We start from the raw sequence: 243,793 nt of genomic DNA, 5'->3' as shown, positions 1-243,793 counted from the left end.
AATCATCATCTTGTAGAAAGGTCAGTGCATAATAGTGGGAGCACATCATATTTAGTAAAAACAGGTTTAATTGGTATATAAAATATATGTTCACCTTTCTGAATTCTAGTACCTAGGTAGCAAATAAACTATGATAGAAGGAGCAAGGACGACATAAAAGGAAGATTAGTACTGGCAGAAAGGCATTCCAGGCCAAGAGAAGTCTCCTAGTATCAAAGATACGTCTTAACTTGAGGAAGAAGTTTCTGAGAATGTTCGTTTGGTGCACAACATTTTACGGTAGCGAGACATAGACTGTGACCAAACGAAAACAAAAAGGATACATGTGAGATGTGATGCTCAGAAGATTGTTGAAAATGAGGTGCGCTGACAAGGTAAGGACTGAGGAGGTTCTCCGCAGAGTTGGCGAGGAAAGGGTCAGGATGACAGGACGTCTGTTAAGACATTGGGTAATAACTGCCACAATACTAGAGGGAGCTGTAGAGAAAGAGAATTTGCAGGAAGTAGCAGCATTTAGTTCACTAATAACTCTTTGTTAGTTAAATTAGAACAGGATTTTATGTAAACAAAAACCTTTCAGCAAATGCTTTGCAAGTCAAACCCTGTTTCACTGAAGTGGATGTATTCAGGCAAGAACAACAAAAGACTCCATAGATTGCATCAAAATCTTTCCTCGATTACAGACCCGAAAATTCCGAGTGTTAATTGCATGGGAATTTGCAATAAGCTCAGTGGTTTCTGTTGCGAAATTTTCTGGGCCACGTATGCTTTCCGTGCTGTCGCGCGTAATAAACGCTCTTGGGTTCTGTCGCTATTAAAAAAACTACCATTCCAACATTTCAGCCTTCTATCCGAGTTCTTGCCATCAGGAACGGGTCTGCAAATAGCTACTTGAAGAATATCTCAACAAAAAGGTAAATAATTCCAGTCGTATGATTCCGAAAGAATGACGCTAGACAATTATCGATGAATTTTTGTAAGTGTTGACAACTATACGCAGTTGTTAAAGTACTTAAGCTTTCAGACTTGTGCAGCGACACCCTTTAATCCTAAATTATGTCGATGTTTTATTACTTGACCATGTGTCCTTTCCAATCGATAAATCACAGCTTGCCATTTCGTACCAAGATCACCTTATTGGATATACTTGACTGGCGTTGTTGAACCCTTTAGTTCCTCTCTAGTGTGGATATATTAGTCAGTTTGATGGTATTCCCAGTTCGACATAAAATGTCACAACACACATGAGAGTGAGTATACGGGAAGTAATCATCAGATTGCAGCACGTTTATCAAGAAGTCATACACGTGATAGCCCCATAGATACGATCATTTGGTGGCACTCGAGTGTTATCCGACATGTGCGAGAGTTTATAAGCCGACAACGAGTACCGTTAGAGCAACAGATACCAACATGGTGGCACCTATGACATTATGCTTGGAGTTGCTGGCAATTGCGTGCCTACTGGCGACAGCAGTTGGTAGAGAGGTCAACCAGTTCCCAGACGGCTTCCTGCTGGGAGCCGCCACTGCCTCATACCAGATAGAAGGCGCCTGGATCGAGGAAGGTAAGCGACACAATTTTCTATTTTATTGGCGACTTTCATGAATTTCAGGACTATTGGGAAGATGAGGATCATGGAAAGACAGTACAACAGAGACACTTCGTGTTTACTTCCATCATCACCATCAACACCACCATCACGTACATCGTTATCTGTACGCCGCTGGCGTACACAAGTGAATAAAACATTTTCGTGGTACTTCAGAAAGTTACAAAAGATTCGTTGAACACTATCTTAAAATCTTAGGAGCTTTTAGTTAAAAATAGTGAATTAAGCTTCTGTAGTCCCACTCTCTTTAATGAACAAAGTCTTGAAGTCATAATAACCTTATATTAAAACGGAAAGATAAGTTTCTCAGTTTAGGTGTAAAACCCAAAATCCAAATCCAACCTTCACTCAAGAAGAAAAACACTTCCAACTTCTTACGGTGTGCTTCACTGAAGAAGTACTAAGAGTCAACAGTAATGAAATATCTAAGTGCGACAGGCATAGAAACTTCCAGTCTCACACAATGCTGCAGCTAGAAGAATAACGATGCAATTACACGAAGTCTCAAAAAAAATGGTTCAAATGGCTCTGAGCACTATGGGACTCAACTTCTGTGGTCATCGGTCCCCTAGAACTTAGAACTAGTTAAACTTAACCAACCTAAGGACATCACACACATCCATGCCCGAGGAAGGATTCGAACCTGCGACCGTAGCGGTCACGCGGTTCCAGACTGCAGCGCCTAGAACCGCACGGCCACTTCGGCCGGCCACGAAGTCTCAACGAGCACATCGCTGATCACTTTGAGTCCTAGTTGAGGAGACAGCTTTCTCTCCAGAAGACGATAGCCAAGTCGGGCGTGGCATAGTGGAGAGCTTCAGGTTGCTAGGCGCGACGCAACAACTCTCCCGGGTGTATACGCCGTTCTATCCGACTAGCTGACGAATACGTGCTGGTCGGTTTTTGGCACGTAATACGGCGGATGCATGAATAGGTGTTGTTTGCCAGCGACCTCTACTGTCGGCGTGTACGCCGCCTGTTGGCTTCGCAGGACTGCTGTTGACGTACTCTGTTGGTCTGGTCGTGGAGTTCCGAAATTGTTGAGGTTCCATGTCGTATGCACTGTTACGATGCTGAGCTCGCTACAACCAGAACGATGAATACGTTACGCATGGGGTACCATCAGCGCTTGATTTCTAGGACACCACGGCATTTGACATTAATGCCGGTAAAGTGTCCTGTAGACTTCCTTATATTGGTTCAAAATGGTTCAAAATGGTTCAAATAGCCCTGAGCACTGTGGGACTTAACATCTGAGGTCATCAGTCCCCTAGAACTTAGAACTACTTAAACCTAACTAACATAAGGACATCACACACATCCATGCCCGAGGCAGGATTCGAACCTGCGATAGTAGCAGCAGCGCGGTTCCGGACTGAACCGCTCGGCCACCGCGGCCGGCGTATTATATTGGTGCTTGTAGCTACACGAATATATATTTGTCAACATAATCCGTCTTAATTTAATTTGCTCTACAGCTACATCATTAACTCTTACACACTCTGCAGGCCGCTTAACAGCAGGTGTATTGTGCCACTGGTCGTCATTCCCTTTCCTGTTCCACTCGCAAATGAATCGAGATGGAGAAAAGACTGTCTGCTCCAGATCAGGCCGTCATTTCTCTCGTCTTCGACGGTTTTGCTCAAGATGGTTTTAGGTGGCAATAGGATTCCCTTCAAAGTTCATTGAGCATTTCCATAATACTTGCGTGCTGATCGCACCTAGGGTAAAAAATGTAGCAGCCCGCCTCTGAATTGTTTCAGTGTCTTCTTCTAATGAGGGTTAGTAGCTATTCCAGACACTCGAAAAATGTTGAAGAATGGGTCTCATACGTGTACTGCACTCGGGTACGGTTGTAGATGAGCCATACTTTCTTAGAGTTCAGCAACTAAACTGAAGACCATACGTTTACCCTGAAAATGATGTCACGTAGTCGTTGGATTTCATGTCGCTCTTCATCATTACACACTGAAGAGCCAAAGAATCTGGTACATCTGTCTAATAACGAGTAGGGCCCCCTGGAGCACGCATAAATGCCGCAACACGACGTGCCATGTAATCGACTAATGGCTGAAGTAGTGCTGGAGGGAATTAACGCCATGAATCGTACAGCGTTGTCCATAAATCAGTAAGAGTACGAGAACAGCACGTTACAAGGCATCCCGGATATCCTCTATAACGTTCGTGTCTAGGGAGTTTGATGGCCAGCGAAAGGGGTTAAACTCATAAGAAGAGTGTTCCTGGAGCCACTCTGTAGCAATTCTGAGCGTGTGGAGTGTCACATTGTTCTGCTGAAATCGCCCAAGTCCGTCGGAACGCACAATGGACATGAATGGAAGCAGGTGATCAGACAGGATGCTTACGTACGCGTTACCTGTCACAGTAGTATCTAGACGTATCAGGGGTCCCATATCACTCAAACTACGTACGCCAGAACCTCCACCGGCTTGAACAGTCTCCTGCTGACATGCAGGGTCAATGGAATTATGAGACTCGTCCTACCAGGCAACGCATATCCAGTCATCAACAGGCCATTGTTGTTGTTGGCGGGTACAGGCGAGGCGTAAAGCTTTGTGTCGTGTAATCATCAAGGGCACACGAGTGGGCTTTCGGCTCGTTGGTCCCATTCTTGCTGAATCTTTTTCAGGCCGCAGTGATGTCGGAAATTTGATGTTTTACCGGATACCTGATATTCATGGTACACTCGTGAAATGGTCGTACGGGAAAATCCCCACTACCTAGGGGATGCTGTGGCCCAACGCTGTGCGCCGATTATAACACCACGTTCAGACTCACATAATTCTTGATAACCTGCCATTATAGCAGCAGTAACCTATCTAACAACTGCGTCAGACACTTATTTTCTTATATAGGCGTTGTCGACCCCAGAGCCGTATTCTGCCTGTTTACGTATTTCTGTATTTGAATACACATGCCTCTACCAGTTTCTTTGGGGCTTCAGTGCACACAGATATTTGATCAATGTGGCTGTGTCAAGCTACAAGCACATACTGCTTTGTATTCGAACATTACTGGACTGCTTTTCCTACTCATCTGTGTAAATTAAATTTGGATCAAGCTGCCATTCATCACATCAAATAGAAATTCTGTCCAAAGTGATCCTCTATCCTCGTGTCACCTTCTCGTACACAACGGCGCTATCAGCAAACAGACTGATGCTCACACTATCCATCAGATCGTTAATTTATATACAGAAAATGAGCGACGTTATCACGTTTCCCTGTGCACTCAAGACGGTACTTTGGCGTCTGATAAACACGCGCGTCTCTGATAGATGCAGGCACAACATACTGAGTCTTTTGAGATGATTCTAATTTATTGTCCCGTCTCAGTTGGATACTTTTAATTAGTTTACATGTTTGGAAGACTATGGATCACCTTCAGAGCTAACTAGTTGCGTCAGCAGACCGTCCTGTCTGCACAGAAGTACATACCAGAGTAGATACATACTTAGATCTGAATAGGATCCAAAGAGATCGAAGCATGTAATCTAATTAAAAACGTGTAACTGAGACGGGGCAATGAATGAGAATTATCTTAAATACCTTTCTGTATCTCTCAAGACGATTATGTCGACTATAATACTGGGTTATGTTGCTCAAAAACCTTTCGAACCATTCACGTATCTGGTATTGTGAAGAGTCTGAAGAGTCGCACTGTTTACTGAAATCTAAGAATATCCGATTCCTGCTTTTGCCCTTCGTCCGTGGTTTTCAGGATATCATGCGAGAAAAGAGCAAGCTGATTTCCGGACGAGCGATTGTTTTTAAATCCATGCTGTTTTGTGGACAAAAGCGTATTCTGTATTATTAAAAGAACGAAGGACTTCACTGGGTCATTTACCATCCGTTGGCCTAAACACACGTTCCACCCACCATTTCATGTTCATTAAAGTGCATTTTTGTCTTCCGCACCTGTCTATTACCTGATACATTTGTGTCTTCACCCGTCTTTTCATTTTATTATGAACTTCCGTTAATACTTTTTAGGCTAGCGATAAACACCTGCTTACACCTAAAAACACCTGCGATTGACTGTAATCAGTTTCACATACTTCGTTACTTTTTTTTTTTTGGTAGGGTTTAAGGGCGCTCAACTGCTTAGGTCATTAGCGCCCAGTCACTGGTGTTAGAGCACATGGAATCTGCTAAAACTCAAGGGGATGGGGGGACACCAGAAGGACCTGACAAAGATGCAGATAAAATAAGTAAAAAGGTTAAATGTCTTTGGACAAGCCAGTTAAAGTTATAAAACGCAGAATACGAGCAGCTGCTCGAGCGTCATCAGCTAAAACATCCGGTAAAGTAGATGGCAGGGACAGGACAACACGAAATTGACTAAAACGGGGACACGACAATAAAACATGGCGCACTGTTAATGCCTGACCACAAGGGCACTGCGGGGCTGTGTCACCGGAGAGCAGGTATCGGTGGCTAAACCGGCAATGCCCAATCCACAACCTGGTCAGAAGGACCTCCTCGCGCCGAGATGGTCGGGAGGATGTTGTCCAAGCAGTTGGGAGCGGTTTTACTGCCTGGAGCTTGTTTCCTTGGAGGGATGACCAGGCATCCCACCACAACGACACAAGCCTCTTACATACATCCCCACGAACGTCAGATGACGGGACACAATGGGAGGCTGGCCGAGGCAGGAGGACTGCAGCCTTGGCTGCAGCATCTGCAGCCTCATTCCCAGGCACTCCTACATGTCTGGGAACACACAGAAAGCTGACAGAACCACCATGATCAGCGAAAGAATGGAGGGACTGCTGTATCCGTTGAATCAAGGGATGGACCGGATAGGGAGCTCCAAGGCTCTGAAGAGCACTGAGTGAGTCAGAGCAGAGTACATACGATGAATGGCGATGGCGGCGGGCATACTGAACGGCCTGATGGAGAGCAAAAAGCTCGGCCGTAAAGCTGGAACATTGGTCGAGGAGCCGGTATTTAAAGGTGGCGGCCCCGACGACAAAGGCACAGCCGACACCATCGTCAGTTTTGGAGCCATCGGTGTAAATAAAGGTGTGACCGGCAAGTCGAGCATGAAGTTCGACAAACCGTGAGCAATACACTGCAGCCGGAGTACCCTCCTTCGGGAGTGAGCTGAGGTCGAGATAAATATGAACCGGAGCCTGGAGCCAAGGTGGTGTTGGGCTCTCACCCTCTCTGAAGGTGGTAGGGAGGGCAAAATCCAATTGTCGAAGCAGGCGACGGAAGCGGACTCCAGGGGGCAGCAGGGCAGACACATACAACCCGTACTGACGGTCCAGAGAATCGGCGAAGAAGGACTTGTAAGAGGGGTGGGCGGGCATAGACAACAGCCGGCAGGCATACCGACACAGCAGTACGTCGCGCCGGTAGGTCAATGGTAACTCAGTAGCTTCAGCATAAAGACTCTCAACAGGACTAGTGTAGAAGGCTCCGGTCGCAAGACGTATCCCCCGATGGTGGATGGAGTTGAGTCGGCGTAAGAGGGATGGCCGAGCGGACGAGTAGACGAAGCTCCCATAATCCAGCTTCGATCGGACTATGGACCGATACAAGCGAAGCAGAACAGTGCGATCCGCTCCCCAAGATGAACCGCTAAGAACTCTGAGGACATTAAGGGAACGTGTACAACGGGCCGCCAAATAAGAGACATGTGGAGACCAACACAGTTTCCTGTCCAACGTGAGCCCTAGAAACTTAGTTGTGTCCACGAATGGGAGAACAACGGGACCGAGATGTAAGGATAGCGGAAGGAACGCTTTATATCGCCAAAAGTTGATACAAACCGTCTTCTCTTCAGAGAACCGGAAGCCATTTGCCACGCTCCATGAGTAGAGGCTGTCTAGACAACGCTGAAGGCAGCGTTCCAGAAGGCATGTTCTCTGGGCACTGCAGTAGATCGCGAAGTCATCGACAAAGAGAGAGCCTGAGACATTAGGTGGAATGCAATCCATAATTGGATTGATCGCGATGGCAAAAAGGGCTACGCTCAAGACGGAGCCCTGAGGCACTCCGTTCTCCTGGAGGAAGACGTCGGACAATACGGAACCCACACGTACCCTAAACTTTCGATCCGTTAAAAAGGAATCGATAAAAAGGGGCAGGCGACCGCGTAGGCCCCACCTGTGCATAGTGCGGAGGATACCTCCTCTCCAACAGGTATCATAAGCCTTCTCCAAGTCGAAGAACACGGCTACCGTTTGGCGCCTTCGCAAAAAGTTGTTCATGATGAATGTCGACAAGGTCACAAGGTGGTCAACAGCGGAGCGGCGGCGACGAAAGCCGCATTGGACAGTAGTAAGTAGTCGTCGAGATTCAAGAATCCAGACTAACCGAGCATTAACCATGCGCTCCATCACCTTACAGACACAGCTTGTAAGAAAAATGGGGCGGTAACTAGAAGGAAGGTGTCTATCCTTCCCGGGTTTGGGTATAGGAACAACAACGGCGTCACGCCAACGCATGGGGACTTTACCTTAGGTCCAGACGCGATTGTAGGTACGAAGAAGGAAGCTTTTGCCCGCCGGAGAAAGGTGTGCCAGCATCTGAACGTGAATGGCATCTGGCCCCGGAGCAGAGGACCGGGACAGTGCAAGCGCACGTTCGAGTTCCCGCATAGTAAAGGGGGCATTATAAGTTTCCAGATTCAGCGAGTGGAAGGAAGGTCGCCGAGCCTCTTCTGCCTCTTTCCTGGGAAGGAAGGCAGGATGGTAATGGGCAGAGCTTGAAACCTCCGCGAAAAAGCGGCCAAAGGCGTTGGAGACAGCCACAGGATCAACAAGGACCTCATTACCTGAGGTCAGGCCAGGTACCGAGGAGTGGGCCTTAATGCCCGACAGCCGGCGCAGGCTACCCCAAACGACGGAAGAGGGAGTAAAACTGTTAAAGGAGCTGGTGAAAGAGGCCCAACAAGCTTTTTTGCTGTCTTTGATGACTCTACGGCATTGCGCTCGGAGTCGTTTGTATTCAATACAATTCGCCAACGTAGGATGGCGGCGAAAGGTGCGTAAAGCACGTCGTCAAGCACGGATAGCGTCCCTACAAGCCTCGTTCCACCAGGGGACGGAAACGCGACGTGAAGAAGAAGTAGTACGAGGAATGGAACGTTCGGCAGCATTGATGATAACAGCCGTGAGGTATTCGACCTGACTGTCACAACTGGGAAAATCGTGGTCCGGAAAGGTCGCCAGGGAGGAGTAAAGTCCCCAGTCAGCTTTCAGTATGTTCCAGCTCGAAGGACGTGGGGATAGGGTGTGGTGCAGGAGACGAACGACACAGGGGAAGTGGTCGCTTGAATAGGTGTCAGAAAGGACATACCACTCGAACCGATGGGCAAGAGTGGTAGAACAGATCGAGAGGTCCAAGTGGGAGTAGGTATGAGTAGAGTCCGAGAGGAAAGTCGGGGCGCCGGTATTGAGGCAGACAAGATTGAGAAGGTTGAAGACATCCGCCAAGAGTGAGCCTCTTTGACAGGATGCAGCAGAGCCCCAAAGGGGATGATGGGCATTGAAGTCGCCAAACAATAAGAATGGCGGGGGAAGCTGAACGATCAGGTGCATCATGTCAGCCCGACTAACAGCAGATGACGGTGGAGTGTAGATGGTACAAACTGAAAAAGTAAAAGCAGAAAGAGTAATGCGGACAGCTATTGCTTGGAGTGGGGTGGTCAATGGGATGGGATGGTAATAGACATCGTCCCGAACGAGCAACATGACCCCACCATGAGCTGGGATACCGTCCACAGGGGTGAGGTCATACCGCTCCGAGGTATAGTGGGTAAAGGCAATACGGTCAGTCGGGTGCAACTTGGTTTCCTGGAGACCAAGGACGAGTGGACAGTGCAGGCGGAGGAGCAGTTGTAATTCCTCCCGATTAGATCGAATACCTCTTATGTTCCAATGAAACAACGCCATCGCTAGTCAAAAAGTTGGGGGAACGAGACGGGGGAAGCGCTGGTCACCTTGACGGCCGCAGAGGGCCAGGTTGCGAGGGAACAACGCTACAACCGACGGGAGGCAGATCCGGTTCCATCGACTCGTCGCCAGCCGCTGCCGCTGTCCCTGGTTGTGTAGGAGGGGTCGCATCATTTGCCAACGAAAGGCCGGTGGAGCGCCTGGCAGCAGAGCGTCCCGGCGAAACGGAGGACGGCCGGGAGCAGCGACTCACGGATGGAGCGTCAGACGAAACGCGCCTGGGTGGAGAGGGGGATAGAGACTTCTTCTTGGAGGCCTTCTTGGAAGGCCGAGGAGGCACAGGGATGGTGGGCTCGACCCGAAGAAGGTCCTCACGCGCGGGGTCCGTTTTGGAACGCCGGACCTCGGAAGCTGGGGTCCGGAACATTTCCCCGATGGACACCTGAGAAGAGGATCTTCTCAGGTGGCGTGGGAGGAGGAGGAGGAGGAGGAGGAGGAAGGGTGGCCACTGGGGCAGAGGGGGTGGGGGCCACGGGGGAGGAGGATTTGGAAGGGAGGGATTTGGGAGGAGGAGGCAGAGCCCCCTGATGGGCGGAGGAGGCGGAGGGGGGACAGGATAGGGGTGAGGATACCGCGGAAGGAGTGGATACAACTGAGGCAAACGAAGTGGTCAATGGCATGGGATGGAGGCGGTCATACTTCTTCCGGGCCTCAGAATAAGAGAGCCGATCCAAAGTTTTGATTTCTTGTATCTTCTTCTCCTTCTGATATGCGGGGCAGTCTGAGGATCTAGGCGAGTGGACGCCAGGACAATTAATGCACCGAGGTGGTGGGGTGCATGTATGTTCCTCACAAAGAGGACGTTCACAATCGCCACAAAGGGGCTCAGCCTCCCACCGTGACGACATGTGCCCAAAGTGCAAACACCTAAAACAGCGCATAGGAGGCGGGACATAAGGTCGCACGTCACACCGGTAGCACATCACCTTTACCTTCTTCACCGGGAGAACGTCCCCCTCGAAGGCGAGGATAAAGGCCCCGGTGTTGATGCGATGGTCTTTGGGGCCGCACTGGACTCGCCGGACGAAATGCACGCCTCGGCGCTCCAGGTTGGCCCTGAGCTCCTCATCAGATTGTAGCAGGAGGTCACGATGAAAAATAACCCCCTGCGTCCTATTTAGTGCCAGATGTGGGACAATGGATACTGGGATGTCCCCTAGGCGGTCGCACGCCTGGAGCGCCGCCGACTGTGTGGCGGAGGTGGTCTTGATAAGAACGGACCCTGAACGCATCTTGCTGAGAGCCTCGATTTCCCCGAAGATGTCCTCAATGTGCTGAACAAAGAACATGGGCTTGGAGGTGGCGAATGTCCCCCCATCGGTTCGAGAACAGACCAAATAGCGGGGGAAGTACTTCGCCCCAAGCCGGCGGGCCTGTCCCTCCTCCCATGGAGTGGCCAAGGGGGAAAGGGCAGGAGAACCAGGACTAGAAACGGTACCTTTTCTTTTGAAAGACTCGGCCGCAGAGCGACCCGATACGTGTTGACGTTTCATCTGCGAAACGTCCGCCCCGATACCACCCACTCCGACCAGGGGCTCTCCCCACGGGTGCCACCCAGCCGCAGCAAGGGCCACCTGGCAGGATGACCATTGCCGGGAGTCCTGATGCCCCAAGGAGACGGGCATCTACTCCTTGGCCAACGTGGGGAGGGTGCAGCTCAGGTATCGGCAGTATGTGTTGTCAGGGGGCTACAACCTAGAGGGTACATGACGACCCCACCACAACGGGCTGGCTACCGTGCTGGATTTCTGGTGCCATGGTAAGTCCATCATGATCGCTGGTGCAGATGGAGATGCACTATGGGCGTAACTTGGACAACCCATCAGGCGTTTAGGCCCAATTTGAGGAATAGTGGGTATGGTTACAACGCCGGTGCAATGCAGAGTGCCAAGGTCTTAGTGCACTTAGGACCAGTGGTACACCACGTAAGGTGTCCTTCTCCAAAAGGCTCGTACGTCAGTAGAATTTTGAAAAAATGGAGGTCAAACCCCAAGGGGGACCAACACATGGAAGGCCAAAACCGTTGAAACTCCTTTTAGTCGCCTCGTACGACAGGCAGGAATACCTCGGGCCTATTCTTTCCCTGGACACGCAGGGGGGATACTTCATTACTGTTTTATTAGTCTTTCATAACTACTAATTACCCAACATTTTTCTAGTCAGTATGAGTGGGGTCTACCCAATACTCATACCTTAGAAACATGAAAAAAAATGTTTTGCGTAATGGCACACACATATAGAGGGTGGTTGTTTCGGGAATGGGGGAAGGGAGGGGAAGAGAGTGACGAATTGACGTTATTATATCTACATCAACATGAACATGACTACTGTGCCATTCATATTTATCTGTTTGTCAGATACATATGAACCATGGACCTTGCCATTGGTGGGGAGGCTTGCGTGCCTCAGTGATACAGATGGCCGTACCATAGGTGCAACCACAACGGAGGGGTATCTGTTGAGAGGTCAGACAAACGTGTGGTTCCTGGAGAGGGGCAGCAGCCTTTTCAATAGTTGCAGGGGCATCAGTCTGGATGATTGACTCATTGGCCTTGTAACACTAACCAAAACAGCCTTGCTGTGCTGGTACTGAGAACAGCTGAAAGCAAAGGGAAACTACAGCCTTAATTTTTCCCGAGGGCATGCAGCTTTACTGTATGGTTAAATGATGATGGCGTCCTCTCGGGTAAAGTGTTGCGGAGGTAAAATAGTCCCCCATTCGGATCTCCGGGCGGGGACTACTCAAGAGGACATCGTTATCAGGAGAAAGAAAACTGGCGTTCTACGGATCGCAGCGTGGAATGTCAGATCCCTTAATCGGGCAGGTAGGTTAGAAAATTTAAAAAGGGAAATGCATAGGTTAAAGTTAGATATAGTGGGATTTAGTGAAGTTCGGTGGCAGGAGGAACAAGACTTTTGGTCAAGTAAATACAGCGTTATACATACAAAATCAAATACAGGTAATGCAGGAGTAGGTTTAATAATGAATAAAAAAATAGGAATGCGAGTAAGCTACTACAAACAGCAAAGTGAGCGCATTATTGTGGCTAAGATAAACACGAAGCCCATGCCTACTACAGTTGTACAAGTTTATATGCCAACTAGCTCTGCAAAGGATGAAGAAATTGATGAAATGTATGATGAGATAAAAGAAATTATTCAGGTAGTGAAGGGAGACGAAAGTTTAATAGTCATGGGTGACTGGAATTCGAGAGTAGGAAAATGGAGAGAAGGAATCATAGTAGGTGAATATGGATTGGGGTTAAGAAATGAAAGAGGAAGCCGCCTGGTAGAATTTTGCACAGAGCATAACTTAATCATAGCTAACACTTGGTTCAAGAATCATGAAAGTGTACATGGAAGAATCCTGGAGATACTAGTAGGTATCAGTTAGATTATATAATGGTAAGACAGAGATTTAGGAACCAGGTTTTAAATTGTAAGACATTTCCAGTGGCAGATCTGGACTCTGACCACAATCTATTGGTTATGAACTGTAGATTAAAACTGAAGAAACTGCAAAAAGGTAGGAATTTAAGGAGATGGGACCTGGATAAACTGACTAAACCAGAGGTTTTACAGAGTTTCAGGGAGAGCATAAGGGAACAATTGACAGGAATGGGGGAAAGAAATACAGTAGAAGAAGAATGGGTAACTCTGAGGGATGAAGTAGTGAAGGCAGCAGAGGATCAAGTAGGTAAAAAGACGAGGGCTAGTAGAAATCCTTGGGTAACAGAAGATATATTGAATTTCATTGATGAAAGGAGAAAATATAAAAATGCAGTAAAAGAAACAGCCGAAAAGGAATACAAACGCCTCAAAAATGAGATCGTCAGGAAGTACAAAATGGCGAAGCAGGGATGGCTAGAGGACAAATGATGTAGAGGCGTATATCTCTAGGGGTAAGATAGATATTGCCTGCAGGAAAATTAAGGAGACCTTTGGAGAAAAGAGAAACACTTGCATCAATATCAAGAGCTCAGATGGAAACCCCGTTCTAAGCAAAGAAGGGAAAGCAGAAAGGTGGAAGGAGTATATAGAGGGTCTATACAAGGGCGATGTACTTCAGGACAATTTTATAGATATGGGAAAGGAGGTAGATGAAGATGAAATGGGAGATATGATACTGCGTGAAGAGTTTGACAGAGCACTGAAAGACCTGAGTCGAAACAAGGCCGCGGGAGTGGACAACATTCCATTAGAACTACTGACGGCCTTGGGAGAGCCAGTCCTGACAAAACTCTACCATCTGGTGAGCAAGATGTATGACACAGGCGAAATACCCTCTGACTTCAAGAAGAATATAATAATTCCAATCCCAATGAAAGCAGGTATTGACAGATGTGAAAATTACCGAACTATCAGTTTAATAAGTCACAGCTGCAAAATACTAACGCGAATTCTTTAAAGAAGAATGGAAAAATTGGTAGAAGCCGACCTCGGGGAAGAACAGTTTGGATTCCGTAGAAGTGTTGGAACACGTGAGGCAATACTGGCCCTATGACTTAACATAGAAGAAAGATTAAGGAAAGGCAAACCTATGTTTCTAGCATTTGTAGATTTAGAGAAGGCTTTTGACAATGTCGACTGGAATGCTCTCTTTAAAATTCTAAAGGTGGCAGGGGTAAAATACAGGGCGCGAAAGACTATTTACGATATTTACAGAAACCAGATGGCAGTTATAAGAGTCGAGGGGCACGAAAGGGAAGTAGTGGTTGGGAAGGGAGTGAGACAGGGTTGTAGCCTCTCCCCGATGTTATTCAATCTGTATATTGAGCAAGCAGTAAATGAAATAAAAGAAAAATTTGATGTAGGTATTAAAATCCATGGAGAAGAAATAAACCTTTGATGTTTGCCGATGACATTGTAATTCTGTCAGAGACAGCAAAGGACTTGGAAGAGCAGTTGAACGGAATGGACAGTGTCTTGAAAGGAGAATATAAGATGAACATCAACAAAAGCAAAACGAGGATAATGGAATGTAGTCGAATTAAGTCTGGTGATGCTGAGGGAATTAGATTAGGAAATGAGGCACTTAAAGTAGTAAATGAGTTTTACTATTTGGAGAGCAAAATAACTGATGATGGTCGAAGTAGAGAGGATATAAAATGTAGACTGGCAATGGCAAGGAAAGCGTTTCTGAAGAAGAGAAATTTGTTAACATCGAGTATAGAATTAAATGTCAGGAAGGCATCTCTTAAAGTATTTGTATGGAGTGTAGCCATGTATGGAAGTGAAACGTGGACGATAAATAGTTTAGACAAGAAGAGAATAGAAGCTTTCGAAATCTGTTGCTACAGAAGAACGCTGAAGATTAGATGGGTAGATCACATAACTAATGAGGAGGTATTGAATAGAATTGGGGAGAAGAGGAGTTTGTGGCGCAACTTGACAAGAAGAAGGGACCGGTTGATAGGACATGTGCTGAGGCATCAGGGGATCACAAATTTAGCATTTGAGGGCAGTGTGGAGGGTAAAAATCGGAGAGGGAGACCAAAAGATGAATAAACTAAGCAGATTCAGAAGGTTGTAGGTTGCAGTAAGTACTGGGAGATGAAGAAGCTTGCACAGGATAGAGTAGCATGGAGAGCTGCATCAAACCAGTCTCAGGACTGAAGACCACAACAACAACAACAACAACAACAACATGGCAGAGGAGTCACCGAACCACTTTCGATTTCTCTACCGTTGTCTCTCGAACAGCACGTGGTAAAAGCCAACACTTAAATCCTTCCCTGTGAACTCTACATATCTTCTATTTTCCTGTGAAAGAGGAAGTTGGTGAGTCCAGTTTCGTGAATAGATCTCGTCCGAACATTAACGTCTTTGTTTTAATTATTGTCGCACTAAATCTTCTATCGTATTCGTAACACCCTTTTCCCTTTGCCGCGAGAATACAAAACAAGCCGGCCTCACTTGATCTTTCTCGTTTGCTTCGTCAACCCCATCCGGTAAAGATCCCACAACGCGCAGCAATACCCCACAAGAGGACGGACAAGCGTAATGCAAGCAGTCTCATTAGTACAATTGTTACATCTTGTATGTTTTCTGTCAATAATATTCAGTCTTTCGTACGCCTTCTCCACAATATTTCCTATTTAACCGCCCTAACTACTTCTGTTCGTAATTATAAGACTAATCTATTCAGTTAAATAGGAAACCTTTAAATTAGTGTGATATAATTTGTAACCAAAATTTAGTGGATTTCTTCTAGTAATCACACTTGCCATTGTTTACAGTCAATTGCTACCTTTCACACCATAAGATGTCTGAGTCATTTTGCAACTTGTTTCGAGATTCTGGTAGTAAGAATTCATTGACGGAGAAATATCGGAACACCAAGAAGGAGTTTGGCGACATGAACGAAAGTTGGTAGGCGTGTTTCTACATCTGAAAGGCAACTCTTCATATTTAGAGCCAGGCACACAAGAGTGAAGCTAGCAGCACTACTACTAGGATGGAAATCAGGTTTGCTTGAAATACACGATGCAACGGTCGTGAGCGCTAGCTACCTTCGAAACTGGAGGTGGTGAATTGATATTAGTCGACAATGTTTTTAAGGCTACAAAGATCTCATTATCAACACCTCTTTGAGTTTGAGTGGTGTCGGGTATTAGGGCAACGAAAAGCCGGATGTTCCTTCCGCGATATTGCAGAAAGACTGGGCAGTAATGTAGCCACAGTATATGTATGATTGCTAGCAGCGGTGGTCACGAGAATGTACTGTAGCAAGAAGACTGGGCTCTGAACACCACGTGACAATACAGAGAGGGGAGACCACTGTATTTGGCGTATCGCTCTGGTGCAGCAGCAATTTGAGTAGTTGGAACCTCTATACAGATCGGTTACTTCAAGGACAATTGTGACTTGCCATGCTATATCATGCATTCCACTGACCCCAAACCACTGCCATTTGGGACTTCAGTGGTGTCAAGAGAGAGCTGACTGGAGGACAAGGTACAGTTCGTTATATTTTGACTAAAGTTCAGTCTTGATCACGTCATGTTAGTTTTGATGATACAGGTAACCGGTTTCGGTTCTTTCTACAAAACCATCATCAGACCTGTGGATAAATTTAAAAAAATACTAGATACCAATCTTTAAATAAGATGAAAGTGTCTAATGATGTCAAAATTTAACAAGATAAAATAAAATTAATTATACCCATGGCTCCCTTAGGATGGTAGGCGGAGCTCTCCTCGCTGCTACGCAGTCAACTGATGGTTATGAGTGCTGAGCACGAGCTTACATATGCAGAGGCTCCGCCTACTTCCTGTCCACTACTTCACAACTGCCAATCAGCGTTCATAATATGACGCCATCGTCAAAGTTTAAAAGTAGGAAATACACTAATAACATAAAATTGATTCATTTAAATGTCTGATTAACAGATAGTTAGTATGTCTACAGCTTATTTATATTTTGGATAAAAACAGTGAACTACGATGTGTAACAGTTGTGCCCTCTATGGGCAACCTTAATACTATTACAGTGCCTGTTTCATCAAAGATGTGAAAGTCCTAGGCGTTGTGGTATATATCGATTATACCGAGTCGCCTACATCACAATTGCATCTTTGTTGGATGCTGCAGAATCGTCTTATTTTAACTGTAGTTTTTATAGCAATATTCTTTATAGCAGTAGGGTAGCAGCCAAGAGTATGTTCCACATTATGTATATCTGAATAACTGATGAGACTACTGTTTACAATTTTTTTTTTAAATCATCGATCTAATAGTTTTTATAATAATCAATGTCAATTTAACAATTTTTTTATTTTGTGCAGCATATTTTACATACATTGCTTTTGCCATGGGTATAACTAGTCTTTTATTTTTAAAAAACAAAAGAGTAGATGCTTTTATTATAAAATTTTGTCAAAAAGGTCGTAATAATATTTTTCGCGAAAATCTAATTGTTCATTGAGCAGCATTGATGATTTGGTTTTCAAATGAGCATATATCTCGATTTCTTCTAGGATATTCATAAGTAAGCCTTTATTTGCATAATGAAGAACTTGTAAATTCTGTTGTACTGTCCCCTCAGCATGATTATTGAATGCTATATGATGACCAAATACGGACTTTGTTCGTGAGGTACCCGACGTATGTTCTTTGTACCTTACTGCAAAATTTCGACCTGTTTGGCCAATATATATTTCCTCACAGTCTCTACATTGGATCTTGTACACTCCTGATCTGGTAGATTTTCCATTATCTTTACTTACGGTATGTCTTAATTTTTGTTGTAAAGTATTGTCAGTTGTAAATGCCATTGTTATTCCAGAATTTTTGAATAAATTAGTAATTCTATCTGATATGTTTCCCAAATATGTCATCTTCATATATTTTGGATTACCTATTAGTGGAGTACTTTGTGATTGTTGTACTTTATTAAACATGATATCTACCTGTCGTGTGTCGAAAGAGTTGGTTTTTGCAATTTGTTTTAAGATGGTCATTTCCTTTTTGATCTGATTAGCTTCTAGCGGTAATTTTAGTATTCGGTGTATCATAGACTTAAAAAATGCTTTTTTATACTTGTCAGGATGACATGATGTGGCATTAATAATAACATCAGTGGTTGTAGGTTTCCTGTATATGGCGAATAAAGGTTTCCCATTGTTATTAGTTATAGTGAGATCTAGGTAGTTAATAGATTTTCGATTTTCATGCTCAACTGTAAATTGTAACTTCGGGTGCATAGAGTTTAATTTTATAGCAAGTTTCTCAATTTCATCTTTTGAACCATTATAAAGCAATAATGTATCGTCTACATATCGCTTGTAATATATGATTTTATTTGCGATATCAGGGTTATTTTTCAGGAATTGCGTCTCAATGTGGTTCACGAAAATGTCTGCAACTGTCCCAGCTAAAGAATTTCCCATTGCTAAGTCATCTTTCTGACAACAGATTAAAAGAGAAATAGATTACAATTATTTCTCTTTTAAATATAAGAATTAATTGATCACTGCTTTCCAAAAATGTTTACCAAAATTGTACAGTTCGTGTTTTCTGATGAAAGCTGGTTCTACCATGCTGCCTGTGATGGCAGTGTGTTGGTTAGAAGGAGGCCAATTGAGGGTATACAGCCAACCTGCCAGCGTGCTTGACGCACTGAACCTACACGTGGAGTTATGGCCTGGGGTGGGATTTCGTATGACAACAGGAGCGCTCTCATGGTTATCCCACGCACTCTGGCTGCAAATTTGTACTTCATTCTAGCGATTCGATCTGTTATGCTGCCATTCATGATCAGCATTCCAGGACGTCTTTTTCCAACAGGATAACGGTCGCCCACATACCGCTATGAACACCCACCATGCTCTACAGTCGACCTGTTAAACTGGACTGCTTGATCACCAACCTCTCCATTCGAGCACACATGGAACATCATTGGAGGACACCTATAGCGTCATCCACAACCAGCTTTAACCGTACCTACATTGATCAACCAAGTGCAACAGGTATGAAACTCCAACCCACAAACTGACTACAAAACATGCATGCTCGTTTGCATCCAAGGATTCCAGAATATGGCTCTTACACAGGTTATTAATGCACCAGAGTTTCACATTTGCAGTGGCTAATGTAGCCCTTTTTTGAACTTGTGACCTTAAATATGTTACCTGGACAGGTGTATTAGCGAAATTTAATTACTCTGCACAAATTATTTATTGCGATTTTTTTCTGGCGTCTTATTATTTTGTGGCTCAACGGCATAGTGCAGTTCTTTCATCTGGCAGTCATTTTGGCGACTTACCTGTCCGTAAGCTAACAACACCCTGTTCTTCAGACGTTCATCCATCCAAATATCTGGCGGGCCTGGGGTTGCTTCACTTCTGTGATCGGGCGAGGCTTGAACTACTCAACAAGAGCGTTGACGATGTTCTGATGACTTTGCTGAACTGCAGCATATCTGTAAACGATCTGGAAGGGATCCCTGGATTGTCTCCTAATTCGTTTGTAAAGATTAGGAACAGCAGAGATCACATTCTTGGGGAACAACACATATCACTTACGTTTCGGTCGACGTTTTTCCGTCAATTACAATGAACTGTGACCTTTCACAAGAAATCATAGACTTAGTCGCACAACTGCTACGATACTCCATAGGAGCTACGTGGTATGGAGGTACTGTGTGGTACAGCGAGGGCTCACTGCAATCCGCAGCGACCAGTGGGAGGCACTCCAGAAGCCCACTCGTCCGTCTCAACATAGCAGCAGAATATGCAGTGAGATGACAGAAGTAAAGGGATCCCTCCTAAAATAGAGGCGGACCTCCTCTCAGCCGATATAGTGCAGCAACTGGAAGTAGTGTGGACTCAACAAGTCATTGAAAGTGGCCTGCAGAAATATTCAGCCATGCTGCCTCTACAGCCGTCCATAATTACGAAATAGTTGCCAGTGCAGAATTTTGTGAACCAACTGTCCCCTTGATTTTATGTTCCACGAATGTTTGATGAGTGGTCAAAAAATTTGTTCTAAATGTCCAAAATGTTTTTGAAACTGGTCGCGAACATCTGCGGCCTTGTGACATAGCACATCGTCATCCATAAAAATTCCAGTGTTGTTTGGAAACATTAAGTCCATGAATGGCGGAAAACGGTCTCCAAGTAACCGAACATAACCATTTCCAGTCAATGATCGGTTCAGTTGGAACAGAGGAACCAGTCCATTCCATGTAAACGCAGCCACATCATTATGGAACCACCACTAGTTGCACAAATCCTTGTTGACAACTTGGGTCTACTGCTTTATGAGGACTGCGCCAAACTACCATTCGCTCTTCTTTTATATATATATTTTTTTAAGTCATCAGTCTTCTAACTGGTTTTATGTGGCCCACGTCGAATACCTCTCCTGTGGCAACGTTTTCATCTCAAAGCAGCACTTCAAACCATCGCCATCAATTATTTGCTGGATCTATTCCAATCTCTGCTAGCCCAAATATGTTAGCAGATATCCTATCATCTTGTACTTTCTCCTTGTCAGTGTTTTCCACATATTCCTTTCCTCTCCGATTCTACGCATTTCTTACCTTATCAATCCACCTAATTTTCAACAGTCGTCTGTTGGAGCGCATCTCAAACGATTCGATTCTCTTCTGTTCCGGTTTACCCACAGTCAGTGCTTCACTACCATACAATGCTGTGCTCCAAACGTAAATCCTAGAATTTTCTTCCTCAAATTGCGGCCTGTTTTTGATACTAATAGACGTCTCCTCTCCAGAAATGCTCTTTTTGACAGTGCTAGTCTGCTTTTGATGCCCTCCTTGCTCCGTCCGTCACTGGTTACTTTGCTGCCTAGATTGTAGAATTCCTTCACTTCATCTACTGCCTGACAATTAATCCTGATGTTAAGTTTCTCGTTGTTGTCAGTTTTGCTACTTTAGTCTTTCTTCGATTTACTCTCAGTCCATATTCTGTACTCATTTGACTGATTCATTTCATTCAGCAGATCACGTAATTCTACTTCAGTTTCATTCAGGATAGCAATGTCATCATCGAATTGTATCATTGATATCCTTTCACTTTGAGTATTATTCCTACTCCTGAACCTTTCTTTTATTTCCGTCATTGCTTCTTCGATGTATAGATTGAACAGTAGAAGCAAAAGACTACATTACTGTCTTACACCCTTTTTAATCGGAACACTTCGTTCTTGGTCATCGACTCTTATTATTCCCTCTTGGCTACGGTACATATTGTGTATTCACGGTCTCTCCCTATAGCTTTCCACTAGTTTTCTCATAATTTCGAAAATATTTCACCATTTTCCATTGTCGAACGCTTTTTCCAGAAGGACAAACCCTATGAACCGGTCTTTATTTTTCTTTAGTCTTGCTTCCATTATCAACCTCAACGTCAGAATTGCCTGTCTGCTGCCTTTGCCTTTTTTAAAGCCAAACTCATCGTCATCTAACACATCCTCATTTTTATTTTCCATTCTTCTGCATATTATTCCTGTCAGAAACCTTGATGCATAAGCTGTTAATCTGATTGTGCGATACTTATCACACTTGTCAGTTCTTGCAGTCTTCGCAATTGTGTGGGTGATATTTTTTCGAAAGTTAGATGGTATGTAGCTAGACTCATACATTCTACAGACCAAGGTGAATAGTCGTTTTGTTGCCACTTCTCCCAATGATATTAGAAATTCTGATTGAACTTTATCAATCCTTTCAGCGTTATTTGATCATAAGTCCTCCAAAGCACTTTTAAATTCTAATACTCGATCTCCTGTTTCATCTAAATTGAGTCCAGTTTGTTCTTTTATCACATCAGACAAATCTTCCCCCCCTCATAGAGGCCTTCAATGTACTCTTTCAACCTTTCCACTCTCTCCTCTGCATTGGACAGTGGAATTCCCGTTGCACTCTTAATCTTACCACCCTTGTTTTTAATCTCATCAAAAGTTATTTTCACCTTCCTGTATGCTGAGTCAATCCTTCCGACTATCATTTCCTCCTTGATTTCCTCACATTTTTCATGCAGCCACTTCATCTTATCTTCCATGCATTTCCTATTTGCCTCATTCCTGAGTGACTTTTATTTCTGTGTTCCTGAATTTCCCTGAACATGTTAGTACTTCCATCTTTCATCGATCAGATGGAGTATTTCTTCTTTTACCCATGGTTTCTACGCAGTTGCCTTCTTTGTACCTATGTTTTTTTTTCCAACTTCTGTGATTGTCCGTTATCGAGACTTCCACTCCTCTTCAACTGTACCACCTACTGAGCTATTCTTTATTGCTGTACCTATAGCCTTAGAGAACTTCAAGCGTATCTCGTCTTTCCTTAATGCTCCTGTATCCCATTTCTTCGCATATTGATTCTTACTGACTAATCTCTTAAACCTCAGTCTACTCTTCATCATTATATGTGCTCCTGGGTGCACCTTAATATCCAATATCGGATTTCGGAATCTCTGTCTGACCGCGATGCAATCTAACTTAAATCTTCCCGTACCACCCGGCGTTTTCTAAATACAACTCCTCCTCCTTTGTTTCTTAAACAGAGAGTTCGGTTTTACTAGCTGAAATTTATTAACAACCCAGTTATTCTTTCTCCTCTCTCCTTCCTTGTTCCAGACCCATATTCTCCCGTAACCATTTGTTGTAATCCTTCCCCTACAACTACATTCTAGTCCTTCCTGGCTATTAGATTTTCATCTCCCTTTACGTACTGCATTACCCTTTCAATATCCTCATGTACTTTGTCTCTTCTTCTTCTGCAGCTTGTGACGTCGGCACGTATATCTGAACTATTGTTGTCGCTGTTGTTTTTCTGTAGATTCTGATGAGAACAAAGCTATCCCTGAATTGATCGTAATAACTCTCTTTTTGCCCTGCCTTCCTATTCATAGCTCCAGTTATACCATTTTCTGCTGCTGCAATATTACCCTGTACTCATCTGACCAGAAATCCTTGTCTTCTTTCCATGTCACTTGACTGACCCCCTACTACATTTATACTATGCCTTTGCATTTCCAGTTTCAGATTTTCTAGTTTCCCTACCACGTTCAATCTTCTGGCATTCCACGCGCCGACTCGTAGAACGTTAGCCTTTCGTTGGCTAGTCAATCTTTTTCTCATGGTGACTTCCCTCTTGGCAGTCCCCTCTCGAAGATTCGAACGTTGGAATATTCCGGAATCTTTAGCCAATGGAGAGAGCATAATGACACTTTTTCAGTTCAGGATACATGACCTGTGGATATGCGTTATGTGTCTTTAATGCAGTGGTTTCCGTTCCCTTCTGTATCCTTCTGCCGTTGATTATTATTTTTCTTTCGCCTTTAGAGGTAGTTTCCCAACCGAAGGATAGGAGAGTTCCCTGATCCTCTGTCCACTCCTCCGTCTATTTGACGAGGCCATTGGCAGAATGATGGTTCTTATGCCGGAAGTCTTCGGCCGCCAATGCTGATTAATTAATCAAATCTTAAGTGGTAGTGGGTTCCGAACCCACGACTGAGGACGTTATGCTTACTAACCGAAGAAGCTATCCCCCTTTTTTTATATCATTTTGCTCGTTATTGTTCATTCTGCTTGTTCGGGGCGGACGTCCCATGATGCTCATTCAAGTTCATCGTTGATCCATTAACTCAGTTTTTTATTACAAAGGGCAGCTAACCCTCTGACCGAACACCCTGAGCTACCGTGCCGGCAAACCCCTAGACCCGACGTATCATATTACCTGGTAAATCAAACCCTGTTTTCAGGGCTATATTTTATATGATTAATGTAACTATGCAGATGTTTGCCTAAACGATAAGGACATATCACTTCATGTTGTTATAATACTGCCGTCTTCTGAAGAAGATAGATTTATATCTATTGAAACCTAGGTAAAGATTACTTTATCCTTTGCAACTGGTCGGCTGTTCTTAGTCTGATTTACGTGGAACCGTTGCTGTAGCGCAGCTATGTTTAAAGTACTGATATTACCTGGTGTTACTACCTGAAATCTTGGCTCATCTGACCTTGCTACGGTTTTCCAGTCATCTAAGGCCTACCCATATTGTCAAGAAACCCTGGGAGAGACACTGCAGGCGATGAGATGCTGTTACCAAAGGGACTCGATCCTGTCTACTGCTACCATAGACCATTAACGGCAAATTTCGCCGCACTTTCCTAAGGGATACGTTCGTCGTACGTGCCACATTGATTTCTGGGGTTACTTCACCCATTGTTGCTTGTCTGCTAGCACTAACAACTATATGCAAACGTCGCTTCTCTTGTTCGTCAAGTGTAAGCCGTCGGCCACTACATTGTACGTGGTGAGAAGTAATGCCTGAAACTTGGCAAGCTCGGCACACTCTTGATACTGTGGATCTCGGAATGCAGAATTCAGTAACTATTTCAGAAACAGAGTGTCCCACCTGTCTAGCGCCAACTACCATTCCGCGTTCAGTGTCTGTTAATACCCGTCGTGCACTCACAGTCCAGTAGAGCACCTTTTCACATCAATCAGCTGAGTACAAACGACAGCTCCACCAATGTGCTGCACACTTATATCTTGTGTAGGCGATACTATACCCTTCTGTATATGTGCATATCACTGTCTATGAGTTTGTCACCGCAGTGTAGTGTCGAGCATGCCGGCGCTCTGGCCAGTTCGTGACCCCATCTGAAGGAGTCAATATCGTAGTGTTGGACTAATGATCTGTTGAAGTTACTGACGAAATATATTGTCGTTAAGGTTGCATTTTGTACAGCAAGAGAACAGTTGTTGATCAAAGTTCAGTAAATCTTCAATTCAATTATGTAATAAAGTCATCGGTCAGAGGAAGGCAATGGCAAACCACCTCCGCTTGGACCTTGCCCAGTCGGCGGTGCGGGTCTCCCGCATCGACCCCTTTGCGCCTCGGAGTATGGGACCTCATCATCATCTCATTAAAATCCCACAGTATTTCGTGTGATCTAGTATCATGAGCCTTGTCCCAGACCCATCAAGGAACCCACCGTTACACCCACACTAGAGTAGTTTCTTATTGCTAAAATTCATGGTGAAACCTTCACCTGTCATTTCTTTTGCACAGTTCGCTACTAGATCAAAGAACCCACCGTTACACCCACACTAGAGTAGTTTCTTATTGCTAAAATTCATGGTGAAACCTTCACCTGTCATTTCTTTTGCACAGTTCGCTACTAGTTTCGGTACAAAGCAAATGACAGCTGAAGGATTGACAATAAATTTAAACAATTATTCGCGGTTGAATATCCCTACCTGAAAAATATATTTAAAAGTATCTTCCTCTGGTCACAACACAGTAGAGTCTTATCTTCATTACAATTTAGTAATGACACGGTATAAAGTTTTCTTTCTCTTAGAAATTTGTTATCTTGAATTACTTCGAAGAGATGAGTTTTATAAAATTGTAGTCCGTGCTATGGTTTGTGGATTGCAGAGCAGGAAAAATTTGTCTTTTGAGTCATATTATCTATTAAAATGGATGTACAAGACTGGAAGTGAATGGAAACATTTTCACTTCGTTAGTGCATATTACCATCATGATGGTATGGCAAGTAAACAACAAGACAGTTTCATAGAAAAACACTTTTGTCAAAATTATTGGTGATACTTGGAATCAGCTGGGTTCGAAAGGTTACTAGAAGTTCTTGGCACCGAAAGAAAGTGATGGATTTTGCTTATTTGCCTACTAACTACTAGTCGCATTTTTCACTTGTTGTACAAGACAGTCCGTTTATTATGTATTCCTTCTGTTGTATATTCTTCCTAAATTTCGTCTTCCATTGCATATGCAATATAACTGAGAGCCACACAATCTACATTCCTACCATTTTCTACTACCTTCACCCGCGCGGGATTACCCGAGCGGTCTAGGGCTCTGCAGTCATGGACAGTGCGGCTGGTCCTGGCGGAGGTACGAGTCCTCCCTCTGGGATGGGTGCGTGTTTGTCCTTAGGATAATTTAGGTTAAGTAGTGTGTAAGCTTAGGGATTGATAACCTTAGCAGTTAAGTCCCATAAGATTTCACACACATTTGAACATTTTTTTCTACTACTTTCTTTGAGCTTTTAGTTTAGGTTATATATTCCTACACCTTTCCTTATACACTAATTTATTTTACTATCTCGTACATCTTTCGACTCATCTTAAAAACCTCATTTCTCTTTTGGTGTCATGCTGTTACCCACATTTCACTTCCATGATTAAGGGTTTGTAAAATGTGAACTTCGAACTTCCTTGACTTCAATCTGTAAATAATTTACTATCGTTCCAGAAATGAAACTAAATTTATTTAATTTTTGGTCCCCATCACGGTTGTATTCATATGTGAAGTTCCATCATAGATATTTAAAAAGTTTAATTATCTTTAGTATTATTATCCACGACTATTTTTAATCTTAGTGATTGTACTTGTGATAGGCAACAAATTTCATTTTATCTGGAGACATTTTGGGGTTTTTTCTGGGGTTATTTGCTGCCACACATTGACTGCAGTTTGAAGATCATCTTCATTCTCTGTAATCAGTTTTAGATCGTTTGCAAATAGCATTACATTTGGTCTATTGTCACAATCTAAAAATACTGCATTTTATTCAGTTTGTCTGTGCGTTTATGTTCATTGGTTTTGGGATTATGGTTACAAAATTTTGGTGACGAAAAATAGACTTGCAAGAAAACTTGAATCATTTTATGAAGATCACGACGTAGATCGATACCTAAAGAAAAGTTTGACAAGTACTACATAAATTTTGCATAGGCTCTAACGCCAGCTTCTAAATGTTAGAAGAAGTTCATTTTCAACCAACAAAGTATTTCACAAACTACCAGTTTCTGTTTTGTATGCCATAAAGTGTCAAATCGGAATTTTCAATTTAGAAAATATCGAATCTTCTATAAAAAAAAAGTTTAAGGTATCGGTTTCTGTTAGTCGATATGAGATAACTCATCATACGACATCGCAGCTATTGAAGTCACATGGTACCAATTCCCAAACTGAATCCATGTCTACGTATACTACCAGCAAAGCAAACAAATAAAGTTCAGTTATTAACAAGGCAGTATTTTCTCTCATGTGTATTGACTTGGCACATTACAGTAGCTGCATTTTTTGATTCCTGATAATATGTGGCATCGAACTGGTAGTAAATAAAATTTCTATTACTTTAACTGCTTACTTTGGGGACTATCTACATTATTATATTAACGCAAGTCATCGTTTAACCTTATTACCAAAAATCTCGAAAAGTACATGACCGATTTCCTTAAAATTTTTGCACGAAGCCCTAATAAACGGTCGTACGGACATAGGCTATATATTACTTTTACGTATGTATTATATAAGTAAATATATACGCTCACATTAAGGGGAAAAAAAACCTTGAACGAATAGAGGAAGGACGTTCACGTTTACAGGGAATGTACGTTACTATGTTCTGCAGAAATTATTAGTGTTTCAGTCATCCAGGCGCATCATGTGTCGTTTGCCTATTAGGCATAGATTCCGCCACGGGCCCAGATAACTTATTCCATGTGACATCGACTCATGTAAGGTGCGAATGGTGTGCTGTCGCTTAGCCAGCTATGCTGCATTCACCTGGTACCGTAACAAAGTTCGTCTGTGGTGGCTGGCACTGGGCCACAGCGCTTCACCCGCCGTTTCACCATATCCCATACATTTTCAACTGAGGACAAGTACGGTGATCTAGCAGGCCAGGGTAAAAGGCTGGCATCCTGAGACCCCAAGAAGGCACGCGTCCATACAACAACATGTGGTCGTGCACTATCTTGCTGAAAAATGGTGTCTGGCGGGTTGTGCAGAAAGGGTATGACGACGGGTCGGATATGGACTGTATGTGTTGTGCAAATGCAGTCACTGTGATGCCTGCGGCGAAACAAAAAGCGGCTATCATTTTCAAACAAATAGTACCTGGATTCATCCGAAAACACTATCTGATGCCATTCCTGTCCCTAGTGACGTCGTCCCACCCACCACTGCCGTGTAGCATGTTTTTGCACATTCATCAAAGATAGCCACAGAAGTGGACAACGCAGACGTAACCCAAGCCGTAATAAATGAGGACAGACTGTCACCCCTGGTAGTGTACGATGTTGTACACCGTTCCACTGCTGCACCACAGCCGAGGAGGTCGCACGTCTGTCCTGCAATGCCATTCACATGAGGTGTCGACCTTCTCGGGGGTTCAAAAAATGGTTCAAATTGTAAGTAGGCTGTTTATGTTTTCTATATGTAAGTAGGCTGTTCATGTTTTCTCTATGTAAGTAGGCTGTTTATGTTTTCTCTATGTAAGTAGGCTGTTTAGGTTTTTTTATTGGTAACGCCACCTCTGTATGAAAATCACTGGCTGTGCTGTGTGCAGTCTGTGGCTGCTTTGCATTGTTGTCTGCCATTGTAGTGTTGGGCAGCGGCAGCTGGATGTGAACAGCGCGTAGCGTTGCGCAGTTGGAGGTGAGACGCCAGCAGTGGTGGATGTGGAGAGAGAGATGGCGGAGTTTTGAAATTTGTCATGAACTGCTATATTTGTATATGATGATATCAAGGTAAATACATTGTTTGTTCTCTATTAATATCTTTCATTTTGCTAACTATCCCTATCAGTAGTTAGTGCCTTCAGTAGTTTGAATCTTTTATTTAGCTGGCAGTAGTGGCGCTCGCTGTATTGCAGTAGCTTGAGCAGCGAAGATTTTTGTGAGGTAAGTGATTTGTGAAAGGTATAGTTTAATGTTAGTCAGGGCCATTCTTTTGTAGGGAATTTTGAAAGTCAGATTGCGTTGCGCTAACAAAATATTGTGTGTCAGTTTAAGCACAGTCTTGTATAATTGTTCAAAGGGGACGTTTCAAAATGGCTCTGAACACTATGGGACTTAACTTCTGAGGTCATCAGTCCCCTAGAACTTAGAACTACTTAAACCTAACTAACCTAAGGACATCCCACACATACATGCCCGAGGCAGGATTCGAACCTGCGACCGTAGCGGTCGCGCGGTTCCAGACTGTAGCGCCTAGAACCGCTCGGCCACTCCGGCCGGCTCTCGGTGGTGGGGGGTCTGTCTAGTGCGACGTGACCCATCTCTGCACACACCCGATGCACTTTCTAAGCACTTCGTTCCACACGAGCAGCAATTTCCTGGATGGATGCATCACATTCTCTCATGCCAGTAACGCGCCCTCTTTCAAATTCATTGGTTTGGCGGTACGGCTAGCGCAGACGTTTGCGAGGCATCCTGCACGTCTGCTCAAGTCACTGTTATAACTACAAGAGAGCCTCAGATACAGTTTACCGGTTAGTTGAGCCGCACCGTGGTCTCGATGTTGATCTTCAACCCGCGGGCCGACATAGTTCCAATGCTAATAATTTCTGCAGAACATATTAATGTACATGTCCTGTGAACGTGAACGTCCTATGTCCAGTCTTTTAAGGTGTGCTGTTGTTTTCTGAATGTGAGTGTGTTATACAGGGTGAAGAGAAATTCGCACACGCGGGCTTCGCAGCGCGACTCCTCACATGCCAGCGATTAAAAAATGTTTGTCACAAAATTTCGCCCAGCGAGTACATCCAGCAGAAAAAGGGCGTTGAAAGAGTCGCAATTTGGCAACACTGTAACCATATACATGGTAACTACCTCTGTCAACACATCTTCATCGCGCTGTACTGTTGGTGCAGTCGACAGTGTTGAGGGTTAACGTGCAGGAGGTCGAAATTTCGATCTGCGGGTTAGGGCGCATTTTTTTCCTTTTAGTTGCTAATTTCATTCTGACATTTCATCCTGTTATATACGCAGTTTCTTAGGTCATATGTATCATAAATTTAGAAAATTTTGTGAAGCTGAACATAACAAATAAGAAACAGATAGTTCAAAGAAATGATCTGTCATAGGATAAAATAACTACATAAACAATGTCAGTTTCGAGATGCTAAAGATGATAGCGCAGTACAATAACACAACATCTACACTACTGGCCATTAAAATTAATACACCACGAAGATGATGTGCTACAGACGCGAAAGTTAACCGACAGGAAGACGATGCTGTGATATGCAAATGATTAGCTTTTCAGAGCATTCACACAAGGATGGCGCCGGTGGCGACACCTACAACGTCCTGACATGAGGGAAGTTTCCATCCGATTTCTCATACACAAACAGCAGTTGACCGGCGTTGCCTGGTGAAATGTTGTCGTGATGTCTCGTGTAAGGAGGAGAAATGCGTACCATCATGTTTCCGACTTTGATAAAGGTCGCGATAGCGGTTTATCGTATCGCGACATTGCTGCTCGCGCTGGTCGAGATCCAATGACTGTTGGCAGAATATGGAATCGGTGGGTTCAGGAGGGTAATACGGAACGCCGTTCTGGATCCCAACGGACTCGTATCACTAGCAGTGGAGATGACAGGCATCTCATCCACATGACTGTAACGAATCGTGCAGCCACATCTCGATCCCTGAGTCAACAGATGGGGACGTTTGCAAGACAACAACTATCTGCACGAACAGTTCGACGACGTTTTCAGTAGCATGGACTATCAGCTCGGAGACCATGGCTGCGGTTACCCTTGACGCTGCATCACAGACAGGAGTGCCTGCGATGGTGTACTCAACGACGAACCTGGGTGCACGAATGGCAAAACGTAATTTTTTCTGATGAATCCAGGTTCTGTTTACAGCATCATCATGGTCGCATCCGTGTTTGGCGACATCGCGGTGAACGCACATTGGAAGCGTGTATTCGTCATCTCCATTCTGGCGTATCACCCAGCGTGATGGTATGCGGTGCCATTGGTTACACGTCTCGGTCACCTCTTGTTCCCTTGACAGCACTTTGAACAGTGGCCGTTACATTTCAGATGTGTTTCGACCCGTGGCTCCACCCTTCACTCGATCCTGCGAAACCCTACATTTCAGCAGGATAATACACGAACGCATGTTGCGGTCCTGTACGGACCTATCTGGAAACAGAAAATGTTCGACTGCTGCCCTGCCAGCACATTCTCCAGATCTCTCACCAACTGAAAACTTCTGGTCAATGGTGGCCGAGCAACTGGCTCGTCACAATACGCCAGTCACTACTCTTGACGAACTGTGGTATCGTGTTGAAGCTGCATGTGCATCTGTACCTGTACACGCCATCCAAGCTCTGTTTGATGCCCAGGCGTATCAAGGCCGTTATTATGGCCAGAGGTGGTTGTTCTGGGTACTGATTTCTAAGGATCTATGCACCCAAATTGCGTGAAAATGTAATCACATGTCAGTTCTAGTATAATATATTTGTCCAATAAATACCCGTTTATCATCTGCATTTCTTTGTGGTGTAGCAATTTTAATGGCCAGTAGTGTACCTGTCATTTATACTACAAGTAATATGAGGGCTCAAATGTCGCACATTAGCAACCAGTGATAATAACAATGTCTATATTAATGACCACACGACCTTCACAACAGAATATGTTGTCCTCAGAATAACAGATGCTCAAAGCGACCTCCGTGAACGTTCAATCATTGCGCAACCCACCGAATCACACAGCTCTGGACCCTTCGCAGCAAAGCGGTATGTACAGTAACAAGAGCAGCGTGAACACGCACTACCAATTCTTCCACATTCGTCGGCCGGAGTAGAGTACACGTGCTCCTTCAGGTGTCTCCACAGGAAGAAATCTAGGGGATTTAGGTCAGGTGAACGTGGTGACCATACAACTGGACCTCCATGTCTGAGCCATTTCCCTGGAAATGTTCTGTCCAAATACTGTCGCACATTAATTCCACAGTGTGGAGGTGCACCAACATGTTGGAACAATATCCTCTGCCGGACATGTAACTTCTTTCAGTGCATCAGGCATTTAGTTGGAGAGGAATGCATGATACCTTCGTACAGTCAACCGGTCAGCCAATATGTAGGGGCTCAAACACCTGTCGCCCAATGTTCTACCACAGACGTTGATACCAAACCCGAGCTTGATATCCACGGTCGCGGGTGACGTGCGGGTTAACCTCACTCCAATGGTGGGCATTGTGCATATTGAAGACACCCTCATAAGTGAATGCTGCTTCAACCAACCATATTACGGTGTTCAGGAAGTCATCGTTGGCTTCCTGTTATTATTGGAACCATTCACAGAATTGCATCCGCTGATGGCGATCTGCAGGATGCAGGCATTGCGTGAAAGCATAATGATGTGGGTGCAGTCCGTGCTCATGCAGCACGTTAATGATCGTGTATTGCGAGACACGCAGCTGACTTGCTACGCTACGTTTTCTTCGCCGAGGTTCTTGGTGTATGACCTCCAGAATAGCTTCCTCATTAGCTGGAGTACAGCGAGTCTGTGGACGTCCTCTGTCACGCGATGGTGGAAGGAGACTCCCGAAGGCGCAGCTCCAGACGGCGAAACACATTTTTATCTGCATGGCGTCGACGAGGATATATAGCAGCGTACACAAGGGCGGCAACACCAGCTCGATTATCAGTTGCACCAAAGGCCAGAAGCATATCCACATACTCATTGTCTGTCGATGCCATACGTCTGCCACAATGGTTTAGTGATTTAAAAAGAGGAAATTCGATACGTGTACGCATTTACATTGGAGTCTGTCACAGGTAAAAATTTGTTACCAAAAATTTCAAAAATTACTTCGTCTGTTTACTCCAGATTTGTACACGATAGTCTAATGGACAATCGGACGGTCATAGGGTTTATATTTTTTAATATATATAGCATATACATGTAACAAACAAAGGGGAGAAGTTGTTACCAAAAATCTGAAAAATCCTCGTCCGATTTACTTCATATCTTTAGACAATAGTCTAATGAAATTCGGACAATCATAGGCCATATATTTTTTTAAATATTAAAATGTATATATGCAGTAGATAAAGAGGAAACATTGTTAACACAATTCTTAAAAAGTTCTTGACCAGTGTACTTCATATTTTTCCATGGTAGACACTCAGACCGGCGTAAGCTATATACACATTTTTTAAATAAAGGCGTACAGGTTTCCTGTTAAAACAGACAGTGACAATGAAAATACAGTGCTGTACTCTGCTGTGAAAATTCGGCGTTTTATTTCTCGCAGTCAGGCGAATTGATTGTCCCATAAAAATTATTTCTCATTATATTAATTTAAAGTGAAATTGTATGCATATTAGTCATGACTAGAAGTTATTTTGCTTTCTTCCTCAAAGACGGATTACACAGATAACAGAAAAGCACTGTTTGTGACTTACCAGCCAATACGTAGAATACTAAAGAATATGAATTTACAATAAAAGTAAACGAAACTCAAGGTCAGATAAAGATGGCAGGAAGACACTTACAGAGCGGGCAGGGAGGGGGGGTGGACAATGAGGAGATGGGAGAGAAGGAAGACATGGATAAAGAGCGGGTGAGGAGGTGATAGGGAGAGAAGAGAGAACCAGATTAGGATGTATACCCAATTCCCATCTATTTTCAGCGATTATGAAGCAGTGCCTGGTTTGCTAGCTATACGGAGAAAAACATCCTTGCTCTCTGTAGTGAGACTTCCTATTACCTTACAGGCAAAGGAGAAAGTATCTGGGACCACATGCTTCACGAGCATCCAGAATATGGTAACAACGGGGACAATGGAGACGTGGCCTGTGACTCGTACCACAAGTATGCCGAGGACGTGCAGGCGCTCAAGGACCTGGGGGTGAGTACACACAACAGACGTACAGTGGTTGGATAACAATATGGAAACACCAAAAGCACAAGATATTACTGTGCATAATACGATGCAGAAAAACCATTGAAATTTGCTTCCAGGTCTCTCGGAAGGGATAAATACAGGACCCCTCTGCTCTGGTCCTGTCTGGTCTTCAAGAAAATCTTATACCATTATTCCTGCAAAATAGTGGCATGTTCATGTAACAATGATATGCGTGGGTATCCATTACGCAGCATTCTCTCCAAAGTAGAATACAAAGGATCAATAATATTAAGATGTGGTGACTGTGGTGGCTAGGAGAATTACGAGAATTTATCGTCCTGCTTGCAAAACCAAACCTGGATGATGCGAACTATGTGAACGAAGTTATCACTATTGGAGAACAACCATTGTTGGGGAACAAACATTGTAGGAGAACAAACAAACATGGTTGGACCTGATCAGCCAAAATGGTCAGACAATCCTTGACAATAATGCGACAATAATTGCAGAAGATGGTTCAAATGGCTCTAAAGCACTATGGGACTTAACATCTGAGGTCATCTGTCAATTAGACTTAGAACTACGTAAACCTAACTAACCTAAGGGCATCACACACATCCATGCCCGAGGCAGGATTCGAACCTGCGACCGTAGCAGCTGCCCGGTTCCGGACTGAAGAGCCTAGAGCCGCTCGACCACAGCGGCAGTGCAGAAGACCAATGGACCGATAGAACACCACGATATGGCTACCCAGATCATCACCAAACCCCGACACGTTTCATTCATTGGCCGCAAACTCGGCCGTACGTTAAAAAGTGTGTGCAACAACACTCTTCCACAAAAACGTTTCCATTTCTCCATAGATCAGACTTACGGTTTTGGTATGTGCGAAGTATGCAGCTACAGCATTCCAGCATTCCAACATTCCAGCATTCCGCAGCTCGCCCTGCAATTCCGAACTGATGGAGTTTCCTTAGCGTGTTTATTTTTTTATTTTTTTTATTTTTTAATGCAGTTTTCAAGTGCGACATTTAGGGGTATAGCGTCTTTCGCAGCTGCCGTCCTCATTTTTTTCGTCACAATCCCCTTCAATGATCGTCTCTCACAATCACTCAACACATAACTTCGTCCGCTTTGTGCCTTAATGGATGATGTTTTTCTGCTTTCACTGTACGCAGCGTAATCTTCGATATGGCGCCTCTTGAAGCACGAAATACGTTCACCATGCTTACGAAAGCATTTATCGCATGAAAACCAACAAACTACCCACGTCCAAAGTGACTTACCTCTGACATAATCCACTCACATCTATACAGGACATTGTTTTTGCCACGACTGATACGAGCAACGTATTCAGAACAATGGACAGGTGCCGCTCAAGGTCGAATACCACTGTGCAACCTGCAAGCTTGCCTAGAGGCTTCGTTTATGTTTAAGCAAACATTTCTCTGTCACTCTATAATTCAAGTAGCTGAGACTGTAGATTGCTAAAAGCAGGGCACAGGGATACTGGAGTGCAATGTCCGAGCCCAATTGAGGAGCCAATATAACAATATTCTTTATTCCCCATAACACGGCAGTACTGCACACTGGTAAAATCATCAACATCCAGATTACAACAGCTGGCGTTTAACCCATAAAAATTAAAAAAAAAGTACAGTGCATGAAAAAGCGAGTTCTCAAGTGTTCAAGTGTTGCATATATATATATATGTGTGTGTGTGTATTTTTGTAGCAATCCTTTTGAACACGGATTGGGAGATATCGCAAGTAGAGTGATATTTCAAAACTGAACATAGAATTTAAGTTCAATAACAATAACTTCATGAATCATAATGAGAATAGCCATCAAAGATTCACTCATCCCCTCTATAAACGGGGCAAAACGCCATTTAAAAAAATCTGTTTAATCAAAATAACTAAGGAGATAATCTCTTAGGCAACAGGTTAGTTTATCACAGCTCCGGCCGGAGCTTTTAACTTTAACTAGAATGAATTAAGGCCAATAATTTAAAGGCAAAGCACTTACTTAACAACATACGAGTAAATCAATCAAGTGCTGCTATTCCACTGTGGCACCCTTCAGAGGGCATAGACCCGCCTGACTGCACTGGACGACGACAACGCCTGAGGCAGCACTCGAAACGGCACAGAAAAAATAGACTTCACTCTACAATATATACAAAATAAATAAAGAAATAAATTCACGGCCAAGGGTGAAGTCATTTTTCGAGACACCAACCTTGATTAATATAAGACAGTAAAACTTACAGGCAACCAGCTAGTGAAAGCAAGGATTTAAAAAAAAAATAAAGCTCAACAGTGGCAGTTGTTGGAGTTCATATCGGCACCATAATTCTGTCTTTAAACTGTCACACCGAAAAGTGAAGATTACTGAAATAACTACTCTGTTTTCCATACGTAACCACATCAAAAGCAGGCAGCGTATCATTACTTAGTTACGCAAGATAATTCACGGAAGCTAAAATGGTTCAAATGGCTCTGAGCACCGTGGGACTTAACATCTGAGGTCATTAGTCCCCTAGAACGTAGAAGTACTTAAACCTAACTAACCTAAGGACGTCACACACCGTGGGACTTAACATCTGATGTCATTAGTCCCCTAGAACGTAGAACTACTTAAACCTAACTAACCTAAGGACGTCACACACATCCATGCTCGAGGCAGATTCGAACCAGCGACCGTAACGGTCGCACGGTTCCAGACTGAAGCTCCTAGAACCGCTCGGTCACACCAGCCGGTGTTCACGGTAGCGTTAGGTAATTAAAAACCAAACTATCCTAAGGAACACCAACTTTACTGTACGGTGAAGTGGACAGCTTCGGAGTCTTACAGTAGTTATAGTGGCATTTCCGAATTCAGTTTCCGAGCTGGTTGGTTGGTTGGTTTTGGGTGAGGGGACCAACAGTGAGGTCATGAGTCACTTCGGATTAGGGAAGGATGGGGAAGGAAGTCGGCCGTGCCTTTTCAGAAGAACCATCCTGGCATTTTCCTGAAGCGATTTGGGGAAATGACGGAAAACCTAAATGAGGATGGGCGGACGCTTGTTTGTACCGGCATCCTCCCGAATGCGAGTCCAGTGTGCTAACCGATGCGCCACCTCGTTCGATAGTTTAGGAGGAAACAGCACAATTACTGGTGGTTACAACTTGTATTGGCTTCACAGAAGAACGGTTTAAAGAGTACGTCCCCTCTACTTAACAGCCAAACCACTTAAAAGGCACTTCCGTAAACACTAACCTCATCAACAGGCACAACCGACTGGTTGATGTATATGTGTCGGTATAGGAGGAGCGCAATTCGTACACTGCTGAGAAGTAAGTGCATTCACAACACGGCACGGTGTCTAAAAACAAATGGAGCAACGACAGCTTAATAGTTCGGGGCACAATACTTACAGCAGCAAACAGCTAACCCACAGGGTAGGGTGCAGTCGGCAGCAGCATCGAGAGTGCCGAATACATCGTACGATGCAACAGGACAGGACACGACCGCACCCAGGTGTCAGCCTCCATCGGACAGCAACGAGTCCACTGCGGACACCTGGACCGCCAATCTGCGCCACACCAAGCCAACAGCGACCCCGTCGCAGGCTTCGTTGCAGCCCGCCGGCCATTCCGCACACGGGTGTACTGCACTCTCCCGGTCGTTCAAGTAATTCTCCGTGCTCGCTGCAAACCGACCACTTGACTGACCGACTGCGACTGCAAAGTCAAGCCAAACGGAAGAGCTAACTAACGACCAGCGCCAAAGATAGAGAAAAGGCGATACGGCTAAACTTTATTTGTTACGGACAACTTTTGTCGCAGTTTGGTTACATTTTCACGCTCCAAGAACAGGGGTTGCGTATCTTCATCAGGAGTAATCAACATCTAACCAAAGTGCAGCAACGACAATGGAACACCACCGGATGTGTTTGTCTACGTCATGGTTTCAATACTGGGACTATTAGCAGGGTGTAATGCAAGCATAACATACTCGCGTGATGTCACACATCGTGTTGAGACATCTGTTACATTGGCTCTAACTGCTATATCCCAGCATGCTGCCCCTACTGTGAGTTCACGTTTCGCAAATAACGTAGTATTTTTTCTCCTAATTTATAAGTAGTTCAACAAATAGAACAGCTCAGTAGTGAAAGTTTGAAAGCACCATCGAAATCAACTGTAGTAAGACTGAAGGCATGTATTATTGTGTGGTCTTCAGTCCTGAGACTGGTTTGACGCAGCTCTCCATGATACTCTATCCTGTGCAAGCTTCTTCATCTTCCAGTACCTACTGCATCCTACATCCTTCTGAACCTATTTATTCATCTCTCGGTCTCCGTCTACGATTTTTACCCTCCACGCTGCCCTCCAATACTAAATTGGTGATCCCTTGATGCCTCAGAACACGTCCTACCAACCGATCTCTTCTTCTAGTCAAGTTGTGCCACAAACTCCTCTTCTCCTCAATTCTGTTCAATACCTCCTCATTAGTTATGTGATCTACCCATCTAATCTTCAGCACTCTTCTGTAGCACCACATTTCGAAAGCTTCTATTCTCTTCTTGTCCAAAGCATTCATCGTCCACGTTTCACTTCCATACATGACTACACTCCATACAAATACTTTCAGAAACGATTTACTGACACTTAAATCTATACTCGTTGTTAACAAATTTCTCTTCTTCAGAAACGCTTTCCTTGCCATTGTCAGTCTATATTTTATATCCTCTCTACTTCGACCATCATCAGTTATTTTGGTCCCCAAATAGCAAAACTCCTTTACTACCATAAGTATCTCATTTCCTAATCTAATTCCCTCAGCTTCACCCGATTTAATTCGACTACATTCCATTATCTTTGTTTGGCTTTTGCGATTTTCATCTTACATACTCAAGACAGTGTCTGTTCCGTTCAACTGCTCTTCCAAGTCCTTTGCTGTCTCTGACAGAATTACAATGTCATCGGCAAACCTCAAACTTTTTATTTCTTCTCCATGGGTTTTAATACCTACTCCGAATTTTACAGATTGGATAACGTCTAGGAGAGGCTACAACCCTGTCTCACTCCCTTATCAACCACTCTTTCCCTTTCATGCCACTCGACTCTTATAACTGTCATCTGATTTCTGTACAAATTGTTAATAGCCTTTCGACCCTGTATTTTACCCCTGGCACCTTCAGAATTTGAAAGAGAGTATTCCAGTCAACGTTGCCAAAAGTTTTCTCTAAGTCTACAAATGCTAGAAACGTAGGTTTGCATTTCCTTAATCTATTTTCTAAGATAAGTCGTAGGGTCAGTATTTCCTCAGGTGTTCCAACGATGCGTTCGCTATGCTGTTTGTAGTAGCTTACCCGCATTCCTATTGTTTTATTCATTATTAAACCTACTCCTGCATTACCCCTATTTGATTTTGCATTATAACCCTGCATTCACCTGACCAAAAGTCTTGTTCCTCCTGCCACCGAACTTCACTAATTCCCACTATATCTAACTTTAACCTATCCATTTCCCTTTTTAAATATTCTAACCTACCTGCCCGATTAAGGGATCTGACATTCCACACCCCGATCCGTAGAACGGCAGTTTTCTTTCTCCTGAAAACGACGGCCTATTGAGTAATCCCCGCCCGGAATCCGATTGGGGGACTATTTTACCTCCGCAACACTTTACCCGAGAGGACGCCATCATCATTTAACCATACAGTAAAGCGGCATGCCTTCGGGAAAAATTATGGCTGTAGTTTCCCCTTGGTTTCAGCAGTTCGCAGTACCAGCGCAGCAAGACCGTTTTGGTTAGTGTTACAAGGCCAGATCAGTCAATCAACCAGACTGTTGCCCCTGCAACTACTGGAAAGGCTGCTGCCCCTCTTCAGGAACCACACGTTTGTCTGTCCTCTCAACAGATACCCCTCCGTTGTGGTTGCACCTACAGTACGGCTATCTGTATCGTTGAGGCACGCAAGCCTCCCCACCAACAGGAAGGTCCATGGTTCATAGGGGTGGTGTGTGGGGGAGGGGGGGGGTGCTTGTATTATTAACATGTCGAAAACAAAACTGTTTAAACGCAAATGCACATCACAACCAGATGACACGAATTTGTTGTTGTTGTAGCTGAAGACAAATATTCAATCGACAGAAAAGAGAAATATACAGAGCAATAAAAACCTGTAGTTTGCAAAAGAGGCGTCCTAAACACAGGAAATCCGCTTAGCGAGCAATAGCAATTCGTAGGATAAACATAAGTGAAGTTAAGCCAATAGTAAAAATGATACTTTGGACATATAAGCCGGCGAACGGATGTTCAGTAGAGCAAGTCGATAGGTATTGTCTTACAAGGGATAAGTAAAAGCTGGGACGACGAAGAAATGGAAGTATGTTGGATGACGTTACGAAACATGCAGAACCATGGAAGCGTATAAAAGACTGTAAGACACGCAGGAGTATGTCAGAGGCCTTCGTTTAGCAGTGCGTGTCAAGTTTCCAACGATAATGTATATTTTTTATGCTTCGTAGAGGCTACGATATTATTTTCATGTAAAAATGGCATGTTAATTTCCTCACCATCATCTATAATGTTACAACCATCATTTTCACAAATAGTTTTCACACGACAGGTGGGGACAGTTTCCCAGTATGGACTGGGAATAACTTAACTGAACTGTTGATAATCAAAAATATCCGATACAAATAATAATGGTTTTTCTATACGTTTTCAATTTCTTATACTCATACTGACATAAATGTGATTCCTGATATGTATCACCAAAACTATTGTCAGGACTGCCCAACCTCATTGAGCCCTTATTCTCTCATAACAGCTTCCCAAAATCAGCTGGCAGAACAGCCAACACAGATAAATGATATCTCCATGAACTGCAGATGTTGCACTCGAATTGTATAACGTTTTTCCTCGATAGGCGTGCAGGAAGATAGTTGTTTGTTGGTCCTGCAGTTCCGAAATCTAAGCTTCACTGGAGCTCTGTCACAAAATACACATTCACAAAAAATAATACCATTTTTCAGCTTCTTCTAAATAGATCATCCATTGAAAGTAATGCGTCCTCCAGGTGTTAGAACGTGACATATCTGAATAAAATACTGTCTTTTAGTCAGCCGCCTCAAGTCGGATAAACCCTTGAGATTTCGACATTTATCAGATCCATAGCGATCGACACTACTTGAGAAGTGCGAACTCTAATTAATGATACACGTATACTTCCTACGTTTCAAAAACATTTTACTGTTAATTTTCACAGATGTCTGCTGAATGTTCTTCCACAGAACCCTAACTATTGTGCTGCTGACCCTCTCTAGCAGTAGAGATGCTAGTGTAACACTGCACTGTTTGTTTCAAGCTAAAGTATACCGCTTCTCTATCTCTTGGCCTCGCATACTGCCTAATGGGGATCTGGACGTGATCAACCAGCCGGGAATCGACTACTACAACAATATCATCAACTTGTTACTGGATAACGATATCCAGCCGCTGGTAAGAACGCTTTTATCTCTGTTCTGTAAAAGGATCAATTATGACGCATCGACGATTTACTGCTCCACATGGCATTATTGTGCAGGGTAAATCTCCATCCCAGCGTTCATAGAACTTATCGACGTTAGTGTAAAAATTTCTTCACTCTTATGAATTTACTGCTCAGTCTGACGAGGAAGTTGGTCATAAATTCTTCTCGGACCCATATATTAGCATGTGAAGGAACAGTTACACTACATAAACCAACAACAATGAAGGGATGTTTTTTCTGTCAGTAAATATAAATGGCAAGAATCGTCGGATCTATGTTGGAAAGAGTACGCCTGTAGAACCACTAGCTGCGGAAAAAAAATTATTTTTTTTTTCTTGGATCGTCACTGGCTACGCCCCTGACTCCCTCCAGTGTAGAACTCAGTTCCGTACATCTATGTCAGTTCCCTAGGATATCGGCTCCTGACCGATTCGTTCTTCTCACAAATTTTTTACACTATCTTCACATCGCGAATAAAACTATGATTTGAAGGTACTCTGATAAAGGTGTCACTATTGATGAAGCATCGCAGTTATAATGGAAATAATGACGGGAAACCTTATTCCTTAGAAAATGAAATACATGTAAAAACATCTCCATCACCATCAACATACAAATAAACGATGATAATGTTATCTTATATGTAAAGAAACGTTTCTGCTTAACATTTCTGCTTTTTCTTTACATGTACATGATAGTATCAAATATTGTTATAAAAACTGCTCTAATTAATTAAAAACTAATCTAGGTGTCTACAGGTCACTGATACAATTGCATTGTTTCTTGATGTCGTTTACAGAATTGTTTCATATGCCTGCTGTTACTATTTGGAATATCTGTATTGACATTGCTTCTTACGCAACATTGAAAACTTTTTTCTTTCATCAAACCCAACTGTTTTGTAACCTTTATGGGATTTTTCTTACCAGTAAAGTACTAGCATCTTCAGTCAGTTCCTCTCTAGCGAAACGAAAATTCCCTGTGTTATGAGGGCATTTTGTATCCCATAAACTGCTTTTCATCATGCTGTCCAGTTTGTTAGAAACAAAGACTCCTAACATTATTGACACCCCACGAAAAGAATAAAACGTATTAATATCGGCTTACACAGAAATACTGCCCTAACTGCGCTCCAATTACTACATCATTATTGTCAAGGCAATTGGTACAGTGCGACTGATAATAAGATGATTGAAAATACTTGTAACTGTAATTGAATGAACTAGGCACAAAGGTTTTCAAATGTAATTTTCAGTTTCACTAAAATGTCTCAAATGGCTCTGAGCACTTCTGAGGTCATCAGTCGCCTAGAACTTAGAACTAATTAAACCTAACTAACCTAAGGACATCACACACATCCAGGCCCGAGGCAGGATTCGAACCTGCGACCGTAGCGGTCGCTCGGTTCCAGACCGTAGCGCCTAGAACCGCACGACCACTCCGGCCAGCTTCAGTTTCACTATTTACAGTCCAAGAGCAGACATAACCACACTGGAATACACTTTTAGCACTGCTACCAAAATAAAAAATTAAAAATAATTGTTTTAATGAGTGATTGGAATATTGCATTGTATTGTACGACTGCTTGAATAGTGATTCAGCCACAGTTATATTGGAAATCGGTGTTCACTCTCCATCTCTTACAATTTCCCGTGTCTACATTTATTTTCCTGTTCACTCATTTCCCGACTTCCCCTGAAGCCTTTGAAAACCACTCATAGAAGTTAAAGTAGTCCTTAAAATAACTTCCGAACGTTAAATCATCCTTTCTTTCCAGTTTCCCTGACAAATTACATCATTTGAAATTCTTTTCTTACAGTCATGTTATTCTTTCCAGTCACTGTGGCACAGTGATATTCACTTGCTGTTCCGTAATTTTCTACGGAATAGAATAAAATAAAATAAATGATGACCTCGGTATTTTCATCATGCAGATGTATCACATGTGATGTTCATAGCCAACGTCTTCCATCTTGCAGGTGACGATGTTCCACTGGGACTTGCCGCAAGCTCTGCAGTACATATGTGGCTGGCCGAATCCCATCCTCGCAGACTACTTCCTCGAGTACGCCACGGTGCTCTTTGACAACTTCGGTGACAGGGTGAGTTACTTTGTATACTGATATTTCCGTTATTCTTAATGACACTTTGCATGGACAATTTCACTGCAATTAAGGTTTGTACGATTTTGTTCGCCGTAATGCATGTGTGAAGTGAAAGACAATAACGTCTTCTCACTATCACAATATTTTCGACTATCGATGTAATTTGCGCACTGTCCCCTGTCTTTCACCAGTGAGAACTAACAGAAAGAGACTGTCAAGTGAAGGTCAAATAAATGTTTTGTTTAAGAGGTCGGAAGGAAGAAACGTTTGTGTTTAGATTCTGAAGAATGTTAGAGCTTCGCCTCACATCCAATAGGAATTTTTTGAGGAAGAACCCAAACTCGTATTGGACAAGGATGGGAAAAGAAATCGTTTTTGTCTTTTCTTCTTCAACAAGACAAGAAATTTTGAATATCATTTATACTGACGTGATAAAAAAAATTAGAAATACTATAATTGCGCAAGAAACCCAGAATTACACCTTAATACAAGAACACACGCCAGATGCTTTGTTGACTGAACCTGTAATGACGCATTATTTAGGACACTGAAATAATGAGAGAGAGAAAGAATTTTTTTTTTTAACTTCGTTTATATTGATGAAAAGCACTCTAAACATTACAATCTCTCCACACCGACTCGCTACTACCACATCTCAACCAGAACTCTCCAATATCACATCTCAGCAAGCACTGCCTACTGGCACATCTCAACAACACTCTCCACTATGAGTTCTTAACAAGCACTGCCTACCACGAGTTCTCCCCATGCACTGTGGAGGCGGCTGAATAATACTCTTTGGCGCAATCTCTGGCGCAGTGGCTCAGTATAGCCACCTTTCATATGCCCCTCCTCCACAGGCCAGAATTTGATGGTATTTTTGCCAGCATTGGTGGTGAAAATACCACCAAATTCGTCCACAAAAATACGGACAAAAATAAAAGATAATATTAATACCTAAATATCACATAATTAGTTAAAATTTTGGCTTTGCACTGACCTTTCAATAACCTAATATATAAAATACAGTAGGCAATACAAATTCTTTCATACATGTGGCTTTACATAATAGTTTACACAATACACAAAAAATCAGTTTATACATAAAATACCTTTAATTATTAAAAAAAAACAGATAGTTGATAATTCCAGCCCAGCAATGGTCAACAGGTGCAAACACCAACAAGTGACATCATTTTAGTAAAAGCACTTCCATCTGTGGCACCCAGTAATGTTGAACAGGTGCAGACAGCAAGAAGCAACATCATTTCAGTAGAAGCAGTCCATCAGTGGCACCCAGCAATGTTGAGCAGGTGCAGACAGCAGCAAGTGATATTATTTCAGTAGAAGCAGTTCATCAGTGGCACCCAGCAAGGTTGAGCAGGTGCAAACAGCAAGAAGTAACATCATTTCAGTAGAAACAGTTCTAACAGTCGCACCCAGTAGTGTTGAACAGGTGCAGACATCAACAAGTGACATCATTTCAGTAGAAGCAGTTCCATCTGTGGCACCCAGCAATGTTGAAGAGGACACACAGCAACAAGTCACATTTCTCAGCAGAAACAGTTCCATTAGTGGCACCCAGCAATGTTGAACAGGTGCAGACACCAACAAGTGACATCATTTCAGTAGAAGCAGTTCATCAGTGGCACCCAGCAAGGTTGAGCAGGTGCAAACAGCAAGAAGTAACATCATTTCAGTAGAAACAGTTCTAACAGTCACACCCAGTAGTGTTGAACAGGTGCAGACAGCAACAAGTGACATCATTTCAGTAGAAGCAGTTCCATCTGTGGCACCCAGCAATGTTGAAGAGGTACACACAGCAACAAGTCACATTTCTCAGCAGAAACAGTTCCATTAGTGGCACCCAGCAATGTTGAACAGGTGCAGACACCAACAAGTGACATCATTTCAGTAGAAGCAGTTCATCAGTGGCACCCAGCAAGGTTGAGCAGGTGCAAACAGCAAGAAGTAACATCATTTCAGTAGAAACAGTTCTAACAGTCGCACCCAGTAGTGTTGAACAGGTGCAGACAGCAACAAGTGACATCATTTCAGTAGAAGGAGTTCCATCTGTGGCACCCAGCAATGTTGAACAGGTACACACACCAACAAGTGACATTAGTTCAGTAGAAGCAATCCATCAGTGGCACCCAGCAATGTTGAGTAGGTGCAGACACCAACAAGTGACATTATTTCAGTACAAGCAGTCCATCAGTGGCACCCAGCAATGTTGAACAGGTGCACACAGCAACAGGTCACATTTCTCAGCAGAAGCAGTTCCATTAGTGGCACCCAGCAATGTTGAACAGGTGCAGACACCAACAACTGACATCATTTCAGTAGAAGCAGTTCCATCAGTTGCACCCAGCAATGTTGAGTAGGTACACACAGCAACAAGTGACATCATTTCAGTACAAGCAGTCCATCGGTTGCACCTAGCTATGATGAGCAGGTCCAGAGAGCAGTCCATAATATTCCCTATCACTGATCACACAGTTCATCAGAGTTTATAAGCAGAAATTAAACATGTCCTAGTGGCACCAATCATGTAGAAAAGGTACAAGTAACAGTCCATAATAATTACTATCACTGATCACACAGTTCATCAGCAGAAATTAATCATTCCTAAGTGGCACCCATTATGTTGAAAAGTGCAGGTAACAGTTCATAATATACACCATCACTAATCAGACAGTTCAGGCATGAACAATAGTTTGAATCCACATACAAATGCTTTTACACTAAACATACAAATCATAACAAACACACAAATGATGTCAGATAATTGTCATATTAACTATTACAAATACTCAAATATCAGTAAACCTATAATATTTATGGATGTCAGTGCAAGCCACTACAAACAAATAAAATAATATTTTGGAGATAGGTGGGTAGGATTAGGAAAGGAAAACACACGAAACACACTCACTCATCTTTCATCCACATTAAGTACTACTGTGTAATTGAATAGTGTTAACTGTTTAAATGTAATTCTGTCAAAATTTGATGTTCATCATGTGTATCAAGTAGTAGTGTCAGCAATGTATAACAATCAATAATAGTTAAGTCAACGTCATAGTCATCATGTCAAGACCAATGTTTGCCAAGCTAGATCAAAATGTACGGTTGCTGAACAACTGTCAGTGAGCCAAGACATGCAATTACTTCCTCTCTCCAAAAAAAAAGTATATACTGCTTAGTGATTTAACAAAGTGTGTGTAGACAATCTTCCTTCCACCTTAGTGTTCTAGTCTGCTATCTTCATCCACCTTGTTCCATATAGACCAACAAAAAAAAATATTCTCCTCACTTACTTTACCTCTTATACACCAAAACTCCAATAATCATCAGCATCACATAATCTCAATATTTCAATAATACCTCTTACGTCGATACATATAAATCTTATCATCAATATCATTTACCTTACCTCCTGTCCACAAAAACTCCAATAATCATCAACTTCACACAATCTCAATAATACCTCTTCAATGTGTCGATACATGTAAACCTTATTACCAATATCATTTCACTTCCATAACAACTCTTTCCTCTAGTCTGTCTCCTCGAACAAGTACAGATAAAATCCTAATGCAAACCTCATCATCCCATACAATCCGAAGACACACTGTCAACACACAACCTCTGTGTAATCCATCTGACCCAAATCTTCTACTCATTATGAATTATAAACAAAGAAATGCATACATGACCTCTAACAGACTTAGTTCGAATAACTCTCAGTAATTAAGTACGATTACGGAGTGTGAATGATCATAATATTTCACAGTGTGTACACCACTTCAAGAATCATGGCAAACAGAAGCAAACATATGGAGTATTTCTTGTGTCAAGTGTCACTTCCTATTTCAATTGCTCACGAAGAATGCCGTGTAATAATTGTTAATGGTCTAAACCTAGTAATGGTATGTCATGTCGTTAGCTTCCTTCCTATTAGCATAAATTTATACAGCTTCCATAAAACCTCAGCTCATGTGACTTCTATGAAGTTTCTTGTACTAATGTCGTTCGTCGAATTATAGCAGTTCATTTTCTTATCTTAAAAATATAAGGCACTGAGCGTAAGCAAAACAAGCAATAGCGAGTAAATATACCAGTAGTGAACAGAATGTCAACAAGTGGATGCAGCACAATTCTTACAACGAGGCTCTGCCATGCAAACAATCTATAATTAATACAATAGTGTGACCTAAACTCTCTGTTCGTACACAGTATATCAGCATTTCTATATACCAAATTAAAGAGTAATTATGACAACAAACAGAAATGTGTAAATATGCAATCCATACGCTAAACAGCAAACATATATCTTACGTAATAAAAGGGTCATTAGCATCATACCAGCATTAGCAAATAAATGTTCATATGTCATCTTAATAAGTAAACATGAAGGCGCAAGCAGATAAATCACAAAGTATAACTTACATACATAATCACAGTCAGCACAATTAATCAGGTGACAATTATAAATTAAATAAATAAGCACAGCAGGCACATAATTAAAGAAATATGACATCAGTGAAAAAGCAGTGCAGCCAAGCGATGCATAATATATACAAATAACAACCCTGTTCATTAATAAAACATTGACAAAAATCAGTTAACGTACGCAAGCACGTCGCTTCACAAGTAAATTCATAGAACATGAAATTAGCACAAGGTATGAATCACGAAATTGCGAGCAGCAAATTACGTCTAAAGTACGTACCTAAGTGGAAATATGTTACCTGAAAAAAAATAAACTCAAGTAATAGTTACCTTTTTTAGTTTATTAGTTTCTTCTTCGAAATTACATTCTTTCTGAAATTTTCTCGATAGCAAGTCCTCTTAACGTCGGAGGCACACAGAATTTACCTGAAGTTCTTAAATATCTTATACAACCGTATCCTGAAAAATACTGAATGTTAATAACATAATTCATCAAGTCACTATAGCTTTATACTGAATTTAGTCGGAGAAATTAGACTGTGTATTTGTTTACGGCTGTCAGTGCATTCGCACTGAGTGCTCGATCAGCTGTAGGCGCGTGACGTAGGAAGCAATTGTTTGCGGTCAACGACTGCCTTGTGCGGCGCGCAGACTTGACTGTTGCTTTGAGTATGTGCCACCGCCAAAACACAGCGCGGTATCCTTGTATTCTCTGCATGTTTATGTATAACTGTTGATGTCTCAAAAGTATGTCATTCCACAAAAATTTTAACATTTGATATATGATGTATTCCCTTAGAGCGTCGGGATTTAAGAGCTTCTACTTCGACAGTGTTATCATGAATAATTTTGCGAATTCTATATGGACCGTTATAAAGCAGAAAAAATTTGCGACACAAGCCTTTTCCTTTGTGCGACAAACGATGTGACTGAATTAACACCTTTTGGCCAACTGAAAAAGTTTTTAAACGACCAGGACGCTTAGCTGATTTCTCTCTTCTAGCAGCCACAGATGCAATATTTTGCAGAGCCAGGTTCACAACTTCAGAATGCCGCAGTTTCCGTGAAGGTGGAAAAGGAACGATTTCAGATATGCGATTTGTCGGTGCTTTGCTTTTTAATATCAGTATAGGCGGTAAAGAAGTTGAGTAATTAGGAAGTTCATTCAGAATGTTTTGAAAAATATGAAGGTACTGATCCCAAGTTCTGTGATTCTGATGACAATAAAGACGACACAATTTATTGATTTCCTTCATCCATCTCTCTGAAGCGTTAGATTGCGGGTGAAAAAGTGAAATGAAAATTGGTTTAATTTTACGACGCCGTAGAGTACGAAGCCAAATTTTAGAACGAAACTGTGATCCATTATCTGATATAACCTTATCAACATGACCCACTTCTTTAAGAAAATGTTTGATGAAAGCGTTAGATACTGAACGAGCTGTTGCTTTGCGTGAAGGTGTAAAACACACATATTTTGATGTCAATTCCACTGCTATGAAAATGTACGCAAAACCATTAGTAGAACGAACCACTAGACCGAACAAATCGACTGCAGCCGTGTCCTTTAATTTCGCTGGAATGATAGGAAACATCAGCGCTCTGTGAGAAATTGTTGGCGGCTTAGCCTTTTGACATAATTTGCATTTGGCCAGAACAGATCGAATACGTTTTTCCATATTACTGAAGCAGCAATTTTCTCGTAATTTATGAAAGCATTTTCTGGGACCAAAGTGTGCATAACTGAAATGCGTATACCAAATCAGCTTATTAACCCACTCATCAGGAATACAAACTAACCAAACAGAGTTGTCGACCGATTTTCGTTTAAAAAGGATGTCATTGCGGACTAAATAATGCTGTCTAATCGCTACGCTTTCCTTTCTCCTCCACTTCTCCTTAATGTCCTTCCAGATTGGATCCTTATTTTGCTCCTTAGCGATGTCCTGGAGCGAAGACGAAATAAAGTTCTCAAACGCAAGACCTTGAATATACATCAAACAATAATTGTTTTCTATGCAGTCCTCTTCAGCACTTTGTTTCAAACCCATAGGTGCACGTGATAAGGCATCAGCAACAATATTTGAAGAACCCTGTATGTAAACAATACTAAAATCAAATTCCTGAAGGTACAACGCCCATCGTGACAATCTGCCGTGAGTTAATTTTGTTGACATAAGAAATTCCAGAGCTCGATGATCGGTGTAAACCTTAGTATGCCTGCCAAACAAAAATGTACGAAATTTTGTGAAAGCCCAAACAACAGCCAAAGCTTCAAGTTCCGTAACCGAATAATTCTTTTCTGATTTAGAGAGGACACGACTTCCAAATGCAATAGTCTTCTGTACTACAACGCCGTTTTCTTCTATCTCTTGAAATAAATGTGCACCTAGGCCTTTGTATGATGAGTCCGTCGCCAAACAAAAATCTCTAGATAAATCCGGATGTGAAAGAAGTGGAGCAGCAACTAAAGCATCACGAAGCTGTTCAAATTCTGATTGAGCTTCCTCATCCCAACACCAATTAGAATTCTTTCCAGATAGTTCACATAAACGAGGTGTGGCCAAATCGTCCAATTTAACAAAGCGTCTAAGAAAATTACAGACACCAAGGAAACTACGAACCTCACGTTTTGTGGTAGGAACAGCATAATTACGAATAGCGTCTAGTTTGTCTGGATGAGGAAGAATACCTTCTGTAGAAATAATGTGACCGAGAAATTTCACCTGAGAACGACCAAATTCAGATTTTTCCAAGTTCACTGTAATGACAACTCTTGCAAAAATACGTAATAATGAATCCAAAATTTTGTTGTGCTCACTCCAAGAATGTTTAGCAATAAGAATGTCTTCAACATTTATTGTCACGAAGATAAACAGGTAAAATTTCATTTAAGCTACGAATGAATGCTCTTAAGATACAGTAAGTCCAAACGGTAATTTCCGAAACTGGTAACAGTTACCAAAGGCTAAAAAGGCAGTATATTTTCTACAATCAGGGTGGAGTTCTATTTGCCAAAAACTTGCACGCATATCAATCGTGGATAAAACTTTAATTCCATGGAAATGTTGAAGAAGTTCATCTAAATTTTGTGGGTGGTCAGTTTCAGGAATGATGATATTATTTATCTGTCTGGAATCCAGAACCAAACGAATTGACCAATCCTTTTTAAGAACAACGTGTAATGGGCTGGTATAAGGACTGACTGCTGGCTCAATAATGCCCTGATCTAACATGTATTGAAGTTCATTCTTAACCTTGCCTCTGTAAGCCAAAGGAATAGCGTACGTTTTCCCCCGAAATGGTGTGTGTTCTTTTACTTTAAATAAATATTGTAAGCCTTGTATAGTTCCTGTGTGATGACTAAATACTGTAGCATGTGAAGTCAAAATGTGGTGCAGCTCTTCTCTTGCAACGTTATCTGGCACTTCAGCTTTCTTAACCTTTTCATTAATTCATTCTTCGCTATTAATTATATCATCCATCGCGTCATAAATAAACACATTGTCGTCATAATGCTCAACGAAAACATCAGAAGTAAGAAACCTTAAACATTTTGTATCTGACTCAGATCTTGTTAAACACTCGAAAAATTTCAAACATTTCGGCATTCCGGCAACAGTCAAATTCACACTTCCTTCTTTAAAGTTCAAAATTGCCTTATGTGCGTTAAGAAACTCCATACCTAATATAATTTGTGTACTGAGTAATGGAACAATAATAAAATTAGCAGAAAATTCGTATCCTTGACAAATGAAATTTAAGTTGGTCTGTTGTTTAACTTCCACACTTTTTCCAGAAATAGCGCCTCGAATTGTAGATTTAGAAACAGGTAACACAGGACAAGCAATACTTCTTACACATATACGAAAAACTGATTCACTATTGACATTCAATGGGCTCCCAGAATCTAAAACTGCAGTGAACTTATTCTTACCCACACATACTTCAATAACAGGATGTAAAACCGCGTCTACATTATTTTCCTTTTCGTATAGCAAAATGTCTCTCATGTCTTCCAAGCGTACGTAGTGTAAAGTCGTAGTGTCATTACTTTCTGAACCGTCTATATTGCTGCCAGAAGCCGAAGCTGCAAGTCATTGTCGATTGTTTGCGTCAGGTCTTTGATTATTCGCGTCATTTCGCGGATCAATTTCTACGATTTGCACTTGTCTCTCTGAAGTTCTGTCACGTGGAGGATGCCAATTAGGTCCCTCCTGTCTGTTAGATGCAAATTCTTGGTTGTGTCTGTTATTAAAATTTCTGTTTTCCTGTCTGTCTGCATGACCACTCCTTGTATAATTTCTACTGTCACTTCTGAAATTATTGTTGTATCTACTACCCTGGTTATTTCTGTAGAAAGAATTTCTATTACTGTATGAATAATTTCTGTCTTGATGATACCGATTACTGTTTCCATATGATTAATCATTCCGGTACGAATTACCGTTGTTATAATTGTCTGTGTAATTTCTGTTAGAACGTCTGTTATTGTCATAAGGCTGGTATCTATTGTCCTGTCTGTTACGTCTGTCATTCTCAAAATTACCCATATAACGCCCGTTCCGATCACTATCTCTTTTCTCTGAAAATCTATTGTAATTACTGTTACTGAAAAAGTTACAAGAAGTCCCGTCGTCGTTGTCATACTCAAGTTCCTGCAACAAAGTCTTAAAGGTCTCGATGTCGTCTTTAGATCTTCCAGCTAAAGCAATTTGTCTTATGGATTGTGGCAGCTTAGTTAAACAAATGCGAATTAATTCAGTCGGGCTGTAAGGGTTGGAAAGGAACTGATTCTTTCGAATCATGTCTTCAAAATATTCTGCTGGCGTGCGGAACTCAGACTGTTTAAAATTACGCTGCATAATCAGACTATGTTTGACTCTGTCTTGCGTGTTTTCGGACCAATATGCCGATAGAAATGCATGATAAAAATCGTTTAGATTATTACAATCTCTAATGAGTGCGCGCATCCGCGTCGCCGGTTCGTTTTCTAAATATCCACACATAAATTCCAGTTTGTGACTTAGTGGCCAATTTGGTGGGAGTGCGTACATAAATTGATCTAACCATGAACATGGATGTATGTCATTCTTAGAATTGCGGAAGATCTTAAATTTCCGAACAGTCAAAAAGAGTTTATAGTCAAAGTTTTCTCCTCGTGGCGACAAAGACCTACCGCGTCTGTCCCAGTCCCAAAGTCGATTATTGTCAAGTTCGCGCGCCTGGCGCTCTCTTGTTGCATCCCGTAAATGAAACAAATTATTTTCTTCAAACCCCTCTGCTATCTGTGATTCCAAATTTCTTTTGCTGTCTTTTCCTACAATTTCGCCTTCGATCTGTTTGACTTGCTTTCGTAATGCCTCAAATTCCCTTTTGACGCTTTCATTAAATTTTCCCTGATTTTCAACATGTTTATTTATGTTCTGGTACTCTTCGGTTTCTGCGAATGGTAATGGAGCTGTATCATCCGAATCTCTGTCCCCATGTAAACTAAGATTTGTTAATTTATTTGATATCTCCTCAACTCCTTCCGCTAAATCATCTATTTTTTTTCTTTCTGTTAATTACGTCTTCCGTAAGTGTCGCGACTCGGGTTTCAGTATTGACACATTTGGTAGTTAACTGTTCATATTGTTGTGTTAGATTATTTATTCTGTCATTTGGTACGGATTCCTCGATTCTCTCAAATATTTCTTTCTTATCGTGTGCACGTTGTAAATTTAACTCTGAAAATTTTTGTACTATCACGCGATCTCTTTCTTCCTGTTCTCTATCCTGTTCCCTTTGTCTAATCTCTACTGCAATTAATCTATGATTGTGAGAATTCAAAATCGGTTGTACTTCTTCTCTGATTTCTTTCTTTAATTCATCTTTCATATTTTTGAAACATGTCCCTATTCGTGAGTCTAACCGTGTTTCCAGTGTTCCCATCTCAGTTCTGATTGTTCCTATTTGTGAGTCCAACCGTGTTTCCATTGTTCCCATATCAGTTTTTAATTCAGATCCCAAAGTTCCCATCTCGGTTTTAATTGTTCCTATTTGTGATCCCAGTGAGTCTAACCGTGTTTCCATTGTTCCCATCTGTGTTTTTAATTCAGATCTAAACCGTGTTTCCATTGTTCCCATCTCTGTTTTCATTGTTCCCATTTGTGAGTCTAACCGAGATCCCAAATTTAATATTGCACCCATCAACTGCTCCATATTAAATGGTTCAGAATTCTTTTCGCCCCTAACATTTCCCGCAAAACTTACTTCCTTCGTCATAGCTGTAAGGCTATCTGTGTTCGATACTATTTCAGAATCTTCTATCGTTAATCTCGTATTCTGTGAATTTTCTGATTGAGAAAAATTTTGAAATGGTTCCGGACTATCTTCCCGACTTATTAAATTGTTTTCAACACCATTATTCATGATACTGTTGTCCTGTGTTGGCGAGTTCGCCATGTCAACAATTTCGTCATTCTCACTATTCATCATTTTCGCCTTTTTCATCGATCGCGTAATCATTTACAAAACTCGTCACTGTACAAAAATTACACACAATGACTCCTTATCTCCAGCAATACCATTCACACGAAATGTTTCCCTCAAACACGATTAACGAACCATTGAAATAATTGCACTAAATTGTCAAACCCATAGACAAGACAACAAATTTAAATTTTGGAAAATACCATTAGAAGAATCTACACATGCAAAATAGACTACAATTACTAACTACAAATTACTACAACAATACTACTGTCTACTATTTTTACAATCAGAAGATTCCAAGGGACGATCCGAAGCAGCGGTCGCCACGTGCATGGGGGCTTAATTATTTAAATATGAAAATAATTTTTAATTTTGGTGGCTGTCTGTCCGATTACGCTGTCTCGTAAACGGTTGGCCCTGACTGGTAATTGTACGCAATCTGACTGCATAGAACGACAACAAAGAATGAAATGAAAATTTCGTTAACACAATTAATTAATTAAGTCCCCAGCAACTGTAAAACCTACGAAACCAAAGCACAAGTATAACTGTTCTGTATGTGGAAGTATGACTCAACGCACATCTGGCACGGTTCTTCTTCAACAAGACAAGAAATTTTAAATATCATTTATACTGACGTGATAAAAAAAATTAGAAATACTATAATTGCGCAAGAAACCCAGAATTACACTCTAATACAAGAACACACGCCAGATGCTTTGTTGACTGAACCTGTAATGACGCATTATTTAGGATACTGAAATAATAAGAGAGAAAAGAAATTTTTTTTTTTTACCTTCGTTTATATTGATGAAAAGCACTCTAAACATTACAATCTCTCCACACCGACTCGCTACTACCACATCTCAACCAGAACTCTCCAATATCACATCTCAGCAAGCACTGCCTACTAGCACATCTCAACAACACTCTCCGCTACGAGTTCTTAACAAGCACTGCCTACCACGAGTTCTCCCCACGCACTGTGGAGGCGGCTGAATAATACTCTTTGGCGCAATCTCTGGCGCAGTGGCTCAGTGTAGCCACCTTTCAATATACTGCAGAAACTACGCATCAGTGCAGTCTCGATCACTTTGATCACCGAGAAGAAAGTGTTAAGGCGATGTTAATGTTGGTGATGCAATATAAGCATAATTTGAAGAAACGGTATCTTGAGATAAGTTCTCCGCGTTGCTTTTTCTATCGCTTTCTTCTTCAGCCTGGTGGACGGACAACGATTTTCTCTTACTCTGACTCTAAACTAGTATTTGTGGAATTAGGTATCGATACCACAAACCAGGCGTCATAAGGTAGGCAACGGCGTTGTAATTTTCCATAAGACGTGAATGGCGGTGACGCGCGTCTGGAGGACCAGTGGTGCGCACCACTGCGCCACGCCTCCAGTGGCTGTGGAGTAGAAGCACCCTCATCCGGCGTAATATAGGACGGCCGGCGGCAGTCTCTCAGCCCACCTGCACTTGGAGCCTGTTTCCTACGACAGCACTGTTCGCACTTACTTCAGAGAGCCTTGTAGGTGTTGCTGTTGTAATACCTGCACTTATTTCTCGCAGCATATTTGTTATGAGTCTTTGCAAGCTTGCTTACTGTCTTAGCTTAATCTCTGATTATTTCTGCTCCTTCCAGCTTTCCTACGACAAGAGTTGCCATACCACTCTGCAGCCAACCTCACCTTACCGTAGTGTACAAAGTCGTACGCAACAGTATTCACCTCTCCATGATGGAGAAACCATAATTGGCGCTGATTCCACTTTCTGTAGGTCCCCTTTCCGCAGCTGGATAACGGTCATAGTTGCAGAAATCGCTTCCAACTGAGAGCTATACATGAGGGCATTGAGCTACACTAAACGATTATTATTATTATTATTATTATTATTATTATTATTATTATTATTACTATCAATTCTCCTACATATGAATGAAAATCAGACAACCTTATTCACCGAACTGTCTACTAGCTGTTGTTAAAAAAGATCACAGCTTTTTAGCGGAAGGGAGGTGGGAGTCGCAGATTCGCAGTACTTCATGTATTTGGTGACTGCTCACAATCGTTAGCATAAATAATATTCTAGTACTTTCCGCTAGTGCAAACAGACTTCAGTAATGAAGAGCACAACTTACTAGGCTTGAAAATCAGCTGCGTAATGTTGCAAGTAATCTGTAATCAACAGATTAAAACGAAATAATGCAGAGCAAGGTGACGTTTATTTCTGTATAGGACACTGGGTGACACGTACTCGACGAAGAGCAAAATGGAATAGACTCAGTTTCTCTTTTCTTCTCCGTTTCATTGTTAAGCTTCTGACGTTTCTGAAAAGGATAATTGACTTTAAGTGCTTATTACGAGTTCTGAATTATGACGTCCGCAGCTCGTGGTCGTGCGGTAGCGTTCTCGCTTCCCGCGCTCGGGTTCCCGGGTTCGATTCCCGGCGGGGCCAGGGATTTTCTCTGCCTTGTGATGACTGGGTGTTGTGTGCTGTCCTTAGGTTAGTTAAGTTTAAGTAGTTCTAAGTTCTAGGGGACTGATGACCATAGATGTTAAGTCCCATAGTGCTCAGAGCCATTTGAACCATTTTTGAATTATGACAGTGAGAAATGACCTAAGGAAACCATTGAAGAACTGAATGTCACTAAGTGACAAATGGAGAGATGCTTGTCGTTAATTACTGGGACGAACAGGACCACAAACATATGGAACATGGAACATGGAGCAACTGGGGTGGCAGTCATAATTATACCGCAGTGAAAATGACATGGTCCGAACAGTTAAGGTAACAAATCTATGTTAGATCGACCTACAAAGTTCACTGCTGGATTCAAAGAGGGAATATCAAGACGACGATACAAAGTAGCAACACCAGAAACAATAGGAAACGTTAAGGCAATAAAACCAGTTTACTGATGAATTACAGTTACGACGGTATATGACGTTAATAACAATTTGAGGGTTGTATTCCCGAAATTTTAGACTAGACGAGATGAAACCTAGAGCGACGCAGTCTGCTGGTAGCTTTGACCGAGCGGTTCTAGGCGCTTTAGTCCGGAATCGCGCACCTGCTACGGTCGCCGGTTCGAATCCTGCCTCGGGCATCGGTGTGTGTGATGTCCATAGGTTAGTTAGGTTTAAGTAGTTCTAAGTCTAGGGGACTGCTGACCTCAGATGTTAAGTCCCATAGTGCTCGAGGCCATTTTTTTTCAGACGCAATTGCGTCTCCTTGCTTGACTGTTTATTAGAATCTTTAAACATCGTGAATCATCAAGTACACATTTTGAACTAGACTTTAATCGTGCCCTGATTACCTGATTACTCCTTCTCACGGTATCTCTCGAGGACGTGATGTTTGAAAAGTTCAAATCTTTTTTGTTGGCAATGCGTGTCTTTCTCCTGACGTTGTCAATCGCCAGATGTCTCGTTAACAAAATTCACTTAAGGACACTGTAACGGTTTAAACTTCTATTCAATTAAAACGTAATTCGTTTCGCACGATTGGCCAGTTTCGGCCTTAAAAATCATTCTCAAGTGAAATAGGGGCCAACTTTGCAGCGGACATGACAGTTCTCAAAGCGAGCACAGACGTATGCAAGGTTTAAATTTAAAATAGAACGGCTACTGAACACAGTACTAATGCTCACAGTCGAAAGTATTGTCACGAAGAGTAGATTTCAGAAAGTTAATACGAAGTGCGACGGTGAGTCCAGACTTTGCACTGAAACCCACTTAAATATAGCCAGCTAGCAAGAAGTACAAGGTAAGTTTTAAAAAGTCTGGAGAAAGTTATTATCATATGAGTGGAAAAAAGAAAACATCATTAGATCTACTTTATGTCCAAATCTGAAGTCTGTGGTGGAGGTTACTTTACGCAGTACGTGAATAGTTTCGATTAAGGCAGTAACATGTGGATTTTTATCACGAAAATCTTTCAAAAATTAAATATCACGGAACAGTCTTGTGTAAAGGATGGTCCACTGCAATGAAAACTAAATAGAGGTTGGCCTCGATATTCAGTGAGGTGAATGGGTTCTATTAGAACTAAGGAAATTCGTTGATGGGTTTCTAGTCACAACAAAGGATGTAGCAAAGAAGTAATGGAACATGCAGGATCAAAGCACACCTAAAAACGTACTTTACGGACCCAAATCTGGAGACAGCTTTAATCTGAACAGGTTATCGGGGGGCATATCATAACGACGATAAGCCACTAATATATTATCCAACCTACCATTTATTTAGTGTATGTAATAAAGAAATGTGTTTCTGTTTTCATCAGTATGGCTCTGAGCACTATGGGACTTAACTTCTAAGGTCATCAGTCCCCTAGAACTTAGAACTACTTAAACCTAACTAACGTAAGGACATCACACACATCCATTCCCGAGGCAGGATTCGAACCTGCGACCGTAGCGGTCGCGCGCTTCCAGACTGTAGCGCCTAGAACCGCTCGGCCACTCCGGCTGGCTTTCTTCAGTAGTGTTGATGATTTTATGGAGAAATCTATTACTCATATCTAATTCTAATACCTTGTCAGTTTGTAACGAAATGAGGATACCCCAGTTTTTGTGACAATGGATACCTCCTAGAAGATCGAGTCACTGTAAGACCATATGTAATAAATGTACTTAATTTCGGCATTGTTTACAAAAACAAGCCTTAATATTCACACTAAATAGCTAATAAACTAATATGAATCATTTTAGAAGTGGAAAAACCTGCCCCTGTGTCACTTTCATTACGTCGCTTTTACTATTGAAAGTCACGTCCTCTACCAAGAAGCGAGCTTAAAAAATATAATGTGCTTAGACGACCTAAGCACTTTCTCCACATAAACCCACAGGAACCGCAGTAACATGTCTGAAGGAGCAAATCAAATGGGTTCAACTAAGACTTTCGGAGGCTACAATCCTACAGAACTGAAGTCAGAACTGAAGTTTCTGATACAGTCTGTCATATCAAAACTTTCCGCAATGTTTGAAACTTCCTCCAATTAAAATTAACTGGCCGTTTTCTAATTGGCAAGAGCACAGACTTCTAATGGTGGATGCTACAGCCCATCTGACTTATTAAACGTAACACAAATATTCGCCAATTTCACTGATGTTCAAACGTGTGTAAATCCCTAGACTTATACACTACTTAAACTAACTTAACCTTTGCTAAGTACAAGACACACACTCACACACACACCCATGCCCGAGGGAGGACTAAACCTCCGGCGGGAGGGGCCGCGCAGTCCGTGACATGACGCCTTAAACCGCGCGGCCACTCCGCGCGTCTAAATTTCACTAATAAAATTATTAAAATATACACTGTAAGAGAACATACCACAAAAGAGGTATTAAAACATCATTACAAAAATAGATAGAAACAACACGAGTCATAAATTGTGTGTGCCCGTTCATAGCACGGAAACGTGTGACATTCAATCATCCAAATCAGAGAAAAATTTCAAACGGCAAAATATATCACTGTATATACAAAACTAGGAAGAATTTTTAATTGATATATTTTGAAATAAGCTCATGTAAAATAACTGTAACACATATTTCAAGACGTAAAACGTGAATACTGGGCCTAAGGGTTATTGCTCGACCATTGAACTTAGTTAATGTTAAAGCGCATTTACTACAAAATTAAGATTCATTCAATCTATTAATATATAATTAGATTCAAAAATGAAAATGAAGCTATTCGTAAATTTTGTTGAGCGAGAGCATTCTGACTTTTCAAAGTTATGGGCGTTGAACGATGCCTTACAAAGGCTCGATCAATGTGCAAACGTCGTAGTCCTCGAGATGTGAGTCAAATTAGTTAGACGACTGCAGGGCTTCTACGTCTGCTTTCTAGGATACTTGTACCCTGGAAGCAATCACTAACGTCGCCCCATTTACGCGGAATGCATTTCCATCGCATAAAACTGTTACTTTGGTCTCTCTTACACATTTTGTGCATATACGTTCACATTAACCTGGACAATAATGTACAGAAGTCATCAATTTGGTTTTTCGACTTTGTCACACAGCTACTTTAGTAACGATGATGCCTTTGTCACCCACACTCTGTCACACTATTTACTGTCCGACTAGCGACTATCTCTCCTTCTCATGTTAGTTTTAGGTACATACTGTATTTGTTGTGCTGTGAAGATTTAACTGAAAAGAAAACGTCATACAGCAGTTAATAATCTGTTTGTTGAATTTTTCAACCTTTGAGACGAGCAAGATGTCATAATTTTTAGTATATTAAGGATAAAAATCTTCGCCGTAAGGGTAGCAAACAATGTTTTACAGATTTTAAAGTTGAAGTTTCTTAATCTTTAATATACGTAAAATAAACTTGCTAACAATAGTAAACATGAAGGTGTGCAAGCTTTTGAAGCCATTCTCCCTTAAGTTAACGTCTTCTCGGTTGTTCGGTCGCATCGTATTTCTTCCAAATGATCGACTTTCAAACAACTCTACTCCGATCTTCTTAAGGTTGTAGTTTTCACTGTTGACTTAACACGCAGTCAAATGTGGACACCACAAGATCCTAAAGAAGATGCCAGCAGACAGGTCCAATCATCGATCGTTTAGAAGAAACATGACGCTTCCCAGCAACCCAGGAGATTTTAACTTCAATAATAAATGCATAGCATAGCAACTGCTAAATGAGACATAAACTGACAATGATTACGCTAGTGTGATTGCATGCCACTGGTGACATTGTGGACACGTGACGCTACAAAGTATGTACAGTCGTGGAGAAAACGAGCGAGACCCCTCGCCTTTTCGTTATGCTGATCCGCACAGCTTTAAAGTCTGCTACACAGCATAACAGGCTAGGCGACGAAGTGCTACCAACATACTATGCAAAGGTATGAAATTGACAATCCATCCCAACTTTGTCATACTGTTTTCAATCATGTGGAAGACTATATTAATACTCATTAGTGTGTTGAACACAACACGTAAATATAAGATATAAATGAAAGAAGGAACGCTAATTCGTAATAAATGTACTAACAAAAATGAATTTCAGGTTATCGAGATAACATAACTGTTTTAGTAAGACAAAGTACCCCAGATCGTTACGAATTATCAAAATATTATGCGCATTCGGTCGCGGAACGGTCTGTGTCAACGTTCAGACCAGTCATACTGGATTACCGTTTCTGACCTACCATGAAAGTGTGCAAATTTAGCAATGCGTGAAGATTCATAAGGAAATTCAGTTAAAAATCGTTCAATGCCACACTTAAGTCAATTCAGTTATTGACAGAAGCGGAAAAAGTAGGCAGTAACAAGTATGAAATTCTACAAGAGTTTCGTATTGTGGATAGTGGATGCACGAATGAGAACTTGAGGATACATAGTCACGAGGTATATACCAAGCAAAACTTTTTAAATAGAGAACTAAGGCTTATACCAGTAAAGTCACAGACTAGCCCCCTTCCGGCTACTGTTTGATTTCGGTATCGTATACTGTACCTGTCCTGTTTCTTGTTTTTTGCAGGCAGGGTCGGCATCACACTGAGCACTAACTGGTACGAACCTCTGGACGACCGGGAGGAGACGCTGGCAGCACAGGAGCGCATGTTCCAGTTTGAGGTAGTTTCAGTTTTCCTTGCGTTGCTCGTCCTCGTCTACAGACTACTAATGACCTGTCAAGAATATTGGTCGCATATGCGATGCGAACTGTGACTATATCTTTGATCTTAAAAATTTTCTCTAAAAAAAGAAAAAATGGCATGTAGAAATTATAGGGCCTGTTCCTCACTAATCTGAAATCATACAACCAATACCATGGAGAATATCTGTGCTGACAGTTTTTACTGGCAGTAGAGACTGATCATAAAACACTTCTGCGACCTGCATTAAGATGATGCTCAAACATATGCAATGTTTATGAAACCGGTGTAATAGATCTTAAACGTATAGAGAAAACAAGAATGCGGATAAACCTGGGATTGTTTAAAAGCAGAGAGTGTAAAGAAACCATTTTTGGGAGTCACAATTGCAAAGTTACAGAAAGCGGTTGTCGAAACAAAACAGATAAATATTCTCTAGCTGCCTACGTATCACTCACTTTAGGCATCACGAAGTTGACACTTCCTCCGTGAATGGAACTGACGTGCACTGTTTTCAGTGCAATGCCGATACCAAGCTCACTGGGGCAAGAAACCAATCGAAATGCAGTAATTCTGTAACGAGCCGTCGGAGACCGTGAGAATCTCATGGCAGCTTAGAGTGTATTCCAGAGCAACGTCTGAAATTTTGTAGGTGGAGTTCTGGCTAACCCATTTCAGGGCAGGCGACAAGTCCCCGTATCCTTGTAACCCATATTAAGTATCAGCTGTTACTGAACAGGTTGGTAGCTATATTACTTTTCATCAGTTGTTGGAATCAGTTACTGGGATTCATGTTTATTTGTTTTCACAGTCGCAGTCGAGTTTTAATTTGTAGCCATGGTCGATGTGAGCTGTCATGGTTACACTACTGAGGAGCGCTAAGTGACAAGCGCGTGGGTGCAAGAACAACACACAGGGCAGACAATGAGACAGCTTATAGGAGCATTTTAGGAAAAATATAATGAGGCAACGGATTTGGAAAGACATGCTTTTGCTTCTGACTGTGTGAAAGACAGGCCTCGAAGGGGAACGAAGAAGACACGAGAAGAAATATGTGCCGGAATCTCTGCTTCGATTGAACAATCGCCTACGAAGTCGACGCGTAAAAGTGTTTCGGAACTTGGTATACCGAGGACAGCAGTATGGGGCGACATGTAAAGGACCTTAAGTCAGACATTTTCGACCAAAGTTCGTAAAGGAGTTATCGCCTTCAGAACGTAATGAACGCCTTTTAGTATGCCGTGCTTTTTTAAGTGAATTTCCAAACGCAGTGATTCGTGCCAAGTTTAAGTTTTCAGATGAATGTGCCATTTTTCTCAGCTCACGTTCTAGAAAAATTGTCGTCTGGACCAAAGAGTGCGTTCAGGCACAGTCGAGTTAGAACGTACTCGCCTCACATAATGGTATGGGTAGCGATGTTATAGCAACATCTGACTGGACGGTTCTTTTTTGAAGGGAATGTCAATAACGCTAGTTATTTACACGTGCTACAAACACGGTCAGTGCCTCAGCTGAAGGTAAGGGGCCTCACAAAACGCATATGGTTGAGGAAAAACGGGGTGCCTTCTCACTACACCCACGCAGTGCGCAAGTTCGTAAATGAACGATGGGTAAGTGGAAGTTAGTCTGCAACAGCAACTCCCTTGATATGGCCACCATAAGTCATGACCGCACCACACCTGACAACTGGTTATAGGGAATCGCTAAGGCTCATGTGTGTGCACTTCGTTAAGTTATATACGAAGAACTGTGCAATTCTGTTGAGAAGTCATTTCGGACTATAGTGCCGAACATGCTCAAAAATATGTCAAGAAGAATGTGGAGGCTATGGAAAAGGGTTTGCAGCATGACGGGGAGCATACCGATGCAATGGACACTTAATATGTAAGTAAGTACTTGTGCTGAAACAAATCAAATCAATTATCATTGGATACTAGATGGTACGGAGACTTCTAGCCCACCAAATGGTTCAAATGGCTCTAAGCACTATGCGACTTAACATCCGAGGTCAACAGTCCCCTATAATTAGAACTAATTAAACCTAACTAACCTAAAGACATCACACACGCATGCCCGATGCAGGATTCGAACCAGCGACCGTAGCAGTCGCGTGGTTCCGGACTGAAGCGCTTAGAACCTCTCGCCCACCCTGCGTAGTTTAAAGATATCGTTTGTCGTACATTTTAAAGTTGCCGGGGTAGTATAGACGTCTATGTAGACCATCATTATAACAAGCATGCTGTAATAAATTAGATCTGTGTGTTTTATATCTGAAACAAGCTGTGTCCTTTATTGGACTTGCATTATTATCACTATGACATACATTATCTAATGCTGAATTCACTACTAGGTAGTATGGTAGGCGGACTCACCAGTTTAAAAGGAGACGGGGAGTACTGTATTGTGTACTTTGTTGTACTGCGAGGTACACAGCCCTAATTAGACAACTTAACCGGCCGTGGTGGCCGAGCAGCTCTAGGCGCTTTAGTCCGGGACCGCGCGATTGCTACGGTCGCAGGTTCGAATCCTGCCTTGGGCATGGATGTGTGTCATGTCCTTAGGTTAGTTAGGTTTAAGTAGTTCTGAGTTCTAAGGGACTGATGACCTCAGATGTTAAGTCCCATAATGCTCAGAGCCATTTGAACCATTTTTTAAAAATTAGACAACTTATGATGTACGCAGCTCCAGTTTGGGGATGTGCAGCTCCAACACGCCTGCGGCGCCTGCAGATCATACAGAACAAGGTGTTACGTATCATAAGCAACGCTCCACAATACCCAAGCAATGCAGACCTTCACAGAGAATACCGCTTTGAAACTCTCACGGAGATATTCCATAAACTTGTTATACGACTGTACAAGAAAACGAAACATTAAAACAACTTTTTCGTCCCTAACCTGGGTAGCTACGCTCACAGACGTAGGTGGAAACACATCCGACCAAAAACACTACTACTAAGGAACAGTTAACCACCTATGGAACACACAAACATGACAAATACTGGTAAAATGTGAATGTCGTGTGACTAGGGCCTCCCGTCTGGTAGACCGTTCGCCGGATGCAAGTCTTTCGATTTGACGCCATTTCGGTGACTTAAGCGTCGATGGGGATGAAATGATGATGATTAGGACAATACAACACCCAGTCCCTGAGCGGAGTAAGTCTCCGACCCAGCCAGGAATCGAACCAGGGCCCTTAGAACTGACATTCTTTCGCGCTGACCTCTTTTTTCTTTTCTTTTTCTTAAAAGGGATAGTGGACCCGTGGGGGCTCGGGGGCAAAGTGGGCAGGGGTCGAAACCCGAGGCCTAGCCACAGTGCCCCTCCCCACCACCGAGCTTGTAGGGCATAGGTAAGTGGGAGACACAGGAATCAACAGAAATGGAAGGCGTTGTTGTTGTTTGTTTATTTGCATTGTGTTTTTGTAATATTCACTATTATCATATGAGGGACACATCGATGACAGAGAAACAAAAATATAAATGCTGGGTAAAGAAAAAGAGAAGAAAAAGGAAAAGAAAAAAGAAAAAAAAATCCTCGCAATCTGCAACACGCTCTCCCATCCGTGGAGGTCAGAGGTAGAATCGATCATAGTCGGCGTAAACTCAGACACCGTTTGGCCTCTGGGCCAGGCACCCCCCCCCCCCCCCCCCCAACTTAGTGGAGGTCTAACAAAGACTCTTCGAAGATAGTTAGCAAATAATGTTCGGTAACGTGGCGGGTTTTCGAGAGCTGCATGGGCTGTTCGTAAATAAGTCCAGAAATCGAGGCGGGATTTAAGTCCTTCATGAAAGAGGTAAGCCACCGCCCACCCTTTGAGCCACGTAACAGCATTAGATTTGGCTGCGGGAAAATGTTTTTTTCCGGGTATAGAAACAGTAGTGATTGTGTCTGGTGGCACTCGGAGATAGCAGGCAATGATTTTCTGCACGAAGCGCCAGACATCTTGCGAAGAGGCTCATGTCAGACGATGGTCACCAGTGTCCACTTGCTTGAAAAAGTAGACAAAGAGGGGAATCTGAAGAGACAATGTTGTGTAGTCCCTGTATCCTGGCTAATTTCCTGTTGACTATGTGATGCCACAGTGCCCGGACGTTCGTAGGGAGGACCACTGGTGGACGGATGTTTGGTCTCCATAATATTCCGGGGAACACAGCTCAGTAGCAGGCTGTACAAATCCTTAGTCCTGGGGGGCGCGTATCTGGGAGACTGGTATGTATGTAACTGTAGTCGACGAGAAAGGTCGAAATATGAGACAGATGAGGCATGATATGGCAGACAGATACCGTGGTGAGGTGGAAGCAGGCAGGAGGATCTCAAGCAAGCTGCGTGTTAGAGATGTGCCCCAGCCGGTTCACTGTTTTCTCATGTAACTCATACACAACGCTGCAGCTCGCATACGGACATTGACGAGCCCGAGGCCACCATCCCGTGGGGGCAGGGTAAGTCTCTCGTAACGGACTTTGAACATGGCACCAGTCATGAGATAATAGCCAACAGCCGCCTGAAGGTTGCGCCCAACTGCAGTAGGCAGAGGGAGAACGTGCGCGATGAGGACCAATTTTGATGCCACATAAAGATTAAGAAACTCAACAGGTTGAAGTGTGTCCTGGCGGCGCAAGAGGTTCTAGAGGACGTCGTTGTGGATGACGTGTAACAGGCGACGGAAAGTCGTAGCCGCTGTGTGTGAGACCGTGGGGGTGAAGGTAATGCCCAGGTACCGGGAAGTCCTCAGAAGCAGCAGCGGTGCCACTTCACCGTCATGGAGGCTTCGTCCAATGTGCATTGCAGAAGATTTGGCGACATTCATGGTACTGCCAGCGACAGCCCCATAACGGGTAATCAATTCGAGGACTGCTCGAATCTCAGAGCTGGAGCGAATGAGGAGGAAGAGGTCATCAGCATTTGCCCGACAGCGAAAAGTGTGTTGGCGTAGGGTGAGGCCAGAGTGCTTGGTTGTCAAGCTTCCAATGAGGGGCTCAAGGGCAATGGCATGTTGGAGGGTAGAGAGGGGACACCCTTGCCGTATGGAACGGCAGATGGGTACTGGCCCTGCTACACGTCCATTGACTTGAGCACGTGAACTGGCACTGTTATAAAGACGCCGGAGGATGTCGAGGAACACAGGGGGGATGCCCATTCGGGCCGCCACCGAAAACAGGAAACGATTGCGCGCTTTATCGAAGGCGCTATCGAAGTCTATGGCGACAACCGTTGCGCGGAGTCTTCAGGCTGCCGCCATCGCAATTAAGTCGCGGCATTCCCCCGTGGCAGTCTGTATGTTAAACTGTCCCCCAGGCGTCGTTTGCTCCGGGAAGAGGATATGAGGGAGTATTGTTCGGAGCGGCATTGCCAGTAAGCGAGCGAAAATCTTATAGTCGGCACTGAGTAGGGTGAGTGGTCTGTGACTCATGACCATCGAACCACAGGCAGGTTTGTGGACCGGAATGACGATGCTCTCAGCAAAGGCGAGTGGGATTGCTTGGTAAGGTGTCATCAGTTCTTGATACATAGTCGTCCACCGCGGTGCCATGAGGTCCCGGAAGGCAGTGTAAAACTCAATTGGTAAGCCGTCAATGTCGAGCGATCTGTTGATTGCACCCTTGTCGATTGCGTTGTCGACTTCGTCTCGCGTGACCACCACTGTCAAAGCATCCGCTTCCGTGTGGGGGAGGGTGCGCGTGACGTAATGCAAAATGGAGTCATCTGCTGCAGTATCAGCACCTTCTTTACTATAAGTACGACGGTAGTGTTCGACGAATGCGTGGACGATGTCATTCTGATTGGTCACCTGCGTGGCATGAGGCGTGGTCAGACTGCTGATGATGTGCCGACGACGTCGAAGTTCGTCGGACACTAGATGATGCATGGATGAAATTTCTAAACCCGCGTCATCGTGGCGTTGCGTCCGTATCACCACCCCTTGCAATTTCCGGCGTGCCAGCGCCGTTATCCTCGCCTCAGTGCTTTCCCGTTCCAACTGGTTGTCTGGGGTTGGCGGCCGAGTGTCCAGATCTCGGAGAATCGCATAATAGAAGTCAACAGTGTTGCAATGTCAGTCGTCCATGTCCTTCCCTTATCTCATCAATGCCCTCTGGATCGCTGGTTTGGCGCAGTCCATCCACAATGTCGAGCGGTACCGTGTAAGGCGTGGTTCGCAGGCTGTCCACGTCTCAGTGACTTGTTAGCGACATGTGAAGGTCATGCACCTGGTTTAGTTTCCATGGCGCACGCCTGCGCCATACAAATTGCGGCGGAAGGAGGACCGTACAGATGTAAGCGCAATGGCCGTAAAAGGCCAGTGGCCAGCGTCTGGCGCCCCGTATCGCAGATCTAAGAGTTTGTGAGTCATATATCCTGTCTAGTCGGCTTGCGGAATGACTGATAAGAATGGTATTACCAGAACGGTCGCCGTGTTGAACTTCCCAGGTATCGTGAAGCAGGAGATCCCGCACCACTATACGTAGTTCCTGGCATGTAGTATAGTGTGGAATCTGATCTTTGGGTTGCAAAACGCAGTTAAAATCACCTCCTAGTAGGCAGTGGTCATATCGTCCTAAAAACAGGGGGGCGATTTCCTCGGAATAAAACTGGGCCATTTCATGTCGTCGGCCGGTGCCTAAGGGAGCGTAGACATTAATAATGCGTGTCCTCATGGCAGTGAGTGCCATGCCCCGAGCTGATGGAAGGAAGGCTGCGTCGGTCACAGAAATCCCATGGCGGATGTAGATGGCCACTCCGCGGCCCAATGGATCACTCACGGAGGCTTGGGCAGTATGGTCATTGCTATCCGGGAGACTGGCCAAGTAAACTTCCTGCAGAAGGGCGGAATCAATATCAGAAGCCCAGACCATCTCCTGCATAAGGCGGATTTTCACCCTGGAACGCATGTTGTTGGTGGTTGCTATCCGGTAGGCCTGGTGGCGGACGGCTGGAGGATGTTCACTGTGCCATCAGCGCAAGGGCGTGGGCGTCGCAGTGGAACGTTATACAGTTCGCCCGTAGGGGATTCTGGGGAGAGTATGATTAATGGTTCGGCCCCGACGGTGCAGGGTCCTGTAACGTATCATGCTCCTCGACCTCCTCTGCGTACCACGCCGTGGAAGCGGGCACCGGTGTATCGTCAGTTTTGCCTGCAGAAGATGATGTAATGGTGCGTGGTGTAGTGTCGCCTGTGAAATGTCCATGAATTAGTTCAGCGTCCGCATGGGGCGTCGGAGAGATGAGCGCAGGCACACCGGTGGATGTCTCCGCGTTCATAACGTCTTCATCAGCAGTAGCGTGTTCTGGGGCGTCGTGCTGGTCGACGGTTGCGTCATCCTCGACTTACAACGTCTCCTCTTGGCCGGAAACAGTGCGGCGCCTTCGCTTGCGACGTTTCGGAGAACGTTGTTTCCTTGTGAGACTCTCCGTATCCGACGATGGAAGGGACGGCTCAAATGGCTCTGAGTACTATGGGACTTAACATCTGTGGTCATCAGTCCCCTAGAACTTGGAACTACTTAAACCTAACTAACCTAAGGACAGCACACACAGCCATGCCCGAGGCAGGATTCGAACCTGAGACCGTAGCGGTCAGGCGGTTCCAGACTGAAGCGCCTAGAACCGCACGGCCACACCGGCCGTAGGGACGATGAGCGAGTCGATCTTCATCGTCTTGCCGAGGGTAGGGTCAGCGTCCGGTTACGTCGGCATCGTCGGAGCGGCGTCGATGGCCGGCCGAGGCGGCGTGCCGTCCGAGGCGCTCTCCGTCAGTATCTGGTCGGGATCGTTGGTGGCGTCGTTGGTGGTGCCCGGGCGGCGCTGCGAAGCAGTAGGAGAAGCTAGAGCAGCGGCGTAGGTCACCGGAAGGACCGTAGGTTGCGACGTGGGTGGTCCTTCGGCAGCTGAAAATTGCGTAATACGCCGTTGTAGGCATTCGAATCTAAGGTGGCCTTCTTTGCCGCACCCGGAAGAGGTCCGAGGCTTGCCGTCGTTTATACTTATTGCACGGCGTCCGCCGATCTGTAAGCAGGACGGGACGTGGCTTCCCAGATCAATGGTGACCTTTCGGACCCTGTTTAGGACAGGATATGTCCGAAACTGCGTCCACGTCTCCGCTGTGTGGCCATGGACTGTGTCGTATGGTCGGAATGCCGCGAGGACTTCCTCAGTAGGAAGTTCGAATGGCAATTCGAAAATGCTTATCGTGCGCATACCTAAGCCCGCTTGGTCGACGGTTACTGCCCACACATTGCCATCAGTATCATAGAGGCGGAGCACCTGTTTGGTCTCACGTAGGATGCGTTCGCACGCCGTGTCGTTAATGATTTTAACATAGACCGTGCTGCTCACGATCGACAAATGTGTGCCGATAATGACGGTCGCCGTGATCTTCACTTCCTCTCACAGAAAACGCTCCACGTCGAGTGCTTTGGGTCGGGCATAATCGTTGCAGAAAGTAAATCGGAGTGTAGAGTTAGGGTATCGGTTCGGCATGGTTCGTACATGGTAAGCGGCACTTAAGCAAAGGCCGTCAGAATGTAAACAAGGTGAGCTCGCGCTCCGCACGCGGTAAACACGGACGCGTCCACTCTGTTGCCTTGCCAAAGGCAGACTGGCCGGGCACTCAGTTACCCCTGCAGCACAGCTGAAAACTGAAAACGCCAAGTGTAGACTAGCCGACTAACAGGCAACGCAGGGTAGCCGAATTGTACAAAAAAATGGCTCTGAGCACTGTGGGACTCAACTGCTGAGGTCATTAGTCCCCTAGAACTTAGAACTAGTTAAACCTAACTAACCTAACGACATCAAACACATCCATGCCCGAGGCAGGATTCGAACCTGCGACCGTAGCGGTCTCGCGGTTCCAGACTGCAGCGCCAGAACCGCGCGGCCACTTCGGCCGGCCCGAATTGTACGCTAAACACAAACAAACCCAACAAAAACACTTACACAGTGATCAGTTTATGACGAATCGACCACTTATATAACAATCTTGTCATGTTATAGGTACAGACGCTGAAGCTGGCCCAGCAGACGTCGCATGCGCGCAGTACCCTCCTCGCAGTACCCTGACGACCTAAGCTATGACAACAGTACCGAACACTGCACAATACCTAAAACTAACAACCATTACTGTCGCATGACCTATTGCAATAGCAAGAAACCACTACTGCTCTTACTACCCGACCAGATTATCGCGGAGGTTCCTTTTTTTCCCTTGGTTCTTGTCTTGGAACTTCTTTTCCTCCGCCCTTGAAACCGCTGCCTTTCGTTCGCTTTTCATCCACATCTTCTCAATGCGGCCATGTTAGTGGTTAAGCCTACTCAGACGTACGGATAACATCACGGCCCCACATTCCGTGAAGTCCTCGATTATTAACTAACAAATACAGAGGTGACAGTAGATCTTTTGTGATGGTCACGACGTCGGTGTGGGCGTGGGGGGACTCGACCCCTTTACTGTATTGTCGGTAGAGAAGCAATAACAAGCGAATGCGTCGGTCAGGTGTTCCCAGTGATTTCGAATGTGGACTAATCACTGAATGCCACACGAGTAAGAAAACCGTCGGGCATTTTAGCCCTTCAAAATCTGCCTAACGGGACTGTTGACGATGTGATTGTGAAGTGCTAACGCGAAGGAGCAACCACAGACAAATCAAAACCAGGCAGACCTCATGTATTGATGGACAGTCAGGGATCGTCGAGCATTGTTCAAAATCGCGTGTAAACAGTGGAAGGAACTATTTGTGTGTTCTTAATTGTTACCAGCAGTCCAACCTGCATAATGGCTGCGCATAGTTAGTCAAATCTACATCTCCATCTACATGTACATACATACAACGCAATCCACCATAAGGTGCGTGGCGGAGGGTACCTCGTACCACAACTAGTATCTCCTCTCCTTGTTCCACTCCCAAACAGAACGAGGGAAAAACGACTGCCTATATGCCTCTGTACGAGCCTTATCTCTGTTATCTTATCTTTGTGGTCTTTCCGCGAAATATAAGTTGGCGGCAGTAAAACTGTACTGCAGTCAGCCTCAAATGCGGGTTCTCTAAATTTCCACAGTAGCGAGTCACGAAAAGACTGCCTCCTTTCCTCTAGAGACTCCCACCCGAGTTCGTGAAGCATGTCCGTAACACTCGCGTGGTGACCAAACCTACCAGTAACAAATCTAGCAGCCCGCCTCTGAATTGCTTCTATGTCCTCCTTCAATCTGACCTGATAGGGATCCCAAACGCTCGAGCAGGACTCAAGAATAGGTCGTATTAGTGTTTTATAAGCGGTCTCCTTTACAGATGAACCACATCTTCCCAAAATTCTACCAATGAACCGAAGACGACTATCCACCTTTCCCCACAATTCCCATTGCATGATTGTCCCACTTCATATCGCTCTGCAATGTTACGCCAAAATATTTAATCGACGTGACTGTGTCATGCGCTACACTACTAATGGATATTCAAGCATTACGGGATTCTTTTTCCTATTCATCTTCATTAATTTACATTTATCTGTATTTAGAGTTAGCTGCGATTCCTTAGACCAATCACAAATCCTGTACAACTCATCTTGTATCCTCCTACAGTCACTCAACGACGACGCCTTCCCGTACACCTCAGCATCATCAGCAAACAGCCGCACATTGCTGTCCACCCTATCCAAAAGATCATTTATGTAGATAGAAAACAACAGCGGACCTACCACACTTCTCTGAAGCACTCCACATGATACCCTCACCTCCGATGAACGCTCACCATCGAGGACAACGTACTGGCTTCTATTACTTAAGAAGTCAGTCAGACATTTTAGCAGTCAATGATAAGCAAGCGACGCCACTGGACAGTGGAGGACTGGGAACGAATGATATGGAGCTATGATCACGCTGTACGCTGCAGCGATGCGACGGAACAGTTTGGTTTTGGCGAATTCCTGGTGAACGTGAAAAGTAATGTGCTGTACGCGATACCACTGGAAAGTGAAATACCTCATAAAACACCAAATTCCTTAAACAAGGACAACGATTAGCAAATATGAACATTAGCTACAAATAAGTAATTTATTTGTTAGCAGATAGTTAGAAATGAATGTATGCTTTGTAAAACTCCTACACCTCTACGAAAGTAAATTGAAAATCAAAAGTCTTTTTACAACTCTATTCTACCCATGTACAGCCATGTAAACTACATACCCTTGCGTTCACTTTTGCGCTCAATGCTGTCATATGATAGCCAAGCACCTTCTTCAGCCGTGTCCTGAGCAACTGGTACACTGTTAATCTGCTACAGCTGGGCCTGTACGCGAACCCTATCTTCGTGGACGGCGACTACCCGGCTGTGGTGCGGGAACGTGTGGACAACAACAGCAGAGCCGAGGGTCGACCCAGGTTGCGCCTGCCCAGCTTCACAGAGGAGGAGAAGCGGATGATCAACGGTCAGTACAACAACAGAAGGGGGCCTGAATTCTCGTCTTTTCTGTTTATCACTCCTGCTGTCCCCTAAAGCTACAAAGCAGTCTATTAATTCTTGATTGAATGTTTCACCCAATAATTTAAGTATCACTTCTACATCTGCATTACTACCTCCTGTGCCGGTTGCCCGCAAATTTAAAATCTGCCGTGGTACTGCAGTCATTAGGGAAGGGCGTACCACACAGTGTACCCAGAATTGACGATACGGATTTGTCGCATGTACGATGCATGTTCCTAAAGTAAGCGTATTTTTTTTAATTTTTTTTAAGGATTGGCAACGATAGGTGTCAAATGGGAATCCGCAGACCAAAGCGAACATGGTACGAACAGGATGGTACGTAAGCTCAGTTGTAGTGTCCAGTTGCGTGAAAGATGTCAATAAGATATCGTGTCAAGTGCCAGTCACGTGCCGTGACGAGCTTCCTACTCGCGGAAGAAATAACACCTACCGAATTTTTATCGCGAATCATAGCGGTTTACAGCGAAGCTGTTATGAATAGAATGATTGTGTTTAAGTGGTGTGGGAAGTATAGTGGAGGCAGAGCAAATGGACGAACAGAGAAGTGGAAGACCTTCCTATGGAGCCGGCCGCTGTGGCCGAGCGGTTCTGGGTGCTTCAGTCTGGAACCGCACGACCGCTACGGTCGCACGTTCGAATCCTGCTTCGAGCGTGGATGTGTGTGATGTCCTTAGGTTAGTTAGGTTTAAGTAGTTCTAAGTTCTAGGGGACTGATGACCTCAGACGTTAAGTCCCATAGTGCTCAGATCCATATGAACCATTTGAACCTTCCTTTGGACGATAGGTGCAAGAAACAATCGACGGAATTGTTCGTGAAAACTGCCTGTTGATAGTATATTTCTGCAACGTTTCCACACCTCTCTAGAACACTCTAATATGAGACAATCGCAGAAACGCTGGGTTACCGGAAACTGTGCACACAAGCGTCTTGAGCGTCTTGAATTGGAAGGTGAGGACCGGTGATCAAACATGGGTGGCGTATTACACGCCTGAGACAAAAAGACAGACGTCCAAGTCGCCTGTGAAAACCACGATTTCGGACAAAAGATCACGGTCTAAGTGTTTTGGGACCGAAAAGGCATAATTTTGTTCGAATTTCTACCTCAGGAGGACACCACCGAAGCATAACAATATTATGAGACCCTAAAGAAACATTCAAAACGAAAGGAGAGGAATGCGGACGAGAGGAGAGTGCCCGTTGCACGACCACACCAGCCCTCAGACAGCCTTAGCCACCAAGGCGATCTTGGACTATTTTGGTTGGTATGTTTGAACATCCCCCCCCTCCCCCCTGTATTCGCCTGATTTGCCGCCTTCAGGTTATCACATTGTCACCTCCCTGAAAGCTAAAATGAAAAGCACTCCGTCTTCAGGCCACGAGTGGCCTACCGGGGCCATCCGACCGCCGTGTCATCCTAAGAGGAGGATGCGGATAGGAGGGGCATGGGGTCAGCACACCGCTCTCCCGGTCATTATGATGTTATTCTTGACCGAAGCCGCTACTGTTCGGTCGAGTAGCTCCTCAATTGGAATCACGAGGCTGAGTGCACACCGAAAAATGGCAACAGCGCATGGCGGTTGGATGGTCACCCACCCAAGTGTCGGCCACGCCCAACAATGCACAACTTCGGTGATCTCACGGGAACCCGTCTATCCACTGCGGCAAGGCCGTTGCCAAAGCACAGATGAGTCGAATTAAATTTTCGATCCACGAGCTGGCTTGGAAAGATATTCTGATGTGGGGTAAATCGCTGACTGGACAATTCTTCGAGTAGGGCATATAAAAACGTGTGCCACAACTCATCACACACACACCGAACGGATGGAGATTAGGTGGAAGAATAGCAAACAAGTGCGTCAACAATATTCCGTATTTTTTTTCAAATACGATTTTTCTAAAAATATAAAAATCTAGTGCACTTATTTTCCGACCATGCCACGTATGTTTAGGGCGCGCGTGAATATAGCGGGGCTCAGCGAGTGTACTGGTCTGCAAATGATGGGTACAGGTTTGCGAAAGTTAAGCTTTCGCTGCAGACCATTATGCCGCTTCGTTTTGAGTTGGCAAGTGTAACGTGGGATGGCATGAACCAGCGTTTGTACTGTAGTAGATGAAAGCCGCTATTGTACGGAAGGAAGAAGCTTTTGGTAAGACAATGTTGGCTGTGAATTATTCATACCATTCGGATCTGGAGCCATTACAAAATACTGAACTGTGACTGATCTCTGCTCTCTTTAACAATTGATTCACAACGATCTGATTTGCCTCTGGGGAGGACAGCAAACGGTGGAATCAATTGTTAGAGACAGCATGACACAATCACGGTTCACTACCTAGTAATTGTAGTCGAAAAATTTTCTCTAGTGAACAGGATGGAACCACTCTAAAGCATTCGACGAAGATGGATTGGAATCCGAAGCTGAAAAATGTGTTCAAGCTTTTTCAACCCTACTGTTTCGCGCCCTTCTGTGTCCTGTGGTGTGAGGGTGCGGGGCTGGGACACGTCGTAGTGCGCTGAGGAGGGGGAGGGGGGGGGAGGGAGGGGACGGAGTGCAGCGATATGGGGCGAGATGGTGCAACTTTGCATTGAGACATGCCTGAATAAGGGCAAAGGTCCCTCTAAGCCACCCAGTTCGGCAAAATCATGGTGCCACCGTGCCACCTGTACCTTTATTGGGAACTTCAGAATTGTCCCTGTACAAAGATGCAGATACAAAGATGCAGATTCACTCATTCCTAGACACCAGTGTGCACCAGTGTGACAGGCAACCTCAGTTGAGCGCCTATATGTCGGTGAACTAGCGTCTACCAGCTGTTTCCGAAATCCTCTTTTTTTTTCATTCGGTCTTCTGACAGGTTGAGGCGGCCCGCCACGAATTTCTCTCCTGTGCCAATTTCTCCATCTTACAAACAATGTCCTTAATTATTTGCTGGATGTGTTAAAATCTCTCTCTTCCTCTGCTGTGTCTGCCCTCTACAGCTCCCTCTAGTATCATGTAAGTTAGAAGTTAGTCCCTGATGTCTTAACAGATGTTCTATCTTCTTGCCCCTTCTTCTTGTCAGTGTTTCCACATATTCATTTCCTCTCTGATTCTGTGCAGGACCTCCTCATTCCTTACCCTATTAGTCCACCTAATCTTCAAAATTAGTCTGCAGCACCACATCTCAAATGCTTCTACTCTCCTCTGTTCCGGTTTTCCCACAGTCCAAGTTTCACTAACATACAATGCTGTGCTCCAAACGTACATTCTCAGAAAATTCTTCCTACGTTTCATTCTGATGGACGTCTCTTTCCCAGGAATGAACTTTTCGCCAGTGCTAGTCTGCTTTTGATGTTCTCCTTGTTCTGTCCGTCACTGACTATTTTGCTGCCTAGGTAGTGGAATTTCTTAACTTCATGATCATCAATCCTGATCTTAAGTCTCTAGCTGTTTTCATTTCTGCTACTTCTCATTACCTTCGTCTCTCTTCGATTTACTCTCAATACATGTTCTGTACTCATTAGACTGTTCATTCCATTAAGCAAATCACGTAATTCTACTTCACTTGCACTCAGGATAGCAATGTCATCAGTGAATCATATCATTGATATCCTTTCACCTTGAATTCTAATGCCAATCCTTAACGTTTCTATTATTTCCATCATTGCGTCTGTCTTTTTAATCCGAGCCCTTCGTTCTTATCATTCCTTCTAGACTCTTACCCGTCACTCCCTATAGCTTACCCCAATTTTTCTCATAATTTCGAACATCTTGCACCATTTTACATTTTCGAATGCTTTTTCCAGGTCAACAGATCCTATGAACGTGTCTCGAATTTTCTTTACTCTTGCTTCCATTATCAATCGCAAGATCAGAATTGCCTCTCTCGTCCCTTTACGTTTGCTAAAGCCGAACTAATCGCCATCTAACACATCCTCAAATTTCTTTTTGATTCTTCTGTGCATTATTCTTGTCAACAACTTGGATGCATGAGCTGTTAAGCTTATTGTGGAATAGTTCTCGCAGTTGTCAGCTCTTCCAGTTTTAGGAATTGTGTAGATGATATTTTTACGAATGTCAGATAGTATGTCACCAGACTCATACATTATCCATACCAACGTAAATATTCATTTTATTGTCACTTACTTAAATGATTTTAGAAATTGTAATGGATTGTTATTCATCCCTTTTGCCTTATTTGATCTTAAGTCCTCTAAAGCCCTCTTAAATTCTGTTTCTAATGCTGGATCCCCCGTCTCTTGTATGTTGACTCCTGTTTCTTCTTCTATCACATCAGGCAAATCTACCCCCTCAAAGAGTTCTTCAATGTATCCTTTCCACCTATCTGCTTTCTCCTCTGCATTCAATAGGAGAATTCCCATTGGACTGTTAATGTTACCACCCTTGCTTTTAATTACGCCGAAGGCTGTTTTCACTTTGCTATATGCTGAGTCAGTTCTTCTGACAATCATTTCTTTTTCTTTTTCTTCACATTTTTCATGCAGCCATTTCGTCTTAGCTTCCCTGCACTTCCTATTTATTTCATTCCTCAGCGACTTGTATTTCTGTACTCATGAATTTCCCTCAACATTTTTGTAATTCTTCTTTCGTAAATCAAATGAAGTATTTCTTCTGTTACTCACTGTTTCTTCGCAGTTATCTTCTTTGTACCTATGTTTTTCTTTCCAACTTCTGTGGCTGCCTTTTTTAGAGACACCCATCACTCTTCAATTTTACTGCCTTTTGAGCTATTTCTTGTTGGTGCCTCTAAAGCATTAGAGAACTTCAAGCGTGTCTCATCATTCCTTAGTACTTCTGTATTCCACTTCTTTGCGTACTGATTCTTATCCTTAAACTGTAACCTACTCTTCATCACCGCTACATTGTGATCTGAGTCTATATCTGCTCCCCGATATGCCTCACAATCCAGTATCTGGTTTCGGAATCTTTGTCTGACATTGTCGGAGAATGATTAATAGGAGCCAAAATTGTTATGATTTATGTTAAAAGAATACAATTACTTTATACATAAAAGAAATACTTTGATTACTTTAATTACTGTAGCAAGCACAATGAAGGATACCATTCTTTCAGGAATTACTATCCAGTACCTTCAGAACGCGTTGAATAACGAATTTTCCTTAATAGACCCAATTTAGTCTGATCCCCATTGTTTACAGTTATAAATACGTATATTTGTATCTTTCACAGTGTAATAATAAATGACCATGTATGGAGCCAAAGTTACTTCTACAGAAGAGTATCTCAAAATTTATCATGTCTGTCACAGGATCTTTTTTTGGATTTAATTCGTACGCAACACTAATGGTGTCATCTCAAGAGTACGGTATCTCTCCATCAATGCAGCACGACACCGGAGTCTTCAGGATGTCCAACTACACCTACCCTGTCAGCGCCGCCTTCTGGCTCACGGTGTGTTAACCTGCAGAGTCTATCCCATCTGCACAGCATGGAAACATCGAGTCTGTCCTGGAAGTCCTTACAATCTTTGTGTCATCGTTTACAGATGAGTTATATGATCATTTTTCGTATGAATTCATAGCATTTCACCATACCTAGTGATGGTTCACTGTTGTCTTCTCAAGAAGAAAAACCAGGATCTGAAAGTGAATAAATTGTTCTTATATATTCTGTCTAAGAACGTGACAAGTTGCAAAAGCTACTATTAAGAATCATCCGTAGTGCGCCGTCTGTTCTTTAGTATTCTAAGATAACACGAACTTACGGAGGTTTCTCTTTTAGTAAGAAAGGACTGCAGATTTACAGCCTTACCTACAAAACAAAGGGAAGAGTCGTATGACATTGTTGGCTAGGAGCCCCGCCGGGTAGATTGTGCGACAAATTTGAGAAAAATTTCTTCTTCCATAAAAAATGAGAATGATTTCTGTTTGATGTGTATCTATTGACAATAAGTGACTGTGATAGAAGTGTGCAATGTGTGATATGTATGTGTAGATGAGACAATTCAGAGAGTGACACTCAGTGCCGGCATATTGTCTACTGCTTCCAAATGGGCCAAGAAGACCGTCGAGCTCGACGTCTCAATCCAACAGGTGTGTTAGTAATGACGGTGCCACGTGCCCTGTCTCCGTAAGACACGGCAAGGAAGGTTGGAGTTTGAGCTAGGGCATTGTCACAAAGTCCGGTAAGCAGAAGCTTCGTTCTGTCACGTATCCTTCCTGTACCGGACTAATACTGGTTTTAGCACATTGTCCCGAAAATAGTTCCTAGAGACTGTAGCTGCTCTCGTCTCTTTTACAAGGTACAACTTACGTAAATAAATAGTATGTTGCCACTTCGAAGAACTAATTTATGTCGTATGAAAATTCTCTTCATACGTAATTATTAAATGAACATGGTTTATCCTTCGAGTGGTAAGCTTTAATCGCCCATTTACGTACAATAATTACGCATTTCCTGAACAGCTAGTCACAAAAACTTAATTCTGCCGTACTTCTACTTTCGTACCTTAAAATGTGTCACATATTAAATATTTAGTTACTGTAATCTAGTGTAAAAGCGTGGGAAAGCTGCTATGAAACGCTGGATACCAATAAAACGACACCAATTTTGAACATTATGCAAAGGAATAAAAAATTTACAAACAGGCTTGAGCCAAGAGGCTTAGCATAATTTCTGCAGTATGTAGCCATGTCATTGGTAACTGTGCGAGGAGCTCTTCTTGCGCAAGATGACAGTCAGGGCTGGCTCCTACAGGTCTCCCAAGCATGTGTCGGTAGACGGAGAAACACCGAGAGGACTAATCTGAAAAAAAAGGGTTCTAATTGCTCTGAGCACTATGGGACTTAACTGCTGCGGTCATCAGTCCCCTAGAACTTAGAACTACTTAAACCTAACCAACCTAAGGACAGCACACACATCCATGCCCGAGGCAGGATTCCAACCTGCGACCGTAGCGGTCTCGCGGTTCCAGACTCAAGCGCCTAAAACCGCTCGGCCACTCCAGCCGGCTGACTAATCTGAACGGCGAAACAGAAAGGCCTCCACAGTCATGAGGTCCAGAAACAGTTGCGCAATTGCTACCTGCGTGTCTCGGTGGTCATCGCAGCTACAAGTTCTTTGATGAGCTGCAACAACATGCGATCAGCTTCCCTACATGACGGGAGCCTGTCTCGTCATTGGTTTCCTTGCTGCTTACAGCATCTTCTCAGGTCTTGTTAGGCACCTTTGCCAGATTATTCTTTGGAGTCACTAGGCGTTATAAGGCGACGTTTTCTTGCGTGTATTGTGTAAAATATGCACGTGCCTGCGTGTGTGTGTATGCGTATATGTGTGTGTGTCAGTGTGTGTTTGCGTGCGCGCACTCATTTCTGTGTGTGTGCGTGTGTGTGTGTGTGTGTGTGTGTGTGTGTGTGTGTGTGCGCGCGCGCGCGCGCGCACGTGACAGTATTGTATAACATTGTCTAAAGTTGTAGGCACCCTTTTCACACAGCTAGGAACTATCTTTAACATTATAAATAATGTTCGGTTATGCAATTTCTACAGGCTCCCACTTCTAAAAGCATTAATTAATTGTTGTTCTCTTTTTCTAAAATATGTATTACTTCTTCTATCTTGCGAACATTGCTGTCAACTCCTGCTTCGACACGTCTACGTTTCTTGGTCTGAATTACATAGTATGAGCGTTTTTGAGCCGCTAGCTACAAATTGTTTTCTGTGTTCGTGTTCTACACCCTTTCTGTCATCTGATGGGCTCCATCTGGACACTTGATCAGTATGTTTTCCATTACAACAGATGTCAGTCCTTGAACCACCTATATTTTTGTTAATTACATCGTTTCCTAATATAATGAATTACGTTTATCAGTTTTTTCTTGTGAAACTCGCCGCTTTCCTAATTTTCAAGGTTTACCACTCTGGAAATAGAGCCCTCGTACATTTGTATCATTTTAAGAGCTTGTCATATCTCACAATTGCATCACAGACTTCCATATGATGTTATCATTTGTGATGAATGAAGCTATGTTCTAAATTTTCATAAAAGAGATACAAAAAAAGTTATGACCAAAGGAAAAATCAAGCTTTTCCCTATTCGATATTAAATGTTTCACTCAGTTACTTCTGTTTCTTCATAATATAAAGATAACAAGCTTTTGCATTTCTCAAGACAGAATTCTTACTTCATTTACAAGGATTCATGTCTAATATTCTCACTGTATTTCAATAATCAAAATGGCTAATAAACAGCCGAACGCTGAGCAATTGCCTCGTAGAGACTCTTACAATCAAGCCGTGTTGTTATAGGTCCATATACCAACTACGCCTCAGGAGTTCAAATGTACAGAACAGAGTATTTTCTGGCAATATACCGTTTGTCCGCAAAGTCTCTTCATAGCAATGAGCCTCGCTTGCCTCGCCTCGTTGAGTTTGGAAGGTTGTCAACACATTCAGGTCTCCCTTGCACGTCTTCCGTGAACGTGCAGTGGCAGAGAGTAGTATCGTTGCGCGTGTGTTGCACCTATTAGTTGTGTTACTGTCTAGTCCTTGTGTAAGCTGAGCGTAGTGAAAATGCTTACCATTACAGAGAAAGCGTTTTTAGTGGAAGAGGTTTTCTGTGCAGGTGGAAACTTTTCGGACCAAGTGAGACGCACATAGTGACACTGTACACGATTTCATTCGCAAATTTCAGACAACAGTTTCAGTTCATGACGCACCATGAATTTGTAGGCCCACAATTTCAACACAACGAAAGCTTGACGACATTTTGGACATCATGTTACGGAATCCAACAAAATCTGTAAGGAGATTATCGCAAGAGGCTAAAATATCTCTTACGACAAGCATAAGGCTGTAACCAAAGAACTGGGGATGTATCTGTATGAAATTAGTACTGAGCAACAATTACATTCTATGGAATATGTGAAACGAATAGCGTATTACGCATGGTTTCTGCGATTTGTTAACCGACATGGAGCTGCTGTTTTAGATCGAACCATTTTCTTAAACGAGGCTTGGTTTGCCCTGTCTCGCTACATTAATTTAACGAATTCGGTCATCAGAAAATCCACATGCCTTAAGGGAAATGTCATTGCACGCAGAGAAAATCGGAGTGTGGGTTGCCATAACGCGAGCGTGAATTATAGGGACAATCTTTTTCGATGCAACCATCACTTCCAATATCTATTGTTCCCAGATAATTTATTCCATTATTGTCTTGCTGAATGAAAACGACATCAGACACTACGTTTTCCAATAAGACAAGACTACCGCTCGTACGACACACCAGTCGCTATGACTTTTAGATTAAACCTTTGGAGAGAGTGTAATTACCGAAGGCCTCTGGTCTGCGCGTTCGCAGGATCAGACTATTTCCTTTCGGGTGCAACTAAAACATTTTTATATCAATGTAACCCTAAGACAATAGATGAACTGAAGACAGTGATACTTGATTAAATGCATTCGATTACACGTGAAACATTAGTAAAGGTGTTCGCAGGTAAATGTAAACGTGTCGAAGTATGCCGTCAATAAAGAGGAAAACATTTCCAGCACCTACTGTGATTTTAGTGAGCAATGTGTTTAATTGTAATTAACATCATTCATTAATTTCAATGTTTTAAAAGTAAAACCTTGAATCCAGTTTCCCAACATAACTGTAGCCACTAGCAGTGATTTCCAGTCCCTAGATTATACAGCGAATGCATGTGCTGCCAACCTTACACGGACTTTGCGGACGCACTGTATATTGCCTCCTAGGTCACCTGATTTTGGTATGGAGTTAGAGCCATACCACACTGGAATACCAAAGCGGCTCTGCTAGCAGAGACGTCAGACACAAGGCATGGGGCTCAATGGAACCTCCCGTGGCTGGCGTCTACCTGAGTATGGCAGCTCTGTCAGAAGAACTTTGTTTCTTGAGTCTGCCAACAGGTCTGTCAATAAAAAGCACGGCAGCTTGGCCGTCCCGCATGTGTGGTTAGCAGATTGGACTCGCATTCGGGAGGACTACGGTTCAATCCCGCGTCCGGCCATCGTGATTTAGGTTTTCCATGATTTCCCTAAATCGCTACAGGCAAATGCCGGGATGGTTCCTTTGAAAGGACATGGCCGACATCCTTCCCCAATCCGACGAGACCGATGATTTCGCTGTCTGGTCTCCTCCCCCAAAAACAACCCAACCCAACTTCAAAGTGTGTGCTATGGATAGTTTTGACAAGGAACCTTTTGTCTACAAGATCCATAAGAGACTAGCAATCTGGAACACTTCATTTCAAGATATTCAAACTGTGAACTGAAAAAAAGTGTGTTGGGAAACATGAGTGTCGTAAATGCAGCTGATTCCGAAGTACACTCAGTTTCGCTTTACAATCACCTTTAAACTATATGCAGTAACACACTTTCCGGACACTGCATGGTTGGAGAACGTGTAAATTATCGATCCTCAGTGTCTTCACAGCCTGTTCCTGATGATCCACTCCAATCACAATAATTTTAAAATACAAACACATTAGTATCCAGCGCATGGTAGTTTCCTTCAAAAGCTACTTCCAGACTGAAACAGCACAGCTATATGTTTTGCTGCTACAAGTGATGCTAATGGATCTGAGACTTCAGATGTGATAGTATTAGTTTAAGAGTCGAAAATGTAAACAGATGAGGCTGATTTCTCAGTTTTTGTTCGAAGTATATATTTGCGATATTCAATTTAATTTCATAAATAATTACTTTTCAATTAAAAATTGAAAAATCTCCTTTATGTACACAGTTTGGTTCCGTGTTACAGAGATGATAGATAAGGGTAATTATATCAATTTGACGTAAGAGAACCTGGTCCGGAAACGACTAATTCGAAAGTTTTAAGCGAAAATCTTTCAAATACCTCTGACAGCGGAAAACTTCTACCAATACTATTCTTGACAAGATCGTAGCGCAGGCAACTTACAGAGGTGCTAGTATGGATCAAAACAAAACAAAAATGTCTAGAAAACGTGGGCCCTAAAATGCATACCTTAAGAACTATTATCACTTGTTCGTTCTCGATACTGCCAAATATTTCTCTTCTACAGCAAGATCTTTGGTTACGACAATCTTGGAGGTGGCAGTATGGGCCAAAACAAGAAAAAAGGCCAGTAAAAGTGGAGTCTAAAATGCGTACTATAACAGCTACGGGCGCCTGTTCAGTAGATGGGATGTTTTTCATAGTAGCGTCCATTTCGGTACTGAGATAGGACTGTGCTAGCAGACGTACCGGAAGACCGGAGCGCTGCCAGTAGAGTTGCCATGGTGTCCCAGTCCAGTAGGACCCCAAGGTTTTCCTATAAGCGATCTGCAGATTTTTTGCGTCATTACGTCTTTAGTACCAACAGAATCCATTCTAAAGTACCGTTGATTTCTGCACCTTAACTATTTGCACGGTTTACCCAGAAAGAATCTGGCTTAAAGCTTCTCAGAAGTAAATCAGAGGCCAGTTCGAGTGTTTGTTACGAAGTATCACTTCTCAGATGCCGTTTTTACTGTCACAGCAGAAAGAAGGATGGCGTCACCTTTTTTTTAAGGTTTTGCGATGGACTTGACAGTACTACCGAATCTCTCTTTTAACAAATTATTTATCGGTAGCATTATGAAATGCCCTCTAGCGCTCCATAGCAATGGAAATATTTTAGATCTGGTAGCCACGAACAGATCAGACCTCATCGACGGTGGCAGTGTTGAAACAGGGATTAGTGATCATGATATTGTCATTACGACTATGGTTACGAAACTTAAACAGTCGGTCAAGAAGGCTAGGAGAGTATTCTTACTAGAAAGAGCAGATAAGCAGTTGTTAGCATCCCACTTAATAAATGAATCGACTTCATTTACTTCCGGTACGATGGACGTAAAAGAATTATGAGCAAATTTTAAACACGTTGTAAATCACGCATTGGACAAGTATGTGCCGAAAATGTGGGTTACGGACGGAAAAGACCCACCGTAGTTAAACAGCGCAATTCGGAGAATGCTCAGGAAGCAAAGACAGTTGCACTCGCGGTACAAGAAAGATCGGGAGAATGAGGACAGGAAAGTTAGTAGAGATTCGTGCTGCTGTAAAAAGAGCGATGCGCGAAGCATACAACCACTACCACCGTCATACCTTAGCAAAAGATCTTGTTGAAAACCCATAGCGATAGACATCCCTGGGGTTGTGAAGCAGCTGAATAGGTTGAAAATAAATAAATCGCCAGGTCCTGATGGGATTCCAATTCGGTTTTACAGAGAGTACTCTACTACATTGGCTCCTTTCTTAGCTTGCATATATCGCGAATCTCTTGCCCAACGTAAAGTCCCGAGCGACTGGAAAAAAGCGCAGGTGACGCCTGTATATAAGAAGGGTTAAAGGACGGATTCTCAAAATTACAGACCAATATCCTTAACATCGGTTTGTTGCAGGATTCTCGAACATATTCTCAGTTCAAATATAATGAATTTCCTTGATACAGAGAAGTTGCTGTCCATGCATCGGCACGGCTTTAGAAAGCATCGCTCCTGCGAAACGCAACTCGCCCTTTTTTTCACATGATATCTTGCGAACCATGGATGAAGGCTATCATATACCTTGATTTCCGGAAAGCGTTTGCCTCTGTGCCACACTGCACACTCCTAACTAAGGTACGAGCATATGGGATTGGTTTCCAAATACGTGAGTGGCTCGAAGACTTCTTAAGTAATAGAACCCAATACGTTGTCCTCGATGGTGAGTGTTCATCGGGGGTGAGGGTATCATCTGGAGTGCCCCAGGGAAGTGTGGTAGGTCCGCTGCTGTTTTCTATCTACATAAATGATCTTTTGGATAGGGTGGATAGCAATGTGCGCTGTTTGCTGATGATGCTGTGGTGTACGGGAAGGCGTCGTCGTTGAGTGACTATAGTATGACACAAGATGAGTTGGACAGGATTTGTGATTGGTGTAAAGAATGGCAGCTAACTCTAAATATAGATAAATGTAAATTAATGCAGATGAATAGGAAAAAGAATTCCGTAATGTTTGAATACTCCATTAGTAGTGCAGCGCTTGACACAGTCACGTCGATTAAATATTTGGGCGTAACATTGCAGAGCGATATGAGGTGGGACAAGCATGTAATGGCAGTTGTGGGGAAGGCGGATAGTCGTCTTCGGTTCATTAGTAGAATTTTGGGAAGATGTGGTTCATCTGTAAAGGAGATCGCTTACAAAACACTAATACGGCCTATTCTTGAGTACTGCTCGAGCGTTTGGGATCCATATCAGGTCGGATTGAGGGAGGACATAGAATCAATTCAGAGGCGGGCTGCTAGATTTGTTACTGGTAGGTTTGATCACCACGCGAGTGTTACGGACATGCTTCACGAACTCGGGTGGGAGTCTCTAGAGGAAAGGAGGCGTTCTTTTCGTGAATCGCTACTGAGGAAAATTCGAGAACCAGCATTTGAGGCTGACTGCAGTACAATTTTACTGCCACCAACTCATATTTCGCGGAAAGACCACAAAGATAAGAGAGATTAGGGCTCGTACAGTGGCATATAGGCAGTCGTTTTCCCCTCGTTCTGTTTGGGAGTGGAACAGGGAGAGAAGATGCTAGTTGTGGTATGAGGTACCCTCCACCACGCACAGTATGGTGGATTGCTGAGTATGTATGTAGATGTAGATAGTGAAAGAGTCTGAAAAGACATCGAATTTCGAACTGCGGTGTGAGGTGAATTAGAAATTTATACTTGCCCATTATTTTTATCAGTTTTTCTTTATTTATTTTTATTTAATAACAGGTGAGTTCACAGTACCAATTTACGTCTTGGCGTACTTATTTGGTGCATTTTATGTACTAATATGTCAACTACGTTATAGGACAAATATTATGAGAAAAAATTACAAAAAGTTAAATGAATTTCCGAAAAAGCGAAGTACCTGCTTTAAAGACACACACACATACACACAGACACACACACACACACACACACACACACACACACACATACACACACAAACCTTCGTATGTCTGCCTCTGAAAACATCTCTTGGCAAGTACATGTCTTAATACAAAATGTAAACAAGGATTATTATCCAAAGTTATATGATAATACCGAAGTGTTGGAAATATGTGCAGAAAACTGTAGTAATTGTATTGATATTTCTAATTTAGGAAGAAATTTTTAGAAGCGACTGCTGAATACTCCAGTGCCAAACAATTCGTAAAACCTCTAGAATTTTGCGACAGATACGTTTCATAACTCATGAGCGTATTTAGCTAACACACCTTTGTAGTTATAAACAACGTAAGCTCCACTCAAACTGTCAATTGTCAGGATAATGCATTACACCCCGTGGTCTCTTATTTCTTGTCTCATTCATGAATAGTACAATTTTTCCAAATAGTAACACTTACCACGAAACACTAAATATTTATGAGGTAAGGTGCTGATATTTATGTGAACCAAACCTTTTCAAGTAAGCACCTAAATTACTCCTTGTTACCACCAGTCAAAATACCAGCAGAACACCATTAGTGTAACAAAATTAACAGCACACTTTGAATTGTCTAATACTCCTCGTTTGATGTCTCTGTTCTTAGGTTGTGCCATGGGGTTTTCGCAAAATTATAAACTGGGTGTCTACAAGGTACCCGAACTACCCAATCATCGTTACAGAGAATGGTTACGCTGAGTATGGAGACCTGGATGATCAAGAGCGTATCAGCTACTATGGCGTAAGTGAATTGTATTTACAGCAAACGCTCAGTTGTCTGTCTGTACTGTTATCAATGTACAATGGAACTATTGTGGAAGGCAATCGCAAATCCATTATATTTTCTCGTATTGTGCACGGAATCATTTTTCTTTTAAACTGTGATTTATGATTCTGTCTACGTGTAATCTGTAATTATGGAGACATGGCAGTCTGTCCAACCCTTCCATTACAGCAGACGAAGTTGAAAGGAGCGATTACGGAAAAGAGTTTCGAAGTTTGGAATGAAAGTTTCTAGATTTTGTGTGCCTGCAGTGCAAGTTTTCGGTGAATTTTTTGTAGTTTTACTCCTTACTATAGAAGCATTTCTTGAGGCACAATCTTTAAATTGGCATAAGGCTGCCTTTGGTGGAACAGAGATAGAAATGAAGGAAAACTTGTTTGGGAGCAATTAGCTTACAGAACTCCTACTTGACTGATTCCTGAGTATTCCTCATAAATGTGGGATCAGTATTATGTACATCTAAAGATTCAGAGAATTGCTGTGCGTTTGGATAGTGCCAGAAATTCTCATCCAACACAAGTACCATACGCTATAAGATATATGCTGTATTTCACTGATAGTCTTGTTAAAAATTCTTACATGGTCCTCTGATACATACAGGTAGTTGCAGAAATCCCAAAAATGGCAATGATCCCTGGAATTAGTCGAAAGTGAAGCACAGTGGAAATATGATGAACACAAAGTGCTGTTCACTACTCATCATGAAAAGGTGCAAAGACTACCTGGGAAAAGGCGTTGCACACAGTGGCAAATAGGGCTACATCTTTTCAGTGGGCCTTCCAAAACAGGAACTGGACAGTGACTGCCTGGAGGCATCCAATGTGTTCCAATGAGTAGTGACTTTACTTTTTTCAAATGATGCAAAGTGCCAAGTGCCCTGACAGCCCAAAGAGGCATTTAACGCATAGTGTGTTGAAGGTATTCTTCCAGAGAGATGTTTGCTGTGTGATGATTTGGGACTGGTTTTTGTGCCATTATTTGAGTCCACTCATTCACATTACAATAAACATGAACGAGCGTGTTTACTTCTTCTTAGCCACCAACTTCTGCCCTATTTTTTTACATGTCTGTTATGAGTGTGCTCCCGACACTTTTGTCTTCCGAGATGGGAAGGCAGTGTTCATACGGCTTCAAGTATACATTCCTTGTTTGGCGATCACTCCGGCATCCTAATGCACCTCAGCTGGTCCACTATCTTAATGCCATAGAAAATGTCAGGAGCTACTTGGAATAGAAGATCAACTGACTGTCAACATTTCCGCAATATGGCAGGTCTACAGGCTCTAATCATCTATGAGTAGCTTCTACTGTACGTCATGCCTGAAGAAACGTGTGGACTATCTTTCTCACTGGATTGAGAGCGTTATCAGGGCTAGAGGAGATGTACACGGTGTTAACATGATGATTCCTGGGAGATAATTCGTGTCCACAGTGCTCACATAATATTTAATTTTTATGTCTTATATAAGTCATGTGGTTGTTCTAAATTACTGGTCGTGAGTGCTGAACTGAATATCCTAAGAACTAGAAGTCTATATTTACAGAATGGTACTGTTGGTCTGGCCCCAAGGTATCTACACTATGAGAATGCTTTCCCCATAGACACTAGCGACTGATTCTCACTGCTGGCTGACAGGTAGCGGTGTCTCACAAGAGTGAAATAGTGATTTTTTTCTATGCTAGTTCCCGAGATCCGGTGTGGAGAAGATGACAGATGACCCATGACTTGAACACCAGCAGGTTGTATAATCGCCAACTAATAGTAGAAGCTGAAACATCCTGGCACATTGAAACTGTGTGCCAGATATAGTCTCGAACTCCGAATTTTCTCGTTTCGTAGGCAACTGCTCAGAGCTATCCAGGAACGTCTCACGAAGTGCCTGCACAAAATGTGTTCTGCCAGGACATCTCTCCTACAGTCTTAACCTGTCTGGAAGCACGATAGTAATTTTGAGAGAATATGTGTATCATTTTTATCTGGTGAGTCAAAATGGATTCAGCAGTTCTTTTATTGGCTGCTTTAAATGGAACAAATTAGTTTTAAGGTTAACGTCATTAGCTTGATGTTATTTATTGCACTTTACAGAATATCATTATTTCAGCAATACCTGGCAGAAATGCTGAAAGCTATTAACGAAGATGGGGCCAATGTATTTGGATATACAGCGTGGAGCCTTCTGGACAACTTGGAATGGAATTCTGGTTATAGGTAAGTCAACGTTATATGGTATGGTATTATTGAGAGACATATTTTGTCCTCTAACTTCTGTTGATTTTCTATCGAGTTACGAAACATCAGTGTCTTACGAAGTCCTTTAAGACACCTCTTTAGCTCTTGCTTCTAGACCCACGTTAAACGTTTGTAAGGTATAAACTACCTATTTCTATTGAAATCGGTAGGAACCAGAGACTGACTATTGTTAATATACTGAAGGCAGACAAACGCCTACAAGCCTTTTGTTTCTTCCTTTCTCGTCTAACGTGCTCCATTGGTGAGGACTGGTTATTTGGGGTTTTCTGCTACTGAAGTTATAATTCTCAAGTTTTATTCCAGCATACCTAAGGTTTGGGTAACAAATGGTTTCATACAGTGGTCCGTAGTTACTAACAGAATAAGCCTCCAATATTCTGTCAGTAGCTTTTGCAGATAATACTTATAAGAGGAGAGACTGATATATTAACCTTGAGGTAAGAGAGTATTTCTAAATATTAGTCTATACACTACATATGGAGATTCTTAATATAGCAACTTGAATACTTTGTCCTTCACATCTTCCTCTACAGCTGTACTCTGCGAACCTCAAGAGTGATTCTGTTTGTATTTTTATTGTGCCATTAACGTGCCTTTCCGTTGCATTCTAGAATGGAAAGACCAAAAAATGACTGTTTGTAAAACTCTGTGTGAAATACGATTTGCCTCATATCATCACACGATCTCTGTAGGGCTGATACGCAGAGAGCTGAACAATATCCATAGTTTCTACCTGACGGACTGTTCATGAATGTTATTACACAGGTTCTTCTTAGATATCAGCGACTTTATACTACTGCCTGTCTTTAAGGCTGTTCAACAACTCTCTTACATGCTCTTGCAATTCCAACAAGCCTGTAACCAATGACGCCGACTTCTTTTGCATGCGTACAGTACTCCCTCCTAGACTAGTGTAACTGGTCCCATATATTCTCTTTTCATACGCTTGATATCCGACGCTAAGCTATTCTAATTGGTCCCATAATTTCTATTTCGACATTCTTGATGTCCCCTGTTAGACTAGTCTAAGTGGTTCCAGAGACTAAATGATGGTACAGATGTCTGCATTGCTGTGAGAGTGAAGGTGGGTAACTGATTACAGATGCGGTACTTGTGGATGAAGTCTTTTCGTCACTCTTATAGATGTGAGTTGGCAAACTGTCTGTATTACTACATATATTGCCCTCCTAATTAAACAGAACCTTATTGTAGGGAAGGGGAAGAGGGATAAAAAGGAATATGTTGGAAAAGGGTTACAATTGAGAAGTGTTTTTTCAATTCAGTGATTGGTTTCACCTGGTGTTAGCAAACGCCCTGTCCCAAAATCACGAAAGAAAATAATACTGTTGCAAATAATCTGGTGACATTCGAAGGCGTCACATGAGTAGCTCTGCTAGTCATCTAGGAACGAAATACTGACGAAAGAAGAATTCTCTAGTACTGACATGAAATCAGATTATAATCAAGTAGGACTGAATTTTGGGATGAAATATTAGGGTGTACGGGGAGATGGTAGCTCTTAATCATCTCTGAGATAACATACGCTGGAAAATAAATGTAAGAATAAAAGGTTTAAGGAATTAAACGAGAAGCATTTTTCGCTTAGAAAAGAAATCACGTATAAGAGCAATGAAATGAGTGTGACATGTGCGAGACTGAGAGGTAGTGTGCGAGGCTGCGAGTGGAAATTTAGAGAAAAATTAAAAATAATCTTGATGAACTGAAACTCGTGTTAATCTGACCAGCATGTGGGAAAAGTTACCAAAGGAACAAACTGTGTAGTATACGATATAGATGATCCGTAACAGGATAGAGGGAGAAATCACATGCGACAAATGTAGCAAGTAATACGATTACATATTTTTTGTGATTTTTCTCATATTACTCAGAAAAGAAGGGTAATTTTTTACCTTTAAACAGAAATATTTTCCTCAGAAGACCTCAACCACCCTAAAGAAATCAACATAATTTGACTTTCACTTCGATTAAGCGCGATATTATTTTGAAGCCACCTGTAACGTTTTCTTTAATAAAATGCAGTTGGGGAGTAGTAACTCGTCCGCTGTAGACTCTTTGTTCCATGTGCAATCGTATGTGAAAAGACTAGATTTGATAATTATTGTTCAATCCAGCCTGCATTTATAGCCGCATCGTCCACTGCTGACTGTGTGATGCAAGAGCTGTGTAGGTAAGTATTTCCTCTGCACTCTGTTTTGAAAAACTTTCATTTGTGTGACGTTTTGCTGTAATAAACTGTTGCACACGAAGGACTTCATAAAATGTCCTTCCCTTCACTTTACTTCCAAATAAACACTGCAGACGGTGTAAATATCTACTCAAGTTTGTTTTGTTCATGGGCAGTTCAAGAATACTACTTCATAGGATGATAAAGTGTCACGTCAGAGTGAAGTTGGTAACACAGTGCATGATAAAAGCTTGTGTTATTGCATAACAAATATATTCCGAGGTAGTATCAAATTGAACATCGGCTTTAAACGTTTGTTACCTCGAATCATAGAGATATTACTAACCTCCTTTGATAATTTCTGCTAAATTACTGTGAAGTGAAATCATTGTGGGTCACTTACCTACTATCCGTGAAGAGACACGGATCACTCACTAGCGATAAGCCCGCTTTGCAAATTCGTAGAGATGCCTCGTAAACGAGGGAACTTCCGTAACTTTTCTGATGATTTACTATCTGTGTGAGATAATTTTAAGCATTGAGTTGATAAACTTTGTCTTGTACCAAGGAAACGCCGAAAGGAATTCACGCAAAAGATACAAATTTCCTTTTCTGCTCCAACTTCTGTGATTTCTGCAGAGATGCAGTTCGAAAATTCCAGCTCGCCTGTTTTCGTACACCACATAATATTCTCTGCTGCAAAGCTCCTCATAACAACCGGACTAGTGGTACTTTGGGCATGTGAAGACAGACAGTTGCAAGCGATCACATTATCAGATATGATTTAGCCATGGTTATCTTCAGTGAATAAGTGAATGCATTGGATTAGCGTATTTTTACTCCAGACGAATGTTAGGATTTCGTTTGGGTATGTGCTGAATCTCACATTATGACATTTGCTTGTGTTCCCTACGGCATTGAACTGGAGTACTTCGAACATCAGTTCTTGTCCTCCCATCAGCGTGCTTACGAGGCTATATTTCAGCACAAATAATGTTCCATCATATGGTCCACAAATGTTCATTGTAAGGGCTGGAAAATAGGGTCGCAGGAGATACATTGTCTTTAGTGATGATGGCAACGCATACAAATGAACTGAGAGCTGGTGAGTCCGTATCTTGATATCATTGCGGGAAGGTGATAAGAGACGACGAAATAACAGTCCCAGTTTTGTTATGACGAGTGACTTGTGTATGTGGTAGAACTGCAAGACTAAAGATGTCGTGAACAATAATTTTATATTCTCCCCGATTTCACTAAATCACTTTCCACTCTAGTTCAAAAGAAACAATGATGTGCATAATTACAATACCAGAAGGAAAAATGACATTCATTACCCCACATTAAGGTTATCTTTAGCACAAAAAAGGTGCACAATGCTGCAACTAAAATTTTTGATAACTTATCCAGCAACATAAAATGTCTGACTGTAAAGTAAAATCTGTAAAAAAAACTGAAAACATTTCAGCTTGACAGTTCCTTCATTCCGTAGACGAATTTCTATTATTGTAATGTGTAAAATACACATCTGTATTTAAAAGTTTTTGAAACATTTTATCTTGTTTGTCTTGGAATGTTGAGTTTTTTGTTCTATAGTGAAACAGTCCCAACCGCACTTCCTATAGTGGCGTCCGCTCCTCGCCAGCTTCAGCAAGCTCCCATGTAGTAAGTGGTCTGCTTATGACCACAACAGTGGTCGAAACCAGTGAGCAGTAAATAAATAAGCATATTTATAACTCCATGACTACAGTTTTTGATTATATTCAAAACTTCCCGCTTCCAGATATTCCGATCCAACAGATATTCTATCTGCGCCAACTGTGGGTGTACGGTTTCAGCATACATGATTTGAAAACTGAATACTCCGCGGTGCCCTTGTACCATGATGGCTTAGGAAAGAAAGGTGCAAACATAGTAGCATCTTTCGTTTCTGATGACGTAAATAACGATCTCATTAAAAATGTGACTGATGGCTGTGTCGGCCAGAACAAAAATCATACCTTTATACGCATGTGTATGGGCACGGTTCAAGCAGGGATACTCCAGAGCATAATACACAAATTTCCAGAGAGGGGTCACTCATTCCTCCCGTGTAATCGAGACATTGGACAATATAAGAGGAAAATAAAATCTCATGACCGCATTTACAACTCTTATGAGTACATGGATCTGGTAGTAAGTAGTAAAAGGGATGTGATTGTAAAATTAGTTAATGGAGAGGAAATACTAGAGTTCGACAACTGGTGGCCAATATATTTTAGAAAAAGTATTGTTCCGTGTGAGACAGTGGCAGAAAAACGTCATAAAGAAATCCTCTCCGCTCCGAGTAGCTTCAAAGAAATACAATATAAATTGTTGAAACCAAATAAGTTAAAGAACTCTGAAATCATTAAACATACAAATCATGTACTCAAAGTTAATTATTTCTCTCTCATATAAAAGCAGAATGAAGTCACTTTCAGTTTTGAAAAATTCCAGTAATATAGCAATAAAACACATGGCAGTATTCAGTTTTTTGTTTCTCCTGAAAAGTGTAAAAAATTACTTATTTGGTTAAAACAATTGACGATTCAAATATTCTGCATGTAGCCACAGTTGCAAATTAACCCTTTCAGATCCTCTTGGTGCAATTGTGTACATTAACTCTTAACGTGTCTTAGTTACAACAGAAGTATTTTTCCCTTTTTGCCTTTGGGAACCTGAGGTATACATTTGTGAATGTTCACCCGTTCCATCATACGCAAGTGGTGCCAGCTGTTTGGCATTACTATTAGAATATAAGCAAGTAAATGTGGCACTGCGCAGCCGCTCGTGACCACCGGAATACACGGATGTGATTAGCTTGCATATATTTCACAGTGTAATTGACTATTATTATTGTTATTTTGGATGATAATAATTGAATGATAATTTTATCATTTGTTACACTAAAGAATATTTAGTAATTAGTTAATTTAGTCCATAGAATGAAGCCAAGTTACAAAGTATGTTTTGAAAACATATTTTTGTATAAATATTTCACCTAAAATCATTAAAAAATCACCTAATACCATTACCACGTAAAGAGTAATTTGCTGCCCACCAGAAATCATTCTGGATTGAAAGGGTTAATTTGACATGTGAATGAAAAATGACTCGTTCAACATTATTACGATTTATTGTGTAAATAATCCATGGAAGACACACTAAATAACGAAAGTTTCGGAATGGCTTCTTTACCACAAAAATGGTTGGTTCCTTCCGCCATTCTCCTAGTTACCATCTAGTAGTCTTTCTTTGACGTTCCAATATCGTCGAAGCCTTAAACGTCGTCTTTCCTGCTTTCCTTCTTACACAGTGCAAAACCTTTCCAACTGCCTACACCTGACCCATCAGGCCGAATTTCTTCGTAACTTCAATGCCAAAATTCTTTCTTGCTGGATAGCGAATAGTATTTTGTCCATGACTCCACTTTTGTATTATCATAATGTCGTCTTGAGAAATATAGGATGAAGTAATCCGACTATTGATACTGTGTGCGTGCGTGCGTGCATGCGTGTGTGTGTGTGTGTGTGTGTGTGTGTGTGTGTGTGTCCGTGTGTGTGTGTGTTTGTGTGCCCGTGTGTGTGTGATACATGGTTTTGCACTACTGTGGTGTACTACTGGTCAGTAATGTAAGTAATAACTGTTGATACTTCACACGCTTCTGTTCTTGTTTGCAGTGTGAAATTCGGGATGTACCACGTGGCTTTCAACAGTACTGAGAGGACAAGGACGCCAAAGGCCTCGGCAAGCTTTCTTGCTGGCATCTACAGGAATATGAGTGTACCAGAAGAATACTTCCAGTAATTGTCTCGATGTAAATTCAGCATGAAAAATTTCCAAAAAAATGTTCTAAATATTAAGTGCTTCTACAATTTAATAATGACACTCACAGTTAACAGGGTGGTTCCTATTATAAAAAGGAATACTATCGACAACACTACCTTACCTTGTCACTGCGTTTCTGAGCATCTCGTTTTCGTCGACAAAACGATGATGCCACCAAACTCTGAAGACGAAATGTTATCCTTATACATTTTCCAGACAAAAAAGAAGAAAATTCTTTTTTGTAGACCACTGTTTGAATTAGCAACCTAACCAACTAAATTTCACTGGGTTATTTGTGGTTCCCTCTCAACTTTCTATCTATGATTTACATTGGCACATATTTGTGTCTTCCATAAAAGTCAGCATTTATGAGGTGCTTTTCAGAGGCTGAAATAGCAGACACCGCATCGCCGCTTCCACGAAATGAACATGAGCTGTCACGTGAACATCACAGTTATATGTTACTGATACCTTACTCTGTCTGTTACTTGGATATCTAACGTGAATTAGTGGTAGTTAACAGAGCTGTCGCTCTCTCAGGATAGCAGCCACTGTATAAAAGATATTGCGTGCCAGTATACTTCTTTTCTAAAGTGTAATAAAATGGAATACCTACAACAGTCCTTGCGGTGTTACTTGTTATACGGCAAGCAGTTTCGGTGACTCAGTACACCATGTTTAGGCCTTAACAGACACTGAGTAAGGGGTTGAAGCCAATCGTATACACGATTCCATCAGGGGCCAACATCTAAGAACTGGCTTCCGTACGTTGTAACTATGGTGCTGTGTCCCCAAGCATCAATGCCTGGAGACACAAATCGTAGTTACAGTCTACGGAAACCAGTTCTTAGATGTTGGGCATTGATGGAATGGCGCGTCAGCTAAGATTTGAAGATCGCGTATTGAATCAACGAAACTAGTAACCATATAATAAATAATATCGAAAGGATGGCTGTAGGAGCGCCACTTCATAACATAAGTGAGGGGTCGAAGCCCCTCGAACCTTCAATAAGAAGGAAGGACATACAAAATATTCTCTAAAGCGCTATGCTGATGTTATCGAATACATTCCCAGTGATTATATTTCTGTTTTTTGGAGCGTATCATCATCTGATAGTTTTATCATTAGGAATGAAGATAAACATGCCACTTATTCCAAAGTTATCGGAGATACTGAACAAAGTAAACTGTGTTCTTCCTCTCCCCAGTTCATTCACGCGAAGTTAAAATGAAAAAGATTTCAACAAGAAAGTAAGCATGGTTTTCCTTCTGATCTTGGTGATTCTCATTTACATCACAGGTGAGAAATATGAGATCGCTTACAAATCCTTCATACTGAAGACCCTTGGAACTAATTGATCTATCTCAGAATGTTAACCACTGTCATGTGATTCCACTGCTTCACAAACGCTATATAAACATTCCAATGTGAACACAAATCACTCAACTCATTCTTTGTAAAATTTACGAATCATTAACGGCACTGTATTTGTTACATAGCCAACCTATATGAAACTAAAAAGTTTCATCTTCAAAAACAGTATTTCTGTGAGTTAATAGCTAATTAGGTGAAGGAGAGACGCTGTTGCACATACAAATTGCTCAAAAACTACAGGGTATTAGAAAAGCCACGCACAGCATAAGTACCGAATTATATGTATCTTCATAATATATATTTTATTTCATTGTCTCACATACATTGTCTACATCGTATACTACAAATGATTGCTCCGCTCAGTAACGCATGTCTTATGATGTTACATGCCGCTCTGCGGAGTACGTTGGTGCTCAAGTAGTTAACCTCCGTAGCTATCTTAATTTTTAGTTCCGCCACTATGTGTGACCTGTTTTTATAGACCCTTCAAGACAGCCCCGCAGGAGGAAGTCCAGAGACGTTAAATCGTCAGAACGCGGTGGCTGTCATCCTTCCGAGACGATTCGATTACTAAATAGTTCGCCTTCGAGATGAACTGTTTCATTGTATGTGTGACAATTATCAACGCTCTGGTGTACCTGGAAGTAACTAGAAATAAACTATTCATGTATCCACTAACGTGAAACCACGCCTTATCAGTGAAGGACCACGGTCCAATTCTGAAATTCCATCACCAAAATCACGTGGGACTACAATACGATAGTCGCGTTTCTTTATCCGGTGCCTTCAATTTCTACACACTGTGAACATAATATGTTCGAAATTACAACTTCTGCATCGCTTTCCATGCTCTACCACACAAAATCTGACCCGGGACAGATACTCTCCTCAAACGTTTGAAGGCTAACGCAGCATCGCATCGCTCACCTCAGGTAGTTTAGCGTCCGTCAAAATCACCGGTCTCTCGGTTCTCTCTTCTTGTCTGTAACTAATTCGCATTCCTGGAAACTGGCGATTAATGTCGTCATTGTTGAACAGTTCAGCACTGCAGCAATATGGTATTTCCCACCTGTCTGCAACACGTGCCTACCAATGACTGGCATAACACTGTTTAACAATGAAAACATGTAGCTCTTGGGAAAACGACAGGTTTACCAATTAATGAACTGCACAGTACTACAGACACCATGTGGTCTGGTACCCATTACATTGCCATATTCGTATCCTGACATTTTTACCTGTCGTGCTATCTTGCAGTGGCTGATCGAGCTAATATAATTTAAAACTCATATACATGCACGAAACATACACCAAATTCTACTATCATACTGTAACGTTATGCGTATGTGAACCAGCTATACGGCCGTGTGGAAGTGGTAGGACATTTTACTTGTGTGGTTGACTGTTGGCAGTCCAAGTAAAAAGGGGTAATAGTGCTGGGAATTTGGATGGTGGTTGCTACAAGACGCTACAGTCTTGAAATACTTTTACGTTTGAGCAGGAAGAAGGCTAAACTGTTTGTGGTAACTAGTGTGATTAGGTGATGTAGTGTCAGGTCGATTATGAGCGTTGCCAAGCGACATGAGAGGGAACTAGCACATAATGACGGTAGTAGGGAAGGTGAATGGTCGACTTCGGTTTATTGGGAGAAAGTAAGCGTAGCTCGTCTATAAAGGAGGCCGCCTGCAGAGCTCTAGGATGACCAGCACTAGAGTACTGCACCAATATTTGGGATCCCCACCAGTTTGTATTGAAAGAAGACATCGAAGCAATTGAGAGTTAGGCTGTTACATATGTTCCCATTAGTTTCGATCAGAACTGAAGTACTGCACAGATGCTTCATGAACTGAAATGGGAATCCGTGGATAGAATACGATGTTCTTTTCTCCAAACGGTGTTGAGAAAAGTTATAGAACAGGGAGCTGACGCCGACTGCGCAACGATTCCACTGCCGCCAACGTACATTTAGTTCAAGACAAGGTAAGTCAGAGCGCTTTTCTCTCCCGTTATGTGCTAGTGGAACAAGACCGGACATTAATAGAAGTGCGGCAAGGTACCCTCCGCCATGCACCATACGGCGGCTTGCGGAGTATGTACGTAGACGTAGATGCAGACACACTTTATTTTGATGTGCAGCTGCAGCATATCGGTGAGGGTTGTGGGATTAGATGCGAAGGGAATAGGATAGGAAGTGAAAGTCTTACGAAACATTTTAAATAACTGATTGTGAAGTAACAAAAGTGAAGGTAGTATGTTCGAAAATGTACGCCTGTGAAATAAAATTATGAAAGTGAGTACCACTAAACAGCGTGTTTCACTCTAGCGCGCATTGTGATGTGCTGGGATCTTCCTCGTTATGCTGTCTTGACGGTGGTCCAGATGTTGCTGCTCAAACCTGTCCGACGGCGATCCTCCTGGTATCTCCAAAGTGTGTGACGACGTGTCCTGCGTCCACGTAGTGTATAACTGGCCCCAGGCATGCTCAATAGCATTCACGTCAGCAGATGCCTCAGCTCGTTCCATTCGGTTGACTGCTGCCTCCTCAAGAAAGAGCATCACGAGATGGATACTTTGTGCGCACATTTATTATCATCATAACAGATGATTCCGTCTCCGAAATTGTAGGGTTGGACATGAGGGTAGGGTTGGACATGAGGGCGGAGAATCGTGTCCCGATACTATCCAGCTCTGAAATTAGCCTCGATAACATGTGAGGCATCTTACGTCCAAAAGCTTTACCGGTCCAAAACCTGACTGACCCTCTTCCTGCAAAATCCGTGGATTTGCATGGCTGAGAGTGTATTGATAAGCGACCACTACTACATCCGTCTATGACGATTAAGCGACAACCAATTCCGCAAGTCCGTAGCGTCTCACAACAGCTGTTGAATATTCCAGTGCCGCCGCTGTGGTTGCCGCCAATTCTGAGAGCCACTCCCCTGGCTGCCAACCCCTGTTGCCGTTAAGTGACGAAGCGCTCATCGTCTAAACTTGAACTCGTCCTTGGAGACACGATGCAAGTCGCACTACCGCATTCACAATTGGAGACACAGCACCGTCTACTTAAATGCACTGAGAATGCAAATTTACGTTACCCTCCATTACACAGGCGGTTGTATATAGCTGTGAAAAGAGTACTCAGGAGGAAGATTTAGTGGAGAATGCGGACATTGAACTTCGTTCCGAACCTTTTAGGGCAACTTATAAAAGCATTTTTACTTTTCTTCTTCAATTTAAAAAAGGTCAAAAATATCTTCAACAAGCAAAAACAGTGGAATGGTGGATTTACATGGAAGACACTGCACGCAAATGGTAAGGCATAAAAGACACATATCAAGAAAAGTTTTGCGTTTTCCCGATCGTCTTGCAGGTGTGTTGCTGAAGTCACATTTGCTGTGCCGATCGGAAGACCACCTCTAACGTTGTTTATAAACGTATACACAACACCACGAGCGCCAGCTATGGGTTGAAAAGATATGCAGCAATTCAGTTGAAAGTAATGCAAAATTAGGGACGCATTACAGAAGACAGTGGAACGGGAGCGTGAACATACCTCATCTCACAAAGGACAATCGCGACCATAATTAAGGTCCACATTATAGCATTGCGCGTGGGAGGCTTCTCGACCAGGGAATGTGCTCGGCGTGTGCATCGAGCAATCGTCACATGGACAGGGATCGGTTACAATTGGCAGGTTGTGATCAGAACTTACAAAGTACAAGTCATCCACGTTTGACAGTACGATCCATATCTATGTCTTTGTGTTGTTGGAACTGAGTGCTTCGCCGGCCGCGGTGGTCTAGCGGTTCTAGGCGTTCAGTCCGGAACCGCGCGACTGCTACGGTCGCAGGTTCGAATCCTGCCTCGGGCATGGATGTTTGTGATGTCCTTAGGTTAGTTAGGTTTACATAGTTCTAAGTTCTAGGGGACTGATGACCACAGATGTTAAGTCCCATAGTGCTCAGAGCCATTTGAACCATTTTTGAACTGAGTGCTTCAAAACTAAATTCGGAGATGCTGCAGAAAGTTATCGTATCAGACTGTTAGGAGACGATTGCGTGATGCGAATCTTCAATCCTGACGACTATGGTGAACACACACATAGGAACGGAACAGTGACTGCCATTTATGATATTTGTGTGGCACACCTGTTGACAGTGCGCTGTAGGATAGTGGGAAAGACTATGACCGTACTCTTCCCCGCCCCCCGCCCCCTCTCCCACCTTGTTTGTAACGGTTACTAATCCAGGAAGACTCATCAGGTAGTAGTTTTATTTTATCTATTTTTTTAGAGGGGGGGGGGGGGGGGAATACTGCAGTTCAATCACGACATCTTCACAGCAGAAGTCTTGGCTCCATCAGAAATCACTTAGAGGGGGGGGGGGGGGGGGGGAAATACTGCAGTTCAATCACGACATCTTCACAGCAGAAGTATTGGCTCCATCAGAAATCACTGAGAGAGCCGAATTTCAAATAAGTGAAGAAGGCAAAGCAATTCAACAACAGCTCCTCAATGAGAGGAGATTTGCCTGTGTAATCACCAGGAAAAAACCAAGAGCGGGACACAAATGAAGTTCAGAGTGCTGATGTACGAACAGGTGTATGCCTATGCAGCATTTATCCACTTCCAGTGATCGACCCACAACAAAGAAGAAAATAGCAAAAGTCCTAAATCTTGTCTGGGTCTCCGTGAAAATATGCATTGTTAGAACAATAAGCTAAACCAGACATAACCAAAAAAAGACAAAGCTCTAACAAGGAGCAACAAAGCGTCTGCAGCGCTAATCTGGACTTAACCGCGCCATCATCTTCAGGAATAACCAGTTCAAAATTCAAGGAGGGATCTAATGTGTGTTACTTGCTCAGGGTGTGGTGAAGTCCACAAGGAGCCTATCAAGGAAGACTGGATTAAATGCGATAATTGCTCCAAACGATGGCATGATGAATGCACGCGTTATGAAGGACATTTTCTTATGAATTATGTTAGTGTGTACCCTATGACTACATGTGGTGTAATCTTACCAGAGGATGTGGCTAAGAGTACGATCGAGCAATATCTCACATTTCTAGGCGTCTAAAGTTTGAATTAAGTTCAAGAAATGGCTCTGAGCACTATGGGACCTAACTTCTGAGGTCATCAGTCCCCTAGAACTAAGAACTACTTAAACCTAACTAACCTAAAGAAATCACACACATCCATGCCCGAGGCGGGATTCGAACCTGCGACCGCAGCGGTCGCGCGGATCCAGACTGTAGCGCCTAGAACCGCTCGGCCACTCCGGCCGGCTTGTATTAAGTGTTAAGTAGCTGTAACTGATATATGTAGTTCTTAAATAAACTGGCAATAGTTTGCTACAAGAAAAATGTGTTCTATTCATCTCATCAACTACATATGAGCGGTGGCTAATTTTCTCCGTATGATTTCTCTTCCTAAACTACTCTGAAAGTCTTTGAATTCCTATTTCCTAAATAATTGCCCTCGAACGAAGAGGATTCAAAAAATCAAATTTCAGTCTGAGAACTGTCAAATGTACATGGTCACACACACACAGTTTCTAGTTTAAATAATCAGTGGAAGGAGGAAATTTGGAAGCTTATGATCGATGAGAAAACTGAAAATTGAAAATTTCAAAATTTTAGCCTCTTTAAGTAGGAAACTATTTCATTGCAGCACAATCATAGTTCGCGATTTACACCTTATTATTTATTTTTATTCAGAAAAAGTACAGAGTACACCGTCAGCGTTTATAGCGGCAATGCAAGGAAGGTAATGTTGACATGCGACGTTTAAGCCTACCAATCGCGAAGAGGGAAGGCCTTGAAGGACGAAGACATCTGAACAACTTCTTCGCGCAACTGACGACAGCCCTTCTGTCAGAATAAGACTATGAGCTTCAACCAGTAATGTTGACCAGCTGATTGTCTGGAGGCTTCTAACATATGTACCTGCTGTATCCGTAGCTTGTACAGAGCGCACTATCAACAGCTGATTTTCCTGCAAGGGTACGCGTCTTGCCAATGCTTCATTCAAAAATATGTCAGCCCTGACTTTAGTGCAAACGTGCTGTTAACACATGAGGCTTCGTTTCAACGTAAATTGTAAATTTTCACAAACAGCGTGTATGGGCTGTCAAGAATCCGCATGAAATTGTGCAATCACGTTATCAACAAGGATTTTCTGTTAACGTCTGTGCTAAATCTATTCCTAACTCGTTTCTGGGGCCTCACGATCTTCCACACGAGCTCAACGGAGAAACTCACCATGCTTTCTCAGAGAATAGTCTGCCTGTTCTGCTAGATGTCCCTTCACCACTGCGAGACAGCATGGGCTTCATAAACGATGTACTCGATGCAGCTCCTCCTCATTTCTGTGTTAATGTTCCGAGCCTTCTAAATAACAAATTCTGTGACAGATGGACAGGTAGAAGTGAACCAATTCCTTGGCCCCCACTCCCTCTGGGGCTATACACACTAAACTATTGTGTCGAAAGCTCTACTTACTGAATCCCGGTACGAGGTGTACAGAGTCTTCGTGCCCGTGCTATGGAAGGCTGTGTAATAACACGCAATTCACCAGAGGTACATCAGCGCATCGGGGATTAAACGTGACGGTCGGTTGATGCATTGTTCGTTGCCAGCAGAGGACGTTTTGAACACCTCATTTAGAAAAGTGTTTCACAATGTGCTGATATGGTTTCTTTTCCTGCGTGTTTCTTGTGATTAATATGTCGTAGAGTTGTAGAAACAGTGCTCTAATATGGAAATAAAGCGTGTCCGCAGCCATGTCCCTACAGCATTTTCTTCCCCTACATGGGAAGAATGAAACATAAAAGTTTGCCCATATCTTTTTGTTCCCCCCTGTATGCACAAATCTTCGTCGCACATTTGTATGTTAGTGAAATCTGCATCAAAATGCCTACAGTATCTCCTGAGATTAGCCTTCACATACAAGCAGAAAACGCTTAGGGACACTTTAAATTATAATTTGTATAAATTTGAAGGTTATATACGTACAATAGATAAAATGAAAACCTTATGCATCTTTAGTCACTGTACCAACGTATATGAAACATTAAGAGTGAAAACACACAAGCCTTACATGCCATATGTACGTCCAGAATGAATTAACAAAATTCTGCACATTGTTAATCACAGTCATTAAGGGCTTCTATCAAGCGAAACCTGCATGGTCTCAACCCGAAATATCGTCGCAAAACGCGACCTACAGGTACGTGAGTAATGGATAATTCTCTCCTGGCACGACTATACTTCTGTGAACTACGTGCAGAAATCTGCTGAATGCCTGGAATGACTCAACGCAGCACACCGTCGCGAAACGCGGATTTACCCTTCTGTGAATAACCAGTGACTTGAAACCGATAATGTTGTCGACGAATGCTTTGAACTGTAGGAGGTACAAGGTCGTAAGATACAAGGTCGTACACACGACAAAAATCACAGCGCACAGTGGTGACTGAATTGCACCTGTCAAAATGGAGTAACTTCAGAACAATGTACACAGCGTTACTGCGAAATAAGGATTTTTTTCACCTGAAATTCCTGTACGAACATCATATGCCTTGGAGTACCATTCAGGGCATGCCCGCCCGGCTAGCCACGCGGTCTAATTCGCTGCTTCCGGATTGAGAAGGCGTCCCGGTCCCTAGCACGAATCTACTCGGAGGATTGGTGTCGAAGACCTGTGTGCCGGCCTGTCTGTGGATGGTTTTTAAGGCGGTTTTCCAACTACCTCGACGAATGCGGGCTGGCTCACTTTATTCCGCCTCTGTTACACTATGTCGGCGATTGCTGCGCAAACACTGCCTCCACGTAGGCATACACCATAATTACTCTACCACGCAAATATTTGGGGTCACGATCGCCTGGTATGTGACTTTCCGAAGGGGGGGAGGGGGGGGGCACAATAACCCTGGGTGCGGTGTGGGGCGGCGGTGGAGTGGGTGTACTGCTGTGGGCTGTTGTGGGGTTGTGAACCACTGAGGGCTACGGCAGGACGAAGCCTCTCCTTCGTTTCTAGGTCAACAGGTTTCAATACACACAATACAATACACCATTCAGCGCACTCGTGAAAAATTTGTTGAGCATGTAATGTTGTGTTATGCTCGGTTTTGTGAGTGGTGTAAAAACTGAATGTTCTCAGCAGATCAATTGATATATTCAGCACAACACGTTAAGGACACCAGAAAATTTATCGCCCATGGCAGCTGCATTACATCGGCACTTTACACTAAGTTTGTCATCATTCCTTCTGAATCCGCTCAATTGAATTTGGGTTTTAGAAAAATAAAATCCACGATTTCTTCACAGGGCAATTAGAGAATGTCAATATCTCGTGCAATATACTGACAACAAATCGTTAGTGAGCTATCAGTACTCGTAAATCATTTTGAGAAGGCCTAGGAATTTAATATGGTAATGATTTACATTTAGTTGCAAGAAACGAATTTGAACATGTAACATATCAATTGATAGCTGGCCTACAGTCCTTTCACTCGAGAGCATGCAGCTTGGAGAAGTGAAATTGGAAATTAACAATTTCAGATTTTAGTTCTTTCCGAAGGATACACTCTAATTTTGCTTCTGTAGAGTTAACACTTAGTTTCGTGTAGACCAGACTTCACTGTGAGCCATTCGGACTGGTAGTCTTAGCTCTAAGCCAATGAAGGCTACTTCCGCAGATATAAGAATACCGCAATCCAGTATGTGCAACTGCGTGCAAATAATGGGTTATTAACTTAGAAGTACGAATAATGCATGAGCCACGAATACATCAGTGAACAGATCCTAACCACTACTACTATCCAGTTATTACTATAATCGTGAATATTCAGTGATTAAGTACTGCAGCTATTTACTGGCATTTCTAGAGTATTAATTGAATGATTAGATGATGTAGAATTGCAGAATATCTCCGAACTGAATTTTTATCCTCTTTGTATAATAATTTTTATCTCGTTATTTTGTTCTTTTACATATTTCTTCCTCTTTCATTGACTCACTGCGCATAAATTAAATGAACTTAACCTGCCGATGTGATTGTCATAAACTTGTAATATTAAATGTAAGGTATCAGTCTAAAGCGCTTTTACTTTGTTAGTAGTATATGGTCTGATGATGCTTATTAATGACTGAATTAGGTTACCAACAATACAAACTAATCGAACAGATGGTATGGGAGGTCGCATTTGCGGTTGTTTGGATGCCTGTAGCGAATCTCTTCATTTGACGCCACTTCGGCCTGCACATCGATGATGAAATGATGACGTAGGCAACGCGACACCCAACCCCCAATTGGATACAACTTCCGTCGCGACCAGAAACTGGACACGGAACCCCACGAACGACATGCCACCAAGCTGACCACTTTCTTCCAAAACTTCATTTCACAAAATTAAGTTACGCAAACAAATCGCAGTATCATAATAACAAAATAATCAGTTTATTTACTTCGTTGCGCAGAGATTGTAACGTATTCACTCTTGAGTTTTAAATATGGATAGTTCTAAGAATACTCTTCCTGTTTGTTTCAGCGAGATCTGTGCTTGAAGAATGCCATCAACTATCAATGTATATCCATTGGCGATAAGCTATCAGATTTGTGAATATGTGTTGAAACTTTACAAACTTTTATTTAGTCTTCTTTATTCTATCCGTTTTAAAAGAACTACTGTTTTTTTACGTAATCGTAATTTTTAAGAAATTTGCGGACTTTTCTTTATATTTTTTGGTTATCCGTAAGTTATGATGGTGCTGGTGATATAGAGCCAGATATCTTCCTTTGTTTTGTTTCCTTCTGTCAGTTTGTCGTGTACAGTATGTTCTTCGATTTAGTTCACAGCACTGAATTTTGTGACGTTACGGAACATCATTTGGGATTAGAAAATTGCTAGTGTAATATATTTGACAACAGATCTTTTTATAGGCGCTACCTTTCTGGTGGTGGCGGTGTCCGAAACTCGTGGTGAGCACTCCTGCATGAAATTAGTTAAATACTAAAGACATAATTCCAAGTCCTTTCCTCCCATAAATCTTTAGGAGGAGGTGGCGGTCGGGTGACTGAGGTTAGTCCAAGTGTGCTTTCTTCCCGCCATTTTCTTAGATTAGTAGTAGCGAATTGACCTTCGTTTACCACCAAAATCCAAAATTGGTGCCAGTTTGTAGGAAGAGGTGGCGGTCGAGTGACAGGTTGGTGGAGGTAGCCCAAATGACCTATGTTCCCGCGATTTTCTTTGCTTAGTGGAGATAACAGGGCTGTGAGGCATTATCCTGTTGGAATTTGAACTTCACGCCATTTTTCAGGTGGAGAGAGGGGGGGCGTGGCACTTTCCCGCCAAAATTCAAACTTCCCGCAAAAATCCGCCATCTTCAATGACGTCACAGCCGCCATCTTGGATGATTTCATGGGCTGTTTCGAAGTCCACAGGACGCCATCTTCGATGATGTAATCACTGCCATCTTGGATACATCTGGCAACAATGCAGAGTGTCCCCATACACCTGTTGTCCCAATACTACCTAAGGCTACAAGATGCAGACAGCCAGAGTACAGGGTGTTCGGAAATTCCCTTTACAAGCTTCTAGTATTTGTAGACAGGAGTAAGTACACAACATTTTAAATATATAACCATGTCCAGAAACGACATCCAGCGACGCTTAAGAGTGTCAACGTTGTAGGTGCTGCCGCCTGTAAGTGCCTGTATATACCGGGTGATTCGGTAATAAAGTTACAAACTTTCTATGAAGATGGGAAAGGATAAATGTGTCAATTTGGGGCTAGGGCTAGGGTCCCTGTATCAGAAAGAAACTAGTCGAAGGTATAAGCGAAAACCAATCTGATACCTCTGACTGCATAACACATGTCGTTACCGTTGTTGCTAAGATAGTAGGGTAGACAACTTACAGAGGTGTTAGCATGGATCAAAACAAGGAAAAAATTTCCAGTAAGCCAGAGCTCTACAATGCATAGCTTAAGAGCTATGAGAGCTTGTTCAGTAGAAGATAAGTTTTCACAACAGCGAAGATGAACAACTTTGTTTCCCTTACAGGGATCCTCACCTCAAATTGATACATTTATCTTGTTCATCATCATGGAAAGTATGTAACGTCATCATGGAATCACTTGGTACATACATATTTTTACAGGCGCTGGTGCCTATAACTTTGACACACTTAAGCGTCGTTTGACGCTCATTGCGTTCCTATTCAAAATGTTATGTACTCACTCCCCTTTACAAGTCCTATAAGTTTGTAACTTGAATTTCGGTACACTCTGGAGCTATTTATACTGATACATTTTATTTATATTAAGTGCAATAGCTGCCATTTCAGCATGATGCCAAAAATTCTTACAATCTTCTAAGTTTGTGCGGATTCTTTCAAGCCACAGATGAAAGCTTAAAGGTATTCACTGGTTACAATCCGTTTGGTAAATCATTACACTTATGGATTAGTCTAATGCTGTAATTTGTTCCATATGTTCGCGAAGTATGTGGCAAAAGTAGATAGCAGCAGTAATAAGAGACAGGAAGCCACACTGACAGACGTCGTCTCAAATACATTGAGCTGATAAATGTCATGGGATAACGCCTAATATCATGTCGGACTTCCATATGCCAGGGCCGGCCGAAGTGGCCGTGCGGTTCTAGGCGCTACAGTCTGGAGCCGGGCGACCGCTACGGTCGCAGGTTCGAATCCTGCCTCGGGCATGGATGTGTGTGATATCCTTAGGTTAGTTAGGTTTAATTAGTTCTAAGTTCTAGGCGACTGATGACCTCAGAAGTTAAGTCGCATAGTGCTCAGAGCCATTTGAACTCCATATGCCCGGCATAGTGCACCAAATCGATGTGGCATGGACTCAACAAATCGCTGGAAATATCCTGCAGAAATATTGAGCCATTACAGCCGTCCATAATTGCGAAAGTGTTGCCGGTGCAGGATTTTATGCATTATATCCCATAAATGTTCGATAGGAATCATGCCGGGCGATCTGAGTGGCCAATTATTAACTCGAATTCCCCAGAATATTCTTCAAACCAGTCACGAACAATTGTGGCCTGGTGACATGAAATGGGTGTATGGGATCAAGTAGTCCACGAATGGCTACAAATGGTCTCCAAGTAGCCGAACACAAGCATGTCCAGTTAATGATAGTTTGCGCTGAACGAGAGGACCGAGTACATTGTGTGTAAGAACAGACCATACCATTATGGAATCACCACCCGCTTGCCCAGTGCCTAATTGACAACTTGGGTCTGTGGCTTCAATGGGTCTGCGCCACACTCAAACCATACCATCAGCTCTCACCAACTGAAATCGGGGATCATGTGACCAAGGTGGGCCCAATCAATATATTCGCGAGCCCAGGAGAGGCGCCGGCCGGAGTGGCCGTGGGGTTCTAGGCGCTTCAGTCTGGAACCGATCGACCGCTACGGTCGCAGGTTCGAATCCTGCCTCGGGCATGGATGTGTGTGATGTCCTTAGGTTTGTTAGGTTTAACTAGTTCTAAGTTCTAGGCGACTGATGACCTGAGAAGTTAAGTCGCATAGTGCTCAGAGCCTATTGAACCAACCAGGAGAGGCGCTTGTGCTGTTAGCAATGGCACTCGCGATGGTCGTCTGCTGCCATAGCCCATTAACTCCAGATACGTTCGTCGTACGACCGACAGCGATTTCTGAGATTATTTCATTCAGTGTTGCTTGTGTGTTAGCTCTGTCATCTCTACTCAAACGCCGCTGCACTCGGTCGTTAAGAGAAGCCGGTGGCTACTACGCTGTCCGTGGTGAGAGGTAATTTCTGAAACTGGTTATTTTCGGCGTACTCTTAACACTGTGAATTTCGGAATATTGAATTCCTTAACAGTTTCCAAAAATGGAAAGCACTATGCGTCTAACCCCAACTACCATTCCCCGTTCTAAGTCTGTAAATTCCCATAGTGTGGCTACAATAACTTGGGAAACCTTCTCGCGTGAATCACCTGAGTACAAGTGACAGCACCGCCTATGCACTGCCTTTTCATACCGTGTGTGTACGCGATACTACCGCCGTCTGCATATGTGTATATCGCTATAAATGATTTTTGTCACCGCAGTGTACTGAGTTTAAACGACATTGCCCGTCTTCAACTCGGAAAAAGAAAACAGCATTGGTGTTTGTATGGCTGCGAGTCCGCTTTTCTGAAATGCGTAGTTTCGTAAGACACCGTGAGGTGCTACCTCGTTTCAAGATAACTGATAAAGGCACAGAAAAATACCAGACATTTTAGTCTAAATTTATTTGATGATGTACTTGCAGACAACATAATTGCACTGAAACAGAAAAAGTTCTTGAAAGATAGAAAAAGAGAACAAAGTAAAAAGTACAATAAACTAATAATAGGTGACTGAGAAGACGTTCGCACCCGTGGTCTAGGGGTAGCGTCTTTGATTCATAATCAAAACGTCTTGGGTCCCAGGTTCGATCCCCCCCCCCCCCCCCCACTGCCTAAATTTTGATAAATAATCAGCATTGGCGGCCGAAGACTTCCGGCATAAGAAGCCAGCCTCATTCTGCCAACAGCCTTGTCAAAGAGGGTGGAGGAGCGGACAGACGTTCAGGGCACTCTCTGTCCTAGGGGTGGGAAATTGCCCCTAAAGGCGGAAGAATCAGCAATGATCAACGACGTGAGGATGCAGAAGGCAATGGAAATCACTGCATTAAATACACGTAACGTGTATCCACAGGACATGTGGCCTGTATTTAAAGAAGTGTCATGATGATCTCTCCATTGGCAAAAGATTCCGGAATAGTCCCCCATTCGGATCTCCGGGAGGGGATTGCCAAGGGGGAGGTTACCATTAGAAATAGATTGAATAATCAACGAAAGGATAACGTTCTACGAGTCGGGGCGTGGAATGTCAGAAGCTTGAACGTGGTAGGGAAACTAGAAAATCTGAAAAGGGAAATGCAAAGGCTCAATCTAGATATAGTGGGGGTCAGTGAAGTGAAGTGGGAGGAAGACAAGGATTTCTGGTCAGATTGAGTATCGGGTAATATCAACAGCAGCAGAAAATGGTATAACAGGTGTAGGAATCGTTATGAATAGGAAGGTAGGGCAGAGGGTGTGTTACTGTGAACAGTTCAGTGACCGGGTTGTTCTAATCAGAATCGACAGCAGACCAACACCGACAACGATAGTTCAGGTATACATGCCGACGTCGCAAGCTGAAGATGAACAGATAGAGAAAGTGTATGAGGATATTGAAAGGGTAATGCAGCGTGTAAAGGGGGACGAAAATCTAATAGTCATGGGCGACTGGAATGCAGTTGTAGGGGAAGGAGTAGAAGAAAAGGTTACAGGGGAATATGGGCTTGGGACAAGGAATGAAAGAGGAGAAAGACTAATTGAGTTTGAAACGTCCCCTTAGAAAAATTTATACATGACTGTGCTTACACTGACATACAATATTTTTAGCGCAAAGCAATCTGACTTTCAAAAATCCCTACAAAAGAATGGCCCTGACTAACATTAACCTATACGTTTCACAAATCACTTACCTCACAGAAATCTTGGTTACTCGAACTACTGCAATACAGCGAGCACCACTACTGCCAGCTAAATAAAAGATTCAAACTACGGAAGGCACTAACTACTGATAGAGATTGTTAGTAAATGAAAGATATTAATAGAGAACAAACAATGTATTTACCTTAATATCATCAAAAGTCATAATATATATAGGAGTTCATAACATCCATTCTTACAAATATCAAAACTCCGCCATTTCTCTCTCCACATCCACCACTGCTGGCGGCTCACCTCCAACTGCGCAACGCTACGCGCTGTTCACATCCAGCTGCCGCTGCCCAACACTACAATGGCAGACAACAATGCAAACTAGCCACAGACTGCACACAGCACAGCCAGTGATTTTCATACAGAGAGCGCTATGTGGCGGCGGCGTTACCAATATAAGAACCTAAACAGCCTACTTACAAGTTCTGTAACAAGTTTCAGCTAGTAATAGCGAATACCCTGTTCAAGAATCACAAGAGGAGGAGGTATACTTGGAAAAGGCCGGGAGATACGGGAAGATTTCAATTAGATTACATCATGGTCAGACAGAGATTCCGAAATCAGATACTGGATTGTAAGGCGTACCCAGGAGCAGATATAGACTCAGATCACAATATAGTAGTGATGAAGAGTAGGCCGAAGTTCAAGACATTAGTCAGGAAGAATCAATACGCAAAGAAGTGGGATACGGAAGTACTAAGGAATGACGAGATACGTTTGAAGTTCTCTAACGCTGTAGATACAGCAATAAGGAATAGCGCAGTAGGCAGTACAGTTGAAGAGGAATGGACATCTCTAAAAACGGTCATCACAGAAGTTGGGAAGGAAAACATAGGTACAAAGAAGGTAGCTGCGAAGAAACCATGGGTAACAGAAGAAATACTTTAGTTTATTGATGAAAGGAGGAAGTACAAACATGTTCCGGGAAAATCATGAATACAGAAATACAAGTCGCTGAGGAATGAAATAAATAGGAAGTACAGAGAAGCTGAGACGACATGGCTGCAGGAAAAATGTGAAGACATCGAAAAAGATATGAATGTCGGAAGGACAGACTCAGCATATAGGAAAGTCAAAACAACCTTTCGTGACATTAAAAGCAACGGTGGTAACATTAAGAGTGCAACGGGAATTACACTGTTAAATGCAGAGGAGAGAGCAGGTAGGTGGAAAGAATATATTGAAAGCCTCTATGAGGGTGAAGATTTGTCTGATGTGATGGAAGAAGACACAGGAGTCAATTTAGAAGAGATAGGGGATCCAGTATTAGAATCGGAATTTAAAAGAACTTTGGAGGACTTACGGTCGAATAAGGCAGAAGGGATAGATAACATTCCATCAGAATTTCTAAAATCATTGGGGGAAGTGGCAACAAAACGACTATTCACGTTGGTGTGTAGAATATATGAGTCTGGCATTATACCATCTGACTTTCGGAAATGCGTCATCCACACAATTCCGAAGACGGCAAGAGCTGACAAGTGCGAGAATTATCGTAACAATCAGCTTAACAGCTCATGCATCGAAGCTGCTTACAAGAATAATGTACAGAAGAATGGAAAAGAAAATTGAGAATGCGCTAGGTGACGATCAGTTTGGCTTTAGGAAAAGTAAAGGGACGAGAGAGGCAATTCTGACGTTACGGCTAATAATGGAAGCAAGGCTAAAGAAAAATCAAGACACGTTCATAGGATTTGTTGACCTGGAAAAAGCGTTCGACAATACAAAATGGTGCAAGCTGTTCGAGATGCTGAAAAAAGTAGGGGTAAGCTATAGGGAGAGACGAGTCATACACAATATGTACAACAACCAAGATGGAATAATAAGAGTGGACGATCAAGAACGAAGTGCTCGTATTAAGAAGGGTGTAAGACAAGGCAGTAGCCTTTCGCCCCTACTCTTCAATCTGTACATCGAGGAAGCAATGATGGAAATAAAAGAAAGGTTCAGGAGTGGAATTAAAAGACAAGGTGAAAGGATATCAATGATACGATTCGCTGATGACATTGCTGTCCTGAGTGAAAGTGAAGAAGAATTAAATGATCTGCTGAACGGAATGAACAGTCTAATGAGTACACAGTATGGTTTGAGAGTAAATCGGAGAAAGACGAAGGTAATGAGAAGTAGTAGAAATGAGAACAGCGAGAAACTTAACATCAGGATTGATGGTCACGAAGTCAATGAAGTTAAGGAATTCTGCTACCCAGGCAGTAAAATAACCAATGACGGACGGAGCAAGGAGGACATCAAAAGCAGACTCGCTATGGCAAAAAAGGCATTTCTGGCCAAGAGAAGTCTACTAATATCAAATACCGGCCTTGATTTGAGGAAGAAATCTCTGAGGATGTACGTCTGGAGTACAGCATTGTATGGTAGTGAAACATGGACTGTGGGAAAACCGGAACAGAAGAGAATCGAAGCATTTGAGATGTGGTGCTATAGGCGAATGTTGAAAATTAGGTGGACTGATAAGGTAAGGAATGAGGAGGTTCTACGCAGAATCGGAGAGGAAAGGAATATGTGGAAAACACTGATAAGGAGAAGGGACAGGATGATTGGACATCTGCTAAGACATGAGGGAATGACTTCCATGGTACTAGAGGGAGCTGTAGAGGGCAAAAACTGTAGAGAAGACAGAGATTGGAATACGTCAAGCAAATAATTGAGGACGTAGGTTGCAAGTGCTACTCTGAGATGAAGAGGTTAGCACAGGAAAGGAATTCGTGGCGGGCCGCATCAAACCAGTCAGTAGACTGATGACCAAAAAAAAAAAAAAAAAAAGGAAGTTCCAAATTATTACACTTTCTTCGTTGGTGACGGCCTGGGAATGATATTGGCCTGACCGATTTGAGGATGCCGTTAAAAGCAAGAAGCTTTCTTTGGTGAAGTGGGTGGTCGATATCAGTGAGGCACTTGAAATCTCAGGGGAATCGTATATCTCTGGAAAGTTAGAAGGGCATATTAAGTGGTGGTGCCACGTGGACAGCGAAAGTGTTCTTATCTTGGAAGTGAGATATCTGTTGCACAAGAAATTCTGTATCAGCTTCTTAATGAACACAGGAAGTACGTTACCTTCTTGTGCAAGGGTCAACACGCCATACTCTAACCCAGAAATGAAAATGCCTAAAATATTATGGACTGTGGTAATCGGAGGTAACTTGACCTACCAGGGAGAAAAATTGCCATTGTTAGTGTAGGTTGAAGAAGTCAAGTGGCAGAGGATTCCTGACCGTCCACAGCAGAAGAGGCTGGTCATTCCTGAACGATTTCTTCTTACACTGCTCATTCCGAAAACTCAGCACGAATAGTAGTCGCAGTTTGTTAACTGAGAGATAGTCTTAAGAGTTACGTTTCGCAGTAATAGTTATCAGAGTTATTATTTGAATCATTTACTTAGAACCACCGTCAGTACCAGCAACACATCAGTACTGTGATGAGATGGCAGAGAACAGATTGTTCAGGAGCCATATTTGATTTCGCAAAACCTTGATGAGACAGTCAACCTAGTATTTCATTAACCCCTTCTCCCTAAAAGATTTGGAAGCAAGTCAGACATCTCACAATATCTTAAATGTCGCACCACGTTCGTCTCATTGTCAGCTAAAATAGCGGGCATATCAGCTGTCAAACCAACCTCTGTTCTCTTTTATGAATATCAAAGGCATTAACTAAAAATTTGATAAACTAGTATTTGTTCATCCTAAGTACCGCGTCCTAACACCAGAGCAGGAAGCAATGAGTCAGGGGTCTGTGGCCTACCCCAAGACGAGTGAGCGGTACACCATGTAGCCTCAGCTGGTGGTGAGCTTATTTGACGGTGTTTCTCTGCTATAATGGCAAAACGATTTTGTTACTGCTGAAAGAGCAATGAGAGATTGAGAAGCTTAAGGCCATCCCTGGCTTGCCTCGTCTCATTAGTTTTTGATACTGAAATCCAGTTAATAACTCGGTAACTCACATTCAGATCGATCAAATGTTATCAGATTTGGTAAGAGTAATAGCAGTGACTGTTAGGCCAGACACCTCCTTCGATAATCAGCAATATCGACTTCCATAGAGGTGGTGTTTCGCTTGTGAAACGCACTCTCGGTGGAATGGCGAGAGCGAAACGCGATCGAATAGCGGGCAGGTAAGACCCCCTAGGCGTGTGGATACACAGTTGGATGGACCCACAGCTCAAGGATGAGCCGACAAAGGACAGTGGCTAGTGGTCACACCATACAGCTCAGGTAAGCTCCCACCGAATGTTTTCTGGTGTAGCGTCAACGTGACGGCTGGGTCCAGCCTTTCCCAGCTAATTAACAATATGAATAGGCTCGCCCCCATTAAAACGGCACTATAGAGAACCATCCCAACAAAGGAGAGACGGTCTTTACCGTTCGGTTCTCCTTCTGCCGAAACACGGTTTTTCTATTGAGCTTTGTTGCATATTCAGCGAATTCATGGAAGACGGGAGTAGAGAGACCTATTTCAACAGAAGTCTGTCTTTACTCTTAGTCTGAAAGCGAATAAAACATTCCTACGGATTTCCCACATGTCGTGTTAACCAACAGTTGTAAAGGCCACCGTGTAGGAAGGAATTTCGTGCCCAAAGACATAAAGTAGCGTCGTGACAACTCTTGAAAAATAAAGAGCTATTTTGCAGTATTTTTCCATGTGAAATGACCTGTCATTGGCCAACAAAAACAGTTGATTCATGCCGAAGATCCAAAGCCCATATTTCTCAGAACTGACAGACACCTGATCGGAAGCTCGGTTTTGTGCACTCCTTGGTGGGAGTAACACTGCGAACTAACAACAACACTATTAGCGTAAGTTAGGAAAACTGTTGTCAATGGCAGACAAGGATTTCGCGAGAAAAACCGCGCAGAGCAGATCCTCGAAGTGCGGTGGTCACTTTACTTCGCCTTTCTGTTACAGGGCAGACAGTGTCAGTTCGATTCTCTTCGTGACTCCGTGGGACGGTCTTGGACTTGAGAGAGCCAAAAGCAATATTTACAGTTCTGGTGGACTTCACTTACAAGTCTCCAGTCTCACAATTATGTCAACATCATACAGCAGGTTCGGCTGATTAGATCGCAACAAAGTTAGGATTTTCTATACTTAAGTAAACTCACACAAGCTGACTTTGATTGAGTTCACAAGCTTAGTCCACGAGTAGTTCATCTTCTTTCTTTCGGTCATGCAGTCACTGCCTTCATATGGCTACATAATGTTTGATATCTATTAAGATGTAGTTTATCAGTGTCAGGCACACCTTGTTAATTAGCCATCCTAGTCATGTAGTGTTCTTTCTCTTGCAGTTGATTTCATGTTTGAGTTAAATTTTCTTGATTTTTGTGTAATTAAATGTTGTGACGTTCTCTATTACTAAGTGCACGCATAATAAGTTGTAGTAATATTTGGATTTATCTGGGTAATGTATTTAATTTCGTAATTAGTGGGTCCCTCTCATGAGATTAATCAGTTTAAAAATTATGGAAATGTTGGTAATTAGAGTTCGATACTAAGGCCGCTTTACCGTCAAACCGCGTTCAAGTTAATTCCGTGTCGTAACTTCAATAAGTATTTGAATTTCAAGTAGTGCTCTCTATCTCTCAGTAGGTCCAGTTGCTGCAGATCTGACACACACACACACACACACACACACACACACACACACACACGGCGTTTCTCAAGATGTTTAGCGCAATTTCTGAAAATAAAATAGCAGAAAGTAACACGTTGTTACCTAACTTCTCTTGTGGACTGGTACCCTATTACAGAATATGTCATTAGTAAATTTTAATATTATAGTTTAGCATACTGGCATAGTCTTACTGCCACTATTAACTACTGGAAGGGATCTGTGCGTCATTCATAGAAATATTCATCACGTTTCGTCTGCTATTGTCAGATGATCTTCTAGTACATTTCAACTGAAGCTCATGATGTATTTGTGATAAGAAAACAAGAGTAAAATTGTTGACGTATAAAATTAGAGGTAACTTTCGAATGTAGTATAGAAGCTTCGGCGAAAGATTTGACATATTACGTCACAGTTCATGAGCTTATTAGTAACATCTGTGAAAAAGGAAACGATAAAAATCCAAACTTGCAATAAATTAAAATTATGAGTGTATGTATAGGAACTAAAGTGAGGGTCCTACGATACAGATCTATTTAAAACAGTTGGTAATTAGCAGGTAAATGACACGCAACAAGAAGTTGAGAAACCGAACGAACTAAATTGAAGTCAGTTTTTCCTCCTCACGTAATATTTGTCAGATTCATTTTTCAGTATTGTAAAATAAGTCGAGATAGCCAATTTTCAGTTTCCTCATGTCAACAGTAACCATTTGTTAAATCGGAACGAGAACTATTAACTCCCCTAGTTTCTATTAGGTTCCTAGAACTAACTTTTAACTGACAACTGAATTATGTATCATTCTTACCTCTGTGGAATTATAGGTCGATTCCATGTTGATCAGAATTAACCGTGAACCGTTGTTCCGTGCTGAATACCGTAAAAACCAAGGCTGATGGTGTGCAATTTTGAACTAGAATAATTGCCTAGTTCAGATACCCGTAAATTACAATATCTGTAAACACTCAGTAACCCATTATTTACTCTAGTTAAAGATATTAATTACCACCTCGATTAGTAAGTACCCAACATTTAGCCAAAATTACCGAAGTACATTTGTGGTATCGAGATATAAGATGTCTGGAATTTTACCTGTTATTGATATCAAGGTGACAAAAGGATCTCCGTCCTTAGGCACCAGTTGCGAGTGACGTTGTCTTCCTTCTCCTTCACCCAAATGTGAAGACTTTCCAATGGGTCCTCCAGATCCAACCGAATTACTTCACCTCCAATTTAGCTCCTGATACTTAAATCTAAATCTCGTCAATCTCAATCAGTAGAAGATATTATACATCGTTTCCCTTTCCTTTGTTTTCCACCACATCATTAGTAACCATCTCATCTATCTTACAAGCTCATTCAAGTGTCTTGGACTAACCCTTGAAACCAGACTAACATGGAGCCTGGGTCAATCAACAAAAAGTCGACAGTAAAGAAAACTTTTTGAAACTACAAAATCCATCCATAATAATTATTCTGTTCCTTCGTCTTCTACGCTCAAAAAAGCCTTATCCAAATCAAGCTTACCTGTACCAGTGTAATCTAGATTTCCGCCAAGCAAAAATATCTCCTTACAGCTTCTAGAATGCAGCGAATTGAACCTTACTTTCCATATCCGTCTCCCCTCTCGTACATTGATCTGTCATCTGACTAAATTCCTCGCACACAGTTTTCAATTCGTTAAACGTCTTACATCTCATCAACAAAAAGATGAAATTCATGTGCTCCAGTACTAGACTGTCCCTGTACATATACCAGTATGTCCTCCTCCCTCCATTTCCACAGCCTACGTAGCCCGTCCCAAATAATTTTCTACAAGGGGGCATCCCAAAGAAACCGAACTAATTTTTTGTTGGCCAGAGATTTTGCAAAACCGCGATTTTCCAGTAGGATCCCACACCGCGAAAGCTCCAGCGTTAGTAAACCAAGTGCCGTCGCTGAAGGTGGACAGGATTAGAGTAAGAACTGTTTTGGGTTGTTGTTGTTTTTGAAATGGCTGATTTTCGTGAACAGCGTGTACCAGTGGCGATCTAGGTGGTCAAATCATTCGCTAGAATTGTCCAGAAAGTTCTTCAGACCAATCCCAAACTGCGGCACGGTGAATTGGCGCCATGTCATCCATAAAAATTCCATCTCTTGGGAACATGAAGCCTATCAATAGCTGTAAATGGTCTCCAGGTATCCGAACGTAACCATTTCTAGTCAACGATCGGCACAGTTGGACCAGAGGACTCAGGCCATTAGATATAAACACAGCCCACACCATTATGGAGCCACCATCCGCTTGCACAGTGCCTTGTTGACAACTTGGGTCTACGGCTTTGTGCGGTCTGCCCCAACTCGGACGTTACCATCAGCTCTTATCAGCTGAAATTGGTACTCATCTGACCATGTCATAGTTTCCCAGTCGTCTAGTATCTACATCTACATCTACATCTACATCTACATCCATACTCCGCAAGCCACCTGACGGTGTGTGGCGGAGCGTACTTTGAGTACCTCTATCGGTTCTCGATTCTATTCCAGTCTCGTATTGGGTCGTGGAAAGAAAGATTGTCGGTATGCCTCTGTGTGGGCTCTAATCTCTCTGATTTTATCCTCATGGTCTCTTCGCGAGATATACGTAGGAGGGAAGGTATGTTCTCGATAACTCAACAAAAGCCCGTACCGAGCTACTGAGCGTCTCTCTTGCAGAGTCTTCCACTGGAGTTTATCTATCATCTCCGAAACGCTTTCGCGATTACTAAATGATCGTGTAGCGAAGCGCGCTGCTCTCCGTTGGATCTTCTCTATCTCTTCTATCAACCCTATCTGGTACGGATCCACACCGGTGAGCAGTATTCAAGCAGAGCGCGAACAAGTGTACTGTACCCTACTTCCTTTGTTTTCAGATTGCATACCTTAGGATTCTTCCAATGAATCTCAGTCTGGCATCTGCTTTACCGACGATTAATTTTATAAGGTCATTCCATTTTAAATCACACCTAATGCCTACTCCCAGATAATATATGGAATTGACTGCTTCCAGTTGCTGACCTGCTATATTGTAGCTAAATGATAAAGGATCTTTCTTTCTATGTCTTCGCAGCACATTACACTTGTCTACATTGAGATTCAATTGCCATTCCCTACACCATGCGTCAATTCGTTGCAGATCCTCCTGCATTTCAGTACAATTTTCCATGGTTACAACCTCACGATACACTACAGCATCATCCGAAAAAAGCCTCAGTGAACTTCCGATGTTATCCACAAGGTCATTTATACGTATTGTGAATAGCAACGGTCCTAAGACACTCTCCTGCGGCACACCTGAAATCACTCTTACTTCAGAAGACTTCTCTCCATAGAGAATGACATGCTGCGTTCTGTTATCTAGGAACTCTTCAGTCCAATCACACAATTGGTCTGATGGTACATATGCTCTTACTTTGTTCATTAAATGACTTTGGGGAACTGTATAAAACGCCTTTCGGAAGTCAAGAAACACGGCATCTACCTGGGTACCCGTGTCTATGGCCCTCTGAGTCTCGTGGACGAATGGCGCGAGCTGGGTTTCACCCGATCGTCATTTTCGAAACCCATGCTGATTCCTACAGAGTAAATTTCTAGTCTCTGGAAAAGACATTATACTCGAACATAATACGTGCTCCAAAATTCTACAAGTAATCGACGTTAGAGATATAGGTCTGTAGTTCTGCACATCTGTTCGACGTCCCTTCTTGAAAACGGCGATGACCTGTGCCCTTTCCCAATCTTTTGGAACGCTACGCTCTTCTAGAGACCTACGGTACACCGCTGCAAGATGGGGGGTAAGTTCCTTCGCGTACTCTGTGTAAAATCGAACTGGTATCCCATCAGGACCAGCGGCCTTACCCCTTTTGAGCGATTTTAATTGTTTTTCTATCCCTCTGTCATCTGTTTCGATATCTACCATTTCGTCATCTGTGCGACAATCTAGAGAAGTAACTACCGTGCAGTCTTCCTCTGTAAAACAGCTTTGGAAAAAGGCATTTAGTATTTCGGCCTTTACTCAGTCATCCTTTGTTTCAGTACCATTTTGGTCACAGAGTGTCTGGACATTTTTTTTTTTTTTTTTGATCCACCTACCGCTTTGACGTAAGACCAAAATTTCTTAGGATTTTCTTCCAAGTCAGTACATAGAACTTTACTTTCGAATTCATTGAACGCCTTTCGCACAGCCCTCCTCGCACTACGTTTCGCTTCGTGTAGTTTTTGTTTGTTGCAAGGCTTTGGCTATGTTTATGTTTGCTGTGAAGTTCCCTCTGTTTCCGTTGCAGTTTTCTAACTCGGTTGTTGTACCACAGTGGCGCTTTTCCATCTCTTACGATCCTGCTTGGCACATACTCATCTAATGCATATTGCACGATGGTTTTGAAGTTTGTCCACCGATCCTCCGTCAAATACTCTGAAATCCGCTTTTTGTCAGGAGCCAAGGAGAGGAGCTGCAGACGATGTCGTGTTGTCAGCAAAGCCACTTGCGACGGTCGTCTACTGCCGTAGCCTACTACGCCAAATTGCACCGCACTGTCCTAATGGGTGCGTTGATCGAATGTCCGACTTGATTTCTGTCGTTTTTGAACGCAGTATTGATTGTCTGTTCTCAGTCGTTAGTCAAGGCCACCGGCCACTGCATTGCCCTTGGCGAGAAGTAATGCCTGAACTTCGTTATTCTCGGCACACACTTGACGCTGGAGATCTCGGAATGTTGAATCAGTTACGATTTCGAAAATGGAATCCCCAATGCTTCTAGCTCCAACTTCCATTCCGCGTTAAAAGTCTGTTAATTCCCGTAATGAATCCATAATCAAGCCGGACACGCTGTCACATCAATCAGCTGTGTACAAATAACAGCTCCGTCAACGCCCTGCCCTTTTATGCCCTGTGTACGTGATACTACCTCCATCTGTATATGTGCATATCGCTATCCCATGACTTTTTGCCACCTCATTGTAGAAAGAGATGTGTAACCTTAACAATAAGCTCCGATCAAAGAGGGGGACAACGAATGATGTTTTCTAGGTGTCTTTAACCCTGCCATCAGCGTGTACCAGCACCTACTTCGAATCACCAGTGCAGGATACTTTATTCCTTGGGTGGACTGCATTATTGTGAGTTCCTGTACTCCTACTGATTTCTCTGGTCAATGACAGATGGCAATAACCGTTCCACGCATAGGCAGTAACTCCAGCAAGCTGAAGGAAGCGGATTGTTCTGCACAGTACCTATGTTGTTATCTGGCACTGACACGGGAAGTGATTTGAGGAAAGTTTCCCAGCCTACGTGCTGCTCCTATTATCTCTAGCTATCAGTTGCTCTTGTCATCCACACGTGACTGCCAATCATAAATGATTAGCAGCTCTCGTTTTTTTTCCGAATCTTGGTACTCACTACATGCCATTCACAAAGTTATAGGTGAAGGTCTCAGTGCCTGTCCAACGATGACGTACGTTGGTCCCAAATGTCCGGCAGTGACGATCTGGTCCTATTATACACGCTGATGTTGAGCACTTCGAACTGCAGCAGCCATGCTGGCTTACAATAAAAAGTTCGCAAGGCACGAAGTGAGACGCCCAACAGTTCCAATATCTGTGGTGTCAGATGTGATCCCAAGCCAACAACACATCTGTCTCTGATTAATTTGCTGGTGAGTGCACCAGGAGTAGTAACGAAGTAGCGGAACCATCACCTCCAAAATAATCAAGGTGTGACTAAACAATATGGTAATGATGTTAGTCCTCCGCCTCCCAGTAATTTTTTTCGTGATGACCTGGTGGGGACCTTTATTATACAAGTCTTCATGTTGGCTGTGCAGGAAACGACCATCTTTCTGGAATAACGAGACTCGTAATGGTTTCTTCATCCGAGGAAGGAGGAAACAGTCAAAACAGTCACTGATTGCCACGTCAGGAAACGCATCGACAGCTGAAATTTTACACTTCAAAAATCTTCAGTTGTGACCGTTTCTGGTGCAGAATGAGCTGGAACGGTATTTTTTAGCCTTGGACAGTTTACCGCAATGCTTCGTCTTGGTAGAAACCCTTAACGTTGTCAAGAAATGGCCTACCCGCTACGAATATAATGTGTTGACAGTTTCCGATGTTGCTGAGCAGCAGTCATGCACTAGTTTTTAAATGAACACACCACCATTTGACTGTATTATTGATTATTTAATTACGATCTAGATTTCGGTCTTTTATGTCATCTTCAAGTGATTGAGTTTATCTCATTAACACATATTATAGCACATAAAGCTCACAATTGGCCATAAATTCAGAAAAATATTGGCTCCCCACGAAATGCCAGATGTAAAATCATCATATTGTACAAAGATCAGTAAATAATACTGGGAGCACGTCATATTTCGTCAAAATATAAAAGATGTGATCACTTTTCTGAATTCTGTTACCTAGGTAACAAAACAAACTATGACAGAAGGAGCAAGGAGGACATAAAAGGCGGACTAGTACTGGCAAAAAGGCATTTCAGGCCAAGAGAAGTCTCCTAGTTTTAAACATGGGTCTTGAGTAAGAAATTCCTGAGAATGTTCGTTTGGAGCACAGCATTGCGTGGTAATGAGACATCGACTATAGGTCAACCAAAACAGAGATGTGGTGCTACAGAAGATGTTGAAAATTAGGTGGATTGACGAGGTTCTCCGCAAAAGTGGCGAATAAAGGAATGTGTGGGTAACATTATTAAGAAGGGAAACGATGACAGGACATCTGTTAAGACATCAGGTAATAACTGCCCTAACACTAGAGGGAACTGTAGAGGGTAAGAAGTGTAGAGGAAGACAGAGACTGGAACACATCTAGTAAATGATTCTGGACGGCAGTTGCAAGTGCTACTTTGAGAGGAAAAGGTTGACACAAGAGAGGAATTCGTGGTGGGTGCATCAAAACTATCTGAAGACCGATGAGTCAATAAAAAATAGTGAGGACGATGGATGGCAGACGAGAGGGGCTGGCAGAAGAATAGAAGTAATGGTCTGCATAAAAATAGGAGTACTGATTAGAGAAAGAGAATGTGCAGGAAACAGCAATATCTAGTTACACTGAGAACTCTTTGTTAATTAAATTCGAACAGGATTTTACGCAAAGAAAGACAGTGCAGCTAATGCTTTGCAAGTTTCATTGAAATGGATGTGTTCAGGCAAGAACAACAAAAGAGTCCATAGATTCCATCAAAAAGTTTCAAACACTTTTCCTCGATCAGCGACCGAAAATTCGGTGTGTTAATTGCATGGGAATTTGCAGTAAGTTCAGTGGTTTCTGTTGCGAAATTTTCTGGGCCACTTAAGAACGTAGGCTTTCGGGGCCGCCGCCTATAATAAATTTTCTTGGGTGTTGTCATTATTAAAAAAGCTACCGTTCCGATTTTTTCGGCCTTCATGCTGAATTATTGCTACCAGGAACGGGTCTACGGACAGCTACAGGAGGGGAATCGCAGTAAAAAGCCAAATAATTCCTGTCGGAATATTGTGAAAAATGACGCGATACAATTATCTATGAATTTGTCGAAGTGTTGACACCCACACACAGCTGTTCAAATACTTAAGCTTTCAGATCGTGCAACGACACCGTTTAATTATGAAAGTGTATCAATGTTTTATCACTCAGCCATCTGTCGCTTCCAGTCGGTGCACCTTAACTTCCCGTTGCGTATGGAGATCACCTTGGTTTTGCACCCTTTACGTCCACTCTAAAGTCGATATATATTACTCTGATTGATATATTCCTCAGGTTGACGCTATTGCTAGTTCTACAGCAAATTTCGCAACATATATGAGAGTGACTGTACAGGAAGTAATCATCAGATTACACCACACTTATCACGAGATCATACGCATGATAGGCTGCTAGATACGATCATTTAGTGGCACTCGAGTGTTATCCGATATGTGCGAGAGTTTATAAGCTGACAACGAGTACCTTTAGAGCAATAGATACCAACATGATGGCACCTGTTACGTTCTGTCTGCAGTTGTTGGGAATTGTGTGCCTACTGGCGACAGCCACCAGCAGAGAGGTCAACCAGTTCCCAGAGGGCTTCCTGCTGGGAGCCGCCACCGCCTCCTACCAGATAGAAGGCGCCTGGAACGAGGATGGTAAGCGACACACTATCCAATTTTATCTTGGATTTTCGTGAATTTCAGGACGATTAATTCCCAGAAGATCAGGAAAAGACAGTACAACAAAGATACTTCGGGTTTGTGCCCCCCCCCCCCCCGCACCCTCCCCCCATCACCACCACCACCACCACCATCATCATCATCATCACCACCACCACCACCACCACCACCACCATCATCACGTATATAGTGATGTGTACACCGCTGGCGGACACAAGAAAATAAATAATTTTCATGGTACTTCAAAGAGCTACACAAGCTTCATTGTACACAGTCTTAAAATTTTTGAGAGCTTTAAGTTAAAAACTGTGAATTAAGATTCTGTAGTCACACGTTCTTTCATGAGCAGAGTCCTGAAGGCTTGCTAACAAGTTACAACGGATAAAATAATTTTCTTACCTCAAGTTCAAAACCAAAGTCGAAATCCCAGCTTCAGTCAAGGAGAATACACACTTAAAAACTCTTACAGTGTACTTCACTGAAGAAGTATTGAGAGCCAACTGTAATGAAGTATCTAAGTGCGACAAGGATAGAAACTTCTAGCCTGACAGTTTTTCCAGTTAGAAGAACAACAGTACAACTATTACTAAATCTCTACGAGCACGGCGCTGATTACGTAAAGAGTCCCAGTTGAGAAGGCAGCGTGCTGTGAAGAAGACGATGACACAGTCTTTGGCGTGGAATAATGGAGATCTTCAGATTGCTGGCTGCTATGGAACTGCTCGCCGGAGCTCATGTTCTGGCCTAAAAGTCACCTCGCGGAGGGTCTATTTTTGGCACGTGACGTGGCGGATGCATGAAGAGGCGCGACTTACCGACGTCTACAGTCGGCGTGTACGCCGCCTGTTGACCTGGCCGAAGTGCTGTTGACGTCCTGTGTTGTCGCAGATTTCCAGATTTGTTCGAGTTCCGTGTCGTATACGCTATAGGGACTGGGGTCGCTGCAAGCAAGGTAGTGTTATGGGCCCTTTGTTGTTTCTTATCTATATAAACGATTTGGGAGACAATCTGAGCAGCCGCCTTCGGTTGTTTGCAGATGACGCTGTCGTTTATCGACTAATAAAGTCACCAGAAGATCAAAACAAACTGCAAAACATTTTAGAAAAAATATCTGAATTGTGCGAAAAGTAGCAGTTGACCCTAAATAACGAAAAGTGTGAAGTCATCCACATGCGTGCTAAAAGGAACTCGTTAAACTTCAGTTACACGATAAATTAGTTTAATATAAAAGCCGTAAATTCAACTAAATACCTAGGTATCACATTTACGAACAACTTAAATTGCAAAGAACGCGTAGAAAATGTTGTGGGGAAGGTTAACCAAAGACTGAGTTTTATTGGCAGCACACTTAGAAAATGTAACAGACCTACTAAGGAGACTGCCTACACTACGCTTGTGCGTCCTCTTTTAGAATACTGCTGCGCGGTGTGGGATCCTTACCAGGTAGGACTGACGGAGTACATCGAAAACGTTCAAAGAAAGGCAGCACGTTTTGTAGGATCGCGAAATATGGGAGAGAGTGTCACAGATATGAAACAGGATTTGGGCTGGAAATTATTAAAAGAAAGGCGTTTTCGTTGCGACGGAATCTCACGAAATTCAAATCACCTACTTTCTCCTCCGAATGCGAAAATATTTTGTTGGCACCGACCTACATAGGGAGAAACGATCACCACGATAAAATAAGGGAAATCACAGCTCGTACGGAAATATATTGGTGTTCATTCTTTCCACGCGCTGTACGAGATTGGAATAATAGAGAATTGTGAAGGTGGTTCGATGAACCCTCTGCCAGGCACTTAAATGTGATTTTCAGATTATCCATGTAGATGTAGATGTAGATCTAGATGTAGATGTATAACGAATAATACGTTGCGCGAGGTGTCATCGGGGCGTAAAGTCTAGGGCACCACGCCATTTGGTATCAAATACCGGTAAAAGTGTCCTGCAGACTTCCTTATATTGATGTTTTTAGCTACACGAATACTTGTTTGTAAACGTAATTCGTCTATATTCAATTAGGTCTACATCTTCATCTGTATAAACTCATACACACTCCACAGGTCACGGTACGGTGCACAGCAGAAAGTGTATTGTGCCGCTCGTCATCATTTCCTTTCCATTTACTCTCACAAATGAATCTAGATGGAAAACTACTGTCTATTTGTTCCCGATTGAGCCCTCATTTCTTTTGTCTTCGACGTTTTTCCATGAGTTGGTTTTTAGTGGCAGTAGGATTCCCATTTGATTTCATGGACCATTTCCATAATACTTGCGTGTTTTTTGAACCTAGAGGCAAAGGAATCTAGCAGCTCGCGTCTGAGTTTTTCCCTTGTCCTCTTTTAATATGGATTAGTTGGGGTCCGACACACTCGAAAAGTGTTCAAGACTGGAACGCACAGGTGTTCTGTACGCCGTTACCGTTATAGATCTACACTTTCCTAAAATTCATCAAATACACTAAAGACCATTCCACTACCCTGAAAATGATATCATGTGGTTATTCCGTTTCATGTCGCTTTGATTTATTATGTATAAGTATTTAATGAACGTGGCTGTGTCAAGCAACAAGCACATACAGTTTTGTATTCAAATATTAATGAACTGGTTTTCCTGTTATCGGTATAATTTAAATTTTTGCACATTTGGAGCAAGCTGCAATTCATCACATCAAACAGAAATTCTGTACAAGTGGTCCTCTACCCTCTTTGTGTCACCCAACGAAGACGCGACGCCTTCTCGTATACAACAGCGCCATCGGCAAACAGGTTACTGCTCGACTATCCGTCAGATCGCTTATTTATAAAGAGATCTTATCAAGAATCCCTATGCACTCAAGACGATGCCCTCGTCTCTGATAAACACGCGAGTCTGTGATAGACACGAGGACAACGTATTGGGTTCTTCAAGATGATACTGATTTTTTGTTCCGTCTCAGTTGCACATTTTTAATCAGATTACTTGTTTTGAGCACTTTGGATCATCTTCGGATCTAAGTAGTTGCGTCAGGAAACCATCCTACCTGCTCAGAACCACGTACAAGAGTTCAAAAATGGCTCTGAGCACTATGGGACTCAACATCTTAGGTCATAAGTCCCCTAGAACTTAGAACTACTTCAACCTAACTAACCTAAGGACATCACACACACCCATGCCCGAGGCAGGATTCGAACCTGCGACCGTAGCAGTCGCGCGGTTCCGGACGTACAAGAGTAGATAACCACTTATACCCTAATATGATCCAGAGTCATCGAAGTAATTAATTTAATTAAAAATGTGCAACTTAGACGGGATAATGGATGAGAATTATCTTAAATATCTATACAGTTGCTGAATCTGTCAAGATGGGATTGTTTCGATTACAGTACTGGGTTATATTGTATAGTGTATTAATCCGGGGACCCAGAAACGACGGAGAGGTTTGGCCCCGCCGTAGCCCTCAGAGGTTCACAACCCAGCAACAGACCACAGCAGTTCACCCACCTCAACGCCGCCCCACACCGAAACCACGGTTATCGTGCGGTTCAGCCCCCATTGGATTGTGTACAGGTGGAGAAAGTGGTTGCGCAGCAATTTACGACATAGTGTAACTGAGGCGGAATAAGGGGAACCAGACCACATTCGCCGAGGTAGACGGAAAACCGCCTTAAAAACCATCCACAGGCTGGCCGGCACACCGGACCTCGACACTAATCCGCCGGGAAGCAGCGCGTTAGACCGTGCGGCTATCCGGGTGGACTACTGGGTCACATTGTTCCAAAACCTTTCGAGCCACTCATGTATCTGAAATTTTGTTCTGATGCTTTATTATCAGTCTGAAGAGTGGCACTGTTTCCTGAAACCTAAGAATATCCGATCCTGCTTCGTCCATTGTTTGCAGGTCGTCGTGCGAGAAAAGGGCAAGCTGAGTTTCGGATGAGCGATGGTTTTTAAATGCATGCTGTTTTGTGCTCAGAAGCGTAATCTGTATTGTGAAACCAGTGAAGAACTTCTTTGGAACATCTACCATCCATTCGCCTAGATAAATGTTTCACGCAACATTTTATTTCATTACAGTAGATTTTTTGTCTTACATTCCAGTTTGTTACCTGAAACATTTGTGTCTTCTCCCGTTATTCCAGATAAAGGCAGCATTTCATTTTATTATTCACTTACGTTAATACTTTTTACGCTGTCGATAAATCTCCTGCTTACTCCCAAGGACAACTGCAATTGATTGTAGTCAGCCTGTTTTCCACATATTTCGTTACATGTTTTCCCAAACTTTCAGAACCATTGATTTCCTTCAGCCTTATCTAGCATTTTTGAGAGCCTTTATGAGTGAGATTATACAATGCCCGTACCTGAGAAATATGAAAAAGAAATATTGCCTACTTATACAGGATACAAGGTGGTTATTTCGGGGGAGGGAGGGAGAGGGCTAGCGAGTTGATATTACTAAATCTATACCTACGTTTCTAGCATTTGTAGACTTAGAGAAAGCTTTTACAATGTTGACTGGAATACTGTCTTTCAAATTCTGAAGGTGGCAGGGGTAAAATACAGGGAGAGAAAGGCTATTTACAATTTGTACAGAAACCAGATGGCAGTTATAAGAGTCGAGGGGCATGAAAGGGAAGCAGTGGTTGGGAAGAGAGTGAGACAGGGTTGTAGTCTCTCCCCGGTGTTATTTAATCTGTATATTAAGCAAGCAGTGAAGGAAACAAAAGAAAATTTCGGAGTAGGTATTAAAATCCATGGAGAAGAAATCAAAACTTTTGAGGTTCGCCGATGACATCGTAATTCTGTCAGAGGCAGCAAAGGACTTGGAAGAGCAGTTGAACGGAATGGATAGTGTCTTTAAAGGAGGATAAAAGATGAACATCAACAAAAGCAGAACGAGGATCATGGAATGTAGTTGAATTAAGTCAGGTGATGCTGAGGGAATTATATTAGTAAATGAGACACTTAAAGTAGTAAAGGAGTTTTGCTATTTGGGGAGCAAAATATCTGATGATGGTCGAAGTAGAGAGGATATAAAATGTAGACTGGCAATGGCAAGGTAAGCGTTTCTGAATAAGAGAAATTTGTTAACATCGAGTATAGATTTAAGTGTCAGGAAGTTATTTCTGAAAGTATTTTTATGGAGTGTAACCATGTATGGAAGTGAAACATGGAGGATAAATAGTTTGGACAAGAAGAGAATAGAAGCTTTCGAAATGTGGTGCTACAGAAGAATGCTGAAGATTAGATGGGTAGATCACATAACTAATGAGGAAGTATTGAATAAGATTGGGGAGAAGAGAAGTTTGTGGCACAACTTGACCAGAAGAAGGGATCGGTTGGTAGGACATGTTCTGAGGCATCATGGGATCACCAATTTAGTATTGGAGGGCAGCGTGGAGGGTAAAAATCGTAGAGGAAGACCAAGAGATGAATACACTAAGCAGATTCAGAAGGATGTAGGTTGCAGTAGGCACTGGGAGATGAAGAAGCTTGCACAGGATAGAGCAGCATGGAGAGCTGCATCAAACCAGTCTCAGGACTGAAGACCACAACAACAACATCTACTAATACATGACTACTGTGCCACTCACATTTAAGTGCTTCACGGAGGATTCATCGAACCACTTACAGACTATTTCTCCACCGTTCTACCCTCGAATACTACGTGGAAAAAAAACCGCTTGATATTGCCTATTTTATTGCGAAGGAGAAAGTTGATGACTGAAAATTCGTGGAAATGTATCGTCAGATCGTAAATGCCTTTGTTTTAGTGATTGCCACCGGGACTCGAGTATCATATCCGCAACAGTCTCTTCCCTTTCTGACAGCACAAAGTGATCTGCCGTTCCCTGATGGTCTTCGCCAATCCTATCTGGCAAGAATCCCACATAGCGCATCAGTACTCCAGAAGAGAAGAGACAAGCATAATATAAGCAGCCTCATTAGTAGAGTTGTTGCATCGTCAAGTGTTCTGTCAATAACACGCAGTGTGTGGTTCGCTTTCGCCGACAATACTTTGTATGTGATCGTTCTATTATCTATTGTTCGTAATTATAATCACAAACTATGTAGTTGAATTGGCAACCTTTCAATCTGTGTGATGTATTTCGTAACGAAAATTTAGCGGATTTCTTCCAGTACTCACGCTTTGTATTGTTTAGAGCCGGTTGCTACTTTTCGTATGATGCAGGCCTCAGAATCATTTTGCAACTGGTTTTGATATTCTGATAATAAGAATAAACTGACAGAAAAAAATCGCAACACCAAGGAGTAGTTGTGCGACGTAAAAGAATGTTGGTAGGTGTGTTTCCTCATCTAAAAGGCGATGTCTTTTCAAATTTCGCTACAGCCCTATAAGGGTGCTTCAGTACACGTTGTAACGGTCATGAATACGTAGTTACCTTTGAGATTGGACATGGTGAGTTGATATTAGTCAAGAATTTTTTAAGGTGACAAAGACGTCATAATCAACACCTCACTGAATTGGAACAAGGTCGTGTAATACGGCTACGAGAAGCCGAATGTTCCTTTTACGATATTACAGAAAGACTTGTGGCAAGCTTCTACTGGACCAAATTACTGAGGTCGTCGGTCCCTAGACTTACCCACTATTTAGTCTAACTTAAACTAACTTATGCTAGGGACAACACAAACACCCATGTCCGAGGGAGGATTCGAACCTCCGACGGGGGGAGCCACGGGTTCGTGACAAGTCGCCCTAGACGGCGCGGCTACCCCGCGCGGCTCAGAAAGACTTGGTAGGAATGTAGCGGCAGTACATGGTTACTGGCAGCGGTGGTCGCGAGAATGTACGGTCGCTAGAAGACCGGGCTCTGGACGACCACGTGGCACTACTGAGAAGGAAGACGATCTTGTTCGGCGTATGCCTGTGGCACGTCGTACTCCATCTGCAGCAGCAATTTGAGTCGCAGTCGGCACCACTGTGACACAACACGCTGTTACAAACCGGTTACTTTAAGGACACCTACGAGCTAGCGCTCTGTGGCATCCATTCCACTGCCCCCATACCACCACTGTTTGCGACTTCAATGATGTCAAGCAAGAGCTCGTTGGAGGGCAGAGCGATCTGTTGTGTTTTCTGATAAAAGCTGATTCTAAAATGGTTCAAATGGCTCTGAGCACTATGGGACTTAACATCTGAGGTCATCAGTCCGCTAGAACTTAGAACTACTTAAACGTAACTAACCTAATGACATCACACACATCCATACCCGAGGCAGGACTCGAACCTGCGACTGTAGAGGTAGCGCTGTTCCAGACTGAAGCGCCTAGAACGGCTCGGCCACTGCGGCCGGCGAAAGCTGGTTCTACCTCTGTCCCAGTGATGGCCGTGTGTTTTCCAACAGGAATACGCTCACCCATATCCTGCCGTTGTAACATAACATGGTCTACAGAGTGTCGAAATGTTACGTTGGCCATGTGGATCACCAGATCTGTGTCCAATCGAGAACATATGGAACACCATCGGAGGACATCTCCAGCGTCATCCACAGCCAGCTTTAACTGTCATCGTATTGTTTTCAGGGAGTCACCCAACCAAGTACCAAGTGGTCCTGGCGTTGCTGAACTTCTGCGATCGGGCTAGACCTGGTCTGTCCAACATGGCAAGACCGTTGTCGATGTTCTGATGACTTTTGTAGACTGCAAACTACAGCACGTCTGCAAACAATCTGAAAGGGCCACCTGGATTGCCTCCTAAATCGTTTATACATATTAGGAACAGCAGAGGGCACATTCTTGGAGAGCGACAGATGTCATTCATTTTTCAATCGATGCTTCACCGTCAATTACTGTGAACTGTGGCCTATCAGACAAGAAATCACGAACCCAATCTTACAAATGCGACGATACTCCATAGGATCTATGAGGTATCGTCAAGAGACAGCTTTGCTATAGCAAAGTCGGCAAAGCTATTCGGTGTCACATACATTAGCGACGGCGTGCTACAATCCGCTAAGACCAATAGGAGCCACTCCAAAAGCCCACCCCTCCCTCTCAACAAAGCAGCGTCCTCATGCTGTGGTTCAATATTCACTGATATGACACAACCAAAGGGATTTCTGTTAGTATCGTGTCGGACTTCCCTTTACCAGACATAGTGCAGCTACTCGACATGGCGTGGTCTGCGCAAGTCGTTGGACTCCTGCAGAAATATTGAGTCGTGCTGCCTCCATAGCCGTTCATAACTGCGAAATTGTTACCAGTACAGAATGTTCTGCACCAACTGACCTCCTGATTGCGTCCCATAAATGTCGATGGGTGGCCAAATCATTCGCTCGAATTGTTCTGAACGTTGTTTAAACCAATCGCGAACAATTGTGGCCTGGTGACATTGCGCATAGCCATCCACAAAAATTTCGTCATTGTTTGGGAACATTAAATTCATGAATGGCATCAAATGGCTATCTTTAGTCAATGATCGGGTCAGTTGGAACTGGGGAACCAATCCATTCCATGTAAACGCAGCCCACACCGGTGTGGACTCACCACTAACTTGCACATTGTCTTGTTGACAAATTGGGTCCATGGCTTCGTGAGGTCTGTGCCATACCATCTTTAGCTCTTACCAACTCAACTCGGGACTCATTCGACCAGACCACGGTTTTCCAGTCGCCTAGGATCCAACCAATATCGTCAGGAGCCTAGGAGAGGCGCTGTAGGCGTTGTCGTGTTGTTAGCAAGGGCACTTACGTGGTTCATCTGCTGCCATACCCCTATTATCCCTAAATTTCGGCGCACTCTCCTAACGGATACGTTCGCTGAACGTCCGACATTGATTTCTGTGGTTATTTCACGCAGTGTTGGTTGTCTGTTAGCCCTGACAACTCTACGTTAACGCCTCTGGTCTCGGTCATTAAGTCAAGGCCATCGGCCACTGCATTGTCCATTGTGAGAAGTAGTGCCTGAAGTTTGGTATTCATGGTGCACTCTTGACATTGTGGATGTCGGAATGATGAATTCAGTAACGATTTCAGAAAAGAAATGCGCCATGCATTTAGCTCCAACTATCATTCCGTGCACAGTGTCTGTTACTTCTGGTGTTGCACTCGTAATCAAGTAGGGCACTCTTTCACATCAATCATCTGGCCACAAATGACAGCTCTGCCAATGCACGATCCTCTAATATCTTGTGTACACGCTACTAGCGCCGTCTGTTTATGTCCATATCACTATACAATGACTATTGTCGCCTCAGTGTAGCATGGAGCATGCAGGCACTCTGGCCATTACGTGACGGAGACGACATAATATTGCAAGATCAACGATTTCTTAAAGTTATTGATGAAATACAATTTCGTTATGGTTGCAATTTGTACAGTAAGAGAACTGTTGTGAACAAGTGCATCAAACGATCCTTCGATAGTCAATTAAATTTGTAAATCATGCACTAATCCTGTTGCAAAGAAGTGTGTCAATGTTTAGTAAATCTTTTATTCAGTTATGTAATAGAGTGAATCAATATTTCATGTGTTCTAGTTTGATGAGCTTCCTTCCAGAGCCATCAAAGGACCCACAGTTATGGCTGGACAAAGGAGTTTCCCCTGTTCACAACTCACTAGAGTCTTACCTCCCATTTAGTCATGACACTGTATAGAGTTCTTCCTTGGCTGTTGGAAATTTGTTATCTTGAATTACCTCGAACAAATGATTGTTATCATGTTGTAGTGCGAGGTATGGAAGGCGGATCTTTTGAGTCATATTATCCATTACAATACATTTTGATGAATGGAAGTGAATCTAAACATTTCCACTCTGTACGTGCAGATCACCGTCGGCCGTATGGCAAGCAGATAATTCGACAGTTTCATACACAAGCTCTTTATACAAAATTATTGGTGACACCCCAAAAAACCGGCTGGCTTCTTTGTACCAAAAGAAATTGGTGCATTTTACTTTTTTGCATACTAACTACCAGTCGCATTTTTCGCTTCGTGTACTAGGTATATCGTCCGTTACGTACTCCACCTATTCTATATATCCCTCCCACATTTCGTCTTCCAGTGTATATATATTATAACAGCCTTTACCAGGAGTCTTTGTCCAGCCACACAGTCTACATTTTCCTTCAATTTTCTGCTATCTCCTTTGACCTTTTAGTTTAGATTATATACTCCCAAAACATACCCTATATACTCATTTATTTTACTGTGTTCTCTGGTACATCTTTTGACACTTCCTAGAAACCTCATTTCTTTTTTGCTGTCATGCTGTTGCCCATGTTTCTCTTCCATGAATAAGGGTTTGCGCTGCTATCGTTTTCTAACACCTCTGATGGATGGTTTCCTGATTTTATTCTGTAAACAGTTTTGAATCGGTTTACATATGAAACTAAATTTATTTAATTTCTGGCCCCCATTGCAGATGCGGTCATATGTGATGTTGCATCATGGGTTTTTAAAAAGTTTAGCTGGCTCCATACTTTTATTATCAAAGACTGTTTTTCATCTTACTGGCTGTACGCCACGATATGTCATAAATTTCTCTTTATGTACAGACAATTTAGATTTTATTCTGTGGATATCTTCATTCACTGCAAATCAGTCTTAGATTATCTGTATATAGGACTGCATTTAGTCTAGTGTCAAATCCTAAAACACTTCATTTTATTCACTACCTTCCATTTACTGATCATTTCGTCTGTCTATATATTTCTGATCATTTGTTTTGTAATTGTTGTTTAGAAATTTTGGTGGCGAAATACAGACGTGTAAGAAAACTTATATCATTTTATGAAGTTATCACGACGCAGATCTATGCCTGAAGAAAAATATGAGAAGTACTGTACAAATTTTGCATAGGCGCTTGCGCTAGCTTCTTATGTTAGAAGTAGTTCATTTTCAGCCAGCGAAGCATTTCACAAAGTACCAGTTTCTATTACGTAGGTGATAAACTGTCAAATCGGAATTCTTAAATTAGAAAATATCAGATCTTCTATTAAAAAAGTTTAAGATCCGGCTTTCTATTCGTGCATACGAAAATAGCTCACCAAACGGCATCACAACTATTGTACTGACATGGTACCAGTTTCAAAAGTCTACATCGTGGGTTCCCGCCCACTCGCCGCTTTTGGGATGCATAAAGGAGGCTGCGTTCTCGGATCTTTATTTAACGAATCAAGCAAATAACATTAATAGTTTTTATTACAAAGAATAAGACTGACAGTACTCAAGTCTGAATCTACAACTGTGTCGCAAGTGATGGGGACATGTAAACAGTCAACGTCCACGTAAGCAACTAATACGGATCACACGTCACTGCTATCGTAGTGCTCTCCGCTAGGCCGTGTCTAGTACTGTGCCTGTCTGCTATTGCCGACCCAGTACTCTGCTAACACTGTCCCGGTCTGCAAGTCCCAGTATGGTACTGAGCGGTCGAGGCTGGTAGAAACGGTGCTTATGTTCTCTTCGACCAGAGGGCGCTCCTGTCTTGGTGCGGTCCTTGTCAGCGGGATAATGGCTGATGTCGTCTCACAGCCTCCTTTGCTCTTGCGTTCTTCATCTTCGTGCCGTCGCTTATCATTACGCCTTAACATCCGTGCACTACCACCAAATTACACAAATAAAATTCATTTCAACATAATATTTTCCGTCATGTATGTTGGTTTGACACTTTTCTGCATTTTTTGATACCTGATAAGAATCTATGTGATCATAATAGTAAAAAATAATATTTGTATTCATTTAACTGCTTACTTTCGTGAATATCCATACTACTGTATGAAGGTAATTCATCGTTTCATATTGTTACTTGATTGATTTACTTCATCTTTTTACACGAAGCTCTAATAAACTTTCGAACGGACATTGGCCACATTTTATTGTAATGTATGTATTATGTAAGTCTATATACACTATATAAAGCGACAACATTACTAACAAAAATTTCGAGAACTTCTTAAGCCATTTACTTCACATCTTCAGACGATGTTCTAAATATCATTCAGACGGTCACACATTACTGGAAAAAAATATCACAACACCAATAAAGAGTTTGTAACCTCCCCACAAAAATAATATATTATTAAATATTATTTGGTTAATGATTTTAATTTTAGTGTAACCTCAGAACAAAACCGGTTCCCATTTAATGTACCCACAAAATTCTTTTCTCATTTAATATAAGCTCGAAACAGAAAAATTCCTAAACCTCGTAATAAAAAATAAATTCAGTAACCTGGTAAAATTTGGACGACAGCAGTGCTGTGTCATGGCCCTGTAAGATCATTCTGAATAAAAAGCAAAAATTCTCACCTCGATAAAGTCGGCAACTATCTGCTCTTACAATAGCTCTTTTCCGGCACAGCTCTATGCAATGCTGGCCGATACATTTGTTATTTATGAAAGAAAGCAAATGATTTTTCTTTTGCAACAATCGGAATGATCATGCATTGAAAAAAATATTAAATTCTTTAAATTGAAATGAATGCTTGTTATTATTAGGACATTTTTAAAAGATATATATGGGAGTTTACATAATATTACTAGATATGCGCGAGGCTGCTTTTTTTTACCTTATACAACAATACTCAGGCTCCGGGATCGCTGCACCGCGACCGGCCCAGCCAACTTGATACACTAGACCAGACCAGAGCAGACACACACACACACTGGCAACAACTTACTGCTACTGCTACACAGTTCGTACAGTCAACACTGCTCTCTGGTCAGCGATTCTCTTATACCTTGCATATCGCAGGCAGCGCATGAGCAATACATCGAAACTACATCTGCTCGGACCTCTTACATAAAATTACATCTGTATTACATATGCTCGGACCTCTTACAAGTTGATAGGCGTGTTTCTACACTTGCAAGATGATGCCTACTCAGATTTGGCATCAATCGCATAAGAATGGCGCTAGTAGCACCACTATGTAGATGAAAACCTGCTATCTTTTAAATACACGCTGTAACGTTCGTGAGAAATAGTTACCAATGAGATTGGACGCTGTGAGTTGATGTTAGTCAAGAATGCCTCGAAAGAGGCAAAGATGCCACTATCAACATCTCACTGAGTTTGAAAGAGGACGTGTAATAGGGCTACAAGGAGGTAGATGTTCCTTCTGCGGTAATGCAGGAAGACTTGGCAGAAATGTAGCCACTGTACATGATTGCTGGCAGCGATGTTCTCGAGATTGCACGGTCGCAATGCCAAGAGGGAAGATCATCGTGGTCAGCGTATGGATCTGGCGCATCGTACTGCATCTGAGCAGCAATTTGAGCAGCTGTTGGCACCACAGTGACAAAACGAATATTTTTTTCTATTTTTTATTTGTATATTTGTTGTTGAGTCATTAGTCTTCTGACTGGTTTTATGCGGCCTGCCATGAATTCCTCTCCAGTGCCAGCCTCTTTGTCTCGGAGCAGCACTTTCAGGCAACGTCTTCAATTATTTGTTGGATGTATTCCAATCTCTGTCTTCCTCTACAGGTTTTTTTTTCCTCTATAGCTCCGTCTAGTACCACGGAAGTTATTCCCTGATGTCTTAGCAGATGTTCTGTCATACTGTCCCTCCTTCTTATGTGTTTTCCACATACTCGTTTCCTCTCCGATTCTGCACAGAATCTCCTCATTCTTACCTTAAAAGTCCACCTATTACTCAGCACGAATTTTTTTCCTCAAATCAGGGCCTATGTCTGATATTAATAGACTTCTCTTGGTCGGAAATGCCCTTTTTGCCATTGTAAGTCTGCTTTTGGTGCCATCCGTGCTCTAAGTTGCTTCGGACCATAAATTCTGATTGTAAGTTACCTGCTGTTGTTATTTCTGCTACTTCGCATTATTTTTGTCTTTCTTCGAATTACTCTCAGTCCATATTCTGTACTCATTACATTGTTCATCCCATTCAGCAGATCATGTGGTTCTTTTCACTTCCACTGAGGGGAGCAATGTCATCAGCGAACTGTATCATCGATATCCTTTCACCTTGACGTTTAATGTTACTCCTGAACCTTTCTTTTATTTCTACCACTGCTTCTTCTGTGTACAGATTTAACAGTAGGAGCGAATGACTACAGAACTGTTTAGATTCACTCCATTTTCCTCAGAATTTCGAACATCTTGCAGCATTTGACATTATAGAACGCTACAAACAAGTTAACAGAATCTTCCGTCGGTTCTTGGCAGAACAACTTTATAATAAATGAAAGGCATAAGTTTGCTTTTGCTCTACAATATTACTTTTATTGCGTTAACCGGTTTTCGGCTTACCAGGTTATCTTCAGACAAGTCTTGATTTATCTTTAGTCTTGTTTCCATAATCAACTGAAACGTCAAAACTGTCTCCCTGGTGCCATAAAACGAAGCTGATCGTCACCTGATACATCCTCAATTTCCTTTTCTATTTTTCTGCGTATTTTTCTTTTCGGCAACTTGGCGCTGCTAAGCTGCTTGTGCGATAATTCTCGCACTTGTCAGCTCTTACACTCTTCGGAATTATGTGGATGACACTTTTCCGAAAGTTAGATGGTACATCGCTAGACCCATATACCCTACACACCTACGTGAATAGCCTTTTGTTGCCACTTCCTCCAATGATTTTATAATTTCTAATGGAAATATCACAAACCGGTTACTTCAACGACAGCTAAGATCCGTATGCCATGTAGCGTGCATTCCACTGGTACCAAACCACCTCCATTTTCTACTTCAGTGGTGTCAAGCGAGAGCTCATGGGAGGGCAGAATGGTCTGTTGTGCTTTCTGATGAAAGCAGGTTCTGCCTCGGTACCAGTGACGGCCGTGTGATGGTTAGAAGGTGGCCGGTTGAGGGCCTGCAGCCTACGTGTCTGTTTGCTAGACACACTGGACTTACACATGGAGACTATGGTCCGGGGCGAGATTTCATACGAAAGCAGTAGCAGTCTCGCGGTTAGCTCACCCATTATGGCCGTAAATTTGTACGTCAGTCTCGTGATTCAAATAATGTGTTGTCATTCATCTTGAACAGCATTCCAGGCGGTGTTTACCAGCAGGATAATACTCGCCCAGATCTCGCTGTTACAATCCAACATGCTCTATAGAGTTTCAGCATGTTGCTTTGGCCAGCTGGATCACCATATCTGTCTCCAATCGAACACATGTGGAACATCATCAGAGGACATCTTCAGCGTCGTCTACAACCAGCATTATCCGTGCCTGTGTTAACTAACCAAGTGCAACAATCATGGAACTTCATCCCACAAACTGACATTCGGCATCTGTACAACACAATGCATGCACTTTTGCAGGCTTGCATCCACCATTCTGACAGGTTACTAATGTATCAGCATTTCACATTTAGGATGGCTTATCTTGCTCTTTCGTTAACCTGTGATCTTGAGACGTTAATCACTTAAACGTGATACCTAGATGAATATATTCCCAAAATTTCATTACTCTGAATTAATTATTCTTTGATGTTGCGATTTTTATCTGTCAGTGTAGACTACATGTTTTTTTTAATATATACATACAAATGTAATACATTAAGGGAAAATTTGATACCAAAAATTTCGAAAAGTACTTTGATGACTTTGGATTTGTACACGATACTCTAATGGACAATCGGACGGACACAGGCTTCATATTTTTAGTATATACAGTATATATGTAATATGCAAAGGGGAGAAGCTGTTACCAAAAATCTGAAAAAGTCCTCGACCGATTTACCTCATATTCTTAGACGATAGTGGAATGAATATCCGGACAGTCATAGGCTATAGCATAAACTATGTACACACAAACACAAACACACACACACACACACACACACACACACACACACATATATATATATATATATATATATATATATATATATATATATATATATATATATATATATTCTTAAATAACAGTGTAAAAGATTCCTGTTAAACCGACTGTGAGAAAAAATATGTTGTACTCTGCTGTGAAAATTCGGCGTTTTATTTTCTTTCTTGCAGTCAGACGAATTGGTTTCCCAATAAAAATTCTGTCTCGCTATATATACTGAAAGTAAAATTATATACACAACAATGCATTGTTTTGTCTTCATCCTCACAGTCGGCTTTCATAGAAAACAGAAAAGTTGTGTTCATAGATTATCGGCTTATGTTTAGAATACTGCGGAATACGAATTTGCGATAAAAAATAAACGAAACTCAAGAGATCAGATTGGGGTGGGAGGAGGAGAATGACAGGCTGGGGGGAAGGAGGAGTCGGACAGACAGAGGGGGCAGGAGAAGGAGGAGGAGGACGTGGATAAAGAACGGGTGAGGAGGAGATAAAGGAGGGAGAGAGAAGCAGATTCGAATTTATATCCAGTTCCCAAGCATTCTTGATAATTGTGAAGCATTGTCGTGTTTGCTAATTGTACGAAATAAAATCCTTGATATCTATAGCGAGACTTCCTTTTACCTTTCAGGCAAAGGAGAAAGCATCTGGGACCACATGTTGCACGAGCATCCAGAATACGGCAACAACGGGGACAATGGGGACGTGGCCTGTGACTCGTACCACAAGTATGCCGACGACGTGCAGGCGCTCAAGGACCTGGGGGTGAGTACACACAACAAATGTACAGGGAGTGGAAAACTGTACGGAAACATCAAAAGCACAACACATTACTGTGCGTAAGATGATGTCGAAAGACCACTGGCATTCAAAACAGCTTCCAGCTGTTTCAGAATGGATAAATACGGGTTCTGTCTGCTCTTAAATAAAGTCTTATACTATTCTTCCTGCAAAATAGAGGCATGTCCTTGTAACATTGCTACACGTGGATAGCGATTACTCATACTTTTCTCCAAAGCAGAATAAAAAGGATTAATAATACTGAAATATGGCATGTGTGGTGGTCAGGGGAGGTACGAGAAGTCATCCTTGTGCTTGCAAAACCAAACCTGGACGCTGCGAGCTATGTGAACTGCGGCCCTAAGATTTTGTACTACAGGGTTATCATTGGGGAACAAACACTATACCAGTGGTTGGACCTGAACAGCCAAAATGTTCAAAGACTCCTTGACAATATGTGACATTCTAAAGGACCCATGGACCCATGAAAAACCAAGATGTGCCTGCCGAAATCATCAAACCCCGCCATGTTTGACTCATGGGACGTAAACTTGGCCATACGTTGGGAACTGTGTGCAACAAGACTCATCCGACCATATCATCTTTTTTCCATTTCTCCATACTTCAGGTACTACGGCTATGCCATCACGTTTTTCTATTAAGGACATTTGTCTTTTACAGCTGTCGTCCTCATATTTTTCGTCACAATCCTCTTCAGTGGCCGTCTGTCACAATGACCCAACACAAGCTTTCGTTCGCTTTGTACCCTAGCGGATGATGTTTTTCTGCTTTCATTGGATGCAGCTAGAATGCTCGATATGGTGCCTCTTGAAATACCAGTTACTTTGTTTACTGCGGTTACGAAAGTACTCATCACATGAGAACCAACAATTTGCCCACATTCGAAGTCACTTAGCTCTGACATAATCCACTCACAACTGCACAGTACACTATTCTGACCGCGACTGACACTTTTAACGTATTAAGGACACTGGACAGGTGCCGCTCGAGGTCAAAGCTAGGCTAGCAGTTTCGTTTATGTTTAAGCAAGCATTTCTCTATCGCACTATAGTTCAAAAAGCTGACAGTACTGAATGCTGAAGTTGTATTACCAGGCCAGAGGGCTGCTGGAAAGCAATGTCTGAGCCCAATTGAGGAAACAATATCACAATACTCTTTTTTCACCGAAACATTAACATCCAGATTACAACAGCCGACGTTTAACCGCCCCCCCCCCCAAAAAAAAACGTTGCATGGAAAAATGAGTTCTTAAGTGCCTAATACGAACTAGGAGGAATCGCAAGTAGAGTGATATTTTAAATCTAAATTTAGAATCTAAATTCAATAACAATAATTACCTGAATCCTAAGTAGAAAAGGCATCAAAGATTCACTCAATCCCTCCGAAAAGGGAACTTTAAGGAAAAGGCCATTCAAAACATTTTGTTTAATCGAAAATTACTGTGGAGTTAATCATTCAGACAGAAGGTTAATTTATAAAACCTCCAGCCCGATGGGCTCAATACAATCAGAACTCTTTTATCTTTGTATTACGATTTACAAACTGTAATTTAAAGAGTAAACGCTTTCTCAACAATACACGAGTGCTTCAATGAGGCGTTATTTCGCTTTGACACCCTTCAGAAAACATATGCTCTCCTGACGATGACAACCCGTGAGGCAGCGCTCGCCACGACAAAGAAAAAATAAATCTCACTCTACAATATATACAAAAAAAAAATCACCACCTAGATTGACGGTATTTGTCGAGGCACCAACCTGGATAATATAAGACAATAAAGTTTACAGGTAACCATCTAGTAAAAGCGAGAATTTTTTTAATAAAGCTAAACACTGGCAGTTGTTGGCGTTCATATGGCCAACATAATTCTATCTTTAAACTGTCACACAGGAAAGTGAAAATTAATGAAAGAACTACTCTGTTTTCCTTACCTAACCACAACAAAAACAGGCAACGGATCTGTGCTTAATTACACAAGATAATTCACGGAGGCACTAGGTAACTAAAAACTAAATTAACCTAAGCAACACCAATTTTGAAACTTCCTGGCGGATTAAAACTGTGTGCCCGACCGAGACTCGAACTCGGGACCTTTGCCTTTCGCGGGCAAGTGCTCTACCAACTGAGCTACCGAAGCACGACTCACGCCCGGTACTCACAGCTTTACTTCTGCCAGTACCTCGTCTCCTACCTTCCAAACTTCCCGAGTTCGAGTCTCGGTCGGGCACACAGTTTTAATCTGCCAGGAAGTTTCATATCAGCGCACACTCCGCTGCAGAGTGAAAATCTCATTCTGGAAACACCAATTTTGCTGAATGGTGAAGCGGACAGCTTCGGAGTCTTACAGTGGTTATAATGGCATTTCAGAATTAAAATCAGTTTAGCAGTTGCTTGGTTGGTTGGTTTTGGGGGAGTGGGCCAGACAGCGAGATCATCAGTCCCATCGGATTAGGGAAGGATGGGGAAGAAAGTTGGGCAGTCCCTTTGAATGGAACCATCCCGGCATTTTCCCGAAGCGATTTAGGGAAATCACAGAAAACCTACATCAGTATGGCCGGACGCGAGTTTGTTTCAAACAGTTCAAATGGCTCTGAGCACTATGGAACTTATCATCTGAGGTCATCAGTCCCCTAGAACTTACAGCTACTTAAACCTAACTAACCTAAGCAGGATTCGAACCTGTGACCATAGCGGTCGCGCGGTTCCAAACTAAAGCGCCTAGAACCGCTCGGCCACAGAGACGCGGTTTTTAACCGGCGTCGTCCCGAATGGTACTGTTCTTATGCAATAACGCTTTAAGTAGTACTTGCCTTGCACAACAATTGCCAAACCACTTAAAAATGGCTCTGAGCACTATGGGACTCAACTGCTGTGGTCATAAGTCCCCTAGAACTTAGAACTACTTAAACCTAACTAACCTAAGAACATCACACACATCCATGCCCGAGGCAGGATTCGAACCTGCGACCGTAGCGGTCGTGCGGTTCCAGACTGTAGCGCCTTTAACCGCTCGGCCACTCCGGCCGGCTAAACCACTTAAAAGGCACCATCATAAACACTAGCCTCATCAACAGGCACAACCAACTGGTTTATGCATATGTAGCACCATAGGAGTGGCGGAATTCTTACACTGTTTAAGCATAATTGTAAGGCAGTGCAGTCACAGCACGGTACGATTTCTTAACAGAAATGGACCAAAAACAACTTAATAGATCGGGGCACAGTACTTATAGGAGCAAACAGCTAACCCTCAAGATAGGGTGCAGTCGGTAGTAGCAGCGAGAGTGCCGAAGACACAGTGCGGTGCCACAGGGTGGGAGACGCCTGCACCCAGGTGTTAGCCTGTGGACACTGCCAACCCCAGTTCCGCTGCGCCAAGGACGCCTCGCGCCGCGCAGTCCCACTCAGCTGTGCGCCCACTCTGCGCCGCGCCAGGCCAATAGGAACCCCGCCTCCGGCGTCATTGCTGCCTACTGGTCCCGACTAAAATTGCCTCACCATTGGGCAAATGGCCGTACTGCACTCTCCCGGTCGTCCCCGTAACTCTCCGACCTCACTGCAAACCCGCCGACCACATGACCGTCTTAGCCCGCTCTATTAAAGCTTCGGGCAGCAATCGCGAGGCAGCAGTGTCAAGCCAAATTGAAGACCCGACGCACGACCAACGTCGAAGATAGAGAAAAGGCGCTACGGATAAACTTTATTCTTTACGGACAACTTCTGTCAGAGTTTCCCTATATTGTTCCGTTCCAGGAACAGAGGGTGCATATCATCATCTGGAGAGATGAATATGTAAGCGAAAGTGCAACAGTGTCAATGAAATGCATCCGATGTTATCTGTCTACAGCATAGTTCCAATATTGGGACTTTTAGCAGGGTGTAATTTGAGCATAACATACTCCCGTGATATCGCACTTTGTTTGTGTTGACACACCTATTACACTCACTCAAAGTAATTTGTGTGAATAACTATGTCCCAGCAAGCTGCCCCTCGTGTGGGTTAAGAATGGTCACATATTGAATCATTTATGGATGGCCATGTTCACATTCTGGTGAAGAAGCAGAGGCCTCTAGGAGCGGTTTCAGTAACTTCTTAAAAACATCAGTTTTTATCAAGTTTCAGAGTAAAAACCGAACAATAATGGCGCAAAGACATACGAAATACATTAGTATAATAGGACGAGATTGCGTTTTGTCCTTAATACGTACTTTGAGCAGAAATCAAGTAGGAAATAGATTTGACAACGAACGTATAGGACTTAAGTTGAAAACAGGAATGATAAAGAGGTCCTAAAAGCATTCTGTATCACAAAATATATTGTCTGCAGCCTTAGAGGATATTTACAGTTGACTAAACTCTGGACACACAGAAAAAATACGTGTTATTCAAAATTACTTGAAGTGTCTGAATTTTGCAAATAACGTAGTATTTTTTCCCAGTGTATAAAACTTTCAACAAATAGGACAGCTCAACAGTGAAAGTTTGAAAGTACCACCTACAGAGCAACAAAACTTGAAGTTTGCAAACTATGTATCCTAAACGCAAGAAAGCCTCTCAGCGAACAATGGGAATTCCTAGGATAAAAATATATGTAATGAAGCCCGTAATAAAAATTGTGTTTGGGACACATAAGCCGGCGAACGGATGGTCGACAGAGCAAGTCGATAGGTCATTCTATTCCAAGGGATAAATAACAGTTGGGACGACAAAGAAATGGAAACCTGGTGGAGGACATTATGAAACATGCAGGAGAACCATGGAAGCGTATAAAACACTGTAATAGATGGAGGGGTGTGTCAGAGGCCTTTGTTCAGCAGAGTGTGTCAAATTTCTAACGATAATGCATATTTTCCGTACTTCATATACCCCATCGACAATCTGGTATTGCATCTCAGCATCGCAGAAGCTGCGATAATATTTTCATGTAAAAAGGGCATCTAAATTTCCTCAGCATCAGCTATAATGTCACAACCATCATTTTCGAAAAGCTTTTCCCACGGTAACTGAGGACAATTTCTCAGTGTAGACTGGAAATAACTTTACTTTGCAAAAACAGAACAGCAATCAGTGATTTTATAATGTTACTTAAAATCCGTCTTGATTGCAAATTTTTTATTCATATGACCGGTTTCGGTTCATTCAGAACCATCTTCAGATCTGATATTTCAGTTACAGGAGTAAACCGTCCAAATCGAGCAACTTTCACATGCTTCACATGTGACGTAGCATGTGAAAGTTGCTCGATTTGGACGGTTTACTCCTGTAACTGAAATATCAGATCTGAAGATGGTTCTGAATGAACCGAAACCGGTCATATGAATAAAAAATTTGCAATCAAGATGGATCTTAAGTAACATAATAACTTTACTGAACTGTTGATAATCAAAAACATCCACTGTGAATGATGATAATTTTCTACAAGTTTTCAGTTTCTTACACTCATACCGACATAGCTGTGATTCCCGATATGTATCACCAAAAGTATTGCCAGTTCTGTCCAACCTCAGTAATATCTTATTCTCTCATAACCGCTCCTCAGAATCAGCTGGGAAAACAGCCGTCTGACATTTGTCAAAAGCCCGAAAGCAAACGCAGATAAATAATGTCTCCATGAATTGCAGATATTGGATTCAAACTACATAACGTTTTCCCACGATTAGCGTGCAGGGAGATAGTTGTTTGTTTGTCCAGCAATTATGAAATGTAAGCTTCGCAGGAGTTCTGCTACAAAATACGCATTCACAAAGAACAATACAATTTCATTAGTTTAAATTAATGTGTCAACCACGTCTCCGAAGGTGAAGTACCTGAACAAAATAGTCGGCCACTTCAAGTTGGATATACTCTGCAGATCTCGCCATTTGTCAGCTCCATAGCGACCGACACTGCTTGACACCTGCGAGGTCTAATTAATGACAAATATTTACCTCCTACCTTTCAAAAACCTTTTACTGTTTGTTTTCAGAGATGTTTGCTGAATGTTTAGGCTCAAATGGCTCTGAGCACTATGGGACTCAACTGCTGTGGTCATCAGTCCTCTAGAACTTAGAACTACTTAAACCTAACTAACCTAAGGACATCACACACATCCATGCCCGAGGCAGGATTCGAACCTGCGACCGTAGCAGTCGCACACTGAATGTTTTACCACAGTACCGTAACTATTGCGCTGCTGACCATCGTTAGCAGTAAAGATACTAATGTAACACTGCATTGTTTCTTTCAGGCTAAAGTATACCGTTTCTCTATCTCTTGGCCTCGCATACTACCTAATGGGGACCTGGACGTGATCAACCAGCCGGGAATCGACTACTACAACAATCTCATCAACCTATTACTGGAGAACGATATCCAGCCACTGGTAAGAATGCTTTAATGTCTATTCTCTGGAAGAATCCATTGAGTCGTGCACACTATGCTTCGACCATTCACTACTCCACACAGCATTATTCTACAGCTTAATTGCACATTCTAGCGTTCATAGAACTTACCGACGTTGGTGTAAAAATTTCTTCACTCTGAGGAATTTACTGGTCAATCTGAGGAGGAAGCTGGTATAAATTCCTCTCGGCCCCTTATATTAGCAAGTGAAGAAACATTTACACAACAGATACCAACAAGAATGAAGGGATGAATATCCTGTCAGTAAAAATAAATCGCAAGAATCAGCGGATCTATCTTGGACTGTGTACGCCTATAGAACCACCCGCTGCGGACAATAGTTTAATTTTATTTTTCGGGGGTCGGTCACGGGCTGCGACTCTGACACCCTCCAGAGTACAACTCACTTCTGTATGTCTATTTAAGTTCCCAAGATATCGGCTCTTGACCGATTCGTTCTGCTCACACATTTTTACACTAAACTATGATTTAAAGGTACTCTGATAAAGGTGTCACCATTGATGAAACATCGCAGTTATAATGGCAGTGATGGCGATAAAGTTGAGTAAAAACACCATCACCATCAACATACTAATAAACTATGAATAATGTGATATATGTTATGTGTAAAGAAAAGTTTCTACTTTAGGTTTTTTGTGTTTCTTTACATGTACATGACGGTGCCAAGTACTGTTATACAATTTTCTCCAATTAATTAAAATGTAATCCAGGTGTCTATACGACACTGATGCAGTTACATTTTTTCTTGATGTCCGTTTACAGATTTGTTCCATATGCCTGCTATTACTGTTTCGTATACGTGTATTGACGTGGCTTGTTACGTAACATTCAGAATTCCTATTTTTTTATTATACCCCATTGTTATGTTACTTTTAGGGGATCTCTTTTCAGAAAAACATAAGCATCTTCAGTCACTTAGTTCCTCTATAGCGAAAAAAAAAAATCCCTACGTTATGAGATCATTTTGTAGCGCATAAACAGCTTTTCATCGTACTGTCCAGTTTCTTAGAAACTAAGGATCTTAACTATATTGCCGCCCCACGAAAGTAATAAAACGTATTTATATCGGCTTACACAGAAAAACTCTCCTAACTAGGCTCCAATTACAACATCATTATTGACAAGGCTATTGGTACAGTGCTACTGAAAATAAGATGATTGAAAATACTTGTATCTGTAATTGAACGAACTAGTCACAAAGGTTTCAAAAGTAATTTCCAGTTTTACTATTTAAAATCCAAGAACACATATCCACACTCGAATACCCTTTTAGCACTACTACCATAGTACAGAAGTTTAGAAATTGGTTTTAATGATTAATTGGAATATTACATTGTATTGTACGACGGCTTGAATCACTTATTGGAAAAGATTTTTCCTAGTTTCTCTGACAAACTATGTCGTCTGAAATTCTTTCCTTACAGCCAAATTATCCTTTCCAGTCACTGTGGCACAGTGACATTCACTTGATGCTTTGTAATTTTCTACGGAATTGAAGGAAAGAAAATAAATGACAATCTTGGTATTTTCATCATGAAAATATATCACATGTGATGTTCATAGCCAAGGTCTCCCACCTTACAGGTGACGATGTTCCACTGGGACTTACCGCAAGCTCTGCAGTACATAGGTGGCTGGCCTAATCCCATCCTCGCCGACTACTTCCTCGAGTACGCCAGGGTGCTCTTTGACAACTTCGGCGACAGGGTAAGTTACTTTGTATACTGATATTTCCCTTATTATTGATTATAGTAAGGATAATTTCACTACAACTAAGGTTTGTAGGATTTTGTTCTACAGTAATGAATATGTAAAGTGCAATACGATAACATCACAATAATTTCAACCATTGCAATTTCCGAAGCAAGCTACTGCCCCCTGTCTTACACCAGTGAGGAAATAAAAGAAAGATACTGTGTAAGTAGGCTGTTTATGTTTTCTCTATGTAAGTAGGCTGTTAATGTTTTCTTATTGGCAACGTTACGTAGCGCTCAATATGAAAATCACTGGCTGTGCTGTGTGCAGTCTGTGGCTGCTTTGCATTGTTGTAATTCTCGCCATTGTAGTGTTAGGCAGCTGGCTGTGAACAGCGCGTAGCGTTGCGCAGTTGGAGGTGAGCCGCCAGCAGTGGTGGATGTGGGGAGAGAGATGGCGGAGATTTGTAATTTGTCATGAACTGCTATATTTATATATGATGATATCAACGTAAATACATTGTTTGTTCTCTATTAATATCTTTCATTTGCTAACTATCCCTATCAGTAGTTAGTGCCTTTAGTAGTTTGAATCTTTTATTTAGCTGGCAGTAGTGGCGCTTGCTGTATTGCAGTAGTGGGAGAAACGAAGATTATTGTGAGGTAAGTGATTTAGTGACTTGTGAAAGGTATAGTTTAATGTTAGTCAGGGCCATTCTTGTGTAGGGAATTTTGAAAGTCAGATTGCGTTGCGCTAACAAAATATTGTGTGTCAGTTTAAGCACAGTCATGTAAAATTGTTCAAAGGGGACGTTTCATATTAATTGTAGAGAGAATCTCCTTTGTAGTTGTAGTCTTTCATTGTTGTACTGTAAAACAGTTGTGGCATGCATGTAGATTTGCACCAAGTATTTCGCAGCTGCGCTGGTAATTAACTAGATATTATTTTCAGTGCTATGTTAATGTATTCCCCTATCTTTGCTCTTCAAATTATGCTTTTCTGTGTTATCGTGTGAAATATTGTGACAATAATGGCGTGTGAAAAACGTAACACTCGGCTCCAAAGTAAACTGAGAAATGACAGTGAAGACGAAAGCAGTGTGTTGGCCCCACCATGTAATGAATTAACTAATATTCAAAGTAGTAATTTGGTAACTGTGCATAGGGAAATGGAGCGGGCGTCAAACAATGGCGTAGGCAGTGAAACAGGTAGTGAACAGGGAAGCATTATCGATCGATCGGTCAGCAACAGCTCGCCTCAGGAATCCGAAATGATAGGACACAATTTTGCAAACACTGTAGATTCAGGTTTTGCGTCCTCACCGTTTTCTCAAATGAGTCAAGACACGTTTTCCGCTTGTCAAAATGTGAATGTTGCCGGTGCAAATTCACTGCCGAAAAGCACTGAGGAACATGTTTCAGACACCAGTGCATTGTTATTACAGTTAATGCAACAAATGGGACAAAGGCTACAAAAGTTAGACACAACGCTTGAACAAAATCAGAAACAAACACAGCAACAGTTCCACACAATGGAACAAAATCAGAGACAAACACAGCAAAAGCTTCAAAAGTTAGACTCATTGGAACAAACTCTCGAACAAACACGTGAGGATTTAACTGCTGAGTTACATAACATTGAATCGAAATGTCAGAAAGTGTGTAATGACGTAAAAACACAAATTTGTGAGCATTTTCAACCTATTTTTTCGCAGCATGAAAATGCATTACAGAATCACGAAGCAGCCATAAAAGAACTGCAGACTATTGTTCATGAAAATCATAACACCTTGCAAGCTAAAATTGACTCAGTTGCATCTACCGATTCGGTTACGCAACTTGCAAAAACTCAAGAAAACTTAAAGGACACAGTAGATTCGATTTCAACACAAATGGACACTCTGAAACTTGGTTCAGAAAAACACACTGAGGAAATGTGTTCACTATCGGAGAAAGTAGCCGAACTTTCGGATCAGGTCACTAACTTATCTACAAAGGTAGATGATGATCTGAATGACACAACACCTGTAGCCTTCACGGACACTGAAGAGTATGAACAAATTAGAAAATTGAAACACAATCTGAATCAAATTGATACGCAACACCAAAGAGAAATCCGGGAAGTACAAGATCAGCTGACACAGGTAATACAAGAATTACGTATTTCAGAAGACACTCGCGCTCCAACACGGGAAGAGGAACTTAGAAATACGCAAAAGCCACAAAATAATAACACAGGGCATTTCGGTAATTATGAAAGAAATTGGCAAGGTACACCGAATTTTGAGATGGAACCGCCGACACGACGTAACTATGACCGAGATGCTACTCGCCGACACGATGATTTTGACTATAAGCTGTTCATTACTACACGTAAATTCAAAACGTTTAAGAATTCTACCAACGACATTCATCCACAAGCGTGGCTCCATTAATTCCCTCATTGTTTCCCTCCCAACTGGTCATTGGAGCACAGGTTAGAATTTATGTGTGGCTATTTAGAGAATGAACCAGGTGTAAGAATGCGATCGGTCATTCACGATTGTCACAGTGAAGGAGATTTTTATCATGCCTTCCTCTCAGCGTATTGGTCTCAAGCTACACAAGACCGTGTAAAACATAACATCATAATGATGAAACACTTCGAACATTCTGAATTTTCCAGTCTTGTGGAATATTTTGAAGACATGTTGCATAAGAATCAGTTTCTTTCAAACCCATACAGCCCCTCAGAACTCATCCGCATTTGCTTACTCAAATTGCCTGAACATTTACGATATATTATTTTAGCAGGACGTTGTAAAGAAGACATTGAGGCTTTTCAGGGACTGTTACAAGAACTAGAAATTGACACAGACAGTCGCGGGATGCGAAAACAGGAAAACAATCACTACAGGTCACATCCGTCACAATTCCGTGACGACAGAAACAATAACTGGCCACGACAAGCCTATTCTTACAACGCAAATCGTGACCAAAACAGACACCACCCGTATGATAACCGTTGGCAGAGTAGTAATAATTACAGGGAAAAATCACCTCTCCGCGGTAATGACTATTACAGAGACAATCAGAGAAACAGACAATATGGGAACCAAAATAATTATTATTACGGGAGACAGAATAACTTTAGACGCAACGGTCCAGCGCAGAGTTACGATTCAGGGAGAAATTCTCCACCACATGACCGACAAACAAGAAACTATGTAAACTACCGACAAAACGACAGACGTGAATTTCATCAGAACTGGCGGGATTCTAACAGAGCTGGGCCCTCTCGGCAAGGCGAATTCGTAGAAGTTAGGTCTCCTAATCCCAATAACAACGCGCGCCAACAAAGAGACAGACAATGACTCGCACAGCAGGCACCCACGTGCGCCGGCTGGCTCAGAGAAAAATAACATAGACGCTAACCTTGTGAAAAATTCCAGTATTCTTTACTGACGTATACTGCATGATAATTGCGTTCAAGCTGAAATTCTGAGTACTTTGAAGAGTAAAAGATTGTACCACATTATACATGTAAAACCGTTTATTGAAAGATAATCTGCCTTTTAACTCTGTCTTTCCCACAAAATTTTTCACTTCACATTTCTAGTATGCTTTTCAGACTTAAGAAACTGTTAACATGCAACAATGTTTGAAGTTAAATATCCAGTCAAGAACCAAGAGAACTTATTGAAACAGAAATGACGAATGCATTGTAATAGTGAACAGACGTCACAGTGTTATTGTGTGTGTACATTCTTGCTTGTTAGTTGCACGATTATGGAACGACTATAAGGCTTACATACTTAGAACATTTACCAGTACTGCTAATGAGATTTTAATGCAACATTTTGGTTTACTTGAAAATAGATTCTGGGTTTAATGTACTTTCTGTGGGATACCAGACGACACAGTGGTTAGTTTAAGTGACAACTACACGGTTTTATCACGACGCTACTAATGAGTGACAATTTACAATGTTGCTTTTGCGGTGTATCTGTTTTATATCTGCACCGTTTTTCTGAATTCTTCTGGAAATCAAAACATGCTTTATTAGTAACTTTTGTGGTATAGCTACAAGGAGACAGCCTTTTCCATAGCACAACAATACGTTACAGCACAGTACTTTCATCATCACAACAATAAGCGTAATAACTAAGATATCTCTACGCAAAGCATTTCACTTTTGTTTATCATGAGGTAAGTACATTGGCTTCTGCAGAACTTAGCTTTCGGAGGACGATAACTACGACAGTTCCACAGAGATTATCTTACAACAAGATGCACATTTAGTGCTACAGGACACGCATTTCGGTGATTAATTTTGTACTTAAAACATTTATTTTTAAAGATTTTTGAATTACAAAGAAAGTTTTTCGTGATACATTTCATTCCATTGCTGTAATCTGTAACACCTGAGGGTATAATTACATTAATCCTCAGGGGGGTACATGCTTACTTTGTGTACCATGTGTGTGGCAACCACAAGGAACCCTAGCTAATATGGTATTTGCTTATACAACTTTACACATCGGTACCATATTTCTCTAACACACAAATTACACAGCTATCTGATCATTTAACTGAGAGAGACAAACATTTTTTTTACTACGTCAGTGACAGATGTTTATGTAATTACACAGCTGGATAACTTCACACTTATGAAACTGTATTTTGTCTGTGCATTGTAAACTGTTCATATTTTTTCGGAATCATTGTGATACTATGAGAGCTTTGAATGATGTATTTGGTATGAGATCATGATTTTTAAAGTACGTTTGAGGCAGCTGACACTTTTGAAATGAGCAGAGAATTTTTTTTAGGCTTAGAAATTATTGGAGGAAGCTATGACGATTTTGAGATTTGACTGAAGTGTTATGATGTTATTATTATGACGACGATGTGTATTATGTTGTTGAGGAATGTTTATTATGCTATGTATTTCTCATGATGAAATATTGAAGAAGTGTCGACGAATACGTATATGTATAATGAGGTAAGGAATAATGAGTAGTGTTTAAGGACTCTGATTTATGAAAAGGATGTTGGAAACCAAGAAACGTACTTTAAGAGTTATGAAATGTGTGTGTATATTCGTGAATGTATTACAATGCAGACGAAAATTTTTTTGGACACTGTTATATCAATAGCATTTTGTTTTTACAGATTTGTAACGCAAATTCTTGACCTGTGAAATATTTTTATATGAGACTGTCACTGTAGCGGTAAAGATTTCCGTAAGAAAGTTAAGTGACCACCTGCACGTAATGCGTCGTGGGCACCCAGCTGTGTCAGACGCCTGGAGAAAAAGCCATTAGCGCGTGCCTTTCAGAGCACAGGAAGGAAAAACAAAAGGGAGGCCATTATCCTGGCCATTGTCATTCCTTTAGAGAAAGCATCGCAAATCCGACACGCTGATTACTTGGAAACATATCGTACTTTATGATATTTACTGAAATGCCTAATGAAATGACGAGAAATATTTTTACATCTGCACACCTGATTATGACAAGCGTCTTTCTACGAGAATTGAGAGCTACTGACTTACGAAATGCCACATAGCTATTGAATGATGTTTTTATGCTTTGGTTTGCGTAATTGCTTATTTCATTAGATATCTGGTTTCCAGCTGTGTTGCAGCATTGCTTTTATAAAATGAAATGCATTTGCTAATGTGAACACTTTCTGTCAACAGATCTATTAAATAATTATTTTATGATCCACATTCTTTAAAAAAGGAGCACTTGGAAAGGAAAGAACAATAAGAAGGAACTAGTAACAGTAACACGTAATTTTCTTTTCAAGTACATGGTAATATTTCTTTTTACAATCAGTTGTTGTGGTGCACCACTTTAATTACATAGACATTAAGATGTGAATATACACTTCCCTTATCTGCATTGTTGTTTTTACTGTAATATTTTTTCTGCTTGAGCTATGTCATGTTTAGATATAAGCTGCTGTTTGCCAGGCATAGTGCTACTGAACTTTAATTTGTGTTACTCTGCTAAGCCAGATTTATTTTTTTGTTGCTGCACATTGGCTCATATTAGTTGTAATTTTGCATTTTTTCTGTTAATTTAGATTTACTGTAGCTTGCTTTGCGATTTTCCATTTTTTTTTCATTGCTGTTTATATTAATTGTTTTATGTGCTGCTGCATTGCCTCGTCCCTTAGTTTAGCATCTGAGCTCAGTAGATTTAAGTTAGCTTAAGACGGGGTAGACTATATAAGAGAATGAGTTGCGATGAATTGGAAGAAATGCATTGAGAATTAATACGAAAAAAGTACAGAAAACAGGTTTAGGTAGGATTTTCTTGGAAATAAATGTTGAGGTAAGAAATGTGTGAACATATAAATACAGAAAGCATGCTTAGATAGAATTTTTTTTGGTGGAAACAAAGGATGAAATAAGAGGAAAGATATATGAAGTTTTAGGTTGGACTGCAGTACCACATGTTACACTGAAAACGAACCCTGTCCTTTCCTATTGGTGTTATCCCACTATGTGTTTGTGTACCCTTGTGTATTTGTTTTCTTCCTGTCTCTGTGTACTGTTTCATAGAACTTTTTTCTCTTCTAATATTAAGCTACATTCACTATGATGAGGAATACTGTTATCCTCGAATATAATTGGCATTAATAATATGTTATTTACTTTGTAAAGATGTTAGACATTATTAATTCCGTTCTGTTTAATGCTCATGTGTGAAGTTGATGTTTCGAAAGTTATTCTGATCTTTTATGTATGTACTCATGTCATAATTCCTGTAACACTGATGTATATGTTATTTCGATTCTTTTGTAAAGCCCATATTACTACAAATGTTATCTGTACTATTATGTTCTTTAATGATGTATTTGTACCTTTGTAATTGTATTCTTATGTTATTAAATTGTAATTGTCACCAGTTCATGATATTATTAACTTGTTAGTTACATTTCACTGCACACGTTTCTGTTGGTCATAGTATATGGACAATATGTGAGAAGTAGGGACTGTTAGTGTTTGCACGTGTGTTAATAATTCTGCAAGGGACTGGATAACAGCATTGCTGGTTCTAAGGACAATTCCAAAAACTTTGTGAGTGCACAAGTGGTAGTTTATGGACTTGCTACATTATCCGCAAGACTCTTCAATGGTGATTGTGCACCTGCACAGTCACAACAGATGGCTACTGGCTATCTCTACAAGGACTACAGTGGGTCTACATCTTTGATGATCCATCAATACCATTATCTCTACAAGGACTGCAGTGGGTCTGCACCTCTGGTGGCCCACCAATACCGTAATCTCTACCAGGACTCCAGTGGGTCTGCTCTGTGATGACTTACCTACCAATACTCTTCAAAGCTTCGAATGACTCTGCTGTGGGTTTGCTCCATTGTGGCCCATTACCTGTATGCATGTCAAGAGTCAGCACTGTCTTTCCGTTGGAAGGACAACACTACTTCTTCAAGACTGCATGGAAATCCACTACTTCTGTGTGCAATTTCTTTTACTAATGAGACTTTGTGAAAAAAAAACCTGTAATTACTGTTATGATGAATGATCAGGACTATCTTTATGGACTGTGAGAAAATTTTAGCTTTTGACCAACATTGTATCAATAAGAGTGTGCATTTGATTTCTTTGTTATTGTAATTATGAAAAATTTTATCAAATCATTATTGGCCACTGCCCAAAAAAAAAAAAATTGTAAAATTTTTTGTGGGGAGCATGGGGGCTATGTAAGTAGGCTGTTTATGTTTTCTCTATGTAAGTAGGCTGTTTAAGTTTTCTTATTGGCAACGTTACGTAGCGCTCAATATGAAAATCACTGGCTGTGCTGTGTGCAGTCTGTGGCTGCTTTGCATTGTTGTAATTCTCGCCATTGTAGTGTTAGGCAGCTGGCTGTGAACAGCGCGTAGCGTTGCGCAGTTGGAGGTGAGCCGCCAGCAGTGGTGGATGTGGGGAGAGAGATGGCGGAGATTTGTAATTTGTCATGAACTGCTATATTTATATATGATGATATCAACGTAAATACATTGTTTGTTCTCTATTAATATCTTTCATTTGCTAACTATCCCTATCAGTAGTTAGTGCCTTTAGTAGTTTGAATCTTTTATTTAGCTGGCAGTAGTGGCGCTTGCTGTATTGCAGTAGTGGGAGAAACGAAGATTATTGTGAGGTAAGTGATTTAGTGATTTGTGAAAGGTATAGTTTAATGTTAGTCAGGGCCATTCTTGTGTAGGGAATTTTGAAAGTCAGATTGCGTTGCGCTAACAAAATATTGTGTGTCAGTTTAAGCACAGTCATGTAAAATTGTTCAAAGGGGACGTTTCAACTGTCAAGTGGAGATCGAACAGATTTTCTGTTCGGGTCGAAAAGGAGAAACGTTAGTCCTTAGTTTCTGAAGAATTTTATGATTTCACTTCATATCGAATAAGAATTTTTTGAGATAGAACCCAAGCTCGGATTCGACAAGGATGAGAGAAGAAGTGGTTCTTGTCTTTCCTAACTAACAATAACGACCTACCCTTTAATCAGCTTAGCGACCACATGGAAAGCTCAAATCTGTATGTCAAGACAGAGAATTTTGCAAATTAGTTGACAGCTTAAGTTTCCCTTAGGGATAGTATGCTGCCAACGTTAGATGGAGATGGACATAAACGTCCATATTTTTGAAGTATAGGAAGAGTGTGCCGAAATTACACATTCTCTACTGATACTGACAAAATAATAGCATTTGTATTTCCAACATGAATACTTCATGGGAAGAACGTTAGATTTAACAGAGCGCATGGAGAGCAACTGTGTCGAATATGTGATGATGTATCACCGCTGTGAACGAAAATTGGCGAAACAGGTAATACATATTTTGCAAATAATCTTAACGAAAATGTACCGTAAATGATGACATTGAAGTTCTAGAAATAGCAGGATCATTACTGTAATAGGAGTAGGAATTTATTGTAGAAACTGCACATCAGTGGCAGTCTCGATCACTTTGATCACCAAGAAAAACGTGTCAGAACAATGTTAATGTTGGTGATGCAATACAAGCATAGGTTGAAGAAACAAAATCATGAGATCAGTTCTCCTTGTGTTGTGTGCTATCACCTCCTTCCTCGGACCTGGTGATGTAGCGGTAATGCATGTACATAGAAATCTGAAGGAGCAAGATCGAATCCCCATTGGACAACGATTTTCTTTCAGTCTGCCTTTAACGCAATGTTTATGGTATCACGTATCTTGAAACGTCCCCTTTGAACAATTTATATACGACTGTGCTTAACCTGACACACAACATTTTGTTAGCGCAACGCAATCTGACTTTCAAAATTCCCTACTAAAGAATGGCCCTGACAAACATTAAACTATACCTTTCACAAATCACTTACCTCACAAAAATCTTCGCTGCTCAAGCTACTGCAATACAGCGAGCGCCACTACTGCCAGCTAAATAAAAGATTCAAACTATGGAAGGCACTAACTACTGATAGGGATAGTTAGCAAATGAAAGATATTAATAGAGAACAAACAATGTATTTACCTTGATATCATCATGTATAAATATAGCAGTTCATGACAAATTACAAATCTCCGCCATCTCTCTCTCCACATCCACCACTGCTGGCGGCTCACCTCCAACTGCGCAACGCTATGCGCTGTTCACATCCAGCTGCCGCTGCCCAACACTACAATGGCAGACAACAATGCAAACTAGCCACAGACTGCACACAGCACAGCCAGTGATTTTCATACAGAGGTGGCGTTACCAATAAAAAACCTAAACAGCCTACTTACATAGAGAAAACATAAACAGCCTACTTACATAGAGAAAACATAAACAGCCTACTTACATAGAGAAAACATAAACAGCCTCCTTACATAGCCCCCATGCTCCCCACAAAAAATTTTACAAATTGGTTTGGGCAGTGCCCAATACAGATTTGAAAAAATTTTTCATAATTACAATAACAAAGACATCAAATGCACACACTTATTGATACAACGTTGGTCAAAAGCTAAAATTTTGTCACAGTCCATAAAGACAGTCCTGATCATTCATTACAGTAAAATATAGTGTTTTTCTCAAAGTCTGAGCAGTAGAAGAAAATGCACAAGGAAGTAGAGGATTTCCATGCAGTCTTGAAGAAGTAGTGTTGTCCTTCCAACGGAAAGACAGTGCTGACTCTCGACATGCATACAGGTAATGGGCCACAACAGAGCAAACCCACAGCAGAGTCAATTGAAGTTTTGAAGAGTATTGGTAGGTAGGTCATCACAGAGCAGACCCACTGTAGTCCTGGTAGAAATAATGGCGTTGGTGGGTCATCATAGATGCAGACCCACTGTAGTCCTTGTAGAGAAGGCCAGCAGCCATCTGTTGCGATTGTGCAGGTACACATTCACCATCGAAGAGTCTTGCGGAGAATATAGCAAGTCCATAAAACACCACTTGTGCACTCACAAAGTTTTTTGGAATTGTCCTTAGAACCAGCAATGCTGTTATCCAGTCCCTTGCTGAATTAGTAACACACGTGCAAACACTAACAGTCCCTACGTCTCACATATTGTCCATATACTATGACCAACAGAAACGTGTGCAGTGAAATGTAACTTACAAGTTAATAATATCATGAACTGGTGACAATTACAATTTTATAACGGAAGAATACAATAACACAGGTACAAAATACATCATTAAAGAACATAACAATACAGACAACATTTGTAGTACAGGCTTTACAAAAGAATCGAACTAACATATACATCAGTGGAATTATGACATGAGTACATACATAAAAGATCACAAAAACTTTTGAAACATCAACTTCACACATGAGCATTAGACAGAACAGAATTAATAATGTCTGACATTTTTACAAAGTAAATAACATATTATTAATGCCAATTATATTCGAGGATAACAGTATTCCTCATCATAGTGAATGTAGCTTAATATTAAAAGAAGAAAAAATTCTATGAAACTACACAGAGACAGGAAGAAAACAAATACACAAGGGTACACAAACACATAGTGGGATAACACCAATGGGAAAGGACAGGGTTCGTTTTCAGTGTAACATTTGGTACTGCAGTCCAACCCAAAACTTCATATATCTTTCCTCTTATTTCATCCTTTGTTTCCACCAAAAAAATTCTATCTAAGCATGCTTTCTGTATTTATATGTTCACACATTTCTTACCTCAACATTTATTTCCAAGAAAATCCTACCTAAACCTGTTTTCTCAATGCATTTCTTCCAATTCATCGCAACTCATTCCCTTAGAGGCTACCCCCTCTTAAGCTAACTTAAATCTACTGAGCTCAGATGCTAAACTAAGGGACGAGGCAATGCAGCAGCACAAAATAAGTAACACAAACAGCAATGACCAAAAAATTGGAATATTGCAAAGCAAGCTACAGTAAATCTAAATTACCAAGCAATGCAACATTACAACTAATATGAGCCAATGTGCAGCAACAAAAAAATAAATCTGGCTTAGCAGAGTAACACAAATTAAAGTTCAGTAGCACTATGCCTGGCAAACAGCAGCTTATATCTAAACATGACATAGCTCAAGCAGAAAAAATAGTACACTAAAAACAACAATGCAGATAAGGGAAATGTATATTCACATCTTAATGTCTATGTAATTAAAGTGGTGCACCACAAATTATTCCACAAAAGAAATTACCAAGTACTTGAAAAGAATATTATAGATGCAGTTACTGGTATTAGTCCCTTCTTATTGTTCTCTCCATTCCAAGAGCTCCTTTTTCGAAGAATGTGGATCAGAAAATAATTATTTAATAAATCTGTTGACAGAAAGTGTTCACATTAGCAAATGCATTTAATTTTATTTTATGAAACCAATGCTGCAACACAGCTGGAAAACAGATGTCAAATGAAATAAGCAATTACGCAAATCAAAGCATAAAAACATCATTCAATAGCTATGTGGCATTTCGTAAGTCAGTAGCTCTCAATTCTCGTAGAAAGACGCTTGTCATAATCAGGTGTGCAGATGAAAAAATATTTCTCATCAATTCATAAGCATTTCAGTAATTAGCACAAAGTACGAGTAATCATATGTTTTCAGGTAATTAGCGTGTAATATTTGCGATGCTTTCTACAAAAGAATGTCGGAAGCGAGGTTAATGGCATCTTTTTTTTTTCTCCACCTAGTGGCTTTTTCTCCGGGCGGCTGTCGCCCAGGTGGGTGCCCGCGACGCATTACGTGCAGGTGGTCACTTAGCTTTCTTACGGAAATATTTACGACAGCAGTTTCCGCTACAGTGACAGTCTCACATAAAAACATTTCACAGGTCAAGAATTTGCGTTACAAATCTGTAGAAACAAAATGCTATTGATATAACAGTGTCCAAAAAAATTTTCGTCTGCATTGTAATACATTCACGCATATACACACACATATCATAACTCTTAAAGTACGTTTCTCGGTTTCCAACATCCTTTTCATAAATCAGAGTCCCTATTAGAAACACGTAGCATAATCAAATTCCTCATATACGGTATCATCATCTTATTGATCATAACCATACCTCAACAGCATAATACACATCGTCATCGTAAAAATAACATCATAACACCTCAGTCAAATCTCAAAATCGTCGTAGCTTGCTCCAATAATGTCAAAACCTAAAGAAAATTCTCTGCTCATTTCAATAGTGTCATCTACCTCAAACGTACTTTAAAAATCATGAATCCATTACCAAATATATCATTCAAAGCTCTCATAGTATCACAATGGTTCCGAAAAAATATGAGCAGTTCACAAAGTACAGACAAAATACAGTTTCATAAGTGTGAAGTTACCCAACTGTGTATTGCGTAAACATGTGTCACTGATGTAGTAAAAAATGTTTATCTCTCAGTTAAATGATCAGATAGCTGTGTAATTTGTGTGTTAGAGAAATATGGTACCGATGTGTAAAGTTGTATAAGCAAATACCATATTAGCTAGGGTTCCTTGTGGTTGCCACACACATGGTACACAAAGTAAGCGTGCACCCCCCTGAAGATTAATGTAATTATACCCTCAGGTGTTACAGATTACACCAATGGAATGAAATATATCACGGAAAACTTTCTTTGTAATTCAAAAACCTTAAAAAATAAATGTTTTAAGTATAAAATTGATCACTCAGATACGTGTACTGTAGCGCTAAACTGTGCATCTTGTCGCAACATAATCTCTGTGGAAGTTTCGTAGTTATCGTCCCCCAAAGCTAAGTTCTGCAGAAGTCAGTGTACTGACCTCATGATAAACAAAGTGAAATGCTTTGCGTACAGATATCATACTTATTACGTTTATTGCCGTGATGAAGAAAGTACTGTGCTGTAACGTATTGTTGTGCTACAGAAAAGGCTGTCTCCTTGTAGCTATACCATAAAAGTTACTACTAAAACATGTTTTACTTTCCAGAATAATACAGAAAAACTGTGCAGATATAAAACAGATACTCCGCAAAACCAACAATGTAAATTGTCACACATTAGTAACGTCGTGATATAAATCGTGTAGCTGTCACATAAACTAACCATTGTGTCGTCTGGTATCTCACAGAAAGTACTTTAAATCCAGAATATATTTTCAAGTAAACCAAAATGTTGCGTTAAAATCGCATTAGCAGTACTGGTAAATGTTCTAAGTATGTGAGCCTTATAGTCGTTACGTAATCGTGCAACAAACAAGCAAGAATGTACACACACAATAACACTGTGACGTCTGTTCACTATAACAATGCATTCGTCATTTCTGTTTAAATAAGTTCTCTTGGTTCTTGATTGGATATTTAACTTCAAACATTGTTGTATGTTAACAGATTCTAAGTCTGACAAAGCATATTAGTAATGTGAAGCGAAAAATTTTATGACAAAGACTAAGTTAAAAAGCAGATTATCTTTCAATAAATGGTTTTACATGTGAAACCTGGTGTAAACCTTTACTCATCATAGTACTCAGAGTTTGAACTTGAATGCAATTATCATGCGGTATACGTCGTTAAACAATACTGGAATTTTTCTTAAGGTTAGCGTCTATGTCATTTTTCTCTGAGCCACCTGGCGCACGCGGCTGCCTGCTGTGCGAGTCATTGTCTGTTCCTTTGTTGGCGCACGTCGTTATTGGGATTAGGAGACCTAACTTCTACAAACTCACTTCCTCGAGAGGGCCCTGCTCTGTTTGAATCCTGCCAGTTCTGATGCAATTCAGGTCTGTCGTTACGAATATATCGTCTGTCGTCATGGCGGTAGATTCCGTAGTTTCTTCCTTGTCCGTCACGTGGTGGAGAATTTCTCCCTGAATCGTAACTGTGCGCCGAACTGTTGCGTCTGAAGTTATTCTGCCTCCCTTGATAATAATTGTTTTCCCATATTGTCTGTTTCTCTGATTGTCTCTGTGATAGTCATTACTACGGAAATGCGATCTTTCTCTGTAACTATTATTACTCTGCCAGCGGTTGTCATATGGGTGGTGTCTGTTTTGGTCACGATTTGCGTTGTAAGAATAGCCTTTTCGTGTCCAGTTATTGTTTCTGTCATCACGGAATTGTGACGGATGTGACCTGTAGTGATTGTTTTCCTGTTTTCGCATCCCGCGACTGTCTGTGTCAATTTCTAATTCTTGTAACAGTCCCTGAAAAGCTTCAATGTCGTCTTTGCAACGTCCTGCTAAAATAATATGTCGTAAATGTTTAGGCAGTTTGATTAAGCAAATGCGGATGAGTTCTGAGGGGCTGTATGGGTTTGACAGGTATTGATTCTTGTGCAACATATCTTCAAAATATTTCACAAGACTGGAAAATTCAGATTGTTCGAAGTGTTTCATCATTACGATGTTATGTTTTACACGGTCTTGTGTAGCTTGAGACCAATACGCTGAGAGGAAGGCATGATAAAAATCTCCTTCACTGTGACAATCGTGAATGACCGATCGCATTCTTACACCTGGTTCATTCTCTAAGTAGCCACACATAAATTCTAACCTGTGCTCCAATGACCAGTTGGGAGGGAAACAATGAGAGAATTGATGGAGCCACGCTTGTGGATGAATGTCGTTGGCAGAATTCTTAAACGTTTTGAATTTACGTGTAGTAATGAACAGCTTATAGTCAAAATCATCGTGTCGGCGAGTAGCATCTCGGTCATAGTTACGTCGTGTCGGCGGTTCCATCTCAAAATTCGGTGTACCTTGCCAATTTCTTTCATAATTACCAAAATGCCCTGTGTTATTATTTTGTGGCTTTTGCGTATTTCTAAGTTCCTCTTCCCGTGTTGGAGCGCGAGTGTCTTCTGAAATACGTAATTCTTGCATTACCTGTGTCAGCTGATCTTGTACTTCCCGGATTTCTCTTTGGTGTTGCGTATCAATTTGATTCAGATTTTGTTTCAGTTTCCTAATTTGTTCGCTCTGTTCTGTGTCATTAAAGACTACCGGTTTTGCGTCATTCAGATTATCATCTACCTTCGTAGATAAATTATTTAGCTGATCCGAAAGTTCAACTACTTTCTCTGATAATGAACACATTTCCTCAGTGTGTTTTTCTGAACCAAGCTTCAGAGTGTCCATTTGTGTTGAAATCGAATCTACTGTGTCCTTTAAGTTTTCCTGAGTTTTTGCAAGTTGCGTAACCGAATCGGTAGATGCAACTGAGTCAATTTTAGCCCACAAGGTCTCATGATTTTCATGAACAATGGTTTGCAGTTCTTTTATGGCTGCTTCGTGATTCTGTAATGCATTTTCTTGCCGCGAAAAAATAGGTTGAAAATGCTCACAAATTTGTGTTTTTACGTCATTACACACTTTCTGACATTTCGATTCAATGTTATGTAACTCAGCAGTTAAATCCTCACGTGTTTGTTCGAGAGTTTGTTCCAATGAGTCTAACTTTTGAAGCTTTTGCTGTGTTTGTCTCTGATTTTGTTCAAGCGTTGTGTCTAACTTTTGTAGCCTTTGTCCCATTTGTTGCATTAACTGTAATAACAATGCACTGGTGTCTGAAACATGTTCCTCAGTGCTTTTCGGCAGTGAATTTGCACCGGCAACATTCACATTTTGACAAGCGGAAAACGTGTCTTGACTCATTTGAGAAAACGGTGAGGACGCAAAACCTGAATCTACAGTGTTTGCAAAATTGTGTCCTATCATTTCGGATTCCTGAGGCGAGCTGTTGCCGACCGATCGATCGATAATGCTTCCCTGTTCACTACCTGTTTCACTGCCTACGCCATTGTTTGACGCCCGCTCCATTTCCCTATGCACAGTTACCAAATTACTACTTTGAATATTAGTTAATTCATTACATGGTGGGGCCAACACACTGCTTTCGTCTTCACTGTCATTTCTCAGTTTACTTTGGAGCCGAGTGTTACGTTTTTCACACGCCATTATTGTCACAATATTTCACACGATAACACAGAAAAGCACAATTTGAAGAGCAAAGATAGGGGAATACATTAACATAGCACTGAAAATAATATCTAGTTAATTACCAGCGCAGCTGCGAAATACTTGGTGCAAATCTACATGCATGCCACAACTGTTTTACAGTACAACAATGAAAGATTGCAACTACAAAGGAGATTCTCTCTACAATTACGCGCTAGCAATAAACAAAAGCTACACTAAATACACAAACTACAAGAAAAAAAACAGAAGATTCCAGTGAAGTATCCTAGGCTAAGGGTCGACATATGAAACGTCCCCTTTGAACAATTTATATACGACTGAGCTTAACCTGACACACAATATTTTGTTAGCGCAACGCAATCTGACTTTCAAAATTCCCTACTAAAGAATGGCCCTGACAAACATTAAACTATACCTTTCACAAATCACTTACCTCACAAAAATCTTCGCTGCTCAAGCTACTGCAATACAGCGAGCGCCACTACTGCCAGCTAAATAAAAGATTCAAACTATGGAAGGCACTAACTACTGATAGGGATAGTTAGCAAATGAAAGATATTAATAGAGAACAAACAATGTATTTACCTTGATATCATCATGTATAAATATAGCAGTTCATGACAAATTACAAATCTCCGCCATCTCTCTCTCCACATCCATCACTGCTGGCGGCTCACCTCCAACTGCGCAACGCTACGCGCTGTTCACATCCAGTTGCCGCTGCCCAACACTACAATGGCAGACAACAATGCAAACTAGCCACAGACTGCACACAGCACAGCCAGTGATTTTCATACAGAGGTGGCGTTACCAATAAAAAACCTAAACAGCCTACTTACATAGAGAAAACATAAACAGCCTACTTACATAGAGAAAACATAAACAGCCTACTTACAATCTATACCACACCACAGGCGTCTTTAGGTTGGCAACAGAATTGTAACTTACCGCCAGTCGCCGATGGCAGCATTATTTCTAATGAGTCTTCATACGCTTGGGGAAATACAAGTTAAGGATCTGTTTACTGTGTTAACTTGGTCTCTAATCATTTCTGCTCCTTCCTGATTTCCTACGGCGACAGTTGCCACAGCACTCTGGTCGTACTCAACAGTTTTCATCTCTCCATGATGGAGAAATGAAACATGCTTCTGATTCGACTTTAAACTGAAGATGCCCGTTATCCATTTGGATAACGAGAACAGGTTAGGTATATGTAAGTTGTCGAAATGGTGTCCAATTGAGAAACTTACACCAGGGCATTGAGCTACATTAAATTGTTGTTATTAATATTATTATCATTATTATTAGCAGAGCCTCGTACATATGAACGAAAATCAAAGAATATTGTTCAGCGGACCGTCTGTTTCCCGTTGTTAAACAAGAACATGGTTTCTTAATCGTGGGGTTACAGTTCGTAGTAGTTGATGTATGTGGTGATTACTCACAATCATTATCGTGAATAATAGTCTAGTATTTTCCGCTACCGCAAACAGACTTTATTTATGGGCAGACCATCTCACTATCACAGTTTTGAGAGTAGGCTTGAAAATTAGCTACGCAATGTTGTAATAACTTATAACAATACACCTAAAACAAAATAATGCAGAACCAAGTGACGTTTATTTCTATACAGGAAGGGGTGACACGTACGCGACGAACAGCAAATGGAATAGACTTAAGACTGAAATTAGCCTTGATTTCTTTTCGTAACATAATCCTCCATTTCAGAGCTAAGCTTCTGATGTTTCTGAAAAGGATAATTGACACTCAGTGCCTATTACGCGTTCTGACTTCTGCCAGTGAGAAAGTGACCTGAGGAAACCACTCAAAAACTGAATGTCACTAAGCGACAAATGGAGAGGTGCTTGTAATCAATTACTGGGACCAACAGGAGCACAAACATATGGAACATAGAGCAACTGGGATGGAAGCCATAATTATACAGCAGCGGAAATGAAATGGAGATGGAATATTTAGCGAAACAAATCGATGTTAGAAGGACTTACGAAGATCATTGCTGGACTCAAAGAGGGAATACCAAGTGGATGACACAAAGAAGCAACACCAGGAACAGTAGGAAACGTTAAGGCTAAAAAAGCAGTGGTTTACTGATCAATTACAGTTACGACGGTAGCACTTGCACTAGATGTTGTCAAAGAGAATTTGAGCGTGGTATTTTCGAAATTTTAGACTAGACGAGATGAAACCCAGTGAGATGCAGTTGCGTTTCCTTGCGTGACTATTTTTTAGAAACTCTGAACGTCGTGAATCATCAAGTACCAACTTTGAACTAGGCTCTAATCATAACCTGATAACTCTTTCTCACGTCCCCATACTGTAGTTAGATATTCCTCGAATACGTGATATTTGAAGAGTTCAATTTTTTTTTTTTTTTTGGCAATGCATTTCTTTCTCCTGACATTGTCATTCACCAGATGTTTCGTTAACAAACTACACTTAAGGACACTGGAGCGGTTCAAACTGTGGTTCCATTAACACGTAATTCGTTTCGTACCATTGGCCACTTTCGGCCTTACGAGCCATTCTCAAGTGAAATAGGGGTCAAGAGCATGGCGTAATATATTAATTCGCAGCGGATATGACAGTTCTCATATCGTACACAGACGCATGCAAGCTTTAAATTTAAAATAGATTGTTTACTGAATACAGTACTGATGCTCACCGTCGAAACTATTGTCAAGAAGAATAGATCCCAGAAAGTTAATACGAAGTGCGACGGTTCATAATCCAGCCACATTTTCTCACCGATACCTGTAAAATCACCAGCATCTGACAGTACAGTGGGAACACGTTCCTTTCGCAGGTGAAACTGTGGACGACGTTCAACGAGCCCATCTCTTTTACTCGCGGCTACGCTAGCAGCGGCGGGCAGGCCCCGTCACAGAACGCTTCTGGTATCGGAGACTACCTGGCTTCGCACACCGTCATCAGGGCGCACGCCATGGTCTATCGGCTGTACGACGAGCAGTACCGCTCCACGCAGAACGGTGAGTCCAGACCGTGCACTGAAACTCACTTAAATATAGTTAGCTAGCAACAACTTCAAGGCAAGTGAAAAAGGTGTGGAGAAAGTTATTATCATAAGAGGGCAAAAAGAAAATAAATACCTACATCATTACTCTGTACGTCATTTTGAAGCCTGTGGTGGAGGGTACTTTATACGGTACGTGTACTGTTTTGATTAACACAGTGAGATATGGACTTTTAACACGAAAATCTTTCAAAAATTGAATTTCAGGGAGCAGGATGATTCACTATAATGAAAACGAAATAGAGGTGGGCAGGATATTTAGTGAGAAAGATGGATTGCATTACAACTAAGGAAATTCTTCGATGAGTTTCTAGACACAACAAAAGGGAAGAAGTGACGAACAATGCTGGACCGAATCACAGCTGAAAACGTACTGTATGGACCCAAGTCTCGAGAGAGCTCTATCCAGAAGCGGTTATCGAAAGTTTTATGATAATGATAATTCGCTCGTACGAGAGTCGTTCAATAAATAATGCCCCACATTTTTTTTTCTTGGAACATATTTACTGTGAGGAGTCAGAATTTGGTGACAATATACATCAACATGTCCTGCCCATGTCCTGTTTTTCTACGTAATCTCTATCACGTTCTATGGTCGTGCACCAACGTTGTGGAAGAGCATGTATTCCCTGCTGGTAAAAGCTCTAGTCCTGTAGGCGTAGCCATGTTTTCACTGCATGACTGACACTCGCCATCTTCAAAGAGTGTTCCCCGGAGAGAATTTTTAAGCGGCCCAAAGAGATGGAATTCCGAGGATACCAGATCTGGACTGAAGGGTGGATGAGGCAATAATGTCAAACCCAATTTGGCGATGTGTTCCCGGGTTCTGAGACTTGTGTGTGGGCGTGCATTACCGTGTTGGAGCAAGATATCTGCTGGATTCTTGTTCGATCGAACACGTCGGAAACGGTTCTTGAGTCTTTACGTATGCCTCTGAATTGATGGTTGACTCTCTTGGCATCACATCCACGAGAATGACGCCATCACAACCCCAGAAGACTGTCACCATGACTTTTCCGGCAGAGGGGGTTGTCTTGAATTTCATCTTTTGTGGTGAATGAGGATGATGCCACCCATGGACTGCCCTTTTGTTTCCGGCTCAAAGTGATGGACCCAGCTTTCGTCCCCCGTGACAGAAAGTCCTCTCCGTCGGTCTCAAAACTCTCCAACAATTCAGATGAAATGGCAGTTCTTTGAATCTTGTGGTCCGCTGTGAGCATTCGTGGGAGTCCTTTGAATATCCGAGAGCCTCGATCATTGCAGACGCACTTCCAATGCTGACCGCCAACTGTAGAGCCAATTGTCGAGTATTGATGCGCCGATCGCCAGGAATATAATGGCACAGGCGCTATTCAGCATGTCTGGAGCAGTGGCTGTGACAGGACATGTGGAGCGTGGCTTAGCTCTGTTTCTGCATTTCCTGAGGCTGTATCTTACTTTGCCCATCGCTTAGCTGTACTCCTATCAACTGTAGCATCGCCATACGCTGCACACAAACGCTTATGGATGTTCACCACGGTTTCTTTACAATAATTCAGTAACAGCACGCTGCCTGTAACGTGAATCGTATGTAGATGCCATTTTGACGCTATACTACAGCTCTGCCATCTGCCAGAACGGTTAGAAACTTAATCGGCGCGCACAACAAACATAAAATGTCAAACACCAACAAGGACGTTTGTTTATGTATATTAATGGCTTGTTTTTTTAATTTGGGGCATTACTTATTCAACGACACTCGTATATTACCCAATAGCTACGTTCCATTAACGTAATGTGTGTAATAAATGAATGCAAGTTTCTCTTTTGGTCAGTAGTGTTGATGATTTTATGGATAAATATATTACTCATACCTATTTCTAATAACCTGTTAGTCTGTACAGGAATGAAGAAATCCCATTTTTTTGTGACAGCGGGTACCCACATACAATATCGACTCACTGTAAGATTGTATTTAATGGATTTATTTTAATTTCAGCCTTGTACAGAAATAAGCCATAACATTCGCACTTATTACTAATAAAGTAACATGAATTATTTTAGGAGTGGTAAAAACCTACCTCTGCGTCGCTTTCGTTATTGAAAGTCACATTCCCTTTTAAGAAGCGACCTCAAAAGATTAATTGCGTAAACGACATAAGCACTTTTGCCGCGTAAACCGACATGAAACGTAGTAACAAACCTGAAAGAGCAAATGGCTTCAACGACGGCTTTGTAAGTTTCAATTCAATTCAGAAATGCAAAATAAAGGAAATTACCTCAAGTTGCAAGTGAATAACTTCCATTTTACGATACTAGATATGCACTGTCAGCCTCGGAAGAACTCGAGGTTTACCGACCAACAGAACTACACCTACCTCTAAACCTGTCGTTGCTACTTTTTCTACATCACCCACAATGGTACGTGCATGCCTCGGCAATCCTGGATCTACAGATACCCCTGTGGGTGACCATATCATTATTCCTTTTCTTTTTATTTTATTCCTCTTTTCTCCTAATTTATACATAAGTATTTGCAGTTTCTCTAAGTGGAATAATGATTGAGGAAACGATTATTGTGATCTGTTGACATTAATTTGATACTCAGAGCGTTCTCTTGATCTTATAGGCTGAAGGTTAAGCAGTTGCCTTTAAGATATCTGATGTGATACCATACTGACTTTAGTCCGCAAGTTTTGGTCACTTACAATTGTTTGCAGGCCGGAGTCTAGTTGCCTGCAGTCTACCTAGAACAAGGGGCGAGAACGACATGTTCAGCCGGCCCTTCCTCCGCGCACTCACAGACTGCCTAGTTGCCTGCAGTCTACGTGATAAAAGGGGCATCTGAGAACGACATGATCAGCAGAACCTTCATCTCCGCACTCACAGACTGATGTGTCACTGCGTCCCACTCAATGCAGATATGTGGGATAAGGACCGTGACCTATTAAAAGATGCACCATACCTCGAGTAGGGCTATGAAGCGTCCTCATACTTGGGAATATGCTGTCAACACGCCTTGAAGTGCTCCTAGTGAACCAGTCATCTTGCCATTCACCTAACTTCCAGGCTCATAAACGTCTTTTATCAGTAATATGCGTTCCTCTGATCTCGCAGATACGATCATATTGCTCACATCCCAACCAACACAGCGCTGCTCTGTAACCTACTACATCTACATCTACATCTACATCTACTTTTATACTCCGCAAGCCACCCAACGGTGTGTGGCGGAGGGCACTTTACGTGCCACTGTCATTACCTCCCTTTCCTGTTCCAGTCGCGTATGGTTCGCGGGAAGAACGACTGCCTGAAAGCCTCCGTGCGCGCTCTAATCTCTCTAATTTTACATTCGTGATCTCCTCGGGAGGTATAAGTAGGGGGAAGCAATATATTCGATACCTCATCCAGAAACGCACCCTCTCGAAACCTGGCGAGCCAGCTACACCGCGATGCAGAGCGCCTCTCTTGCAGAGTCTGCCACTTGAGTTTATTAAACATCTTAGTAACGCTATCACGGTTACCAAATAACCCTGTGACGAAACGTGCCGCTCTTCTTTGGATCTTCTCTATCTCCTCCGTCAGACCGATCTGGTACGGATCCCACACTGATGAGCAATACTCAAGTATAGGTCGAACGAGCGTTTTGTAAGCCACCTCCTTTGTTGATGGACTACATTTTCTAAGCACTCTCCCAATGAATCTCAACCTGGTACCCGCCTTACCAACAATTAATTTTATATGATCATTCCACTTCAAATCGTTCCGCACGCATACTCCCAGATATTTTACAGACGTAACTGCTACCAGTGTTTGTTCCGCTATCATATAATCATACAATAAAGGATCCTTATTTCTATGTATTCGCAATACATTACATTTGTCTATGTTAAGGGTCAGTTGCCACTCCCTGCACCAAGTGCCTATCCGCTGCAGATCTTCCTGCATTTCGCTACAATTTTCTAATGCTGCAACTTCTCTGTATACTACAGCATCATCAGCGAAAAGCCGCATGGAACTTCCGACACTATCTGCTAGGTCATTTATATATATTGTGAAAAGCAATGGTCCCATAACACTCCCCTGTGGCACGCCAGAGGTTACTTTAACGTCTGTAGACGTCTCTCCATTGATAACAACATGCTGTGTTCTGTTTGCTAAAAACTCTTCAATCCAGCCACACAGCTGGTCTGATATTCCGTAGGCTCTTACTTTGTTTATCAGGCGACAGTGCGGAACTGTATCGAACGCCTTCCGGAAGTCAAGAAAAATAGCATCTACCTGGGAGCCTGTATCTAATATTTTCTGGGTCTCATGAACAAATAAAGCGAGTTGGGTCTCACACGATCGCTGTTTCCGGAATCCATGTTGATTCCTACATAGTAGATTCTGGGTTTCCAAAAACGACATGATACTCGAGCAAAAAACATGTTCTAAAATTCTACAACAGATCGACGTCAGAGATATAGGTCTATAGTTTTGCGCATCTGCTCGACGACCCTTCTTGAAGACTGGGACTATCTGTGCTCTTTTCCAATCATTTGGAACCCTCCGTTCCTCTAGAGACTTGCGGTACACGGCTGTTAGAAGGGGGGCAAGTTCTTTCGCGTACTCTGTGTAGAATCGAATTGGTATCCAGTCATGTCCAGTGGACTTTCCTCTATTGAGTGATTCCAGTTGCTTTTCTATTCCTTGGACACTTATTTCGATGTCAGCCATTTTTTCGTTTGTGCGAGGATTTAGAGAAGGAACTGCAGTGCGGTCTTCCTCTGTGAAACAGCTTTGGAAAAATGTGTTTAGTATTTCAGCTTTACGCGTGTCATCCTCTGTTTCAATGCCATCATCATCCCGTAGTGTCTGGATATGCTGTTTCGAGCCACTTACTGATTTAACGTAAGACCAGAACTTCCTAGAATTTTACTTTCGAATTCACTGAACGCTTCACGCATAGCCTTCCTTACGCTTACTTTGACATCGTTTAGCTTCTGTTTGTCTGAGAGGTTTTGGCTGCGTTTAAACTTGGAGTGGAGCTCTCTTTGCTTTCGCAGTAGTTTCCTAATTTTGTTGTTGTACCACGGTGGGTTTTTCCCGTCCCTCACAGTTTTACTCGGCACGTACCTGTCTAAAACGCATTTTACGATTAAATATCATCCGTCGGACTATCCCGAGGGTAACCAGTAAACCTTCTACAGGTGTAGTGAGAAACCCATCGGTGAGCCTCAGAAGTACGCTCCGCTGAATTCAAAAAATGGTTCAAATGGCTCTGAGCACTATGGGACTTAACATCTAGGGTCATCAGTCCCCTAGAACGTAGAACTACTTAAACCTAACTAACCTAAGGACAGCACACAACACCCAGCCATCACGAGGCAGAGAAAATCCCTGACCCCGCCGGGAATCGAACCCGGGAACCCGGGCGTGGGAAGCGAGAACGCTACCGCACGACCACGAGATGCGGGCCCGCTGAATTCGTCGCAGTATTGTTTTGTAGCTGTGTAGTCTAACGCGATGGGCCCAGATGCTTGCAGCGAAACCCACAATCGCGTTGAAGATAGCTTCGTGGCATGACCGCATCACATGCAACGATAATTTATAGTCAGCAGTGCCACTGCGGGCAGTCTTATACATAACTTTGGCCACTTTCTGAGTAACAGATTCAACGGGTTCTAGAAAGATTCTTTCCTCGTCAGGAAGAATGCCTAAATATCTGTAAACAGTTCCAAGTTTTACAGGTATTCCATCAAGCCCCAGGAAAGGATTTCTGGCAAGAGAAAGTCTTCCCTTCAGACGTATGTATGTGGCTTTATGAGCAGCTACAGTCAGTTTCTTGCTCTTGCATCAATGCTGCATCTCAGCAAGCACATCATTCGCCTTTTCCTCAAGTCTCATCCTGGAGTCTGCAGACACAACTTCTAACGTTCTGCGTGGTGTCTGTTTGTTCTAAGTCGTGTCTCCCTACCACTTTCTCGCATCGACGCTCTGGGCGTGTTTTTTAGGGAATTGACTAGTTTGAACCTGGGAGCTGTTGCTGGTAAGGTGACGCCAGACCACACATGAAATGTAGAGTTCAGAAGAGTTCAGTGAGACTAGCGATGATATAACCAAATACTTAATGATTTCAGCGTCAGCTCCACTGCACTCCCTGTAAAAGAGTCTTAATACTAACTAAATGTAGCGGAAGGGGTTCAAGGCTTTCCTATTTTTAGTTAGCTGGTAAAATAACGTCGAAAAAGCAGTTAAGTTTACCATTGGAAATTTTATTCTACTCACAAAACATTGTTTATAAATTGCACTATTGATAGAAGGAAATGTTTTAATACAGGATGGTAAAAACCAAGTGCGTTCAACAAAAATGTGAACGAATATTCCCTGAATGGGTTTCCAAGTTCTACAATGGATCGAAGGATGACCTATGCCATATCACATCTATAATCTAGGTTTAAATTAAGTTTCACAAAAGAGAAAACTATCAAAATGGTCTACAGTGACCCTCAATTATCTTTAATTACTTGTCTAACTTGTCGTAAATTACAGTGTCTGATGTGGCTTCTCAATAATTATATAACAGAAAAATCATCGCGTTTCAGATTTTTACTTCAAGTAGTAAATGTGAACACCATGAGATTTAATTGACGATCGAACACTAGTATTACGTATAAAGGGGGTGTAACAGATGAGACTTCTGCAGTTCTGAGTGGAGCTTTATGCGTTGTTATGCGGCATTGCGAGCGTTCATTACCTTGTCGTTGGTTAGGCAGCGTCAGGGAGCGGCAGGCGGCGCAGCTCCATACAGCTCGCCGTCTCGGAAGCAACTCTCTCCTTACTTCTCCTTACCACAATTTACCGAAGTTGGTTTAAAAAAGAAAACTATCTGGCTGTGTTTTCATCTGACCAATCAGGGTCTCAAGGTTAACCTTAAGCTCCGCCTACAAAAATTCTGTCTATCCAATGCGAAACGTTATACTTTTCATAGTGGGGCAATGTTTTTAACGTTTGCAAAGTAACAGAGACGCGGAAAAGTCTCACCCTAAAACTTGCAGCTGGTGTAGCCCTTTTAGTGTTATTGTAAGATCTATACTGTTCTTCTGGAGGGCTCTAGCTTTCAACATGGGCTGGGGGGTTCTTGGCGGTCGGCTGGCGACGTGGGTCTCCGTCCCTTATCGTAGGGCCTTCTAGCTTAACACGGTTCTGCTCTCGGCTTCTGTTCTCGTTTCTCCCATCGGAACTGCGTCTGTTTCACGGTGGGAAGGTATGACATGCATTTAGGCATTCTTGTGTTAGTCTGAGGTATTCCAATTGCTCACTCGTTAATCGTATTACTTTGGTTACTTTAATGTCAGGATTTATTCGGAGCTGTGTGACATACTGCTGGATTTGCTTATCATGTCAGGGTTTTCATGGAAGGTGTTGGATTTGCCTGACACCTTACGAACTGCTAGAATGTCATCCGCGTCTGCGAAAACACCTTCAGTAGCGTCAGCCCCGTCTGATAGATGTAACAGGGGTTCGATACTAAGATCCAAGAACAGTGGAGTACTTATGGAGCCTAGAGGGCAGCCCTTGGTAACCTTTTTGGTTACGTTACTCAAACCTCTTATAGAGAGATCTGGGGACTCTAAGTAATGGAAAGCTTGCCGGCATCGCAGGCCACTAATGATTGTCGAAAGTGCCTGCAATGTTAATCATGAGCGTGACTGCATACTACGTTGTTGAATTTTCTACAATCTGAAAAGTTATATTGACCGCATCATCTATAGACTTCCCTCTTTTGAATCCATATTGACACTGGTTTAGAACCAGGAGCTCTCCGTGCGCCTGCAGCCGATCGCAGAGCAGGGTCCTAGACTTTTCTCAAGACGTTTAATAAACAAAAGGTAGGTAACGCCGGTTCTTTATCTTCTGCCACTTTAATCACTACAGCTCTAACTTTTTACCACAGCGGCGGGATCCTACCTATTCTCAACTCCTCGTTTAATAATGCTATCAAATATGGCACTACCTGTGGACCTACCATTCACACAAGCTCTGGGTAGACGCAGTCCGGACGAGGAACCTTTTCAAGTTTGAGCTTGGAATTTGCGACAGCAACTTCTTCTTGAGCGAAATGTATCACCAACGTTTGATTGTCGTACTCGTCACCTAGTTCACTTCTACGTTGTGCTTGAGTTTCAGTATCTGTGTCTGTGTTGTCATCAGGAAGTAGGGCGATTAGCAGACATTTTGCCAACCAGCTGTCGTACCATAGTAGGTCCCTTAAGCTTTTCAGTCAATAATTTGTAGGTCTTCCCCATATATTAAATTGCTGTTGTCTTCGTAAGAGTTGGTCCCAGTGTGTCTTTTTTTTTTTTTATTTCCTGAAGATTGTTTGTAGAGCCTCTTAATTGCCCTAGAGTCATCGAACCTGGGAGTGCGTTGTGATAGCCTTAGAGTTCGTTGATAAGCTCTTCTCCTCGATCTTACGCTTCGGCTCAACGTGGAATGTTCTGGGCTCCAAGGGATTCTAGCCTGACTGTTTACCTTATTATTACGAATATAAAAGTCCCGCGCTCTTAGCAAGAGTTCGGTTAGTACCTGCGCACCCAAGTCTACAAGTACCGGATGCGATTCCATTGGAAATGCTGGAAGGTAGGCAACTAAAGCATCCCAAGCCTTTTTCATGATGTCCAACACACTCCTGCTTTCCTCTGCTTGCCAACTATAAACCTTAGCTGCTGCTTGAGGTTTGCTAAAGTGACATCTGTGTTAGTGGCTACAGCTGCCCGTCCCTCGACTATACACGGGTGGTCTTCTAGATTTAAAACAATGAGGTCCAATTCCTGCAACGCGTCCCCTAAGATCTGACCCTGTACGACAGTTTGCCTACTGTGCACAGAGATGATTTTACATTCGCATCTGTTGCCACCAGCAGACACGCACCATGTTGATTAACAGCAACCGCCCAGAGTTTACCTACATAACGTACGATGGGATGAGAGTACTGCATCCTATACTTACTACAACCTTCTTTGCTGCGCGTCCTTCACGACTTTGAGAAACCACAATCCGACACGTATCGGAACTGAAGTTTCTGTCACAGTCTATGTACCAGATTCAAACTACCCGCAATGTTTTAAACTTCCGCCAATGAGAAATAACCTGATGTACCTAATTGGCCAGAGCACAGACTTCAAATGGTTGAAGCTACAGCTCACCTGTATTCATTAAATGCAACACAAAGACACGCAAATTTCACTAATGTAAGAGAACTTACCACAAAAAATTATTTAAATACGTATAATGACAAACAATAGACAAAAATAATGCGAGGTTAGGTTAGTGTTGTTTTAACGTCCCGTCGACAACGAGGTCATTAGAGACGGAGCGCAAGCTCGGGTTAGGGAAGGATGGGGAAGGAAATCGGCCGTGCCGTTTCAAAGGAACCATCCCGGCATTTGCCTAAAACGATTTAGGGAAATCACGGAAAACCTAAATCAGGATGGCTGGAGACGGGATTGAACCGTCGTCCTCCCGAATGCGAGTCCAGTGTGCTAACCACTGCGCCACCTCGCTCGGTCAAAAATAATGCGAGTTAGATATATTGTGTACCTGTTAATAAGATGACACCGTGTGACATTCAATCATCCACATCAGAGAAAAATTTCAAACTGCAAAATATATCACTGAATATACAAAACATAAAATAATTTTTAACCGATATAGTTTGAAATAAGGTCATGTAAAATGACTGTAAAGCATGTTTCAATATAGAAGACATGAATACTGGAACTATTAATTATTGAGCGACCATTCAACTTAGTTTCTGTCAAGGCACATTTATTACAGAATTAAAATTCGTCAGATCAATTAAAATATGATTATATCCATATATGAAAATTAAACTGTTCGTAAATTTTCTTGAACGAGAGGATTCTGACTTTTGAAAGTGTTCAAAGTCGCATAGATGTGCGATGAACGATGTCTTCCAAAGCTGTCTGTGGCTCGATGGTGGAACAGACGGCGTATTATGTCCACAAATGTCAAAGTAAATCGTTACATTAATCGAGATGTGAGCAAAGTTACCCATGTGACTGCTTCTATGTCTGCTACCTAGGACACTTGCAGCCAGGAAGCAACTACTAACGTCGTTCCATTACGCAGAGCACTTTCCCATCGCATAAAACAGTTACCTTGGCCAGGAAAGTCTGTGAAAAGGCCTTCCATGCCGCATCCGTATGACGCAGCAAGCCAGAGGATGACACGGCGGCCGGTAGACATCCACAAGGCGTTCATGGCCTGGTTAGGAGCTTGTTTCGTAAAGTTACTGTACCATTAGGCACCGACAGAAGCCAGCAGCAAACATGCATTGTCAAACGGCTATCCTAGATACTACTTGTAGATTCTGAATGTAGTAGATTCATATAGGATATTATGAGAACTTGGGGATACATAGTCACGAGGTATATACCAAGCAAAACTTTTTAAATAGAGAACTAACTCTTATACCAGTAAAGTCACAGACTAGGCTCCTTCCTGCTACTGTTTGATTTCGGTATCGTATACTGTACCTGTCCTGTTTCTTGTTTTTTGCAGGCAGGGTCGGCATCACACTGAGCACTAACTGGTACGAACCTCTGGACGACCGGGAGGAGACGCTGGCAGCACAGGAGCGAATGTTCCAGTTTGAGGTAGTTTCAGTTTTCCTTGCGTTGCTCGTCCACTTCCAGAGAGTCCCAATGTCACGTCAAGAATGATGGTCACGTCTGTGATGCAAACTGTGACTATTTCTGTGTTCCTGAAAGTGTTCATCATCATCATCATCATTTAAGACTGAGTACGCCTTTCAGCGTTCAGTCTGGAGCATAGCCCCCCTTATAAAATTCCTCCATGACCCCCTATTCACTGCTAACATTGGTGCCTCTTCTGATGTTAAGCCTATTACTTCAAAATCATTCTTAACTGAATCCAGGTACCTTCTCCTTGGTCTGCCCCGACTCCTCCTACCCTCTATTGCTGAAACCATGAGTCTCTTGGGTAACCTTGCTTCTCCCATGCGTGTAACATGACCCCACCATCTAAGCACGTTCGCCCTGACTGCTACATCTATAGAGTTCATTCCCAGTTTTTCTTTGATTTCCTCATTGTGGACACCCTCCTGCCATTGTTCCCATCTACTGGTACCTGCAATCATCCTAGCTACTTTCATATCCGTAACCTCAACCTTGTTGATAAGGTAACCTGAATCCACCCAGCTATCGCTCCCATACAACAAAGTTGGTCGACAGATTGAACGGTGCACAGATAACTTAGTCTTGGTACTGACTTCCTTCTTGCAGAAGAGAGTAGATCGTAGCTGAGCGCTCACTGCATTAGCTTTGCTACACCTCGGTTCCAGTTCTTTCACTATGTTGCCATCCTGTGAGAATATGCATCCTGAGTACTTGAAACTGTCCACCTGTTCTAACTTTGTTTCTCCTATTTGACACTCAACCGGTTTATATTTCTTTCCCACTGACATTACTTTCGTTTTGGAGCTCCTAATCTTCATACCAAAGTCCTTACATTTCTGATCTAGCTCTGAAATATTACTTTGCAAACTTTCAATCGAATCTGCCATCACAACTAAGTCATCCGCATATGCAAGACTGCTTATTTTGTGTTCACATATCTTAATCTCACCCAGCCAGTCTATTGTTTTCAACATATGATCTATAAATAATATGAACAACAGTGGAGACAGGTTGCAGCCTTGTCTTACTCCTGAAACTACTCTGAATCATGAACTCAATTTACCGTCAACTCTAACTGCTGCCTGACTACCATGTAAAGACCTTTAATTGCTTGCAAACGTTTGCGTCCTATTCCATAATCTCCTAGGAACCCGGTCATATGCCTTTTCTAGATCTATAAAGTATAGATACAATTCCCTGATCCACTCATAACACTTCTCCATTATTTGCCGTAAGCTAAAGATCTGGTCCTGACAACCTCTAAGAGGCCTAAACCCACACTGATTTTCATCCAATTGGTCGTCAACTAATACTCGCACTTTCCTTTCAACAATACCTGAGAAGATTTTACCCACAACGTTTATAAAGAGATACCTCTGTAGTTGTTACAATCTTTTCTGTTTCCATGTTTAAAGACTGGTGTGATTACTGCTTTTGTCCAGTCTGATGAAACCTGTCCCGACTCCCAAGCCATTTCAATTATCCTGTGTAGCCATTTAAGATCTGACATTCCACTGTATATGATGACTTCCGGCTTAATTTCATCCACCCCAGCTGCTTTATTGCACTGCAATCTATTGACCATTGTCTCCACTTCCTCAAATGTGATCCTATTTCCATCATCATTCCTATCCCATTCTACATCGAAATCTGAAACATTACTGATTGCATTTTCACCTACACTGAGCAACTCTTCAAAATATTCTCTCCATCTGCCCAAGGCATCCACAGGATTCACCAGCAGTTTTCCTGACCTGTCCAAAATACTTGTCATTTCCTTCTTACCTCCCTTTCGAAGACTGCTAATTACACTCCAGAATGGTTTTCCAGCAGCTTGACCCATAGTCTCCAACCTGTTTCCAAAGTCTTCCCAAGATTTCTTCTTGGACGCTGCAATCGAAGTGTTATCTACAAAAATTGCAATGTAGTAATTATAGTGCCACTGTAATCGAGAATCGTACAACTAATACCATGGAGCATCTCTAATGGGAACTATTTTCTACTGGGTCGAGTTATTTTAGAATTTGCTCTTGCTACACAGTAGAGATTACTTACAAAACACTTCTGCCATCTGCACTAAAATGCTTCTGCAGCATCTGTAATTTGTATCAAATTGGAGTAATAGATCTTAAACGTATAGGGAAAACAAGAATTCGGATAAACCTGTGATTGTTTCCTGAGAAGAGAGCGTAAAAGAACCGCTGAATAGTACCTGTTGGGAATCACACGTAGAATGGTACAGCATCACATGGAAACCTTTATAGAATATTCCAGCACGTGATTTTCGCAACGGAACGGGTGAATGTACTCCAGCTGCTTATGTATCATTCACATAGGCATTACGAAGTTGACGCTTCCTCAGTGGATGGAACTGTTGTGCACTGTTTTCAGTGCAGTGCGGATACAAGCTGACTGCAGCAAGAAACTAAACTAAATGCAATAATTCTGAAATGAGCCGTCGTAGACCGTGGGAACCTCACACAAGCTCAGAATAAATCCCAGAACAGTATCTAAAAGTGAGTTAGTGGAGTTCCGATTAACCCTGTACAGGGTGGACAAGAAGTTCCTGTACCCTCGTAACCCCTGTTTAGTATCAGATTTATTAAACAGGTTGGTAGCTATGTTACTTTTTATAAGTTGTTGAAATCAATTATTGGTGTTCATGTTTATATGTTTTCACAGTGGCAGTCGCGGTTGCTGTCGAGTTTTAATTTATGGCCAAGGTAAATGAGAGCGGTCGCGGTTACACTACTGAGAGACGCTCACTTTGTGACAAGTGTGTGGGTGCAAGAACGACAACACACAGGGCAGACAATGAGACAGGTTATAGGAGCATTCCAGATTTAATAAGGCCCACTGCGAAAGGCAACAGTTCTGGGTTGGGAAAGACGTGCTTTTGCTTTTTACTGCGTTAAAGGCAGCCTCCGGAGGGGAAGGAAGATGACTGTTTCGATTTCGAAATGCAGTGATTCGTACCGAGGTTATTTTTCCAGATGAATATGCTATTTACCGCAGCTGACGTGCCAGAAAGGGGAAAGCTACTTACACGTGTAAGTGCAATGGTCAATACCTCAGCTGAAGAAAAGGGGCCTCACAGAACGCATATGGTTGCGGAAAGACGGCACACATACTCACTACGTTCATGCAGTGAGCGAGTTCCTAAATGAACAATTTCCGAGACGGTGGATAGGTCGACGTTCATCGGTAACACCAACTCCCTTGATATGACCACCAAAAAGTCCTATCCTCACCACACCTGACAACTCATTATGGGGAGTCATTAACGCGCATGTATCTATACTTCATTGTGTTACAAATGAAAAACTGTGCAACTCTGCTGAGGATGTATTTCGGGCTATAACCCCGGACATGCTCAAAAATATGTCAACAAGAACATGGAGTCGGATGGAAATGTGTTTACAGCATGATGGGAAACATATCGCTGTATTGGAAACTAAATACGTAAGTATATATTTGTGCTAAAACAAATCAAATCATCAGGATACCTTCCATTAGGAACGTGGCTGCACTCAGCGACTGTGATACGATTAATAGAGTGCAGCAGTCAGTCGTCCTTTTAATTGCAGGTTTTATTTGGCAAATCCAGATTGCGGTTAGTGCCTAGCCATTATCAATGCATGTCAGTTCCCTGTTGTTAGGGCGTCAGTCACGACGACTGCTGGCCTCTATCATTTGTAAATCAAATAAATACTAGAGGGTATGGGGACTTCTCGCCCACTCAGTGTAGTTGAAAGATGTCGTTTGTTCTACATTTTAAAGTTGTCGGGGAGTCGTCTATATAGACCATCATCATAAGAAGCATGCATGTGTTTGATTTCCAAGACATGCTGTCTCCTTTGTTGGACTTGAAGTAAGATCACCGTGATATCATTATGTAATGCTGAATTGACAACTAGATATCATGGTAGGCAGACTGACCAGTATAAAATGAGGCGGGGAGAATTGTGTTGTCAGTAGAGATGCAGTAATAGCAGAATGCGTCGGTCATGTGTTCTCAGTGACTTCTTTCGTGGACTAATCATTGAGTGCCAAGTGAGTAAGAAATACAGCAGAGACATTTAAACCATTAAAAATCTGCCCAAATGGACTGTTGTTGATGTGACTGTGAAGTGAAAGCGCGAAGGAAGAACCACAGCTAAAGCAAAACCAGGTTGGTTTGCGTTGATTTGGGGAAGGGCACCAAACAGCGAGGTCATTGGTCTCATCGGATTAGGGAAAGATGAAGAGGAAGTCGGCCCTGCCCGTTCAAAGGGACCGTCCCGGCATTTGCCTGAAGCGATTTAGGGAAATCACGGAAAACCTCAATCGGATTGGCCCGACGTGGGATTGAACCGTCGTCTTGCCGAATGCGACTTCAAAACCAGGCAGACTTCATTTACTGACGGCCAAAGATCGTCCAGCATAGTGTAGGGTGGCTATAAAAAACTGCATGTAACAGTGGAAGGAACTCCTTGCGTGTTCGTAAGTGCTACCAACAGCCCAATCTGCACAACGATTGCGTGTAGAGATTTAAAAAGAATGGGGTGCAGTTGCATATACTTCTTCATAATCCGTACATTTCTGAATGTCTTGAGATGGTGTAAAGAGCGACGCCACTGATCAGTGGAGGACTAGAAAGGAATGATCTGGATCGATGAGTGACGCCATACCCTGCAGCAATCTGATGGAAGCGTCTGGTTTTAGCGAATATCAGGAGAACCTGAAAAGCAATGTGTTGGACACGAGGCCACTACCAAGAGAAATGTCTCTTAAAACACAAAATTCCTTAAACAAATGCAGTGATTATGAAACATGAAATTAGCTACAAATAATTAATAATAACAAGTAATAACAAATGAATAGCTGCTTTATAAAAACTTGCACCTTTACGAAAGGAAACTGGAACACAAAAGATCTTTTTAGAACCCTACTCTATCCACACACAGTCGTTATATAAACTATATGAGACATGCTCATGAATAGCTTCTGATAATTCACAATACAGGGTGTTTCAGTAACTATTGCAACCTAGAATAACTCCGAAAGTATGATAGGAGCTGAAAAGTTTGTGGGACAAATGTTGCATGGGACAACGGGGGCCATAAGATGACGTTAGTTTTTTGTTGATAGGTGGGGTCGCATCATAGATATGAAGGTCAACGTTGTTTTTTTAATTGGGATGCTATAGTTTGGTACCCATTTTCTGATAGCGGCTATCGAGACAAATGTAATGATGTGTAACAGTAAGGTCTTTGAAAGTCAATGACTGTCAGAAAGGTGTCATGAACGTCCATTTACAGAAGGTGTTCGAAGTTATGACCATCGGTATCAGTGCAGTGCTGCAATCTTCTTGTCGTGGATTGAGTGGTATTCCTTATCACTTCGGAACTTATCGAAGCACATGCTCTGACAATTATCTCTCGTATATCGTGCAAATAGTCAATATTCGCCAAATGCGCCGTATCCATCTAACGTGCCACTGACATGTAAACACCATTAAAGGGTTTCGAATTACAACACTAATAGCAACTGTATGACTAGTATCGTCGAATAGAGCGAATGTGAATGATGTATTCCTTCGAAGAACAAGTCGATATGCTTCTAATTTACGGAAAATGCCAACGAAATTCAGTGAGAGCTACAGATTTATGTGCTGAAATGTATCCTCAACGTACTCACGCTACAAGTCGTACATTTAATATGTGTATAATAAATTGAGAACAACTGGATCTTTAACGCATCGGAAACATATCCGGCAAAGGATAGTTACTAACGAAGAAACGGAAATTGGTACTCTTGCCACTGTGGTTTGAATTCCTTGTGTTAGTTCTCGTCAAATCGCAAGGGACTGTCATGAGCCAGAGTGGTGTTGTTCGTGCTCTGCGTCGTAAATATCATCCTTACCATATGCCTCCACCAAGAATTAACTGGTCGGATTGTATGCGAAGCATTGAATTCTGCCGATGGGCTCAATTTCTGATTCAGAGGGATGACACATTTATTAATTTGATTGCATTTACTGACGAGGCTACATTCACGAACCACGGAAATGTTAATTTACATAACATGTATTATTGGGCAACTGATAACCCATGTTGGCTGCGGCACGCTGCACACCAAAAACCGTGGTCGGTGAATGTACGGTGTGGGATTCTGGTGGACAGAATTATAGGCCCCTATTTCATCGAAGGAAATCTTAATGGTAGGAAGTACAACACATTGCTGCAAGAAACATTAGTTATCCTATTGGAAGAAATACCTTTAGGAACAAGAAACATATTGTGGTATCACCACGATGGGTGTCAGGCATATTTTTCGCTGATGGCTAGAAATGAGTTGCAGAGACAATTCCGAAATCGTAGGATTGGACGTGGAAGAGATGTGTCGTGGCCGGCTCGTTCGCCAGACTTGACGCCTCTGGATTTTTTCTTGTGACGATTCGTAGAAGACATCGTTTATAAAGACGTTCCAGCTACACCTGAAGATATACGAGAGAGAATTGTCAGAGCATGTGCTTCGATAAGTGCCCAAGTGATAAGGAATACCACTCAAACCATAATAAGAAGACTACAGCACTGCTTTGATACCAATGGTCATTACTTCGAACACCTTCTGTAAATGGACGTTCATGCCACCTTTGTGACCTTCAAAGACCTTACTGTTACACATCATTGGATTCGTCTCGATAGCCCCTATCAGAAAATAAGTACCAAACTATAGCATCACATTTAAAAGAACAAAGTTGACCTTCATACCTCTGAAGCGACGACCGCACCTAGCAAAAAAAAAACCAACGTTATCTCATGGCCTCCGTTGTACCATGCAACTTTTGTCCTACAAACTTTTCAGCTTCTATCATACTTTCGGAGGGAATCTTGGTGGCCTTAGTTAGAGACTCACCCCGTATATCACAAGTTGTACATTCTAGTTTCTATTACGCCTACACACCCTTTTTTTCACTTTTGCTATTTACACTAGCATATGACACAAAGACAGTTTCTTCAGCCTTGTCTTGAGCAACTGGCACTCTCTTAACCTGTTACAGCTGGGCCTGTACGCGAACCCTATCTTGGTCGACGGCGACTACCCGGCCGTGGTGCGGGAACGTGTGGACAACAACAGCAGAGCCGAGGGTCGACCCAGGTCGCGCCTGCCCAGCTTCACGGAAGAGGAGAAGCGGATGATCAACGGTCAGTACACCAACAGAAGGGTCTTGATTACTCATCTTTTCTGTTTATCAATCCCGCAGTCAGCTAAGGCGCTCTTAATTACATACTACTACAAATTAATCTATTAATCCTTAATTGAATGTTTCACCCAGCAACTTAAGTATCATTTCTGCATCAACATTACTATCTTCTGTGCCTGTTGCCGACACATCTAAGATCTGATGTTAGTACTACAGTCATTAGGAATGAGCGCACCGCACCTTGTACGCTAAACTGAGGGTACTCACGTGTCGCGTGTACGATGCATGTTCAGGGAGTAAGTGTAATGTGGGTTTTTGATGGTTGGGAACCCTTTGTGTTAGAGGAAAATCCGACCACCTGACGAAACACTGCACGAATACTATAGTACGTAAACCCATGTTGTAATGTCCAGCTGTGTGAAAGATGTCGGTAGGAAATTCTGCCAAGTTCCAGACACGTACTGTGCTCCGCTTCCTTCTCGCGGAAGAAATAACACCTACCGTAATTGTTTCGTGAATCAAAACGGTTACGGCGAAGATGTTATAAATAGTATAAGTGTGGGTAAGAGGTGTAAGTAGTATAGTGGGGACAGAACAAATGTACGAACAGAGGAGTGGAAGACCTTCCATTTTGACTGATAAATTGGTGCAGACAATCGAGGGAACTATTTGTTAAGACCACCGATTAACAGTGACTGTCATTTCTGCGGTTTTTCCAGATCTCTCTAAAATTCTCTGATACGAGACTTCCATAGAAACGTGGGTTAGCAGAAACTGTGCACATAGTACGTCCCAATCAGCATTTAACTTCTTCTTCCTTCTCGTAGTCAAAACAAATGGCATGCTTGGAACAAGAGTACCATAAGGCTGTTTAGCCAACAGTCCTGTAGTCCCAGCAATACTCCATGTCTTCCAAGCAAAAATGTTAGCATCTGGAAATGCTTCAAGGCCACCATAATCTGCTTGATTGCCCCATACAACAGCAAGTGTCAGCCAGGTACCACCTCCAAACACTGCTTGTACATCACAGGTAAAGCTCAGATGGAGTCCACGAAAAACATTTGGACCTCCAATCAATTGCTGTTTATTAAACTGCCCAGCCAAGTCAGTATCAATCGCCTTCAAACTGCGATACACAGGCACACTGCGCCTCCAGCGACGACGGTAACCACGTCGCAGAGGCATTGCTGTGGCATGTGGCCGCTGTACGAGGCTGCCGGGCAACACGGGCCCTAGTTCTACTAGGCCGATGTTGCAGAATAATTGGCTTCCGGTCGGGCTGACAAGGCGCGCTGGCGCTCTGCCAGCGCGTGGCGACCGGAAGTTGCGGTTGCGATAAGCGCTAATGGGGGTCCAGCTGCGCCGCAGCACGGAGCGTTATTCGCTCTGCGAACGTCGAGGAGTGCGAACGCATAGCTCTGGGTGTCTCGCTGGGCGTTGGCTTGCTACGTTCACTTGTGTTAACGTTCCACAGCAATGCCTCTGCGACGTGGTTACCGTCGTCGCTGGCGGCGCAGTGTGCCTGTGTATCGCAGTTTGAAGGCGATTGATATTGACTTGGCTGGGCAGTTTAATAAACAGCAGTTGATTGGAGGTCCAAATGTTTTTCGTGGACTCCATCTGAACTTTATCTGTGATGTACAAGCAGTGTTTGGAGGTAGAACCTGACAGAGCAGCTCGACGAAGACGTCTCAGTAGCGGCCACGAGTTTCTGGAGCGACTTGAATTGGAAAGTGAGGAATTTCTGAGCTCTTGTTGTGACTAGATATGAAACGTGGGTGGCTCATTATACGCTTCAGACAAAAAGACAGTTGTCCAAGTCACCCACCTACCAGACGAATTTAAAACCAAAATTTCGGGCAAAAGCTCCTACTCTCTGTGTTGTAGGACAAAAAAGGCATCATTTTGTTCGAGTCTCTGCCTCAGAGGGGCACCGCCAACGCACATCGATATTATGAGGCCCTGAATCAGCATTCAAAACAAAAAGTAAGGAAACCTGACGGGAGGAGAGAGAAATGTCCCTGTTGCAAGACAAAGCCGGTGCTCACACTGCCTTAACCACTAACGCACTCTTGGACTAATTACTCCCCTCCCCCCCCCCCCCCCCCCCCCTCCCGTCGACAATTGTATTTTCTGACTTGGGGCATTCAGATTAACGTCTTTTCGAAAATTGGTACGGAACTGGTGGGAGAGTCCTTCGAGGAGGGTATAAAGAAAATTGTGCCACAGCTCACCCAATGCATTGACAAGTATTGTGTGGGAAAATAGTAAACGTATATCAACAGTATCCTGTTAACTTTTTTTCAGATATGATTTTTCTAAAAAAACAAAAAAAACTCTAATACACTTATTTTCCGGCCATGCCTCATATGCGTGGGTCACTCAGACAGCAGTGACGTGTGTGTGTCAATCTAGAGGGGTTCAACGAGTGTTCTGCAGACTGAATACAGTGGGCACAGGTTTGCGAAGGAGGGGCTTTTGCTACAGGACATTATGCCATTTGCTTTAGAGTTGGCAAGTGAAGCACGTGTGGCACTAACCTGTGTTTGTAGTGGAGCAAATGAGAGCCGTCTTTGTATGGAAGGAAGAAGCTTTTGGTCAGACAGTGTTATCTAAATAATTCATGGCATTCGGATTTGGAGCCAGACATTGTGAAAGGCAGTAGGTGTTGTGGCAGGTGAGATGATGAACATAAAAAAATGTTCAAATTTGTGTGAAATCTTATGGGACTTAACTGCGAAGGTCATCAGTCCCTAAGTTTACACACAAATTAACCTAAATTATCGTAAGGACAAACACACACACACCCGTGCCCGAGGGAGGACTCGAACCACCGCCGGGACCAGCCGCACAATCCATGACTGCAGCGCCCTAGATCGCTCGGCTAATCCCGCGCGGCTGATGAACATAGGTCATGTCGCTCGTTCTAGGGTAAAGATTACAAAGTGCTGAACCGTGATTGTCCTCTGCTCTCCTTAACAGTTAATGTCCAAGGACCCGCTCTCCCTCTGGGAAGGATGTTGTTAATGACGGTATAACATAATTACAGTTCACTACCTTGTAAACTGTAGCCGCAAAAGCATTCGGAAGCTGGAACCGGATCCGAGGCAGAAAAGGATGTTCATAAATTTTCAGCCCTACTGTTTCGTTTCCTCGTGTCCTGTCGCGAGATCAGGTTGGGGGGGGGGGAGGGGGGGGGGGACAATTTGCAAGTGGGAGAGGGAGAGGGAATGGCACAGAATTATATACTTATATGGATATGGTGTCTATTCTCTAGCCGTCAAGAACAGAATTGTATATTAGGACCTTCATCTGCTGACGGGCGTTGATATGCGTCAACCGGGACTCGAACCCGGGATCTCCTGCTTACATAACAGACGTTCTATCCATCTGAGCCACCGAGGACACAGAGAATAGTGCGACTGCAGGGGACTACCTCACGCACGTCTCCCGTGTGACTCATATTCTCATCATATATGTCCACACACTACATTCGTAGTGTCCCTACCCAATATAATCATTACACGTGGAAGACATTCTTACCAAGTCCCGTAAGAGTTCGGGTAATATGTGTGCATCCGCACAGAAGAGGACGGTCGTGGCCGGTATTGCCAGAACTATATACTTATACGGATTTCCATAGTCCCTGCAGTCACGCTATCCTCTGTGCCCTCGGTGGCTCATATGAATAGAGCGTCTGCCATGTAAGCAGGAGATCCTGGGTTCAGCTCCCGGTTGGAGCACATATTTTCACCTGTCTCCGTTGATATATATCATCGTCTGTCAGCAGCTGATGGTATTAATATATAATTCTGACGGCAGTGGGTCCCACAAAGACCCCCAATTCGGCAAAATTTACAATGCCACCCATGTACCTTAATTGGGAACTTTATAATCGTCCCTCTACAGAGACATCAATTGACTCATTCCTAGACGTCAGTGAGACAGACAAACTCAGCTGAGTGGCTCTGCGTCGCTGAGCTGGCGTCTACTGGCCGCATGCGAAATGTTATGAGTGCAGGAAGGGTTGTCTCAGCATTGAGGCATTTGTGAATGGCTGCCTCTGTACAGAGACATTTTTGAAGTACCTAATAAACGTGCACAGATGTCACCGAAGGTGTTGAAACCTTCAGGGGCACTTTGACATTTTATTCACGCATGTGTCAATGTCGCACAACCATCCCCCCCCCCCCCCCGATCCCCCCACCCCTCCTCCACCACCTGACCATGCTGTAAGACGGTGTGAAACTGGAAAGCTGGAAAACCATAAGCACCCTTTGCTGCTTGATATCACGTCCAATGATTTTGAACTGTCCCTAGTGGTTTCATCCAGTACACGGGAGAAAATGTGCGGTCGAGCTACAGTCCAAAGGGAAGCGATTACGTTCAATGAAGATGCTGCTCCACACTGTCTTTAGAATAGCACCCACCTTCTTGGCCGACTTCACTAACGCACGTTTGTGTGGTGGTGATTGACCCTGAGGTAAGCCAGTTCGAATCTTGGTGGCGGAAGAAATTTTCTTTGCCAATATTTGGCCGGCGGGGAGAGAATTTAAAGTTCCTAATCATTAGACTTTGCGGCAATGTCTTGGGTTCAATAAAAAAAATCTTCGCAGTGTATGATGAACTGAGAGCTTATGACGCTGCTGATGGTGATCCGTCCATCGGATGGAGACATTAAACTCGGCCCCATGATGCCTTTTGAGAGGAGTAAGCTACTGTAACTGCGACCGGGTTGAAATGACGGAAAGCGCGGCGTGACTCGGGGAGAGGCCCGCGAACAACACAACGGGAGAGGACGGACACGACCAACGAAGGACAGAACGAACAACGGAGTCACAAGGAAACCTAACAAACACGTCCATTCGTACACAGAACAAGAAAGTAAGTAAGCTGTCTAACGCGAGGCGATGAGTCCACAGACGTACGCGAGATTTCCTTTATTGATTTTCAATTCCCCCCGAAGGGGGAGGGCTCGCAGCAGCTTAGTACGCTGCTCTACAGCCTACAGACTTTTTTTAAAAAAAGGAAGAAAAAAGAAACAAGAAAAACAGGCGATAGAACGGTGACTTAAAGTGTAAAATGGCGGAAAAATGCGGAAAGTTAAAACAGAAAGCAAAAGTGGTTGGCAATGTTGATAAAATACACAGGAATCAGACAAGTAACATAGTAGACACACAATTAAAAAACATGGCGACAGTCTGGTTTCTGTTCGCAAGAGATAAAAAATCACACCCAGCGACAGTATGATGGCTGTACGCTACACTTCCCAAAAGACGCAACACAGAACACTCACTGTGAAACACTGCACGAAAATGGCGGCACAAATATGACACCCCGAGCCAAAGGCAGATGGGGGGGGGGGGGCGGGGGGACCTGGAGGAGGGGGAAAAACAAGGAGGGAGGAGAGGAAAAAACGAAAAGGGGGGGGGGGTGAGACAGGCTGAGCGAGAGGCAGGCGCTTAAGTCGTCTACCGGGGGCGCCGCTATTGGCCGCTGTACGCTACACTTCCCAAAAGACGCAACACAGAACACTCACTGTAAAACACTGCACGAAAATGGCGGCACAAATATGACACTCCCGAGCCAAAGGCAGATGGGGGGGGGGGACCTGGAGGAGGGGGAAAAACAAGGAGGGAGGAGAGGAAAAAACGAAAAGGGGGGGGGTGAGACAGGCTGAGCGAGAGGCAGGCGCTTAAGTCGTCTACCGGGGGCGCCGCTATTGGCCGCTGGAACGACATGTTCCACTGTGGCGCCTTCACACTAAAAGCGGGCCAGGAGGCGCGCGCCGCCACAGATTACGGCGTGATGGTGCAGAGACCTCTAGGGGTCTTCGGTGTCCATGACATCTGGCGGGGATTCAAATTCCGCAGCGCGCGGTACCAGATAAGCTATTGCCGGCGCCGTGTTTCACCCTCTCCGACACGAACATGACACTACACTACACGCACATCCATTACAGTCACCTACAGTTAAAAGATAACTGTACGCACACAGTTCTCATGCCTCAAAAAGGTAAAGTGCCGGCGGGCGCGGAGGATTGGGCAAACCTTTCCGATTAGATGGTTGAACTTTCTCGTAGCGGCCTCCCAGCCATTCATGCCATACGATTTTACTTTATTACAGAAGATTTGTATCGTCCGCTGGAGTCAGCAGTGTCAAATATTGTCAAAAGTGCCGTTCTATTGCTCATCGAACTGCGAACTGTCGTTTTCGACCACGAAATGCATGAGAAGGGTCGATTTCATTGACGCCCATTATGCGAACACATTGGGCATTTTTTTGTGTCGATTCTGAGCGAATGTGTGCGAGCCCCCATGCCATAGACGTTAAGAGAAGACATGGAGTATGGGTAACAGCGAGTGTGATAACGTTCCTATCGTGTGATACGTCCACGGTGGCAGTGGGTAAAATTCTTGTGCCAAGTTCATGATTACCTTACTTACACTTCACATGTATTTCCGAACTATGGCCTTTTTTTTCCTTATGTGTCAACACTTTGCTGTTTGAAGCACCGTCGAGACCGAGTGTGGATTCGCAGGGCACCACATTCTTGCACCATTACAGAAGGGAGCTGTGTGCACCTTTGAGCCAAATTTTAAACATCTGCTTCGCGACAGATGGCAATTACGAAGAAGTGACCCTTAACTGTGTGGCGCAGATTGTTGTTGTTGTTGTGGTCTTCAGTCCAGAGACTGGTTTGATGCAGCTCTCCATATATATATATATATATATATATATATATATATATATATATATATATATATATATATATGTATATATGTGTGTGTGTGTGTGTGTGTGTGTGTGTGTGTGTGCGTGTGTGTGTGTGTGTGTGTGGGTGGGTGGGTATTTCGGGGTTGCCTAGTGTTGGGTATTGTGGGACTTTAAGTGCTTGAGACAAAGACGAGTAGCAAAAATGAGATTAATAAGAAGCACCCAATTAAAATTGTGGACCACAAAATAGACAAGGAGAAGGAACTGTGTTTCCTTGGAAGTAAAGTTACACATTGCGAAGCAAAGAGGACAAAAAACAAAAAGCTGTTCCTGGCCAAAAGAGGTTCTATAGTGATAAACATCTGTTAAAACTTGAGGAAGAAATTTATGAGAATGTATATCTGGAACATAATACTGTACGAAAGTGAATTGTGGACGGAGGGGTAACCGGAAAAGAACCGAAGAGCCTCAGACGTAGAACGACAGGAAACGAAGAGATTCTCCACAGAATCGGTGAAGAAAGACATGCTTGGAAAAATTTGACAAGAAGAAGGATATAGATGATAGTACCTGTTTACGGAAATGTTCTTTCATTGTTGGCGGCAGGAATTCATGAAAGGGCCAAGCCCAAGGTTCAACATCACTTGTGAATGACTACGTCTAGATTTATTTCGTGACCAAATTTAAAACGGAATGAAGGGAAAAGTCAGTTATTAACAACCAATAACCACAGTGCTTAAAAATTTGCTTTGAAACTTTTCCCTTTTTTAAAAAAAATTACAACATGATCTACATCAATAATCACTTTAAAATTCTCTATTTAAAAAATTTACAACTATATCAAAATCAGCAATCACCAAGCGCCAGAAGGCTTAGAAATTGCATTGAAATTTTTATGTATTACAACAAGTTCAAGATCAATACTGAACCCTGAAAGGCTTAGAAATACACTGAACAGCCAAAGAAACGTGTACCTGCGTAGCGTCGTGTAGGACCCCCGCGAGAACGCAGGAGTGCCACAACACGACGTGGCATGGACTCGGCTAATGTCTGAAGTGGTGTTGGAGAGAACTGACTCCATGAACCCTTCAGGGCTGTCCATAAATCCGTAAGAGTACGACGGGGTGGAGATCTCTGCAGAATAGCACGCTGCAAAGCATCCCAGATACGCTCAATAATGTTCATGTGTGGGGAGTTTGGTGGCCAGCGGACGTATTTAAACTCAGAAGAGTGTTCCTGCTGCCACTCTGTAGTAATTGTGGACGTGTGGGTGTCGCATTGTCCGGCTGAATTGCGCAAGTCCGTCGGAATGCACAATGGATATGAATGGATGCAGGTGATCAGACAGGATGCTTATGTATGTGTCACATGTCAGAGTCGTATATAGATGTATCAGGGGTCCCATATCACTCCAACTGCATACGCCCCACTCCATTACAGAGCCTCCGCCAGCTTGAACAGTACCCTGTTGATATGCAGGGTCCACCATGGATTCATGACCTGTACACGTCCATCCGCTCGATACAATTTGAAACGAGACTCGTCCGACCAGACAACATCTTTCCAGAAATCAATTGTCCAATGTCGGTGTTAACGTGCCCAGTCGAGACATAAAGCTTTGTGTAGTTCAGTCATCAAGGACACACGAGTCAGCTTTCGGCTCTGAAAGCCCGTATCAAATGGCTCTGAGTACTATGGGACTCAACTGCTGAGGTCATTAGTCCCCTAGAACTTAGAACTAGTTAAACCTAACTAACCTAAGGACATCACAAACATCCATGCCCGAGGGAGGATTCGAACCTGCGACCGTAGCGGTCTTGCGGTTCCAGACTGCAGCGCCTTTAACCCCACGGCCACTTCGGCCGGCAAAGCCCCGTATCGATGATGTACCATTGAATGGTTTGCAAGCTGACACTTGTTGATGGTCCAGTCTGCAGCAATTTACGGAAGGGTTGCACTTCTGTCACGTTGAACGATAGGGTCCAGTCATCCTTTGGTCCCATTCTTCCAGGATCTTTTCGCAGCTCAGCGATATCGGAGATTTGATGTTTTATCGGATTCCTGATGTTCACAGTACACTCCTGAAATGATCATAAGAGAAAGATGAGGTGTTACAGAAGAATGTTGAATATTAGGTGGGCTGGTAAGGTAATAAATGAAGATATTCTGTGTAGAATCGGAGAGTAAGGAATATGTAGAAAACACTGATAAGAAGAAGGGACAGGATGATACGGCGTCAGTTAAGACATCAGTGAATAACTTCCATGTAAATAGCGGGAGTATATAGGGTAAAAACTGTAGAGGCAGACAGAGACTGGAATACATCCAGTAGACCCAGGACATAGTTACACGCTCTATATCTGAGATGAAGAGTTCGGCACAGGAGAGGAATTCGTGGCTGGTTGCGTCAAACCAGTCACAAGATCGATGACCCCCTACCCCTCCAAAAAAAAAAAAAAAAAACACAAGCCACACTAGATGTCTCCTACGCTCACCAGCTAATGAGCCGAGATGGCGTATGGCGTGAGTGGACTGCAAGTGCCCCACCAGCGAGGGAAGAAAGCCCCCAGTCCCATTGGTTTGGTTTTCAGTCCGAGTACGATGCAACATTCCACATCAGGGCATCAGTGCTAGTCTTTGCATATCAGCGTAACTACTGCAGCGGGGACAAGTTAATAGTACTCAATCCCAAAGCCCTTAAAAAATTAACTTTTCTTTGATGACTCTGGAAGGGTTCTATCAAATCTCTTCCAAATATTGTAGAGGTAAGACACATTACTGTCAGCCATAGATTAATGCGAAAAATTTTGATCAAAACACAGTAGAAAACATTAAATATATCGTACTGAAGCTTAAAGTGTCGCGGAAAGCAATTTAGCAGATGCTTAATGTGCTTGATTTTCTGTGTCTCTGAACGTTATTATTTCGTTAACGCTTATCGGCTATTGATGTGTTACACAAATCCATTTGTTCTTTTCAGAAGCACTAAATGTACATGACATCCTCCTGACTTCGTTGTTTAATGAAATCACCATGCCGCTGCTAAATCCCGTATTAGTTTCTTACCTATCAGACTGAAGAATCTATGGAGAGTAGCGCACAGGGAAAACAGCTACACAACAGATACCACGGATCGATATCACTGCTATTATAGTCACACCCCCTACTCTGGACAACTTTGTGGATTACTGCCAATGTCTTTTACTGTAATCACTGGAATTACATCGATACCCAGGATCCAGAGAGAATTGTTGTGAAATACTTAACTACTGATACAGCTGAACTTGAGGTTTTGCTCTTACTGTCATAACCGCATGTTATTAGTCGGAGAATGACTAGCAGAAGCCAAAAACTGATATGACTTACCTAATACGAATACAATTACTATTTTATATAAAACAAATATTTTGGTTATTTAATTGCTGTACAATGAAGGATTCCATTCTTCCAGGAATTACTATCTAGTACCTTCAGACAGCGTTGAATAACGAGTTTTCTTTAATGGGCACTGTTTAGTCTGATCCCCATTTTTATAACTATTTATACACATACCTGTATCTTTCAGAATGTGATAATAAATTATGATGTACTGAGTCAAAGTTACCTTTCACATAAGAATATCTCAAAACTTGGCAGGATCTGCAGATTTCCTTGGATTCAATTCATACACAACAATGACGGTGTTATCTCGAGAGCATGGTATCTCTCCATCAATGGACCGTGACTCGGGAGTCGTCAGGATGCCCAACTACACCTACCCTACCAGCTCCGCGTTCTGGCTCACGGTAAGTTAAAATGCAGAGCTAATCCCATCTTCACAGCATGGAAACCTTGAGTCTGCCCTGGAAGTTCTTTTAATCTACGCGTCATTACTCCACAGCTGAGCTATATGATGTTTTATCTCTTATGAATCCTTGCCACATCATCATTCATGATGATGGTTCAAAGCTGTCTTCTCAAGAATAAAAACTAGGATCTGAACATGAATAAACTGTTATTACATATTCTTTCTGTGAAATGTGACACATTGCAAAAGCTAGTGTTAAGGATTATCCGTGTTGCACCGTCTCTATTTCAGCATTATAAGCGATCACGAACTTGCGGTGGTTTTTCGGTTAGCAAGAAAGGATTGCAGATTTACAGCCTTACCTACAAAAGAAAGGAAAGAGTCGTTTGACGTTGTTGCCTAGGAACCCCGACTGGTAGATTGCGCGACCAGTTTGAAAAAATTTCTTCTTCCGTAAACAATGAGAATGATTTCTGTTTTATGTGTGTCTATTGACAGTAAGTGACTCTGATGGTAGCGTGCAGTCTGTGACATATTTGTGCTGATGGGACAATTGAGGGCGTCACACTCAGTGCCGGCAAATTGTCCACTGCCCCCAAATGGTACCAAGAGGACAGTCGAGCTCAACGTCTCAGTCCAACAGATGAGTTACTGACAGTGGCACATGCCCTGTCTCCATGAGACACTGCAAGTAAGTTTGGAGTTTGATGTAGATCATTGGCGCAAAGTCTGGTGAGCAGCACCTTCGTACAGTCACGTCTCCATCCTGTTGTTGTTGTTGTGGTCTTCAGTACTGAGACTGGTTTGATTCAGCTCTCCATGCTACTCTATCCTGTGCAAGCCTCTTCATCTCCCAGTACTTACTGCAACCCACATCCTTCTGAATCTGCTTAGTGTATTCATCTCTTGGTCTCCCTCTACAATTTTTACCCTCCATGCTGCCCTCCAGTGCTAAATTTGTGATCCCTTGATGCCTCAGAACTTGTCCTACCAACCGATCCCTTCTTCTAGTCATGTTGTGCCACAAACTTCTCTTCTTCCCAATTCTATTCAATACCTCCTCATTAGTTATGTGATCTAATCTTCAGCAGTCTTCTGTAGCACTTCATTTCGAAAGCTTCTATTCTCTTCTTGTCCAAACTATTTGTCGTCAAAGTTTCACTTCCATACACGGCTACACTTCATACAAATATTTTCAGAAACGACTTCCTGACACTTAAATCTATACTCGATGTTAACAAATTTCTCTTCTTCAGAAACGCTTTCCTTGCCATTTCCAGTCTACATTTTATATCCTGTCCGGACTAATATTGGTTTTAGCACTTTGTTCACAAAATGGATTCTTTTCCTTTTGGTGTTCAACACTGAGGTTGGTTTGCAGCAGACCGCCATTCCTCTCTTCTGTCTGCTTTCCTCTTCATCTCCACGTATGTGTTACATACAACGTCATTCATGATCTGTTGAATGTATGATATCCTTGGTCGTCCCCGCCGATTCCTTCCCTCAATAGCTCCTTCTGATATTGTTCCAATGATGTTGTTGTGCCGTAGGATGTGACCTACAAGTTTATCTCTTCTTGTTTGGATGTGCCTCCACAGAGATCTTGTTTCCTGTACTCTTCTAAGCACCTTTCCATTTGTTATTTTGTCTCTCGAGCTGATCATACTTCTATAGCATCACAACTCCAGGGCCTCTAGCCGTCTTCTCTCTTCTATTCCAATTTCTCAAGTTTCACATCCGTATAGGGCCACACTCCAAAAGAAAGTTTTCACGATATCGACCAGTTACGTACAATAATGATACATTTCCTGAACAGCTTCTCACAAAAAACTTAGTTGTGCCGTACTTCTATTTTCGTGCCATTAAACGAGCCAGAGACTAAATATTTTTTAAGTTAAGAGTAATCTAGCATGAAAATGTGGGAAAGCTGCTCCGAAATTCTGTACACGAGTGAAACGCCACGAATTTTGACATAAAAGGAAAAAGGAATAAAAGAATAAAAAATGTACAAAACACACTCGAGCCAAGAGGCTTAGCACAATTTCTGCATTTTGTAGCTACTTCTTTGGTAACTGTTCGAGGAAGTTGTCTTGTACAAGGTGACAGTGAGGGCTGGTTCCTACAGGTCAGCCAGGCATGTGTTGGTAGACCGAGAAACACCCAGCGGACTAATCTGAATGGTGAAACAAAACGGATTATATTACATTTCAGCCTCCAGTTGCATAAGCAAATAAACTTTACCTAGGTTTCTGCTATAATAATGTAGCCTTCTTCAGAATGTCACAACATAAAATTAACATTAAAATATGCCAGACACTGGCCATGTCGAACTTAAAATGTTGGTGCTACATTACATAGTCGCGTCACTTCACTCATGTTTCGTCGATAGGCCACACCAACGGGCCAGACAGGTGCGCCGCGGGCGCTGAGTTACAACTCCCCACTTGTCTGGCCCGTTGGTGTGGCCCATCCACGAAACATGAGTGAAGTGACGCGACTATGTGATGTAGCACCAACATTTTAAGTTTGACAAGGCCAGTATCTGGCATATTTTAATGTTAATTTTATATTGTGACATTCTGAAGGAGGCTACATTATTATAGCCGAAACCTAGGTACATTTTATTTGTTTATGCAACTGGAGGCTGAAATTTAATATAATTATATTTTACAGTTTCTGACTCTGCTGCACTATGCTAAAGATATTAAAACGAAATGGCCTCCACAGTCTCGAGGCCCAAAAAGTGTTGCTCAATAGCTATCAGGGTGTCTCGGTGGTCACCGCTACTACAGGTTCTTTGAAGAGCTGTAACAACATCTCAGCGACGGGAGCCTGTCTCGTCATTGGTTTCCTAGCTGCTTACTGCATCTTCTCAGATCTTGTTGGGCTCCTTTGCCAGATTATTCCTTGGCGTGGATAGCTGTTATAAGGAAATGTTTTCTTGCGTGTTTTGTGTAAAACATGCACGTGGACGCGTGTGAGTCCGCGGGCGCGCGCGCGCGCGCGTGTGTGTGTGTGTGCGTGTGTGTGTTCCCGCGCCCAAGTGTAGTAACAGTATTACATTGTCTAAATTTGTAGGCACCCTTTTCACACAGTTAGGAACTATCTTTAACATTATAAACACTGTTCTGATAAGCAATTTCCACAGTGCTCCCACTGGTAAAAGCATTAATTAATTGTTGTTCTCTTTTTCTCAAATATATATAACTTCATCTAGATTACGAACATTGCTTCGACACGTCTACGTTTCTTGGTCTGAATTATATAGAATGAGCCTGTTTGAGCCGCTAGCTACAAACTGTTTGCTGTGTTCGAGTTCTACAACCATTCTGTCATCTGGACATTTGATCAGTATGTTTTCCATTGCAACAAATGTCAGTTCTTGAACCACCCACGTCTTTTGTTAATTACAACGTTTCCCAATATAATCATTTACTTTTGTCATTTTTCGCATCTGAAACTCGGCGCTTTCCTAATTTTCAAGGTTTGCGTCCCTTGTAGCTTTATATCATTTTAAGAGCTCTTCATATCTCACAAATGCATCACAGATATTATTTTAAGACTTCTATATGATCAGATCGCAGATCGTTTGTGATGAATGAAACTATGTTCTAGATTTTCGCGAAAAAACATTCTGACCGAAAGAAAAATCAGGCTTTCCTCTGCTCAATATTAAATGTTTCATTCAGTTCCTTCTATTTCTCCATAGTCAAAAAATATCTTAATTCATTAGCACTATTCATCTCTAATATTCTCACTGTATTTCAGTAGTCAAAATCGCTAACAAAACATCTAATGCTGAGGAGTTGCCTCATAGAGACTCTTAAAATCAGGAAGTGCTGTTATATAATTATTATAAATCCATAAATGAAGTAAGCCTCTGGGGTTAAGATGCACAGAACAGGGTTTTTGTGGCAATATACCGTGCGTCCGCAAAGTCTCTTCGCAACAGGAAGCCTCGCTTGTCTCGTCTAGTTCAGTGTGTGAGGGTGTCAACACATCCAAGTCTCACTGCTCGTCTTCCGTGAGCCTGCAGTGGCAGAGTGTTCTATTGTTACGTGTGCGTTGTGCGTTGCGCCTGTTATTTGTGTTATTGTCTAGTTCTTGCATAACCTGAGTGAAGTGAGAATGCTTACCATTACAGAGAAAGTGGTATTAGTGGAAGAGATTTTCTGTGCAGGTGGAAACTTTTCGGACCATATGAGGCTGCAGTTTAGATTGCGTTCTCCTGCTTCGTGGTGTTCACATAGTGATACAGTACATGATTTCATTCGCAAATTTCAGACAACACGTTCAGGTCATGACGCACCATGAATTTGTAGGCCCACAATTTCAACAGAACGAAAGCTTGACGACATTTCGGACATCATATTACGGAGTCCAACAAAATCTGTGAGGAGGTTATCCCAACAAGCTAAAATCTCTCGTACGACAAGCAGAAGGCTGTAACCAAAGAATTGGGGATGTATCTGTATGAAATTACTAGTGAGCAAGAATTACAGTGTGTGGACCATGTGAAACGAATCACGTATTACGCATGGTTTCAACGATTGTTAACCGACATGGAACTGCTGTTTCAGATTGAACCATTTTCACAAATGACGCTTGGTTTCACCTGTCTCGCTACATTAATTTAACGAACTCGGTAATGATAAAATCCACATGCCTTAAGGGAAATGTTATTATACGCCGAGAAAATCAGAGTGTGGGTTGCTATAACACGAACGTGAATTATAGGGCCAATCTTTTTCGATACAACCGTCACTTCGGATGTCTATTGTTCCAAGATAATTTATTTCCTTATTCTCCTGCTGAATGAAAAAGGTATCAATCATTCCTTTTTTCCAATAAGACAACGCTACCGCTCATATGACACACCAGCCGCTATGACTTTTAGATGAAATCTTTGGAGAGATTGTAACTACGGAAGGTCTCTGGTCTACGCGCTCGCAGAATCTGACTCCGACCGACTATTTCCTTTCGGGTATAACTAAAACATTTTTATGTCAAAGTAACCAAAAGGCAATAGATGAACTGAAGACAGTGATAATTGATTCACTGCAAACTGATTACACGTGACACTTTGGTAAAGGTGTTCGCAAATAGATGTAAACTTGTTGAACTATGCCTTCAACTAAGAGGAAAACATTTCCAGAACCTAATGTGATATTAGTGAGTACAGTGTTTAAATGTAATTAACATAATTAATTAATTTCAATGTTTTAAAAGAAAAATGTTGAATCCAATCAACCAACATAACTGCAGCCACTAGTAGTGATTCCTGGCCCCCGGCTTATACAACGACATGAATGTACTGCCAACCTTACACGGACTTTGCGGTCGCACTTTATATTGCCTCCTATGTCACGTGACTTTGGTATGATGATAGGGAATTACCGCACTGGGGTACCAAAGCGGCTCTGCTAGCTGAGGCCCATGGGGCTCAATGGATCTTCCTATAGCTGGCATCTATCTGAGTATGGCAGCTCTGCTAAAAGAACTTTGTTCCTTGAGTTTACCACGAGAGGTCTGTGAAAACAAACCACGGCAGCTTATGGCCGTCCCACATCTGCACATAAGGAGAGCTCCATTGTGCTACCTGCCACTCACCCTTACGTAGTTTTCTTCCACTTCAAAGTGTGCGCTATGGACAGTTTAGACAAGGAATCATTTATCTACAAGATTCAAATGAGACCAGCAATCTGGAACACTTCATTTCAGGACTGTTCAAAGTGTGAACAGAAGAAAAGTGTGTTGGGAAACATGAGCGTCGTAAATGCAGTTCATTCCAAAGAACACGCCGTTTCACTTTACAATCACATTCAAACTTTATACAGTAAAGCACTGTGTGGTTGGAGATAGTGGAAATTGTCGATCTTCAGTGTCCTCACAGCTTGTTCCTGATGATCCACTCCAGCCACAAGAATTTTAAAACACAGATAAACAACATTACCATCCGGCATATGAAAGTTTTCCTTAAAAGCTACTTCCAGACCGAAATAGCACAGCTGCATCTCTTGCTGCAGCAATTGATGCTAATGGATCTAAGACCTCAGATGAAATTGAATTAAGAGATAAAAATGTAAATAGATAAGGCTGGTTTCTTACTTATTGTTCCAAGTATATGTTTGCGATATTAAATTTAATTTCATAATTAATTACTATTCAAATAAAAGTTCAGAAATCTCTTTTATGCACACAGTGTGATTCCATGTTACAAACTCTTACACATGATAGATAAGGGTAAATATATCAATTTGACGTAAGCGAGCCTGGTCCGGAAACGACTGATTCGAAAGTTTTAATCGAAAATCTTTCGAATACCTGTGACTGTGCAAAATTTCTACCAGTACTATTCTTGACAAGATCGTTGCGTAGGCAACTTACAGAGGTGCTAGTATAGATCAAAACAAAACAAAAATATCTGGAAAACGTGAGCTCTAAAATGCATACCTTACGAGCTATGCGCAACTGTTCATCTTCGATACTGTGAAATGTTTCTCTTCTACAGCGAGATCTTTGGCTACGACAATCTTAGAGGTGGCAGTATGGGCGAAAACAAGAAAAAAGGCCAGTAAAAGTGGGATCTAAACTGCGTACTATAACAGCTATGGGCGCCTGTTCAGTAGATGGGATGTGTTTCACAGTAGCGTCCATTTCGGTACTGAGAACGGACTATGCTAGCAGGCGTACCGGTAGACCGGAGCTCTGCCAGCACAGCTGCCGTGGTGTCCCAGTGTGGTAGGGCCCCAAGGTTTCCCCACAAGCAATCTGCAGATTTTGTGCGCCATTACGTCGTTAGTACCAACAGAATCCATTCTGAAGTACCGTTGATTTTTGCACCTTAACTATTTGCACGGTTTACCCAGAATTAATGTGGCTTAAAGCTTCCCAGAAGTAAATTCAAGGCCATTTCGATTGCTTATCAGAAAGTAACACTTCTCAGAAGTCGCTTTTATTATTTTAGCACAACGAGGGATCGGGGCACCGTTTTCTTAGGCTTTGCGCTAGACTTGAGCGTAGTACCGAATCTCTCTTTTAACAAATTATTTTTCGGTAGCATTAGGAAATGCTCTCTAAGTTCTCCATGGTGCAAGTTTCTGAACAAATGTGGAATTTCGAACTGTGGCGTGAAGTGAATTAGAAACTGGCGTACTTATTTTGCGCATTTTATGTTCTAATGTTCACTACGTTATATAATAAATATTATGAGGAAAAAATACAAAAAACAAAACGAATGTTCAAAAAAGCGAAGTACCTGTCGTAAGACACACACACACACACACACACACACACACACACACACACACACTGCTTCAAATGTCTGCCTATGAAAACATTTCTTGGTGCGTACATGTCTTAATACAAAGTGTAAACATGCATTAATATCGAAAGTTACATGACAATACCGAACTGATGGGAATATGTGCAGAGAACTGTAGTAACTATATTGATATTTATAATTTATGACGAAATTGTTAGAAGAGACCGCTGAATACTCCAGTGCCAAACAATTCGTAGAACTTTTAAATTTTGCGACAAATCCGTTTCATAACTTATGAGAGCATTTAGCGAACACAGGTTTGTAATTACAAATAACGTAAGCTCAAGGCAAGCTGCCAGTTGTCAGGATATTGCACTACCCCCTCGTTCTCTTATTTCCTGTCTCATTCATGAATGGGACATCTTTTCCGAACCGTAACACTTACCATGAAACGCTAATTATTTGTTAAGTAAGATGCAGACATTCTTATTAACCAAATCTTTCCAAATAAGCACCTAAATTACTCCTTGTTTCCATCAGTCACAATACCAGCTTAACACTGTTTGGTGCAACAAAAAAAAAAAAAAAAATTACAGCACACTTTGATTTATCTAATACTGCTCGTTTGATGTCTCTGTTTCTAGGTTGTGCCATGGGGTTTCCGCCGAGTTTTGGACTGGGCGTCTACAAGGTACCCAAACTACCCAATCATCGTTACAGAGAATGGTTACGCTGACTATGGAGACCTGGATGATCAAGAGCGCATCAGCTACTATGGCGTAAGTGGATTGCATTTACATCAAACGCTCAGTTGTCTGTCTGTACTGTTATCAATGTACAATGGAACAATTGTGGAAGGCAGTCGCTCTTCCATCATATTTTCTCGTATTGTGCACGGAATAAGATTTTTTTGAATTGCGATTTATGATTCTGTCGAGATGTAATCTACAAACTTCTATGAGCACGAGGCAGTCTGTCCAACCCTGCCATTACAGCAGACGAAAATGAAACGAGCGTTTACGAAAAAGAGTTTTGAAGTTTGGAATCAAAAGTTTTTAGATTTTGTGTACCTGCAGCGCAAGTTTTCGGCGAATTTTTTGTAGTTTTATTCCTTACAATAGATGCTTTTCTTGGGGCACAGTCTCTAAATTTGGCATAAGGCTCATGTTGGTGAAATAGAAGTAGAATTGAAGGAGAACTTACTTGCAGCAATTAGCTTACAGAACTCCTGCTTGACTGAATCCTGAGTATTCCTTATAAGTGTGGGATCAGTATTACGCACATCTATAGGTTCAGATAATTGCTGTGCGTTTGGATAGTGCCAGAAATGCTCATCCAACACAAGTACCATACGCTATAAGATATATGCTGTATTTCACTGATAGTCTTGTTAAAAATTCCTACATGGTCCTCTGATACATACAGGTAGTTGCAGAAATCCCAAAAATGGCAATGATCCCTGGAATTAGTCGAAAGTGAAGCACAGTGGAAATATGATGAACACAAAGTGCTCTTCACTACTCATCATGAAAAGGTGCAAAGACTGCCTGGGAAAAGGCGTTGCACACGGTGGCAAATAGGGCTTTTCAGTGGGCCTTCCAAAACAGGAACTGGACAGTGACTGCCTTGAGGCATCCAATGTGTTCCAATGAGTAGTGACTTTACTTCTTTCAAATGATGCAAAGTGCCAAGTGCCCTGACAGCCCAAAGAGGCATTTAACGCATAGTGTGTTGAAGGTATTCTTCCAGAGAGATGTTCGCTGTGTGATGATTTGGGACTGGTTTTTGTGCCATTATTTGAGTCCACTCATTCACATTACAATAAACATGAACGAGCGTGTTTACTTCTTCTCAGCCACCAACTTCTGCCCTATTTTTTTACATGTCTGTTATGAGTGTGCTCCCGACACTTTTGTCTTCCGAGATGAGAAAAGAGTGTTCATAGGGCTTTAAATACACATTTCTTGTTTGACGTTCACTGCGGCATCCTATTGAACCTCAACTGGCCCTCCATCTTAATGCCACAAAATCTATCGGGAGCTACTTGGAACAGCTGATTAACTGACAGTCAACGTTTCCACAACATGGCACGTCTACAGGCTCTAATCGTCTATGAGTATCTTCTACTGCACGTCATGCCTGAAGAAACGTTCCTCACTGAATTGAGGCCGCTATCAAGGCTAGAGGAGGTGTACACGGTGTTATCATGATGTTTCCTGGGAGAAAATTGGTGTCCACAGTGCTCACATGATATTTAATTTTTATGTCTTACATAAGTTATGTAGTTGTAATAAAGTTCCAAATTACTGGTCATGAGCGCTGAACTGAATGTCCCAACAACTAGAAGTCTATATTTCTAGAACAGTACTGTTGCTCTGGCCCCGTCGTATCGTGAACGAGCCACGTCTACACTATAAGAATGTTTTCCCCATGGCGATTTGCCACTCTTTCTCACTGCTGCCTGACAAGTAGCTGTGTCTCTCTTTGGAAGACAAGAGTGAAATATTGACTTCTTTCTGTGCTAGTTCCCGAGATTCTGTGTCGAGAAGATGATAGATGCCCCATGACTTGAACACCAGCAGGCTGTATAATCGCCAACTGATAGTGGAAGCTGAAACATCCTGGCACATTGAAACACTGCACCAGATCCAGTCTCAAACTTCGATTTTTTTTTTTCATTTCGTAGGCAACTGCTCAGAGCTTTCCAGGAACGTCACATGAAGTGCCTGCACAACATATGTTCTGCCAACACATCTCTCCTACAGTTTTAACCTTCCTGGAAGTACGATTGTAATTTTGAGAGAATATACGTATTATTTTTATCTGGGGCGTCAGAATAGATTCAGCAATTTATTTTACTGGTTGCGTTACATAGAACAGTTTTAAGGTTAACGTCATTAGTTTGATACCATTTAATGCACTTTACAGAATATCATACTCTATTTCAGCAATACCTGGCAGAAATGCTGAAAGCTATTAACGAAGATGGGGCAAATGTAATCGGATATACAGCATGGAGCCTTCTGGACAACTTGGAATGGAATTCTGGTTTCAGGTAAGTCGACGTTATATCGTATGGTATGATTTAGAGACATATTAGTTCGCTAAGTTCAGTTGATTTTCTATCGATTTATGAAACATTAGTGTATTTCCATACTACCAACAATCAGGCCACGAAGTCCTTTATGACACCTCCTTAGTTCTTGCTTCCACAGACACACGTTTGTAATGTATTAAGACACCGATTTCTACCGATATCGTCAGCACCTAGAGACACACTATTGTTAACCATTTCATGCCGGCGCCGTGATTGTTGCTCCGTGCGCTGTAGACGAGACCCAGACCCACCCTACCGTGCCCGCAGTACGGCGCAGTTTTCGCGCTCCGCGCGGTGTTATTCTGTTCTGCTTTCACACTCGTAGTGCTATCTCAATTATTGGACTTTACACTATGTATTTATTCGGGTAAATATTTACACAAATCACACATATTTTTGATATTGTGTGTCGTGTCTGTGCACAAATCCAAGTCTGGGGATGTCAATGGAACAGCTGGAGTACCACGTGTACGTCCTGCAAAAGCAGCTACAATAGGTGTTTCATGTTCATCTTCAGATTCGGACGATGATTCGCTTCCATCTTCACAGTCACTACCCAGTTTGAGAGAAAGAGCGTATCTGACATTTCACTTCTAGTAGGAATTAACTGACATTAACAACACGACACTTCAGATAGAAACAAGGCGCGAAATGAGCAGTGCTACTCAAGCGAAACCAACGCTTTGAAACTGAATGCAGCTGCTGTCAAGTGACTCTGTTGTTAACTACAGACTTCGAACAAAGCGCTAGATGGTGCATATGTCAAACTTCCACTCAAGTCGAGCGTAGTGAAGCGGAGAAATGTTACACGAGGCGGAACTGCTACAGCAGTCTACCGGCTGGGCGGCACATTCACTCCCGACTTCTACAGAAGTTCACCATAGCGAAAGGGTTAATATACTGAAGGTAGACGTAAAAAGCCTACAAGCCTTTTGTTTCTTCCTTTCCTATTTTACGTGCTTCGTTGCTGAGGTTGGTTATTTGGGTTTTTTTGCTACTTAAGTTATAACTCACAAGCTCGACTCGAGCCGTACCTTATGTTTGGCTAACACATGGTTCGATACAGTGGTCCGAAGTTACTTACAGAACAAGCCTCCAAGATCCTGTCAGTAGCTTTTTCAGATAATGGTTATAAGAGGAGAGCCTGGTCTGTTACCTTGGAGGTAAGAGAGTATTGGAAGAGATCTCACTGATTACAGCCATGAGGAGACTAAAGGGAAGGAAAACATCAGGACAGTTAAAATTAGTGTATACGCAGGATATGAAAGTTCTAAATATCGCAACATGACTATTTTGTCTTTCACATCTTCCTCTACAGCTGTACTTAGCGAAACTGAAGAGTGGTGCTGTTTGTACTTTTCATTGTGCCATTAACGTGCCTTCCCGTTCCATTCAAGAATCGAATGACCAAATAATGACTGTTTGCCTCATGTCATCAGCACGATCTCTATAGGGCTGATACGCAGAGAGCCGAATAATATTCATAGTTTCTACCTGACAGACTTTTGATGAATGTTATTACACAGGTTCTTCTTTCATACCAGCGACATTACACGGCTGCTTGCCATGAAGGTCCTTCAACAGCTCTCTTACATGCTATTTCCATTCCAACAAGCCTGTAACCATTGGCGCCCACATCTTTTGCGTGCACACAGTACTCCCTGCTAGGCTAGTGTAAATGATCCCATACATTCTCTTTTCATACGCTTGACATCACACTCTTAACTATTCTAATTGGTCTCGTTGCACATTCTTTATGTCTCCTGTTAGACTAGTCTAAGTGGTCCCAAAGATTAAATGATGGTACAGATGTTTGCATTGTTGTGAATGTGAAGGTGGGTAACTGATTACGGATGCGTTACCAGTGGATGAAGTCTTTTCCTCACTCTCATCCATGTGTGATGGCAACCTGTGTGTATGACTGTACATATTGCCGTCCTAATTAAACAGAATATCTTGAAGAAGGGTTACAGCCAAGAAGTGTTTATTTAATTCAGTGATTGGTTTCACCAGGCGGTAGCAAACACCCTCTAGCAAAATCACCAAAGAAAATAATACTGTTGCAAATAGGCGGGTGACTTGCAAAGTTGTCACATTAATAGTTCTGCTAGTCAAACAGCTAGGAACGAAATACTGACTAAAGAAGAATTCTCTGGTACAGGCATGAATTCAGATTATAATCAAGTAAGACAGAGTTTAGGGATGGAATTTTAGAGTGTACGGGAAAATGGGAGCTCATAGTCGTCTCTGAGATACATAAGCTGGAAAATAATTCTAAGAAAAAGAGGTTTAAGGAATGAAACGAGAAGCATTTTTTCCTGGAAATGAAATCATGTATACGAGTAATGAAATGAGTGTGGAACATCCGAGATTGAGAGGTAGTGTGTGAGGCTGAGAGCGGAAATTTAGAGAAAAGTTAAAAATAATCTTGTTGAAGTCAAACTCGTGTTAAACTGTCCAGCATGTGGGAAAAGTTACCAAAGGAATAAACTGTGTAGTATACGATAAAGATGGTCCATACCAGAGTGTAACAAGATGGAGGGAGAAATCGTATGCGGCAAATGTAGCAAGTAATACGATTACATATTTTTGTGATTTTTTCTCATATTGCTCAGAAAATAAAGGTGATTTTTTTACCTTTAAACAGAAATATTTTCCACTGAAAACCCCAACCACCCTAAAGAAATCAGCATAATTTGACTTCCAGTTCGATTAAGCGCGATGCTATTTTGAAGCCACCTGTAACGTTTTCTCTAATAAAATGCATGAGGGGAGCAGTTGTTCCTCTGTTGTAAACTCTTTGTTCCAGATGCCATTGTAAGTGAAAAGAGTAGACTTGATAATTATTGTTTACATCCAGCCTACATTTATCGCCGCATCGTCCACTAATGATTCTTTGGGGTTCAATAGTTGTGTAGGTTAATATTTCCTCTGCACTCCGTTTTGAAACAATCTCCATTAGCGCGAATTCTTGCTGTAATAAACTGTTCTATACGAAGGATTTCATGAAGTGTCTTTCTCTTCACTTTACTTCAAAATAAACACTGCAAACGGTGTAAATATCTGTTCATGGGTAGTTCAGGATACTACCTCAGAGTGAAGTTGGTAACACAGTGCACGATTAAAGCTTGTATTATTGTATTGCAGATATATTACGAGGCAGTGTCAAATAAAAAATCGGCTCTAAACGTTAGTTACATCGAATCATAGAGCTATTACTATGTTTCTTAGATAATTTCCGCTAAATTGCGGTGATGCGAAATCACTGTGGGTCACTTACCTACTCTCTGTGAAGAGAAACGGTTCACTCACTGACTAGCGATAAGCCCATTTTATAAATTCGTAGACTTTATCTTGCAGTAAGGAAACGCTTAAAGGAACTCACGCAAAAGGTAAAAATTGCCTTTTCTGCTCCAACTTCTGTGATTTCTGCAGAGATACAGTTCGAAAATTCCAGTTCGCCGGTTTTCGTGCACCACATAATAGTCTCTGCTGCAATGCACCTCATAACTACCGGACTAATAGTTCTTTGGGCATGTGAAGGCAGACAGTTGCAAGTGATCACATTATCAGTCATGATTTAGCCATAGTTATCTTCAATGAATAAGTTAATGCGTTGTATTAACGTATTTTCGCACTAGACGAATGTCAGGACTTCGTTTGGGTATGTTCTGAAATGTCGCATCATGATATTTGCCTGTGTTCCCTACAGCATTGAACTGAAGAGCTCGGAACATCAGTTCTTGTCCTCCCATCAATGTGCTTGTGAGGCTATATTTTACCACAAAGAAACGTTCTACCATATAGTCCACAAATGTTCATTATATGGCTTGGAAAATAGGGACGCAGCAGGTACATTGTCTTTCGTGACGATTGCGACACATACAAATGGGATGAGAGCTGGTGAAAACTGTATCTTGATACCAGTGTGGGAGGGTGATAAGAGACAATGGAATAACAATCCCTGTTTTTTTATGAAGTATTACTTGTGTCTGTGGTCGGAACTGCTAGACTTACGATGTCGTGAACAAGAATTTTATATTCTCCGCGATTTCCCTAAATCACTTTCCACTCTAGCTCAAAAAGAACAATGATGTACATAACTACAGTACGAGAAGGAAAAACGACGTTCATTACCCCCACATCATTAAGGTTATCTTTAGCACAAAAAGGGATGCACAATGCGGCAACTAACATTTTTCAAAACTTACCCAACGATATAAAATGTCTGATAGACAGCAAAGTAAAATTTGTAAATAAAGTGTAAAAAATTCTGCTTGACAGCTCCTTCTATTCCGTAGAAGAATTTCTGTTGTTGTAATGTGTAAAATATACACCTGTATTTAAAATTTTTTGAAACATTTTGTCTTGATTCTATTGGAATGTTAAATTTCTTCCCATAATAAAACAGTCTAAACCGCACTTCCTAAACTGGCGCCCTGTCCTCGCCAGCTTCAGCAGACTCCCCAGTAGTAAGCTGTCTCATGAATACCAGAACAGTGGTCGAAACCAGTCAGCAGTAAACAAATAAACATCTTTAGGGGTTTAGGACTGTTCCACTACATAAAAAATTACATTTGCGTCTTTTAAAAAAAATCAGTAACTAAACGATATCTTTATTCCATGAAACTTGTTGTGCAAAAGTTTTTTCTAACCTAAAAATCAAGAGAAAACGTAATATATAACTTACTTTTAACTACTACATAATGCTTTTAGTTTTTGTATGTATATAAAAACTGCTTCATAAATGAAAGAGGTGAAACGCATATCGCAAAAGCAAACTGCCTCCCATTTAGTTGCAAAGACGGAATTTACCTTCATGAATCCACGGAAAACAAAAGAAAGAAAAACCTTATAAATGTTTTGCATGTAGCCACAGTTTCAAATTAACCCTTTGAGACCCTTTTGCTGCACTTGTGTACATTAACTTTTAATATGTCTTAGCTGCAACAGAAGTATTTTTCCCTTTTTGCCTTTGGGAACTTGAGGTATACATTTGTGAATGTTCACCATTTCCATCATGCGCAAGTGCTGCCAGCTGTTGGTCATGAGTATGAAAATATAAGCTAGTAAATGTGGCAGTGTGCAGCCACTCGTGACCACCAGAAAACACGAATGTGATTAGTTTGCTATATTTCACAGTATAATTGACTATTGTTATTGTTCTTTTGGATGATAATAATTGAAAAATAATTTCATAATTTATTACAATAAAGAACATTTAGTAATTACTTAATTTAGTCCATAGAATGAAGCCAAGTTACAAATTATATTTTGAAAACAAATTTTTGTATAAATATTGCACCTAAAATCATTAAAAAATCACCTAAGACCATTACCATATAAAGAGTAATTTGCTTCCCACCAGAAATAATTCTGGTTTGAAAGGTTTAATTTGCGATGTGAATGTAAAATGACTCGTTCCACATTATTACGATTTATTGTGTAAATAGTCCATGGAAGACGTAACTAAATAACGAAAGTTTCGGAATGGCTTTTTTACCACAAAAATTTTTGGTTCCTTCAGCCATTCTCCTAGTTAGCATCTAGTGGTCTTTCTTTGACGTTCCAATATCGTCGAAGCCTTAAACGTCGTCTTTCCTGCTTTTCTTCCTACACAGAATATAACCTTTCAAACTGCCTTCACCTGAACCATCAGGCCGAATTTATTCGTAACTACAATGCCAAATTTTTTTCTTGCTGGATAGCGAATAGTATTTCGTCCATGACTTCACTTTTGTACTATCATGTTGTCGTCTTGAGAAATATAGACTCAAGTAATCCGACTATTGATACTGTGTCCGTGTGTGTGTGTGTGTGTGTGTGTGTGTGTGTGTGTGTGTGTGTGGTACGTGGTTGTGTGCTACTGGTCAATAACATAAGTAATAACTGTTGATGTTTGATATGCTTCTGTTCTTGTTTGCAGTGTGAAATTCGGTATCTACCACGTGGATTTCAACAGTACTGAGAGGACAAGGACGCCAAAGGCCTCGGCAAGCTTTCTTGCTGGCATCTACAGGAATATGAGTGTACCAGAAGAATACTTCCAGTAATTGTCTCGATGTAAATTAACCATGAAAAATTTCCAAATAAATGTTCTAAGTATTAAGTGCTTCTACAATTAAATAATGATACATACAGTTAACAGCGTGGTTCCTATAATAAAAAGGACTACTATCGGCAGCACTACATTACCTCGTCACTGCGTTCCTGAGTAATCTCTTTTTCGTTGATAAAACAATGACACCACCAACATCTGAAGACGAAATGTTATCCTTATACATTTTCCAGACAAAAAAGAAGAAAATACTTTCTTGTACACCGGCGTTTTAATTTGCAACCCAACCAACAAAATTTTACTTGGTTATTTGTAGTTCCCTCTCATTTTTCTATCTGTGATTTACTTTGGGACATATTTGTGTCTTTCATAAAACGTCAGCATCTTTGCGGTGCTTTTCAGAGGCTGAAATATCAGACACAGCATTAGCAGGTTCCACGAAATGAACATGAGCTGTCATGTGAACATCACAGTTATATGTTACTGATATCTTACTCAACTTCTTGTCTGTTATTTGGATATCTCGCGTGAATCAGTGATAGTTAACAGAGCTGTCGCTCTCTCAGTATAGCAGCCACTGTGTACAAGACATTGCGTGCCAGTATACTTCCTTTCTAAAGTGTAATAAAATGGAACACCTACAATAGTTCTTGCGGTGTTACTTGTTATATGGCTAGCAGTTTCGGTGATTCGGTACACCATGTTCAAACCTTAACTGACGCTGATGGTTGGGTTAAATACAATTCTACACACGATTCCATCAGTGGCCAACATCTACGAACTGGTTTCTATACAGTGTGTCCGCAGCTCGTGGTCGTGCGGTGGCGTTCTCGCTTCCCACGCCCGGGTTCCCGGGTTCGATTCCCGGCGGGGTCAGGGATTTTCTGTGCCTCGTGATGACTGGGTGTTGTGTGATGTCCTTAGGTTAGTTAGGTTTAAGTAGTTCTAAGTTCTAGGAGACTGATGACCATAGCTGTTAAGTCCCATAATGCTCAGAGCCATTTGAACCTATACACTGTAAATATGATGTTGTGTCTCCAACCATCAACAACATCGTAGTTACAGTCTACGGAAACCAGTTCATAGATGTTGGCCATTGATGGAATCGCAGTAGCCATATAATAAATAACATGGAAAGGACGGCTGTAGGAGCTCCATTTCATTACGTAAGTGAGGGGTCGAAGTCCCTCAAACATTCAATCAGAAGGAAGGACATACAAAAACTTCTCTAAAGCGCCATCCTTATGTTATCCCACACATTCTCAGCGATTATATTACTATTTTTTGGAGCGTATCATCATCTGACACTCTTATCATTAGAAATGAAGATAGACATGCCAACTTTATAGGAGATACTGAATAAAGAAAGTAAGGATGGTTTTTCTTCTCTTCTTAGTCTCATTTTCATCACCAGTGATAAAAATGAGATCGCTCACAAATCCTTCATACTGAAGACCCATAGAACTATTTGACCTGTCTCAGAATGTTATCCACTGTCGTGTGATTCCACTGCTTCACAAGCGCTATAAAAACATTCCAATGTGAACACAAATCACTGAGATCATACTTTGTAAAATTTACGAAACACTAACGTCACTGTATTTGTTACATAGCCAAGCTATATGAAACAGAAAAGTTTCATCAGCAAAAACAGTATTTCTGTAAGTTTATAATAAGGTGAAGCAGAGTCGCTGTTCGACATTCAGATAACTCAAAATTACAAGGTATTCGAAAAGTCACGTACAGCGTAAGTACCAAAGTATATACACTCCTGGAAATTGAAATAAGAACACCGTGAATTCATTGTCCCAGGAAGGGGAAACTTTATTGACACATTCCTGGGGTCAGATACATCACATGATCACACTGACAGAACCACAGGCACATAGACACAGGCAACAGAGCATGCACAATGTCGGCACTAGTACAGTGTATATCCACCTTTCGCAGCAATGCAGGCTGCTATTCTCCCATGGAGACGATCGTAGAGATGCTGGATGTAGTCCTGTGGAACGGCTTGCCATGCCATTTCCACCTGGCGCCCCAGTTGGACCAGCGTTCGTGCTGGACGTGCAGACCGCGTGAGACGACGCTTCATCCAGTCCCAAACATGCTCAATGGGGGACAGATCCGGAGATCTTGCTGGCCAGGGTAGTTGACTTACACCTTCTAGAGCACGTTGGGTGGCACGGGATACATGCGGACGTGCATTGTCCTGTTGGAACAGCAAGTTTCCTTGCCGGTCTAGGAATGGTAGAACGATGGGTTCGATGACGGTTTGGATGTACCGTGCACTATTCAGTGTCCCCTCGACGATCACCAGTGGTGTACGGCCAGTGTAGGAGATCGCTCCCCACTCATGATACCGGGTGTTGGCCCTGTGTGCCTCGGTCGTATGCAGTCCTGATTGTGGCGCTCACCTGCACGGCGCCAAACACGCATACGACCATCATTGGCACCAAGGCAGAAGCGACTCTCATCGCTGAAGACGACACGTCTCCATTCGTCCCTCCATTCACGCCTGTCGCGACACCACTGGAGGCGGGCTGCACGATGTTGGGGCGTGAGCGGAAGACGGCCTACCGGTGTGCGGGACCGTAGCCCAGCTTCATGGAGACGGTTGCGAATGGTCCTCGCCGATACCCCAGGAGCGACAGTGTCCCTAATTTGCTGGGAAGTGGCGGTGCGGTCCCCTACGGCACTGCGTAGGATCCTACGGTCTTGGCGTGCATCCGTGCGTCGCTGCGGTCCGGTCCCAGGCCGACGGGCACGTGCACCTTCCGCCGACCACTAGCGACAACATCGATGTACTGTGGAGACCTCACGCCCCACGTGTTGAGCAATTCGGCGGTACGTCCACCCGGCCTCCCCCATGCCCACTATACGCCCTCGCTCAAAGTCCGTCAACTGCACATACGGTTCACGGCCACGCTGTCGCGGCATGCTACCAGTGTTAAAGACTGCGATGGAGCTCCGTATGCCACGGCAAACTGGCTGACACTGACGGCGGCGGTGCACAAATGCTGCGCAGCTAGCGCCATTCGACGGCCAACACCGCGGTTCCTGGTGTGTCCGCTGTGCCGTGCGTGTGATCATTGCTTGTACAGCCCTCTCGCAGTGTCCGGAGCAAGTATGGTGGGTCTGACACACCGGTGTCAATGTGTTCTTTTTTCCATTTCCAGGAGTGTATATATATATTTATAATATATTTTTATTTCATAATCTTACATACGTTGTGTACAGCATATACTACAAATGGTTGCTCTGCTCAGTAACGCATGCGCGTACTTGTTTTATGATGTTACATGCCGCTCTGCAGAGTGCGTTGGTGCTCAAGTAGTTAACCTCCGTAGCTATCTTAATTTTTATTTCCGCCACTATGTGTGACTTGTTTTTACAGACCCTTCAAGACAGTCCAGCAGGAGGAAGTCCAGAGACGTTAAATCGTCAGAACGCGGTGGCAATCATTCTTCCGAGATGATTCGAACACTAAACAGTTCGCCTTCGAGATGAACTGTTTCATTGTATGTGTGACAATCATCAACGCTCTGGTGTACCTGGAAGTAACTAGAAATAAACTATTCATGTATCCACTAACCTGAACCACGCCTTACCAGTGAGGAACCATCCCCAAAATCACGTAGGACTACAATATGATAATCGCCTTTCTTTATCCGGTGCCTTCTATTCCTACACACTGTGAACATAATATGCTCGAAATTTCAACTTCTGCATTGCTTTCCGTGCTCTACCATACGAAATCTGACCCGCGACAGACAGTCTCCTCAAATGTTTGAAGGCTACCGCAGCATCGCATCCCTCACCTCAGGCAGTTTAGCGTCCGTCAAAATCGCCGGTCTCTCGGTTCTCCCTTCTTGTCTGTAACTAATTCGCATTCCCGGAAACGGGCAATTAATGTCGTCAAATGGTTCAAATGGCTCTGAGCACTATGGGACTTAACTTCTGAGGTCATCAGTCCCCTAGAACTTAGAACTACTTAAACCTAACAAACCTAAGGACATCACACACACCCATGCCCGAGACAGGATTCGAACCTGCGACCGTAGCAGTCGCCCGGTTCCAGACTGTTGTGCCTAGAACCTCTCGGCTACTCCGGCCGGCTAACGTCGTCATTGTTGAACTGTTCCTCAATGCAGCACCAAGATATTTCCCACGAAATGTGTCTGTAACAGGTGCCTACGGACGGCTAGCATAATACTGTGTAACAATGAAAAAATGTAGCTCTTGGGAAAATGACAGGTTTACCAACCTGAAAATTACCGAGCTATCAGTTTAATAAGTCACGGCTGCAAAATACTAACGCGAATTCTTTACAGACGAATGGAAAATCTGGTAGAATCCGACCTCGGGGAAGATCAGTTTGGATTCCGTAGAAATGTTGGAACACGTGAGGCAATACTGACCCTACGACTTATGTTAGAAGCTAGATTAAGGAAAGGCAAACCTACTTTTCTAGCATTTGTAGACTTAGAGAAAGCTTTTGACTATGTTTACTGGAATACTCTCTTTCAAATTCTGAAGGTGGCAGGGGTAAAATACAGGGAGCGAAAAGCTATTTACAATTTGTACAGAAACCAGATGGCAATTATAAGAGTCGAGGGACATGAAAGGGAAGCAGTGGCTGGGAAGGGAGTGAGACGGGGTTGTAGCCTCTCCCCGATGTTATTCAATTTGTATATTGAGAAAGGAGTGAAGGAAACAAAAGAAAAATTCTGAGTAGGTATTAAAATCCATGGAGAAGAAATAAAAACTTTGACGTTCGCCGATGACATTGTAATTCTGTCAGAGACAGCAAAGGACTTGGAAGAGCAGTTGAATGGAATGGACAGTGTCTTGAAAGGAGGGTATAAGATGAACATCAACAAAAGCAAAACAAGGATAATGGAATGTAGTCGAATTAAGTCGGGTGATGCTGAAGGAATTAGATTAGGAAATGAGACAAAGTAGTAAAGGAGTTTTGCTATTTGGGGAGCAAAATAACTGATGATGGTCGAAGTAGAGAGGATATAAAATGTAGACTGGCAATGGCAAGGAAAGCATTTCTGAAGAAGAGAAATTTGTTAACGTCGAGTATAGATTTAAGTGTCAGGAAGTCGTATCTGAAAGTATTTGTATGGAGTGTAGCCATGTATGGAAGTGAAACATGGACGATAAATAGTTTGGACACGAACAGAATAGAAGCTTTCGAAATGTGGTGCTACAGAAGAATGCTTAAGATTAGATGGGTAGATCACATAACTAATGAGGAAGTACTGAATAGGATTGGGGAGAAGAGAAGTTTGTGGCACAACTTGACGAGAAGAAGGGATCGGTTGGTAGGACAGGTTCTGAGCCATCAAGAGATCACAACTTTAGTATTGGAGGGCAGCGTGGAGGGTAAAAATCGTAGAGACCAAGAGATGAATACACTAAGCAGATTCAGAAGGATGTAGGTTGCAGTAGGTACTGGGAGATGAAGAAGCTTGCGCAGGATAGAGTAGCATGGAGGGCGGCATCAAACCAGTCTCAGGACTGAAGACCACAACAACAACAACAACAACCAATGAACTGCGCAGTATTACGGACACCATGTTGTGTGGTACTCATTACATTGCCATATTCGTATCCTGTCGTTTTTACCTGTGGTGCTATCTTGCAGTGGCTGATCGAACTAACATAATGTAAAACTCATATAGATGCACGAAACATGCACCAAATTCCACCGTCACAATCTAACGTTACGCGTATGTGAACGAGCTATACGGCCTTCTGAAGCTGATAGGAGATGAATTTTCTTGTGTGGTTGACTGCTGGTCGGCAGGTCCAACAAGGCGGACGGAATGGCGCTGCCCGGGTTAAAAAGACGAATGGTGCTCGGCTGTGAAACAGGTAAAAAGGAGTGCAGGGAACTGGGATGGTGGTTGAGCTGGAAGAAGGCAAAACTCTCTCTGTAGCAACAAGTGTGATTCGGTCGTGTCGTGTCAGGCCGACCACGAACGTTTCAAAGCAATATGCAATAGAACAAACATATAAGAAAGGTAGTAGGAAAGGCGAATGGTCGACTTCGGTTTATTGGGAGATTTCTAAGTAAGCGTAGCTCATCTATAAAGGAAACCACCACTAGGACGACCGGCACTTTGTACTGCCCGAATGTTTGGGATCCCCACCAGATTGGGTTGAAGGAAGACATCGAAGCAGTGGAGAGGTATATTGCTAGATATGTGACCGGTATTTTCGGTCAGAACTCAAGCACCCCACAAATACTTCGTGAACTGAAATCGGAATCCCTGGAGGGAAGACGATGTTCTTTCTTCGAAACGCTATTGATAAAAGTTAGAGAACAGGGATCTGAGCCGGCCGGGAAGGCCGAGCGGTTCTAGGCCCTACAATCTGGAATCGCGCGACCGCTACGGTCGCAGGTTCGGATCCTGCCTCAGGCATGGATGTGTATGATGTCCTTAGGTTCGTTAGGTTGAAGTAGTTCTAAGTTCTAGGGGACTGATGACCTCAGAACTTAAGTCCCATAGTGCTCAGAGCCATTTGCACCAGGGATCTGACGTTGACTGCGCAACTATTCTACTGCTGCCAACGTACATTTCGCACAGGACTACATAAGTTAGGGCGCGTATGAAGGCTACCCTCCCTTTATTTGCTAGTGGAACAGGACAGGAAATTAATAGAAGTGGTACAAGGTACCCACCGCCATACACCATACGGTGGCTTTCCGATTATGTATGCAGCTGTAGATGTAGACACACATTTATTTTCATGTGCAGCTGCTGCCTATTCGCGAGGGTTTGTGGGATCATGTTCCAAGGAACTCGGAGCAAAAGAAATAAGTCTTACGAAATATTTTTTTTTAAAGCTGCTTATGAAATAACAAAAATAAAGGCAGTTTGTTCGAAAATGCACGTCTGTGAAATAAAAGTGTGCTGCTGAGTACCACTAAACAGCGTGTTGCACCTCAGCGATCCTCTTGGTATTTTCTAAGTGTGTGACGATGTGACCTGTGCCCGCGTACTGTACGTTTCAACTGGTCACAGGCGTAATCAATCGCATTCACTTCAGTAGATACCGCAGGTCATTCCAATTGGTTGACTGCTGCCTACTCAAGAATGGGCACTACGAGCTAGATACGTTGTGCACGTTTATCGACATCTGGACACATGATTCAGTCTCCGAAATTGTATTATTGGACATCCAGGTTGGAGAATTGCGTCCTGATACTGTCCAGCTTCCGAATTAGCCTCGATAACATGTGAAGCGTCCTACTTCCAAATGTTTTACCGGCCCAAAACCTGGCTGACCTACTTGATGCTAAATCCGTGGGTTTGTATGGCTGAGAGTGCTGATACACGATTTCTTAATCGTGCCACACTTACACACCATATCTTAAATACCATAAAAAAGGAAGCGGGATGGAATCATGGTTGGTAGTCACAATTTATAATTAAGAAAGTTTATTGACATTACACCTGTTTAAAAAATTGACAGTTAAAAATTGTGAACGAGCCACTAGATAAAAACTTTGCAAATACCGTTAGAAACTCTCATATAGGTCTTCCCTCAAAATAAATATAATGAAAACAATTACAGGTAAAGGGTGACGTAATAACACTTGAACACTAGTGCCAAGCTAAGATGCCATTACATGACATGATAGAATCACTTAAAGAAATGAAAAAAACTATCAACAGAAACACTGATCTTTAAAAAATACATGTTCATGTGCTCAGACGTGTTAGTAAAAAATCACTAGAAAAAGCTGCATAAGGAACTCAGCAGATGCTATGCACTTTAAGGTTTAGCCAGCTGCTAGTCCGTAATATTTAAGAAAACAAATTCGTATACAAACAGGTTACATAGAATGTATGTATCTACCAGCTTAACCCGCCTTGACGGAAGGAAGATAAATACTAAACTTTGGAAGACGATAAGTGAACAACTCCGGTTGTGGCCAGGTTCTTAAACACTGCCAGGCCTAGACCTCGGATGACATTCCACTCCCCGCCAAGGCGCTGGCACAATAAAAAGTTTCTGCCCGGATCACAAAGACACTCCAATAACTCTGAAACATAGAAACACTCGGCAGAACCTTTGACTCACTCACACATGGACAACTGTATTAATAGAGTGCAGGCTTTAAAAACTGCAACATGAAATCATTTGATTGCAAGAGACACAAAGCACTAGTAAAACTTCTGAGAAAATTTTCAAATAGCGGCCACCATTTGGCTAGGCCAACTGAACTCTTCCACACCGTCTTAAGGTTCGACTATGAAAGTCTCACCATAAGAATGGAGTTTAAATTCTCCGAGTGCGTCGGTGAACGAACCATTACGACGACTTACTCCACATCAGGTACACAATACGAGGGAGCGGGTTCCACAGCTTCACCGCTTCCCGTCAAATTTTGTTCCCAGCGAAGTCACAGAACTTGTATCTCCAAGCTGCCCATGTCGCAAAACGCCCAACCAGTTTCACACCACAACGTGTAACGGTCATCACGCTCGTTCGGCAGCGGTTGACACTCGTCTCCCCGCGAATGTCACGAGATCTCGAGGGTTACCCGTCGAAGGCTAACAACCGACTCACTCCGCCCGCCAACCCGGAAGATAAGATACGCGAAAAGCAAAGGTAACTTAGCTCGACCACAGTCGAACTCAACGATACATGAACAAAATAACACTGGCGCCAGCTCGCCACGACTCAAGTGCGTTGATAAGCGACCACTACTACATCATTCTATGACGATTAAGCTGCAACCAGTTCCACAAGTCTGTCGCTTCTCACGACAGCCGTTGAATATTCCAGTGCCGTCGTAGTGGTTGCCGTCAGTTCGGAGGGCCATTCCGATGGCTGCCAACCCCTGTTGCCGTTAAGTGGCGGAGCGCGCACCGTCTAAAATTGAACCGGTCCTTGGAGGCACTACCATAGACGATGCAAGTCGCACTATTGCATTCACGATTGGAGACACAGCACCGTCTACTGAAATGCAATGAAAATGCAAGTTTACGTTACCTTTCATTACACCGGCGGCTGTATATAGGATTTCTCTGTTGTGAGAAGACTATTCAGCTGGGAGATTTGGAGAAGAATGCAGATTATGAACTTGTTTCAAAACCTTTTAGGGCAATTTATAAAAACCTTTTTACACTTCGTCTTCAATTAAACAAGTCCATAATGTCTTCAACAAGCAAAAGAAGTAGAAATTGCTGATTTACATGGATGAGACTACATGCAAATGGTAATGTAGAAAATACACACATCAACAAAAGTTTTACGTCACCCCGATATGTCGTGCAGGTGGGTTGCTAATGTGACTGCTGCTGTACCGATCGGAACATCACCTCTAACGATGTTTGTAAACATATACACAACACCATGACCGCTAAATACGGGTTAAGCGTCACACCAGAGCAGATTGCAGCACTTCACTTGAAAATAAAGCAAAATCAGGGACGCATTACAGACGTCTGTGGAACAGGAGAGTGAATATATTACACGTGTGCATCGGGAATACGTCATGTGGACCGGGGACGGTTCCAACTGACATTGTGATCAGAACTTATGTCGCACAAGTCAACCACGTTCGACAGGTGAACTGTACGATTCAATGGAACCGTGGGCTAACTGTTTCAAAACGAATTCGGTGTTTGAAGAAGCAGCAGAACGCATTAGACTGTTAGGAGAGGATTGCGTGACCCGTATCTTCAAACGACACGACCAAGGCGAACACTACGGCGTACTCCACACATTATGGACTCCGCTACAGATGGGCAAGGAAACATGCAGATCTGGACATCCCAGGAGTGACGCTGGGTGTTGTTTAATGACGACATTCAGGTCTGTTTGTACCGTGACATTCGCAGAAATTTTGTTTGGAGACACTCCGGTAATATCGAACACCTCCAATATTACACTGAAGAGGCGAAGAAACTGGTACACCTGCCGAATATCGTGTATGGCCCCCGCGACCCCGCAGAAATGCCCCAACACGACATGTCATGGACTCGGCTGATGCCTGAAGTAGTGCTGGAAGGAACTGATACCATCAATCCTGCATGGCTGTCCATAAAACCGTAGGAGTACGAGGGGGTGGAGATCTCTAGTGAACAGCACGTTGCAAGGCACCCCAGATATGGTCAATCATGTTCATGTCTTTACTTTTGATCACATAGTGTATCTGGATGGTTCCCTCAGTACTTGCTTGTCAGAAGGACACAGCTTTTTGTAGGAATAGTGTTTTAAGGGAGGGGATAGAAAATAGTGTCTATCTTCACAGTCTGCTGTTTTCTTGTTGGGACCCATATTTTAAAGGATCCAGCGTTGTCACTCAAGTGCAGTTTTGTCTGTGTCCTGGAGCAGTCTACACGTGATGTTCGCATAGTCAGCTTTAATCACAGAGGACTTCGTCACAATCGTCATATTAGTCAAAGTCTGGGTCTAAGATACCACACACCTGTCACATTAATGAGAGCCTTTGAGAAAAGAAAATAACGTTTATTATTTGCTAGACGAAAATAACGCATTATTCACGCAATCAGAATACAATCGTAGGCCACCGCAATACACTGTACAGTCAAACGAATGTGACCACCGCCTATGTTCAACGTCAACGTGCAGTAACCACTCACAGGTAGTAGGTGGCAGCACTAGCAGTAGAAGTATACAAATACGTATTTACCTCTCTCATTCGTCTAAGCCTTATACTTCCTTCCGTGATATTTTTTTGTAAGTTTTGTTTCTAGTGTATTGTTGTTGATCGCGTGAAAAACCATTTGTGAATACCAGTGGACACTCTTCTTCAGATTTCAGTACTCAGCTGGAAGGCATTGTTCGTTCGTAAATATTAATTGTAGAATACATTTAAATTAATGAATTAAATTTGGGCTCCTCTGATTATTATGACCGTGGTACGGCCCTTTCTTCTCGTCTGCATGCCCATGAGAAATTTTAATTAACGGATAATTTATGCCTGTAAGTAGTATCGAGACAGATACTTCCTAGGACACACCATACATTGTCTTCATCTTTCTGTTCCACTTTATAGGGGAAGCGATGGGCAGGTGAAGTGAACCACCTCAGCATCAGATGTTTTCATCGTGTATCTGTATCGTGAACAGTCTCAGAGTCTTGCTGTCATTGGCCTACTTGCTGCCATCGTAATACTAGAGTATCGTTAGTAACTAGATCCAGGGAAAACAGTTGGCAGAGTTGTGTGCCGTAGTTAAAAATCTGCTGGTGACATGTAAAAGGTCAAAATTTTTTTTTAAAAAAACACGCTTATTCAGACTGGCGGAGATATAATCGTAAAACTAGGGGTTTGGCAGCGCCACCTTTCTCATGGCAAGTTTTCGACCATGATTGTTTCGAAAGGTCATTAGCCTTAGTACATCAACATAAGCGCATTTTGGAGACACAGGTAATTACGTCCGAAGGATTTTACTAGATTGCTCGTCAGATTGTCACGGTGTGTTGGTAAATTATTAAACAATCTGCCCACGTCACTTATACTAATCAGTGTTATAACTCATCGTCCGTTGTTCATTTTGCCTTTCTCCTTGATTGACAGCCACACGGTGAGTTAATCACACATTAGCTCGCCATTAATGACCACGCACTCTCCATCAAAGGGAAATAATCTGTTACTAATTCATGATGTGACGTAGGGCCTGATAGAAACATTTATCAGACATAGAGGCAGAAATGGACGTACGACAAGCGATAAAATCGACTCAAAGAGGAATGATTATGGCTCCTTATTGATTTAGTCATCACGCAGTGGAATTACACTAAACTTCGGATGTTACCCCAAGCATCTAATTATGCGATGGTGCAGTTAAAACGCCAGGAAAGTATGACATCTGACAAAACAAAGAAAATAGCAAATGATACAGACAGAACGATAGTTGTAGGTGTTAGTTTAGAAATTTTTTGTGTAAATTAGGGTAACATGCTTTGGTGTGTTATTTGGAAGTATTATCAACAATCAAAGTATTCGCCGGTACTTGAATGAGATCGGAGTTCTGCGCAAGAGGTAAGAGCAGCAGAAGTTTAAAGAATAACCACCAGGAATTACAGCGACTTAAAACACGTAGTAATTAGATCCTGCGACACTCAACGAACATCATGTTATGTCATGTTACAGACATGTCTGAATAATAGACTAGTATGATGAATGAGAAAGAAGCATCTGGCACAAATCTGAAAGAAGCTTTGTACAAGATATTGAGCCAAGAGTACATGTTTCAGAAACGTAGATAATAAACAACAGCATTTAATTTGCTAACAAAACCAAGAACATCGTTATACCATCTGATGCTAATTTCGCGTCTTTAGACATTGTAAATGTAGATACTGATATATCTATTAAAGAAACACTGGACATTACAAAGCACAGCCTATAACTAACAAAAACAGGGGAACTATAAGAAATGTCATATCTACTTCGGTCAAAGTTAAACTTGTTTATATTCAACAGTAAATTCTAGAAACAGAACGATGATCTAGGCAAGGAAGAACGCATTTCAGGGTTATGAGCTGAATTTTTTTCCTAGAGCTCGAAAATAAATCCATCACTAGTTACCCATATATCTCAATCAGAATAACGTCTCATAGAATCGTATATTGTAACAAGAAAGCGACGTGTTCGGGTAGCACAATAAGCCAGAATTACTGCCACCCCATAAACATAAAGAAGATTGTTTTATCAGCATGGTTTACAGGCTTTTAAAACTGCCGTTTACAGGGCTCAAAAAGCAGCGCGAACGAGACATTCTCAAGGAAGTGGTAGTGGAAAAATAGCTTCAAAATAAGTGATGTAACTGATCTGCATTAAAGAATTAAAAATAAAATGGAACAACTTCCAAGAAACAAAACCATACACACCAAGTACAGAAAGCGTATAATGCGAACGTACAGGGGAATCAATATAAATAGTGAGATGTTTTCCTAAAACAGTCAGCATAGCACTTCTAAACAAGGTTCCATTAAACAAAGGCCACTAAATTCAGTATGTACTTATAAGAGATACTGTGTGCAGAGTGTGGTAACTTTTACGTATGACAGATAGGGTGAAGTTTCCGTACTCAATTCAGGGAATACGTGGGAACAAATAATAGAACTGCGTTCGATACATCCATAAAACGCGTGAAGCTTAAAATATAAAATGTAGAACAGCACATGGACATAATGAATACAGTCTTAAATTGTTGTTTTATTAACATACCGGAGTAACTTGAAAGTTTCGCGCATTACATGAAAGAGCCAGAGAAAGAGCTCAATGAGTAAAACGATCTTCCGATGTACAGCTATAAAGACATACTGTAGACAATTACCGCCATACGCACGCTAAACTGTTACACCGCTACGACGCTGGCAACAACCTATGGAGGCAGCCCGGCAACAATGAGAAGAGCCCTGCAGCAGTGTTGGACTGCATGCGGTAAGTACTGTTTTCCTAAGCCACGTGAAATATCAACCACCAACTATACTCCCCCCACATGTTCTCCCAAAGAAACTTCAACCATCTGCTTCTCAAACGTCATAAATTCAGCCTGACATTTACCCATCCTACAAGCTATAGGTCCACCCAATCCAATCTACATTATCAGGGCATTCTCTCCTTCCCATCCTCACATTTCCTTACCCCTTCTTATCCGAATGTGTCTTTTTCCGTACCTCCCTGTTCCCAACAACTATTAGTGTCACCATTTTCCCCCTCTACTCCCCCCGTCTTCCATCCCAACTCAACAGCCGCTCCTTCCCCAATCGCTGCTGTGCACCTTTGCTCCTTCAACAGCTGACTCCCTAATCCACTGCAGGTGCTTCCATTTACTACCGACAGGAAGGTGCTTCTTTTAATTAGCAATGTCGAAACGTTAAACTGTCACTAGCACCTCACAAAAAAACGTACCTCCTGCTGAAATGGTACCTAGTGAGAACCTCTGAAATAAAATTAAATGACGTAACGATTGCGAGAAGCACAGTAACGAGATATCTAGGGATATTTCTAGATGAATGTCGTAACTTTGCATATTATATAGAGGAAGCAGGCAGAAAAGGAAGAAACGTGATGAATAAAGTTATAACCATTGCAAATAGGTAATTTCGGCACCCCTTGAAAATAATCAAAATATACCAACAATCTACATTAGCATGGTAGGATATCGTACGAGCATTTGGGGTCATACATTGCAGCTGGTGAATCCAGCTTCATTAAGGAGAAGAGTTCAACGAGGGATGCTACTAAGATTATAGGGTGCCTGCTGCACTACGACAAATGATGCTTTGTTTGTAGTTCTAGGAGCATGCCCCGTGGACTTGGAAATTAGGAAATGGAAAGCCTTTTAATTGTTAAAGAAGGGCAAACAAATGGAAGTGTGAAGGGTGCGTGGAACTGAGGCCAATTCGAAAAAATTTATAAAAGATTTTCTTTTACAACTGTGGAAAAAAGAATGGGACACATCAGGCACAGGCTATAGAATACACTAATTTCTCCTTAACATCAGGGACAAATTAAAAATGACACTTCTTAACCTGGATTAATACATTATTTGATTGGCTATGGCCGCATTCTACGTATCTATACAATGACAGATAAATGATAGCTGTGCCTGCGGCAGTGCAGGAGGTCCAGGACACACGTTGTGAGACTGAGCGATCTATGAAGATGCGACCGGTAATGAACGACAGAAGTTAAGAATGTTGGATCACAAAACAGCACTAAAGAGCGAGTGGAGCATCTTGGACTATATTGCACCTATATACCCTGGAAGGCTAAGTAGACTTCACGAGGCATTCAACCATAAGTCAACATGCTGCCATCCGGACTAGACAATGTGCTCTGCGGTTGGAGGTAACTGAGATCAGTGATCACCGAATGATAGAGTTTCCCAAGAACCTACATTGCGTTCGTGCAATTTATCACTTAAGTGTGGACTTTAAGACGTAAAAGCGATGGGTAGAATTGCCTGCTATAATAGAAACGCTGCTGACGTGCTGCCCGACACCCAAGGTATCCAGCAAACAACGGCTGTTGATCGGGGTAGTATGAGGGTGGATATAGTAGCGGTAAGAAGCATCTACAAGTTAAACGCACCAAAAAAGAAGAAGAAACAGCGAACAGAATCTGTAGGGCTTATAGTAGTAATAGTAGTTGGATAGCTGGTTAAGTGTTTTGAAGCAGTAGAAGTAGTTGTGGTATTAAGTATGAGAAATAAATAGTTAATGTTCAAATTTATAACTATCCAAGGAACTATTATTTCTATGGTCTAGTTTAGCTTTTCAGACAATAGGCTGTAATTATGGAGAATATATTGTTGTTGTTGTTGTTATTGTTGTTGTGGTCTTCAGCAGCTCTCCATGCTATCCCATCCTGTGCAAGATTCTTGATTTAGAAGTACCTAAAATCTTCTGAATCTGCTTAGTGTATTCATCTCTTGGTCTCCCTCTAGGATTTTTACCCTCCACTCTGCTCTCCAGTACTAAATTGATGACCCCTTAATGCGTCAGAACGAGTCCTAACAACCGACCCCTTCTTAGTGTATTCATCTCTTGGTCCCCCTCTAGGATTTTTACCCTCCACTCTGCCCTCCAGTACTAAATTGATGACCCCTTAATGCGTCAGAACGAGTCCTACCAACCGACCCGTTCTTGTAGTCAAGTTGTGCCACAAATTCCTCTTGTCCTCAATTCTATTCAGAACCTCTTCATTACTTATGTGATCTACCCTTCTAATCTTCAGCATTCTTCTGTAGCACCACATTGCGAAAGCCTCTATTCTCTTCTTGTCTAAACTATTTATCGTTCATATTTCACTTCCGTAACTTCCTGACACTTCTATCTATATTCGATTTTAACAAATTTCTCTTCTTCAGAAACGCTTTCCTTGCCATTGTCAGTCTACATTTTATACCCTCTCTACTTTGATCACCATCAGTTATTTTGCTCCCCAAATAGCAAAACGTATCTACTGCTTTAAGTGTCTGATTTTCTGATCTAATTCCATCAGCATCACCTGATTTAATTCGACTATATTCGATTATCGCCACGCGGAGTGGCCGCGCGGTTAGAGGCGCCATGTCAGTGATTACGCTGCCCCTCCTGCCGGAGGTACGAGTCCTCCCTCGGGCATTGGTGTGTGTGTGTGTGTGTGTGTGTGTGTGTGTGTGTGTGTGTGTGTGTGTGTGTGTGTGTTGTACTTAGCATAAGTTATTTTAAGTAGTGTGTAAGTCTAGGGAACGATGACCTCAGCTGTTTGGTCCCTTAGAATTTCACAAATTTTTGAACATTTTTTTTCGAGTATGCTCTTTCTGTTTTTGTTGATGTTCCTCTTGTATTCTCCTTTCAACTCCTCTTCCAGATCCTTCGCTGTCTCTGACAGAATTACAGTGTCATCGATGAAACTTCAAAATTTTAATTTCTTCTCCATGGATTTTGATCCCTACTCCAAATTTTTCTTTTGTTTCCTTTACTGGTGGCTCAATATACGGATCGAATAACATCGGGGATAGGCTACAACCCTGTCTCACTTCCTCCCTAGCGACTGTTTTCCTTTCATGCCCCTCGACTCCTATAACTACCATCTGGTTACTGTATATATTGTAAATAGCTTTTCGTTCCCTATATTTGACCCCCTGCCACCTTCAAAATTTGAAAGAGAATATTTCAGCTGTACGAATAAATTACAGTAAATATCAGCGTTTTGGCAACACGTTTCAAATGTGGGCTTATGTGTCTCATTTTACCTTTTATTATTACTGTTTCTAATTACCAGTGCAAGAAGTCACCTATCGTTTATCCAAAAACTTCCGTTTTATTTTCAAACTTTAAAAAGTTTTAAATTCAATGTAAATATCTCCATTATCTGGTATTCGTTTTACTTTTATGTCAGCTGGCAGAAGATCGGGTTGCCTGTGTCGCAGACAGCCCCCCCCCCCCCCCAGTCAATATGGAGCGCAGGGGGTTAAAAAAAAATAAAGTGAAACTACGCCCTTTGATAGTTTCCGTTTGCAGCGTCGTACGGGTAGGACGTGTTTAAGTCCGGTCCGTCAAAGCGCTACGAGTGTTGTAAGTTTGAAGTGACGTTTTGGGCTTTGAGTATACTATACGTCGATTTTGTCTTTGTGTTCGTTTGGATGTGCTCTTGTAGTGGTCTTGTCCGCTTCTTCTGCACTCAAGGTGACTAAGTCTATCCCACGTAAAGGTACAGTAAGTTTTTCTTTTGGTAAGTCAACCTGCCACATTGAGCCCAGTTCTCAGGAAATCCACGTTGGTGGGTAGATACTTTCCGCTTGACTTTGGATCATATACACGCCGGGTATTTTGACACAGAACTCTTTTCTTTCTTACAGTTGTGATTCCCTTAGACGTCGATAAATTACTGCTTTAAAGTGGTTCTAGCGTTCTTTCTCGTAACAGAAATGACTAACTTATTACAGTCCTCTTTGCGAACACTGTCGTTGAATACACGAATGTTCCTGGGCCAGTGCTTACCTTACAGGTATTTTGCTTACGTATGGGCAGGTCAAAAACATTCGCCTTGAACGATGGTTCCGCCAGCACAGACTTCAGTGGTACTGCGAGATTCGCTCAGTAGAAACACGTACGGTTATCATATACACGTAACATACAGCGGACAGGTGTGGACGAACTTTTTGTGGTCGCCTTCATACCAGCTGTCCGCGAAAGGTTTATATTTTGTGATCTCTCGAACAGCGGCGAAAGTTAACGATGACGGACTTTGTCCCCAGAGGTACTGACTGAGAGGCCGAGCATCCTCTCCTACTTGACGTTGTGGCGGTACAAACTCCCGTTGCTAGATGAATAGGTCTACTATGCAAGCATTGCTTTGTGGAGAGCGAGCGCGCGACATGGTGCGCCATTCGCGGAAGCACGTAGTGCGCCCGAGCGAGATTTGCAACGGTTGGTGGGATGTCTCCGCCGCCGGGCGGTCACGTGGCCCGCTGCTTGGGCATTGTTTGGTTTTACGCGCATTACGCAAAAACTATGTAACTTACTGTGAAGAGCGATGCGGCAGTGGATTGTGGTCAGCAATATGCACCTTCTGAAAGATCGATCTTTATTTCACGCCACGAGATGCAAAAGTTATAGTAACCTCAAAATCGCTTAATATCACGAATACTGAAAGATTAATAAAAATAGTAAATAACAACTTACAGGGATGAGCGAGCACTCATTAAAAACGTTTCGTCATAGCTGATAGAGTGCCGTAGTTGTATGTTAAGATACCTAAATAATTAAGCACGTAAAGAGCAATAAACAAAGTTTGAGGGAAAATCGTATATAAAATTCAATAGAAAATTCATGACGTAAAGAACGCCACTATATAATATTTTGGGTGGCATCACACGTATTTTAAACTAGTTACGTTATACTATATACGTAACTTGCAACAGTTTTCATTGTCTGCAAATTATTATTAACATTTATCGCCCATAATTAATTAATTATTATAAATATGAAGATTTTGAGCACCGCATTGTATAGGTCGCTATAGATTACGTCTAAAAACGGTGCTGTATGCAGTTCTGTGCTAAAACTTTGCAGCACAGATGTCAACAAACACATTTGCGCTAAGTGGCGAAATTTTGCAAAAACTAAAACTTGATTTACGGGCGATAGGATAATCCAAGAAATTAATGTAAAATAGTAAATAAGATGTACTTTTTAGCGCGGATCCGATGGTGCACTTATTTCTGTCGAGGGATGTATGTATCAAAATTTGTAACCTTAACTGGTGAGACTGGTACTTGCATAGCCAGGGAGTAGACATCCGAGCATATATAAGCGAGCGGCCATCTTGGCCAGAGGTCAGCGTTGGTCAGTCGTTTTGAAGGGTGGGTGGCGACCGAGCCCCTCTTGAGTATGGTCCATGTGGTCGTTTGAGAATTTTTTTTTGAGCCGATTTATTTCGACAAAGAGTATTGTTTAATAGTGTAAGTGTACATGCATATATTTGGTGAACTGGAAGTGCTATGATTATTTGTGTGAGTGCGAATTACGAGGTATACATCGGCGTAAGTGAACAGGTGGCGATCTGTGATTTCGCGTCAAAACTGCTAGAAGAAAGAGGACAGTGGGACTTGCGGTTCTGTTCGATCTGATTGAGTGATTTTCGTTTATAGCAGCCTGCTATTGGGGGCTCGCAGTCAAATTATTATTAAAGTGAAACTGTAAGCCGTCTCATCAGTGCTAATTTCATTGTGTGAAAGAAATGGACAATGCCAATAAATAGATTGAACTGTGTCGTGAAAAACTGATTTTGCTATAATAATGGCCTAATTTTTTGTTCCCTAGCATAAACTGCACTCATGAATATTAATTCAAAACTATAACTAATGCGCGGGTGTGGAACAGTGTACTAATGCACCAAGTGTGGAAATCATCCCCTGAGACTTACGTGAGAGCCAAAATTTGCAATAACATTTTTTAATCAACATTTGTATATACACATTCGTGTGAACTCTTCAACCGCACTTATTATTTACCGCCCCGTCGCAACGAACAAATTTATTTCTGGTAATTAATAAATTAATCAGGAATGGAAACAAACATTCTCATATCGTTTTGACGCACTTGGTCTTTCCTGGCACTAATCAGAGTTCTGTTCAGTGTTGTGTAACTACAGTCATTTCCGATGTATATGTGCTGACTGAAGCGAAGAATGAAAATTTGTACGAAGGTCACGATTTGAACCTAGATCTCCTGCTCACTAAACAGATGCAGTAACCAGTGCGTCACGCTGGCTGACTGACTTCACACAGCTGCATGGACAATGCTTGCGAGCCTGCCTCCTCAGTCCGAATCCCCGTTCACGACTCGGCCCACCTGTTGTTCTCCCTGAACTCGAACAACACCGCAGGACCTCTCCAGCTGTATTGGAATAGCACCCAAGCATCGAACGAAACGGCAAATCCTGCCTGAAACACAGTCATAGGTGCTTTAATACAATGAAACAAAATGGGTACAGCGATCTTTCAAAGCCTCAAACAACTATGATGTACGAATATATGCAGACAAGCGAGGAATGAAATTTTGTTTCAAGGCCGGGTTTCGAATCCAGGTCTCCTGTTCACTAGACAGATGCACTAACGACTACTTCGCCTTGGCAAAGTCGCTTTGCATTACTAGGGGAGTCCGTACAACTGTGCAAAGCTACAGTACAAAGTGGCATAGCAGCTAGTGCAACTGCTTAGTTAGCTGGAGACTCGGGCTCGAATCCAGGCCCTGGTAAAGATTTTCATTCGTGTTTCACTCTGCACGCACATACGTCGAAGATATTTGAGTCTTGAAAAGGTCTCTGGAACCATAATGTTTCATTTGACTAAAGCATCTGGGTCTAGGTTTGAAGCAGGAGCCCCCATTTTGTTTGATGCCGAGGTGCTATTTCAGTACAGTTGGAGAAACTTCGCAATACTGTTAGAGTTTAAGGGGTTGCCAAGTGGGCTAAGGCGTGAACTGGAATTAGGGCAGAGGAAAGAGGTGTGGGTAGGATTGTCCGTACAGTTGAACACAGCCACTCCGGGTGGTATAGTGGACAGCGGTCTGCCTAGTGAGCAGCAGACCCACGTTCGAATCCCGGCCTTGCTACAAATTTTCATTCGTTGCTACAATCTGCAAATATAGATCGCAGGTGTTTGGGACTTGTAAAAGTCACTGGAATCATGTTGTTTGATTAACGTCTTTCTGCCCTGCTTTGAGGCAGGATCCCCCGTTTAGTTCGATGCTGAGATGCTTTTCCAGTATAGTTGGAGAGCCTCTACCAGGCTGTTCGAGTTTAGGGGGCATATCATGTGCACTGAGGCACCTATAGGAATTTGGATTGAGAAGGGAGATCCGCTAGGGTACTCTGTGCAGTTGTGCAAAGCTACTCTACCAAGGTGTCGTAGCAGTTAGCACATCAGTATAAAGAGCAGGACACCCAGCTTTGAAACCTGGCCGTGGTACAAATTTTCATTCGTCGTTTCAGTCTGCGCATATACCTCACAGACGTTTGAGACTTGGAAAGGCCGCTGGAACCATAATGTTTGATACCATCATATCCTCTAAATCTCTCCACCTGTTCAGCATTACCTTTGGCCCTATTTATATTGAAATAACAGTCAATTAACGTTTGCACTCACTAGTGTGACTATCAGATGGCGGCTTCTCGGTATAGCATGTGGAATGCTGTTTTTAAGTTGTGAAGAGTTCATAAATATCAAAATTCTCTATGCTCACGCTATCAATACTTAAATGTGAAACAGCCTGACCAGAGTATGAATCAACTGGTTGCAACAGTTCAGCTATATATGCTATTTTCTTTTTATGTCATTGATATCTCTATGAAACTCTGTTTCCGTCATACCAGTCTATTAATTTCATTTACATCGTTAAGCCCAATATGTAAGCTGAGAACTCTCATAGTGAAATTACCTTTGAGTTCAGTCTTCAAGATTTATTTCGTCGCCAGAAGATAGCCACCAATTTGCATATTAATTTGTTCTCTTATTGAATCTTGGAATTCGTTAAGTCGGTGACTAAGGGCAACGTCAGAGACTTCCCTATGTTTCGGTCTTTTCCGGGTTTTAATTAATAAGAATTCTAGTTTTTCACGCTCCTTCTATATAGATTTCTGCACTGTTTTCCCTTAAATTTGTAGCAACATCGACTTCGAAAGACCTTCTTAACCTCTTGGAATATTTACAAGTGTAGTAGAGATACAGTTTGCCGTCACAACCTCTCTCCTGTGCCTACTCAGAGTAAAACATTTATGTTACTAAATACCAGACATTTCTCTTAGAGTGGCGTTTGATAGGATTATTCGGTTCGTATCAGACCTTCCTTCCGAGCCTGTAAATACACTAACTGTTCCTGAAAAACGACTCTTCGTCAGTGTCACAAGCAGCTTCACTACCAAATGATTAACATCAAGTGTAACTTACTCCAGCAGTTGTCCAGAAACCCATCATTCCGGGCACAAATGACAAACTTAGTTTGTTAGGCAACTGATAGTATATTTCGTCGACATCTGGGGCTTGTTGCTGGTTGTCTCCAAAGGATGGTTTACATCTAAGAGAAAACAAGGGATCGTGGATTAGCGAGTGTCCATTCACTGGAATGAACGGTAGCCGAGTGCGAGCGAACAACCATTAGCTCATGTTCGGGTCGTATTCGCTAGCTTTCGCTTGTATTCCGCTGGTTGTTGGTCAGACAGCTGGTCTTCAGTGTAAGCTCATGTGCTCTCTACGTCGGTGCTCAGTGTGACCAACATAGAGGGCATTCGATTTTGCAGACTGTTTTCCACGCATGAATTTCCTGATATTGAACAAGAGTACGGTGAGTGGTGGAGAGTGATGGAGTAGTCAGAAAAGAACGTTACCATAATAACATATTAGTATCTATGTCACAAGTGCTTCTGATATCCAAGAGACGCACAGAAAAAAAGTAGCACTCAAAGTTCTAACACTAAGTGTGTGGAAAAAATAATCACTTACTGTTTCATGTGCGAACGCAGTAAACATGGTACAAGCTTTAGCACTTCATTTGGTTAAGGAGCATCGGAACAATAAATTTCTATGGACTAAATAAATATGAATATCTAGTTTTATATAGATTAATGTGAAATTAAAAATAAACGTAAAACCAAATAAGTTTTATACCTTAGGTTAAGGACGATGTACACTACAGGCCATAAAAATTGCTACACCACGAAGATGACGTGCTACAGATGCGAAATTTAACCGACAGGAAGAAAATGCTGTGATATGCAAATGATTAGCTTTTCAGAGCATTCACACAAGGTTGGCGCCGGTGACGACACCTACAACGTGCTGACATGAGGAAAGTTTCCTACCGATTTCTCATACACAAACAGCAGTTGACCGCCGTTGCCTGGTGAAACGTTGTTCAAATGGGACAAATGGCTCCGAGCACTATGGGACTTAACTTCTAAGGTCATCAGTCCCCTAGAACTTAGAACTACTTAAAGCTAGCTAACCTAAGGACATCACACACATCCATGCCCGAGGCAGGATTCGAACCTGCGACCGTAGCGGTCGCGCGGTTCAAGACTGTAGCGCCTAGAACCGCACGGCCACCTCGGTCGGCGAAACGTTATTGTGATGCCCGAGTAAGGAGGAGAAATGCGTACCATCACATTTACGAGTTTGATAAAAGTCGGATTGTAGCCTACCGCGATTGCAGTTTAACGTATCGCGACATTGCTGCTCGCGTTGGTTGAGATCTAATGACCGTTAGCAGAATATGGAAACGGTTTGTTCAGGAGGGTAATATGGAACACCGTGCTGGATCCCAACGGCCTCGTATCACTAACAGTCGAGATGACAGGCATCTTATCCGCATGTCTATAACGGATCGTGCAGCCACGTCTCGATCCCTGAGTCAACAGGTGGGGACGTTTGCAAGACAACAACAATCTGCACGAACAGTTCGACAGAGTTTGCAGCAGCATGGACTATCAGCTCGGAGACCATGGCTGCGGTTACCCTTGACGCTGCATCACAGACAAGAGCGCCTGCGATGGTGTACTCAACGACGAACCTGTGTAAACGAATGGCAAAACGTAATTTTTTCGGATGAATCCAGGTTCTGTTTACAGCATCATCATGGTCGCATCCATGTTTGGCGACATCGCGGCGAACGCACATTGGAAGCGTGTATTCGTCATTGCCATACTAGCGTATCACCCGGCGTGATGGTATGAGGTGCCATTGGTTCCACGTCTCGATCACCTCTTGTTCGCATTGATGGCACTTTAAACAGTGGACGTTACATTTTAGATGTGTTACGACCCGTGGATCTACCCTTCATTCGATCCCTGCAAAACCCTACATTTCAGATGGATAATGCACGATCGTATGTTGCAGGTCCTGTACGGGTCTTTCTGGATACAGAATATGTTCAACTACTGCCCTGGCCAGCACATTCTCCAGATCTCTCACCAATTGAAAACGTCTGGTCAATGGTGGCCGAACAACTGGCTCGTCATAATACGCCAGTTGCTACTCTTGATGAACTGTGGCATCGTGTTGAGGCTGCATGGGCAGCTCTGCCTGTACACTCCATCCAAGTTCTATTTGACTCAACGGCCAGGCGTATCAAGGCCGTTATTACGGCCAGAGGTGGTTGTTATGGGTACTGATTTCTCAGGATCTATGCACCCAAACTGCGTGAAAATGTAATCACATGTCAGTTGTGGTATAATATATTTGTCAAATGAATACCCGTTTTATCATCTGCATTTCTTCATGGTGTAGCAATTTTAATGGACAGTAGTGTCAATATTTCACAAATATATCGCTTTTATTTAGCAATGTTTTAATGTAGTAATGAGCTCATACTGTGTGCCTAAGGTGATTTGGGATTGTGTACACATGAACTGTGCAGACATGATGCATAATATAACACACTTTAGCTAAAGAAATCATGGAAGAATGTCGTCAAATTACGCTGCACTTTAACAAAGATCTTATTTCAGACCTACCGGCCGCAGCATGTTCTACTATCACCACAAACCCCTAGTCAATCCGCCAGGGTAGAGGCCTTAGTATTATCCTTGAAAGTGAATGTCGGCTAATATTCATACACCCTTAGATCCGTCGCTAATGAGACTCTTAGTATAATGTGGCGTCTAACACTGTGGTGACGAGGAAAAACTATGTTACTAGCTAACCCAACAATGCTTCGCAGTTGGTAAACATATACCGCAATTTGACATACGTCCTATCTGGGTACCCGTGTGACCTGTGTGTCGCGAATTTCTGCTCGTCTTCACGATTCCGCCAATTTCGAAGGTATTTAACCCTAAGTATCAGTAAATAATATAGAATATGAATGAAAAAACATTTTTGTGTTTTTCATTGCTTTTAAGATGCCTTTCTCAAATTGTCTGTGCACTATGCAGTTACAAAATTTAAAAATATGGATATATTTTTATATTGTGTGTGAAGGCTGTGAACTGACGTTCTAAACTACCAGAGAAGGAACACATTCAATTAGGAAAGTCTGCGACTGTAGATCAGTTTCAAAATATTTGAATGTCTGACTTTGAGCCTTCTTTGTTGTTATTCCTAACGAAACCTTGATTCTCTTAAACTGAATGGGTAAATCGGTTAGAATCATTGGTATATGGGATTTGAGAATGACCTCCAGTTGCTGGATCTGTGAGTAGATTTTTAAGCTGCGAACGGGTAGAATTACAAAATTATTACGATTCAGACTGAGTAGCTGATTAGTTGAAGTTGGTTGGTTGGTTGTTTGGGGAAGGAGACCAGACAGCGTGGTCATCGGTCTCATCGGATTAGGGAAGGATGTCGGCCGTGCCCTTTCAGAGGAACCATCTCGGCATTTGCCTGGAGTGATTTAGGGAAATCACAGAAAACCTAAATCAGGATGGCCGGACGCGGGATTGAACCGTCGTCCTCCCGAATGCGAGTCCAGTGTCTAACCACTGCGCCACCTCGCTCGGTCTATTAGTTGAAGTAATAGTAATAGTACTAGTAGTAGGATTCTAATGATTTCCTAATACACAGGTTTTCTGTTAAAACGTTTGTGAGGAAAAAACTAAGCAACACATTGTTGCGTGTACAATTATTGTTTAAAATTATGTATAAGCAGAAACAATATGCATGGGGGAAAAAAACTTGACTAATGGTTTACATGTCCCACAATCGTAGCAAAAACAGACTGCGTGAATGAAACCAAATCATATTTTTCACAGCACAGCACACCATTTTCTTTTTCTCAGTTTGCTTTAACAGAAAACCGATATATTGTTTAAAATATGTTTATAGCCTATGGTCGTCCGCATGTTTATTGGAGTACCGTTAAGGAGAGTATTAGAAGTATATCTGTCAAGAACTTTACGAGATTTTTGGAAATGTCGTTTCCCCTCGATATATTTTATAGAAAACCCTGGCTCCGAATAATTTTCGAACCATTTGCTAGCTACGGGAGACTATAGCTCACTCATCTCAACTGCACAAAGAAAAATAAAATTTAGAAGTTGGTCGAAAAAAGATAGCATTTGCACGTTATCTTCTGAAACATATATTCTACTAAAAGAATTACTTGCAGGATACGAAAAGATATTCATTGATGTAACTAAACGTTTGTATGTGCCTTCGGAGTAATTTTCCCTTTACTGTATGACAACCAAGTCCCCAGCACAACCCTTTATACTTGTAAGAGGAATTAGCGCATGAGAATCAGGTGATAGGTTTAGGAACATGTTTTTAGTAGTAGTATTACAATAATTTTTGTTCACGTGCATACTGATGGCTATAAAATGAACTTAACCGCACTGGTCGTGGGCAGCCGGTGGTATGCGATTAAGGAAGTAGAATCCTTGGTAACCCGGAATCTTGTGTTTCTAAGAGTGTCTAAATTTTTCGTGCAACTGATCTAGGGACTTGTAAAATTCCTTTGTGCTCGAGTGGACTTAAAAATATTTTCTGCGGTAGATTCTGCGGACTAAGTCTAACATTCAGCGTTACTTTAAAGGCTAAATAAATTCTTGCATGAGTTCACGGACTTGTCATATTTTTCACAGTGAGTTCAAGGAACTTGATATTTTTTCAAAAATGGTTCAAATGGTTCTGAGCACTATGGGACTCAACTTCTGAGGTCATTAGTCCCCTAGAACTTAGAACTAGTTAAACCTAACTAACCTAAGGACATCACACACATCCATGCCCGAGGCAGGATTCGAACCTAGCCGGCCGAAGTGGCTGTGCGGTTAAAGGCGCTGCAGTCTGGAACCGCAAGACCGCTACGGTCGCAGGTTCGAATCCTGCCTCGGGCATGGATGTTTGTGATGTCCTTAGGTTAGTTAGGTTTAACTAGTTCTAAGTTCTAGGGGACTAATGACCTCAGCAGTTGAGTCCCATAGTGCTCAGAGCCATTTGATTCGAACCTGCGACCGTAGCGGTCTCGCGGTTCCAGACTGCAGCGCCTAGAACCGCACGGCCACTTCGGCCGGCATATTTTTTCATGGAACTTTATTTTGTAACGTATTTCACTTATGCCTCTAAGGATGAACTGTGGCTAGAATGCATTTGCATTAATCTGTGGTTGCAGTCACAACTTACGGAAACTTCTGAAACGAATTGTTTATTTACGGGGAAATGTAGACACAGAATGTCGAGGGCAATTGTACCTTGTTAGACATACCCTGCCTGCATTTCGAGCACAGTAAACTTTAAAGCCAGTCACACATATTAGTTAAGCCCTTTCACATTATTGTTGTCATATGCTCACAATATATGAGTATTTCAGAGATATGTTACAATCAGTTATCTAATATACTGAATGAAGCAGAATAAAATATTTGTACCTATTCATAATAGTTTTAATATATTTCAGAAGGACTGTATCGTTGCACTGAATCCTTTCAAGAAGACATGAAGTTGACGAAAGATTTCTATAAGCAATTTTCAACATAATTAGTACGCTTCAGTTTCCCATCTTTATCGTCACGTGCTCAAACAAGAGAAATTTTTTGTTACATTGATTATTTTTGTCCACCTACGGGAAGAAACATACTGCAGAGAGAAGATTAAAACGAATTTAAAGTCTGACGCCTTATAAGGTGCAATTGACAACGCAAGGAGAAAAGAGAAAACGAAGCCCGTGTAAACAAAACAAAAAAGTTGGTCTCGGTGAGTGTCAGGCTACAAACAGCTGAATCTTGGGATCAATCCCGTGTCAGCCTCAAGATTTCTTTGTTAATTCTCGCTTGTTTAATTTCGGGCACCATTTTGCCTAATATGTTAAAAAAATACAATTTTGTTGGGTGCTGCGGTCAGTGGAAAGCTGCAGGTCCCCCTCTCATTGGCTAGGCAAATCATTGCAAGGTCGGAGAAAGGCAGGAGTATAACATTTAAATATGACTAAACCTACTAAAGCACCGTGGTATTCAAATCAGCTTTCCAGCCCCAGACAGCCTAACTTACTCTTATAAAACATTAGGGATTAACTAAATGGAATCCCACAACAGGTGGAATCTGCTGGAAACAGTCGCAAACGTTGTCAACTTTCTTATTTGCAAAAGGGCTGATCCTCCGAAATTAGCCTCATTTAACAGAGGAGTCAAAACCACTTTGTTCGGAAAATTTTTGGAATTGTAAAATGTCTTCGATTTGCGCAATAGCCTTGTCGTTGGTCCCGTTCTCGTAGGATCTTCTTTCTGCCGCAGCAGTATCGGAGATTTGATGTTTTAGCGGATTCCTGATAAGCACAGTACAATCGTGAATCGATCGTAATTGGAAAATCCCCACTTCATCGCTACCTCGGAGATGCTGTGTGCCATCGCTCATGTGCCGACTGTAACAAGACATTCCAACTCACTTAAATCTTGATAATCTACCAGTGTAGCTGCAGTAACGGATATATAACAACCGCGCCCGACAATTGTTGTCTTATACAGGGTGCTACAAAAAGGTACGGCCAAACTTTCAGGAAACATTCCTCACACACAAAGAAAGAAAATATGTTATGTGGACATGTGTCCGGAAACGCTTACTTTCCATGTTAGAGCTCATTTTATTACTTCTCTTCAAATCACATTAATCATGGAATGGAAACACACAGCAACAGAACGTACTAGCGTGACTTCAAACACTTTGTTACAGGAAATGTTCAAAATGTCCTCCGTTAGCGAGGATACATGCATCCACCCTCCGTCGCATGGAATCCCTT

General features: G+C 42.2%; 2 protein-coding genes across 2 annotated transcripts; both read left to right on the top strand.

The window, feature by feature from the left end:
- The first annotated feature begins 1,413 nt into the window (after nucleotides 1–1,413).
- Nucleotides 1,414–96,399, top strand: LOC126413012 (lactase-like protein). Its single transcript, XM_050082905.1, has 9 exons — nucleotides 1,414–1,567; nucleotides 33,619–33,756; nucleotides 41,112–41,245; nucleotides 43,256–43,378; nucleotides 73,208–73,352; nucleotides 78,681–78,823; nucleotides 87,959–88,093; nucleotides 90,238–90,344; nucleotides 96,273–96,399. The coding sequence occupies exons 1-9, from the start codon at nucleotides 1,414–1,416 to the stop codon at nucleotides 96,397–96,399; spliced, it is 1,206 nt and encodes a 401-aa protein (XP_049938862.1).
- Nucleotides 96,400–125,969: 29,570 nt separating this feature from the next.
- On the top strand, nucleotides 125,970–215,063 carry LOC126413011 (myrosinase 1-like). The gene is made up of 11 exons (XM_050082904.1): nucleotides 125,970–126,123; nucleotides 142,539–142,672; nucleotides 148,936–149,070; nucleotides 150,696–150,818; nucleotides 170,044–170,227; nucleotides 180,820–180,914; nucleotides 188,002–188,146; nucleotides 198,499–198,647; nucleotides 206,558–206,692; nucleotides 208,862–208,968; nucleotides 214,937–215,063. Exons 1-11 carry the CDS (start codon nucleotides 125,970–125,972, stop codon nucleotides 215,061–215,063), a joined length of 1,488 nt encoding a protein of 495 aa, XP_049938861.1.
- Nucleotides 215,064–243,793: the final 28,730 nt, after the last annotated feature.

This window comes from Schistocerca serialis, chromosome 7 (genome assembly GCF_023864345.2).
Source record: "Schistocerca serialis cubense isolate TAMUIC-IGC-003099 chromosome 7, iqSchSeri2.2, whole genome shotgun sequence".
NCBI lineage: Eukaryota > Metazoa > Arthropoda > Insecta > Orthoptera > Acrididae > Schistocerca > Schistocerca serialis.
This window is presented reverse-complemented; position numbering and strand designations above follow the sequence as displayed.

What these genes read in the sequence shown, in the direction of transcription:
- LOC126413012 (XM_050082905.1), top strand. Translation starts at nt 1,414, where the DNA reads ATGGTGGCACCTATGACATTATGCTTGGAGTTGCTGGCAATTGCGTGC. An exon ending in GCGCCGCCTTCTGGCTCACG is followed by an intron (nt 78,824 to 87,958) that starts GTGTGTTAACCT and finishes CTCTGTTCTTAG; the next exon opens with GTTGTGCCATGGGGTTTTCG. An exon ending in GAATGGAATTCTGGTTATAG is followed by an intron (nt 90,345 to 96,272) that starts GTAAGTCAACGT and finishes TCTTGTTTGCAG; the next exon opens with TGTGAAATTCGGGATGTACC.
- LOC126413011 (XM_050082904.1), top strand. Translation starts at nt 125,970, where the DNA reads ATGATGGCACCTGTTACGTTCTGTCTGCAGTTGTTGGGAATTGTGTGC. An exon ending in AGGCGCTCAAGGACCTGGGG is followed by an intron (nt 142,673 to 148,935) that starts GTGAGTACACAC and finishes TGTTTCTTTCAG; the next exon opens with GCTAAAGTATACCGTTTCTC. An exon ending in GTACCGCTCCACGCAGAACG is followed by an intron (nt 170,228 to 180,819) that starts GTGAGTCCAGAC and finishes TGTTTTTTGCAG; the next exon opens with GCAGGGTCGGCATCACACTG.